Genomic DNA, 288,358 nt, shown 5'->3' with positions numbered 1-288,358 from the left:
TGGAATAGTAATTTTTAATCCTACGCTATCCAACACTTTCCCTACTGTTGCACTCTCTGGAGTTGGAATAGTAATTGTTACCCTGACGCTATCCAACACTTTCCCTAATGTTGCACTCTCTGGAGTGAGAATAGTGTTTTTACCCATACGCTATCCAAAACTTTCCCTACTGTTGCACTCTCTGGAGTCGGAATAGTAATAGTTACCCCTATGCTATCCAACACTTTCCCTACTGTTGCACTCTCTGGAGTTGGAATAGTAATTTTTAACCCTACGCTATCCAACACTTTCCCTACTGTTGCACTCTCTGGAGTGGGAATAGTAATTGTTACTTCTACGCTATCCAACACTTTCCCTACTGTCGCACTCTCTGGAGTGGGAATAGTAATTTTTACTCATACGCTATCTAAAATGTATTTAGCTTTTTTATTAGTATTATGTTGTTATTAATTGTTATTTACGTGAAAATTTTATGTAAATAAATGTATTAGTAATTTATTACATTTTTATTTGTTTTTACGTTATGACAATAATTAATTTAGAGTTATTATTAATGAAAAATATATTATGTATTATATAGTTATTAATATTAATTTGTATTACATTATGTATGAATTTTTAATAATATAGTACATTCTTAAATATGTTTATTACATTTATAAGTATTATTTTGTTAATATTACATTTTTATTATATTAAAAAAACAATATTTTACAAAAAACGATATTTTTGTCATTCTATATTTTATTTTCGATATATTTGTACTTACCTTGTTCGGGATAGGATTCCTATATTTTTGACTTCGATATTTTTGTTCCGATATTTTTGTATATCGATATTTTTGTTTTCGATATTTTGTCAGACATTCGGGTGGCATACAGTGGAGTTGTATATAGTGGAGTGGCATACAGTGGAATTGTGTACAATGGAGTGCCAGAGCATGGAGTGGCATACAATGTAATAGTGTAGAGTTGAGAAGCATAGGTTAAAGTGATGTAAGTGGAATAGCATATAGTGGATTAGCGTACAGTGGACTGGCTTTTTTTTTCTCATTCTGCAATAGAGTGTAGCTGGAGTTATCAGGGACCCGCTTCTCTACTTTCCGGACATTCACAACCTCAGGAGTTGGGGAAACTTGCTATATGTGTTTACAGAGTCGGGTCCCCTTACGTCCATGACACTATGAATACTTTTTCCTCGAAGTGGGGGAGCTGGCCACCCTGGCCACTCATACAAGCATCCTGCTTGTAAATTTATTGCCATTGCATAATCATTGGAAATGCATAGGCCTGATCATAACGGTGTTCTAGGTTTCCCAATTAGTTAACATAATGTGAATCTTCCCACATCTCCCAATAGTTATATTTCCTGCTGGATATCCCTTTCCTGTACCACTTATTTACTCTGTTAACCGAGGCCACCCATTCTAAGTGTGTGGGGGCGACTATTTTTATCCATTTAATACAAAGTTCCCTTCGTGCAAGCAAAATCAACATAAACAACAAATTCTCTACTTTTCTTGTTACGGTGTTACCCCCTCTTGCCGACTATCCCCAAAAATAACAAGATCCATACTTACTATAAGAGGTTTTCTCAATACCGCTTCTAAGATTTTACTCACTTCCTGACAGAAGCCTTCAAGTTGAGGGCACTGCCAAAACACATGCACGTCATCTGCCCTAAGTAGACAACATTTGGACAGGATTTCATGTTGGTGCCACTAAACTTGGATAGACGCTTCGGCGTCCAATAGGCTCTGTGGGAAGTAAAGAGGTGGTTTCTTCTTAGGGTGGCAGATTTCACAATAGACAAACATTTGCTCATGGATGCTTGCCACAGGTTTTGGAGGTCCAGCGACGGCAGATCCTTCCCCCAAGTATTTTCTGGTATCAATAGGTCCTCCTCCTTGGCTTTGATCACTGCCCAGTACCACCATGGAATTTCTTTACTCATTGGAGAATTCTTTATCATCGATGATTCTAAGATTTTATTTCCACTGCATTTCTCCTTCAGCATTTTTGCCCAGCCAGAAAGTTGATAAAACTTAAACTTTGAGAGGGATGCATTTGTACTCGCACATACTCTCCCAGTTTGTTAAGATATTCTTAGTTAATAATTGGCCCCATACTTGACAGCCTGATGTTAGCGGGTTTGTCAAACTGTCTTTGAGACACTCTTGGGTTCCTGGAGAGTCCCATATAGGCGCGAACTCACTATAGTAGGGGATATTCAGAGTATTCCTGATCTGATACCATAGTTTGGCCGCTGATCTCAAAGTCTTCAGGTTTATTTTTTTGAAATATTTTGGGTGGCCAAATTTGTACAAGAAGTGGCCAGTATTTTCGGTCATTACTTTGAGGTGATCCGGGTACAGATCTCGATTATCCAGTAGAACCCTGATGTGCTTGAACTGGAAGGCTCTATAATATTCTACTCGATCAGGGCTAGCAATTCCTCCTTCTAGTTTTCTTCTCCGTAATTTTGTCCACGTAATACGTGAACTTTTGGCTGCCCAAATGAAGCTTATTAGTTCTCCTTGTGTTTTCTTCAGAGTATCTCTATTAAACTCTAGTGGGATTGCACTGAAAAAAAAATTGAATTTCGGGAGGATGGCCATTTTAATCAAATTTGATCTACCCAGAAAGGTCAGAGGGAGGCCTCCCCACGCCTTCAATAACTTTCTTACTTCCGCTATTATCCTGTCCAGATTTATCTTGGCTATTTTATCAAAATTTTTAACCAGCTCTATCCTTAAGTATCTAATTTTCCCCCTAGTATAAGTGCTATTTACTTGGGACTGCCAGCTCATAATCTCTGTTTTTGAATGATTAGTTTGATAACCGGATATCCTACCAAAGTCATTTAGAGTGTCCTCAATAGCTTTAACGGACCCTGCGTAATTATCCGTGAAAATCATTAGGTCATCCGCATACAGAGCAATTTTTTTTCACCCAGATCATTCTATCAAACACTTTGGCCGCGTCTAGCGTTAATATTGATAGTGGGATTTTCTCGCTTATCGCTATATCAATTGACCCAATGAGCTCATGGGTGAGATCCTGCAAGTGCCTGCCTCCTACAAACCCTTTCTGATCTTCTTGTATCAGTTTACCTGCAATTTTTCCGAGCTTTTTGGCTAAAATTTGTGTAAAAATCTTGTAGTCACAATTAAGTAAATTTATAGGGCGGTAAGATTTACATTTGGCGGGATTTTTACCAGGTTTTAGCAAGACACTTATCGTGGCGTCGTTCCACGAATCAGGACGTTTCCCCTTCTCTAGGTAGATTTTATTTAGCAGGTTTGTAAGTGGGGGAGATAGGACCTCACTGAGTTTAAAGTAAAGTTTATTTGGTAGAGTATCTGGCCCTGCGGCTTTACGCCTCTTCAGGCCTCTCATCACCTCTTCTACCTCCTCCTCAGTAATTACGGCGTTCATTTAATCTTGTTCCATGTTTGATAACACTGGTAATTCCAGATTTTCTAGGTACTGATCTAAGTCCTCACTTAAAGGGGCCGTATCCTCAGTGTATAAAAGGGAAAAAAAATCTACAAATTCTTTCCTTATTACTGCTTCCTCTGAACAAATATCTGAGCCATCCTGGGGCAAGATATTAAGTATCTGCACGAGCTGCACAAGCTATTCCTGAGCCGTGCATGGAGCCGTTTGTGAGGAGCCGTTTGTGAGGAGCTGTGAGCGGGAAGGCGAGCGGGCGGTCTGAGCGCTGTGAGAGCGCTGCGACAACAACACCGCCGCCGCCACCACCGCCGCCAAGGAGTGGAGAGTTCCCCAACGCCAACGAAGCCGCCTCCAACCTCACCCTTTGGCTATCCAACACTGCCGACACCTTAGCACCACTGAAAAAACGTCAACGCACTTGGCATCAAGAAGGCCTCATGGTTCAACGATGACCTCAAGAAGTCCAAGAAACTGTGCCGCTCCCTTGAAAAGGCCTGGAAAAAAGACCCATCCACCAGCAACAAGGACGCCTTCAAAAGCGCCATCCGTACTCACCACCAATTGATCCGAAAAGCCAAGAAAACAGCATTCAAGGATCGACTTGACAACAACGCCCACAACAGCAAGGAACTCTTCAACATCGTCAAGGAATTTTCCAACCCCTCGGCCAACTCCAACGACATCACCCCCTCTCAAACCCTCTGCGATTCCCTAGCCTCTTTCTTCCACAACAAGATTGCTGACATCCACAACAGCTTTGACAACCAACCCGGAAGCCAACCCACCCCACCATCAGCTGACCATCTTCCCCCCGTTAACACCCTTAACGCCTGGAACCCAATCTCCACTGAGGACACCATCCGCCTGATGAATTCCATCCACTCTGGATCCCCCACAGACCCATGCCCTCACCACATCTTCAACAAAGCAGACTCCGTCATAGCTCCGCACCTCCGAGACGTCATCAACTGCTCCTTCAATTCCGCTACCTTCCCAGAAGACTGGAAACATGCTGAACTCACCGCCCTTCTGAAAAAACCAACAGCTGACCCCACCGAACTCAAAAACTACCGCCCCATCTCGCTTCTTCCATTCCCGGCCAAAGTCATCGAGAAAGCTGTCAACAACCAGCTCGCCGCCTTCCTCGAAGCCAACAAATCACTCGACCCCTCTCAATCTGGCTTCCGAGCCAAACACAGCACTGAGACCGCCCTAATCGCAGCAACAGACGACATTCGAACTCTACTGGACAATGGAGACACAGTCGCCCTCATCCTCCTCGACCTCTCTGCAGCCTTCGACACAGTCTGCCACAGCACCCTTTTACAACGCCTCAGAAACATCGGAATCCAAGGAAAGGCACTGGAATGGATCACCTCGTTCCTCACCGGAAGGACCCAGAGAGTCCGCCTCCCACCATTCAAGTCCGAGGCCTCTGAAATCATCTGCGGCGTACCACAAGGATCCTCACTCAGTCCCACCCTCTTCAACGTATACATGAGCCCCCTCGCGGCCATCGCCCGCCAACACAACCTCAACATCATCTCTTACGCGGATGACACTCAACTGATCCTATCTCTCACCAAGGACCCCAGCACCGCCAAAACTAACCTACACGAAGGAATGAAAGAAGTCGCCGAATGGATGAAACAAAGCCGTCTGAAACTGAACTCAGACAAAACAGAAGTCCTCATCTTAGGTAAATCCCCCTCTGCATGGGACGACTCCTGGTGGCCGGAAGCCCTCGGAAATGCACCCATCCCAACAGACCACGCACGGAACCTTGGCGTCATCCTGGACTCTTCACTCTCAATGAACAGACAAGTCAGCGCCGTATCCTCTTCCTGCTTTAACATTCTTCGCATGCTCAGAAAAACATTTCGCTGGATCCCCTCCGAAACAAGGAAAACAGTCACCCACGCTCTAGTCACGAGCCGACTGGACTACGGAAACACCCTCTACTCAGGTACCACCGCTAAACTCCAGAAGAAACTACAACGAATCCAAAACGCCTCAGCCAGGCTCATATTAGACATCCCACGCAACGAACACATCTCTGGTCACCTTAAAGACCTCCACTGGCTACCCGTCAATAAGAGGATTACTTTCCGACTGCTTACCCACGCACACAAATCACTCTACGACATCGGACCAGATTGCCTCAACTCTCGACTGTCCTTCTACACCCCCTCCCGCCAACTTCGCTCTTCCAGCCAAGCCTTCGCCACTGTACCTCGCATCAACAAGTCCACCATGGGAGGCAGATCCTTCTCATACCTGGCTGCCAAAACATGGAACTCACTCCCCGCTTACCTTCGCCTCACCCAGAATCACCTAGCGTTCAGAAAGCAGCTTAAAACGTGGATATTTGACAAATAATCCTCCTCCCCTTCCTAAGCGCCTTGAAACCCTCTGGGTATGTAGTGCGCTATATAAATGTTTTGACTTGACTTGACAAGCACTAGAGCTGGTGCCAAGTAAACGGGCGAGAGCTGTGAGTCGTGGCGAGGAGCTGTGTGTGAGGAGCCGTTTGAGGGGAGTCGTGAGCGAGCCGTGAGCGAGCGGGCGAGCGGACGGTGTGAGCGCTGTGACAACAACACCGCCGCCATGTGAGGAGTGCGAGGAGCCGTTTGCGAGTAGCCAGTTCTGAGGAGCAGTGAGCGAACGGGCGAGTGGGTGAGCAGGTGGTGTGAGCGCTGTGAGAGCGCTGTGACAACAACAGCACCGCCGCCGCCGCCACCACTGCCAAGGAGGGGGCGAGCCCTCCAAGCACTTGGGTTGAGTCGGGAGTGCGTCGGCTCCCCTAAACAGTTGCAGCAGCGGTTAGACGCCAGCGGGCAATGCCTCGGAGCTTATGAGCCGTGAGTACCACATTCTTTACATTTTTTTGGCGGTTGAAGCCGCCAAATGCTTTTCTACAGCGGCCAAAACCAGCAAGTGCCTCACTAGGGCGGCCGCTACTGACTTCTTTACTCAGGATTTCTCAGGAGTTCTTAGTAGTACCAAGAGCAGGTGTGCCGTGAGGGTAGGAGAGGTGAACGAAGAACGCCCTACATCCCTTAACCCAGCACCCGGCGCTATCACACTCACAGCGACTTTGTCACCACTGCTGTTCCCCTGCCCCACTACACCCGGCTCCAGACGGGGGTCGGTAGGCAGTGTTCGAAACTGGTACCGATACGCCCAGGTGCCGGGTGTGAGGCAATGAGGTGCACGCCAGACACGCCAGAAAGAAGCTGACTGGAGCAGACAGGCCGCGGCAGGTCCAGTACAGTGCTGCGGGGGGAGTCAGCCGGAAAACGATAAGCACAGGGGCTGAGGGACAGAGGCAGCCCGGAAGGAGAGAGTGCGGGCCCCGCAACGAGTGCTGCAACTGACGGACGGCAGAGCCGAGCAAAGGATCAAAGGAGGTGAGGCTCAAGTCATCCCCAGGAAATATACATACATTAAGACTTACCCTAATCAACTATATAAAAAAATAAAAAATCTTAGAATGAGATCTGGTACAAAACGGCAAATCGCTCCCAGCAAAAAGCAAAACAAAACTAACCCGAAACCTATCCCCAAAGATCCCTCAACGTTTTTATTAGACAGCGAGCCTGAGAGAGAAAGGGAGAGGCAAGACACGGGAATGTTGGTGGCAATACCTGAGAACCCCGGTTCAGCGACGTGTAAACAAGGGCAACAAAAAGTTAATAATTTTTTTTCCCTAAAAGACCCGGTCTCAGCAATTTTTGCTGCAACAGTGGAGGCGCAAAATCTCCCGAGCCCAATATTGCCAGACACGATTAAACCGTTACTTGCACCAAGGGTTTCAAACAAGGAAACAAAGCAAATGGATTGACGTTTACATGAGAGCACTGTAAACCTATTAGGCATAACAGGTCATACAGTGAAAACCAACATTATGAAAAAACAGATAGAAACGGTGCAGGCCCAAGTGCACAATACAACTGGACCCCCCCGAGAACACGGATTCCAAAATGGCAGCGGACAATAAAACTTCAACTCATTCAAGCACTCAAGAGACAAAGGGCACGTATAAACCAGCATCCTACCTGCTATCAACACATGGTCTAGAGTTGCTTGAAAATCTCTTCGCTAAATCAAGTTCTCAAGACATAAGCCATAAAGACAACACTAAGTGCAACAAAACACCAGAAGGGGTGGATTTAGGAGGTTCATTAAGCCAGAGACTCGAAGGGGAGGCAGAAATTGAAGAGCTCCCTTCAATCACAAATACCCCAAAGCCACCTGTAACCTCTAAGAAAAATCAAAAAGAGCATTAAATCTACATCTGAACATCCGACCACAAAGGCACGCACCCATGAGCTAGTGGCATCAACATCGCGAAACTCAGAGGATCAAGGCAGCAGCCACAGAATTTTGATTGACAACACTAGTAGTGTCGGTAGCGAGGCAATTAAGCAAGTTCAGTTGGATCCCATTCTAATTTCATCGACAAGCAGGATTGAACAGTCCTGCGCAAACTTAGAAAACGGAGTCGTCTTCAACAAAACACAAACAGGGGGAAGACCCTAATTAGCACACTGGACCAAGCAATAAGGGCATTAAATTTCCAATCGGATAAAATGGAAGTACAACTAGACCTAATAAACATCATCGGTGAGCACATTTCAAACATAAGCTCTAAAGCAGACACACTAATGACCTTATTAGCCAAGAAGGAAAACGTGGAAGAAAACACAAATACAAATATAGACCAGACAACTCCAGGAAACAGAACACAAATCAAAAGTTACGCAAAATCTAGTCGCTGTAACTGCGGTAGTATAATTGAAAAACTGGCCACCCTCCCAGAGATCTTAAATGACATCCTGGGTGCAGTGAAATCCACTTGCGAACAAAAGGGAAACCGGAAGCATACGGACGCCACCCAGAACAAAGAAATTCCAAATGCCCAATCCGGACGACAAATCCAGGACCAACCCATCAAAGGGGCTTGGAAGAAAACAACCACAGGTCAAGACGTAGGGGTGATGGAAAGCCAAGAAGAGCAAATCTACGAAGGCTCGCCTACCCCTCCATCCGATCAACAGGACAAACTAACAAAACGTCAATGAAAGAGAGCCAGGAAGGCACGGCCCTAACAAAATAAGAAACATACCGTTGCCCCAGAACACATCTTCCCAATTTTCACAAAGAAAGTAAGCCATGGTCTTGAAATAAACAAGGACATGCTGCAAACTCCAGTCAGTAGACTGGATCAACAATATTTGGAAAGGGTTAGTTTTTCGTTCGAGAACTCTATAATGGTGGAGTCAACACAAAAGTTAGAAGTAAAAACCCTTAACGGGCCAAGGGAACTCAAACAAACAACCGAAGGCCCAACTATTCCCAGATGTAACACAAAAGAAACACCACGAATAAGAGATTATGTGGACAACGGCCCAAACAACTGTGATAAAGTCCCGGACTTTCATAAAGACGCTGGCAGCACAAAGGCCAGCTTGTCCTCACTTCAAAGAAAAGAAGTAGAGGAATTACGCAAACCCAACAATAGGTACCAGAGCAAAAATCTAAGCACAAACGCAAGGGAACAAAAAACCTCTCAACGCAAATTTGATCATAGAGCCTTAAAGATTACCACTAACGCAACAGGCAGGAGTGTCATAACAAAGAGAGACCCCCCGAACTTGAGCAATCAGTACAACGTACAGAAACTAGACTTGTGAAGAAGTCAGAAATCAGTATTGAGGTACCAACAGCCCATGTAAAAGATACTAATTCAATCACAGGGCCCTTAAGAACAAAAAACAACGCAATAAAACAGGTGGGCAACCTAACACGAACATCAGATGAAATCGGACCTCTTGTTACTTTTATCCCAGAATACGAAACAAAAGGAAGGCATGATATCCTCAATAGAGGAAACATCCTAAAATTGCTTAAGGAAATTCCAGATCTCAAAGGAATAGCTTCACAAGACATGGAAGCAGTAGAGTTTCAGCAAAATAGAGCAAGGCCAGGAATAGAAAATTCAGTCATTACCTGGAAATCAAAAGAGCTCGCAGCAAAAATCTACTCTCACAAAGCAATATTCGAGAGTTGGGGAATCAACTTACAGCAACACAAGCAACCGAGATATCCCCATCCCCTCCACAACAGTCCAGATTACCACAATGACATGGAGTCCCAAAGGCCCAAGATAAAATCATGCTTATACGCAGCCCGAGCAACATCTCCGGGGAAAGGAATCGAAACAAAAAATATTTTAAAAAATCAGACAATCACAAATTGGCTCCACTGCAGTAATCAAGACTGGTCATGGATCCTGACAGCACTTAGCGAAAAGGGTTCCTAGAACTGATATAATGACCATAACCAGAAAACGACCAAATCTCTGGCAGAAGGAAAAAACAACTGCAGAATTAATCAACTTATGCTCTTGGAACGTGCATGGTTTTAGCACCATGGAGCAGGACCATGAAACACACATTTTTTTTGACGAACTGGACATAATACTCTTACAAGAAACCTGGAACCTGACTCAACTAGGTATTCCAGGCTTCACGCATCACCACATACTCACAGAAAAGCACGCAAAATATGGACACCCACCAGGAGGTCTAACAATCCTTGTTTCTCAGAAATACAACTGGAATCAAGAAATATTGGACGTTGGGCTAAACTGGGTTCAAGCAATAAAAATTGCAATACAGCCCCTGCACCAATTGTTACTTTTAAACCTTTACATACACCCAGATCGCAAAGCAAAAAAGGAAAAGCTGGAAACACAGTTCAAACCGATTAAAACCTTACAAAAAACCAATAAACAAAGCTCCATGATAATTTTGGGAGACTTTAATTTTAATCTACTTAGCACTGATAGGGGCGGATCGAACAGAGAAAAAAGGGCAGTATTCGTGTCCACTCATACCGAACGGGGCAAGATAACCTCAATGGGCCTAAAAATATTAAACAGTAAAAAAAAAGACCAGTCTCAGCCGTGCCCTACCTACGTGAGCGGTAACCGTTAAATTTACTCTAGATTTCACACTGGTAACTGCGAGCCTGATAAACTTAATTGCGGAATATTTAAGAGTTCAGCGCCTGGAAAGCGATCATTTCCCTCAAATCATCAGGATGGACATCGCAGCACCAAGAGCAGAGAGAATAAGCTCATTACACCAAAAAACAGAAAAATTTAACCTGCGGAAAATAAAATGGAGGGGCGGAGAAATACAAAAAATTTTGACCACGCCCACCAACTTTATGTTGAAACTTGGGAGGCTAGAAAATGCAGACCCTATAAACAACTGGGAAAATTTACTCGAGGATCTAAAGGAAAACCATTCAGCTCAGCCGAGAGTAATCAGAGATCCAATAGGAAAACCTGCGCCCTGGTTTAATGCAGAACTAACACAAGAAAAAAGAAAATTGGCCAGGGCACAAAGATCGGTTGCAAAGGGACAATGCACAAACACCACAGAGCTCAGAAACATGAGAAAGGCATACCAGAAAAAATGATGGGTAGCAAAAGCCCAACACAAAGAACGGGTATGGGCAAAGCTACTGATTTCCAGCAAAAAAGCATCTTCTAGAGAGTTCTGGGCAATCATTAACAAACTAAATTTGGGAGCGGCACTGCAACAGGATCCCGGGATCAGCAATAAGGAAAGGGAGACACACGTGCAAAACCTTTACTTAACAAAGGAACCCCAAAGAACTGACAAAAAACAACAAGGGAGACCAATGGAGATCAATGCCGACAGTTCAAGATCGCACAACAGTGTTGTAGTGTAGTTCCTATTTTCCCAATAGGCTCTGCGCATTGGAATAACATAAACAGCAGTGTAGATGTAGGACTGAGGTCTTCTAGGTCTCTACTGACCATGTTAAACTTAATTTAGGTTTGCGCCAGCTAGCTCAGAGGTCACTGAAAACTTTCTTGAATGAATAGTGTTAGGACCGGCTGTCTCTAGTTGGCAGAGGTATGCACTTCTGACAAATAGGGACACACCTTTTACTAGGCAGGGCAAGGGGATCACACCCTTCGATAACCCCTGCTCACCCCCTTGGTAGATTCGCAGAGCAGACAGGCTTATCTCAGAGGCTGTGTGTTAAGCATTTGTGACAACATACAGTAATAAAGTGAATACACTACAAATGGACACGACACAGTAGTATTATAAAAATAGGGATTTTTATAAAAAAGGCTTAGCACAAGACCAAATAACGACAAAAATATACCACAATCTTAATAAATACTCTTGGAAGGAAAAATAATAGTTCAAGTGTAGTTTCTTCTTAGCACAAAAGTCTTTAGTATCAAAAGCAACTATTCTTCTTCAAATCAAAGTTCTTGGCAACAATGTAACCCACACGGGAGTCACACGAGGTCGAGGCAAAGTTTATCCAAAGGGTTCGGCGTCGACCGTGAGGAGCGCTACGTCGAGCCCGGAGTCGCACAGACCCCCACAACACAGTACCTTGGAAAAGTGAAGCACACGATGATCAGCGGCGTCGAGATGTCCGGCGTCGCGTCTTCGGCGTCGATCCGGCCTCGGAGTCTGGCCGACCTGCGGCGGCGTCGTCAGATGTCGGGCAGGAGCAGCGCTCACGAGGTGAAGCAGGATACGGAGTCGTCGTCGATGTCCATGATGAAGTTGCAAGAGTGAGCAGCGCTCACGGCGTCGAGGGGGCACGAAGTTGATGCGATCAGCAGCGGTGCAGACACGAAGTCACTTGGAGCTGGAGCCGAACTCACTACTCACTGGTGTTGCTGCTGGCATTGATCGGGCCCGCCGGCCGGCGTCGAGGAAGCGGGACACTGGAGCCGTTACTCACAAAGTCGAGCTGGACTCGGCAACGCCCGTCGGCGTTGAGATTGCCAGATTCTTTCAGAGGCGCTGGATTCTCAAGTTCCGGCAACAATCACTTTTAGCAGGTGAAGTCCTTTAGCTCCCTTTCTGGGACTGCTTCTGTTTACCCTTGTCCCCATCACTCTTCTGCTGGGGACCCTGCCCACCTTTGGCTGAGTTTCCCACTGGACCCTTGTGGACCCTGGTACTGACCCAGCGGGCCGCCTCCTCAGCAAGTTTTCTAGGGTTTCTTGCTATCAATAAGGTGCTGGCGCAGCTCTGGAAAACAGTTATTAGACAAATTCTCCCAAGCAAACAAATCATAAAGAGCTTCATAACTTTCCACTTTGCTGCCCTTCACCCAACCATCCATGGCTCTGCCAAAAAATGACACATATTCAACCCACGTCGTACCAGGCAATTTCTTACATTCTCTAAAGGCTTGTCTGTACTTTTCGGGGGTTAGGCCATACCTCAACATTAAAGCATCTTTCATATGAGCATAAGACATCCTATCCTCAACAGGCATGTCTAACAGGGTATCTCTTCCCTGATTCACAAAGCGACCCCACAACCCCGCTCCCCAATCCTTCTCAGGGACCCGGTGGGCCAACAATGCTAACTCATATGCTTTAAACCATTGGCCAATATCTTCATTCTTATGATAATCTTTTATCACATCTTTGGGAAAATAAAACCTACTTTCTGCAGGCACAGATGGGATGCTGCCACCAGAGGGATTCAAGTCTAACTCTTTAGCTTTGAGCTCTAGCTCCCTCAACCTTGTATCACGCTCCAAAGCTAACTTTTCTCTTTCAAACTCCAACCTTTTGATCTCCAAATCAGCTTCTCTCCTACCTCTTGCATTTTCTAACTCCAACTGCCCATTTATCTTTAGTTTTGCCATTTCCATGTTGTATGCACGCTCCTTCGCCCTTTCTTCTCTTTCTTCAGGAGAAAGACCTTTGGAGGAAACACTGCTACCGGGAGAGGACACAGGCCCATTCACTGGCACCTCTTCATCCCCTTCCACTGGCGGTACCACCACCGGATCAGTGGGATCTCTGGACTCTAACCAGGCCTCTAAGGCTTTGAGAACTTCCCCTTTTGTTTTGCAGCCTTTAGTGGGACTTTCAAATGCTGGCAATGATAATCCAATTGCCTTCTGCTGTAAACTTTGATCTTACTTCTATCAAATTCCTCCACAACAACAACAGGGGTAGTGACTCCGGCGTCACGCATGGTCAAAACTGGCAGTGTTCAAAAAATCAAGCTTCAGAAAAGCGGAGAACAAAAATAGAATCCTTCCAAATTTGATTGAGGCTGCGCTATGGTCTGCTTTCACTATGTAGCGCACACTAATCACTGCACATGGGTCATAAATGCAAGGTTCAAATCCTCACCGCTGCGTCCAATGTTAGAACCGGCTGTCTCTAGTTGGCAGAGGTATGCACTTCTGACAAATAGGGACACACCTTTTCTAGTCAGGGCAAGGGGATCACACCCTTTGAACACCCCTGCTCACCCCCTTGGTAGCTTGGCAGAGCAGACAGGCTTATCTCAGAGGCTGTGTGTTAAGCATTTATGACCACATACAGTAATAAAGTGAATACACTACAAATGGACACGACACAGTAGTATTATAAAAATAGGGATTTTTATATAAGGCTTAGCACAAGACCAAATAACGACAAAAATATACCACAATCTTAATAAATACTCTTGGAAGGAAAAATATTAGTTCAAGTGTAGTTTCTTCTTAGCACAGAAGTCTTTAGTATCAAAAGCAACTCTTCTTCTTTAAATCAAAGTTCTTGGCAACAATGTAACCCACACGGGAGTCACACGACGTCGAGGCAAAGTTAATCCAAAGGGTTCGGCATCAACCGCGAGGAGCGCTACGTCGAGCCCGGAGTCGCACAGACCCCCACCAGTACCTTGGAAAAGAGAAGCACACGATGATCAGCGGCGTCGAGATGTCCGCCGTCGCGTCTTTGGCGTCGATCCGGCCTCGGAGTCTGGGCGACCTGCGGCGGCGTCGACAGATGTCGGGCAGGAGCAGCGCTCACGAGGTGAAGCAGGATACGGCGTCGTCGTCGATGTCGATGATGAAGTTGCAAGAGTGAGCAGCGCTCACGGCGTCGAGGGGGCACGAAGTTGATGCGATCAGCAGCAGTGCAGACACGAAGTCACTTGGAGCTGGAGCCGAACTCACTACTCACTGGCGTTGCTGCTGGCGTTGATCGGGCCCGCCGACTGGCATCGAGGAAGCGGGACACTGGAGCCGTTACTCACGATGTCGAGCTGGATTCGGCGACGTCCGTCGGTGTCGAGATTGCCGGATTCTTTCAGAGGCGCTGGATTCTCAAGTTCCAGCAACAAGCACTTTTAGCAGGTGAAGTCCTTTAGCCCTATGACATCAACAGGAGGCTGGCACTCTTCCAGCCCTTGGAGATTTTCTTTAGCAAAGCTTGAGAGTACACACACAGTTCCTCTCTCCTGGTTCCTTGGCAAAAATAAAGAAGCACTGCAGGATTCCCCCAACAAACAGCACACTGGCAGAAGGGGTAGGCAAGTCCTTGGATCAGCAGGCTTCTTGTCCTTGGTTCAGGTTTCCTTGTCAGAAGTGATCTAAATTCTTGGTTCAGGGGTCCTTCTCTTATACCCCTTTTTGGCTTTGATCCCTTTGTCCATGTAGGGGAATTTCCCAACATCCTGGGTCTGTTGTCGGTGTAGCCAGGCAGAGGCACCTGGCTTATTCACTGAGCAGGGCTGGGTCCTCAGACGCCCAGCAGGAGGTGGAGCCAGCATTGTCACTGGCAGGAGCAGAGCTATCGGCCTCCTGGTAGGAGGTGGGGCCAGGATCGTCTATGGCAGGCACAGAGCCATCAGTCGCCTGGCAGGAGGTGGAGCCAGCATTGTATCAGGCAGGGCAGGGCATCAGGAACTACTCTCCCCCTACTCTTAATGCAAATGTCCCACTCATACCACACTGACTCATTCAGACCTCTGGAGCCACCCAGCACCTGTCACACACACACCAAACCAGCAGAAACCAGAAATAGTTAGACAAGAAAATAGCCACTTTCTAAAAGTGCTATTTTCAAACCCAGAGTCCAAAAACCATCCACACAACCGGATGCGTTATTAAACCCCGAGTTCAGGGATACCAAACTCGACATTGCACCATGCTCCCCAAGCCAGCTAGGATTATAACATTAATAACCCCGGCAGCCCATTCTAACTAATGGAGAGCAGGTTACCTCACAATAGTGAAAAACGAATATGGCTGTAATTCACTATTAGGACATGCCAACTTGGTCAGGCTTGTCCTACCTTATCCTTACAATGCACCCTGCCTGTGGGCCTACCATAGGGGTGACTAACATGAAGTTAAGGGAAGGTTTTTAGGGACTGGCAAGTAGGTGTACTTGCGCAGTCAGCGTGACAGTACCAGACTGCATGTAGGTCTAGCAATGGCAGACCCTCAGACATACTTTTACTAGGCCGCTCTTGTGGGTGGCACAACATGTGCTGCAAGCCCACGACCAGCATTTGTATTTACAAGCCCTGGCACTCCTGGTGCACTAGACTAGGGACTGACAGTAAACCAAATAAGCCAAACAAGGAATTCAATCAATACAGCAATTTTACATAGGGAGCACTTGCACTGTGGCACTGATCAGCAGTGGCACAGTGCCCAAAGCATTATACCAGCAAAAACATCGTAAACAGAGGAGGCAAACAGAAAAAAATGGAGGAGAGACTCAAGCCAATGATGCCAGATCTAACAAATAGGGAGGGATAAGCTTCCCTGGCTCAGACAAGAAGGGATTCAGCTTCCGACAACCATATAACATGACAACTTTGCTCCCCCAGAATAAGAGTAAATCTCTAGAGTAGTGTGAAAACAATAGACAGCTATTTCACTCAGTCACTTGTGCGTTCTTAGTTTCACCAGAGTGCAGAGAATAGAGAGACAGGCATTTTCAATAAAAGGTATTATTTATTGAGCAGTCTTCCTTCTCATGCAAGAGAAATGAATTGCCACAATTGCAATACTTAATATAAAGTAAAGTACGTACAGTAAAAGGAGTATTATGAAATAATACTGTAAAAGCATTGATATGGTTTCTTAGCCATAAGACACTTTAAAATGGATAAAATATATACATACATAAATACATTGACTAACGTGCTCAACTGGTGCTTCTAAAATACGCCTACCCAGTTGTACCTGACCTAAGCCTAATACGTGGGAAGGAGTAAGTAAGTAGCAGTTTAAGTTAAGTTGGTTTTGCCAAGAATCTGATTCAAGAATTCTCTCTAAGGGTTTAATCAGCACTGTACCTTGGGAATAGAATGTAGGAGGTCTGGTATCTCTCTTTCAGGACTCAATATCCCAGTCACCCGCAAGGGTAGGCTGGAAACGCCGGAGCTGGATTTTCTAGGCAGGAGAAAAGACAGCGTCTTTCTCAGCGCGTCAAAGAGGAGGGGCAGCGTCCGTGGGCTCTTCGTATCAGCTGGGCTCTCGGCAAGCAGATAGCTGCTCTGCTCCAAAACCACCACTGTGTGCTTGCTTAAGGCAACATTGGTATATTTATACCTGAAAGGTGCCGAGTTTGACGTAAGGTTTGGACATAAGACGTCAATAAAGATGTCACTAAGAACTGGCCATTCTTACAGTGCTCGCAAGAGTTCTATTACAAATCAAAACAAAGCAAGTGGGGATTGCCTAGGTTGCTGGAGGTTTGGTGTGTCGAAAGAGCTCGTGCTTTCTAGGAATCCAAGGAAGTAGCTTTTGCCGTGCCTTGGACTGCAAGGGCGATTTCCTTAAATATGGATCTGATTCTTATGCCATTATAGGGATATTATTGATTATAGCCGTACAAGGGCGTATAATAGAAATATTGATTCAGGTTCCTAGATAAAAACACCATAGTGTTATCCTGGAAACAAACCCCAAATTCGAAGAACTATCGATCTCACGGGCCCAAATAAAAAGGCAAATCCAATAAATAAAACCAGAAGGGGCACCGGGACCAAACGGTATCCCAACAGCAGTCTACAAAACAAACACAGACTTCTGGGCCGAACTTTTAGCCACATTGTTCAATCACATCTTAAAAAAAGGAACTCTTCCGGTAACATGGAGAGGAAACATCATCCATTCAATCCACAAGAAAGGGGACCGGAAAGAGCCAGGAAATTACCAATTAATTTCCTTAATAGATGTTGAAGCCAAGCTATACGCCTTGTGCCTGTTGAAAGAGCTGCAGGACTGGGAAACAACGACCAATATAATCCCTAGGTTTCAAATTGGTTTCAGACTGGGGATGGAGACAACCACTAACCTGGTCTCCCTGGGCCTGCTAATTGAAAACGCCAAAAAAAGAAAACATCAACTATACGGTTGTTTCGTCGATATAAAATCAGCTTTTGACCACTTAAGCAGGCCAAGGTTCTGGAGCAAACTAAGAAAGTGGGGGATGCAGGATTATTTAATAAATGCAATAACTAGCCTATACAGTGAAACATGGGCGAAGGTTAAACAAGGGAACGGCAGTAGCCTCACTCACAAAATTGAGACACAGGACGGTTTAAAACAAGGTTGCGTTCTTGCCCCCAGTCTCTTTAACTTATATCTTGCTGACATTGGAATTAATTTAGACGCAACGGAAAGTCATGCACCGAAACTTGGTAATGTTCCTGTGCCCATAATGCAGTACGCCGATGACATAGTTTTACTAAGCAAAACCCTAGTCGGACTACAACGCTTAGTAAACATGTTAGCCTCATATTTAGCACAAGAAAACCTGGAGTTGAACAAAGACAAAACAAAAGTGCTCCAAATCATGGAGGGGAAGAAATTAAAATATAGATGGTCAATCAACAACTCTGTTCTTGAAGAGCAGGCCTCATACAAATACTTGGGGGTGACCATTGAGCGGGGCATATACAGGTATTAAGAGGGAAGGCGCAATCATTAATATATGCATATAGGCAACTGCAAAAGACAGTGGGAGGTCCAAACTATATGCACTTACTTAAAGTAATGGCTGCACAAATCATTCCAACTTTGTCTTACGGACTAATTGCATGGCTCGGAGTCGAATCAACGATACTAAACAACCTACAAAACAAAATATATAAAGTTGTGTTTGGGCTGCCACACGCAGCAGCGCCAGCCCAAGTTCGTTTAGAATTCAGCTTGCAAAACCAAGAAATCAGGTTGAAGTCCACATTTGTGAAATTCTGCCATAAGCTCCTAACTGCCCCTAGTGAGTCACTGGACAATCTATGCTGGGAGGAAATAAACTTTTTGGTAGGCAGGCCCAACACCACCCAATGGGGTAAATTTCTAGGCCAGAGTTTGACAACATTGGGCCTACACGAAGTGTGGAATAAAAATATCGACCATGAGCAAATCTGCAAACTAGCAAATGGATCAGCAAAAAGGATCTCCTTGCTTATAGACAAAAGAACTCTAACTAAACGGAGACATGCTTGGACAGTAGTAAATTCATACACCACCCAAAAACCGCAAGTCTACCTAGCCCTACACTACTGCCAACACCTAAAAAAATCTCTGATAGCGTATCGTCTTGGCACGCACTATTCAAAAGATCTAAGGCCTTCTTGGAAACAACAACTAGAAAGCGCTAACTGCAGATTATGCAGATATAAGAATGAAACAGTGTCACACTTACTATGTGTATGCCCTGCGATGCAGGTCTTAAGAAGAAGATATCTCTGGGCAATTTTCAACATACTGAAAATCCGCACCTGCAGGCAGGCGGTGATATGTTGGCTAAGTGGTGTTTCACCTACCCTTTCATGTCGGGGAATCAAATTTATGGCGAAGGCAACAAAGCTGTTACAAGACAAGGAACAGATATAAGGTATTTTGCCGCCCGGACAAAAAGAAGAACAGGGACAGATCACTAGGAGACAAAGGTCATCTAGTGAATGAACTGATACGGACAGACTTAGTATGTATTATACCAAGATATATGACCACAGAGAGAACATTTTCTGAAACAGATTATTCTGACTTCACTTAACTTTTATTAGCCTTTTGTATTTTCTGTTGCACAGTTTTTATTTTTTGTAAATATTGTAAGGATTTTAATTAATCACACAATAAAACTATGATGATGATGATGATGATATTAAGTATCTTGTTTCTACTGGCATCCGTCTTTATTTTCCATGCCAGCAACTTGCTACACCCCTCCCCGTACTCATAATGGGCCAACTTGCTTGCCTCCCATGTTCCTCTTACCTTACTTTCTATTTCTCATGTTAACAATTCCTCATGCCTCCTTTTATCCACTTCCAAATTCCTATTAGCTTCAGGATCTGCCTCAGCTTGTATTAATAGCTATAGGTTTTTGATGTTACTTTCCAACCTTCCTATTTCTTGTTTTGATCTATTTGTTTTGTATGCCGACAAACTGAGTATCCTCCCTCTTATAACCGCCTTGTATGCATCCCATATAACCTGCGGGGATACACACACTTTATTATTTTCGAAGTACTCTGCTGACTCTGACTTGAGTTTCTTAATGTTCTCAGGGTCATTAAAAATGGTGCGGTTCACTGTCCATCTGGCCACAGGCTGTTGACTACCCGACTGAGTTTTTAGTAGCACAGCACAGCACAGCAGAGTGGTCCGATAGTATGGCTGCTAAATGTTCAACTTTATATATTTTATCCACTAATATTTTGTCTGTTAACAAGAAATTGCTTCTGGATTTTATTCCCAGTCTTTTATTTTTGAAGGTAAAAGGGTGTTTTTTGTCGCCATTCTCCTTCCAAATGTCTGCTAAACCTAGATCTCTTTTGTAAATTCCCAACCACTCCTGCATTTTAGGAATATTGGCTTGTTTCATGGGAGGAAGACAGTCCACCTTAGGGTCTGGAATCAGATTAAAATCCCCCCCTAAGATCACCGGAGATGCACACGATAGGAGATGGGTATACAGGCTCTGTAGGAGAGAGGGGTCATCGGAGTTAGGTCCATAATAACCTGCTATTGTGTATGGTGTGTTGTGAATTCTTACCCTGGTGATAGCCCATCTACCCTTTTTATCAAATTCAGTCTTTTCAATTTTTACTTTTATGGATTTCTTAAAGAGTATCGCTATCCCCTTTACCACACATTCATGATCTGTACATACGTAGCAATCCACCCAATTCAATTTTTTTACGATATCTTCCCATTCCATCTTTAACAAGTGTGTTTCCTGTAGAATTATAATCTCGCAGTCAGCCACCCTCAGATATTCCAGAATTCTTTGCCTTCTACTTGGGAGTCTTGCCCATTTACATTCCAGGATAATATGTTAACATTTTTCCCCATCATTTCATCTTTCTTTTATATGCTGATTTTCCAAGTCCTCCCCTGACCTGAGTTTTGCAAGCCCTGATAACTCCTTTTCTGACTTCTGAGGATTTTTTTTCGATTTTTTTTTTACCTAATTTGCTCCCCAACCTTGTGCTTATTTTTTGATTTTTAATGTTTTAGTGACAAAAAAGCAAACACCCTGGGGAAGCCTCCCTTCTTTTTCTTTTGGGCTGCATTGTTAGCCCCTTTTGAGCTCCGTGACTACCCACTTTTTTTTTTAATATTTAGAAGTAGTGCTCTCTTTTCAATTTCATTTCATTATGTACTACGTATTCTCCCTCCATTAAAATGAACACCAGTTTGACATCCTTATTTTCCTACAGTACTATTAGCTCTCCTTTCTTCCTCGGGAATTAGAGATCAGATACCAGTTCTAGAGCTAGACCCAAACTCCGGCCCTGACTGCATTCTCACTTGGTCTTTCATCTGATCCAGGAAATGGGCCACTTCAGCGGGCTCCCTTATATTATACATTTTATTTCGCCACATGATTCTAAGTGCGGTGGGGAACTTCATTTGAACCCTGGCCCCTAGACTCTTCAAGTCCTGCATATATTGCCCTAATTCCCATTGCCTATCTTGAGTGGCTTTGGAGATGTCCGACCGGATCCCAAATGTCCTGTCTTCTCTGCTCTGTGGGCCACTCTTTATTGCTTCAGTCAGGATTCTCTCCTTGATGGTATAAATTTTGAAGTTTATCAAGATTTTCCTAGGATTCTTTTTTTCTTTGTTCCTACCGAAGGGGTCCCGGTGTGCTCTTTGGATGTCTTCAACTAGTCCTATCTCCTTTGTCCATGGAAAATGTTCCTCGAGTAATTGTACTATGAATTTCTTTACATCTGACCCCTCTTTCCCTTCTGGGACATTCAGTATTGTCAAATTGTTTTTTCTAGCCTGGTTTTCTAATGATTACAGTTTTTCGTTAGTGCTTCTACCACTTTCTTTGAGAAACCTTATGTCTTTTTCAAGTCTTTCTACTTTATTTGAAAGATCCTCCAGTACTGATTCTACTATGGTGACCCGATCATTCAACGCAATCATCTTAGTGTCTAAGGCTTCACATACTTCCCGGATCTTGCTTTGATTTGTTTCTGATACGGTAAATTTAGCCCTCATTTCCTCCAACATTTTCTCCAGAAGTAAATCTGTTGAGGTTTGCTCGGGGACTTGAGTTTGAGATTGAGTTTGAGATTGCTCTCCCCCTGACCGGACCCCATTGTGCTGTTGACTCGATTGGTCTATTGACGTGTGAGAATGTAGGGTATCTGGGCCTTCCGACCCGTTCGATGTTAAGTCTACCTGCACTTGTGCTTGCACTTGTCCTTGTATTGTAGTCATCATCAGCTTTTCTTGTGCTATATCCCTGTTACTCCCTTCTCTTACTAAGGAGGTGAGTGAAGACTCTTGTGGAACCGACAAGCCAGAAATGGGGTTCTTTTTCAGAGACACAGCCATAAATGAACAAGATTTAGGTGGCGGAGTGAGGGCGTTGCTTTTTTATGTTTTAACCTCTTTGTTCCCCTTAATGGGGGGCCCTTGAGTCTAGTCCTGGAGTCTAAAGAACGATCTGAGCGATGGAGTAACTCGAAGAGGCGGGTCTGATGTACTTCCGATCTTCCCTATTTCCTTTGGGGTTTTTCTCCTGTAGCAGAAGTTGTTAGAGTCTGTTTTAAGATGTTTCTTGGACTTCCTTTTGGTGCTGCGAGGGGCAACAGCCTGCTTAGACACTGCTGGAGTTGTATGTTTAAGGAATTGCCTATTTCTCAAGCAATAGCTTGATAAGCCTTTTTCCTGAACTGTACTTACTTGTGTAACATCTGTAGGTGCAAACTCTCCAGGCTCCGGCGCTACAGCTCCTTTGCCATCATTTGTTGTATCATGGCTTGCATCAGTGCAGTCTAACTCCACTTCCACGTCCCCTTCCACTCTTACCGCGTGCTTGAGCTAAATCTGGGTTGTCTGTATTATCTCTATTTTTACCCCCCCAGTCAGGGCTTTACCCCCCTCATTACTCCTTGCATTCCCAGTGTTATCCAGATATTTTTTTCATTTGCTGCCGCAGCTGCTGTAATTGCACACTGGAGGGTTCTTCAGTCTGCTTTATGCCTTGAGAGGTTGTAACTCTTCCACCCTGTCCGTGCTCTGAATTTGAAACTGTGCCTCCTTGGACCCCTAAGAACTCCTGAGCTCTAGCATTTGATTCAGCATCTATAGCAACCTCTTTCCAACAGACTGCCACACCATTCATTCTAGTCCACTGTGGAGCATCACTCACCCGCAATGTTAATGTTAATGTTAAGCCGTACTTTTTGAGCGCACAGCTACCCCGAGAGGGTGTCCCGGCTCTTCAGCAAAGAGGCCTGAAAGAAACCATGAAACCAAAGGCAGACACGCTACAGTCACAATGATTACTTAGTAAAGAGCAGAGTCTTCAGCTCCTTCCTAAAAGCCAGAAGGTTATTCGCTTTCCGGAGAGAAAGTGGGAGCTCGTTCCACAAGCAAGCTGCCACATGTTGGAAGGACCGGCCGCCCATCCGGGCCCGTTTGACCGCAGGCACCTCCATTTTGGCCAAGTCAGCTGACCGCAGCATCCTCCGTGGCACATAGAAAGCAATACGCTTTGTAAGATAGTTGGGACCAACAGAATGAAGGGCTTTAAACGCCAATGTAAGGAGTTTAAATCTGATTCTGCCAGAAATCGGTAGCCAGTGCAGCCTAGCTAGTAGCGATGAGGCTCTCCTAGGCAGGCCAAAGATGGCTCTGGCCGCCGAATTCTGGACGATTTGCAGTCTGGATAAAAGATACTTTGGTAGGCCCGCAAAAAGCGCATTTGCATAATCCAGACGAGATCCCACAAGCGCCTGGACTACATTCTTACGATACTGCAGGGAGAGCAGTGGGAGGAATTTCCTGAGCATCTTGAGGATGCCGAAACATTTCCCTGATAATCCCAGAATGTGTGGACGGAACGAGAGATCATCGTCGAACACAACTCTGAACGCAATCTGGTCTCTCCATTCAACCGCGTCTTCACCCGACCTCTGGTAACGTCATCCGTCCAACTGACCAAGTGTAGACTCTTGACGCCTCCCACACCGCTCCCACGTACGCGGATCAGGAAAGAGACTCTGCCTGCTGCTCTCCGGCAAGCACCTCGAGCCTTTCGTGCTGCGCTCCACAGCCCCGCGTATGGCAGCGTCACCAGCCCCTTCCTCCCTTGGCGAGCTGCAAGCCGATCAGGATTCTCCGCAGAGAGTAGACACGCGACTCCAACTGGGCAGGACTCCAACAAACTCGCCTGTTCAGGCGGCACATAAGCACCTCCCCACTCCTCACCGACCATCGGCAAAGCAGAGCAACCAGCGTCAGAGTCAGAGGCCGAGAACCCGAGGGTTAGTACCTTGTACCTTCGTTAATTTCCCTCAAGATTTTTAAATTGCAAATTTCAGAACGTTTTTCCTTGATGTATATAGACTCTTTAGGATTTTTTAAGGGGCTATGTCAGAGAAGATGCATTAACGGGCATAACGGGAGTAGCAGGGGTAAATACTCATCAAAGAGGGAGTTATTTGGGAGCACATCACCGCATTTTCCCGTTCCGCTGGGGCAATCATAACGGAGCTCCCGACCTAGCGTCCTAGCCGGCCGCTGTTGGACCCGGCCCTTTGGGCAGGTTCACCCCCAGACTTTTTGCTTTTTCCTAGCCTGTTTCTGGAACCTGGTGGTGGTGATTTTAGGCCTCTGCGCACTTTTTCACTGTGGTACAGTGCAAAGTGCTTGAGCTCTCTGTGAATGAGTGGTGAGTGACCTGCCCTCCCATAGGAATGAATGGGGAATATGTATGCCCATGGTAGTTCCTGAGGTGTGGGGAGTGGAGGGGCGAGTTTGGTATGTACGAACACTTGACATCTAGACCCCATGGACCCATCTAATTTTAGACCTATCTCACTGCTGCCGGCCATCAGCAAAATCGCCGAACGTGTAGCAAACCAACAACTCTCCGGGTTTCTGGAAACTAATCACCTCCTCCGCCAGTCTCAGACAGGTTTCAGACCGGGACAAGGGACCGACACCGCACTGTTAGCCGTGGTCGAAGAAACTAGGAGCATTATGGACGCAGGGGGATCAGTGGCAGTGATCCTCCTCGACCTAAGTGCCGCCTTCGACACGGTGGACCATGCAACCCTTATACACCGGCTCGGTCTGATAGGAGTGGCGGACTCCGCCTTAGCCTGGATTAAATCCTTCCTTGAAGATAGGTCCTTTCAAGTGGCAGATGGGTACTCCACCTCCAAGGCTCAGGCACTCAAGTGTGGAGTTCCTCAGGGATCTTCCCTGAGCCCCACACTTTTCAATGTGTACATGGCCCCCCTCGAGGATGTTGTCAAACCTTTTGGCATTAAAACTATAATGTACGCCGACGACACACAGCTGGTCGTTTCCCTTAACCAATCAGATAACTCCCTCTCCAATCTATCCAGTTGTCTTGAGAAGGTGCACCAGTGGATGTGTGACTCCCGGTTAAAACTAAACGGTGATAAATCAGAAATACTCCTCTTGGGAAATCCGAACAAAATCCCCACATCCCTCCCCTGGCCGCCATGTATGGGAACTCCACCATCCCCCAAATCTGAGGTAAAAAGTCTGGGGATATGGCTGGACCAGGATCTCAGTTTCAAGACTCAAGCTAGAAAAACTGCGGGAACCTGCTTCGGCCTCATTAAGATGGCACAAAAGATTCTCCATCTAATCCCCCCCAATCCAGGAAACTCCTGATGCAGGGGCTGGTGAACTCCAGATTAGATTACGGCAATGTGCTGTATCTGGGGGCTCCAGCCTCTGTAGTCCACAGACTTCAATGTGCACAAAATGCGGCTGCAAGAATCCTAACTGGAACCAAAGCGAGGTGCTCGGCCAAACCAGCCCTCAGAAACCTGCACTGGTTGCCAGTAAAAGAACGGGTCAAGTTTAAAACCCTGTGCATTGCCCACAGAATAATGCACGATGAAGGCCCCCCCATTCTCAGACCACTTCTGACACAGCACCAGTCCAGTAGACATCTAAGATCCAACTCCCTATCTCTCGCGAACGTCCCTAGAATTAGGAAGGCCAGAACTGGCGGTCGCCTGTTCTCGTACAATGCCCCCAGATTGTGGAACTCCCTCCCACTCTCTCTGAGGCAAGAACACAACCACCTCAGGTTCAGGAAGCAAATAAAAACCTGGCTCTTCCCCTAAATTTCCCCTAATTACCTCTCCCCTGCTTCCCCACCTTGCTGGATCTATGGTCATTAGCGCTGGGATGCCCTAGGGTAGCTACGCGCTCTATAAATCCCAAATCAAATCAAATCAAATCAAATCTTGAGAATGAATGCTGCTAAATGATATATGTGGCATGACTGTGTCTAGTCTAGAAGTACTACTTTTGGAAGTTGGCATATTTGTGTAAGTTGTTGCTGGCGTGTGATTGGCTGGTGAGCCTGGCCGAGAGTGCTTGGGCCTGCTTGTGGATTGACTGTCTGGTTTGAGGATGACAGGGTCTGAAGAGCCCAGGAGGTTGTCTGAAGTCAGCCCATGGATGAAAGGCAGCATCTGCTGCCAGGGAAGTGGGAGGAGACGGCACCTGATAGTGAAGGGCTGTGCCTGCCTAACTACAAAGCTGGCTCCACCTCCCGCTGGGCGACTGTCACCTCTGTCCCTGATACTGAAGGGACTTCCCTGTAACCAGTTCTGGCTGGTTCTCACACTGCCTGCTTCAAAGGACTTCAAAGACTTTTGGCATGTATAAGAAGGGGCTGTGCCCCCTTCCAAAATGTTCTTGTTTCTAACTTGAATCTGCCAGGGGCATGCTGCTGCTGGGGCTCAGGGGAATCCCTGGGCCCTGCCCAGCTCCTGGACATTTGATGGACTGCTGGGGGACTCTTCCTGGCTGTCCCCCTGCCTGCTGCATTTCCTAGCGGGCTGATGGATTTTTCCTGCAGGGAGCTTTGTTGCTCCATCTTTATTGTTCCAGGACTGCTGGAGGGCTTGTGGACCAGTGTGGTTGCCTCAGCGCCTGGGAGCGCTGTGTTTTGCTCATAGCTCTAGGAGCGCTTTATTTTTACTTATAGCGCTGAGCGCGATTTTGCTGTTGCCCCTAAGCGCTTAGTAGCGCTGTTATTTGGACTTGGGGGTGCCTAATTCGCCCTGCTGACCCTGGGCGTCTTGAAGTCATCAAGCCGCAGCTCACCGCCGCGACCCGGGGGCCTGAAGCCGACTGAGGGCTTCGGAAAGCTGGTACGAAGAGATCGCTCCCTGATTGGCCGACCGACCCCGGGGACGAGGAAGCGAAGATGGTGGCTGGTGTCGCCGGTACGGGGCTCCCATTGCTGAGGGAGCCCCCGAGGAGCGGAGCAGTAGCGGAGGGCCCGCGAGGCACATTGCCGGTGCCTGCCCCCGCCGCGGAGAAAAGAGAGGAGTGAGCAGCTGCCCGGAGGAGCCCCTCGCAAGAGCCCGGTGAGTTGAAGGGCTGGGGGGCTCCGTGTGGGCCACTGTGGGTGCCTGTTGAAGGCACAGTGACGGCCAAGAGCGGCCCCACTTGGCAGCGGGCCGCTCCAGCATTTAGGGCATGATATTAGGAGCTTGAGAGCTCCGCCACGGCAGAGAAGCAAGGGAGGGGCGCCGGGACACATTGTCGGTGTCCGCCCCCCTCCCCCCCGCAGTAGCGCGAGCGCGTGCTCATTGTGGAGAAGCCACGAGGGCTTCAAGGGCGGCCCCGGTTGGCAGTGGGTCGCCCCAACGTAGTCTAGAGCCCAGAGAGGCTCCACCGAAGGCCCACATGTTGTTTAGTGAGCCTGTTGAGGCTCAGAAGGGCGTCTTCTTGACTCGAGTCCCCCGTGAGGGACTCCAACGGCCCTAAGTTGTGTACAGAGCCTGTGTGGCTCAGAGGGGCCATATTTTGTTTAAGAGCCTGTTTGGCTCCAGCGTTTGGCCATATTTAGTTAGAGGGGGCGTCGGGGCACATTGCCGGTGCCCGCCCTCTCCTACCTTCGAGGAATGTGTTTTTGGAGCCTGTGTGGCTCCCACAGTTGGTGCAGTTGGCACCCAAGGGTCAGTGAGGACCCTGTCGCAGTTTCCTGCATGATTCCAGGTGCCCAGCAAGTAGTGGGCACCTGTACCGTTTAGGTTTTGCGCCAGTGGCGCACCCTGACTGGCGCTGCATGGCAGCGCGCCCTGACATTGGACACAGGGCATCTGAGCCCCAACAAGGCCAGTTGGCCTAGGGACTGCCACAGGTGGTGGCTTATGTAAGTTATGCGCAATGTGATTCCTATGTTTTTAATAGTAATTGCCTACTGTGTGTTTTTGCGCTATTGACTTATGTTCTGGCACCTCTGAATGTGTAGGTTTATGCATCTTGTGTCTTTCTTTCCATGCGCTGCACCTCTGAATGTTTTAGGCATCATGTGTTTCTCTTAATTACTCCTCTGAATGTGGTTCATGCATCATGGGTAATGTGTTCTGGTGTATACCCCTAAATGTATTTTATTCTTAGGTGGTTGTCTTTTTTAGTACAGGTGGTCCTAGGGAGGTCCTGGTTCCCTGCGTGACATGCTCCTAAGGTGTTTAGGGTTGCGTAGTGTGTACTTACCTGTTCCCAGTAGTTACTGGATGTGATTTATAACTGTTACTTTGTGCTACAGTGATTTTATATTCTTTTATTCTAATTTCTGACAGTATTTCATTTCTACTAAGTGCTGATTATGACAGTGGCCCATGTGGCCCTGTCTTGTGAATAATCCCATGTGAATATTGCCCGTGCCAGTTGGCACAATGTATATGTGTGATTTTATCTGATGTGTTTTTTACAATACAAAAGTTATTTTTATAATAACCTTGTGTGGAGTCTCTTTTGTGGTGTGCCTAGTATGTTGTTGCTGTTGTGCGCTGACGCAAATGCTTTACACATTGCCTCCGAGTTTAGCCTTACTGCTTGTGCCAAGCTACCAAGGGGGTGAGCAGGGGTTATCTTGTTGTGTGACTTCCTTGCCCTGATTAGAATTGTGGTTTCTGCCTGGCTTTGGCGTCAGCCTTAGCCTACCATAAATAGCCAGATCTAACATTGTTGGTCAGTGGTGCGGATTTGGACTTGTATTTGCGCAGTGCCATAGCAACAACTGGCTACATTACAAAGCTCTGCATTTTTTTCAGATAGTCAAATGTTGGGGATTATTGTTTTTGATTTTTGTTTTTCCTCAAAGTGTCATTTTCAAATGTGTTCCAGCGCTTTATGTTTAGTGGCAGATGAGAGAAAGTGACAGGGTGGGACGCCAGTAGAGGGGGAGGTTCCCATAGATTAGGAATCCCTTGCTGGGTCCAGTGTCCAATCCCAAATCCTGTCCCTCTGTGAGTAGATGGAAGAGAGGGAGTGTGAGGAGAAATGTCTAGCTCAGGAGGGTGGTTGTTCCCTGAGTGTAGTGTGTGTGTCTGGATTCCCCAGTGTGGTAGGGTCCAGTGGTGGCAGCTTAATAGTGTCCAGTACATTTGTTCCCCTCCCCGCTCCCAGAGTTTGGTACCTGTGTCACGTGTGGTCAGGTTGAGGAATCAGGGGTGGTAGAAACTGCCTTACCAGTCCGAGGGGGGGTTGTGTGTGAATGAGTGGTGTGTTGAACTGGAGGAGTTGGTGTGAGTTTTTTTTAAGGAGCTTGCACGTGAGGTGTACCTCTGGTGGTGTGCAGGAGGTCCTGCAGAGGCACTTGACAAGAAGGTGGATGTCTGACGGTGTGCTAGATGTCTTGCAGAGGCATTAGGGAGTGATTCCAAAAGGAGTGGCTTGTGTATCTGATGATCCTGTGAAGGGGAAGAGGTTCATGTGTAACCCAGCTAGGTCCCAGTAGTATGGTAGGGGTGTAGGGGCTCACGCCCTGTCTCAGTGGAGGCGGAGTGAGTTTGGAACGGTGTGTCCCACGTTGGCCTGAAACCCTATCTCAGGGCCTGGAGGGTTCCCTAAGGGAGCGCCAGGTCAGGGACCTAAGCTGTACATAGGTCATTTGAGGAGGATCTACCTGTGTCTAGAGGACGGGGAGTGTCTGTAACCAGATCTCCGGCGGTCCTAGTGTTGGGCAGTACCGCTCCTAAGTGGAGGGTGCAGAAGTCCTGGCTCGCTGAGCATTTGACCGTCTAGAGTGCTTGACCATTTGTGGGGCCTCTGGAGGTCGTTCCCCGAGGAGGGGGGAAAGCCGGGTTGGGGTTGTGGCCTGACTGGGAAGGAGTACTGAAGGAAAGTGTGTCACTGATACGCCGCTGGCGTGTGCTCTGTCTAGCCTGAGACATACTGGGCCTGTAGTCAAGGAACTGGAAGGGGGTGCAGAGGGACGGTGTCCTTACTTCTGACCCCGGTGTAACCTGAGGGTTTAGATCTTAGGTTGGGAGATTAGGAAACTTCTAGGTCAAGAGAAATATCTGCCAAAGTGGATCAGCTGAAGAGACTGAGGGGGCTGCCCTTGCTGTGTGATGTGGGGCTCACCTGCAGTTTGTTGTTTTCACTAAGGTAGAGGAAAGGGGACTTTGCTGTGTGCTGTGTCCCCCCACCTGCTTGAAGAGGGACTGTGCTGTGTGCTTTGTTCCTCAGAAGTGGAATAGTTTCCAGGTGGTAGACCAGTGATGGAGTGAGGTCCTGATCTGGTAGGAGAATTGTGTTCTGGTGAGTGCTTCTCTGTGAGGGTGCGAAAACCCAGAAGTAGAGGTAGGGTGGGGCATTCTTGCTCGTGACCTCTGGTCAGCCTGGGGGTGTGGACCCTAGGTTGTTGGATCAGTGGTAGTTGAAGCTACACCGAGGAAGAGTGGAGAATGGCTATTGTGTGCCAGGGGGTACTGCCCCCCACTCTGTGGATTGGTTAGGACCTGTGATATTTGGATGGTCTTGGCTGTGGATGACTAGTGAGTACCAGTGGGGTATCCTAGTTGTGTCAGAGAGTTATTGTTTGGAGGTAACCAGGTGGGTTCAGAGTGGCGTAAAACCGGAGGGTGTCCCTGCAGTGCAGGTCCGTGTCCGTGTTTTGTCGCCCAAAGCAAGGAAGCCCATCAGTGGAGTGATTGGTCTACCCTGCGTTTTGGCTGGAAGGGGGTTGTGTTGGACCCGGCCCTTTGGGCAGGTTCACCCCCAAACTTTTTGCTTTTTCCTAGCCTGTTTCTGGAACCTGGTGGTGGTGATTTTAGGCCTCTGCACACTTTTTCACTGTGGTACAGTGCAAGTGCTTGAGCTCTCTGTGAATGAGTGGTGAGTGACCTGCCCTCCCATAGGAATGAATGGGGAATATGTATGCCCATGGTAGTTCCTGAGGTGTGGGGAGTGCAGGGGCAAGTTTGGTATGTACGAACTCGTGAGAATGAATGCTGCAAAATGATATATGCGGCATGACTGTGTCTAGTCTAGAAGTACTACTTTTGAAAGTTGGCATATTTGTGTAAGTTGTTGCTGGCGTGTGATTGGCTGGTGAGCCTGGCCCAGAGTGCCTGGGCCTGCTTGTGGATTGACTGTCTGGTTTGAGGATGACAGGGGCTGGAGAGCCCAGGAGGTTGTCTGAAGTCAGCCTATGGATGAAAGGCAGCATCTGCTGCCAGGGAAGTGGGAGGAGACGGCACCTGATAGTGAAGGGCTGTGCCTGCCTAACTACAAAGCTGGCTCCACCTCCCGCTGGGCGACTGTCACCTCTGTCCCTGATACTGAAGGGACTTCCCTGTAACCAGTTCTGGCTGGTTCTCACACTGCCTGCTTCAAAGGACTTCAAAGACTTTTGGCTGTATAAGAAGGGGCTGTGCCCCCTTCCAAAATGTTCTTGTTTCTAACTTGAATCTGCCAGGGGCATGCTGCTGCTGGGGCTCAGGGGAATCCCTGGGCCCTGCCCAGCTCCTGGACATTTGATGGACTGCTGGGGGACTCTTCCTGGCTGTCCCCCTGCCTGCTGCATTTCCTAGAGGGCTGATGGATTTTTCCTGCAGGGAGCTTTGTTGCTCCATCTTTATTGTTCCATGACTGCTCGAGGGCTTGTGGACCAGTGTGGTTGCCTCAGTGCCGGGGAGCGCTGTGTTTTGCTCATAGTGCTAGGAGCGCTTTATTTTTACTTATAGCCCTGAGCGCGCTTTTGCTGTTGCCCCTAAGCGCTAAGTAGCGCTGTTATTTGGACTTGGGGGTGCCTAATTCGCCCTGCTGACCCTGGGTGTTGTGAAGTCATCAAGCCGCAGCTCACCGCCGCGACCCGGGGGCCTGAAGCCGACTGAGGGCTTCGGAAAGCTGGTACGAAGAGATCGCTCCCTGATTGGCTGTGGAAACCGGCTGCTCCGGAAATGCCGCGCTGGGATTGGCCGAGCGCTGTTCCAGCCTCACCGCGTCACCGGGGGCTCGCCGAGGGAAATGCACAGTGATTGGCCGACTGACCCCGGGGACGAGGAAGCGAAGATGGCGGCTGGTGTCGCCGGTACGGGGCTCCCATTGCTGAGGGAGCCCCCGAGGAGCGGAACATTGCCGGTGCCTGCCCCCGCCGCAGAGAAAAGAGAGGAGTGAGCCGCCGCCCGGAGGAGCCCCTCGCAAGAGCCTGGTGAGTCAAAGGGCTGGGGGACTCTGTGTGTGCCACTGTGGGTGCCTGTTGAAGGCACAGTGATGGCGAAGAGCGGCCCCACTTGGCAGTGGGCCGCTCCAGCATTTGGGGCATGATATTAGGAGCTTGAGAGCTCCGCCACGGCAGAGAAGCAAGGAAGGGGCGCCGGGACACATTGTCGGTGTCCGACCCCCCCCGCAGTAGCGCGAGCGCGTGCTTATTGTGGAGAAGCCACGAGGGCTTCAAGGGCGGCCCCGGTTGGCAGTGGATCGCCCCAACGTAGTCTAGAGCCCAGAGAGGCTCCACCGAAGGCTCACATGTTGTTTAGTGAGCCTGTTGAGGCTCAGAAGGTGTCTTCTTGACTCGAGTCCCCCGTGAGGGACTCCAACGGCCCTAAGTTGTGTACAGAGCCTGTGTGGCTCAGAGGGACCATATTTTGTTTAAGAGCCTGTTTGGCTCCAGCGTTTGGCCATATTTAGTTAGAGGGGGCGTCGGGGCACATTGCCGGTGCCCGCCCTCTCCTACCTTCGAGGAATGTGTTTTTGGAGCCTGTGTGGCTCCCACAGTGGGTGCAGTTGGCGCCCGAGGGTCAGTGAGGACCCTGTCGCAGTTTCCTGCATGATTCCAGGTGCCCAGCAAGTAGTGGGCACCTGCACCGTTTAGGTTTTGTGCCAGTGGCGCACCCTGACTGGCACTGCATGGCAGCGCGCCCTGACATTGGACACAGGGCATCTGAGCCCCAACAAGGCCAGTTGGCCTAGGGACTGCCACAGGTGGTGGCTTATGTAAGTTATGCGCAATGTGATTCCTATGTTTTTAATAGTAATTGCCTACTATGTGTTTTTGCGCTATTGACTTATGTTCTGGCACCTCTGAATGTGTAGGTTTATGCATCATGTGTCTTTCTTTCCATGCGCTGCACCTCTGAATGTTTTAGGCATCATGTGTTTCTCTTTATTACTCCTCTGAATGTGGTTCATGCATCATGGGTAATGTGTTCTGGTGTATACCCCTAAATGTATTTTATTCTTAGGTGGTTGTCCTTTTTAGTACAGGTGGTCCTAGGGAGGTCCTGGTTCCCTGCGTGACATGCTCCTAAGGTGTTTAGGGTTGCGTAGTGTGTACTTACCTGTTCCCAGTAGTTACTGGATGTGATTTATGGATCACTGAAATATTATCGACGGGTACATTATCGACTTACCAAAATATCGTTGACAAATTATCGACGACAAAAATATCGACTTACTATACTTATTACACAAACTACAAAAATATCGAGTAAAAAATATCGAGTACTAACTATATCGAATACATAAATATCGCTAAAATAAATATCGACTACAAATATATCGTTGGACATGAAATTAGCCCTAACACTACAAAAATATCGACTACAAAAATATAGACTACCAAAATATCGTTAAAAAAAATTTATCGAGTTCATGTTTGTACACTTTTCTTTCTAAAATACCATCTTTATCATCAATAAAAGTCATTTCTCACTAAAAAAAACATTTCACATATAATACCTGTTACTTACATAAAATTACTATTAATCCACATTTGCTATACATTCTATTACATGCATTTTATCATTTTCTACTATTCTTTGCATTTAACTAACATTTTCATTACTTATTTTCACATATAAATATATTTCATTTAAACACGAACCTGCTTTAATGCGGGAATAACCACATACCACCATTCTCACATCAACAAACACTCCAATTAACTAAAAAAAATTCAAACTAGCCTATACTATGCTTCCTTACATCCTACAACCAATCAAATCAAAGCACACATAACACATATACTATAAAAGGGATACATGCATTCTACCATTTGTTGCTGCTACCTCTCTGGAAAGTAGATGCCAACACTCTGAAGATTTTGTTGCAGAATAAACATCTTTAAAGATCCAGCTCACTAGCTAATTAATCAAGTAAGTAACACAGCATTTTTGTAGAAAACTAAATTAGAAGTGCACTATTTTCCTTACATCTCCTAAGTCTTAAACTTATTTTATTTTCATCTCTTCCTACTTTTCTGATAGAAACTACTCCAACACAATTCCTATTACATGGTCATATTTCTTCAAGTGCAAAATCAGATAGTAAGTATATAATAATTCTCTGTTACACACCAACTGCTGTTTTTAAACACTAATTTACAAGAGTATTTAATTTTTAAAAACATTATATTTACAGATATACTGAAATTGTGCTATTTCTACAGCAAAAACGATAAAACTACACTAATTACACATGTAAGTATAGATGTGTTTGTTATAAAACTGCCAATTTCATTAATGCACATTTTTAAACAACATATCTTGCTTTTTACATCTTCCCTATAGATCATTTGAAAGATCCAACATCAACTATACCAAAACACAAGAATACCCTTCTGAAAAATGTAAGTATAATTGTAATTTGCCAAAAAGTGGGCACAAAAAACGCTAACTATATTCTTAACACCATGTTATATATTTTGCATTGCCTCTACAGATATTCAGAAAACATCATACATCTATTCTACATATCATATGAAAACATCCTACACAAAATATACCAATATACAAGAATAGCCTTGTAAAAAATGTAAGTATACTTGTCATTTCTCTAAAACTGCCGAAAAAAACACAGACTATGTTCTTAACAACATGTTATCTATTTTATATTTCATCTACAGATATTCTGAATACATCATACAGCTATTCTACCTACAACAAAGAAAACAACATATTTAGAAGTTAGTATACGTTTAAATCTGTTACATTTCCAAACGGGTCAGTATTAAAATTATAATATTTTGCTTTTATTTCTTCTATCTACTCTACAGATCATACCTGTACTAAATTGATGTACTCCAGCAATTACTACTATTCTACTATTTAAACAAGTAAGTATATGTAATGTTTACATCAAATGCACTAGTAAGCAAAAATGACAACTGCTTTTGAGTAGGAAATACGTTTGTTATATGTAAACATTAACGTTGCTTTTCTATATTTTCATACCAACAGCAAATAAAGACATACATACAAGAACATCATTGAAAAGACATTTCTGCTTCTGTGACTACTACTTTGATTAACTGTAAGTATAAATGCATCAATAATGATGTAAGCACCACAAAAGTAAAAAAATGTGTTCTGATTTTGTTTCTTTCTACTCTTTCCTAGAACAAGTAAATCAAAATGACTGAAGGTGCAGAATTTGTCATGTCTCAGAAAAATAAATTACTATTATGCTACATGGGTTATGTGTATAATCAGGACAGACAAAGTGGTAGAAAGGTTTTTTGGAAGTGTACCAAATATTACTCCAACAAATGTTATGGGAGGGCCACTACTGAGGAAAGTAATGTGCTATTTACTAGAGAACATAATCATCCCCCAAATGTCACAGAAATTGAAATTAGAGATGCTTTAGAAAGTATTAAAAGTGCTAGCACACAAAGTGACAAACCCACCACACAAATCCTTAAAGAGGAACTGGTAAAAATCCCAGCCCATGCTTCAGGTCAACTACCCTCTATTGACTCCCTGAAACGCACAATTGCACGCACTAAACGACTCACTAGCACAACCCAACCCAACCCAACTTGTTTTGAGGAAATTATTATTTCACCCGAAATGGCCATCACACACAATAAAGATAAATTTATTCTTTTTGATAATGAAAGCAGTACAAACAGAATAATTATGTTTGCAACTGCAAGAAATTTACGAAAAATCCAACAGTGTCCCCAATGGATGATGGATGGAACATTTAAACCCTGCCCAAAACCTTTTTACCAACTGTATTCCATCCACGGTTTATACCATCATTCTAACATACCTTTCATTTACTGTTTGCTACCCAACAAACAGCAAACAACTTACACCGAAATTTTAAATGTTCTCAAAACGGAAATCAATAATTATTTTCCCGAAAAAATAATTATTGATTTTGAATTAGCTATGATTAATAGCATTTTGAGAACATTTCCCCACACAGCAATCCAGGGTTGCTATTATCATTTTAATCAGAGTATATGGAGGCATCTCCAAAAATCTACTTTAAGTATACTATACTCTACAGATAGCACCTTTGCCTATCAAGTTAAAAAGTTAATAGCCCTGGCCTACGTCCCTGTTACAGATGTTGCTGAACATTACAATTTATTAATTGACAGCGCATATTATAAGAGGAATGAGGATAAACTAACACCATTGCTAGACTATTTTGAAGACACTTGGGTGGGAAGGTTGCACAGATCAGGACATCGACGCCAGCCCAAATTCCAAATCCCTTGGTGGAATGTCTATCTCAGTACTTTAAACCAAGAGGCTAAAACCAACAACAGTGTTGAAGGGTGGCATAATGCTTTCCAAGCAACTACAGAGGCAAACCCACATTCCATAACCTTCTAGAAGCTTTGAAAAAAGAACAAAGCTATCAGGAACTAAGAATGGAACAATCAGTGTCACAAATAGGTCCAAAACTCACTAAACAAACCCAACAAATGTTCCGACTACTTCAAAGTCAAGTCACATTATACCCTACAACTAGAGGATTAGAATACCTGGCAATAATAGCAAAAAGTCTACTATAAAAATGTAAAGTAAATATACAAATGTCTTCTTACAATAATAATAAAAATTACATGTCATAAACATATATAATGAATTATAAATAAAACATATTTGTTTGACAAACTTTTTAAATGTATGTTAAAAAATTCGTAACAAATATGCAATGTTTATAATTTTTTATAACATACACATAACATTAAAAATCGACATTTCCCACCCAATCAAAATTGTAAAATAAATACTTACAATTTTTGGATTTGAGAGACGCAATCAAGGAAAAATCAATCCATACAATCCAATCCAATATCTTACTATTCCAATATGGGAAACCCTCAAAAACCCGAAAATAAGATGTAAAACGTAAAAAAACGCTCCAGGAAATCCCGAAAACAGTAGTGTGGACACTTTAGGATTTAAAGTTATATACACACTATTTTAAAAAAACGGTCACGCATATCAATGTATCAATCCGAATCGAAACCCTCAAAAAAACCCGAAAAAGGTTTAAAAAGTGTAAAAACCGCTCCTGGCAAACACGAAAAATAGGAGATAAATGTCAAAATATAAGCATAATAACTTAAACATTTGTTTCTCCGTTAAAAAACACGCTTCCTTCCATGTAGTTTTCATGCGAGGAACCGAAACCTGTAAAATAACATACATAACGAAAGCCACCCACAAATACCCCCTTCACATTTGTAAATATACTAACAATGAACATTAACCATGTAAGAAGACATTTCCGAACACTTAAAATTAGACTTGAAGGAAAAAAAGCACGACACATCTATAACGGAGACTTTTCACCCAAACGCTACTTAAACTATTAATACATACACCAAAAAACACTACAGAGTTCGATTATACCCTCAAACATGACCACTTACTTATAATTTGTAGTTAAAAATAACCTTACCTCTCTCCACGCGAAGCAACTCCCAACCGCGAGCTTCTCCAGTCCTGAATGGAGCGCAATAACCTTACGCGGTAAAAAAGTAGTCCCCTTAACCCATTTGTGTAAAAGGATAACAGAATAAACAATGTCATATGGAAAATATATAATACATACACATGTATAATGTAACAAATTAATACACTATACTCATGACAATTTTCCTTTATTAACAAAAATAAATATATTTAATATAAATTAATATATAATATTTATTATATATTAATAATATTAAATAATTATGTAAGACTTTGAATAAAAGATGTAAATATTTTGTTATTGTGTATATTTATATGAATAATTTTGTGTATAATTTTAATAAAACATTATAAATGTTTATGGTAATAATTAATAATGATAAATAATATAACTTATTTATTGTTATTAATATAACAATTAGAACCATTTAGTATATAAAGAATGGCCTGAAAAAAATTATCTATTTTATCTGTGAATGTATATATTTTTGTTAATAATAAATGAATGTTTATGTTTATTAATTAATAATAATAATAATTAATAAAATAATTATTATTTTTATTAATTATTACAAAAAGTTTTATAATTATTTCTAACTATAACAAAAGTATATAATTGCTTTACTAATATTTGGTCAATACCAGATATTATAATTAAACATATTGTTTCCCTATACAATTATAAACTTTACAACCAAATCGATTTATATGTTTTATGTAAAAACAACATTTTGTGAAATATACACCAAGAAATTTTTTTTTTGTATTTCAATTTATCCTAACAAATGTAATAATAGTCATGTTACTTGTTAAAAAGAAAAATGTATTATATATATTTTATTATATTAATATTTAATATTAACATTATTAAATATTAATGTAAGAAATGTATAACAAATCATTGTTTTATGTATTTCTATATAAATACTTTAAATTGTAAGTGACTGATGGGAATATGTTAAATTTACTGAAAGAATCTAGTAATCAAAATTTTTTTTTACATTGACAACATGTATATAAATGTAAAGATGTTATTCTGTGAATAATAAAAGTCAAAAAAATGTGATGTTATATTTGTTTGTGATTGTATTGTAGTACACAATAAAAAATTAAAAATATGTTTAATAAAGTTATTTGAAAACATCCATGTTGCATTAATTTTTAATATTAAAATACAGTAATGAACAAATGTATACAAATGTGCTGCACACTGACCAATTTTATATGTATTATTACTACTCCAGTCAATCTAATATCATAGAAGCTGCAGGACAGTAGCAAAAAATTATTTACTATTCCTACTACACTCAAGGTAATACCATAAAATGTGGTGGAGACTGACCAATGTTTTTTTATTAATCCAACTCCAGTGTAGGTAATATTACTGATGGTGCTGGACACCAACCAATTAATAATTAGAATTCCAACTCCACTCTAGCTACTGTCTGGAAACATGCTAATACATATATTGTTTTGATCAAAATAAAGCGTACTAATGTAAAGTTATAATAATTGCTATTTTTGTGTAATAGATGTAATGTATCAGTGTTAAGTTACACTATACATCAGCACTGTAAAATACCCAAAACTGTCCCAAAACACTAAAAAGACCCCTTCACCCTAAAGGCCAAAACTGACCCAGAACCCTACAAATACCCCTTTATCAACAAACTGAAAACTGACCCAGAACCCTACAAATACCCCTTACCCACAAACTGAAAACTGACCCTGAACCCTACAAATACCCCTTTACCCACAAACTGAAAACTAACCCTGAACCCTACAAATACCCCTTTACCCACAAACTAAAAACTGACCCTGAACCCTACAAATACTCCTTTACCCACAAACTGAAAACTGACCCTGAACCCTACAAATACCCCTTTACCCACAAACTGAAAACTGACCCTGAACCCTACAAATACCCCTTTACCCACAAACTGAAAACTGATCCTGAACCCTACAAATACCCCTTCACCCACAAACTGAAAACTGACCCTGAACCCTACAAATACTCCTTTCCCCACAAACTGAAAACTGACCCTGAACCCTACAAATACCCCTTTACCCACAAACTGAAAACTGACCCTGAACCCTACAAATACCCCTTCACCCACAAACTGAAAACTGACCCTGAACCCTACAAATACTCCTTTCCCCACAAACTGAAAACTGACCCTGAACCCTACAAATACCCCTTTACCCACAAACTGAAAACTGACCCTGAACCCTACAAATACCCCTTTACCCACAAACGGAAAACTGACCCTGATCCCTACAAATACCCCTTTACCCACAAACTGAAAACTGACCCTGAACCCTACAAATACCCCTTCACCCACAAACTGAAAACTGACCCAGAACCCTACAAATACTCCTTTCCCCACAAACTGAAAACTGACCCTGAACCCTACAAATACCCCTATACCCACAAACTGAAAACTGACCCTGAACCCTACAAATACCCCTTCACCCACAAACTGAAAACTGACCCAGAACCTCAAAAAAACTCCTTTACCCACAAACTGAAAACTGACCCTGAACCCTACAAATACCCCTTTACCCACAAACTGAAAACTGACCCTGAACCCTACAAATAGCCCTTTACACAAGAACAGAAAACTGACCCTGAACCTCAAAAAAACCCATTTACCCACAAACGTCAAAATTTCCCAAATCCCACTAAATACACCTTTACTCACGAACAGAAAAATGACCCTGAACCCTAAAAAATTAACCTATAACAAAAACTATGAAACTGAGCCAGAACACTATAAATAATACTGAACACAACATTAAACATTAATATATAATAAAAAAAAAAATATTTTACAAAAACAATAATAAAATATATTATCACATTAGCTATAATAATAACTTTGAAATAATTAATATTGTTTAATTCCAATTAATTAATTAATTAACATCAACATAAATTAACACATTACATTTAAATGTATCCAATTAATGTAATTAAGTCATTATTATAAATTAATTTCCAATTAATTTTTTTAAATGATATGCAATATAATAATTACATCATTAACTAATTATAATTAATGTGTTAGCAATTTATAAATGTAAATAATATGCTAATTCTTAATAAAATAAATCACTAATTATTAATAATTAATAACCAATGTATCAATTAAAATCATATACAAATCAATTTATAAAAAAAATAATTATTAATGATTAATTAATCAATTAATCAATTAAATTATATGCTAAATAATCAATTAAACAATTAACTAATTAATATTAATTAATTACCAATTAAAATCTAATTAAAACAATTACCAAACATATATTAAATAATTAATTATTATTAAATTACTTCCCACCCTATTCCCCTATAAACCCACAACCCGCTCCTAAACATTAAGTACTATTTATTTATATATTATATATATATTATTTTATAAAATCAATATTTTCTAACATTTTCTCGATATTTTTTACTTTCACTATATTTCGATATTTTGTCTGGTCGATATTTTTGAGTCGATATTTTTGTATTCGATATTTTTGGGTCATTTTTACAGTCGATATATTGTCCAACGATATTCCTATAGTCGATATTTAGTTAATGTCGATATTTTTCCGTCGATATTTTGTCCATTCGATATTATGTAGTCGATATTATGTCCAGTTACCGTGATTTATAACTGTTACTTTGTGCTACAGTGATTTTATATTCTTTTATTCTAATTTCTGACAGTATTTCATTTCTACTAAGTTCTGATTATGACAGTGGCCCATGTGGCCCTGTCTTGTGAATAATCCCATGTGAATATTGCCCGTGCCAGTTGGCACAATGTATATGTGTGATTTTATCTGATGTGTTTTTTACAATACAAAAGTTATTTTTATAATAACCTTGTGTGGAGTCTCTTTTGTGGTGTGCCTAGTATGTTGTTGCTGTTGTGCGCTGACTCAAATGCTTTACACATTGCCTCCGAGTTTAGCCTTACTGCTTGTGCCAAGCTACCAAGGGGGTGAGCAGGGGTTATCTTGGCGTGTGACTTCCTTGCCCTGATTAGAATGGTGGTTTCTGCCTGGCTTTGGCGTCAGCCTTAGCCTACCAGAAATAGCCAGTTCTAACAGCCGCCATCTTCCCCTTCATCTCCGTACAGTGGGCTGGCTTACATTGGAGTAATTTAGGCTAAAGTGGTGTACAGTGGAGGAGGGAATAGTGGAATACCTTGCAGTGGAGTGGAGTTTCGTTAAGTTTAATAGCATAGAGTGGAAAAACGTAGAGTGGAATAGCATACAGTTGAGTACAGTGGAGTCGCATAGAGTGGAATAGCATACAGTGTTGTAGCGTACAGTGGAGTGGTGTGTACTGGAGTGGCATACAATGCAGTGGGGTACAGCGGAATAGAAAACAGTGGAGTGGCATAGAGTAGAATGGCATCCAATAGAATAGTATTGAATGGAATGGCTTAGAATGGAGTGATATACACAGGAGTGGCGTAGAGTGGTGAATCATACAGCAGAATAAAGTAGATTGGAATGGTGCAGAATGGAGTGTCATAGTGTGGAATAGTGTATGGTGGAGTAGTGTATAATGGAGTGGCGTAGACTGGAGCAGTGTAAAGTGGAGTGGGGTAGAGTGGAATAGCATACAGTTGAGCGGTATACGATGGAGTGGCATCGAAGCTAATAGCATTGAATGGAGTGGCATAGCATGGAGTAGCGTAGAGTGAAGTAGCGCACAGTCGAGTGGCATACAGCGGATTGTCGCAGAGTGCATACACTGAAATGCAGTACAGTTGAGTGGTGTACAGTGGAGTAGGGATAAAGTGGAATAGTGTATAGTGGAGCAGCGTACAGTTGAGTGGCGTAGACTGGAGTGGGGTAGGGTGGAATACCATACAGTGCAGTGGCATAGAATGCAGTTGAATATAGTGTAGCAGCATAGACTGGGGTGGCATAGTGTGGAGAGATGGAGAGTGGAATAGTGTATAGTGGAGTTGTGTACAGTGGAGTAGGACAGAGTGGAGTAGCATAGAGTAGAGTGGCATGCAGATGTAGAAGAAACTTGGCACCAGTGTGGATTAAGGTGTGCAGAGTAATGCAAAACAGCAAATTTAATAGTCTTGCATTTCTTCACATTTACCAAGCAATGCAGGGATTTGCATGGGGACTTTAAGTTGCTTTGTAAATCTGACTTAGGAGTAGCATTGCACATGCAATACCATGCATGACGCAAGGATCATGAAATAAAATAATGCAGTTAGGCCTTTGTTATATATTGCACCACAGTGTACATTGGTAACTCCACGATGACATGGCAGTATATGATTTGTAACTGACTGTCTACAAAACATTAAAAGGCAGCTATATTGTTTTTCATACACTTGACTGTGTTCTGTGTTAGGGGCTTGATATAGACGAGTGGTAGGTTTTATTGTTTTTTCCTACCTGTTACCACTTTATTAAAGGGAGTGGGGGTGCAACCTACTCTCCATCACCCATTATGACCCGGGGGGGTGCACCAGTGCCATCCCTGGGCACCCACAACACCCAATGTTGGGGGCCATGGGGAAGCACCATACACCCATCCTAGGTGCAGTGCTTCCCCTGCCTGGGTGGAACAGGTTTTTTGTGTGCTCCCACTGGGCAGGAGCAATCACAGTTTCCTGGCTTGCAAGAGAATGGGCATGGAAAGAAAAGTCTGCTTCTACCCAAATGGAGCATTTTTTTGATTCTCCCGCTGGGTGGAAGCAGACAATCTTACTCTGCCAGTGCTGTTGAAGGTAGGGAAACAGTGTCCTGGGGTGAGTTCCCCGGGACACAAGTAGTGAGCCAGCCCAGAGGGATGGTGTCCCCGAGGCCTTTAGAGGCTCAGGGAGTGGAGGTGCGCATCCCCATTCACTTGAATATTTAAGCTGGGTCCTATGGGATGGGAACCCCTGGGCCGTAATCAGCTCGGCTGTGGGGTCACACTGCCCCTTCTGCGTCCCCTTTCATTATTGTGCCATTCGACTGGTGTTTGAGGTCCTAGAGGTTATAATCACCTCATGGAAGTGGGCTGGTTGCCCCCCTCTGATCAACAGGGCGGACCCCAGGGAATGGGATCCTGGGGATAACTATGGCTCAGTGTGGGTGCCCAATGCAAGCCCCCTCCTCCAATAATTAAATGTTGACCCCTGATCCCTTGGGGGTCATTTTAGTTAATCAATGGCAGGTTCCATGGTTTCCCTTTTTTGCTATTATCCTGAGGGAGTACTATGGGATTGGGGAGAAAAAGACTCCAGGAACCTCCAGCTTCAAAGGACTAGAGGGTGTAAAAGTGAGGGAAAATATAGCAACGAAGAAGAGGATAGGGCTAGAAAATGGAGCACAGGAAGCTGCCTCAGTTATGTTAGTACCTAAGGGGTTATGAAAGTGTAAAGTTATGAATGGCACTTTGAAACAATAGAAGTGACTAGTTAAGTAGTCATAGGGTAACCAGATTGCTGATTACCAGCGAGACACTTCTTTTCCAGACCTAGGATTTATTTTTGCACATTACTGGGAAGGTGGTCAGGCTCCCTTAGGGATGGATGCACAGTGGATAAATGCCATCAAAACGGGCTATATTCCTACAATTATAGACAGAGTTTCAGGCAGTGATGTGGTCGTGAATACGACGAGGATTGTCCAATATTCTATAGCAATAAATCCTATATATAATTAATTACATGTGCATTTACCTTATGGAGATATCCTATCACCCTTGACATAAACAGATTCATAGACATGCCCTCCTACCTCCTTCTGCTTGAGTCTGGCCGCCTCCACTGCCTTCCTGTTTCTGCTGTTCTGAACTTCTCTTATTTGCATATTTGTCCTCTCTTCGTCTTTCTGCATCTTTTCAATGAACTGTACCAGTTTTTCTAAAGTGGTTCGGATGACCAGCACGAATCTCAGTTCTTGATCCTTTTCGTCTGTGTCGTTAACTGCAGACGAAAAAAGTTGAGAGGGTATAGTCTTCCTGGGGTGTGTCATCAATACTACAATCATTGTAAACTTGATCTTAAATGCACATTTATTAACATCCACGTAATGTTCGTTTGTCAAATTAAATTAAAGCTGTTTGTCTAAAATGAAAAAGAGATCAAAGTATTGGAAGAGAAAACATCTTTTTCTTCTAGACTTTGAAAATATTTTACTGCACCGCGGAGACCTGATCATTTTCTTATATCTATACATTAATTGACGACGAAAAAGTAAAACACAACAACTTCAGATACTATGTTCTGCTGCAAATTTGCCTAGTATTTGCCTTTGATCTTCTTGTTTAATTATATTTTTTCGAACAAGATGTGAACCTAAAAGCACATTTGATTCCCGTTAATCTGAGGTCCAAGTGAGATTAAAAGGTGCAGGACCTTTGATTTTAAGTGCAATGGGGAAACACAGGCACCAGCTGATAAGTGGCGAGGCCAAAGGCATGTATAAAAAGAGCAAACTATCCTATAACAATTTGGTTGACTTTTTGATCTACAAGTAACTAAATATAATAAATCAACCCAACTACACACTTAACTGACTCACGGGGATCACATCATCTGTCCTACAGGATACACACATTTATGCATTGTGAGGTACAACAGAGTAGTGCATGGATATTGGAAATTGGGGTAAAGAAAAGAAGTTTAATTATATTTTAATATAAATTAATGTTATATTTTTCATTTTAGAAAAGCCATTGTAATAGTATAAATGAAAGAATAAATATATTTAGTATTAAGATTTTTTTAAACATTCAATTAAATGTACCTATATTTTAAAAAGTCTAAATACATTATTTTAATTTAACATTATTTCCTATGGGTTTCTATTTTAAGTCCCCACCTCTATAATATTCTATGGGAGGATGTATCACTGCTTTTTTCATGTGTGTGCAGGACTGACTACTGCTCCTTTTTGGCTGTAGTAACTTAACACTTGTGAATTTGGCTCCAACTCCTGTAAGACATGTGACATGTAAGACTACACTTTTAAGTGACTTTACACTTGTAAATGGTGAATAGCTAAAAGTAGTAAGGTTACACAAAGGTATAAGAGTAAATTTACACAAGAAAATTACTCACAGGTGTAAGAAGTTACCTTAGTGAATATCTTAACCCCTTCACTGCTGGCCCGTTTCCGCCCCTGTGCGGTAAACAAATGAACAGGGGCGGGCCATGACGAACCCCAGCCGTCATCAGCACACGAGCACCGTAGTGCATGACGGCTGGGGTTCGTCATCAGCATGCAAGGGGTTAATAAGTATTCCAGTTCTGCCTTTTTGGTGGGGTCGAAAAACAAGTCCATTTGATTGAATGTTTGTGTGAATGTCAATGCACATGATATATGACCATTAGAGTGATTACCCTTGGAGTAGTAAAAGTAAATATTAGACACCTTATTGGACTGCTTTATAATTATGTAAAACGAATTATATCATATCAGTGGGCAAACAACTAGCAAGCCAACAGATCATGAGTTAATTGAGGGTTATTAAAACAGATTGGAAGACGGTGCACTGTTATTACAAAATGGACATGCTTCCTATGAGTTGTTAGGTTGCCTCTGTGATTTGCAACTAACAATACCTGCTAACTACCAATGTAATAGTTAGGGTTTAGGATTTCTTGCAAAAACCAGAGTTGATTGCTTAAACATTTTTCATAAATAATGGATTTTTCGATGAATCTATAGTATTTAATTTACAATTTGCACTGTATTGACTTTGATTAATGTAAATGTATATACTGACTGATAGACTTTAAATGGTAAATGATTTTAAAGACGATGAGATTGCTAGAACCAAGGGTGTCCAGGTGCATTGGATCGAGGCAGATGTTCATGGATAAACACTGACTATATAATGATTTCCATTTGGATTAATTATATGTAAATATATGTTATGTGTAAGCCAAACAATCACCCATGCATCAGGCACGCCTGGACTATGGACGGTTACCCTAGCCCTAAACAAACACTTTAATGCAAATGTTGTGCCTTCAATGTACTAAAATATGTTAGAAAACTTAATGAAAATGCCTTTATGTCCGAGTATTTTAACAAATGAAATTACCACATGCCTTCCCTTCTAGTTTACCTCTACTCAGTAACGGCACTTCTGAAGATATCAGAGACAAACTGTTCACATTTTTCACTGTCCTCCTTCGAAATTCCTGCAGGGAAGACTCCTCAAGGGCGAGGCAGGTGTGCTCAAGAGGTGTGATTTTGTCCTGGTGCCTTATCTGTGCATAAAGGAAAAGTACATATACATAATTTATACTAATAAACTTTGAAGAGGAGTTACCCTCAACAAGTTTGGCATAATATCATGCATGTCAATTAGGGGTTGATAGGGGGTAACAGTTGCTACATCTGGCTTGTCCGTTTGTACCCAAGCCATGCCCTTCTGCTAACACGCCAGTGCAGCATTGGGAGAGAATCAATGGGAGCATGGGTGAAGGGCTCTGCTGTATCTCCACCTTGGCAGCTGGCACAAAATGGTCAGAGGGTTGTGGTACCAAATAGCGATGTACCCAGTCCGCAACACCGGGGATACAGAAATACGATAACATCCTTTTTCACATTATATCACAGTCTTCATTGTGACCGACAGGAGCATGGATGCTGGGTACCCCAACCCATCTATGCCCTGAAGAATGTGTTATGCCCTATGTTGTCTGTCTAAGAAACTGAAACATGTTGACACACATAGACATGAACGGTTGGGTTGATATTACACTGTGGTACAGCCTATAAACAGGTTAGGCATTTTGTTACAAGAATCTCAGAGATTACAGCACCAGGCAAGAATTTTGGTGCTGGTAACCCTCGTTAACAGACTCCGGACGTAGTTCATTTTTAGGAGGGGTTGTATATTATTCTGCCATTGGAACAGTCCAGCACTAACTACCAGGCCAGGTCCTCCCTGGACCAGAAACAAGCATCCTGGGAATGGTTTCCAGGTAACACCCCTCATCAGCCAGGCTAGCTTGAATCTGCTGGCGTAGTGACCACAGGACCCACGTCTGGGCATACACGTCCCACTTAACCCAACAAATGCAAAAATAATTGATGATAGACGGAATGCTGACATAATCAAACATTCACCCACCGTCACAGATCTGTGTTAAATCCATTGTTTTTTTGCATACCACGCCATTCTAAATTGGATCTAGCCATATGCAAATCAGTCTTGACCCTGTTCCCTGTTGGAAGAGTCCTGCCCAGACTGCCAGGCCAGGTCCTCCCTGGAGCAGAAACAAGCATCCTGGGACTGGTTTCAGGGTAGCACCCCTCATCAGGCAGCCTAGCTTGAATCTGGCGGCGTAGTGAGCACGGGAACCATGTCTGGGCATACCCTTCCCACTTAGGGTGGCAAATGCAAAGAGAACAGATGATATACGGAATTCTCAATTAATCATACATTCTACCCCAGTCACAGATCTGGGTTAAATCCATCATCTTTGTACATGCCAGTTTAGACCCAGGCAAAAGAAAAGGTCTGTAAAATAACTGTGGCTTAAAATCCTGCCAACTGCCTAGCCCTCAGTGGCAAGAAGTAGGAGGCTCAGGTAAGTCTTGTGGGATAAGGGGTTTATGCTTTGATTTTACTGATGCTCAAAGGTGTGTGATGTCACCTACGTCACTATAGGGAATTTGGTAAGTTGACATCTATGCCTAATTTTGTGGCTCTTTTCAAATATCAACTTGCCCCACACTGCTCTCTTGATAATTGCCCTGTAGAACTTTTTTATTTGAGAACATCAATCTCTTTGCCAAAATCTGTTCCAAAAGTCAGTGGGGCCACTTTAAAGTTCCTGGATGAAAATGATAATCTTCTTATGACAATGTTGATATTTTTATGTCAGTCCAAATAGATTTCTTCAGTTCTGGCACTTTAAATATGGCAAACTGGTTATTTTTTTGAAGACATACCTTTAATAAAATAATTTAGCTCACACAAGCTGCTGCTTTGATTAGAAGGTAATAAATTACATTTTCTAAGAGATCTGAGCAGTAATATATATGATTGTGCACCAGCAATGGTAGTTAAAAGTAACTAATTCACAAAGTATTTTGCCAACACATTTTCAATGTACATAGCCGAAAGCCCTTTTTTTGGATATAAATTCGAAAACTTAATTCCCACATTTATTACAGGATGAATTGTACATGCCCAAATTTAATTTGCGAGGGAATATATTTCGCCGATACCTTTTGCAGCTTTCCATCTTTGACAGCACACAAGACATCCAGAATACATGCATTTAAATCCTTTAAAAGTCCCTCTTCTCTTTCTCTTTGGCGGTGCCAATACGCCCTTCTTGTAGTCAGTTCCCAATCCAAAGTCTCCATCTGAAAATACAAAATGGAAATATTATATTACTAAATACTGACAGCCACCACCAATTAAACCCGGATGACAAGACAAGATTTCTCGCAAAAAGGGATTTCAGTACTGTTTGTGCTCAAATTGCGGGTGTTTGCACCTTGATTTAGCAAAAGATGAATCGTGGAAATTAAATAGTGCCCCTGCTCTGTTTGTGAACTTCAGAAAGGGAAATAACATGCGCTGTAAATGGCACATCAGTATGATTGTGCAGCACCAAACTTGGAATCCGAACACAAAGGACAGCTAATTTGAACAAACGCTAATTTGCCCCCGCCGCCATGACGCCCAGAAATGGTTTTCCACTGAGTTGAAACACCAAAAATTTGCCTTAAGGCAATTGGAAAGAAAGTGGCGAGGTAACTACAAACCCGAAGACAAACAGTTCTATTTAAACTCTTTGAAAACATATTAAAAAATCTATTCTAACTACTAAAGCGGCACATTTTCAATCTAAAATTTTGTCGGCAACTAACCGATTGAAGGAGATCTTTCCTATTGTGAATGAGCTATCTAACCCCGACAGGGGTGTAAGCCTCCCTCATCACAAACCTTTTGCAATGCACTGAATCTTTTTTGTTATTGACAAAATCAAAAAAATCAAGTCCAGTATCCCGGTCTGTCAAAATCTGAAATTTAGCCCTTACCCTATTCTAAACAATAGCACTTTCACGCATTTCCCTGCTATAAGTGAGCACACTTTCATAAATCTTCTCTTGAAAGTCAAATCGGGTTCTCCCACTGACTGTTGCCCTCCCAGTATTTTGAAGGAAACTTTTACTACCCTTCCTAGTCCTACTCTTAATCTCTTAAATGAGTCTTTGTCCCAAGGCACTGTTCCTGAAACCTTTAAAGAAGCAATTGATGTTCCTCTTTTAAAGAAGGTGGAATCTGATCCGCTACCTCTGACAAATTACCGCCCAATTTTCCTTCTCCCTTATTTAGCTAAGATCTTGGAAGCCTATTTAACAGGTTGTCTCACAGACTTCTTGGAGGAATCTAAATTCCTTGATTCCGATCAAGCAGGCTTCTGCCCAGCGCACTCTACTGAGGCGGTATTCCTCACAGTATTGGATACTCTTCGTAGTGAGGTTGATAATGGCTCCCCACAGACCCTTGTTTTGCTTGACCCTTTCACGGTCTTCGACACGGTCAACCATTCCCTCCTGGTCGACAGTGTGAGGGACGCGGGAATCTTGGGCCCTGCTTTAAGCTAGATCAGCTCCTTTCTGGAAAACCGCTCCCAGGCAGTTTGTACTGCCCAGTTTACTGCCCCTAGAGTTAGAATTTCTTGTGGAGTCCCTCAGGGCTCTTCCTTCTCTCCCCTGTTGTACAATCTCTACCTCCTCCCTCTTGTCCGAGCCTTGAAGGAGCGCAAAGTCTCCACCTTCAATTATGCAGACGATTTCCAACTCATCTTCTCCATCAGTAACTCCCCGGAGTCGGTTCAGGCCTTTTAATCCACCATGCTGTTCATCAGTCAAAACTCAATCCGGACAAGACAGAGCTGATCTTAACAGGTGGCACCGCTAAGAACCTATGGGGACCCCACTTTTGGTCTAGGGAGCTGGGTCAGCCCGTCCCTTTTTGCTCGGCTAAAAGCCTTGGAGTGGTTATCAGTCAGGGCCTTACTCTGAAGCCTCAGATCAATTCAGTGATCTCCATCTGCTTTTTTTCAACTCTGCAAAATAAAAAAGATCTGTAGATTTCTCACTCATGATGCCCGGATTCAGGTGATCATTGTCATGATCATGGGCCAGATGTAGGTAAATCTTTTTTTCCGACTCTTAAATACCAACTCATAACGAATCGGTATTCAAGAATCGGAAAACGGGATGTAGCTAAAAAAATCGGTACATTTTACCGATTCGGTATCATTCAGAATATCCAATCGGTATTTACCGAATCGGTATTTACCAATTCAGGAAATACCGAATCGGTAAATCACATTCATTCCTATGGGCCTTCTGGCCCATAGGAATGAATAGGATTTACCGATTCGGCACATTCCGTATCGGTAAATACCGAATCGGCAGTTTGAAAATCGACATGTGAGCCTGCTAACCAATCAAGGACCCCCTGCACACCCCACAACCAAGGCCCAGAGTAACCAACCAATCAGAATGAAGCACCCCTCCCCAGTACCTGGGAGTGGCCACACCCATGCAGGTGCAGAGCAACTGAACAAACAGATGAGCTGAGGTGAGAGGAGCTGACTATCCAGAGCCAAGCTGTACAACAGAATGGAGTCTCAGGAAGGGCAAAAGGATGGTGGAGAGCGCAAAAGAAAAATCAAGTTCAGCCCAGCAAAACTGCAGGTGCTTGTAGAAGAAATTGTGAGTCACAATAACCACATTTTTGGAAAACAGTCTCTGCATGCTGCAGAGTCTGTGAAGAGAAAGATATGGCTTGGCATACAGGCAAAAGTCAATGCCATTGGTGTGACACACAGGGAGATTGATGACATTAAGAAACAATGGTACGACCTGCGCATCATAACAAAAAAGAAGATTGCTGCCCAAACAAAGGAGGCTGGTGTGACAGGAGGTGGTAGGAGCAAAGCACCAAAACTGACTGAGAAGGAGGAGCTTGTTGAATCAACCCTGGAGCCAGAATGCATCCATGGGATTGGAGACTTGGACAGTACAGCAAGAGCAACTAAGAAACAAGGTAAGATGCTTGGACCCTAATCCACACCCATTACCCTGAACCCGTACCCCACTGTGCATAATCATGACACTCCAGAACAGCTCATATTTGGGGCCAGTAATGCATCATAGGAGACATAGTCATGATTACATACATGCAATGCATACATCATAAAATTCAGCAAGGCATGCCACACACATCTCCAAACACACAATGTACACTAGGCAAATGTGTGTAAACAATTTATTTAAGAACTACACACAGGTGAACAACACCATTGACCCTATGTCCATATGTTTTCACAGGAGAGTCCTCACGCAGTACAGCACCAGCAAGGGAGGAGAGGGCACCAGCAACTAACAGAAGAGAAAAAGAGAAACAAAGCACAGGTCATAGCGCTGTAGAAGGAGGCAACAACACAACTTAGGAAGCCTCAACACCAGAGCGAGCCTCAACACCTGTCCCGCTATCACCTCTATTGTTTGGATCACCTGAATTGGAAACCACACCGCTTACACCAACACCAACGTCCAGGTCGTCCATGCAGGGAAGGGCAAGTAGGCCTGATGTGCCTCCTCCGAGGATCCTGCAAACCTCAGATGAGGAGGATGAGGATGGAGAAAGTCAAACAATCGCACCTGTGGCTGACAAGGCCAGACTACAGAGTTCAGCAGGCGCTGCGCGGACCAGTGTCCTTGGAAGGAGGGCTCGTGAGGGTGGCGATGGGCAGGAAGGTGGGAGCGTCTTCTGTGGCCTGGAGGCCACAATGGTAAAAGTCCAGCGCATGCAGGCCAAGGCAATGTTGGCCGTGCATAGGCAGGTGCGCAGCATGAACTACAAAATGTCACACATAGACAAGGGAATAGGCCACATTGCTGGTAGCATGAAGGCAATTGCCAAGGGGATGTCAGACATCTCTACATACATGGGTGTACTGTCTGATAAGTTGGACAAGGACCAACTAGCGCGTCGCAGGGAGCGGCAGTGTATGCGGCAGCAGTCCAAGGCACTGAACAAATTTGCTACAGCTACATCACTACTGTGCCGCCGCTCAATACCCATGCAGGATGCAATAGTGCACTGCTGCACAGACTTGACACGGGCATGGGAAGAGTGACCTCTGCGATGGAGCAGATGCTCATCACTCAAACAGCCACTGCTGGTGATACGGGTGTGGAGGAGACAGTGGGGTCCACCAGCAGGAGTGGCTCCAGCACACCTGTACCAGAGGTACGCATGAGTGTCAGGCGCGACAATGCCGAGTCAGGCCCCAGCCAAGATATGGAAACCCGGCCACGTGAATCCCACAATGTAGTGCGTGGCCGTAAGCACTGAACATTGCCTAAAATCCACAGGACTGCTCACAGTGACGGCAACTGAGCACACGCAGTCATGGACACGGACATTGATGGACAATGGCTTTTGTTTTTAATTCATGATGTAGTGAATATTAAACTACACTCGTCAAACACTATACCTGTCTGTGTGTCATACATTACCTAGAAATATCGACGTGTAATCTCTGACTGTCTCAATCTTCCATCTGTTGCTGCTGCTCCTGTTGCTTAGGGGTCTGCATGTTCTTGGTCATCATCAATGTCCTCGTGATGTGTCACCTCCACCTCTTGCCTTCTTTGGTGGCAAGATTGTGCAACATGGCACAGGTCACTATTATCTTGCAACACAGGATGGGGGTGTACTGCCGTGCACCTCCACTCTTGTGGAGGCAGCGGAACCTGCTCTTGAGGAGTCCAAATGTGAGCTCCAATACGTTGCGAGTTGACCTGTGAGCCAGATTATAACGCCTTTCACCTCTGTTAGTTGGATTAAGGTACGGTGTGAGCACAAAGGAACGCAGGGCATATGCACTATCGCCTAGGAGGGAATGAGAGGTCCATGAGTTACATACACATGACACATACATCTGCCATTCATATCAGGGTGTGTTACACTTATTTACCTAGCAGATATCCATCACCAAAATCTCGTGCAACAAGCCGTGTGTATATTCCGCTGTTCTGGAAAATGTAGGAGTCGTGGGTGCTCCCAGGAAATTTGGCCACTATGTCTGTGATGATGTTGCCAGCATTGCATATCACATGCACATTGATGGAGTGCGTCGACTTACGATTTCTGTAGATGTGTTCAGTGGCTGCAGGTGGGCATAGTGGAATGTGGGTGTCATCTATGCAGCCTATCACATGCGGGAAGTGTGCCAGTTGATAGAAGTCTGTTTTTGTTTTTGCAAGTTCCACAGGTGTGTTAGGGAACCGGATGTAATGTTCCATTCTCTGCGTCATGGCATCCAGGAACTTCCTAAAAAAACGTGACAGGCAGCTCTGGGACACCCCACCTGCCACAGCAATTACACTCTGGTAGCTCCCAGAGGCAAGCAGGTGTAGGCTACACAGCACCTGCATATGGGGTGGGATGGCGTGGGCCCTGGGTGTTGGGTGATCCAGGTATGGGTGGAGGTCCCTAATCAAGTCCAGGATCGTTCTGGGGTGTAGCCTGTACCTCTGCAGTATCTCTGGCTCAGTCAGTTGGAATAGGGTGATCCTCTGCCTATACACCTGCTTCTCCCTTCTCCATTCCCTCACTCCTGCTGCCTGTAGCCTTTGCCGCCTCGCAATCACATAGAATGCCGCCATTCTTGCAAAACTGTTGCATTTTGGGCCCTTTTTTACAGCCTGCACCTGGTTACCACCTGCTTTCAATCCGTGGTAAATACTGACTCTTAAATACCGAATTTCATGGAATTCGGTATTTTTGGCCTTTCCTACATCTCATTGGGCCTTTTTTAGCCATTTCTTATTTACCGATTCGGTAAATAAGAACTCGGTAAATAAGGAATCAGTAAATACCGATTCAGAATTTTAGAGACTCATGTTTACCGATTCGGTACATTTTTAACACCTACATCTCATTTTCCAAATACCGGTCGGTAAATGCCGAAAATACCGAATATCGGCCGTTACCGACCGGTATTTGCCTACCTACATCTGGCCCCATGTCCCATGTCGATTATGCCAATTCATTATACTTTGGCATCCCTCTCTACCTTTCCAAAAGTCTACAGAAATAAAAAACCCGACTGCGCGTCTGATTGTTCACCAACCCAGGTATCATCATATCACTCCTCTCTTGAAGCAATTACACTGGCTTCCGGTTGTTCCGCGGTGTGCTTTCAAGATTGGATGTCTTATTTTTTAGTCACTTAACGGAAGGAGCCCGAAATTTGTCAACAATATGATTAACAAATATTCACCTACACGAAATCTTCATTCAGCTCACAAAAATCTATTACTTACCCCTCAATTCAGACTAAGGCGCACCGGGGGTGCCAGGTTTTCTACCCTGACCCCCCCATTCTGGAATTCTCTTCCCTCCGAAATCCGCTTTTGCACCAATCTTCTTGGCTTCAAAATTCTTTTAAAAACGTGGCTCTTCCGACAGGCCTTCTGAACCTTTCTCTAGGTCCTGGATCTCAACCGAATAAGCACCATGAAACCTCCCCGGTGTACGTGCGCTCTACAAATTCATTTTTAACATATCATAACAACTCATTGGGTCACAAAATATTGGTCACAAAATTTGCATCCACATTTTACAAGTAGTGGCTAACAGGGGCAGAAGTGACTGGCAACTGTGCTCTAATTTCAAGTACATGGCTAATTTAATTTCATGTGAAAACGTACACCTGAAATGGGATTCCAAGTTGGCCAGTAGTAGACATAGGTGTCCTCCTGCTCCCAGTCTTCTTACTTCTCTTCCAGGTCCATCTATAATTTCTTTTGTTGGTCCTCCTTCTGATCTTGTTACAAGTCTTCTTTTTGTGGGTTGCTCAGGTCATTCTGTGTTGAAACTGTAGCGTTTTGCTTGGCTGTGGTGAGGCCCTAGCCAGGCAAAAACTACCACTGCCGTCAGGTGTGGGGGATTATACTAACTGTACAAAAAATTATTACAAATGTCAATTGGATCATGCCTCATGTTGAATAACCACTTTTTAAAGCGTCACAGTGGCATGTACTATTTGCCCAGGTGCATATTATGCACCATGTGCCACTTGCCTATGACTTTTTAGCAGGTAAACCTGAGGAGAATGCAACACTGATTTGCGTATCATCCTGGAATGTTTTCCAGGGCTCACAAATTAGTATTTCACATTATTTGCCAATGAGAGTCTGGGAGAGGGGCACTTCAGCAGCACATTGCGTTTTAGTAACACAATTACTTAATAAATATGCTAATGCAAAGGAATGCTAGCACTTGAAGTGAAGAGGCCGTGAACTTGCATTTGAGTGGACTTAAACAGCAGGTGACAGCCCTGAAACTTTTAAATTAGTCACCATGAGTGAATGACCGGTCAGCCACTGGAAACTAATTTGGTTTCTGGTGGAGCAGGAGATGTGTAATGGTTCTCAAATTAAAGAGAACTACTTTAAACTGCATTAAATTGACAGTTCTCCTGTGCCACTAAACTGTGTTTCTCCAGGCGTCTTTAGCGTTAAGGGTTCGACATGTTTGAAAAGATAGAGCCTCAGCTGGCAGTGACATCCACAACAGGGCTACCAGCAAATGAGCATATAAAGGCCTGCTAAATTTATGTCGGACTTTCAACACCCTTTTTTTCTTTGTGCGACCCCATGACAGTGGCGGTTTCTACCTCTAGGGCAGAGGAGCGTTGTCCCGCCTGCTGCAAATAAATGTTTTCAATAAAATGGTAAAAAGGAACCTCTTTGAGTATGAGGGCGGGGGTGGGGCCATTCTAGCTGACAGACAGAAGGTCACTGTTGTCTCAAGTGCACTTGTCTGGTTGGCTGGCTGTCTTGCCACGGCCAGCTCAACATGCACACTCAGACCGCAGCAAGTGTGAGCTGTATAAAAGCTGAACTACAAAAGGGGGGTGTTCTTATGTGGGAGGAACTGGCGCCTATTGAGTATGTGTAAGTTTTAACATAGCAATATGGCAGTGCAAAAGGTGAGGCAAAACACCCTGGGCCTTCCAAGTAGACCCTAGGGTCAGACAAAATGTATAGCAAGCCTATGCGCATGCTCCTTTCAATTCAGATTTCAGTCAACATTCAGTAGACAAAATACATAACAAATTAAGAGTGATCCACGTAGTTATTGTTCTCTTATATGGGTACCTGTAGGGGCCAACAGAACTTAGTGTAAGACAAAAGAAAGTAGTGAGTGCCTCTATGGTGCCCCCGTATATCCATGTCACCTCCCGTTACCTTAGCGAGTATGCTGTCCAATAAACTTGTGCTCTGCAACTCAAAACATGACCCGGAGTAGGATCTTGGCATATCCATCTCTATTTAAAGGAATCAAGAGATGGAGCGCTAGAGCGTTGACTCTATTTACCCGTAGGCCGTGACGTGAACTGGAAGAAGAACCTGGTCGCGGCCGCGCTCCGAAATATGGAATAACCTGGTATGAGACATGTAGTGAATGTACAGTGAAAATTATATGCTGAGTTAGTGGTCCATGGTATATTTATGAAAACAGAGATAAAGTGTAGTATCTGGTCTGGTAACTGAGCAATGTTACTAAGACGACAAGGAATATAGTGCACAATATTAACCCGACTAGTGATCCTACTGAGTGAATCTGATATATAGTTGCCATCATAATTAGGTGCGCATTAATGTGTGCCGGTAAACATGTTGACACCCAGCCTAAATCCAGAAGTAATAGGAATACGATTAAATATTGTAGAGAAAAGGTAACCCCTATTTAAACCCACATCGTCTAGCAGTACAGCTGGGTTTGGATCTTTGGTATTAGATGTCGACTTGAATTAAACAATTGTTTTAACAGGCAAAATCCACATTCTTTACATCAGACGTAATATCAGTGCAACCAGTATACATTACTGTATTCATCATTGTAAATCTTGCGTTCATTGAATAACATTCCTAAATTCATCAATGTAAATACTATGTTCATTTGATTATTGTTTATGTTATATACAGAATGGACCGCTTGAGTATCTTGTTCAACTAGTCTCCCAACTTCTACTTACTACAACAACATTCAAATTTCTACATTGGTCTATCGTAAACTTGTGTGTGTAATCTGTTCCAACATTAGTCATTGTTGGTGTAATAGAAAAAAATCATGTGGATTGCTAGTCTAGAGCTCCACGTCATTGTGTACCGTGCAACCTCTATATTCTTATCTTGCCCTTGTCACTCCAAACTCGGGGCATAAAGCTGTATTCTGTCCATTACAGAAATGAGTATGAAGACGTTCCAATGATAGTAATGTCCAATGTGGATAACAGCATGGAGTTTGCTCAATCCCCAAGAAATTACTGCATCTTGTGGTCAGTATTTAAACCCCATTCTACTGTTCTGCAAAGCATGATCCAAGTTGCTTCAGTGCGTCTGAGTTTCAGCTCCCTGTTGCCTCCCCTAGGGCTCTGGAAAACTAAGTTGATTCCAAAGAAGAGAAATTGTTTATGAGGTCCCTGTGCTGTACATTCAGCAGCATGTATTGCCTTGTGGTATTTTTCAGCCCATTGTTTTAAAGCTCTCGCATGTTTGCTGATTCTCTCTTTTAACGTTCCAATCAAGCTTCCTACATACATTTTATTGCATTTGCACTCAATGATATTGTTGCAAGTTGAGTCTGAAGACAGGAAACAGGCTTGCTGTTAGTTTAAAGTTGTTTATTTAATTCTAATATCCTTAGTGGAATAAACGTGGCTTTTCTCTGGCCAGTCAGTCTTCAACTGCCAGGGTATGGAACCAAGTACAACTACATGGAATGTGGAAAGCACTGGGCACAGTACTCCACACTCCAAGTTAGAAATAAACCTTACAAGAAGATAAAAACATATCCTCTTCTCTTATAACAACTAAAAGAACTAGAAGGCGGGAAGGAAGAGGAGAGAAGGGAGGAGAAAGGGGAAGTGGAGGTAATAACTGTGACCCATAAAATAAAAACTACAGGTACTAAAGCAATAATGCAAATACAACAAGTACAAATGTAATCCTTCAAATAACCTGGAGGATGACGACCTCTATAAAGTCTTACCTCCCTTGAAGATTGACATACCTTCTTCGTTGGTTGGCGTTCAATGGGAGAAGCAGGAGCACCACCTCCCCCTTGCACCCCCAGTTGAGAAGTATTGTTACCCTGAGAATTTTAAGTGAGGTCATTATCCGACATAGACAAAAAAATGTTGGTAGAAGGAACATTATGGCAATCTGTTTTAACATCAACACTTGCGTTACCTTTCTGATCCAAAGCCACCCTTCTATAATTCCACTTGTCACCATTGTCTAAAACCACACAATAAGGTAAGGCAAGCTTAACCTTGTAAGGTCCCAACATTTTGAAAAGCAGATACCAGGACTTCCTGTACGTATTTTAACCCAGTCACCAGAACATATTTTTCTTTCCATTTTTTTCTTATAGATTTCACATTGTTGAACAGAAAAAGAAGCTGGAGCAATGGAAGTAGAATTCCTGAAACAACGTCTTTAATCCATGTGGGAACAAGTTTTGTATTGGGAAGTCTTCCACGCATCATTTCAAACGATGTTTTGCTCGTAACACCATGCATACTCGATCGATATTCCAAAGCATTTCTAACACCATTGAGTCAACATCCTTCCCGCTGGACATAGCCATTCGAATGGTGCCTTTGACTAGACGGTTCGCTCTCTCAACAACACCATCTACTTGTAGGTTATATAGAGATGTGCGAATGTGTTTCATACCAAAAGTAGACAAAAAATTCTTCATCTCAACGGACGTCAGTTGAGTGCCATTATCCATTAGTAAGACTGAAGGTTCACCTTCCTCTACACAAATGTCCTTCAAGATGTTGATTGTGGTTGAAGTGGTGATAACTCTAATACATTTGGCTATGAACCACTTTGTGTGAATATCATTAAGTTAATACTTGAGACCCAAACACACTTAAGACTTCTTGGACACAGGCAACTGCTCCTCAATTTTGTTTCTTTAAGACAGCTTTATCAACTGTTTCCCAGTCAAGTGATAGTCTCGACAAGCAGTCAGCCTGTATATTCTTCCAACCCTGTATGTAGACAATGTTATAACAAAACCTTTGAAGCCGAGAAGCTAGTCTAACTAATCTCGCTGAACATTTAGTTGTACCTCCAGGTAGTAATACTTTAATAAGAGGTTTATGGTCTGATTTTAGTGTAAACTTAGATCCCCACAAGTAAGTCCTAAAATATTCACAAGCCCAAGCAGCAGCTAAGGTTTCCCGTTTTATTATAGAATAATTTTTTTCTGAAGTAGTTAATGTTCTAGATGCAAACACCACAGTCCTTTCTTGACCATTATGTATTTGAGCTAAGACAGCACCAAGGCCTGTTGCACTGGCATCTACAGTGAGTACTGATTGGCGCTTACTGTCAAATGGGGTAAGAATTCCTGCATCACAAATACTATTCTTTATATTCTCAAAATATGTTTGTTGTGAAGTGCTCCACCAAAAGTTAACACCTTTCTTTAAGAGAGATCTTAAATTAGCAGTCTTAGTAGAAAAGTCTATGACAAATTTAGAATTATATTCTATTAATCCTAAAAAGGACCTCAGTTTATCCTTATCAGAAGGAACGGGAGCTAAGTGAATGGCATCTAACAGATTCTGTATAGACTTCACCCCAAGATTTGAAATTTCATACCCCAGGTAATCTACTTTATCAACTAAGAATTTGCATTTGTCACGTCTAAGGATTAATCCTGACTCTCTGATTTTGAACAAGGCCTCCCGGAGCATTTGATTATGTTGATCAACTGTGTCCCCAAAGAATAAGAGGTCATCTTGAAAGTAGACAATATTTTTAACATCTTTAAAAAGTACATTCATCATCCTTTGGAATATACTTGCTGCAGGACAGAGACCAAAGGGCATTCTGGTAAACTGATAAATGCCATCCATGGTGATGAAGGGCGTAAGGGGTTTAGATTCTGCATGCAACTTAATCTGGTGATAAGCATTTTTTAAATCCAATTTTGAAAAGAACTTACCACCACGCAATGTCAATATCAGCTAATTAATGTTTAGGAGGGGAAGGGTATCGACTATCACATTTTGATTAAGTGACTTAAGGTCAATGCAGAACCTACATTTGCCATCCGATTTGTCAGTAATAACTACTGGAGAGACCCACATTGAGCTCTCTACCTGCTCGATTACACCAGAAGCAATCATTTCTTGTAACATTTCCTTGACGGCTTCTCTAGCTATTAAAGGTGTTCTACGCACCTTGTACTGGATGGGAACAGTATTAGATTTCAAGATTATCTTATGGACATACCCTTCAAAACAACCTAACTCATCTCTGAAAACATCTTTTGCTTCCCCCAAAATCTTCTCTAATGAGGTATTATCAACCACCAGCACTTGAGTAGGTGCTCTGGGATCCATTATAATGGAAAGATCAAACTGATGCATCCATCCCAGGATAGGTGGACCATCTGTGGCAATATATACTTTGTCTTCAATAGATCTTCCACTAAATTCAATGGTAGATTTCATATATCCTAGAAGATTTATTGTTTCTCCCTGATACCCTCCTGGATTAATGTCTTTAGGTTGTAGAGAAATATTGGACCATAACTTGTTGTAGATGTCTTTTGGAATTATAGTGTACATAGACCCACAGTCAACCATCAATTGTACTAGTTTGCCATTAATTTTAAAGTCAGCCTTAGGTCTAAATCTTCTACCTATATGGTCACCGGGATCATCAACACTCAATATCCTGTCAGCCTGTAAAGGAATATCACTAGTAGTGCAAGGTGAACATGCATTTTGAAACATAGTATCAGCATTATCCTCTATCATTGCCACTCTGTTTGAACGATTTAATGCATATTTGAGAAATGACCTTTACGTCCACATTTCAAACAGTTTTTATCAATCGCAGCACATTTACGGTAATCAGCATTATGAGATGAACTTCCACATTTATAGCACGATCTGAATTGTTGTCTACCTCTTTGAATATATGTCCCCGATTTGGTTAAGGCTGCTACATTGGGATCTTCATTAGAGACAACTGAAACATTTTCCGGATTACCTTCTTGTTTTTTACTCAACTCTCACATACAATATCGTGATTGCTCAACAACTTTTGCTATATCTATTGCATCTTTCAGTGAAGGAATTTGGGCTGCCCAAAGTTGTTCTTATGTTTTCTTGCATTTACACTGAACTATTAGTTGATCTCGCATTAACTCATCCGTCATTGCTCCAAATTTGCATTTCAAAGATAATTCTCGAAGCTTTGAATCAAAATCGTAAATGGATTGGTTTTCTCTTGTCTATGTGTATAGAACTGATAACGGTTCAATACAATGTTTATCTCTTTAGCAAATATAATTTCCAGACTTTTTTTGCTTCTTGATACACATCTTCAATGGCCGTAACCTTGGCTTCATCCTAGACTCCTCTCTCTCGATGTCCAGACAAGTCAACGCCGTCTCGTCCTCCTGCTTCAACGTACTCCGCATTCTCAAAAAGATCTTCCGCTGGATCCCCCTCGAGACAAGAAAGACTGTCACCCACGCATTGGTCACGAGTCGACTGGATTATGGTAACACACTATACGCCGGAATCACAGCAAAATTACAGAAAAAACTCCAGCGCATCCAAAACGCGTCAGCAAGACTCATATTAGACATCCCTCGCCAAGATCACATCACCGGACATCTAAAAGACCTCCACTGGCTTCCCGTCAACAAAAGAATGACTTTCCGCCTTCTCACCCAGGCACACAAAGCCCTCTACAATCTAGGACCCGAATGCCTCAACACTCGACTGTCCTTCTACAAACCCACCCGCCAACTAAGATCGTCCAATCAAGCCCTCGCAGCAATCCCGCGCATCCAGAAATCCACCATGGGTGGCAGATCCTTCTCCTTCCTGGCTGCCAAGACCTGGAACTCTCTCCCCACCCACCTCCGCCTTACTCAGAACCACATCTCCTTCAGAAAAGAACTCAAAACCTGGCTATTCGACAAATATTGAACTCCTTCCCCTAGCGCCTTGAGACCCTCTGGGTGAGTAGTGCGCTATACAAATACTCGAACTTGAGAACTTGAACTTGAACTTATTATCTCCTGATTGTAATCCTCCCTAGTCTTAATAACAACATTGCCCCCTTTGTCCAATTCTCTAATCATGATCTGGTTGTCTGTTGTCAGTTGCTCCATTGCTCTTCGTTCCCCTCTGTTTAGATTGTCTTGATGTCTTGTCCTTCTGTCTTTCATCCCATGACCATGCTCATCCAAGTCATCTAATACCAGTTTGTAAAACATGTCTATGGTGTTACCCCTGGTAGTACTGGAGTCCATTTCAACTTAGTTTTTAGTCCACTATCGTTGGTGTGGTCCATGTCAGCATTTAGGGGCATATTAGCAAGAACCTTGTTAAAATTATCGCTGTTTTATTGGCAGGAAACTGCCGCTAAAACGGCGATAATGGACTTGCTAATATGCGTTATAGAATTCCAATAGAAGCCCAGGTCTAACCTGGGCTTCTATTGGAATTCTATAACGCATATTAGCAGGCCCATTATCGCCGTTTTAGCGCAGTTTCCTGCCTCTATAACGGCAATAATTTTAACAAGGTTCTTGCTAATATGCTAATATGCCCCTGAGTACTTTTAAGAGTCCGTCCATGTTACTGGGTGATTGCCCTAGATCTGTGATTGAGAACAGTAGTTGTGTATCGTAAACATCCTGAATACTGAAAACATCTGATATCATACACATAGGAATGTTTTCCTATTTCCTAACTTTTTTAGTTTCAAACTTCGTACATACTTGGGCAAATCGATTTTTTATTTGTATAACTTGCCCTCTTCAGCCGGGCTAAAGCGCAATCCTTTTTCCAAAAGAGAAATCCTTTCATTAGTCAGTATCTTGGGTGACAGATTGATTACTTCCACCCCAATATCCCTCAAATCTATCAGTTCCTCTTTTCTCCCAATCTTAGATTCATCCTGTAATCGTCTTGTCCCTGCTCTTTTGCCTCTACCATTTTTTTTGTTTGTTACCCACTCCTGGGTTGGGTTTTGTAGCTTTTCTTTATTTTTTGTACTTCCCTCAAAAAAGAGTTCCCTGGTCGGGTGTCACCCGATGTGCTCGCAATAGACTCTACCTCACTGGCACTGATGGATCATTAAGAGATGTCGAACTCGAAGAAATGGAGATGGAGATGGTGTCTGGTTTGATCAATCTTCCTCTCTCTTGATCATTCTGTAAGAGTTGATCATACTTCCTGGCAAAAGTGAATATTCTGCCCTCCTTATAATCTATCTTGTCCCTCTTCAGTTTCCTAGCCTTTCTTTGTTTAATATCTTCTTGGTGTCTCTGTAGGACCTCCTTCAAGATGGTGTCATTTTTCTCAGTGGCGTCTTGTAAGCCTAGATCCTGGATCTCCACTTCTACAGTATTGATTTCTGCTTGCAATCTCGATACTTTACGATCAGCATTTTCAATTAGAATACCCATTAATGTGTTGGAGTTGGATGTTAATGCATCTTTCCATTGTTTTAGGAGATGTTCGTCTAGTTCATCATATTTTGGGAAAATCTGGGCCCTCTGACCTCTCGGTATCCTGTTCAATCTGAGGTATTGTTTGAGTGTCATCCCATCCCACCATTTAGCGCTTTCGTTTTTCTTTAATCTTTGCAATTTGATACATTTCTCTCTTAGGCCCTCTTTAAGTGAGGGGTTTCCACTATGTGGTGAGGTAGACAATGTGTTGCCCTTGGCCAAACTCTGAAACAACTCCTCTGCAATCTTATCTCTATCCATAGTTTGTTACCTCAGTTTCAGTGATTCGGTGAGTTCCTGCACTAAGGCTGTCCCTTCCACTGCTGAATAAGTAATACAAAAGGGGGGTGTTCTTATGTGGGAGAAACTGGCGCCTATCGAGTATGTGTACATATTAATAAAACAAATATGGCGGGGCAAAAAGGTGAGGGAAAACACCCTGAGCCCTCCAATCATGCCTGGGAAAAAGGAAGACTAGGTTTAAGGCAAAAGGATATAACCCACGAAATAATATGAAGGCGGAACAGAGAATTTTGAAAACATCAAAAAGAGAGACACTAGTGGACAAGAGAAACGACATAAACAACAGAATGGTATTTGCAGGACATGACAGACACGAATACACAATTAGACAGAACATAAACTGAAACTCCAGACATGTTTTTCATGTAATTGAGTGCAAATGCAATAAAATGTGTGTAGGAAGCACGGTTAGAACGTTAAGAGAGAGGTTGTACGGTACACAACAACATGGACCTCTAGACTAGCCATCTACATCATTTGTTACATTACACCAACAATGACTAATGTTCGAACAGATTACACACACAGGTGTACGATAGACCAATACAGAAATTTGAAGATTGTGGTAGTAAGTAGACGTTGGGAGACTAGTTGAACAGGATACTCAAGTGGTCCATTCTGTTTATAACATAAACAGTAATCAAATGAACATAGTATTACATTGATAAATATAGGAATGTTATTCAGTGAACGCAAGATTTACAATGATGAATACAGTAATGTATACTGGTTGCACTGATATTACGTCTGATGTAAAGAATGTGGATTTTGCCTGTTAAAACAATTGTTTAATACAAGTCGACATCTAATACCAAAGAACCAGACCTGGCTGTACTGCTAGAAGATGTGGGTTAAAATAATGGTTACCTTTTCTCTACAATATTTAATTGTATTCCTATTACTTCTGGATGCAGGCTGGGTGCAACATGTTTACCGGCACACGTTAATGCACACTCGATCGTGACAGCAACTATATATCAGGTACACTCAGTAGGATCACTCGTCAGGTTAATATTATGCACAATATTTCTTGCCGTCTTAGCAACATTGCTCAGTTACCAGACAGAAAGTATACTTTATCTCTGATTTCAGAAATATACCATGGACCGCTAACTCAGCATATAATTTTCACGAGACATTCACTACATGCTCATACCAGGTTATTCCATATTTCGGAGCGCGGTCGTGACCGGGTTCTTCTTTCGGGTCACATCACGGCCGAACGGTAAATAGAGTCAGCACTCTAGCGCTACGTCTCTCGATTCCTTTAAATAGGGACGGATACGCCAAGGCCTGGGTCACGTTTTGAGTTGCAGAGCACAGGTTTTTCGGACAGCACACTTGCTAAGGTAATGGGAAGGGACATGGATATATGGGGGGCACCATAGAGGCACTCACTACTTCTTTTGTCTTACACCAAGTTCTGTTGGCCCCTACAGGTACCCATATAGGGGGTCCAACAATGGAGAACTATTCAGAAATTTTTAATTTAAGAATCCTGGATTTATGTAATGAAATTATCCAATTTATTCACAGAACTGTAAGGTGAGACTTGGGGGCATTTGTTTGGATTTTGGTAGACACCAATTTGATATTTGTCCACACTGTGCAACAATGCTGTGTGCAGACGTTTCAATCAGCTTTTACATAAACGGAACCGTTTGAAACAGTAGAACAGGGATTTTGTTTGATGTTGAATGATGTCAGATTTCAAGACCAGCCAGGATGGAAGAAGAATCGGTGGAAAGGTGAGAGATCTTCACTTACCTGCTCACTCTATTTTGAGCAATAACACGTGTTAGTTATCTACGTGGTCACATATTTATACATGGCTTGTTTTACTCCTTCTCTTAGAAGTCTGGCATTGAATCTGCTAGCATGACAGGTAGGGCACTCCCTGCCGTATTTTCGTACGTTTACTAAGGTCTTTGCATGAATCACACCCAGACAGGGTAAATATGATCATCACTTTCAGTTTCTGAGTACTGGGGCAACTTTGGGACCCCATTTATTTTTCGTTGGGTTCCCTCCAAATTTAAGATTTGTGATTCTCTATATCCTCTTTTTCTGTTTTCCTCATTAACACCGCAGTTACCTACATAGTGGTTCAGTACGTTATTTGTATTTTGCATGAGTTGCTGTCACCCGATGCATATGATGATAAGACACTTTGCTTTGATTTTGTAAAGAGGAACCACCACAACTGCTTGGCACGTGCTTGAGATCTTAAATCAATCCCCACCACAATGACTCCAGGTGGAATGCTAATATTTGCGCATAAAATTGTATCAGGGTTTCAACTATATGGTGAATGTTGCGTCTTCATCATATCATATTGTATTAAAACATTTTAGGTTTTTATCATATATTATGTTCTAATACACATTTTTATTTTAGCCCTGAAGAAGTCGGAGGGTACATCCCTAACGACGAAACACGTTTTGGATGGGCATTTTCGGATTAAAGAAACAGGACACAGGTCACTCTTATTTTGTTATCTATTTTGTCTACTGAATGATTACTGAAATCAGAATTGAAAGGAGCGTGTGCATAGGCTTACTATACACTGTAAAAAAACGTGTGGACTGCAGATACAGATTCCTAGTCTGAAAAGGAGCACTGCCTTAGTCTGCTCTGAGGAATCATGGAGCTACTCTCATGCCAAAAAATCCATGAGAGTAGCACCAGGATTGGTTAGGTGGCTTTTCTGCACTAGGTGTTTGAGTTCCACTGAGTGGCACTGCAAAAGATGAAACGCTGTCTGAAATTAAGAGCACCATAGAGCCATTTCAAACACACAAGCAAAAGGTAAAAGTTAAACTCTGACTTAATTATATGAGCAAATGTAGATTGGTGTTGTCAATAATGAGACAGACATGGTCAGAAGCATCGATTCGAGGCCCCGTCTAAACGTTTGTTCATCGGGGAATCGTCCTGCATGCATTAATTATGGATGATATTGATTGGATATATGGAAAAAATCGGTACAAAGAGATGAAATTATAGTGCTGAAAGGTTCCATGGTAACTATTTTTTTTCATGTGTAGAAATCATATATGAATAGTATACAAGGCCAAGAGGGAAGAACAAAAGATCAGACGAACCCTAACATTTCATGTGCACTAGTGGCTGCTTTAATAGAGTGCCAGCTCAGGGCCCCAGCCAGGTGTCAATCGGATGAGACATGGCGGCTCGCGGCTGCTGCTGCTATGGACTGCTTCAAAGCACTGACCATGCATCCCAAGAAGGTGTTGTGAAGACCACCAGCACTAGTGGTTTGCCAAGCCCTTGTTACCCACCCAGGCAAGTGGCCCACCGAGACTGGATTTTTAACAGCGTAAAGTAGATTGATAACAATGAACAGGTTCCAGATGATTAAGGTGAGAGGCTCAGTTAAATTCATGCTGGATTAGTTCAGTTTTAAGTAGTGTTCTCTAAAAGTTGCAGTTTCCATCCGCTATGACACTTGGGTTCAGTGAATTTCCTCAGCCTGGGCCTTGGATTTACAGAGATATACAGTTTGTGCATGTTGATCGCAGTTTTCCACTTTCAGATGTCACTAGCCGTCACATCCATGAGACAAAGTTGTCAGTGGCTAGCAGGAAAATGAAGCAATTATTTTAGTAAGATACCCTAAGTGCAATGGATATGCATGGGTGTTGGGTCTGTCCTCACTATGCCTAACGACTCAAGATGTGCCTTACTGATGAGGCACAGAAGAGTGAAACTAGTCTGGGGTTTGCTTTGCTCTGGTTTGTAGGCAAGACTGACAGTTAGAGCAGAACTGTTCCTATTGCAGCAGAAGCAAGGTTGGTTTGCCTATGGTTGTTCCCTGTCTGGAGAGGCCCAGTGGACAAAAAATTATTGACTATTATGTGGCTGAGAATAAATCCCAGAGCCTGAGCTTAATTTAAATATTACATCCATTGCTTTTGTTAAAACAAATGCCCTAAATGTAATGAGTGAGCTCAAGCACGGGCCTGCTGATTAGTTGGCCATTGCACTCAAGTTGAACCTCACTGATGAGGCGGAAGACAGTCTGGGTTTGCACGCTCCACTTCAGAAGGAATGTGGCCTGGCAGTGCGGGCTAAACAATTTCTACCGGAGTTTTCCCAAAGCTGATTTGCATGAGGTGGATCACATTCTTCAGAGCATAGAGGGCAAAAAATTATGGACTGGAATGCGGGACAGAGTAATTTTCAGAGGCTGATATTAATTAAAGGTTTACTTAACAGCTATTTAACTAGCTCACACTTTACATGCGACTAAATTATATAACTGGCATATCATTGTTAACAGTGGGAACTGGTAATGATAACCTTTGGTTAATAGGGATTTTAGTTGACTGTGGATGTGGCTTTGGAAGTTGGCCATGGTCATGGCTTCTTACAAAAATTTGAGAAAATGAAGCAGCAATAAGGAAGTTACAGAGCACTATGTGTCCCAATAGGACATCAAGGGGCATGGCTTGTGAGGTAATAGTAGTAGTAGTGAAAGCAGTAGTAGTATTAGTAATAATATTATTAATAATGGCGGATTTCCTAGCTATCGTAACAGAAAGTTTAAATTCTATTAAGGACACGGAGGCTAGGATTATGCCTATATTCTTTTACTTCGCTTCACATAGTAAATTCACAGCTGCCATTTTAAGCATCACTCTAGCACAAAACTGAATTGCCCCAAATCCTTGGGTTATCAACAGAGAACAACCAATAACCAATCAGAACCAAGGCAGTCCATATATTGTCCATTGGTACTATTTACGCTGCCTATTTTCTTTGCTCGAATCACACTATCATCCATTGCTCCAAATCATTTTTGGAGCGGTCATTCCATGCAAAGGTAAGAACCAGCAGACAATTGAAATCGAGTTGTTTAATAGCATCAGCTAATACTTCTGTAACACATAACATATGCAAGAACAATCATGAACCATCCCATAAACAATTCTGAATAATCCATTACTTACTGATAATGTAGAGGGGCATTTGAGAATTTCTCACTGGGTGGGATAATCCCCACCTCTGTATCCTTAATAGAATTGAACCTTTTACATTACGATAGCTAGGAACTTTTTCATTTTATGTCAGGACCAGAGGGGAGTATTGTTGTATTTTAAAGCTTACTCACCATCAATTGTGCCACATCCTCCACTGGCTTGAAATAAATCCTTTTAAAGGTGGAATCAGAAGACCAATGTTCTGCATTCATGATCTCCTCCAATCGGGCACCCGAGTGAAAAGCTTTGGAGGCCATGGCCTCTCTCGCTGAGTGTTCCCCAAACACTCGTACTTCAATACCGGCTTCGTGCATCACCCAGCGCAGCCATTGTACAATCGCAGGAGAAGAAACTACTCTGTGTGGGTTTTGCAGTGCAGTCAAGAGCTGTCTCTCATCTAGTGGACAAAGTTCCTCTATCATTTACTCATATGCTTTCAGACATTGCACTATGCAAAGTTTAGGTGAATCAACAAATGCCGGTAAGGAGATGACCCGAGTATGGGACTCAGACCTTCTGCTGACCGTAAAGGAAACCCCAAGAGGGGAAAACACTACCTGGAACATCCAGACATGAGAGACCCTATGACAAGATATCAGGCATCGCCAGCTTGGCATAAAGCTGCTTCCTTGAAAGGAATCTATTAGATTACCAAGAGAGTAAAAGGTTGAGGACAACATCCCAAACAGTGGAGTATCGTGGCTCTGGTGACAATGAAAGGCAAATGCCTCTTAAAAATCTTAGCACAAAAAGATGCTCACCGACCGGGGTTCCATCAATAGGGATGTGGCCCGCCGAGATGGCCGAATGAAAGGTGTTGATTGAACAGTAAGTCAAACCCTCCAAAGAGAGGATGAACAAAAAAACTTTGGAATCTGGACTACATCTGCGACCACAGGATCCACGTCTCATCATACACACCAGCCCATCCATCTCGTCCAAACAGACCTATAGCGCTTAACGGTGTTGTCTGCCCAGGCTTTGGATATGATAATTCTGTCTAGAAAGGCCTGGGATTTTCCACAATTGTCTATAATCCACCAGACCAACAAGCGTAGGGAGATGTCCGTCACCAACCTGTGAGGCATAATATTTGAGCCAAGAAGAAGCAACAGAAATAGGGGGGGGGGAGGATTCCCAACTTACAAACCCAGCAGGGAGTTTTTAATATTGGGCCGTGAAGGCACTGCACAATGACAAGCTGTCATGTAAAGGCCAATCTGGCCTGCAACAAAAAAAGGTACAGACCCCCACGGGCATAGAGAATATCTCTTGCCAGTAGCCTTTGTGAATGTTAAAATATGGACCCTCGCTGGCGTCAAAACGTGTACAAATATACCCTGTACAGACGAGGTAACATCGGGCCGTCAGGTCACTCGGCTCGGAGAAGGCAATATAACAGCTTCCCCGGAGTGCGTCTCCCTGTCAGAACAAAACTGAAAATGCGTGTTGCGGATCCCTTGGGGCTGCTCTGCCTGAGCACCACAACGCCACCTGTTGGTCGGAGGCCATAGGAGAGTACTCCCAGGACTGAACAAACGCATGGCAATTAGTAAACGAGTGGCACTTAAAAAAAACAGCAATACAGGTTATAAGAGCAATAGTAACAATTCTACATGAAAACAACCAAAACCCAGTCAGAATAAAGAAGTAACACTTTTCTGCTGCTGCTTGCAGTGAAGAAAAGAGTCAGATTAAACAGTCACAATGGAATATATTTGGACTACCATGGTTCCGATTGATAACCCAAAGTTTGGGAATTCTAGTTTTGTGTTAAGGTGGAGCTTAAAATGGCTGCTGTGAATTTACTATGTGAAGCAAAGTGAAAGATTTTAAGCATAATCCTCGCCTCCGGTCCTGAAATAGAATAATAATTATAATAATAACAAAATATCGCAAGCAGACATATAGATGTTAAGGTTTTTAGAAAACTGGTTTTATTTTTAACCTGACTCAATGGTAATCTTTTTGGATGCATGTCACTACATTGCAGTCACTGCATCAGGATTCACTACCTACTTTGAGAAATGTAATTTTTTTTAGGTGTCATACTTTAGTGGAAGTCATACCATTCCTTTCAATACCCTGTGAGTACAGTTCTTGTGGATTATAATAGAATGATAAATATTATCCAACCAGCCCATTGCGGGGTGGGAGGCTAATAAGAATGCATGGAGTCATTCTCAGTTCCAGTGAAAGCAGTGAAAAAGTCACATCTAGTTACATGAAGTTAGTATTATTTTCTTACTGTCACACACTCAGTCACCCAAAATATTAAGTACTAGCAGCCCGTCCCGACGTTGTCCGGGGATGAAATAGAATGTCTGCAATGGTCTTAGTAGGCAAGGTAAATTTACTTCAAAATTTCACGGTATACCACATTTTTTGTTTCATGCGAGTCGGGACGGAGAATAAATTGGTTTTCGACATTGCCGGACCTAGAGAGTGTGACATATAACTGTCCATGAGTGAAGCAGTCTTCTCGTAAGTTGACGCCTATGACTTTGTATGTTTGACCTTGTGATTTGTTAATGGAGGAAGCAAATGCAATGTTAATAGGGAACTGCAAGCGTTTAAATTGAAATGGTAGATCAGTAGGGATCATGGGTATGCGGGGAATGAGAGCTAACTGTCCTGCAGCTGGGCCAGAGAGAATAGTCGCTTTAATGACATATGGCAAAAGAGTTTTAACTTGTAGGCATGTCCCATTGCATAGATTGGGCGGATGTAAGTTCCTTAATAACTTGACAGGAATTCCGATTTTAATTTGGAGTGTATGAGGTGGAAGTCCGGAAGGGTTAAATGAGTTTAGGAATTCCTGAGGATAAGGCGTCCTGAGTATCTAATACTGTATCAATGGATTTATAGACCTTGGCGTCACCCAGGATTTTTAGTAGGATGTGTTCATTGATATGGTTGACAGTGGAGTTTCTGGGTGCAACTATAGCTCTTTGGCAAATCCATCTGTAGTCTTTTGTGAGAATATGCTGAATGTCAGGGTATACATGGTGTATGAGGTCATGTAAGCTACTGACTGGTGTACCTAAGTTTTGTATGTTAATATTGCCATTTGTGTTAGGTACTTCTCCATTACCCAGTTGTAGTAGAAGATCAGCAAATTGAGTATCTCCACCTCCCAAATGTGTCCTCATGTTAGTGCGTAAGGTGAGAGATTGTACAGATTTCCAGAGGTGTGATGCTTTTAAGCATGCTTTCAGTATATCAGCACGCGTTCCTCTTGGAACCACAGGAAGAGTTTGTCGGAAGTCACCAGCAAACATAAAAGTAACACCACCCATAATTTTTGTGGAGCTCCTAATGTCTTTTAGAGTTCTGTCGACGGCCTCTTTATGTGAGCGGTGTGTCATAGTACATTCGTCCCACATGATAAGAGACACATTTAGAAGCAGCGTACCTAAAGGTCAGTTTTTCCGTATAGAGCATGTAGATTCCTTTTCCATGGAAACTGTTAAAGGTTGTTTAAAGGTTGAATGTGCGGTTTTCCCTCCAGTTAGCAAAGTTGTAGCTATTCCAGAAGAGGCTACAGCAAGAGCCAATAGTCCTAAAGAGCGTATTTTGGCTAGTATGAGGTTTATTAAGTAGGTTTTGCCAGTACCTCCAGGGGCGTCTAAGAAGAATATATTGCCTTGTTTGGTCTCCACACTATGAACTATGCTGTTGTAGGCGAGTGTCTGATCGGGAACTAAGTTTGGCAATTGCTGTGCCAGGTATTGACATAGGTTGTGTATACTATCTCCGTTTTCTGCATGGTTGTACGGTCTATGGATTGCCCTGACCGCTGCTGGCAGGTTGAAATCTGGTAAGGATTTCTCGCTTAATAGATACAGTAAGTATTCTATTTTGTATGAGTCCTTGGTTAAAGATTTCATTGCTGATTGGCATTGAGTTATCATGTCCTTGCTGACGCATAGTGTGCAGTATATCTTCACATTGATGATCTTTATATTCGTCCCATTAAGCCATAGGATCTGATGGGTTACAAAACAACAGAATAGTGACAAACAACTCACGTCGTTTTGACGGAGAATCAGAAAGTGCAGCATCACCTAATGTATGCTTCCAATGTTCGTCGTCTTCAATAAGACCGAGTTGTTTACACGCCGCTTGATAGTCAAAAGACTATGAAACCCTGTAGGCCCACGAACATGTTGTAAAAGAATGCGTAAGTGGAAGCACTACGATTGGTTTGGGTGAATACTGTACATCCTACCAAGAGCAGAGTGTTTCCTTACCCCAGGGTGGCCTAAGACCTCCTGTCCACGTTTCCTATGTGTAAAGGTAGAATTAGCCCACGTATAGTATTGCGGAACTTCTTGGTATAGCAAGGTTTTAGCAAAAGTGTCTGACTCACTCAATTTGAAGAACGCAGTAAGCGTTGTGGGCGCTGGGTTCTGTGCTACGTGTTTTAAGTTTTTGTCATGGAAATATACTCTTTGTCCATTAGGTAGATGTACGGCCAGATGTGTGACAGTGGGATGCCTTTCATGAATGTGAAACTCCAGAAACCTCCACACTGCCTCTGAGGAGCTAATATAACGGCCATTAACATATGTTTCTATCTCATTGTGTTTGTTTTCGATAGTAGCAGTTGCCTGATCAGAGCCTTTGTTAATATATTTGCAAATATATTTTATAGCTTTAACTGATTGGCAGTATTCAATATTAATGTAAGCATTAAAACTGCAGCACAGTACAGGCGAATATGGAACCACCCACTGATTATTGACAGTGACCTCCTGCCCTCTGACAGTGATTGTGACAGTATGTCCACCATGCTCAGGGCTTCTCCTACGGTAAATGGGATAACCATTAACACCAGTTTCAGTCTCATTAGTGAGAGGTTGTGGGTATTTCTTAGTAAAAATACAGTTTTTCATACATGGTGAAAGAATGTTGTGTTCACCACATGGGCCATGCAGCATGTTTTTTGTAACGATCATGAATAGTAGTTGATCATTGACAGGATGAGGCAGCTCAGCGGATATAATGTGATCAACCTCGTCTGGCTGTATTTTCGGTTCAGGCCACAATAGGATGTGTACGTGAGGCAGGTCTCTTTTTTGCCATTCGATAGTAAATATGTAAGCTTTTGCAGCACCAAAATATAGCATTTTGTGTCAGCAGCTTCATGAGTGCTTTCACCTTCAAATTGAAGACACGCACGACGATGTCATGTCTATCGCATGATCTTTGTTTTGTGAATAAGTGAGCTTTAATTTCTGGCCACTCTGGATTGCATGTGAATGTGATAAACAAATTGGGTCTCCCATACTGCCTGACGTATGTCATGGCATCTTGCGTCTTTTTGTGCATGTACCTTGGTGAGCCAGTGAACGTAGCTGGTAATATAACGTGTTGTCCAATATCGAGTGCATTAACGTTCTGATCTTGATTAACGGCATCCTTTAAATTGATGTAGTTGTCCGCGCGTAGTTGTGTTTGATTACGCCGAATGAAGTCCAGTCTTTCCGTGATCATCTTTGCCATCATATCCACAATGTATTGATTAAATAGATTGCGGAACCAATGTAAGGTATTGAAAGTTCCGGATCTAACCATAAGAGTATAGGCATAGTACAGCATTCATGTCACCGTTTTGTTATTAACAGAACGGGCTTGGGGTATATTCAGACAATACCCATCCTCCCCTCTAGGGAATAGAATGTGGTATTGTAAAGGATATATGATCTATGCAATTCGGAAACTTTACGTAATAGGCCGTCCTGGGTATGTAAGACAATGTCGCGGGCCCTTTGTTTTCGTTGACTAAAAGAACAGCAACCTCATCTGTGGTCGGTGCATTATATCTGCCACGATGTGCATTGGGAGGACCTTTAACTCTGGTGGGGGAGGAATGCAACACACCTGGCTTAAAAGTCCATTGCGTAGAGAGCCTAAACAAGATTGGGGAAGGGCCTTCAACAGAGGGAGAGTTTTTTTCTCCAGATGAAGGTTCGGAGACGGGCCAGAGCTCCGAGGGCAGTTCAGAGGAGCTGTCTAGCTCAGGATCAAGTGTGGCTGGCAATGATACGACCAGGAAAAAACTGAAAAGACTGTCAATGCTAAGCAGACGCCACACTGAGACACCATCTGGGGATTCCAATCGTTTAACATGGGATTACTCCGCTACCTCGCTAGCATATTCTGAGGAGAATAATAGGAAGGAGATGCCTTCCGAATCTACAGCGCAACCAGCCCCCTTTGACATACTGTTTAGTACTTTAAAACAAATTCAAACAGAAGCAAGGACAGAGAGCCGGAGAGCGAGGCAGGCCTCAAAAAAGATTCAGAACACAATGAGGAAGATGAATAAGCTGTACGATGAGATCGCGGACAGAGTTACAGAGGTAGAGGAACGTACTGGCAAACTGGAGGATGATGTTGGGACTTGGCGTACCTTCCAGACGGCCCAGGAAAAACTATCTGAAGACTTCCAGTGGAAGCTGGAGGACTTTGAAAACCGCCAGAGGCGGAACAACGTTAGAATCCTGGGTGTGGCAGAAGGGCTTGAGGGGCAGGATACTCGACGCTTTGTGGTTGGCTTGTTAAAGGGTGCATTTCCTGACTCCGACTGGCAGTGGGATAAAGAGATACAAAGGGCACACAGATTTCCCTTTGCAGTAAAGAAAGGCTACGGAGGAGAAGGGCAGGGCAATCTACCCCGGGCAATTCTTGTTAATGTAGGTAACTACCTTCTAAGGGAAGAAATCATCGAGAAAGCCAGACCCGACAAACGGTGTACAGCAGGGGGCATCACCTTCTTTGCCAGGCCCGATTTTTGTCATGCCACAGTAGAGAGAAGGTGGAGACTAAGGCAAATGATAGCGCCTTTCCAGGCGCAGGGGTCTGAAGCATATCTTCTCTTCCCTGCAAAGCTTAAGGTCGTAACAAAGGGAAGAGTTAGATTTTTTCTGTCAGAGATTAAGGCCCAACAGTTCCTAGATGACCTCAAAACACAAAAGGGAGGGTAACAGAGCAATGGTACTTTGCTGAGATGATACCTAGCTAGGACTATACAATGGGTTGGCGAGATCCCGGGGGGGAGGAGGGTGCGATTAGCACTACCCAAAGCGACCACACATAGGTCTAATTGACCTATTTGCCAGGAAACAGGGGGGGGGGGAGCTGCTGGGGTGGGAAGGACAAGGGGGGACAGGAGGGGGGGGTCAAGGGGGGGGGGAGAGGGGGGAGAAAAATGTAAAAAAACTGGTTAATTTTTTTGGAATGTTTGAACACACCACACTGTTTTCTTTTTTGCTAGTTGTGAGTACACTTGGTAGGATTCATAGGTTATATGGTCACGCATATCGTATTAAAAATTTGGGGACACTTGGAAAACTGAAAATTTGCAATGAACTGTAGAATTGCGAGTATTAATGTGTGTGGGCTAAATGACTCCAATAAGAGAAATAGGGTAGCGGCGTTGTTAGGGGGGTTGCATCTGGATATAGTTTGCTTACAAGAGACCCATATAGAGGTGGCTCAGGCTTATTTGCTTGGGCAACTAGGGTTCACAGTCTTAGCTAAATCAAAACAGGCTATAAGGACTAAAGGGGTCGCGATACTAGGGAAGATTAGGGATATGGTTGTGAATAAAAAACTGGAAGATGAGTTGGGGCGGTGGGTCATGTTGGATTTGACTTTTAGGGGAGTGAGGTTTTCTTTGGTAACTATATATGGCTCAACGCAAGATGACCCGGAGGTGTTTCAATTTGTAGATTCAGAGCTGGTTAATTGGCCTGAACCGATTATACTTTGCGGAGATCTGAACATACATGATTTTAGAGACCCTATCCTACAGTCAGGGACTCTTTATGCAGGAAGGAAAAAAAGAACCTATAGGGCATTGTGTGATTTGGTTAGTAACAACTCTTTATTCGACCCTTGGATAGAGCTGCATTCAGCTCTAGATGGAAGCACATTTTACTCTGCCCCTCATAAACGGATGGTTAGGCTGGATTATTTTCTGGTTTCTGGATCCCTCATTAATGCAGTTTCAATAGAAAAATACCCCCGCCTAATTTCAGACCATAACCCTTTGGTTTTAACAATTAAAATAGGGCTGGATAGAAGGGAAAAAAGGGAGTGGACTTTTGAAAGGGCATTACTGCAGGAGGAGGGGTACAAAGAGCGTATGGGATCATGGATCAGAGATTATTGGGATTTCAACAGGGGTACCGCTAGCCCGGGAATAGTTTGGGACGCCTTTAAGGCGGGGGTAAGAGGGGAGACCATGAGCTATGGGGCAGCTGCAAGGACAAAGGAAAAAAACAAGATCGCGGAATGGAATACGAAACTCCTTAATGTAGAGAGGGAGTTGGGCGAAGCAATATACCAGCAACTCCCCTTAGAGCCAGTGTTATTGAAGACGGTGTCACTAAAGGCAGAGGCCTCTGAACATATGTTATCCAAGGCGGTGGGGGAATATCTGGCCCGAAAAGAGGGGATATATGAGTTCAGTGAAAAGGTAGGGCACCTGTTGGCTGTTCGCACCAGGCAGCGAGCAGCAGCAGCAGATATCCTCGAGATGATAGATCAATTTGGAAATCGAGTGGTAGGAGCAGATGGGATACAGAAAGTCTTCAGGCAGTTTTATGCAACATTATATACGGAAAACATAAAGGGGAACTCGCATGAGATAGAGGGATATCTGAGAGGGGTGGCCCCAGAGGGTATCTCTCCAGAAAGGAAGGAGGAGTTAGAGCAACCATTCAAGAAAGAGGAGTTCATAGAAGCATTAAAACTTCTTCCTTCCGGAAAGGCTGCAGGTCCCGACCAGCTACCAGTGGAATTTTATAAAGTTTTCTCTGAATTGTTGACTGAGGATATGTTTGATGTGATGATTAAGGCACAGCTAGGGGAATCAATCCCCGACTCCTGGGGGGGGGCCGATATAGTGGTGATTCCCAAAAAAGGGAAACCACTAAGTCAGCCAGGATCATACCGCCCAATAACGCTAATGAATGCGGACTCAAAAATCTATTCCAAAATTCTGGCTAGAAGGTTGGCAGGAGTTATTGAGGAACTAGTCGTTCATTCCCAACATGGGTTCATACCAGGCAAGGACACCACGCAACACACAAGACAGGTCTTAACTCTCTTTGACGCAGCTAGTACCCCAGGAGACCCTATGGCTGCGATCTTCTTAGACGCAGAGAAGGCTTTCGATAGAGTCTCCTGGGAGTATTTGTGGGAAGTATTGAGATGGAATGGCATTGGCAACAGGTATATCAAAGCAATGCAGGCATTGTATAAGAACCCTACGGCTAGAATTAGGGTGTGTAGGGGATTTTCAGAGGGAATTAGGATTGAAAGAGGCACGAGACAGGGCTGCCCGTCGTCTCCCTTACTGTTTGCGCTGTATTTGGATCCTTTTCTGCGCCGGCTTGAATTGAATGATGGAATTGCTAGGATGAGCTTGAATGGGTCGGAAGCGAAGATCTTGGCGTATGCGGATGACGTGGCCATCCTAACCCCATATCCAGATGAGGCAATGGTGGAAGTAGAAAGGGAGGCCGAGTCTTTTGGGAAAGTCTCTGGGTATAGCTTAAATAAAACCAAGACCCAAATAGTGAGCAATCGGTATGTGCTAAATGACCAAAACAACGTAGATTTAAGAAAGGTTAACTCAGCAGTTTACTTGGGGGTAGAGATATCTGCGAATTTGGAAGTAGCAGTACAGAATAATGTGGTCCCCCTGTTGGCGAAGGTAAAATCAGATCTAGAACGACTAAACAACCTTCACCTGTCCTTGCTGGGATGTACGAATGTGATTAAAATGTTGATACTCCCAAGATTTTTGTATTTCTTTAGGGCAATTCCACTATTCTTCGAAGCAAAGTGGTTTTCAGCATTAGAGAGGATTCTTAATAAATTTATTTGGGCCCATGGGAAAACGCGCAGGGCTTATCGCTATATGACACTTCCGAGGGAAAGAGGGGGATGGGGTGCACCTGACTTCAAGCTGTATTATTGGGCGGCGACCATACAATATATGCAAGGCTTAATAGGGGGGGGAGATGATTCAAGGGTAAGAGAGGGGTCTACTAGAATCTATAAGGCTGTATTAGGGGAAGAGGCTGAAAATTGCTTTCTGGCTTGTGTGGAATACGGGTGCTATAAAAGAACCAGATATAAGACGGTTGAGGCAGGAGTGAAGATATGGACGGCATATATGAAGAAAGTGGGGCTAGGAAGATTCAACCGCTATACAAGACTGTTTAAAAATAGGTCATTCCCAGACGAGGTGTTCGGAGATAGAGTAATGGAAAGCTGGATGAAAAAGGGGGTAACAAGCATTGGAGATCTGTGGGGGATCCAGGGTTTGGCTACCTTTTCGGAGATATGTACTAAGTTTGGTTTAAATAATAAGGATTTCTTTAAGTATTTACAGATTAGGAGCTTCTTAGGGAATAAGCAAGGAGGTCCGGCTGGCTATAATAAAGTAGAGATAATGGAAAAAATAAGACTAGGGGGGGACTGTTCCATAAGAAGTCTATATGCTAGCTTTGTGTCCGGTATGCAGGACGATTTGGATAAACACAGTGAAAAATGGGCAGAAAAGCTGGAAGGAGAACTAGGGTGGTTCCAGGATTCTTTGGAGCTAGGATGTTCAGTGTTGTGTTCGGCATCTTTACAGTCGCAGCACTATAAAACTATATACTCCCTATATTACACGCCAGCAAGGATAGCGAAATGGGGAGGAACAGAGGGTATAACCTGTCCGCGTTGTAACTCAGCAGAGGCGGATATAATACATATGTTTGCATTATGCCCACAACTACACACACTGCTACGAAATCTTGAACATTTTATGGAGGCTTCACTTAAGATCAAGTTGGAACTTAAGCCAGTCCACATTCTTTTAGGAATAGTACCAGAAGAAGGTGAACATCATGAGTTTGTTTTTTTGGCTATGGCAGTATATAGATTGTGTATTGCTAGGGCATGGCTAGACCCTAACCCCCCGACTCTACAGGTTTGGTTGGCTAATTTATTGTCCTCATACAATCTGGAAAACCCAATTTATGCAAGGAAAGGTAGGAGGGGGAGGGAAAGAGGGATGCGGATTTGGAAACCAATAGCTGATTGGCGGTTGGGGATAGGTTAGGATATATTTCAAGAAAATCATACATTATGATGGACAGTGTTTGAAAAGATGATTAATTCTGAAATGTTTTTTCTTTTTTTTTTCTTTTTGTTGTGTTAAACCGGATGTTTTAAGCCACTGAGTGTACACTTATACATGGTGTGTTGTAACTTAAATCTTTTTTCTTTCTGAATAAAAATAAGTTTAAAAAAAAAAAAAAAAAGAATAGTGACAAACAACTCACGTCGTTTTGACGGAGAATCAGAAAGTGCAGCATCACCTAATGTATGCTTCCAATGTTCGTCGTCTTCAATAAGACCGAGTTGTTTACACGCCGCTTGATAGTCAAAAGACTATGAAACCCTGTAGGCCCACGAACATGTTGTAAAAGAATGCGTAAGTGGAAGCACTACGATTGGTTTGGGTGAATACTGTACATCCTACCAAGAGCAGAGTGTTTCCTTACCCCAGGGTGGCCTAAGACCTCCTGTCCACGTTTCCTATGTGTAAAGGTAGAATTAGCCCACGTATAGTATTGCGGAACTTCTTGGTATAGCAAGGTTTTAGCAAAAGTGTCTGACTCACTCAATTTGAAGAACGCAGTAAGCGTTGTGGGCGCTGGGTTCTGTGCTACGTGTTTTAAGTTTTTGTCATGGAAATATACTCTTTGTCCATTAGGTAGATGTACGGCCAGATGTGTGACAGTGGGATGCCTTTCATGAATGTGAAACTCCAGAAACCTCCACACTGCCTCTGAGGAGCTAATATAACGGCCATTAACATATGTTTCTATCTCATTGTGTTTGTTTTCGATAGTAGCAGTTGCCTGATCAGAGCCTTTGTTAATATATTTGCAAATATATTTTATAGCTTTAACTGATTGGCAGTATTCAATATTAATGTAAGCATTAAAACTGCAGCACAGTACAGGCGAATATGGAACCACCCACTGATTATTGACAGTGACCTCCTGCCCTCTGACAGTGATTGTGACAGTATGTCCACCATGCTCAGGGCTTCTCCTACGGTAAATGGGATAACCATTAACACCAGTTTCAGTCTCATTAGTGAGAGGTTGTGGGTATTTCTTAGTAAAAATACAGTTTTTCATACATGGTGAAAGAATGTTGTGTTCACCACATGGGCCATGCAGCATGTTTTTTGTAACGATCATGAATAGTAGTTGATCATTGACAGGATGAGGCAGCTCAGCGGATATAATGTGATCAACCTCGTCTGGCTGTATTTTCGGTTCAGGCCACAATAGGATGTGTACGTGAGGCAGGTCTCTTTTTTGCCATTCGATAGTAAATATGTAAGCTTTTGCAGCACCAAAATATAGCATTTTGTGTCAGCAGCTTCATGAGTGCTTTCACCTTCAAATTGAAGACACGCACGACGATGTCATGTCTATCGCATGATCTTTGTTTTGTGAATAAGTGAGCTTTAATTTCTGGCCACTCTGGATTGCATGTGAATGTGATAAACAAATTGGGTCTCCCATACTGCCTGACGTATGTCATGGCATCTTGCGTCTTTTTGTGCATGTACCTTGGTGAGCCAGTGAACGTAGCTGGTAATATAACGTGTTGTCCAATATCGAGTGCATTAACGTTCTGATCTTGATTAACGGCATCCTTTAAATTGATGTAGTTGTCCGCGCGTAGTTGTGTTTGATTACGCCGAATGAAGTCCAGTCTTTCCGTGATCATCTTTGCCATCATATCCACAATGTATTGATTAAATAGATTGCGGAACCAATGTAAGGTATTGAAAGTTCCGGATCTAACCATAAGAGTATAGGCATAGTACAGCATTCATGTCACCGTTTTGTTATTAACAGAACGGGCTTGGGGTATATTCAGACAATACCCATCCTCCCCTCTAGGGAATAGAATGTGGTATTGTAAAGGATATATGATCTATGCAATTCGGAAACTTTACGTAATAGGCCGTCCTGGGTATGTAAGACAAGGTCGCGGGCCCTTTGTTTTCGTTGACTAAAAGAACAGCAACCTCATCTGTGGTCGGTGCATTATATCTGCCACGATGTGCATTGGGAGGACCTTGATCAGCGTGGATAATCATTTGGGAAATTCATCTCATAGTTGTACTTCAGGGATGAATGTAGGTGTTATGAGTGTGTAATGTGTCCTGTAGTTGTTGAATACGCTGTATGTTTAAATGTGGCACCATGTGTGACCGTGCGTCTAGTTGTTGCTGTTGAGATAGGAAATATATTTGTAGAAACTGTGGAGGCTTGCCTTCTTGTAGAAGTAGACTGCTAATTAAGTGGTATAACTGTCCATGTATTTCAAATGTAGGCATGAAATTCCCTTCCCTTACTTCATTTGCCCCAAAGGATGTCATTTGGAAGAGAGTATTGTAAAGGCGTCTGTTTGTTAAGAAATGACTTGAAAGTGGATGAGTCCCATCCAGTAGTTGTCTAATGACTACAGGTGGATCTTGAATGGTGTTGATATGTACCTTTCCTGAGGAGCAGCAAAGTCCTTGAGGTTTAGCCTTCCATTTCAGTGCGTAGCACTTGTTACAGACATTGTCCATTTTGTCAATGTTGACATGTGGATGGTTGATGTAGTCACTAAGTGGGTTGTACTGGAATGCAGATCTGACAGTGTGTACACTGTGCGGCTGTTGTAGTAAATTGAGTTGTGGTAGTTGTACTTGAGATTGCATTGTTGTACGTAATATACTTGGGGTTTCATGTATGTTGTGTGTGTTTTGTGCTGCTGACCATCAATGAAAGTGTGAGGTATGTGTGTTTTAATCTTGTTAGGCTCTGTAGTAGAGGACGGGGTGGCCTGTGCACTCCTGTGAGCAAGACGTTCTGAACGGCGCATAGTTTGTTCAGTCAAAACAGCTGAGGTTGATGGAGCTGACATGTTTGGTAACATTTGCTCATGTGTGTCCTGGCTTTTCTGTATCCGCTTATTCTTCTGTGCCCGTGTTTTATATGTTGTTCTTGCAAGTTGTGTCTTCCTCGTCACCATGTTTGCTTGCCCCTGGAGTAGCGTTTACAATTGGAATGATAATGAGTGCGCATCTCACATTGAGTGTTTTAGAATGGTTATCTTTGCGATAATCTGTGTTGTAGGCAGCGGTCCAAATTGTGTAATGAGTACGATTACATGCAGGAAGTCGCACAATAGTTAGCCATGAATGTCCACATACTATGGGCACCTCTGAGTAAGATGTATGTAGTGGTAGCAGACGTGTGGGTGATAATTTCATGACAACAGGATTATTACATTGCTTGCCTTGAATTCATGCACACAGGCCTATTCTAATAGACATAGAACACAAACGATGCATCTTCTACTTGAGGTGCAATGATAATGGTTGAAACATGCTTGCCAATACAATAAGTAGTTCATTAGAAGGAAGAAGAAATTCAGTATGTAGGCACTTTGAGTCACACTAGAATACATCTACTGTCATTGCAGATTTGGTTTGTTGGAGCCGCGGCTTTCCTATGGATGATATTTAAATAAAGAATAGGAAACCGGGAAGTAGATCTGACAAAGTAGGGTACAAAGTCTGAGGTGCCTTGTGGTATTGGATAACTTGTAAGTATGATGGTCGGAGGCCATAGGAGAGTACTCCCAGGACTGAACAAACGCATGGCAATTAGTAAACGAGTGGCACTTAAAAAAAACAGCAATACAGGTTATAAGAGCAATAGTAACAAGTCTACATGAAAACAACCAAAAACCAGTCAGAATAAAGAAGTAACACTTTTCTGCTGCTGCTTGCAGCGAAGAAAAGAGTCGGATTAAACAGTCACAATGGAATATATTTGGACTACCATGGTTCCGATTGATAACCCAAAGTTTGGGAATTCTAGTTTTGTGTTAAGGTGGAGCTTAAAATGGCTGCTGTGAATTTACTATGTGAAGCGAAGTGAAAGATTTTAAGCATAATCCTCGCCTCCGGTCCTGAAATAGAATAATAATTATAATAATAACAAAATATCGCAAGCAGACATATAGATGTTAAGGTTTTTAGAAAACTGGTTTTATTTATAACCTGACTCAATGGTAATCTTTTTGGATGCATGTCACTACATTGCAGTCACTGCATCAGGATGCACTACCTACTTTGAGAAATGTAATTTTTTTTAGGTGTCATACTTTAGTGGAAGTCATACCATTCCTTTCAATACCCTGTGAGTACAGTTCTTGTGGATTATAATAGAATGATAAATATTATCCAACCAGCCCATTGCGGGGTGGGAGGCTAATAAGAATGCATGGAGCCATTCTCAATCCAGTGAAAGCAGTGAAAAAGTCACATCTAGTTACATGAAGTTAGTATTATTTTCTTACTGTCACACACTCAGTCACCCAAAATATTAAGTACTAGCAGCCCGTCCCGACGTTGTCCGGGGATGAAATAGAATGTCTGCAATGGTCTTAGTAGGCAAGGTAAATTTACTTCAAAATTTCACGGTATACCACATTTTTTGTTTCATGCGAGTCGGGACGGAGAATAAATTGGTTTTCGACATTGCCGGACCTAGAGAGTGTGACATATAACTGTCCATGAGTGAAGCAGTCTTCTCGTAAGTTGACGCCTATGACTTTGTATGTTTGACCTTGTGATTTGTTAATGGAGGAAGCAAATGCAATGTTAATAGGGAACTGCAAGCGTTTAAATTGAAATGGTAGATCAGTAGGGATCATGGGTATGCGGGGAATGAGAGCTAACTGTCCTGCAGCTGGGCCAGAGAGAATAGTCGCTTTAATGACATATGGCAAAAGAGTTTTAACTTGTAGGCATGTCCCATTGCATAGATTGGGCGGATGTAAGTTCCTTAATAACTTGACAGGAATTCCGATTTTAATTTGGATTGTATGAGGTGGAAGTCCGGAAGGGTTAAATGAGTTTAGGAATTCCTGAGGATAAGGCGTCCTGAGTATCTAATACTGTATCAATGGATTTATAGACCTTGGCGTCACCCAGGATTTTTAGTAGGATGTGTTCATTGATATGGTTGACAGTGGAGTTTCTGGGTGCAACTATAGCTCTTTGGCAAATCCATCTGTAGTCTTTTGTGAGAATATGCTGAATGTCAGGGTATACATGGTGTATGAGGTCATGTAAGCTACTGACTGGTGTACCTAAGTTTTGTATGTTAATATTGCCATTTGTGTTAGGTACTTCTCCATTACCCAGTTGTAGTAGAAGATCAGCAAATTGAGTATCTCCACCTCCCAAATGTGTCCTCATGTTAGTGCGTAAGGTGAGAGATTGTACAGATTTCCAGAGGTGTGATGCTTTTAAGCATGCTTTCAGTATATCAGCACGCGTTCCTCTTGGAACCACAGGAAGAGTTTGTCGGAAGTCACCAGCAAACATAAAAGTAACACCACCCATAATTTTTGTGGAGCTCCTAATGTCTTTTAGAGTTCTGTCGACGGCCTCTTTATGTGAGCGGTGTGTCATAGTACATTTGTCCCACATGATAAGAGACACATTTAGAAGCAGCGTACCTAAAGGTCAGTTTTTCCGTATAGAGCATGTAGATTCCTTTTCCAGGGAAACTGTTAAAGGTTGTTTAAAGGTTGAATGTGCGGTTTTCCCTCCAGTTAGCAAAGTTGTAGCTATTCCAGAAGAGGCTACAGCAAGAGCCAATAGTCCTAAAGAGCGTATTTTGGCTAGTATGAGGTTTATTAAGTAGGTTTTGCCAGTACCTCCAGGGGCGTCTAAGAAGAATATATTGCCTTGTTTGGTCTCCACACTATGAACTATGCTGTTGTAGGCGAGTGTCTGATCGGGAACTAAGTTTGGCAATTGCTGTGCCAGGTATTGACGTAGGTTGTGTATACTATCTCCGTTTTCTGCATGGTTGTACGGTCTATGGATTGTCCTGACCGCTGCTGGCAGGTTGAAATCTGGTAAGGATTTCTCGCTTAATAGATACAGTAAGTATTCTATTTTGTATGAGTCCTTGGTTAAAGATTTCATTGCTGATTGGCATTGAGTTATCATGTCCTTGCTGACGCATAGTGTGCAGTATATCTTCACATTGATGATCTTTATATTCGTCCCATTAAGCCATAGGATCTGATGGGTTACAAAACAAGAGAATAGTGACAAACAACTCACGTCGTTTTGACGAAGAATCAGAAAGTGCAGCATCACCTAATGTATGCTTCCAATGTTCGTCGTCTTCAATAAGACCGAGTAGTTTACACGCCGCTTGATAGTCAAAAGACTATGAAACCCTGTAGGCCCACGAACATGTTGTAAAAGAATGCGTACGTGGAAGCACTACGATTGGTTTGGGTGAATACTGTACATCCTACCAAGAGCAGAGTGTTTCCTTACCCCAGGGTGGCCTAAGACCTCCTGTCCACGTTTCCCATGTGTAAAGGTAGAATTAGCCCACGTATAGTATTGCGGAACTTCTTGGTATAGCAAGGTTTTAGCAAAAGTGTCTGACTCACTCAATTTGAATAACGCAGTAAGCGTTGTGGGTGCTGGGTTCTGTGCTACGTGTTTTAAGTTTTTGTCATGGAAATATACTCTTTGTCCATTAGGTAGATGTACGGCCAGATGTGTGACAGTGGGATGCCTTTCATGAATGTGAAACTCCAGAAACCTCCACACTGCCTCTGAGGAGCTAATATAACGGCCATTAACAAATGTTTCTATCTCATTGTGTTTGTTTTCGATAGTAGCAGTTGCCTGATCAGAGCCTTTGTTAATATATTTGCAAATATATTTTATAGCTTTAACTGATTGGCAGTATTCAATATTAATGTAAGCATTAAAACTGCAGCACAGTACAGGCGAATATGGAACAACCCACTGATTATTGACAGTGACCTCCTGCCCTCTGACAGTGATTGTGACAGTATGTCCACCATGCTCAGGGCTTCTCCTACGGTAAATGGGATAACCATTAACACCAGTTTCAGTCTCATTAGTGAGAGGTTGTGGGTATTTCTTAGTAAAAATTCAGTTTTTCATACATGGTGAAAGAATGTTGTGTTCACCACATGGGCCATGCAGCATGTTTTTTGTAACGATCATGAATAGTAGTTGATCATTGACAGGATGAGGCAGCTCAGCGGATATAATGTGATCAACCTCGTCTGGCTGTATTTTCGGTTCAGGCCACAATAGGATGTGTACGTGAGGCAGGTCTCTTTTTTGCCATTCGATAGTAAATATGTAAGCTTTTGCAGCACCAAAATATAGCATTTTGTGTCAGCAGCTTCATGAGTGCTTTCACCTTCAAATTGAAGACACGCACGACGATGTCATGTCTATCGCATGATCTTTGTTTTGTGAATAAGTGAGCTTTAATTTCTGGCCACTCTTGATTGCATGTGAATGTGATAAACAAATTGGGTCTCCCATACTGCCTGACGTATGTCATGGCATCTTGCGTCTTTTCGTGCATGTACCTTGGTGAGCCAGTGAACGTAGCTGGTAATATAACGTGTTGTCCAATATCGAGTGCATTAACGTTCTGATCTTGATTAACGGCATCCTTTAAATTGATGTAGTTGTCCGCGCGTAGTTGTGTTTGATTACGCCGAATGAAGTCCAGTCTTTCCGTGATCATCTTTGCCATCATATCCACAATGTATTGATTAAATAGATTGCGGAATCAATGTAAGGTATTGAAAGTTCTGGATCTATCCATAAGAGTATAGGCATAGTACAGCATTCATGTCACCGTTTTGTTATTAACAGAACGGGCTTGGGGTATATTCAGACAATACCCATCCTCCCCTCTAGGGAATAGAATGTGGTATTGTAAAGGATATATGATCTATGCAATTCGGAAACTTTACGTAATAGGCCGTCCTGGGTATGTAAGACAATGTCGCGGGCCCTTTGTTTTCGTTGACTAAAAGAACAGCAACCTCATCTGTGGTCGGTGCATTATATCTGCCACGATGTGCATTGGGAGGACCTTGATCAGCGTGGATAATCATTTGGGAAATTCATCTCATAGTTGTACTTCAGGGATGAATGTAGGTGTTATGAGTGTGTAATGTGTCCTGTAGTTGTTGAATACGCTGTATGTTTAAATGTGGCACCATGTGTGACCGTGCGTCTAGTTGTTGCTGTTGAGATAGGAAATATATTTGTAGAAACTGTGGAGGCTTGCCTTCTTGTAGAAGTAGACTGCTAATTAAGTGGTATAACTGTCCATGTATTTCAAATGTAGGCATGAAATTCCCTTCCCTTACTTCATTTGCCCCAAAGGATGTCATTTGGAAGAGAGTATTGTAAAGGCGTCTGTTTGTTAAGAAATGACTTGAAAGTGGATGAGTCCCATCCAGTAGTTGTCTAATGACTACAGGTGGATCTTGAATGGTGTTGATATGTACCTTTCCTGAGGAGCAGCAAAGTCCTTGAGGTTTAGCCTTCCATTTCAGTGCGTAGCACTTGTTACAGACATTGTCCATGTTGTCAATGTTGACATGTGGATGGTTGATGTAGTCACTAAGTGGGTTGTACTGGAATGCAGATCTGACAGTGTGTACACTGTGCGGCTGTTGTAGTAAATTGAGTTGTGGTAGTTGTACTTGAGATTGCATTGTTGTACGTAATATACTTGGGGTTTCATGTATGTTGTGTGTGTTTTGTGCTGCTGACCATCAATGAAAGTGTGAGGTATGTGTGTTTTAATCTTGTTAGGCTCTGTAGTAGAGGACGGGGTGGCCTGTGCACTCCTGTGAGCAAGACGTTCTGAACGGCGCATAGTTTGTTCAGTCAAAACAGCTGAGGTTGATGGAGCTGACATGTTTGGTAACATTTGCTCATGTGTGTCCTGGCTTTCCTGTATCCGCTTATTCTTCTGTGCCCGTGTTTTATATGTTGTTCTTGCAAGTTGTGTCTTCCTCGTCACCATGTTTGCTTGCCCCTGGAGTAGCGTTTACAATTGGAATGATAATGAGTGCGCATCTCACATTGAGTGTTTTAGAATGGTTATCTTTGCGATAATCTGTGTTGTAGGCAGCGGTCCAAATTGTGTAATGAGTACGATTACATGCAGGAAGTCGCACAATAGTTAGCCATGTATGTCCACATACTATGGGCACCTCTGAGTAAGATGTAGTTGCAGATGTATATAGTGTCCATGTCCTTCCCCTACGTGGCTAAGGCACATCCGTAACGCACATCCGTTAGAAGCCGCTTCCTGTCCTATACGTGAAGTAGAATGAACGGGGGACCAACTATGTTAATGAAAGTCTGTTATTTTTACTGAGTACGCAAATCCAAACCGTCACGTAGGCAGCATTAGGTAAGGCATTTGGGTTAGTATGAGAAAAGGTATTGTTGTGAATGTATCCAGGACCCTAATTAGATATTCCCGATGTATGCCCTTCTATGGTTATAATAAATCATATCCTTATAAAGGCATAAGAATCATATCCATATTAAGTCATAGCCAATGCAGTCCAAATACGGCAAGGCTACTCCCATAGACTCCTAGAAAGTACAACGCGTTCTTAAACAAACCAAGCCTCCAGCAGCCCGGGAATTTCCCCTGCTTCTGTTTTGATTTGTCCTAGAACTCCTGAGAGTCCTGAAAGAACTGCCAGTTCTTAGTGACGTCTTATATCCAACCTTACGTCAAACTCGGCACCTTCCAGGTATAAATATACCAGCATCTGCCTTAAGCAACACACGGTGGTTTGGAGCAGAATCGGCTATCTACATGCCCGACGCCCTGCTGATGCGAGTGCTGAAGGAGGCCGACCCTCCCTGCTGACGCACTGAGAGAGACGCTGTCTTTTCTCCCGCCGAGAAATCCAGCTCCAGTGTTTCCCTGATACCCTCGCGGGTTTCTGGGAGATCGAGTCCTGAGAGAGAGATACAAGACCTCCTTCATTCTATACCTAAGGTACGGAGCTGATTAGACCCATAGAGAATTCTTGATTCCGATTCTTGGCAAAAACTGTAACTCATCTACTCCTTCCCACGTACTAGGCTTAGGTTAGGTACACTGGGGTAGGCGTATCTTAGAAACACCGGTTGAGTACGTTTAGTCATTATTTTATCATTGTATGTATTCTATCCTTTTTAAGTATCATATGGCTTAGAAACCATATAAATGCTTTTACAGTATTATTTCATAATACTACTTTTATTGTACGCACTTTACAGTATGACAAGTATTGCAATTGTGGCAATTCATTTCTCTTGCATGAGAAAGAAGACTGCTCAATAAATAACCCTTTTATTGAAAACGCCCGTCTCTCTATTTCTCTGCATTTCTGGTGAAACGAAGCATGCACGATTGACTGAGTAAAATAGCTATCTATTGTTTCCGCGACTCTAGAGTTATATTCCTTATTGCAGGGGGAACAAAGTTGTCATGTGATATGGTTGTCAGAAGCTAATCCCTTCTTGTCTATTCAGGAAAGCTAAACACCTTCTTGTTTACTCGAGAAAGTTTCTAGTGACTTCTGAGCCAGCTGGCACACACAATTAAGTCTAACATATTCACTAGAGACCTAGTCGACCTCAGTCCTACGTCTAAACTATTGTTTATGTTATTCTAATGCGCAGAGCCTATTGGGAATATAGGAACTACATTACAGTATGATGAGTCAGATGCCTTGTTTAACAATTATATTGTACGTCGTCTTTTACCTGTTCATTTCAGCTGTGCATAGACGGTAACGGTAGGTGTACATTTCTGGGCAACATGTGTGTCCTCTTGTGCAGTCAGTGACAGGAACCCCCTCGAGTGATATGTGCCTCGGCAGCGTTAACATTTCCAGCCTGTGTCGCTGTTTAGTCCCTTGGGCTGACAGTACGCGACTGCGGCCCTCTCGATGTTGTGTGCCTGGTTTGAAGTCCTTTGGGCTGACAGTGCAGTGCCTGACAGTGGGAATGCGATGCTGTGCCTGTGTAAAACAGCAGTCTGTTGAATGTTTTTTAGCCACGCTGCTACGCTGACTCGCCTCAGCACCCGCCTGAGCACAGGAGCAATATGGTAACGTCTGTGCCGGCTCCGGCTGCGAGTGTGTTTGTCCGCTGTACCTGACGCCACTGCAACATGCAAACTGTGCCACCCGCGAACGTGTTTGTCCGCTGTAGCGCCACTTAGATGCCCCACATGGCGTCAACGTCCAACGCACCAAAAATTGCCAAATGCACCGCTCACTGGTATTGGAATGGTAGTCCCACCCAGAACGCGTCTCGCAAGCGGTGGAATACAGCTTGGTTTTGACGGCTGCCGCACCCATCGCTGTATGCACACGCCCCCAGCACAAAGCACACGCCCACAACGGAGTACTCTGCACGCTTGGTTTTGCCGAATGCCGCACCCATCGCTGTATGCCTCACCCCCAGCACAACGCACACGCCCACAGGGGACTACTCTGAACGCTTGGTTTAGACGAATGCCGCACCCATCGTGTGTATGCACACGTCCCCAGCACACCACACACGCCCACAAGTGACTACTCTGAACGCTTGGTTTTGACAAATGCTGCGCCCATCGCGGTATGCACACGCCCCCAGCACAACGCACACGCCCACAACGGACTACTTTGTCCCTAATGTTCTTTTACCCTTCTAATGTATATGGTGGGCTGCTGTATAGCCTATGTCCATCTGCTGAAACTGTCCTTTCCAATGCTGTATTGGGTGTTGTGGTTGGCGCTGTGGTTCCTGAGCTTACCCGCCTCAAAGGTTTGGGCTCTCTCTTTATATTATTAGCATGCATTTTTGAATAACTTCCATGGAGCGTGAGCGACGAGTGCTTCAGGAGCACCAAATATGACACACGGAAGTAACCAATCAATCATTTAATCACTCATTTATATTTATCCAAGTACAGTCCATGACCGGAATAATACATATCAGCAATTACAAATTTGAAATAGTCATATACAATAAGGTAAAACAAATCAGTTAAAATCATTTCAATTCATATACCACCATATTTTTCAGATACTCCAAAATGTGAGAGCAACAAATTCAATATAGAATGCTTGGGATATGGATGGTGGATAGTGGTAGCAGACGTGTGGGTGATAATTTCATGACAACAGGATTATTACATTGCTTGCCTTGAATTCATGCACACAGGCCTATTCTAATAGACATAGAACACAAACGATGCATCTTCTACTTGAGGTGCAATGATAATGGTTGAAACATGCTTGCCAATACAATAAGTAGTTCATTAGAAGGAAGAAGAAATTCAGTATGTAGGCACTTTGAGTCAGACTAGAATACATCTACTGTCATTGCAGATTTGGTTTGTTGGAGCCGCGGCTTTCCTATGGATGATATTTGAATAAAGAATAGGAAACCGGGAAGTAGATCTGACAAAGTAGGGTACAAAGTCTGAGGTGCCTTGTGGTATTGGATAACTTGTAAGTATGATATTACGAAAAACCTAGAAATGTGATGGCTGTTGATACAACACATGTTTGCAATGATATACAATGCTAAAAATGTGAAGAGTGTTGAGGCAATAGAGAACCTTTTAGTCACATTTGATTAAACTATCTAGAAAGTCCCAAAAGTCGTGGGATAGTTTGGATCTGCTAAATTATATTGGAGACAATGAGTTAGAAAATCATGGGGGGTAACAAGACACATTTTGTGCAAGATAATGAAATATCTGAAGGTGTTTTTGGATCAGAAGGGACGCAATAAACTAAATTTCATTGCAAGGTGACAGCAAATAAATGTGATCGGTCTTGAGAAGGCGATCTAGTAAATTACATTGGATAAAATTGTGATTAAATCTCAATTGCTTCAGGAAGAGAAGACCAATTAACTTAGGTTTTATACAATATGCTAGAAACTGACTATCAAAACACTTTTGGTAAAAGTTGCTAAAAGAAATCTGAAGATGAGCTCGGACAATGGGGAACTACCGAGTTATGTATGGTAGATGCACCTAAAATAGATGAATGTTTGGGACATTGCAAGATATCCATACCTACCAGATGTGCATCTTTCTTTCCTTTGGCTTGAAGAATGGGTTTAACAACGTTTGTCAGAGGGTCAATCTGAGCGCCAATAACAGAGCCTGGTTCCCCTGTAACTGGATCAATGGTTCTGCCACCAAGTCTGATCGGAACAAGACCTGCACATTTTAAAGGAAATCTCAAGCTATATTATTCTTATGCAATAGAAATGTACAGCCTATTTGAAACCCACAAGCAACAACCACATGTTTTATTCTAGACATACAATTCACTGCATTGGAAATCCCAGGTTATTCTTTGAGTTTATTAATTCACTGGCAGACAAAACATCTGTCGACTTTGAAATGATTGGCAATCCACAGAATGTTTCAAAGAATTGCCCACCAATGACCAGAATTCCTTATTGAGGGAATGGACGTGAGCAATTTAGTCTTGCAGCCCCCCCCTCCCAACCACCCATAAATTAGGTTCACCAGTTGAAGCTGCACTGTTCAGCAGTATGAACAGATTTTTGTATCAGGACTCCGGGGCATATTATCAAGGACAGGCGCTACATTATCGCCGCTTTTATCGGCAGGAAACTGCAGACAAAGCGGCGATAATGGCCTTGATAATATGCTCTATGAATTCCATCGAAGCCCATGTTAAATGTGAACACATCTAACATGGGTTTCAATTGGAATTCATAGAGCATATTATCAAGGCCATTATCGCCGCTTTATCGGCAGTTTCCTGCCGATAAAAGCGGCGATAATGTATCGCCTGTCCTTGATAATATGCCCCTCTATTTTCTCTTCGCAAAAACAACTTTTAGGAAGAACTATTTTATAAACAATGAGTGCAAATGTTACTGATTAACAAATAATGTTACGTTGTTGTTAGCAGATATATTTTAGCAGCAAAATTACTCCACTTTATTTTCTAGATCCTATGGACTGATTGGGGCCTTTCTCTTGAGAATGGAGCCAATGTTTTCTACTCACCAGAGAGCTGCTCAGCACCTTAAGACAGATGGCTGGACAACCTGGGTTAAACCTCTCTTCAATATTTACTTCTACTTATATTCTATTCCTTTATTCTATACTTCGAGTCCCATCCTTCTGAACAAAAACAAAAGACAGACTAGGTTTTGGCAAATACACTTACTTAGTTATTATATCTCAATATTTCTGGAAAATATTCAATTAGCAACTTTTCAAAGGACATTGTCACCAATATAAAGGACAGAGACAACTACATTGGTAGGTTTCCTTCTTTTCCGGAAGCTTAACAAAAATTAGGAGTCATTTCAAATGTAGGTGATATGTTTCCTTTCACAGCAATCCTCTGAAATAGCAGACCACCCTAGTGCTAACTTGACCTTTTTCTTGTATATATATGAAGGGGCAGATTTACAATAATTGGCGCATCCCCAAGGATGCACCAGTTATTGTGCGCTGCAGCTCCGCCACCCATGGTGCGCCGCATTGTAAATGTGGCGCACCATGGGGCAAAAACGGCACAGATACGTGACGCATCTGTCCCGTAAAGGCGGCGCAGTGTTGGAGTTGCGTCACAAGCGCGACGCAGCTCCAGCAAGGCTCGGGGGTGCCCTATCTGTCCAATGCAGCGTCAAACCTTACGCCTGCTTCAAGCAGGCGCAGGGTTTTGACGCAGCATTGGCCTAAAAGTGAATGAGTGAAATCTTGTAGGTTTCACTCAGCCACTTTTAGGAGGCGTTCCTGTGCAGGAACGCCCCCCCCCGCGCCGGCACACCTCCTTATGGCGTAGGGCTTTACAACATGACGCATCTCCCAGATGCGTCACGTTGTAAATACCCCACACCATGGCGCATCTTTTGCGGCGCCTCTGCGTCACAAAAGTGACGCAGCGGCGGCGTAAATGAGGAGCAAGGGGCTTGTAAATCTGCCCCCATGGTTTTCATCTCAGTTTGCTAAGACACTATCTGCTAAATTACAAAGATCTCTCTCTTCCAGTGCATTGTTGCTGACAACGACAAAACACATCTAGAAACTAATCGTTCTCTATAAAGACAGTGCTGTGTATGATATTAAACTGATCACTGATGAATGACAAACCGAAGATACTACACTTACCCTTTCCATCAGCATCTTCCATGGTTCCTGCCAGAGGAATTAAGCTCCCAGTGCTCCAGTCATGCTCGACTCCTAGAATGGGCACCATTAAATCTGATCCTCCTGGGTCAGGAATTTCCATTCCTATCACTGCTGGAATCCACAGCTCTGTTCCAGGATAATGAATCATTCCTAAGTAATTGAAAGATGGACATTATTGTAAATGTAATGTAAATGAACATAATATTGTGTCCTCAATACAACTTCTCTGGATACAAGTTCAGAAAAATATAGGGCCCATCAGAGCTAGTCTCCAATTTTCTTATAGGTTAACTAATGTATCATGTTGCTAATGCTGGGTAATTTAGGCTGACTGGAAAGCAATACATTTTAGAATCACGTTTTGTGACAAAATACACATCAATAAAAGGCACTTTTTCATCTGTGGTGAACTATCTTAACACTAGAAGATATGAGAATTAGAAAATGGCAAGGGGAGGTAATCTAATCCTCTACCTAGTGTATTACTTGACCTGGAGCATTAATAAGTACTTCGGAATACCTCACATTTATCTGTATCATGGTAAATCGGATATTGTTGATGATGGAATAAAACATCGGCACACTTATAAATGAACACATTTTATTAAAAACATAAATATGTTGCTGTCAGAATGAAGTATATTATGGATTGGTAGATACTGATGTATAAATACATTTGAATGAATGAATGAATATTAAACTTGTAGAGTGTTAAACTTTTACCAAGGGCGTCAAGGCACTATTTGGAGATCAGGTTGTGCAGATCCACTTGTTCTGGGAAATGATGGGACGAAGATAGGTTTTCCCCCTCTTTTCTACTTCGGATATTGTGGTGGCTCTAGTGATTGCCTAAAAATATATCATGGAAGCTCTGTGGTGACCACAAGACTACTCATTTTGCCATTCTTTGGACAACAATGCTGCTCCCATCCACATAGTTCTGCCACAGCTACAGAACAGCACAAATAATGTCTACTAATCTGAGTAGTCCTTACTGCTGGGGGATACATTGATTTTCATCTATGAGTACCTCATAGGAATCCTAAACGACATGACTGCTAGCCCTGACGGACAGCAGACAGTGTACACGCTCCAGCTCTGTTTCATGAGACGCAACTACCTCATCTACCAGACAAACAGACCGCAACTGCATCAACATCAAAGACCTTACCTAGCAGCGTGGTGGTGAATTTTTCATTATGGATCGGGTTGCAGTGATTTAAATAGGGTGGTTCTCCCTTATAAGAGCATGTGTGGAGCACTAAGACCCCATACTACAAGGTTTTTATTGAATAATTAATGGCTTCTTTTATCTCCTCTTTCTATGAATTATTGATGAACATGAATATTTTGACCAGGTCGTTAGCAATATAGAAGAAGGCCTTTTATGTGCAAATCTTCGGAGGTCTAGGGTCTGAGTCAGGGCAATGTGAAGCTGTGTACTTCTGGAAGCAGTGTACCCATATGTGAATGGGCAGATGTTTCTTGAAACTGGGCGCGTATGACCTATTCTAAGACATACGTGCCTACACACACCCCAAACACTGTTTCTGTGTCACCATATCAGTGTGATACACCAGGAACCAATTAGAAGAGTAGGGTAGACACAGGAGTCTGTATTTCACTGGTATCATTCTTATATCCACACATCAGCAGTAACAATGTTCAGACTGAACTTGCATCCATGAGTGTGATTCAACAGTAAACTAGTGAAAAGGAGGACCTGTGTCATGAAAAAGGGGTATCTATACTACTCTTTAGATCTGACAGAATCAATACTCAGAAAGTCAAATACCTTTCAGGTATATCCACGCAGTGGCTCCTTATCAATACTTCTAGGAACAAGTAGGAGTGCAGTATATTTAGCATTGCTCTAGCACTTATTACACAGATGCTTTTCTTTTTCTAGATTATTGTACTGAGTTGGTGTGGATGCCAGAGTATCTGATTATATTTGTGTTTCTTTCGTGACATTTCATCACCTTCTGAGACAACATCTTCCAGTAGCAGATTGTAAATTTTTCGTTTAGTTACATTTTATTGCTGTTGTGTTTTTTGTGTTGTTTGTGAATCTTGCAATGCTTGGACTTTCAAGCCTCTCTTTCTAACCTCCAGGTCCCTTTCCAACATGGGCGGACGAGTAAGGTACTGTGATTCTCCGTTCTGAGTATTCATTGTGCAAGTGGCCAGAGACTTTCGAACTTCTGATATAACTTGGCATGACTAAACACACTCCTATTTATGCTATATAGATTTTCACAGTACAAAAGGGGGTGGTAATGGACGGAGCATCTGAACCAATCAAACACTCACACCCAGTCAAAAGATCTGGGTTTAATCCATCACCGTTCTTTAGCCCACTCTGCCACCCCAGTTCAGACATGGCTATATGCAAATCAGTCTGACCCTGTGCCTCATGGGAACAGTCCAGCCCGAACTGCCAAGCCATGCCTTCCCTGGACCGGAAACAAGCTTCCGAGGACCGGTTTCTGGCATTCCAGCCGTCTTCAGCCCGGCTTGCTTGAATCCAGTGGCAAAGTGAGCAAGGGACTCACGTCTGAGCATACCCTGCCACACTTATGGCGGCCAAAAGCAGTACAAAAGGGGGTGGTAATGGACGGAGCATCTGAACCAATCAAACACTCACACCCAGTTAAAAGATCTGGGTTTAATCCATCACCGTTCTTTAGCCCACTCTGCCACCCCAGTTCAGACATGGTTATATGCAAATCAGTCTGACCCTGTGCCTCATGGGAACAGTCCAGCCCGGACTGCCAAGCCATGCCTTCCCTGGACCGGAAACAAGCTTCCAAGGACCGGTTTCTGGCATTCCAGCCGTCTTCAGCCCGGCTTGCTTGAATCCAGAGGCAAAGTGAGCAAGGGACTCACGTCTGAGCATACCCTGCCACACTTATGGTGGCCAAAAGCGGTACAAAAGGGGGTGGTAATGGACGGAGCATCTGAACCAATCAAACACTCACACCCAGTAAAAAGATCTGGGTTTAATCCATCACCGTTCTTTAGCCCACTCTGCCACCCCAGTTCAGACATGGCTATATGCAAATCAGTCTGACCCTGTGCCTCATGGGAACAGTCCAGCCCGAACTGCCAAGCCATGCCTTCCCTGGACCGGAAACAAGCTTCCGAGGACCGGTTTCTGGCATTCCAGCCGTCTTCAGCCCGGCTTACTTGAATCCAGTGGCAAAGTGAGCAAGGGACTCACGTCTGAGCATACCCTGCCACACTTATGGCGGCCAAAAGCGGTACAAAAGGGGGTGGTAATGGACGGAGCATCTGAACCAATCAAACACTCACACCCAGTCAAACGATCTGGGTTTAATCCATCACCGTTCTTTAGCCCACTCTGCCACCCCAGTTCAGACATGGCTATAAGCAAATCAGTCTGACCCTGTGCCTCATGGAAACAGTCCAGTCCAAACTGCCAAGCCATGCCTTCCCTGGACCGGAAACACGTTTCCAAGGACCGGTTTCTGGCATTCCAGCCGTCTTCAGCCCGGCTTGCTTGAATCCAGTGGCAAAGTGAGCAAGGGACTCACGTCTGAGCATACCCAGCCACACTTATGGTGGCCAAAAGCGGTGCAAAAGGGCGTGGTAATGAACGGAGCATCTGAACCAATCAAACACTCACACCCAGTCAAAAGATCTGGGTTTAATCCATCAGCGTTCTTTAGCCCACTCTGCCACCCCAGTTCAGACATGGCTATATGCAAATCAGTCTGACCCTGTGCCTCATGGGAACAGTCCAGCCCGAACTGCCAAGCCATGCCTTCCCTGGACCGGAAACAAGTTTCCGAGGACCGGTTTCTGACATTCCAGTCGTCTTCAGCCCGGCTTGCTTGAATCCAGTGGCAAAGTGAGCAAGGGACTCACGTCTGAGCATACCCTGCCACACTTATGGCGGCCAAAAGCAGTACAAAAGGGGGTGGTAATGGACGGAGCATCTGAACCAATCAAACACTCACACCCAGTCAAAAGATCTGGATTTAATCCATCACCATTCTTTAGCCCACTCTGCCACCCCAGTTCAGACATGGCTATATGGAAATCAGTCTGACCCTGTGCCTCATGGGAACAGTCCAGCCCGAACTGCCAAGCCATGCCTTCCCAGGACCGGAAACAAGCTTCCAAGGACTGGTTTCTGGCATTCCAGCCGTCTTCAGCCTGGCTTGCTTGAATCCAGTGGCAAAGTGAGCAAGGGACTCACGTCTGAGCATACCCTGCCACACTTATGGCGGCCAAAAGCGGTACAAAAGGGGGTGGTAATGGACGGAGCATCTGAACCAATCAAACACTCACACCCAGTCAAAAGATCTGGGTTTAATCCATCACCGTTCTTTAGCCCACTCTGCCACCCCAGTTCAGACATGGCTATATGCAAATCAGTCTGACCCTGGGCCTCATGGGAACAGTCCAGCCCGAAGTGCCAAGCCATGCCTTCCCTGGACCGTAAACAAGCTTCCGAGGACCGGTTTCTGGCATTCCAGCCGTCTTCAGCCCAGCTTGCTTGAATCCAGTGGCAAAGTGAGCAAGGGACTCATGTCTGAGCATACCCTGCCACACTTATGGCGGCCAAAAGCGGTACAAAAGGGGGTGGTAATGGACTGAGCATCTGAACCAATCAAACACTCACACCCAGTCAAAAGATCTGGGTTTAATCCATCACCGTTCTTTAGCCCACTCTGCCACCCCAGTTCAGACATGGCTATATGCAAATCAGTCTGACCCTGTGCCTCATGTGAACAGTCTAGCCCGAACTGCCAAGCCATGCCTTCCCTGGACCGGAAACAAGCTTCCGAGGACCGGTTTCTGGCATTCCAGCCGTCTTCAGCCCGGCTTGCTTGAATCCAGTGGCAAAGTGAGCAAGGGACTCACGTCTGAGCATACCCTGCCACACTTATGGCGGCCAAAAGCGGTACAAAAGGGGGTGGTAATGGACGGAGCATCTGAACCAATCAAACACTCACACCCAGTCAAAAGATCCGGGTTTAATCCATCACCGTTCTTTAGCCCACTCTGCCACCCCAGTTCAGACATGGCTATATGCAAATCAGTCTGACCCTGTGCCTCATGGGAACAGTCCAGCCCGAACTGCCAAGCCATGCCTTCCCTGGACCGGAAACAAGCTTCCGAGGACCGGTTTCTGGCATTCCAGCCGTCTTCAGCCCGGCTTGCTTGTACCCAGTGGCAAAGTGAGCAAGGGACTCACGTCTGAACATACCCTGCCACACTTATGGCGGCCAAAAGCGGTACAAAAGGGATTCAAGCAAGCCGGGCTGAAGACGGCTGGAATGCCAGAAACCAGTCCTCTGAAGATTGTTTCCGGTCCAGAGATGACATGGCTTGGCAGTTCGGGCTGGTCTGTTCCCATGAGGCACAGGGTCAGACTGATTTGCATATAGCCATGTGTGAACTGGGGTGGCAGAGTGGGCTAAAGAACGGTGATGGATTAAACCCAGATCTTTTGACTGGGTGTGAGTGTTAGATTGATTCAGATGCTCCGTCCATCACCACCCCCTTTTGAACCGCTTTTGGCCACCATAAGTGTGGCAGGGTATGCTAAGACGTGAGTTCCTTGCTCACTTTGCCACTGGATTCAAGCAAGCCGGGCTGAAGACGGCTGGAATGCCAGAAACCGGTCCTCGGAAGCTTGTTTCCGGTCCAGGGAAGACATGGCTTGGCTGTTCGGGCTGGACTGTTCCCATGAGGCACAGGGTTAGACTGATTTGCATATAGCCATGTGTAAACTGGGGTGGCAGAGTGGGCTAAAGAACGGTGATGGATTAAACCCAGATCTTTTGACTGGGTGTGAGTGTTGGATTGATTCAGATGCTCCGTCCATAACCACCCCTTTTGTACCGCTTTTAGCCGCCATAAGTGTGGCAGGGTATGCTCAGACGTGAGTCCCTTGCTCACTTTGCCACTGGATTCAAGCAAGCCGGGCTGAAGACGGCTGGAATGCCAGAAACCGGTCCTCGGAAGCTTGTTTCCGGTCCAGGGAAGACATGGCTTGGCAGTTCGGGCTGGACTGTTCCCATGAGGCACAGGGTCAGACTGATTTGCATATAGCCATGTGTGAACTGGGGTGGCAGAGTGGGCTAAAGAACAGTGATGGATTAAACCCAGATCTTTTGACTGGGTGTGAATGTTTGATTGATTCAGATGCTCCGTCCATCACCACCCTCTTTTGTACCGCTTTTGGCTGCCATAAGTGTGGCAGGGTATGCTCAGACGTGAGTCCCTTGCTCACTTTGCCACTGGATTCAAGCAAGCCGGGCTGAGGACGGCTGGAATGCCAGAAACCGGTCCTCGGAAGCTTGTTTCCGGTCCAGGGAAGACATGGCTTGGCAGTTCGGGCTGGACTGTTCCCATGAGGCACAGGGTCAGACTGATTTGCATATAGCCATGTGTGAACTGGGGTGGCAGAGTGGGCTAAAGAACGGTGATGGATTAAACCCAGATCTTTTGACTGGGTGTGAGTGTTTGATTGATTCAGATGCTCCGTCCATCACCACCCCCTTTTGTACCGCTTTTGGTCGACATAAGTGTGGCAGGGTATGCTCAGACGTGAGTCCCTTGCTCACTTTGCCACTGGATTCAAGCAAGCCGGGCTAAAGACGGCTGGAATGCCAGAAACCGGTCCTCGGAATCTTGTTTCCGGTCCAGCGAAGACATGGCTTTGCAGTTCGGGCTGGACTGTTCTCATGAGGCACAGGGTTAGACTGATTTGCATATAGCCATGTGTGAACCGGGGTGGCAGAGTGGGCTAAAGAACGGTGATGGATTAAACCCAGATCTTTTGACTGGGTGTGAGTGTTTGATTGATTCAGATGCTCCGTCCATCACCACCCCCTTTTGTACCGCTTTTGGCCACCATAAGTGTGGCAGGGTATGCTCAGAAGTGAGTCCCTTGCTCACTTTGCCACTGGATTCAAGCAAGCCGGGCTGAAGACGGCTGGAATGCCAGAAACCGGTCCTCGGAAGCTTGTTTCCGGTCCAGGGAAGACATGGCTTGGCAGTTCGGGCTGGACTGTTCCCATGAGGCACAGGGTCAGACTGATTTGCATATAGCCTTGTGTGAACTGGGGTGGCAGAGTGGGCTAAAGAACGGTGATGGCTTAAACCCAGATCTTTTGACTGGGTGGGAGTGTTTGATTGATTCAGATGCTCGGTCCATCACCACCCCCTTTTGTACCGCTTTTGGCCGCCATAAGTGTGGCAGGGTATGCTCAGACGTGAGTCCCTTGCTCACTTTGCCACTGGATTCAAGCAAGCCGGGCTGAAGACAGCTGGAATGCCAGAAACCGGTCCTCGGAAGCTTGTTTCCGGTCCAGGGAAGACATGGCTTGGCAGTTCGGGCTGGACTGTTCCCATGAGGCACAGGGTCAGATTGATTTGCATATAGCCATGTGTGAACTGGGGTGGCAGAGTGGGCTAAAGAATGGTGATGGATTAAACCCAGATCTTTTGACTGGGTGTGAGTGTTTGATTGATTCAGATGCTCCGTCCATCACCACCCCCTTTTATATAGAGTTTCACGGCCAGTATATATCTTGATTTTGTATTACTGTGTGTATTTGATCTAACATAGCTGTCATGAGTAAGCGGAAAGTAAGACAGGGTGTTGTCCGGACCAGGGCTGGACTGAGAACCAAAACCGGCCCCCTGGGGGTGCGACCGAGCTCTTTGCTGGGGCCGGTTTTCGGCCAATTTTGTTACGGGCCAATTTTGCAGCTATCCTGCAAAAAGGGCCATGTAACAAAAACGGCCCCCAGGTCCCAAAACCGGCCCCCAACCTTGCGGCGCACCGGGGGATTGCCCGGTGCCTGCAACGGCCAGTCCGGGCCTGTTCGGGACCCTTGATGCTTTCCTCTCAAGGGCAGAGTCAGTATTAATTAAGGAGATCCAATTAACAGAGCGTAGGCTATCACTTGAACCCCTCCCATCCCAAAATAGACTTCCCTTGACTCCAGTACAAGCGGAATCCAGTATAACGCCTGCTTATAATGTACCCTCCCCTGAAATTGACCTGATACAGCAACGTGACCCAGAATTTGTAATAGAGGATACTCCTCTTATCTGGTACTGAGCTTAGTCCTCCCAGGCCCACGGTTAACACTAGAGGTCAAAAAGCTAAAGCAGCCGCTGCTCATGTAGCTGAACCACCTCAAAAGAAAAGGAAAAGTTGAGGAACACATAAACAAAATAAATTTGGGAAGAAATTAAGAACCACTGTAGATGAAACAAATCCCAACGATGGTCCCCCCAATGTCACTATTAATGCCCCACTCACTGTGACAGCAAAGACTGTGGGTGGTATCCAAGAAGAGGATTTCTGGGGAAGACTAGAGACAATGTTAACAGTGTTATTGGATCCAATTTTACAAAAACTATCAACTGTAGACTAGGCTGACTAAGTTGGAGGGGATGGTAAGCCGTAAACCCCTGGTCCCACAAACAAATAATCTGGAGCCCAACCCAAGGCCGTCAAAGAAGGGGGTGAAGGGTAGGGAGGATGGTCAAGCTATCAACACTGTTGTAGCCAGACAAGTGCAGACCGGGAGCTTTCCTAATGATACTACTTTACACACCCCACTCATCCCTACTCGAAATGGATCCCATCTTCCAAATCCTGGTTCCTAACTAATCGAGGCTGGTAACACAGCGAATGTAGTAAGGGGCATTTCAGACGCTAAATCATCTGGACACTGTGAAAATTAAGACATAGAGAGGGAAAGAAATATTCAAGACTACCGTGACAACCCTACGCAATTATCACAAAACCTTAATTTGCCCCCGGAGGCAACCCCGTATACGGTTATTTTGTCTAATGTACCTCCTTTATTGCATAATTCCTTTGAACACTGGTCGACCTTGAGGAATAAAGCTTTATACTTCCTTGGTCTAAGGATTGGCATGAAAAACACCTCTTCTCAGAATTTAAAATGGCTCGGAGAATAGGGTGGGTGGGTACCTCCAGAAAAACCTTACCCGGGAATTGTGTGGTATTAACCTTTGGTTCGCCATCCTTGGTACGGGCAGTTTTAGAAAGGGGAAGTACTGGACTCGTTAACCCTAATGATATAAATATTCTCCCTCTTGGTTATTTTTACCAACCACCAACACATCATAAATTCTGTTGGCCATCACTGGATGGTGGAGATTTTACAGACAATAATGAGCCCAGATTTCGGGTCCCTGTGAGTAATCGCTTTGATGCCTTGCACCAACTAAAAGATGTTGATTGACTGGTCCCGGGGACCCATATTCAATCTAATTCTACACTTGTGAGCCCTGATAAGCGCAACTCTGGAATACCCTGGGTAGCAAATGCCTCTCTATCTAGTTCCACCAACGGCCATTACAGGCAAGAGGTTCAAGATTTGAGAGCTCAAACTGCAGAAATATCCTCTAATTTTGTGGGCTGTTCAAATGTATCCCAATCATATGGTAAGGAACCTGAGGGGCTTTTGGGGTTAGTTACTCCTAGTTCTGTCGTAGAGAACGATTCAGCACTTTGTACCATTGCCTCTTGGAATATTGCGGGCATTCGCTCTAAGCTATCCAATCAGCTGTGGTGGGACTTTGTACTTCAAACTGACATATTGTGTCTACAGGAAACATGGGTAAAAGAGGTAGTCCATATAAATGGATATAAGAGCTATCATACACCAGCTATAGATGGTTTGAGTGGTAGGGATAAGGGTGGTCTGTGCACCTACATTTCAAGTGCTTTGAGGATTAACAAAATAACCATGTGTGCAAATGTCCCTTATTATCAAACACTCATATTGGACATAGATGCAAATCACTGTATTGCCCTAACTAACTTTTATAACAACATACCACTAGCCGAAGTAGCATTTGTTACAAAGAGTATTATAAAATTGCTGAAATCCATTTGTGAGAATAAGAGGAAAGATACAATAATGTTATTGGCAGGCGATTTCAACTGTGCGTTATGTCCTAATGCTGAGGATAATTTATGTGGGATTTTAGTTGAAGAGGGGGCATGTTCCTCTCATTATCGACATTCCGCTTTAGGGGAATGTCTTAATGAATTATTTTTTTCGCTTGATCTACGTCTTAATTTCAAGTAATCACGCGCATAGCCTTCACTCATTCCATGTTTCAGACATCTCCATTAGCGATCACTTTCTCTTGTGCTTGTCAATTAAGTGGTCTTCAAGTAAAATGGTCAAATCCAATACTAATGATCATTTGCTAGAAAACATTGCCCTTGGGAGTGTAAATGGCTTTTCAATGCGATGGAGTATGGTGGATGAGATAGCTATAATTAAGACAGTGGTGAGTAGATGTAAAATTGCCTTTGAGACATGTCTGTCAGAAACAGCTGTCCCAGATAATACCTTAGCCGCATTCCTGGCGATATCTAAGACTATAAAAGAATCCCTTCTTAAGCGGAAAAATAGTAACCGTCCCAAGAGTGGATGGTTTGATTCCAGGTGTACTCAGGCCCATTCCCACTTAAAAAGGGAGCTACATAAATCCCTAGAAACTTTGCTGACCTGATGATAGCTAGACGGGACTATAATCAGGCAATTAAGGACAGGAAAAACATCTTGAAGAAGAAGGCCTGGGAGGCATTATATACGGCCTCATTGGCAAATGACAGCATGGCATTTTGGAAGGCGGTTAAAATGCCTTTTCTTCTATGTGAGGCCTGCCCAACCATCGAAATAGCTATAAGTGAGGCCCAATGGATCGAGCACTTTTCAAAAGTATATAATGGTGAAGGAAATCCTGATATATTAGACAGTAATGTCAAGGACGATCATAAATCGAATCCATCCCATTATTACTTTCATTTGTTCACTTTAGATGAAGTGGAACGGGCACTCTCTAAAAGTCAGGGAGGGAAGGCCCCTGGACCTGATGGGGTCCCCGTTGATCTTTTTAAATCAAATATTGCACTTTGGGGGCCCATCTTAGTGCAGGTAATTACTGCCAGTTGTAGCACCTCATTTCCTTCTACCTGGGTAGAATCCACTATTGTGCCTATTTTTAAAAAAGGGGATAGGCAGGACCCTGGATGTTATAGGCCTATTTCTCTACTTGATGGTGTAACAAAAGTATCAGGCAGAATAATTTTGGAACGCTTGCAGGATTGGGCAGAGGAGAACTCTGTTCTATACTACCTGCAGTACAGTTTTCGTGCTGGTCTTGGAACGATAGAGCAGGGGATAAATCTGTCAATCCTGGTAGGGAAATACACTAGGGCCAAACAGGGGAATCTATTCTTAGCATTAGTGGATCTCACAGCTGCATTTGATTGCGTAATTCACAGTAAACTCTGGTCTATTTTAGAAGGCATGGGGGTTGAGATTCAGATTATTTATTTTCTTAAGCGTTTTTACAATGACGCCAAAGCACGCGTGCAATGTGGCTTGAAGGGGGAATGCTCTGCTACTTTTTCGATTAAGAGCGGAGTCAGGCAAGGATGTGTCCTGGCTCCGTTTCTTTTTAACCTTTATATTAATGGCCTGGGGGATGCCCTCCTTAAATACCACAAAGGTTTCCCATACGTGGCAGGACGTCCAATACCAGCGCTCCTATATGCGGATGACGCTGTGCTGATGTCCCGCACTCAGGTTGGCTTGCAGAGGGTCCTAGACAGTTTCTCTCAGTTTATGGAAAATCTTGGCCTGAGAGTAAACTCCTCCAAGACCTTTATCATGCGTTGTGGCGTGGAATTAGGAGATTTAAAGATATGTTTGTTGCAGGACAGAAGATAGGGGCAACTAAGAGGTTCTCTTATTTGGGAATCCTTTTAGCCCATAATGACACTTGGGTAGAGGCAGTTACAGCTAAAAAGTTGGTACTCATAAGGACAACGTCTGCCCTGGGAAAGCTGGGGAAAAGGCCACCAGAAGAGCTTATCAAGATCTATAAGGCAAGGTGTGTTTCATCCACAATATACGGGGCAGGAATTTGGGGGTTTGCTGACCTGCTCCCAATCCAACGCATAGAAAATTATTTTTTAAGACATATTTTATCACTCCCGAATAGTACCTCATCCTGCATATGTCATGCAGAGTTGGGACTACCCTTCATTTCTGATTTAATAAAGCTTGAACCTGTACTTCTCTGGCACAGATTATGGACCAAAGAAGAGGCAAAATTAAACAGGGAAATCTTATCAGATGCTTTAAAATTGGATGGGGTTTTGAAAATTGCATGGATAAAATATGTCAAAAATGTCTTAAAAGACCTTGGGCACCTTGAATATTTCACTAACCCTTTCTCTATTCAGCACATATCAAGACAGGAATTGAGAAAGGAGGGTCTACTCTTGTTTGATTCTATTAAAATATCATCCGAGTTATTGAAAACTACTGTACTCCACAACCAATTGATTTTAACTACTTTTAACATCCAACCCTATTTAACCTTTGTACCCGGAGTTTACGATAGATATTTATTGACAAGATTTAGGTTAGAGGTATTTCACAGACTAGTCGCTCTGCCTAAAATGAACGACTGGTCCTCAAACCTCCAACTATGCCCCTGTGACAATAGTTCTAACCAATCTACCATCCATGTCATACTGTTTTGTAAATTTTATACCTTTTTAAGGAGATTCTACCTGGTACCGGTTTTAAAAATGATTGGGCTTCGACAATGCAGACCCGCCCTACTTTTATTAAAACAGCTTGAAGATGTACACAGCACATTTAAAATAGTGACTTACTTAAAGAAAGTCTTGAGACAGAGGAATTCTATGATTATTTAGAGCTTTATTCTGAATATAATATAGGTGAATTTAATAATGTTTTAACTCAATAATGTACTAGGCACTTTGTCTATATAAAATTATCAAGATGATATTTTTTATGTTCTTATACTATGTATGGATATTTTTTATCATCATATATTATTAATTGTTGCACTTATCAACTTGATATGATAAGTACATTTCTCTTTTTAAAATGTAAATCATGTAATGATGTATTTTATTTTATTTGTGCTTTTATGATTGTTTTATGAAGCAACCAAATAAAGTATTCTTGACTGACTGACTGACCTATGGGAACACTCTATATTTTGAACCTATGCAATGCCAGATCATTAAGCTACAAGGAAATCAGAACCTAGCACTACTGCTGGCAGCTGGACCGTGTAAATTCAATCATGTCCAAGAAGCACAACAGTCAGAGGTGGCTCCTCCGCTAAGGCGGAGGAGTGTTGCCCCCCTGCTTTAAGAGCAGTGCAGTGGAAACATAAAAGTATAATAATCTCGTTATTATCTTTTTCTTTTTCACTACAGGCAGGGTTAGGGCTGGGATTACAGGGGATGGAGTGGTTTGCACACTCCAAGTGTGCATGACTGCTTGGCTAACACTCTTGGGTCCGCCAGTCATGCACACTTTGCATGTTCCCCACCTGACTGTAATGCACAGCTTGGTGAGGATCATGCCCAGCCTCCCATTCCCCTTCTGAGTGCCGTACTACAGCACTCAGACCAATCACAATGCTGCATTGCAGCGTTGTGATTAGCTAAGGGGAGGGAGCTTGTGTGCTTCCGGCTTCCTTCTGCTACCGAAGCACAGGAGAAGGCGGCGTGTGAAGGGACTGAAGGGGAGAGACGGGGACAGGCAAATGTGTGTTTTTTTTATTTTATTTTTTGTCTCCACGCTTCTCTCCCCCCTGCCCCGCCTCCCCCATTTCCCGCCAGCAGCCACTGACAACAGTCCCTCAGTTGGCATCCCATTAAATAGGGAATCAATTTAAACTTCTTTGATCAATTGGACCTTCTATAATACTGGCCTTCACCTGGCGGGTTCTTTGATTATGCATCACTTCCTAGCCAGGCCTCCTTTATGCTGCACCTTGTTGCTTCTCCAAACTATTAATCATCACTCCACATGTCTATGCAAAATATCTTTTAGAACCTTGGGCCCCTCTTTATGGATTACCCTGCCCTTGAAGCTGTGTAAGATCACAAAATAAGAAGAGAGACAAGAAAAAACACATCGACAAGCCCAAAGCTTCTTTATAATCATACATAAATATGTTTATATAAGTATGCACATTAATAGTATGATCAGTTAAATGGAGACATCAATTTAAATATGATCCATCATATATAGCAATGACGTGTAATAAGATATTACAAATATTTTTGAAGCACAGTAAATCAATATATTTGTACACTAAAGCATTTCCTTTAATAGTCTTTTTCTGTCGTGTAGCCAATTTCAATCCTTCTTACAAAAGTATGGTAATAATAACAGGTTTTGCAGCATAAAACTGAGTTATGTACAGTACGGGTGTCTAAATCTAAAGCCTTTCTATGGAGCACAGGATCTAAAGTATCTACAAGCATATCCATGAAGGCAAGGACTGCATGCAGTGGTCATGGTTCCTGTTTCCTAGCTGCCAGGCATAACAAGAAGGCTAGTTATAGCAAGTCACTAAAGTCACCTTAAAATCGAATAAACTTCTAAAAAAACTATCCTGTTTATCATCTGTGGAAATGGTCTTGGTCCACATACGTGGGTACCTTCCTTTTTATGCTTGCCTAGATCCATGTGTCTCCATGCATACGTGTGAGTGTATATGTATGAGAATATGCATGAGTGCAGGAGTATACATGTATGTTGTAAACTTCACTGTATTTTTGTGTGCCTATCTGCGTGACTGCGAATGCCTCAAACCAGGCCTTAGAATGCTTAGGTGAACATACTTGTATGCAGTGGTAAATTTGTAAAAAACATAAGTGCCAGGTCTCTTGACAGAAGGCGGCTTGCATCAGCCCAATTCTCTGGTTAGTGCCGCCTAAAACAGAACTACATGCTAACCATGAAAGTGGGGAGAGGAGGTGGCGTAATGGCTAGAGCTGGCACCTTTGGAGCAGGGGAACCAGATTTGAGTCTCAGCCTCAGATCAACATGCTGTGATTCTGTGTAAATCACGTAATCTCCCCATGCCTACCATAAATGAATGTGTCCTTAACTGGTGCTCATGAAAAGCATTGATGTTGATGATTAAGTGCTGATGCTGAGCACCGGAAACCACAGGCTCAAATTAAGCACTGACTGTATGTCCACTTGGGTGTGCATGTATGCCCCCAGTCATGTAGATGTACGCTATATGAGTGCATTAGTGGGAGGTGAAAGTGAGAATTACGGGGCTTCAGGACCTTTTGACAATGTATATACTGTGCACATTTGGCACTGCAATGTCTATTTTCAGAAGTGATGACACCGAAGGGGACGCACACAGCAGCGCCACTTTCCCGCGCCCGGAGGCGCTTTAAGACGCGGCGCTACTGCAGAGGAGCGGGGTACTCTCTCACCTGGGGGCACTGGCTGACACTCGTCCTACCAGGCAGCAGGCAGCATTACAGACCTTCACTCACCGCGCCAGCACCCTACCGCTCTCCCCGCCGCCGCAGTTGTCATCGCGGCAGCAGAGAGGGGGGAGCGTGCCTAAAACTACATTTCCCAGCGTCCCTTGCTGGGAGGACGGGACGCACACAGCAGCGCCACTTTCCCGCGCCCGGAGGCGCATTTAGACGCGGCGCTTCTCCCGCGTCGCGGGACGCGCAGGCGGCGCCGGGCTGAGCCCGGGCAGAGGGCGTGCCGTCTGTGGTCGTCCGGGGCAGGCGGAGGCAGGGCTGGGCCACCCCCCTAACCGCCACCATGGGCAAAAGGAAAAAGGTATGTACCAAAGATGATTCTGGGACTAAAGCAAAACATCCTAGGAAATCCGAGTCTATTATTTCATACTTAACCTCAGCGGTGGGGGTTTTGACTAAAGAAATTGCCAATGCTGAGAAAGAACTGGGCTTGAATGCAGAGTAGACTGACCCAGCCCTGAGATCCGATCATATTAGGGAGATACCTCTGGTCCCAACTGTTGTGAACACCAATCGGGATTCGAACCTAACTCATACCGAACCATTGATCCCCACAGATGCATCAATCCACCATTCGCCCACGCCCACTGCTACCCCATATAGGGCACATAAGAAGAGAAAGCCACTAAGCACTCTGGGTAGGGCAAAAAAAGATTTGGCACACACTAATAGACTGGAACCTCGCCTGAAGAGCCAAATTGGGAAACTTATTGAGGACCTATTCAGCACACGCTTGGAACCTGTATTGGTATCTGTAGCTAAAGACATTGTGGACACTCTAAATACTTGCGTAGCGGGTCTTCTCGCTAAATGTGAAAAGATTGATCTGTTGTTGAGACAACATAATGGGGTCAAGGGAGGTCTGACCCAGCCAGATGCTCCAGCTAACAATCTGCCTACAGCTGATAACTCTAATCCCATTCCCTGTCGGGCCCCTAGCTTGGAAAGGATTACCAACACAGTAGGGCAGCCAAGCATAAGGGTCGGGTCAGCTAACCCAATACCTAACCCAATACCTGATGCAACTGCATGGCATAATCAGGATAATGCCAATAGTAGACACTCCCGTCAGCAAGGCTATACCTTGGAACTCCCACCGGAAGCTGCACCTTTGGTGGCTGTATTCACAGGAGTTCCCCCTGTTAGGGGGGTGTTTGGGAGACTACCGCTGACTTGATGAATCACTATGGTAAGGAGGGTATGATGGGTGGGGCAGCGACCAAAAAATATCCCAGGGGATTGCGTGGTGGTGAATTTTAACAACAGGAATTGAGCAGAAAAATTATTTTGGGATGGCTCAGAGCTTGTAAATCAAGGCATTAGACCCCTCCCCTTGGGGTTCTTCTACCCACCACCCAATGTTCATAGATATGTAGCTCCACATTCCCGATCATACACAAGACCGAACAATACAAGTTCCTTAACATACCAGGCTAGGATGAGAGCCCAGTGGCATCTTGTTAAGAGGCCAATAAGGGGAGGGGACACTGAACCCATGAACATACTTCCAGCTTCCCGATAAATGTTCAAGCTAGGGGTGAAATACAGCTTAGTAATAGGTTTTCACCGCTATCCCAGATGGAATGCAATGATTGACTGGGCCATGTACCCTTAGGCGAGGGGAAGGAGAGAGATTGCCCTACTATTCAAACAGATTCACATTTAGTCCCATGCAAAATTTTAAGTTGGAACGTGGCAGGCATTAGATCTAAAATCACTGATCCTATCTGGTTGCAATTTATAAAACACTATGACATCTTGGCATTGCAGGAAACCTGGGAAGCTGATTCTAGTTTTAATCTAGATGGTTTTCAAAGCTTTGCTACCCCTGCGATTCGAGGAACTGTGGGGAGATCTAAGGGTGGCTTACTCTTCCTTGTCTCCTTACATCTTTCTGGGACTTTTAGAAAATGTAATGTGGAGTCAGATAATTTCCTTGTCCTAGAATGGTCCATTCCTAATAAGCAATATCTTTTGATAAACTTGTATAATTCTATGGATGGTCTTGAACATTTTAATATGTTAGAACAATTTTTGTCAGTCCAAAAGGTTAATAACTCTTTTTCGGTAGAGATCCTCCTTATGGGAGATTTTAATACACACCCTTACAAATGGGATTGTTATGGGGATAATTTAGATGGGCACCCTAATAGTAGGGTTCCCCATTTTGAACATGGTAAACAGGGGGAGGATCTGGAACCATTGCTTTAAAATTTGAATTTACTAGAACCAGCTAGGGAAAGTGGTAACGAGAATGCACCTACCTTTATTGGGAGGGGGGTTAATTCTGTCATCGATTACATTATTGTGTCCCCCCTTCTTCTGACTAAGACATTGGCTTATAGTGTAGTGATGTCACCATTTAGCGACCATAACCCTCTTGTCTTAGAAATTGACATGGGTGCCAGGATTGTCACCAAGGCCCCAGGAAGGGAAGTACCGCGAGCCATCTCCACAAAAGATCAAGGCAGACGGATTAAGTGGGACAAAAAAGTACCAGAGTCCTTTCTTGAAGAACTGGTGGCCAAGACTGAGTCCAATATTGGTATCTGCCTGGATGATAACGACGTGGGTGAAGGAACGATAACCTCCTTTTCAGCAATTTGTAAACAAATTGCTGATAACCTACACAAGGGGAGCGGGACCCATCGCAAAAAAGCCCAGAGATGGTTCGATACCTCTTGTTCTAAAGCTCATGAGGCCCTCCTGGAGGCACTCAAGCGGAGCCCAAGGGATAGAATCTTGGTTTCCTCTCTCCGCAGGGAGTATAAGTTGGCAATCTCCATGCGGAAACAGCAAATCAAGGAGGAGGCATGGGACAATTTACAGGCTGTTGACGTACTAAGGGATAGCAGGAAGTTCTGGGCTATAATAAATCAGCCATTCTTCTCGGAAAGCGACAATCTAGATACGGATTGCGTAATCCCGGACGACGTATGGCTCCAGCATTTTAAGAATATTTATGGGGACAATGATACGCCGGAATTAACTCTTGTAATCACCACTATTAGTTGTTCCGGGACCCCCATTAAATTCAAACTGGAGGAAGTAGAAAGGGCTATTCGTGCTACTTCTAAAAATAAGGCCCCAGGCCCCGATGGGGTGCCTGCTGATCTTTACATTATGTATCCCAATTTTTGGGCAAAAATCCTAACTAATGTATTTAATGGTGCAGCACTGGTGGGTTTTCCATCCTACTGGGGTTCCTCCATTATCGTGCCCATCTTCAAAAAGGGGAGCCGAGGGGACCCCGCCTGCTACAGGCCAATCTCCTTGTTAGACTCTGCCATTAAGATCACGGGCAGAGTCATCCTCCAGAAACTGGGAGACTGGCTGAAAGGCGGGGGGTGCTCTTGAATCTTCAATACGGCTTCAGGGAGCATAGGGGCACCATGGACCAATGCCTTAATTTATATCTTTTGATTAATAAATACACAGTGGCTAAAGAAGGCTTTTTATATCTTGGGTTCATGGACTTATCATCAGCCTTCGATATGGTGAATCGCTCAAAATTATGGCGTATTTTGTTAGAGATGGGCATAGATGCTTCCCTGGTTTATTTTCTTGCCTCCCTCCACCAGGACCTAGCAGCAGCTGTTAGGGTTACACAGGACGGTAGGTGCACGGGCCAATTTAGTTCCAGACGGGGAGTCAGACAAGGCTGCATCCTGGCCCCCCTTCTTTTTACGATCTACATAAATGGGTTGGAAAAATCTCTGTCCGGGGTCGGTGCAGACATTCCAAGTGCAGGAGGAACGGGTATCCCGGTCCTCCTGTACGCGGACAACGCCGTACTCATTGCCCGCACTGGTCTGGGTCTACAGAGGCTGCTGGATAGCTTTGGAGCATTTATGGATTCCCTTGATCTTAAAGCCAACAGCAAAAAATCTCACGTAATGATTGTAGGGGCTCGCAGAAAGATTAGGAATGTTAAAACTTTTAAATGCCTGGGTGCGGAGGTCTCTAGGGTCCCAGTTTTTACTTATTTGGGGGTTCTATTCGACGAGAAAGGCAACTGGGGTCCCCAGTTGAAACACAAAAGCAACATAGTGGCTAGATCTACAACAGCGCTTCTCAATTTTGCCAAAAGGCTGGGAGCCAAACCTTTGGAATCTATGCTTAAAATTTACAAGGCTAAGTGCTGTGTGATAGCCTCCTATGGGGCGTCGATATGGGGATATGGTCACGTGGGCAAAATTCAACTGGTCGAAAACAAGTTTCTCAGATCTCTGCTGGCGGAACCTCAGTCGACGTCGACTATGGCGGTACACTATGAACTGGGTGTGGGTTATATTTCGGACTATCTTAAAGTAGCCCCCTTAATTTGTTGGGTAAAGACATGGCTCAATGAGGACATTACTCTTAATCACCTTATCCTTAAAGACTGCCTGGCCCTCGAAAAGGCTTACAGCATCCCATGGCTGGCATACGTTAGAGCGGCGTGTGCCAGGCTGGGACGCCCTGAATTGTTCACCACTCCAGAGGGAATTAAGAAAGAAGATCTGGGTTGGATCAAATACAATTTCCGGATCATGGCTGAGGCAGACAGGGAGGAGGTGGAGCTTAAAAAATCAGGAGTAAGAAGCATTTATGCTTTACAGACCTCGCCTTACATTGAACCCTACCTTAAGATTGTCACAAAGCCGTACCATCAGTCGTGCTGATAAGGTTCAGATTTAATCTAATTCACCTTGTCCTGGGAGATCACCAACAATGGGGCAAACCAGTTGATTCCCCTCCATGCTCTTGTGATAACGTCTCGACACAGGACACACTTCACCTAATTATGTTTTGTGAAAATTTTTCTGAGGCACGAAACAAATTCTTGTTGCCCATATTACGAGAAGCGGGGTTTCTACAGGTGAGGCCTGCACTTCTACATTTGCAACTACTGAACAGTGTGCGGGTCATCTTCAGTGTAGCAAGTTTTCTGGTGGCTGCAGCAAGAGCAAAAAACAAAAGAACACTAAATATGATTTGAACCCCTGCCCTTGTCCCATAATCATGGAATTGATGACACTATAAATTCTAATATTTTAATTGTATTTTATAAGTAGTTTGAAGGCTATTTGGAGACATCTTGTATTAACTGTTTTCTCATGAATTATGTAATATAAATAGTGTATATACATGAATGTCTGTATACATATGCTTGTTTATTTTAATTGTACATATACTTTCTTTTATCTTGTATGTATGTACTGCTGCTTCTTTTATGATTTTAATTAATCGAAATAAAGAGTTTTGACTGACTGACTGACTGACACCGAAGGTGCTTGCATCATGTGCTTGCGTGCCATGACCGGGCAAGGGATAGATCAGAATTTCCCGGTAACTACTTCTCTATTGATCTTATTATCACATTAAATGCTGAGGAAGTAACTAAGCTTTCAGCAAAACCAGGAATGAGCACATAGCAATCAGCTCTGATCAATAACACAGAAGAGACGTGCTCTGTTAGAATGCAGGTCTCCCACCACTCAGCAATGCCTATAGGATGCTTATGCCTATACTGTCAGTAAAATAACATCATTATTAGCTTATGATCTTGGTTATAAGTATGTTTAAATCCGACCCCAGGTTGAGCATTTAATATTTCATAGTAAATATTATAAGCATCCCAAAAATATAGTAGATTTATCACATTATTTTGCAAAGAACGATGTATGCTGTGTTGACTGATTGTAGAATATTAATTTCTAAAAACAACAAAAAATGTTCTTGCAAGGACGACTCCTGTTTGAGGTAGACAGTTCTTTTAGCTTTCTTTCACTGCCTTATACGTTTGAATTAAATATTAGGGAATTGTTTTATGACAGAGACCTAAGTGGGCCGAGTTTCAGGTTTTGTTTATATTTTAAGTTTGGTTCTTTTCAGCTAATTGTGCCCCTAGCGACGTTTTAATTCCAGAACACATTTTGCTGCAACTTTTCTTCATCAAAACATCTATTTGCGACCTATTATTTTGTGCATACTATGCAGAGGATTGGGAAATCGACCATTTTTATCCGCCGTGACTTTGCCCGGCGATGTTTACGAACCTGGCCTCATAATACAATAATTCCGTTGGGGTGCAACAGGCACGCGCACCCGCTTTCTCTGCTCTTCGGACACTTTGGGAATACGGAAGGCGCCGGAGACGCTTGCCCAGCACCTTCTGTAATACAAATCAGCTTCAGGGATATTTTAAGGATATTTGGGGGCCCTAGGCCAAATGTATTTTGCGGGCCCTTGTCCGAAACAGCTTTGTATTTATGATCCAAAGTGAGCTCGTTCATGCCCTCTTCTCTTTGGCAAGGTCAAAGGCAGTGCACAGACACACTCCTTCCAATTTTAAATGGGGTTTACATCTAACATTAAGCGAAAGTGATGTGTGTTTTTAATATTTAAACACAGCAGCAGCAACTCCTAAGATTACTGCAAATAATCTCTGTGACACCCTCCTAGACCTCATATGTGAGGTCTTGTTTTTATCTAAAAGAAGCTTTTTTTGAGGCTGTTGCATGAAACATAAACACGACATTTCTCTGCAAAATATCCATGATAGACACATCACCCATATTGAAAATAAATAACTGGAAAACGGTATTTATAACAACCTGTTTAAGAATTATTCAAGATTATCAGGGAAAGCTTCTCTGCAGAATAGAGCTGGCTGCTATCAGGGGTCCCTGGGCCATAGCTCACTTGGCCCTTACTTTAAAACGTCTCTGATCAGCTTGATGCTGGCAGGGTTCTAAGGGGCCTCCGAGTGCAACACCTTCAAGGGAGGAAAAGGATCCCATGAAAACAGCAGGCAATAACCTGCAGGCGTGTGCAATTACTCACTGCACTCTCATACAGAGGTGTCACTTTCCCTTTAAAAAACAAGCCGGAAGTGACCTGCACCATTAAAGATGGATACACTGCTTCAAATAGAGACTCTATCCTTCACTAATGCACTGCACGCAGGGTCGGCACACGTTTGCAGATGCCCTGAGGGCAGAGCATCATTTGTATTAGGGTACACTGACCAGGCACACGCCGAGCACACCCATTTAACCATGCGACATGGCGCAGACCAGGGCAATGGGCTGTATAAATAATACAGCCCCTGGGTTATAAGAATTGAGGATTTCCTGCTGCAGGACAGTGCATGATGAGACAACATGCCACCATAGTGTTTGTAACGCAATGTACACTCATGCATGCTACAAGTTGCAGTGGACAAGGGGGAAATTTAGCAGTGAGGGGTGCAGAGGTGCTCTGTGAAGGGAGCCCACAAGTTGTGGCAGACCACAGGTAAGGAAGGGACAGTGCATGATGTAGGGGAATGGGAAGGCTGCCGGCACACAGCACTGGGAGATGTGGGTGTGGAAACTGGAAGCAGTGGATAGATGAATTCAGGTAGGCAGAGGCAGTCCACACGTCACCTTGCTTGGCCCTAAGAGGCAAAGTAATGGTTTTCCACCACAGCAAAGACACCAAGGGGCATATTTACATGCCCCTTACACCACCGGAATGTCACTTTTATTGACGCTCCGGTTGCGCAGTGTGCTGGCCCACATTTATAAGGCCAAGTGAAGCCACCCAGCATGGATTTTCAGGACCTTGTAAATATGCCCCCTTTTCACACATTGCTCTGCTTGAAAGGGGCGTTCCAAGGGTGGTGCTGTGGGTGTTCCCACTGAACACCCATGGGTTCTGATGCATTAGCAGATGTACATGGTTTCGTAAACTGGGAACGCGTCAGATTCTAATGCCTGCCCACGGGGGACATAAAAGTGGGTCAACGAGGAGAAATACCTTCATTTCTCCTCGTTGTTTCCCTCTTTCTATGTGTGTTGCATTCTGCAGCAAACATAAAAGGAGAAAAATGGCATCAATGTTTGTTCTTGTGCAGGAAAGAACCCTTCCTACACAAAAACACTCATCCCTGCAACGCAGGCAATGGTGCAAGGGTGCCTGTGTTGGTGCTAGGCACAGAGAAAAGCACAGAGATGCATCAGATTGTTGTAAATACGACACATCTCTGCACTTCGCCAGTGACGCAGCTCTGCGCAGCAAGATGGCTTGCAGAGCCACGCTACGTCATTATCTTGCAAATATCCCCCCATATGTGCCACCTTCTTTTTATGCTTTGCGAGCTCTGCACTTTGCCAAGCTTGTAAAGTTTATAACATTAACACAAAGCTGTGAGTGGGGTTAATTTGCAACTTCGCTAACACCTAAAAAAAAAAGCAAAATGGATTATGTTTTTTTCAACAAAATAATGATTTTTAAAAATGTTACAGTACTTCTTCGACAACTTCGCCAAGTGGAAAGAAGTGTTAAAACTTGGCACAATCCTTGAAAAAGTCTGGAGACGGGAATAAGCGTTCCCTGAAACTGACTAACAAAATTGTGCGCTAAACAAATACGAATCATTATCCTTGATGCCTTGATAGATCACAAGCTTGTTTTTCTTTAAGTAATTTTATCACGTAATAATTGTAGTTATTTCTCTTTCTTTAAGTGTAAGGTGGCAATTAATTTGAATGTATTACTAGTGCAAACATACATACCGAGGTCGCCCCCTTTACTTGCTAAGCTTGCCACAAGTTCTTGTTCTTTCTCCAAGTTCCACATTCTGCATATCATAAACTGTTGTTTCATTGATAGCGCCTCTTTCCAGTCTCCAATGGCAGCTTTTAATGAGCCCTCCTCAAATGTCAAGTCGCCCTTTGCACGCGACACGCAATCAATCGTTGATTCCTTAAACTGGTGTAGCGCCTCGATTAGACGCTGCTCCGCAAGCAGAATGTCAGCCTCTAATAGTGCCTGGTAGCCTCCAGCATGTGGGACCAACTCATCCCGCTCAGTTGTCACACCATGAATCCTTGCGTCTTTTCTACTTAGGGGCTCGCGGAATGTGTCCGCAAGAAGCGTGACATTCCCAGATTGGGTGAGCAAACCTCCCAGCGGAACGACTTCACCTACATGAAAAGAGTAATTTAAATATAATTATTCAATATTTCATAATACGTAAGGAATCTGGCTGGGATGCATTTGAAATACAATTTGCATATTACAGAATTCATAATTATATCTACAACGATGTAATCTTAATAGCAAATAATAGCTAATGCAAAGCAAGACTATAATGATAACAACAATTTACTTTTTCTCTAACAAGCCAGACTTTCGTGCACTGGTATCTGTCAAATCAGATAAGCTGAGTAATAATGATAACGCATTAAACAAAATAAGTTGCGCCATAAATAATGCTCAGCAGTTGCTTCTACGTTTCAGTCATGTCTTGAGCCAATCTATCAATCATGGCTGTCGTTTTAGGTTGCTTTGGCTGCATATCACTGCAGTGAAAGCCTGCTCAGGAGAGGCCCCAGAGGGCCGCTGTATCTGACAGGTAAGATATCTCCTGATCATCACGCATGCCATGGGACATAAATAGACCGTGTCCTGCTGGTTGGGGGCATAGCACTTGTAACACTGCACTTCCTCCCACAAAGTGCTAAAAGGCGAGGTAGAAGGAGGAAGAGGACTGCGAAGCGCAGAGTGCGCTTTATGTTATCTTACACTGTGTTATGTGGTGCAGCATTGCTATCTTATGGAGTTTTTGTAAACCACAGAGGTTTCCAACGAAGGTTCGGGGTGACAGAATCCAGGCCAGATTTTCTGGATAATTTATTCAAGTGGAAATAAATTACAGTCATTGTTTATTTTGAAACAGTGTCCAGTGTTAAATAGCGTTAGGGACAATCTGGATATTAGGAGCTTTATGCTGGGTTGACAAAAGAAAACTGTACTCCAATGCATGAACGGCAATTCACCAAAATTCCAGCAGTAGCGGAAGTGACATTAAACGCCCTTTGACCTTTACTTTCACTCACGCATACATACTTACACATACACAAAAATTCACACATTTACACTCTCTGACAAATAAACACACTCTCACCCACTAGCACGTACACACATACATTTAAAAGCATTGTTTTCTTACCTCAGATGCCATGAAGATTATATTCCAGCTTACTGTACTTCATTTTTATTACCCGATTAGTGAATAATATATTTTATTTATTCACTATTAGTGTAATAAAAACATTGACACAAAAAGAGAGTGGAGTCCTAGCTGCCCCTGTGTTCCTGGCACTGAATTTGCCACCTCTGAGACCAAGGGTGGCAAAGGCACTGTTCAAGTTTGCGCTATATAGAACTTTATAAATAAATAAATAAAACAGTTCTAGAGTGCAGTGAACAGATGGTATAAAAGGCATGAGGGACAAACAGACTGCTTCTTTTAAATGCGGCTCTCAAGTAGATAAGCTCCTTACATTTTATTATTCGTATTGTATTTACTGCCTCTGCCTGCCTCTGGTTACCGGAGGTGGCGCTGGAGAGCCGAAGCAGAGTAGCAGCAGTCGTAGAGAGTCTGTGTGAGCCTACCGAGAGGAGCGGTGCAGGGGAGCGGAGTGGAGCGGAGCAGGGTTGCCTGGTGGCTGGCGGCTTGGCAGTGGCGGTGGCGGCCTGGCGGTTTGGTGGTGAGGAAGCCGAGACCGAGAGCTGAAGCTATCCTGGTCACCGGGCCACCCATTTCCTATATCGAACCAGCAACCCGAACTGGCAGCCTGTAGCCCGTACCCCTGCAGCCCACAGCGCGCAGCAGCACGCAGCCCGCCTACAGCAGCAACCCGTCCGCCGTCGCCTGTGAGCCCGCAGCCCGTACCCCGCACCCCCGTACCCCGCAGCATAGTGTGGAGCAAAGCGGGAGCGGGCCCCGGGAAGTTTGGCGGCAGTGCGGATCCGCTCACGAACCTGCGGGGTCTGAACAGTGCACGGAGCAGGGGCAGACTAAGAGGAAGAGCAGGGTTGCTCGGCTTGGCTGCAGAGTGCAGCACAACAGTCTGCATCTCGCCCCCCCCCCCCCCAAAAAAGATAAAAGCAGGCGAACTGAAGCACCATCACCAGCAACGGAGCATGAAGTAAGGCAGACACCCACAAAGGACATCTAAAAGAATTACATGCAGGAAGTTGTAGAAAGGCGCACATAGCGAGGCATGATCCTGGCAGGCTACCAATCAAGCCGCATCCACAAGTAGCTACCCGAGGTGCCTAAGGAACTCAGGAACTAGAGGAGTCAAGTAAACTCAGAGGCAAGAACCGTGTACCGAAGCTTGGACATTCAGCTGCAATATTACGGTGAGAGCGACGCGGGGGGCTACGGGGAAGGGGGCAGCAGCGAATAACAGCCAGTATTGCCATTCCCCCTCGAACTCCCCTTGAACTACCTCCAGTGGCAGTCCTTATTAACTTTGGTAACAACCGCGACTTCGAAACCCCAAGACTATCCATGCTTTCTCCCTGACGGCAGCTGCCCCCCTGTGAGGGGTAGACGGGCCTGGGAAAGCGAGGTGGCGGAGTTGTCGAGGCGTCGCGGACCCCTGATGATGAATTCTCGGGGAGGGTCTGTCTAAGTGCACCAGGCAAGGAGTAGTAATATAAGACAGGAGTGCAACAGAATTAAGCAGAGCCCAGGCGTGCCCGCTAAGTTTGGCGCTAAAAGAATAATATCGTTGGAACACCAACCATAAACGACCCTCCTAGCTGAAATTCATCTCAATTTAAAAGAACCGGTGCAACCACATAGTAGTAACCCAAAATCCAGTGTATTGCGGCCAGAGGAAGGAACTCACTCAAATCCACAGGCCAGTGTCAATCTAAATTAATATTCTACAGTCTCAACCAAACTGATAACTTACAATCGGAAAAATACTATCAATAGCCCTGGTACAGGGAATGGCCTTTAAGAAATTGAGATCAAGAACTATTTTTATGAAAAGAATGGGGACAGAAGAGGCAATTAGGAAGACAACTAACAAAGCGGTGAAAAGTGGAAGGACAACAGGAACCCCCGGAATACGAAAGTACTTCACATCATTAACCACGGAGGGGCTAGTAGCAATAAACCAGTCAAACCCAGCCATAATAGCTGAAATAAAGGAGAACGGGAAAGATAAAGAGGGAAGTGCACAGGCCACCCCCAAAGAACACACTCTAATTACAACTGACCCTGTCCAAACAACCCCCTTAACAGATCTCGAGGACTCACCCCCAGAAATAGAGTCAACTGGCCAAATATCATTGGACTTATCTCATATACAACAAAGCCCCGATCATATCTCGACGTACTGTGAACCAACCGTTAAGAAAGGAGTATCAGATCTGGGGCTTCCAGAGGAGCCCGATGTTATACACAATAGCCCATTACAAAAACCCGCTGACCGAGAGAGTCTCCTTGAATATTCCCTGGACCTATTTATGCTCAAATCCACCAGTTTAACGAACAACAATACCCCAGTATCGAACTCTCTTTTTTCTCTGCAAAAAATCTTGGAATCTGTCCTCGCCCATCTAGGTAATATCTTGGAGAACTCGGATCAAACACTTGATGCGCAAATAGGAATATTAAAATTTCTAGTGGAACAAAAAAGGAAAAAAGAACAAGCTGAGCAAACCAAAGTAAAGGGAACACCTGACAACTGTCAAGAAGAAACAAGTGACATCAAAAGCATTAGCCACTTATTGACGATGAAAAGAGAAATGGGAACACAAACTGGTAATAAACCAGGTAAGGGACCAACAAGTAATCAGTGTAAAACTACGGTATATTCTCTAAAGAAACTCTTCAAAGAAGACTCCAATAGCGAGTCTAACCAATATCCTATATTTAGGAAACACAAAGATAAACCTATCATGGCCAATCCTGTCATGGTCCAAGAAGAAAAAAAGGATAGTACCTGCCTAAACGGTGAGGATGTGCAGGACCTACAAAATATAAAAAAGAAGCAAGTGGAAAGAAAAAAAGGGGAAAGCCGCTGAGAAGATTCAAAAAGAAAAAATCGTACAAACTCAAATTTCAGAAGATCACTACCCCCCTCGACACCCATTTTGTTCACGAAGAAAGTATAAAATCTCCTATATCTCTAAAGAAAACAAATCAAAACCTGACGGAAAAATCTAATAATAAAATTCTTCAACAAAATCCGTTAAACCCAAGGGCAAAAGACTTCCCTTATGACCCAGTAAGCCCTGCACTAAGAGTTCATTTTCAAAGACCCGAAGATTACCGAAAAAAAGATCCAACACAAGAAGAGTTAATATCGACGCAGCTGCAAATAACAGAGCTGTTTCCAACAGATGAAGCCCCTCTCAATCGAGGCCGCATTATTAACCTCCTTCAATGTATTTTTTCTCTACAAACATTATCACGTAAAGACATCGACTTAGTATCCTTTCCGGATAAAGAAAATACGAAAACCGCCGTGGTAGAATTTTGGTCACCAGTGCTCCCTGGAATTATATTGAAAGAAAAAGGGACTCTCCATAAATGTGGCTACGATTTAACCTCAATACAGAAATCTATAGATGGAAAATCGAGAAATCTGCTTGAGGGATCTTCACAAAAATCCTTTAATCAGCAAAAGAAAAAAATTAAAAAAAGCAATTTTATAGGTGACTCTGCAGATCATTTAATTATCTCAGTAAAAGACGGGGAGAGAGAAATCTGGAGCCAAAGCTCCAAAGATAAGGACACAGTAAATATTGATCAGTCTTGGTCATGGATCGCAGAGACTTTAAATAACAAAAAACAAGCACGGAACAAGAATTGCTCAATTTAGCAGTGGTCTACAGATATCATCTTGGAACATAGCAGGGAAAACACCAGAAAAGATGACAGAACTTATGAAAAACCAACCAGCTATAATGGCAATTCAAGAAACCTGGTCAACAAAAAGTTTTTATCAGAAGGGGTATTTTACCTATGACATCCCAGCGCAACAGGTGGGCCGAGGGCATGCGAAGGGAGGTATAGCTATTCTATTAAGTGAAGAGTACAATTGGGCCCAAGAAATCATTTCCACAAAATCTAACCACTTCCAATGTATCAAGATCAGGCTGGGGTCAGACACTTCAGAGCTGCAAAAAAACGTATTGCTTTTTAACTTATATATACCCCCTGGACAAAAAAATGACGGGCTATTTGTTGAAATCTTGGAAAGTATCCAGCTAATAATAGAAACTCAAGCTTATCTCCCTTTTATAATCATGGGTGACCTTAACGGAAAACTATCCAATACAGAAATACGGAAATGGGCAAGCTGGTATAAGGAGGAAGCTCTCGAAATTACAGTGCCTTTGTTCCCGACCAAAAGCAAGGCCGACAAAAGGGGTAAAATATTACTACAATCACTACCTCTACTAAATGGAACTATCCTAAATGGAAATGTTGAAGGTGACATCCCCGCTTCTTTTACGAGACAAGGAACGAACTCCATATCAATTTTGGATTATATGATCTGCAGCCTGGAATTGTACGGGTCTGTCTTTCAGCTTCAGATTTATTTCGTCCGAGGAAGCGACCATGCCATCCAGGCCCTACACACCCAATGGACAACGACCATATGCCCAACCAGCCATATCATGTTTAAATCCAGTACAGTTACGGGAAAGACAAACCAAAGACAGATATACTGGAATTCCACTACACTCAATAAAGTCGCCATTCTAATAAATACAAAGCAGTTTCTTCAAGCAATCTATTCTCCCAACCTAATAACAAATTTTGAGACTATAATTGAGACATTAAAACAAACGCTCCAACACAAAATGCAACAAGCTGCACCAGCTAGACCCAAAAATAAAACAATTAGGCCATCCTCAAGTGCAAAAAGCTTAAATAAATTAATAAGAACACAGTTCCTGGATCCCTCTATATCTAGACAAGCAGAAATTAACAAATTAAAGAACCAACGTAAGCGGGAAAAACAACGGCAAAAAAATATAACACAAGACAAAAATTGGGTCGACCTGCGAATAGCAGCAAAACAGTACAACCAACGTACTTATTGGTCATTAATAGCCAAAGAAATAGGCACAAAAAAGCCTTGCAAGCCATCCCAGTCCCTCCTAAAGATTGGGAGATATATTTGACTAACTTGTACAAATTAAACATTAACCATGTTAGGCCTATAACTCCCATAAAGAACTGCGAAGGAATCACCTTATCCCTTGGAGCTGTGTCCTCCTTTTCTGTAGAAATGCATATAAGGAAGGCAAGAACATCAGGAGCCACCGGCCCCGACCAAATACCTATTAAGGTCCTTCAGATTGACCCAAAGGGTTGGAGTAAGATGCTATCTCCCCTCTTCAATTTCATCTTAAATACAGGGAATTTGCCGAAATCCTGGAAGGGTAGTATCGTCATACCGATACATAAAAAGGGACCGAGACAACAGCCTGGCAATTATCGTCAGATAGCACTATTGGATGCTACGGGAAAGATTTTTACTGCAGAGGTACTTGATCAACTAAAAAAATGGGCTTTTACGCAGGGACTGATTCCGCTCTATCAAGCTGGCTTTAGGCCAAAACACTCAGTCATAGACAATATCGCGATGTTACAAACTATCCTCGATAAATATGTGGTAATTAAATCCCAGCCTGTGTATGCAGCATTCATTGACTTTACCACTGCATTTGACCGAGTGGATAGAGAGACCCTATGGAAGAAACTAAAGAAATTAGGAATCCCTGAGCAGTTATTACGAATTATAATGGCACTGCATACAGACACCTGGTGCCAAGTACAAATGGGGAGAGAAAAGGGCCTGACTAACCCGATCCCAACTCCCAACGGACTCAAGCAAGGGTGCCTCCTTGCCCCGTTGTTGTTTTCCTTATATCTCTGTGATTTGCCTCAGCATCTACAGCAAGAGCTAAACTTTCCACCAAAGGTTGCCGCCCAAAAAGTTCACACCTTACTTTATGCGGACGATATTATAGTGATGGACCTAACCCCCTTTGGGCTACAAAACAATCTGGATGCCCTGTTTAAGTACACTAAGGAAAACTTTCTATTACCTAATTTAGCCAAAACAAAAATAATTTCTTTCTCAGGCAAGAAAAAAAGTAGTAAATATTGTTGGAGACTCGGGGATGAAAAAATCGAAGAAGTTGAGGAGTATACCTATCTGGGAAGGATCTTCACTACGTCATTAAAAAATAACCCCCAATTCTTAAACTTGTCAAGAAAGTCTAAGGTGCACGCAGGAGCTCTGCTAAGGTTATATGCTGCCTCGGGAAATAGACATTTTTCCTCCCTACTTAAAGTATACAGTGTGAAGATCCCTGCAGTTTTATCTTATGCCCTGGAATACATACCTATAAAAGAGTGGACATTTCTGGATCTAAAAGAAGGAAAAATATTGAGGAAAATGCTAAAAGTAGCACAGTGTATACCGGTACAAGCACTTCGACTTGAACTATCGCTTACGAGCAATTACTCTCGAGGCATCGCAAACATCATCAGGTGGGCATACAACCTGCTCCATGCAAAGGAAGGCACACTCCGCTCCCTGCTTAAAACAGAGACTTTCGATAATGATTCTACGAAGCACGTATTTTACAAAAACATGTCTTTCGCCCTCAAACTGGCGAACATTAGTACTGATCTATTGCTGACTTGGACACCGCCTCAATTGAAACTCTTCTTAAAATGCTATACCCCAAGACTAAGTTTTGAACTTGACTTGTCGCATTACGCCAAATTAATCTCCTATAAAACCTTCGCTGAATCAATAATATTTAAGAAAATCCAGAACTACATAGATTTCAATCTTACTCACGGCGCTAGGAGATTAATAATCCTGCTCCGGTTGGGCATTCTACCCACCCAATCTTTAACATCAAAATGGCATCTAAGTGAGTCACCAATATGTAGCTTATGTAATGGCGGAGAGCAGGACCTAGAGCATCTACTGTTCGTATGTCCCAACCCAAAAGTAGTAGCGGCGAGAGCAAAACATCTATCTCCTATATATCTCAGATGCGGTATTTCCACTGTCAAGGAACTGATTATTGTTTGCAAAACTCCCCCTAATTAACTAGTTTGTTACAAATTTTATACATTTTTAAAACCTTTTTTATCTTTGTATTAACATGAGAACTTTTAAAAACTGTAAGAATTGAACTTTATACATATCTTTTGTGGTCCTCAGTGGAGTACCAAACCAAATAAAATAAACTTGTAACTACTGCCTCTGCCTTTGATTCTAACAATTTTAATCTTACTTTATAGGCTTGTAGATTGTACTGCCTGAACTTTCAGCTTATCTAACTCTTTGTACTGTTCTGCCAATGAATTTTTAACTTTTAACAAATTTTACATTTCCCTTGGTTTCTTCCCAACCTTCCTCCCCCTTGATTTCCAATCTATGGTTATCAACTTTCTACCCGCCCTTCCCCTCCCTTTCCTCACTGAAGTGTTCTGCCTCGGGCGGGCCTGCACTCGTATTTTCAGAGCGCCGCGCCTACTTAGCTTCCGACTTCTTTTTCCTTAATCTTGTTATGCGCGTCACTTTCCTTAAATTTCTTATATGCGCTCGCTCCGGCTTCGCGAGCGCATCTCCCCAGAGGAATGCTCCTTGGCAATGGTAGCGCTGCATGCCCCTGTTGCCTATGGCCCTTCCTCTAATTGACTTCTCAGGCAGCGGCTGTCAGTTACATCGCTCTTGTCAGCTGCTGCTGGAGATCCCTAGAGACTGTCTTTTCTCCCTCAAACTAACGCTTCTTGGCCAGATATTTCGTACAACTTGCACAAAAAAAGGGGAAAGGGAGTATTCATAATAGTTTTGCCCATTTTCTTAACTGTTTCAAACATCTACAACTGCTAAAATCAACACTATGTCTGATTTTGACTCTGATGATGCCACTGCTAGCTCCCCTAATCATACCAATGAGTCTTTTAAAAACTTCATTCAAAAAGAAATGAGGTCTTGCATGCTAGACACCCTTAAAGAAGTGATGTCCTGAAAGAGACCCTTTGCCTTTGATCAAGATGAGCTCCCTGATGACCACCTTACTCGTGATGATCCTCAATATGTTACCCAAGGCAAGAGGACTAAAAAATCTAAACATTCAGAGCCTCTTTCTACAAACACTATGGGAGGTCCTAGCACCTCAACTGGCTCGGGAGGTCTTAGCAGCTCAGACATTGTTGGAGGTCCTCGCACCTCAAATATTACTGGTGTCCCTCTCAGCACAACTTTGATGAGTGTCGCTAGTGGCACAAACTACAATAGTGCTCAAAACGACACAGACACTGACTCTGAGGAGGAGGAAACTTTCCAGAACCCCTATGATGAATTTGTCCTCGATTTGGATGATGAAGACCTTGATTTCAACAACCAACTTGAGGTTGAGTCTCCCTCCTCCTCTAAAAATGCTATCCTCAACCTCTTGGGAGAGGAAATGTTCTCCCCACTCAAAATCTCCCAACCCAAAATCTCTAAATGGTTCCCTCAGGACCATGTTGCCCAATTTGTTAAAAGATGGCTCAGGAATTCACTTGAAAGAGAGACTTGGAGCACCTTTAAATCTGAGTGCCCTAGACCTTCCATACAAGATAAAGTCTGTCAAACTCCCAACCTTGACCCTGACTTAATTACATATCTATTTAAACTGGGCAAAGACCCAAGGAAAGGTCTAGAGAGATCCCTTAAGGGTTGCCAGGATCGCCTCCTCGACATCCTTGGCCCCCTCACCAGGATTTTAGGTTTGGCTGAAGAGTGCATATCTCTAGCACCCCTCTTGACATCAATCTCATTAGAGGTTGGAGCCAAAGGGCCCTTGTCTTCCTCCGCTATGCCACTTCCAATCTTAACATTGAGAGGAGGAGAACCATCCTCACCAAGATCAACCCCAAGTTGGGTGATTTGGCCGAAAAAGAGCCGTCTCAAAACCCCAGGGGCCTCCTCTTTGGCGAAGACATGATTAATCAATCGGAAAATATGTCTCCACCTTTACAGCTCTTGACAAGGCCCAGACCAATATGAAACGTGTTTTTAATACCAACCTTTTTGGACTAGCTGGGAAAAGGGGCCATTCTTCCGGCCGTGGCAGCCAACGGCCCTTCTCAACGTTCAGAGGCACAGGAAGAGCCTTCTTCCCATCCAACCCTCAATTCTATCCTCAAAGAGGGAGAGGTTCACAGAACAGAGGTTACAGATCCAGTGGAACACACAACAACACCAATCTTCAAAGTAAGTCCTCCTCTTCCTCCTTCTTCTTCCCCCCCAAAGGTAGGGTGCAGACTTCAATACTTTTATCATATATGGGAATCCTTAACTCAAGACCCCTGGGTTCTGGAGACCATTCAAGGTTTCATAATAGATTTTCTAGATCTCCCTTCTCAAACGCATGCCCCCAAACCGTTGATCCTTTCAGAGGACCATCAGAAAATTGTAGAAGAGGAGATCGCTTCCATGCTTCAAAAGGGCGCTATTATAGAAGTCCCATGGTCTCTAAAAAGGTTTGTCAGCCCTCTTTTTCTTGTTCAAAATAAGGAAAAAGGTTGGAGACGGTCATAAACCTTCAAGAAGTAAACAAGTACCTATTTCACAGACACTTCAAAATGGAAGGTATTCACCTCCTGAGGGACCTCCTCCTAGAAGGAGACTGATTGGTCAAGCTGGATTTAAAAGACGCTTACTTTACCATCCCTATGGCCGAAGAACATCAACCCTTCCTTCAGTTCATCTGGAACAATCGTCTCTTCCAATTTCAGGCTCTCCCCTTCGGTCTTTCCTCTGCCTCTTGGTGTGTCACCAACATTAGGAGAACTATTGTCTCTCTTTTGAGAGAAAGGGGTATTCGCTTAAATATTTATCTGGATGAAATCCTCATCATGTCCCAACTCCTAGAGGACCTCAATACTGCCATGGATCTTATAGAAAGTCTCTGTTTCATTATAAACCGGGAAAAATCTATCCTTACCCCCTCCAAATCCTTGGAGTTCCTCGGCTTCACCGTAGATACCTCGAGATGCCTTCTCCTTCTTCCCACCAAGAAAATTGCCAAAATTTGGAAAGAGATCAGGTCTGTTCTAAAACAAGACTCTCTAACCCTGCGAAGTTAGCCAGACTTCTGGGCCTCCTTTCTTCTTCCATTCAAGCTATCTTCCGGGAACTCTGAATTACCGAGCTCTCAAAGCAATCTTCGGCTCAACCCCGGATTTTGTCTTGGAATCAGACGCGAGCCTTCACGGTTGGGGTGCTCGCTTCCTCAACCAAACCACGGGTGGTGAATGGTCTCTTGCGGAGTCCTCCCACCATATAAACTTCTTAGAACTTACGGTAGGCTTATACGCCCTAATGAGCTTCAAACACTCGCTTCAGGGCAGATCGGTTTCCTCAAGATGGACAACATCTCTGCAGTCTCCAATATCAACCACCTTGGCGGGACCAGATCAGCAGACCTCTCCGACTTAGCCAAGAAGCTCTGGATGTTTTGCTTAGAACACAAGATTTCCCCGAAGGCAGAATACCTCCCAAGAAAGTTGAATATTTCCGCAGATTGGAACTCGAGATTCCTCTCAGACTTCAGCGACTGGAAACTCAATGTGAACGTTTTCAACGCTCTAAATCGCTTTTGGGGTCCTCTGGATGTGGATTTATTTGGAAGCAGATTGACTTTCCAGTTACCGAAATACTTCAGCTGGATGTCGGACACGGGCGCTCTTGCAATGAACGCCTTTCTCCAGTGCTGGTCTCACCTTCAGGGTTACGTGTTCCCTCCCTTTGCAATGATTCAAAGAGTCTGGCAGAAGGTGAGACAAGACCTGTGCTCCTTGGTCCTGATAACTCTCTTTTGGCCTTTTCTGGCATGGTTCCCGACCACCCTGGAATTGTCTTGCGACATTCCCTTCCTAATTCCAGCGGCCAAGGATGCGGTTACAAACGCAGACAGACAAGATCCCCACCTAATTCTTTCAGGGAATTTGAACCTTCTTGCTTGGAAAGTGTCAGGCAATCCAACAAATTGTTTGGCCTTTTGTCATCAGCTCTCACTCTCCTCAGAGAATCCTGGGCACCAGGAACACACTATAGGTACAATAACATTTGGAGAAAATGGTTTTGTTGGTGCATGGAGAGGAACTTGGAATCCGTGGAGGCTCCTATCATCAATATAGTTCATTTTCTTGTTAAACAATTTGACAAGGGCCTTTCCTATAGATCTATTAATTGTTATAGATCAGTAATCTCTGCTGGGCACTCCCTTGTCAATGGTAAGACGGTAGGTAAGAATGTTATCATTTGTAGAGTTCTGCAAAGTATTCGACTGAAAAGACCTCCTAGACCTAAATACCAATCCTTGTGGGATGTTAAAGCTATTTCAGACCTTTTTTCATCTTGGCCTGATAACACTCCACTTAATACAAAATGTCTTTTCATTAAAGTTGCAACTCTCTTATGTTTAATCTCTTGTCGTAGAGTTTCTGATGTCAAATGTCTTGATATTTCTAATAGATCATATGATATGTATGGCGTTAAGTTTGAAATCCTAAGAAGAACCAAAACTATGTCAGACTCTATTTTTTATCCTCGTTTTGATCTGTGCAAAACACTGTGTTGTAGACTGTATGAACGAGTATGACTCTAGAATGAAAGATCTTCGCCCTCAGGATGCTAATCAACTCCTTGTTTCGTTTGTTAAACCCTTTAAACCAGTTTCTTCTTCCTCCATAGCCAGATGGGTCAAGTCCGCAATGAGCCTTGCTAGTGTTGACCTATCTAAATTCCAAGCCCAATCTCTTAGAGGTGCTATGGCCAGTAAATCTTTCTGGTCTGGTGGTAAGTTGGATGATATCCTGAAAGCGTCTGATTGGTCCAATGCATCCACATTTGATCATCACTATTGCAAACCTATCGAGAATATGTCTGATGTTGTCCTTCACGGCTACCAACATGCATAATGTAGCCTCCAGTCTTGTAATGAAATTGCGATTCTCCTATTAGCATGACCAGAGAATCTGGATTTCATTAAGACACAGAGGTTAACATTATCCCACCCGTCCCTCCCTTGGACGGAGTATTTATTGCCATGTTTATTATTGTATGCATTTGATTATACTGCCTTTACCGCTCGAGTTTATGATCTAATTAACATTTTCCTCCTTATTTCCAGATAACTCCGCCTAATGGATTATTCTCATGATCTTTGAATCCTCCTCACTTAGTTTCCTCCCTTCGGACTCCTGTTTTCTTCACTCTCAAGATCAAGTTGGAGCTCCCCCTATTGGAGCTTCTACTAATTTAAAGAGTCAGTCTGTTTGTCCCTCATGCCTTTTATACCATCTGTTCAATGCATTCTAGAACTGTTTTCTTTATGATGTAGTGCGACTGCTTGAGAGATTAATGCATAATGTGATTCTCCGTGTCTTTAATGAAATCCAGATTCTCTGGTAATGCTAATTGGAGAATAGCATCCCTTGTGGTTGCATATTTGCCCTCTTATCCCCTGGGTTGTGCAATATCATCATGAAGACCTCCACGTGGGAGCTGTTGTGGCGTCATCCAACCCATGTGAGTAAAAGGTGAAGGATGCCTGCTTTCGTATTTTTATAGGGGCACATTTGGAATAACTGAAAAAAAACCACTAACCTATCTTGCCCTGCATGCTAATGATCACAAAAGCCATACGGTCTCAAGATCTACCATTCCCTTTTCTGTACCCTTGCTTCATTATAGGACCATATTTTGAAATAATTGTCTTTATTCAAATGCCTTAATTCAAGCATCCTATGCCCTAATGCTCATTAACAAAATATGGGATGGTGTAAATCTTGATATGTAATCAACAACGATTTGTGGTGGAAATCCCTTGCTAGCAGGATGTTGTGCTTATGGAAATTACTGGGAGGGGCACCTCAGACATTTGCTCCAGTCAAGAGGACCCCCTAAATGCAGTAGATGTACTGGGGAAGGGGCTTCCTTGCTGAGAAACACATTTCATATAGTGCCAGAGCACTAAAGTCTGACGTTTCAGTACTTGGAAATATGCACATCTATATTTCCTATGCATGCGAGTACTATTGGGAATCCGAGGCAAATGTATCTTCAGAGGCTTATTCAAGCAGGTGTTTGTAAACTACATAGAAATTAGGGGGCATATTTACAAGAAACTGACGGATCTGTATAGATGCATCAGTTTACTTGCCCCTTTGTGTGAAACCCTTGCGCCACCATGGATGCGTTGTATTACAATACTGTTCACCATGACGCACGGATTCACAGATGCGTCAGAAATTCTGACTCATCATAAGCGCGAAAGTCAAGCATTGCTGGAGTCGTGTTCCAAGCAAAACGCAACTCCAGAAATGCCCGGGAGGGCCTATTCCTAACACACTACATCCCTCCTTACGCCTGCTCTAAGCAGGCGTAGGGTTTTGACGCAATGGCGTGCTAGAAGTGCCACAGTGAAATCTTGTAGATTTCTCTGGGCCATTTCTACAAGGCTTTCCCAAGTGGGAACGCCCACTCTGCATACATTATAACTGACGCAGGTATAATGTGATGCAGGGCTTTACAAGGTGGCTCATCTCCCTAAATGCATAACGTTGTAAATGGGCCACAATGTGGTGCATTTTTTATGCCGATGTTGTGTCACAAAAGTGGTGCAAGTGTGGCGCAAAAGTGTTGCAAGCGGCATGCAAATCTACCCTAGACATTTATCCAAAATGTAGGAATACGTTCTTCAGTTTTGAGAACCAGATCCAATGTCATTAAAAGTATACCAGGGCCCTTCATTTGGCAGGTGTAGTAAAAAGAAAAGATTTCACTGGACAACTACTTTCTAGCTCTGCCCAAGTACTGGTAAAGGGCTCCAGCAGCAGCTCAAGGCAGAAATCAAGTTAAGTATCCCATGATAGGGTATTTGTTTTCCTTTAGAGGCACTCACAGGACACATAAAGTGTCTGTGACAGGGTATTGTAAACCATGTAAACAGCTTTGGCCACTTTTTGATGTGCCTGAGAGCAGACTCTCTTTCTGCTCTGGATTTGACACTAATTAGGCCTGTCTCTGTTGTGAAAGATTAATTCTAAAGAACCCTAACAAAAGGGGAAAGATACCACCTGCCCTAGGTTAAATATGAGCGAAAAACATCTCTCAATAATTCTAGAGCCTTAATTTAAAAAACAATGGGATTGAGATTGCCAGCAAAGGAATAGTTAACTCTCATAGTCTATACGAATATTTGTAAATATTTATTAAAGTCAACATAAGGAAATATTTTTGTATATAATGTAGAAACAATCTGTTTTTAACAAAAACATATTTTTTGAAGAAAACAAATATCAATAAATGCAATGATGATTTTTTCCCCTACAACTCATCATAAATCCTTAAAAGACATCAAAAACATTACCCAAAAAAATCCCAGTCAATCAATTTATCATTCATACTTCAATCATACACATTCACCTAGCATACTCAAGATACAGACAAGATAACATCATGAACGTGGACAGAAACAACCTGCAATGCTATGAATTGAGACCCTAAAGAAATATAATCACAGATTAGCTATTAGAGGAAGTTGAAAAAAAACCTTTTAGTTGGCATAGAAACACTAAATTGCATTTGCATTGGGTGTTTCCAATATTTGATACGTTTTCTTTGTACAGAGGCAATCTTATTGCCAACAAACAGTATTTTTCTTTTTTTTTTTAAAAATATTTTATGACACAACTGAGGATTTCATTAGGTGCACCACTCTGTTGTTCCAGTCTCAGGGTGTGCCGACACGCGTTTCGGTACAGGCTCCAGTGCAGCCAAGACCTTCTTCAGGGCATAGATACTTAAATCATATCAGAATATACACATTGGAGTTAAGGGGGTAATGACAAAGCAGATGGGGATTCCAACACAAATATCTAGAAAGATCCATGTTTGGGCAATCTCAATCCAAATCAATGCAAAGGAAAACTAACAATACATGTGTGTGCTTCCAAAGTCTCAGAGAGGTAGGGGAAACCATTTCAGGAATAAGCCTTTTACACTATCTAAGGGTTTGAATGATGAATGGATCAAACTTCTGAACCTAAAGAAAAAATACAAAAGAACAGAATCTTATGCCAACTTTATGTTGGGATATCTTAAGGCAGGGACTATACCTATGTGCCTAACAGTCAGAAATATACCAGGGCTCTTCATTGAAATAAAGAAATTCTTAGAGAAGTGGCCTTGATACCCAACTGTTGTTCATGAGATTGGATGATACTAATCATTGAAACTGCCAGAGAGATTGCTAGCATACTCAATAAAGAAATAGAGTAACTGGAGAAAAAACTCAAGCAAAACAATTCTTTCGATGAGGCAAAAAGGAAAATAGAAGAGGTCAATATAGAACTGACTCATTTAGCGACTACCTAATAAAGAAAAAGAATGAAAAACTGAGAAAGGATATAGGATTTTTCTCTCAAAAACTAGTGTATCCAATTCAGGCTGAGAACTATTATTTAGGTGTCAAAGAGGGTCCTACCCAACCAGACCAACAGACGTGGACTAATAGGAAAAAACTCACTTTTTCTGATACCACTGATTTTGACGGTGAAGGTCCATCTTCCATCTACATATTGACCCTTATAACAGTAGGAGAACAATACGAGAGACCCAGCACTGGCAATCGTTTTTGAGGGAACCGGAAGGGCAGTTATTGCCCCAGATACCAGAACCAACCCAGGGACCGCTTTGTGGACATGGAACAACCACAACAATATATCCAGTCCAGGAGACAACAATACTGGCAAAACTGAACAGCATACCAACTTTCAATCTCTCCTCTGAAAGCTTAGACTCTAATACAGAGAAACTCCTCACTAAAGGTCTTCCCTTTGTTTCCTCTACAGGCCTTACTAAATTTGAACTCCAAAGAGATCTGTTTGAATTTTTCCGACGTGTCAGATTAAAAACATTATTTTGAACAAAAGTTACAGCATAGAGAACAACATATCAGGATTCAAACCTCCTTCCACTTTATCCTAGCTTATACCTTTTAGGACCGGAGGTTCAAATCTTTGAGAAGGCAGTTCTCATGAAAGTTCAAAAGATTACTACATTTATTTCCAAATCGAATCCTAATTTAACCAAACTAGAAACTATGGCACTTAACAGATTGAAAGACAAACCCAATGTGACCATCAAACCCTGTGACAAAGGGGGTGGGATAGTTATGTTTGATACGAAACAATACAAGAACAAAATACAATCTATTCTAGATATATAGGAACACTACAGCAGACTGAGAGGTGACCCTGAAAACAGAGGTAAAACCAGAATATACGACATCAGCACAAGGGCAGAAGTGGAATGCACTATCTGTAGAAAGGAGTTTGAGTTTCTTACTCTATCTGCTACTCGTATTCCAATTATATATGGTGTACCAAAAACCCATTAAAATCCCCTAGACCCGCCACTCCGCACCATCGTATCCACGATAGGGGCGGCCACTGAACCTTTGTCACAATACATCGATGTTTTTCTAAAGCCCATAGTTAGTCAACTACCCTCTGACACTGGTCATCTTATCTCAAAAATAGAGGGAATTCCATTTAATGACAAGGGAGAAATATTAGCCAAAATGGACATATAGGCTTTATATCCCAACGTGCCACAACAACAGGCCCTAGAAGTGGTTCAACACTTCCTGTAACTAGCAGGAATAGAGCAGAACCGTGAGTTTTTGATTCAATGTCTGGAAATTGTTCTCAATGAGAAATCTTTGAATTTGACAGTGTATTGTACAAACAAATAAAAGGAGTAAGCATGGGAGCAGCCTGTGCCCCTAGCATTGCAAATGTATATATGGGTAACTTCGAGATGCAGTTCATCCATAACGAAATTGCGCCTTTCTTTGAAAACATACCTTTGTGGTATTATTTTATTGATGATGTTTTTTTAGTGGCAAGGAGAAGAAGAAGACATATCAATTCTTGGAGTGGAGGTAATCTCTGTGACAAGAACTTTAATTTCACTACCAATAAAAGCAGAGAAAGAGTGGAATTTCTTGATATTTGGATTGAGCATGAGAATGAAAAATGTCCTAGCTAAAGTAACAGAAAGTTTCAATTCTATTAAGGACTTGGAGGTGAGGATTATGCAATTCTTTCTTCACTTTATTGAATAGCAGTCATTCAAAGTTACACAAACCACTATTACCATGAACCATAAGGAATAACAACACAAAAACAATAGAGTATCCATGGATAGACAGTCATCTTCCAATTCACAGGGCTCCTAGGAGTATGTAGTCCTCTGCCCTTCTTCAGTCTCCCTCTTTTGTCGCTTTAAGACAGCCAGCCCGAAATCCTCATGTATCTTGTTTGCAGAAGCAAAGCACAATATAAGCGACAGCAGTGGCCAAGGTTTAACCCTGCCAGGGGGTGAAGATCACAACACATAATCAATGAGCATACCACAGAAATTCTGAAACAGGAAACCAGTTACTTACCCCATTATGAGGGCGGGAAAGGTATCCATGAAACAGGTACCCTGGGTAGGATAATCCTCGTCTCCGAGTCCTTAATAGAATTTAAACTTTCCATTACGTTAGCTAGGACATTTTTCATTCTATGTCAGGACCGGAGGAGAGGATTATGCTCGTTTAAAGATTGCTCACCACCAAGTGTGCCATATCCAGCACTGGTTTAAAATAAACTGCTTAAAGGTGGAGTCGGAAGACCAGTCTGCTGTGTTGAGAATGTCTTCCAGACGAGCTCCCAGGGCAAAAGCTTTAGATGCCATGGCCCCTCTGGCAGAGTGGGCACCAAAAGTCCGCAGGTCAATACCGGGTTCCTGCATCACCCAACGAAACCAACGGGCAATCGTGGGGGACGAGACTGCCTGGTGAGTTTTCTTGAGAGCAATAAGCAACTGCCGCTCACCTGGGGGACGGAACTCCTCCGACATTTCCTCATAAGCCTTAAGGCAGGCTACGACACACAGCTTAGAAGAGTCTGGGAAGGCAGGGTACAATATAGAGCTTGTCCCATACATTGTCCGCCTCCGGACGTGAACGTAACCCCGGAGGGAGAAAAGATCCTGCCCGAAACGTCCAGGGCTCGAACATCTGAAACGCGCTTGCAGGATATGAGGCAGAGGAACAGAGCCAGTTTGGCAGATAACTCCTTTCTGGACAGGAATCTTTTTGGCTGCCAGGACAAAAACAAATTGAGAACCTGATTAACGTCTCACAGTTGTGAGTAACAAGGCTCAGGAGGCAAAGAGAGGCAGATGTCCCAAAGGAGGTGATAAACCAAGGGATACTTACCCACCGGGGAGCCATCCACCATGATATGGCTGGCAGAAATGGCAGACCGGAATATATTAATGGTCCTATAAGCCAAACCTTCCTCCGCCAAGGCAGCCAAGAAATTTTGTATAGCCGTCACATCTGCAGCCACGGGATCAAAAACCCTGTTGCATACACCAGCAAACCCATTGTCTCCATGTGGAGCGGTACCTCTTGATTGTACAATCAGCCCAGGCCTTGGACATAAACTTCTCAGCCATTCACGAAAGGCCTGGGACCGTCCATTGTCCCCTGTAATCTGCCATACCATCAGTGCTAGGGAGCCCTGAGCGATGAGCGGGTGGGGAACTCCGTCAGAACTGAGCAGAAGAGTCAGAAATCAGGGGAGTGGGATTGGAAAAACCCACGAAAGTTCCAGAAGAACCGAAAGCCAGACTTGAGGTCTCCAGATTGGCTATATCAGCACCACACATCTCCTCTCTGGTGATGAACCTGGGGGGAGACCCTCTTTAACATGGTGAATGGGGAAAGGCATACCCTGTCTCCTCCCTCCAATCCTGTAGGAATGCATCTGTGGAAGTCGCTATAGGATCTGGTCTCCCACTGAAGAACCGGGGAAGCTGGTAGTCCAAGCGGGAGGTGAAGAGGTCCACTGAGAACGGGCCCCAGATGCTCTGAAGGTCCGCAAAGACTCCCAAATGAATTTTCCACAGGCTCACGTCATGAAAATGGCGCGAGTGGAAATCCGCCACCTGGTTGTCCTGACCCGGAAGATACTCCGCAGTCACTGAGGCATGAAGGTCCAGGCAGTACTGCCAGAAGTTCGCTGCCAGGTCCGACAGAGCTCGCAAACGTGTGCCCCAAAGATGATTGATGTACCGGACGGCTGAAATGTTGTCCATCTTGAGGAGAACACAGGATCGGACTGAATCCTTGGTCCAGCACTTGATCCCAAAAGAGCCCGCTGGAGCTCCAAACAATTGATGGGCAGTTGCTGCTCCTGTGGAGACCACACACCTCCGGTAGCAAACTCTCCACACCGCTTGCCCCAGACGGTTTTGCTGGCGTTAGATTCGATAACAAGATCAGGCGCGGAACCGAAGATCGCTCGCCCATTCCAGGCTTCCATATTGGCAAGACACCACTGGAGCTCCCCTCTGGTGTCGGCTGAGAGGGTCACCTTCCGAGAGTAGGATAGACCCCTGCGAAGATGGCGGGCTTTGTGGCGCTGGAGGGCCCTGTAATGCAGCGGGTCCGGGAAGATCGCCTGGATGGAGGCCGAGAGGAGCCTCACGATCCGGGCAAGTTGCCGGAGAGACAGGCAGGATTGCGCAAGGTCTCTCCTGATCTCGTGACAGATCTTCGTCAGTTTCCGAGATGGAAGGTTGAGGTGGACTCCACTGAGCTGATCATAAACCCTAAAAAAAACACCTGAGCTGGCACAAGGGTGGACTTTACCTTGTTGACCATGAAGCCCAGGCTCTGAAGGAGGTTAATTCTAGATTCCTGCCGAGCAGTCTAATTCAACTTCATATATTCTGAAGAAGTACAATGTGAAATTTACATCAAAATTATTAAATCACTGGTATAAGTACAATAGTCCCAATTCTCATCCAGACACCCGAATCTTGAAATGCGTTTGATCCAAGTTTTAATTTCCAAGTTTCAATGTTCTTTCAAATTGTCCTTAATTCAATCATAAAGTATATTTGGTTCCAAAGTTCATTCCAATTATTCCACAAAATTCAAAGAACATCCACTGCAGCCAACACGTGTTTCGTTGGGCATTTATCTCATGCCAACCAACTTCCTCAGGGCTGCAAGCCAAATTAAAAACATATAAGCTCCTTTGAAAACATATATCAACATTATTGTTGGTGTGTAGAAAAGAGATTATATCAATTAAAAAATCACCGCCTAAGTGAGTAGGAAAACATAGTGCCCTTTTTAAGGTGACTAATATTATCCTCAATAATCGCATGTGGATCCCGGTGTCACGTCAAAGGCAACAGCTCAACAGTCAGGTATTCGCCAAATTCTTATCAATAATACAAATGGAAGAAAGTATCATTTTTTACCTAAATCAAGAACCAGTATTCTCCAGCCTCAAAATCCTTGCAGCAAAATATATGTACAAAGACTATACAGTATCTAGAAATAACACAGGAAAACTTTTAGTTCTGTCACCACTAACTGTCCATTGTTAAATAAATCATCTTCCCAAATTGTTAGTCAAGTTTGTTAATAATAAAGATGTGGTACCTCTGCACTTCTTTACTCCCACGTTGTTTAGTGTGATAGTATTATAATTATAATTTCTGCAAATCTGTCACGAAAGAATTCAAATATCAGACTCCTGCTACTAGGTGCATTCAATTACTTACATTTACAACATGATCTATCCTTACCAGTATATTGATGTATATGCATCTAAGTTTCTGATCCCGTAATATCCGTTAAGTTTCTGAATTATTTCTCGGGTCTATAATCAAAAAACCACACTATCAGGGGACGACCCTGTGTGTAACATATAAAGACGCTATAAATTCAAAATTATCAAAAACGCCTCTTACCTATAACCCGGCTCCAGTATATTGATGAGTAAGCGTCTAAATTTCTAATCCCGTAGTATCCGTTATGTTTCTGAATTCTCGGGTCTATAATCAAGAAACCACACTATCAGGGGTCGGCTCTAATATAGTATATACAAACTAAGTTAAATTTAACAAACTACCTCTTACCTATAACCCAGCTCCGGTCACGGCGTGTGTCTCCGCCTGTCACCAAGTATCGGCGTGCATCATAGGCGCCATCTTGTTTAAGTATATAGTTTCTTACGCGTGAAAACGAAGCACGCCCGCGAATTTCACGCCATCTTTGCGTGGTTCGTCGGTCCATGCAGAGTATCTAGTTCTTCCCTCAATAGTGGTTCAGTCATTGTTATTGTCATTTGTTGACAATTGTACACGAAAAATATAAAATTAGTAATCATAAGCGTACCGTGTTTACAATTTCAGGCAAACCGGTCACGGTCTAGTATAATGTACCAATATTGAGCCGTAAATCGATGGCAACGAACCTATTTATTTTATTTTTATATCAACAAATTTATATAGATAATTTTTAACCATTGCCTGTTTCCCCAAGGAACTTGCGCTGCATTATCAAAGCAGTATATTTACCCGAATAAAATACGTCGCCATCTTGGAGTGGGATATCAATATCACCATTCCCACAGTAAGTATGTTAGTTCATTATTTAAGTGGTGACATAACATCCAGCGTTCCGTGTCATTCCTGTAACAATATTTGTGATAATATTATAAATGCAGTTAATAATAAAGGAAAGTCAAGGATAATAGGGTAGTGACATCCACATTTGAAGTTCCTATTAACATTAATTCAATTATAATCATTAGTGTTACAGGTACATTAAGGTACATATAAGAGCCAAATCATATACAGTTACATTTTCCCAGTTCTATTATATAGTTAGTCTCCCAAAAAGTACTGTAATTCTGTATCCATATTAAGTCCTTCTTCTACAGCCCGAAGTACCATAATCCAACGTGCCTCTCTGCGTCTAAGCTTAAGTACTCTATCTCCTCCACGTTTATCAAGAGTCACTTGTTCGATACCATGATATGAAAATCTATGATTCCCAATATCATTTCTATTCTGAATAGAGTGCGATGCTATAGGGTACCTTGTGTCACCATTCTTTAGTGCCCGATAGTGTTCAATCATACGATCTTTGAGTCTCCTGACTGTACTCCCCACGTAAATCTTGCCACAAAGGCAGGCAATGACATATATCACAAAAGTAGATTCACAGTTAATGAAAGAGTCTATATGGTGGGTGCCTGTATCATTATACTCAAATGTAACAACTTTTTTCTTTGCCCACCAGCATGAGCTGCAATTGCCACAGTAATGAAAGCCTTTTGGACGGGCACGTAACCATTCACTCTGATCACAATATATTGTTGGTTTTGGGTAGCTCGGGCTAACAATGTTCGCAATAGTCATCCCTTTTCTAAAAGTGATGCTAGGTTTCTCCGTTAGATAAGGTTTCAGATCTTTATCATTATACAGGATATGCCAATACTTCCTCATTATACTGAAAATTTTATTGCTTCCTACACCAAAATTAGTGATCATTCTAATTATTTGTTTATCCACTCCAGTATCACTCTTGTCTTTTGACTTCAGTGTCATATCTCGTTTGAGTTTCTGCACTCTGTTAATAGCTTTATTAACAATATTGTTTGCATAGCCTCTATTTCTGAACCTTATCTTCATGTCCTTTACATTCACATCAAAATCAATGTCTTTGGAGCAGTTTCTTCTCGCTCTGATCATTTCGCCATAGGGGATTGAATTGATTTGGCTCTTGGGGTGGCAACTATCCGCTCTAAGAAGTGCATTGCAGCTAGTTCCTTTGCGAAACATGCGACTGGATAGTTTATTTTCATCCACAAATAGTTCAATGTCTAGGAAGGTCAAACTCTTTTTATCGTAATGTGTAGTAAACGACATATTAAGGTCGTTAGTGTTAAGATACACAAAAAATGACTCTAGTTCATCAGTAGTACCTCTCCAGATTAGCAAACAGTCATCAATAAACCTTCCCCAGTAATATATATGGTCTATCCATTGGCTGCCCTTTGGGCCCCAAATCCACTCCGCCTCCAGTCTCCCCATAAAGAGGTTCGCGAAGGACGGAGCAAATTTGGAACCCATCGCAGTTCCAATCTTTTGTTTGTACCAAGTAGATTCAAAGAGAAAGTAATTATTCTCCAAGACCATTCTTGTCATTTGCAATAACATAGATGTGTGGTCCAAATACTCTGCTGGTCTATTGTTCAAGAAACTCTCTATTGCTGCAATCCCTTTGTCATGATCAATATTAGAGTATAGGGATACAACATCTAAAGTTACAAGGATCATGCCATCATCCCATACTATATCGTTCATTATATTGAGGACATGTTTAGTATCCTCAATGTGGGATGGTAGGTTTCGTACGAAAGGTCTTAAATATGAATCCACAAATTGGGATAGCTTCTCTGTTGGTCCCCCAATCCCCGAGATTATCGGTCTACCTGGTGGTTTGTTCCTATCCTTATGTATTTTAGGTAAACAATACATGCATGGGGCTTTTGGTGATTGTATTTTCAGAAAAAGAAATTCATCATGGTCCAAAAGACACTTTTCATACCATTCTTTAAGTCTTGTATTAATTGTGCCTTTGATCTGTTCTAGTGGATTGGTGATTACTTTCTCATAATATTTGTTGTTGCCAAGCTGAGATAAGACTTCATTATTATAGTCTGTACGATTCATCACAACAATGTTGCCACCCTTATCAGCATTTCGTATTATTAGGTCTGGGTGATCAGTCAATTGACGGAGTGCCTCCCTTTCATCTATTTTTAAATTGTCTGGAAATTTTCTCTTAGATTGTCGTTCTTTCTTGATCATATTATCAATCTCCAAAGTAACTGATTGAAGCCCAGGCTCTGAAGGAGGTTGACAGCTGTCTGAAGCTGCAGCGATAAGGCTCGGGGATACTGAGCCATCAACAGAATGTCGTCCAGGTACACAATCAAACGCATACCGGACACTCGCAGCCGTTCGATCACTGGCCAAAGGACCTTGGTGAAACACCAGGGTGCGGAAGACAGGCCGAAAAGGAGAGTGGTGAACTTTTACACCTTTTCCCACCAGGGAAACCGCGGAAATCACATGTGGGGGGAAAATGGGGATCGTAAGGTAGGCATCCTTCAGATCGAGCCGCACCATCCAGTCGTTGGGTCTGAGGAGGTCGGGCAGAAGATGGATCCCCTCCATCTTGAAGTGGAGGTATACGAGCCACCCATTGAACTCTCGCAGGTTTATGACTGGACACTGGGTTCCGTCCGCCTTGTCCACTAAAAAGAGGTTGCTGAGAAAACCTCTGGGATGTGAAAGGGACTCCACGATCGCCCCTTTGTCTAGAAGAGAGGAAACCTCTTGGAGGACCACCAAGGTGTCTGAGGCCTAGAAGGATAGAGGGCGCGGAGGGACCCGTTGCGAGGGCTCAACGTGAAACTCTATGTCAAACCCCCGGACAGTCTGCAGAACCCAGGCCTCCCCTGGGACAGAAGTCTAGACCTGGAAAAAACACACCAGACAGCCCCCCACTTTTAGAAGAGAAGAAGGGAGAACACTCACCAGAAGAGTTGGAGGCTCCACCGCCTCGGTGTTTACCTCGACGTCCGCTGGCCGGGTAAAAGTTGCAGAATCTGGCCTGGTCTTGATAGTGTGCGTACCCGGAGCCTTGCCCCCTGCCCTGATTAGGACGGCCGGACGAGCGGTCCCTGCCTCGTCCGGCTCCCCGGAAAACCCAAGGGTGGAAGACCTTGAGGATGGAAGATTGAGCCCTGTCTAAGGACGTAAATGCATGGACAAATCTGCCCAACTCTTTAATAAAGGGCTCTCCGAAGAGACCCCCTTGGGCCACGGAGAGAGCTTCCGAGTCGGCCAAGTCCCTGAGCTTGGAGTCAACCTTATTGAGTAAGCTCCTGCGCCTTTCCTTGGTAATCGCATAGTTGCCATTCCCCAGGAAGACTACCACACATTGGGCCCAGGCTGACAGATTCTCGGGAGAGATAAGGGACCCAGACTGTTTGGCCTCCTCAGTCATGTCCAATATTTTCGTAGCGGGCCTAGGACATTGAGGAGCTTGTCCTGGCAAGCACGCCAGGATCTGTCGATATCCCTCTTGGGGTCCTTAACAAAGTTTTGAAGAAAAGTGTCCATGCCTGGATCTATATCCGGGGTAACCGCCACTTTCCCTTCCAGCGAAGGGCGGGGACACTCAGCCCTTAGGCAGTTTCTGGCTGTGGCCTTTAACGGTCAGCAGATCCTACTGGCCACGTACTGAGCCACTTTTTCGGAGGGGGCCAAGTCAGATGATCTGCGATAAAGAATGTCGTCAGAGTCGAGCATGTCAGATCAGAGGTTCTGCGAGTCAGACGCAGGGCCAAGCGGGCCAGGCACCAGGGACGGGATGGACCAGCCTCGTCATCCGCATCGCCTGTCACATTATCCCCTGGGGCCACTTTGCTTGCTAAAAACGCCTGCTTAAGATGACTGAAAGCGTCCAAGTCCACCCCGGAGTTCCTAGGGCGTTTAGCCGGCAAAACTGTGAATCGGCGGGGTCTCCGCCGGCGCCGGGCAAAGGAGCAGGAAGGGCAAGGGACACCCGGCTATCTTTTCGCAAGCCTGCTCAATGCGGCAAGATAGTGGTCCTCTAAGGGCGCCATGGCCTGCTCTACTCCCTTATGTATGGGATCATCCACAACATCGTAAAAGTCCTCATCCACTGGAGGTAAGTGAGGGGATCCTCCTCCGACTGATCATCCTGGTAGGGCTCATCCTGATACACTTCCATTAGCACGGAAGATGAAGTGAGGTAAGTGGAGGTAAGTGAGTAGATGAAAGAGGGGGTAACCTCAACTAATGGGGGCTGGATGTCAGCCTGAATGCAAAGCGGGCGGTGCTCGCATTTAAACTGGGCAGAACCCTGGAACTGTAAGCCCTGGTGTAGTAGAAACAAAGGGCAGCCTGCCAAAATAATGTGTCCCAATATAGACACCATAGAGAGCCTGGCAAAGGCCTAGTTAATTATAGACCCCCACAAGGTGGGAAACACCGCTGACCTAAACACTGCCTAATAGCAGGTACCGATTCGCCATGTATACGCGAGCATACACGGGGGGCGTTAAATGACAGAAGCACTAGTAGTTTCCCGAATCACGATATCCAAGGGGGAATTCTCTCCTTTGACTTAAGCTATTTTTATCCACCGGCTCCCGTAGTGGTTGGTAGTGGGAGAACATCTAACTGATCATATGAAAGTAATTATTTGCAAACAGGGATTCGCTGCAGTGTCCCATCGGCTCCTATAATGTATAGAGGTTCACTCCTTAACTACCCACACAGTGATCGCCCAGCAGGGAACTTATTCAACGTTCCAACCATTAATCGCTTTGAACCGCTGTCTGATCTGGGGTGGGTGGATTGACAAACAAGGGATAAAGTAATAGTGACAAAAAACTACTGTAAAGGAGGGTCTATAGGGGAAACAAGTTTAGAGACCTAATAAATATCCTATCCCCCAATCCAACTATAACACAAACACAAGGGATACTATAGGTCTTTAGTAAGCTCAATATTGTATGTCAAGTGTAAGATGGAGCATGCATGGACTAGTGTCTGATCAAAATGAGGAAAAATAAGAGAAAGTGTGAGAACAAGACAGAAATACTCCTATCAGCCCACCGCTTGGCGGAATATCGTCATCTGGGATTTTTTGTAAACAGACTGGTATCCGTTAGGTCTCTCACCTGGTGATATTGTGAGAAGACCTACCAACAGATCCTCCATTGACAAAGACCATATATGAATAACATGGCTAGATGGGAGAAGTTGCAGTGAAATACCAGTGGAAAGAAAAAGTGAGATAAAATTACCTAATGTGATGCCAAGACAAGCTACTTTATTTGGGGGGTCATCACAGGGGTAATATTAAAAGCAACAGTATAAGGATAGTGTTCAAACAAATATCGCTATCAATCAGATGGAGCTGGTCGACATGTTTCAGCCTAACAAGGCTTTCTTCAGGACCTATGAGCTGAAATACTACTGCAGCATACACTATACAAGTTGACAATCACTTGATAGAGAGACCACAATTATTGCTCGAAGGGGGAGAACATGGCGACCGCAGGCTAGTGCGGTGCGCGCGCTGATCGTCTGAGCTCCTCTGGCATGGGGAAGCACTCCTCTCCGCTCTGTGTGATGATCGGGCACTTTTGAATTCCCGCTGTTTTCTGCTTTGTTTCCCCTACCTGACTCGGCGCGATGACCTAAACCGCCGGACCGACTGACTGCCATCGGATTGGGATAGCGGAGCGGAGCGAGGTCGGAGGCTGCCGGGCTAATTTCCCTCGCCAGTCCAGGTCCGCTTCGGAGGTCTTGGAGGTGTTACTGCCCGGCCCCCCCCCCCCCGGTCTCACGGCACCTGCTGACTGAAAACCGTTAGAGCTAGAACGGAGCTAGGACGGGAGAGCGGAGTCGGAGCAGCGGAAGTGTGCGGAAAGGGATTGCCGGCTCATTTCTCGTTTCACCTTTGTCTGATTAACCGGTACACCTCGGATGTGTTTCTCCCTGCCCTCCGGCAGCTCTCCGCCCCCTCAGAGTTTGTGGAGCAGAGCAGCCGTGGAGCTTTGCCAGGGTCGCTCGGCGCGAGGTCTGCTTAGAGGCAGACTTGAATGTGTGGGCTCCGGAGGCACAGTGGTTCAACTGCTACAGAAGCAGTCTGAGCCCACTATCAAGTCCCAGGCGCAAGCTGGTGCCGGCTTATCAACACACAATACCTGTGACAGTAAGGAGCCGCGGGTGGGGGTGTTTTTGCTTTCAGAGGGATCAGGGAAATCAAGTCTTGGCAGTAACAAGGGCGCTTCATTAGGGGTGGCAAGTAATCTCAACTCTGTAATTAATAATCTAAAAGAAATTAAAAGGGTCAGCCAGTCTTTACCGTTACCTCAGATTCACAGTGGAATCAAAGCAAAGTGGAGCTCCCCTTTCTTGACTTACTCATCATCCCCCTCGAAGGACATTTGGCTAGTAAACTATACCGCAAGCCGATGTCGAGGAATTCGTTACTCCGCTTCGACAGCAATCATCCCGATCCTTACGAGAAAACTTGCCCTTTGGACAATTTCTCACGGTTCGGAGGAATAGTTCTGAGCATGTAGATTTTGAAGTACAGTCACGAGAATTGGTGGACAAATTAAAACAAGGACAATATCCATCTGCCCTTATCAAAAAAGCACGGAAAAGGGCGTCCAACAATCCTCGAGAGGTTTTATTGGCTCCACCATTTGAGAAACCACCCTTGGAGAAACTCACTTTTGTGACCACCTTCAATACAGCTTCGACACAGGTTCAAAAAATAGTGCGTAAGAACTGGCGCATTCTCAACACTGCAGGCACAAGGATTCCACCGCCGCTTTTCGCTTTCAAGCGGAGTAAAAACTTATGTGATGAACTAGTTCACACGAGACCCCGGGGCATGATCTCTAACACTGTTACTCCATTATGGAACCTCCCGCCAGTGCAAGGGCACTATCCGTGTGGTACTTGTTCTGTGTGTCCACAGACAGAAAAAACCATGACAATCGACATAGGCACTCAACGTCCATGGATACTTAAATGTCACACAAATTGTAACAGCGAAAACGTTATATATTTGATCGCCTGTCCCTGCTCCCTTCGCTATGTAGGGATGACATCCAGAAAAGTTAAAATCAGAATACAAGAACACTTGAGCAGCATTAGACGCAATAGACAAGCAACTAATCATTTCCTCATAAAAAAACACATAGCTGAGGAAATGAAGTGGGTAGTTCTGGAACAGCCTTTCATCCCCAAACATGTTAAAGACATCTCCTGATATCTTTTCATTAATCATTTCCTCATAAAAAAACACAAAGCTGAGGAAATGAAGTGGGTAGTTCTGGAACAGCCTTTCATCCCCAAACATGTTAAAGACATCTCCCGATATCTTTTCATTAGGGAACAGAAATGGATTTTCAAGCTTCATTGCAATACCAATGGGTTAAACGATGAAATCCCATGGATACATATTTAGATTCTGATCGAGATCAATATAGAGTTGGGGCTTTGACTCTCTGACTCTCTGACTTTTTGACTTTGTCTGTCACTTAAGAGTGCCTTTCCATCTAGACGGCTTTGCCTTAGTTCTGCACATCATGCTGTGTTTTCAAGCACTGCGATAGGTCTCATGACGGACCTATCGGGTTTGCCGAAAATATTTGGCTTCCATTGAGCTTTTTGCATCATTTCCTGCCCTGTGACTATGCGAGTGTTTATGTGTAGAATAGCGTCCCGCAGAGCAGGCTGCTTTACGATCTTTTAAAGCTCGTTTTCCGGTTTTAAATAATTGAAATTGGTTCTTCTAACATAACCGGCCCAGTAATGTAGGTTTGTGGCGCTATACGAACAGGAATGTGCCCGTATCAACATTGCACCGAGTAAGATCTTATTGGTGGCTGTCATAGAATTGTTGGGACCAATCAGCTACTTGGTTACAGCCTCTTAACCAACCGGTGGTTGTCTTTCAAGCTAGTATTGTCCTAGCCTGTGACAGCATCACTTCCTCGTCTTCGTTTTCTTTTTTGGTCCATAATTTCCAGACGTTGAGTCTATTTTTTCCAACCTTGGATGAGATTCGGCAGGGACGCCTGGAACGACGGCGTTTTCACTGCCGAACATGGCAAAATAAGATTGGTTCTTGCGGGGGCCAATCAGATCGCCAGTACGGCCATACGAACCAATTGGCTCTGTGGACTTCAAACACGCACAGGTTGATCTATTCCGGCTATTTACAGAACATTTGAGCCGTGATTTTCAGCATTCTTTTGCGTTTATTTGCTCTGCACAGATTGCACTAACCAAACTGCAACATTAAACATCTGTGTTTAACGCTGACTACACCGTGGAAACATACTCGGCTGGACCATTCTGTCTCGACCAATCAAAAACCGTGTTGAGTAGTTTCCACTGTGGTCAGCTTTTGGGCTTTATAAACACCATCTTCACTGACTTCGGTACCTCCCCCTCGGCTCAGTTAAAGCCCGAGGTACCGACCGACAGGTTGGTTGCACGCTTCTTTTCTTCAAAAGCGTTTGACCTCCCTGCAGTAGTTCTATACTTTACGCTGGCTTTGTCTTTTGCGAACTCATCAATTTGGACTGCTTTCCAGGCCCTAGAGAGAGGGTGGTCCATTCTTTTACTTCACGAGCATACTTTTTTGGTGTTCCCTTTTTCAGTTAAGTGTCAGTGATCAGTCTGTCTGACCTGTGAAACCCATCTCTTGTCCACTGCTTTCTGTGTATGAAAAGGTAGTTTGAGGAAATGTAATAACAAACTTGGATTATTTAATCTTTTATTTTAATCTTTTGATTTGTTATTTTCAAGAGATTCATTTGAAAAATGGGTATGTTGTTACCTTTTCTCTATTTCCTCAGAGCGGGGCCTCTTTTAGACCTGAGCGAGCGCCAGGCGAGGCGAGGCCCTCCCCCCAAAAAATGTTTGGGTGAGTTTTTCACTGTTCTTTCCAATTAAGATTTGAAGCCAATATATGTGCTGTATAATATATACGATGCTGCTCTTGTATAATTTTTGCATGTATGTCCTGTGTCTGTTTTTTATAATTTTTAATAGAGGTGAGAATCTATTGACCTACTAGAAGGTACACAGTAGGCATCCACAATAATTGTGGTCTCTCTATCAAGTGATTGTCAACTTGTATAGTGTATGTTGCAAATCATAGGTCCTGAAGAAAGCCTTGTTAGGCTGAAACATGTCGACCAGCTCCATCTGATTGATAGTGATATTTGTTTGAACACTATCCTTATACTGTTGCTTTTAATATTACCCCTGTGATGACCCCCCAAATAAAGTAGCTTGTCTTGGCATCACATTAGGTAATTTTATCTCACTTTTTCTTTCCACTGTTATTTCACTGCAACTTCTCCCATCTAGCCATGTTATTCATATATGGTCTTTGTCACTGGAGGATCTGTTGGTAGGTCTTCTCACAATATCACCAGGTGAGAGACCTAACGGATACCAGTCTGTTTACAAAAAATCCCAGATGACGATATTCCGCCAAGCGGTGGGCTGATAGGAGTATTTCTGTCTTGTTCTCACACTTTCTCTTATTTTTCCTCATTTTGATCAGACACTAGTCTATGCATGCTCCATCTTACAATTGACATACAATATTGAGCTTACTAAAGACCTATAGTATCCCTTGTGTTTGTGTTATAAAGTAATAGTGAACAGTAATGAAAACCCTCTGTCTCCTCATGCAACGGCTCAACAAGCAAACTTGGGGCCATTGGTGACCAATAGGGATTATCTACCTGTGATCCCACATATAGTCCTCAGTTGTGATATGCCAGCAACTACAACTTGTCTCTTAGGCGGGTTGGCTCAATCACCTGGGAGTACAAGTTTAAAGTTTGTAACCTGGAACATTGCTGGTTTAAGAAACAAAGTAGATGATACGATTTGGATAGAATTTATAGGTGCGGCCGACCTCATTGGGCTGCAAGAAACATGGGACACGGGAAACATCCTTAGCTTAGATGGTTATTTTACCCACTTCATCCCTGCGGTAGCGTCTAACATGGGGAGGGCGAAGGGTGGGCTGGTTACACTGATTTTGGCCACCATCCCTGGTACCCATACCCAACTAGCTACAGGGTCGCCATTCTGCATGGCAATAGAACTTGCTCACAAAGGGGAGGGCAACATCTTAATTGTTAATTTTTATAACTCTTATGATAGAGCCACCACAACTCGGCGGTCTGGTCACATTATAGTGACCATAATCCAGTGGTTCTTAGTATCACTGATCTAATTAAAAAGCCCGAGACAAGCCATAATAGGACTAATAAGTATGATATCCGCCCAAAAGATCAGGCCCACAGAATTAGATGGAATAGAGTTGTACCGGAAGACTTTTTAAATAACCTTTTTACTAAAGTAGGAACTGAGCTGCATACTTGTATGAATTTCCAAGCAAGGAATGAGGAGGTTCTAGAGGCTTACTCAAAAATGTGTGCCCTGGTCGAAGCTGATGTTAGACGGCCAGGCAAATTAAAACACCCCGATGGGATGGGCTGGTTTGACAAAAATTGTTCACTAGCTAATCAAAGGCTAAGGGCCACTCTGACATGTAAACCAGTTGACAAGCCCATTGTGGCTTTATTAAGGAAAGCTTACAAAAATGCCCTGGAATCCAGGAGGCGAGAAATTAGGGATAGACAGTCATCTTCCAATTCACAGGGCTCCTAGGAGTATGTAGTCCTCTGCCCTTCTTCAGTCTCCCTCTTTTGTCGCTCTAAGACAGCCAGCCCGAAATCCTCATGTATCTTGTTTGCAGAAGCAAAGCACAATATAAGCGACAGCAGTGGCCAAGGTTTAACCCTGCCAGGGGGTGAAGATCACAACACATAATAAACGAGCATACCACAGAAATTCTGAAACAGGAAACCAGTTACTTACCCCAGTATGAGGGCGGGAAAGGTATCCATGAAACAGGTACCCTGGGTAGGATAATCCTCGTCTCCGAGTCCTTAATAGAATTTAAACTTTCCATTACGTTAGCTAGGACATTTTTCATTCTATGTCAGGACCGGAGGAGAGGATTATGCTCGTTAAAAGATTGCTCACCACCAAGTGTGCCATATCCAGCACTGGTTTAAAATAAACTGCTTAAAGGTGGAGTCGGAAGACCAGTCTGCTGTGTTGAGAATGTCTTCCAGACGAGCTCCCAGGGCAAAAGCTTTAGATGCCATGGCCCCTCTGGCAGAGTGGGCACCAAAAGTCCGCAGGTCAATACCGGGTTCCTGCATCACCCAACGAAACCAACGGGCAATCGTGGGGGACGAGACTGCCTGGTGAGTTTTCTTGAGAGCAATAAGCAACTGCCGCTCACCTGGGGGACGGAACTCCTCCGACATTTCCTCATAAGCCTTAAGGCAGGCTACGACACACAGCTTAGAAGAGTCTGGGAAGGCAGGGTACAATATAGAGCTTGTCCCATACATTGTCCGCCTCCGGACGTGAACGTAACCCCGGAGGGAGAAAAGATCCTGCCCGAAACGTCCAGGGCTCGAACATCTGAAACGCGCTTGCAGGATATGAGGCAGAGGAACAGAGCCAGTTTGGCAGATAACTCCTTTCTGGACAGGAATCTTTTTGGCTTCCAGGACAAAAACAAATTGAGAACCTGATTAACGTCTCACAGTTGTGAGTAACAAGGCTCAGGAGGCAAAGAGAGGCAGATGTCCCAAAGGAGGTGATAAACCAAGGGATACTTACCCACCGGGGAGCCATCCACCATGATATGGCTGGCAGAAATGGCAGACCGGAATATATTAATGGTCCTATAAGCCAAACCTTCCTCCGCCAAGGCAGCCAAGAAATTTTGTATAGCCGTCACATCTGCAGCCACGGGATCAAAAACCCTGTTGCATACACCAGCAAACCCATTGTCTCCATGTGGAGTGGTACCTCTTGATTGTACAATCAGCCCAGGCCTTGGACATAAACTTCTCAGCCATTCACGAAAGGCCTGGGACCGTCCATTGTCCCCTGTAATCTGCCACACCATCAGTGCTAGGGAGCCCTGAGCGATGAGCGGGTGGGGAACTCCGTCAGAACTGAGCAGAAGAGTCAGAAATCAGGGGAGTGGGATTGGAAAAACCCACGAAAGTTCCAGAAGAACCGAAAGCCAGACTTGAGGTCTCCAGATTGGCTATATCAGCACCACACATCTCCTCTCTGGTGATGAACCTGGGGGGAGACCCTCTTTAACATGGTGAATGGGGAAAGGCATACCCTGTCTCCTCCCTCCAATCCTGTAGGAATGCATCTGTGGAAGTCGCTATAGGATCTGGTCTCCCACTGAAGAACCGGGGAAGCTGGTAGTCCAAGCGGGAGGCGAAGAGGTCCACTGAGAACGGGCCCCAGATGCTCTGAAGGTCCGCAAAGACTCCCAAATGAATTTTCCACAGGCTCACGTCATGAAAATGGCGCGAGTGGAAATCCGCCACCTGGTTGTCCTGACCCGAAAGATACTCCGCAGTCACTGAGGCATGAAGGTCCAGGCAGTACTGCCAGAAGTTCGCTGCCAGGTCCGACAGAGCTCGCAAACGTGTGCCCCAAAGATGATTGATGTACCGGACGGCTGAAATGTTGTCCATCTTGAGGAGAACACAGGATCGGACTGAATCCTTGGTCCAGCACTTGATCCCAAAAGAGCTCGCTGGAGCTCCAAACAATTGATGGGCAGTTGCTGCTCCTGTGGAGACCACACACCTCCGGTAGCAAACTCTCCACACCGCTTGTCCCAGACGGTTTTGCTGGCGTTAGATTCGATAACAAGATCAGGCGCGGAACCGAAGATCGCTCGCCCATTCCAGGCTTCCATATTGGCAAGCCACCACTGGAGCTCCCCTCTGGTGTCGGCTGAGAGGGTCACCTTCTGAGAGTAGGATAGACCCCTGCGAAGATGGCGGGCTTTGTGGCGCTGGAGGGCCCTGTAATGCAGCGGGTCCGGGAAGATCGCCTGGATGGAGGCCGAGAGGAGCCTCACGATCCGGGCAAGTTGCCGGAGAGACAGGCAGGATTGCGCAAGGTCTCTCCTGATCTCGTGACAGATCTTCGTCAGTTTCCGAGATGGAAGGTTGAGGTGGACTCCACTGAGCTGATCATAAACCCTAAAAAAAACACCTGAGCTGGCACAAGGGTGGACTTTACCTTGTTGACCATGAAGCCCAGGCTCTGAAGGAGGTTGACAGCTGTCTGAAGCTGCAGCGATAAGGCTCGGGGATACTGAGCCATCAACAGAATGTCGTCCAGGTACACAATCAAACGCATACCGGACACTCGCAGCCGTTCGATCACTGGCCAAAGGACCTTGGTGAAACACCAGGGTGCGGAAGACAGGCCGAAAAGGAGAGTGGTGAACTTTTACACCTTTTCCCACCAGGGGAACCGCAGAAATCACATGTGGGGGGAAAATGGGGATCGTAAGGTAGGCATCCTTCAGATCGAGCCGCACCATCCAGTCGTTGGGTCTGAGGAGGTCGGGCAGAAGATGGATCCCCACCATCTTGAAGTGGAGGTATACGAGCCACCCATTGAACTCTCGCAGGTTTATGACTGGACACTGGGTTCCGTCCGCCTTGTCCACTAAAAAGAGGTTGCTGAGAAAACCTCTGGGATGTGAAAGGGACTCCACGATCGCCCCTTTGTCTAGAAGAGAGGAAACCTCTTGGAGGACCACCAAGGTGTCTGAGGCCTAGAAGGATAGAGGGCGCGGAGGGACCCGTTGCGAGGGCTCAACGTGAAACTCTATGTCAAACCCCCGGACAGTCTGCAGAACCCAGGCCTCCCCTGGGACAGAAGTCTAGACCTGGAAAAAACACACCAGACAGCCCCCCACTTTTAGAAGGGAAGAAGGGAGAACACTCACCAGAAGAGTTGGAGGCTCCACCGCCTCGGTGTTTACCTCGACGTCCGCTGGCCGGGTAAAAGTTGCAGAATCTGGCCTGGTCTTGATAGTGTGCGTACCCGGAGCCTTGCCCCCTGCCCTGATTAGGACGGCCGGACGAGCGGTCCCTGCCTCGTCCGGCTCCCCGGAAAACCCAAGGGTGGAAGACCTTGAGGATGGAAGATTGAGCCCTGTCTAAGGACGTAAATGCATGGACAAATCTGCCGAACTCTTAAATAAAGGGCTCTCCGAAGAGACCCCCTTGGGCCACGGAGAGAGCTTCTGAGTCGGCCAAGTCCCTGAGCTTGGAGTCAACCTTAATGAGTAAGCTCCTGCGCCTTTCCGTGGTAATCGCATAGTTGCCATTCCCCAGGAAGACTACCACACATTGGGCCCAGGCTGACAGATTCTCGGGAGAGATAAGGGACCCGGACTGTTTGGCCTCCTCAGTCATGTCCAATATTTTCGTAGCGGGCCTAGGACATTGAGGAGCTTGTCCTGGCAAGCACGCCAGGATCTGTCGATATCCCTCTTGGGGTCCTTAACAAAGTTTTGAAGAAAAGTGTCCATGCCTGGATCTATATCCGGGGTAGCCGCCACTTTCCCTTCCAGCGAAGGGCGGGGACACTCAGCCCTTAGGCAGTTTCTGGCTGTGGCCTTTAACGGTCAGCGGATCCTACTGGCCACGTACTGAGCCACTTTTTCGGAGGGGGCCAAGTCAGATGATCTGGGATAAAGAATGTCGTCAGAGTCGAGCATGTCAGATCAGAGGTTCTGCGAGTCAGATGCAGGGCCAAGCGGGCCAGGCACCAGGGACGGGATGGACCAGCCTCGTCATCCGCAGCGCCTGTCACATTATCCCCTGGGGCCACTTTGCTTGCTAAAAACGCCTGCTTAAGATGACTGAAAGCGTCCAAGTCCACCCCGGAGTTCCTAGGGCGTTTAGCCGGCAAAACTGTGAATCGTCGGGGTCTCCGCCGGCGCCGGGCAAAGGAGCAGGAAGGGCAAGGGACACCCGGCTATCTTTTCGCAAGCCTGCTCAATGCGGCAAGATAGGTGGTCCTCTAAGGGCACCATGGCCTGCTCTACTCCCTTATGTATGGGATCATCCACAACATCGTAAAAGTCCTCATCCCACTGGAGGTAAGTGAGGGGATCCTCCTCCGACTGATCATCCTGGTAGGGCTCATCCTGATACACTTCCATTAGCACGGAAGATGAAGTGAGGTAAGTGGAGGTAAGTGAGTAGATGAAAGAGGGGGTAACCTCAACTAATGGGGGCTGGATGTCAGCCTGAATGCAAAGTGGGCGGTGCTCGCATTTAAACTGGGCAGAACCCTGGAACTGTAAGTCCTGGTGTAGTAGAAACAAAGGGCAGCCTGCCAAAATAATGTGTCCCAATATAGACACCATAGAGAGCCTGGCAAAGGCCTAGTTAATTATAGACCCCCACAAGGTGGGAAACACCGCTGACCTAAACACTGCCTAACAGCAGGTACCGATTCGCCATGTATACGCGAGCATACACGGGGGGCGTTAAATGACAGAAGCACTAGTAGTTTCCCGAATCACGATATCCAAGGGGGAATTCTCTCCTTTGACTTAAGCTATTTTTATCCACCGGCTCCCGTAGTGGGAGAACATCTAACTGATCATATGAAAGTAATTATTTGCAAACAGGGATTCGCTTCAGTGTCCCATCGGCTCCTATAATGTAAAGAGGTTCACTCCTTAACTACCCACACAGTGATCGCCCAGCAGGGAACTTATTCAACGTTCCAACCATTAATCGCTTTGAACCGCTGTCTGATCTGGGGTGGGTGGATTGACAAACAAGGGATAAAGTAATAGTGACAAAAAACTACTGTAAAGGAGGGTCTATAGGGGAAACAAGTTTAGAGACCTAATAAATATCCTATCCCCCAATCCAACTATAACACAAACACAAGGGATACTATAGGTCTTTAGTAAGCTCAATATTGTATGTCAAGTGTAAGATGGAGCATGCATGGACTAGTGTCTGATCAAAATGAGGAAAAATAAGAGAAAGTGTGAGAACAAGACAGAAATACTCCTATCAGCCCACCGCTTGGCGGAATATCGTCATCTGGGATTTTTTGTAAACAGACTGGTATCCGTTAGGTCTCTCACCTGGTGATATTGTGAGAAGACCTACCAACAGATCCTCCAGTGACAAAGACCATATATGAATAACATGGCTAGATGGGAGAAGTTGCAGTGAAATACCAGTGGAAAGAAAAAGTGAGATAAAATTACCTAATGTGATGCCAAGACAAGCTACTTTATTTGGGGGGTCATCACAGGGGTAATATTAAAAGCAACAGTATAAGGATAGTGTTCAAACAAATATCGCTATCAATCAGATGGAGCTGGTCGACATGTTTCAGCCTAACAAGGCTTTCTTCAGGACCTATGAGCTGAAATACTACTGCAGCATACACTATACAAGTTGACAATCACTTGATAGAGAGACCACAATTATTGTGGATGCCTACCATGTACCTTCTAGTCGGTCAATAGATTCTCATCTGTATTAAAAATATAAAAAACAGACACAGAACATACATGCAAAAATTATACAAGAGCAGCATCGTATATATTTTACAGCACATATATTGGCTTCAAATCTTAATTGGAAAGGACAGTGAAAAACTCACCCAAAAGTTTTTTGGGGGAGGGCCTTGCCTCGCCTGGCGCTCGCTCGGGTCTAAAAGAGGCCCCGCTCTGAGGAAATAGAGAAAAGGTAACAACATACCCAGTTTTTCAAATGAATCTCTTGAAAATAACAAATCAAAAGATTAAAATAAAAGATTAAATAATCCAAGTTTGTTATTACATTTCCTCAAACTACCTATTCATACACAGAAAGCAGTGGACAAGAGATGGGTTTCACAGGTCAGACAGACTGACCACTGACACTTAACTGAAAAAGGGAACACCAAAAAAGTATGCTCGTGAAGTAAAAGAATGGACCACCCTCTCTCTAGGGCCTGGAAAGCAGTCCAAATTGATGAGTTCGCAAAAGACAAAGCCAGCGTAAAGTATAGAATCACTGCAGCGAGGTCAAACGGTTTTGAAGAAAAGAAGCGTGCAACCAACCTGAATGCTGAAAATCACGGCTCAAATGTTCTGTAAATAGCCGGAATAGATCAACCTGTGCGTCTTTGAAGTCCACAGAGCCAATTGGTTCGTATGGCCGTACTGGCGATCTGATTGGCCCCCGCTAGAACCAATCTTATTTTGCCATGTTCGGCAGTGAAAACGCCGTCGTTCCAGGCATCCCTGCCGAATCTCATCCAAGGTTGGAAAAAATAGACTCAACGTCTGGAAATTATGGACCAAAAAAGAAAACGAAGACAAGGAAGTGATGCTGTCACAGGCTAGGACTATACTAGCTTGAAAAACAACCACCGGTTGGTTTAGAGGCTGTAACCAAGTAGCTGATTGGTCCCAACAATTCTATGACATCCACCAATAAGATCTTACTCGGTGCAATGTTGATACGGGCACATTCCTGTTCGTATAGCTCCACAAACCCACATTACTGGGCCGGTTATGTTAGAAGACCAAAGTGTTACAATCAAACCCGCCGATAAAGGCGGAGCTATAGTCATTCTAGATACCACTGTGTATCGTACAGAATGCCTTGGGCAGCTTGGCAACACCAACTCGTATAGACTGCTCATGATTGACCCCACCTCAAGACTTACAGTTGAAATAAAAAGTCTAGTGGAAGAGGCTACTGCAGAGGGTTGGGTAACTGGACATGAGGCCCAATTTTTGGTTACCTCACATCCTGTTACACCGTATTTTTACATCTTGCCCAAGATTCATAAAGCCACTAGACCACCCCCAGGACGACCCATTATCTCTGGGATTGGGTCCCTGTTAGAACCTTTGTCATCATTCGTTGATGTCTTTCTTAGACCTGTGGTTCTAAAGATGTCAACGTATCTACAAGATACAAAAGATGTACTTCGGTTACTTCCAGACATAACCTTCGACACTGAGACTGACATATTAGTCAGTTTTGATGTGGAATCTCTCTACACCTGTATTCCCCAGGAAGAAACTTTAGAAACAGTGAGAGGTCTGTTGGAAGCTGAAAATCATTAGAGCATCACACCCATCAGCTTCATTATGGCGTTGGCTCATTTGGCGATGACTGAAAACTTTTTTCAGTTTGAGGACTCGCTGTACCTCCAAATATCTGGGACGTCTACGGGCAGTATTTTTGCCCCGAGTCTAGCCAACCTGTATGTCTATGCTTTTGAAACACGTCATGTACTCGACCACAACAACCCTTTCCATCATCATTTGTTGTTGTGGAAGAGATACATCGATGACCTTCTAGTGGTGTGGAGAGGGGACAACATCTCACTGTTAGCCTTCCAAACTTGGCTTAACACACAGAACCGTTACCTCAGATTCACAGTGGAATCAAGCAAAGTGGAGCTCCCCTTTCTTGACTTACTCCTCATCCCTCTCGAAGGACATTTGGCTAGTAAACTATACCGCAAGCCGATGTCGAGGAATTCGTTACTCCGCTTCGACAGCCATCATCCCCGATCCTTACGAGAAAACTTGCCCTTTGGACAATTTCTCAGGGTTCAGAGGAATTGTTCTGAGCGTGTAGATTTTGAAGTACAGTCACGAGAATTGGTGGGCAAATTAAAACAAGGACAATATCCGTCTGCCCTTATCAAAAAAGCACGGAAAAGGGCGTCCAACAATCCTCGAGAGGTTTTATTGGCTCCACCATTTGAGAAACCACCCTTGGAGAAACTCACTTTTGTGACCACCTTCAATACAGCTTCGACACAGGTTCAAAAAATAGTGCGTAAGAACTGGCGCATTCTCAACACTGCAGGCACAAGGATTCCACCGCCGCTTTTCGCTTTCAAGTGGAGTAAAAACTTATGTGATGAACTAGTTCACACGAGACCCCGGGGCATGATCTCTAACACTGTTACTCCATTATGGAACCTCCCGCCAGTGCAAGGGCACTATCCGTGTGGTACTTGTTCTGTGTGTCCACAGACAGAAAAAACCATGACAATCGACATAGGCACTCAACGTCCATGGATACTTAAATGTCACACAAATTGTAACAGCGAAAACGTTATATATTTGATCACCTGTCACTGCTCAGTTCGCTATGTAGGGATGACATCCAGAAAAGTTAAAATCAGAATACAAGAACACTTGAGCAGCATTAGACGCAATAGACAAGCAACTAATCATTTCCTCATAAAAAAACACATAGCTGAGGAAATGAAGTGGGTAGTTGTGGAACAGCCTTTCATCCCCAAACATGTTAAAGACATCTCCTGATATCTTTTCATTAATCATTTCCTCATAAAAAAACACAAAGCTGAGGAAATGAAGTGGGTAGTTCTGGAACAGCCTTTCATCCCCAAACATGTTAAAGACATCTCCCGATATCTTTTCATTAGGGAACAGAAATGGATTTTAAAGCTTCATTGCAATACCAATGGGTTAAATGATGAAATCCCATGGATACATATTTAGATTCTGATCGAGATCAATATAGAGTTGGGGCTTTGACTCTCTGACTCTCTGACTTTTTGACTTTGTCTGTCACTTAAGAGTGCCTTTCCATCTAGACGGCTTTGCCTTAGTTCTGCACATCATGCTGTGTTTTCAAGCACTGCGATAGGTCTCATGACGGACCTATCGGGTTTGCCGAAAATATTTGGCTTCCATTGGGCTTTTTGCATCATTTCCTGCCCTGTGACTATGCGAGTGTTTATGTGTAGAATAGCGTCCCGCAGAGCAGGCTGCTTTACGATCTTTTAAAGCTCGTTTTCCGGTTTTAAATAATTGAAATTGGTTCTTCTAACATAACCGGCCCAGTAATGTAGGTTTGTGGCGCTATACGAACAGGAATGTGCCCGTATCAACATTGCACCGAGTAAGATCTTATTGGTGGCTGTCATAGAATTGTTGGGACCAATCAGCTACTTGGTTACAGCCTCTTAACCAACCGGTGGTTGTCTTTCAAGCTAGTATTGTCCTAGCCTGTGACAGCATCACTTCCTCGTCTTCGTTTTCTTTTTTGGTCCATAATTTCCAGACGTTGAGTCTATTTTTTCCAACCTTGGATGAGATTCGGCAGGGACGCCTGGAACGACGGCGTTTTCACTGCCGAACATGGCAAAATAAGATTGGTTCTAGCGGGGGCCAATCAGATCGCCAGTACGGCCATACAAACCAATTGGCTCTGTGGACTTCAAACACGCACAGGTTGATCTATTCCGGCTATTTACAGAACATTTGAGCCGTGATTTTCAGCATTCTTTTGCGTTTATTTGCTCTGCACAGATTGCACTAACCAAACTGCAACATTAAACATCTGTGTTTAACACTGACTACACCGTGAAAACATACTCGGCTGGACAATTCTGTCTCGACCAATCAAAAACCGTGTTGAGTAGTTTCCACTGTGGTCAGCTTTTGGGCTTTATAAACACCATCTTCACTGACTTCGGTACCTCCCCCTCGGTTCAGTTAAAGCCCGAGGTACCGACCGACAGGTTGGTTGCACGCTTCTTTTCTTCAAAAGCGTTTGCCCTCGCTGCAGTGGTTCTATACTTTACGCTGGCTTTGTCTTTTGCGAACTCATCAATTTGGACTGCTTTCCAGGCCCTAGAGAGAGGGTGGTCCATTCTTTTACTTCACGAGCATACTTTTTTGGTGTTCCCTTTTTCAGTTAAGTGTCAGTGGTCAGTCTGTCTGACCTGTGAAACCCATCTCTTGTCCACTACTTTCTGTGTATGAAAAGGTTGTTTGAGGAAATGTAATAACAAACTTGGATTATTTAATCTTTTATTTTAATCTTTTGATTTGTTATTTTCAAGAGATTCATTTGAAAAATGGGTATGTTGTTACCTTTTCTCTATTTCCTCAGAGCGGGGCCTCTTTTAGACCTGAGCGAGCGCCAGGCGAGGCGAGGCCCTCCCCCAAAAAACTTTTGGGTGAGTTTTTCACTGTTCTTTCCAATTAAGATTTGAAGCCAATATATGTGCTGTATAATATATACGATGCTGCTCTTGTATAATTTTTGCATGTATGTCCTGTGTCTGTTTTTTATATTTTTAATAGAGGTGAGAATCTATTGACCTACTAGAAGGTACACGGTAGGCATCCACAATAATTGTGGTCTCTCTATCAAGTGATTGTCAACTTGTATAGTGTATGTTGCAAATCATAGGTCCTGAAGAAAGCCTTGTTAGGCTGAAACATGTCGACCAGCTCCATCTGATTGATAGTGCTATTTGTTTGAACACTATCCTTATACTGTTGCTTTTAATATTACCCCTGTGATGACCCCCCAAATAAAGTAGCTTGTCTTGGCATCACATTAGGTAATTTTATCTCACTTTTTCTTTCCACTGTTATTTCACTGCAACTTCTCCCATCTAGCCATGTTATTCATATATGGTCTTTGTCACTGGAGGATCTGTTGGTAGGTCTTCTCACAATATCACCAGGTGAGAGACCTAACGGATACCAGTCTGTTTACAAAAAATCCCAGATGACGATATTCCGCCAAGCGGTGGGCTGATAGGAGTATTTCTGTCTTGTTCTCACACTTTCTCTTATTTTTCCTCATTTTGATCAGACACTAGTCTATGCATGCTCCATCTTACAATTGACATACAATATTGAGCTTACTAAAGACCTATAGTATCCCTTGTGTTTGTGTTATAAAGTAGTAGTGAACAGTAATGAAAACCCTCTGTCTCCTCATGCAACGGCTCAACAAGCAAACTTGGGGCCATTGGTGACCAATAGGGATTATCTACCTGTGATCCCACATATAGTCCTCAGTTGTGATATGCCAGCAACTACAACTTGTCTCTTAGGCGGGTTGGCTCAATCACCTGGGAGTACAAGTTTAAAGTTTGTATCCTGGAACATTGCTGGTTTAAGAAACAAAGTAGATGATACGATTTGGATAGAATTTATAGGTGCGGCCGACCTCATTGGGCTGCAAGAAACATGGGACACGGGAAACATCCTTAGCTTAGATGGTTATTTTACCCACTTCATCCCTGCGGTAGCGTCTAACATGGGGAGGGCGAAGGGTGGGCTGGTTACACTGATTTTGGCCACCATCCCTGGTACCCATACCCAACTAGCTACAGGGTCGCCATACTGCATGGCAATAGAACTTGCTCACAAAGGGGAGGGCAACATCTTAATTGTTAATTTTTATAACTCTTATGATAGAGCCACCACAACTCGGCGGTCTGGTCACATTATAGTGACCATAATCCAGTGGTTCTTAGTATCACTGATCTAATTAAAAAGCCCGAGCCAAGCCATAATAGGACTAATAAGTATGATATCCGCCCAAAAGATCAGGCCCACAGAATTAGATGGAATAGAGTTGTACCGGAAGACTTTTTAAATAACCTTTTTACTAAAGTAGGAACTGAGCTGCATACTTGTATGAATTTCCAAGCAAGGAATGAGGAGGTTCTAGAGGCTTACTCAAAAATGTGTGCCCTGGTCGAAGCTGATGTTAGACGGCCAGGCAAATTAAAACACCCCGATGGGATGGGCTGGTTTGACAAAAATTGTTCACTAGCTAATCAAAGGCTAAGGGCCACTCTGACATGTAAACCAGTTGACAAGCCCATTGTGGCTTTATTAAGGAAAGCTTACAAAAATGCCCTGGAATCCAGGAGGCGAGAAATCAGGGAAGCGGCCTGGGAAGAATTAACCTCTATAGATGTGCTTAAGAATAGTTCCAAATTCTGGGCCGTCATAAATAAACCTTTTTCCATGATCCTTGTAATAACCAATTGGATTGTGGCATACAGGAACAAGTGTGGTGCTCTTATTTTAAGTCAGTCTATGAAGGGGAAAACTTAGGGGAGGTGGCTATACCTACCCCTATTAAGGATTCCTATACCTTAGTGGTCACTGAGACAGAGGTGGCAGACGCCATCAGGAAGATGGCAAGTAATAAGGCCCCAGGCCCTGATGGCGTTCCTGCCAAACTCTTTAAATCAGATGTCAAGACCTGGTCTAGAGTTTTAACTAATGTTTTTAATAGGGTATGTAAATCAGGGATCCCTGCTACCTGGTCTGAATCAGTTATCGTATCAATTTTTAAAAAAGGTAATAGAGGGGAACCTAGCAATTATCGCCCAATTTCACTTATTGATTCTGCCGTGAAAGTTTTAGGCCGAGTGGTCTTATGCAAACTTACTGATTGGTTGGCTGAAACTAACACTCTTTCTGGGCTACAATTTGGGTTTAGGAAGGGACGAGGCACGATAGATCAAAGCCTCAACCTTCAATTACTAATTGGGAAGTACACAATTGCCAAAAAGGGCACATTGTACTTAGCCTTCATGGACCTTTCCTCGGCTTTTGACTGTGTGAATAGGTCCAAATTGTGGGAGTTGCTTCTGAAGTTTGGCATTGACAAAAACATTGTGCACTTCCTTGCAGATTTGCATAGGGACCTCTCGGCCACAGTCAGATATGACCGTCTGGGTAACTGCACTGGTAAGATCGGGATTACAAATGGAATTAGGCTGGGCTGCATTTTAGCCACCCTACTATTTACTCTTTATATTAATGACCTAGGTGCTGTTTTAAGTGAGGCGTGTAAAGATATACCGAGGGCAGGCAAGTATTCCATACCGGAACTACTCTATGCCGATGTTGCCGCTCTTTTAGCATGCACAGCAGTAGGGTTGCAACGCCTGTTAAACTCTTTTGCTGATTTTATGAAAGCGCTGGATCTGAGTGTCAATTTTTCTAAATCCCATGTAATGATTGTGGGCAATAGAGGCAAAAAAATTAAGACCTTGCACTGTGAAGGGAATGTTCTGTCTAGGGTTACTAGATTTCCATATTTAGGGGTAATTTTTGATGATAACTCTACATAGTTACCCCAGCTGGTTGCAAAACGTAATGCCTTTGCTAGGTCTATCCTGGCTGTTTTGGGATTCTCCTGCAAATTGGGGGCGAAGCCGTTGCAGGCCGTGTTGAAAATATATGATGCCAAATGGGTTTCATTAGCCATGTACAGAGATGATTTGTGGGGGATCAAAAATGTAAAGTTGTTGCAGGTGGCTGAGAATAACTTTTTTAAATCCATCTTGTCTGTTCCCCAGTCAACCTCCGGGTACATCGTTCATCAAGAGTGCGGTGTAGAATACCTAGAAGGTCGTATAGCCATAGCCCCGTTACTAAAATGGATTTCAGTCAGGTTGAACCCAGAATTGGAGCTGAACCATGAGGTTCTCAGGGACTGTTTGGCACTTGAGCGTGGTAACTGTGGCCCACATGCATCAAGCACTTTTGCATTCGCAAACGGTGCGATTCCTTAAAATCGGCCGTTTGCGAATGCAAAAGTGCTTTTTCAGATGCATCATCCTTTCTGAATGGAATTCGCTGATTTTGCGACTTTCCAGAATGCGAATGCATTTAAGGAATCGCAAATTTGCGATTCCTTAAATGCAATGCATCATTCAGAAATGAAATTGCGAGAACAAGGTTTGGAAGTGCAAATTACCACGAGGTTGAACCTCGTGGTAAATTGCGAAAAATGTTTAAAATGTACTAATTTACATTTTAAACGATGTCATGTTACAGACACACATGTCCTTAGGACATGTGTGTGTGAAACATCCATTTCAAATTACATTTCGGGGGTGCAGGGGGGGGTCCTTTGGACCCCCCCCTGCACCCATGAAATTTTCTAAGTGCCATTCGCAATTTCCATTGATTCCTATGGGCCTTTTGGCCCATAGGAATCAATGGGAATTGCGAATTCGCAATTTTGAAGTCACAAAATATTTGCGAGTCGGTAAAAATTGCGAATTTTACCGAATCGGAAATATTTTGCACTTTCCATGATGCATCCCGTTTTGCGAATCCATATTTGCGATTCGGTAAAATTCGCAAATTTGGAAACGCAAAACGGGAGTTTGATGCATGAGCCCCACTATCCCTTGGCTGAACTATGTTAAAAAACTAGCAGTTAAATTGGGTCGTTCAGAACTGTTTGATCAGCCACTTAAATTAGTGAAGGGGGATGTGAAATGGGTGAAAGATACATATAAACTGATGACACTTTTGGCTAGAGAAGATAAGAGATTGAGAAAACCAACAGTAAGGGCTCACCAGCTACTAATAACGACAAGTGAAATAGAACCCTATTTAAGAATCGTTAACAACACTAATCATCGATTCTTACTGACAAAATTTAGATTGAATAAATTCCACCTTCTCCTTACAGAACGCCCAGGTTGGACCAAGGAGATGGACCTGAAGTTTTTTCTTGTGACGGATTCTCCATTATGGTTACAGTGCACTTTATTTTCTTTTGTGAACATTTCCGCCCCATTCTCAAAAGGTTCATTATCCCTCCTATTAAAGACAAGGGGTTCATGCAAGTAAAACCTGCCCTCTTGTATTTCCAGCTGTTGTCTAATATTTGGGAAATTTTTAATGTAGCAAATTTTTCGACCCTAGTTATGAGATTAAAGAGAAAAATTAAGTGGACCCACTGTACATAGCGGTGAATATATGAATTGTACTGGATCATTTTGTTTTTAAATTTCTTTGTATATGATATCTGTAGACCTATATTTTTAATGGATGTTTTTAATCATGTTAAAGTACTGTATGGATTGCTTATTTGCACAAGCTTTTTTGTATTTAACTATGGCCTTGACTTCTGATGTTTAGTATACTTTTATGGTTTTTGTTATGAACCGAATAAAGTACTTCTGACTGACTGACAGAAGCACTGCTTAAAAGCAGGAAACAGACCACACACGGGTGTACTGGCAGGCAAGGCTCTGATCGGCAGGTGTCTCCGTTACATCAATGCGTGGAATGCCGGAGACGCACGACAAACGAGAGGACACGCACAGGCGCCCTCTGGTGGCGGGAGGAGGCGCCACAAGCCCGCACCTCAAAAGCAACGGCCGTTAGGGAGAGTGAAGGCTCCCACGGCCGGGCGAGCGAACCGAGAAGCGGTAAACGCGCTCACAGACGAAAGCTGTCAAAGCAACTCAGTAATCACCCAATAACTCTTCAAACGCTGATGAAACAATTTGTGACAGAAATGCACAGCATAAAGAACACAAGTATAGCATAATGCGCAAGTTCAAAGGGAACAATGATTATCATGGCAAAAAACGCCCACAGTAAAACAGTCTAACAAGTTATAGAGGAGAGAAAAAGGAAGCACTTATCTAGCTGCAAGCAACGACGAAAGAGGCAGACTGAAGAGGGACAGAGGACTACATACTCCTAGGAGCCCTGTGATTGGTGCATTGGAAGAGGACTGTCTATCCATGGACACTCTATTGTTTTTTGTGTTGTTATTCCCTATGGTTCATGGGAATAGAGGTTTGTTTAACTTTGAATGGCTGCTATTCAATAAAGGGAAGAAAGAACAGCATAACAGCATAATCCTCGCCTCCGGTCCTGACGTAGAATTAACATCCCTCTGTGTCTTTTCGCTGTAAACCCACTGCGAAAAATACTCTACTGCATTATAGCAGTTTCCATCCACACTGTCAAAAGGATGGCATGCCTTTCAGCGAGTTCTTGCGCCTTCCCGGAAACTGTTCAAACATCAGTGAATTTATTAAACATGCTGAGGTTCTTAAACACAAGTTTCTCTCTAGAGGATATTCTAAGAGACGTATCTGTGACTCTTTCAAAAGGGCAACATATTACAACAGGTAAGCTATGTTTGAGCCAAAGGAGAAAAACATTGAAGATAGGTTGGTCTGAACGACACAACACTCTAACGTGGATCAAAAAATTAGACAGGCAGTGTACTCACAATGGCATTCATTAAATATCAATGATGATGAACCCAAACTACCTAATCCTACATTTGCCTTCAGAAGGAACAGAAATTTAAGGAACATACTAGTTAGAGCTAAAACCAACACTGAAGATCCTTTATGTGAAAAATCTATCACAGGAACCAATCCCATTAAGGGCAACCATAGATGTGGCATGTGTCAGCCATGATAACCTGCCACATTAATATTGGACACAAGAGGATTGAATAAATAAATATGATCAACTGTAGGACCTCCAACGTGGTCTATTGTGTTTTATGCCCATGTGACCTTTGTTATGTGGGCGAAACAGGAAGAAAAATAAGAATCCGTATTGGAGAACACAAATCCAATATTCGCAGTACGAAAACAACAGCACCCATTATTCAACATTGGTTGGATCAAGTCCATACAGATAGGGAACTCAGATGGACAATACTAGAAAAAATAACACCTAATCGAGGCAGCAATGATAACAAATATTGCAAAAAAAGAGAGGTGTTCTGAATCTTCTTTCTTAATACACAATCTAGAGAATTGAACGAAACCACACCTTGAGAACATGCAATATAATTACTTATTGACGATCGGCCTTGATAGTCTCCTACAATTTTTGTATTGCTCAATTATTCGGCTAAATACTATCCTCTTTCACTTGACAGTATTGTTGCCTAACTGTTTTACTGAGTCCCATGTTTTTGATTCTATTCATTGCTGTTATTTTTGTTCTCCTACGACAGAAATATATTTATTTATATATATTTTTTCCTTATGCAGACTTGTTTTTAGTCATTTCTTTGTGTATTATTTTTGCTCGTTTTCCTATTGTTGAGATTCCATCATGGCGAGCCTATTTCTCACTTCACTGTCCGAGTGCGACGGCCTAGTCTGCAGGCAAGTTTTTATTAATTTACGGTCACATGACCGTACCTGTATCAACCTTATAGACGAGCGATATTTGGAGCCAGTCTGCATCCAAGCATCAGCAGCACTAGGGTCCCCAGCCCTGTTTATAATCTACTACAGGGTACCTGCCTTTTTTACTGGCTGCTCCCCGGCTGGATTTATGACGACCACTTATGGGCCCTCGAGGTAGGCAGCCTCGTGTATTTCTGGAAGAGGGTCACCTTCCGCAGTTCATCCGGTATACCTCAATGCGGGTAAGCAGCCCTTTTAGATCTAGCTGTTTGCATTTAATGCAACATAGGGCATTCATGTTCAATATATTTTTGTTATCTTCTGCTTTTCCCCCTCTTTCTGCTCTCTGATTGATTTTATTTATTTGTTACACTCTTATTCGTGGAGATTTACGGAAGTTTCTATTATTTGAGCTATGCCTGCTTATCCTGATATGCTGCCCGACTGCCCTACATTGAGAAGTCACACTGTTTCTTGGTTTGAGGCACTACTCTTGCCTGCTAGCAATGTCCCACTTGTTCAGTATATAGTGACATGGTTCGAACTATACATTTACAAAAGAAGGAGAAGTTTTCTATGTTCAATCTGCACATCAACACATGTCTCTTTGTGATCCAGAATGGTAATTGTAGATATAAATTATTTTTTGAGTGCAACCTTGATGTGAAATGCTTTTCCTCCTTAAGCATTAACCATGTACAAACCGCCCCACAGCCGTGTTGCAGATTGTCACATCCATATGCGACACAATAACATCATTGCACATCACAGAAAGTCTCTTTCAATCATGTGCTGTAAGCGAACCTGGTTGTGATGTGATTTCGGTTGGAGACATCTTTGGAGTATATGCTGGAACGTATCATGGCTCCACATTGAAAATAAGTGAGGACAGACGCAACATCTGATAGTGTGCCACTAGAATTGGATTATATATATATTGGGCGGACTTCCCTTTTTGAGGGAGCTTGAACTACACAAGTATTGGGAGACAAAGTACTGTACAAATTGGAGATTTGCCTTGAGAAAGCCCATAGGGGGCGAAACGCGCGTCAGCTGTCAAGAACTGTGTTTTAAAAGAAATAAAGTTTGGATTTTTGCTACACTACGTGATTCCTATGGTTCGAACTATACCTGGCATATTTCCTTCATTTATGAGCTCAGTACTAGCCCAGTATGCTATTCATCTCTATCGGGAGGTGAACTCTCTGGATGGCAATCCATTCTGCTCTTCACTAGCGTGCTTAGGTGGGTATTTTTCTGGATTCCGACACTTGTGAGATGGGGTTTGAGATTGTCCTTCTTTTGGAATATTCTTAATCTCTGGCAGGTTCTTTTTGAACTGATTATGGCAGACTCCGTTTATTTTCTAATTCTTAGATGGACTTTCCCAGTGTCTAAAATCCTGCGTTTGAAGATACCCAGGCTGGGAACTCTCCTTAGTTTTTTTTCAGAATCCATATATCTGTAATTACTTGATTGTTTTGTTCTATTATCACAACTTCCTCTCTCCATCCTTTTCTGAGGAAACAGTTTCGGTCTGTAACACTGACTGCTCCTTGGGCACTTGTTCTGAGGCAATCTGTTCAGTACTATAATCTGCTATTTATGTACCGGTTACTTTCTCTTTTTATCACATTATGGACATTCTGGTGATTGGGTTCTAAATCTTGCACACCTCGGAGGCACAAATGCACAGATTGTTTCCACTACCTCGGTGAGACTTTGGAAGCATGCTCATGTATTTTTAGTGATTAGTTTTGGTTTGCATCGATTTGGATTGAGATTGCCCCAACATGGATCTTTCTAATTTATTTTTAAAATACTTTTGTTGGAATCCTCACCTGCTTTATCTTTACCCCCTTATATCCAATGTGTTTATTCTGATATGACTTAAGTATCTGTGCCCTGAAGAGAAGGTCTTGGCTACACAGGAGCCTATAGCGAAACACGTGTTGGCACACCTTGCGAGAAGAACAACAGAGTGGTATACCTATTGAAATCCTCAGTTGTGTTATAACATATTTTATTTTTATTAAAAAACTGAAAAATACTGTTTGTTGTCAATAAGAAGATTGCCTCCATACAAAGAAAACGTATCAAATATTGGAAACACCCAATGCAAATGCAATTTAGTGTTCCTATGCCAACCATGAAGATTTTTTTTCAACTTCGTCTAACAGCTAACCTGTCAACCCCTCCAGTAAGCCCCACACAGTGGGATTGCTGAGAGATGGTCAGAGGCCACGCCCCTTTTTACACCATTCGACAAACTCACCTCTTTGCACACTGCTGGTGGGGCAATGAGGTCCCCTTGTGTCCTGAGGACCTCAGGACTAAAGAGGACTTCATCTCTGGCCTGCGACCACCTCTCAGCAATCCCTTTGAGTGGAGCTTACTGGAGTTAACAGGTAGGCTAGTTGCCCCCTAAGGACCTCCATCAGTGAAGGGGACTTTATTCCCCCAACCAATAGCGCGCCAGTAGGCGGGTTTGCAGATTGGGGGACAAAGAGGCGTGGCCTGGTATCAGAGCACAGCAATCCAGCTGTGTGAGACTTACTGAAAGTAATAGGAGGGGTAATTGGCCCCCAAGAACGTCCTTGGGGGCCAACTACCCCACTTGTTACCTCCAGTGCGTCCCACACAGCGGAAGTCCCGCCAGAGGCAAGCCCGGTTGGCAGTGGCATTTATGTCATAGATGACCAGTTTGTGGGCAGATTGAATTGTGGCCTGATTAACAGTAGATCTCTAGTTAAACACTATCAAGAGGTGGCAACCATGTTGGAGTGCCTTGACCTACACGCCATGTTTTTAACTGAAACATGGACCAGTGCTGACTCTGTGGTAGAGCTAGGATTTGCATCTTTCACAAAACCAGGTTGATGGGGAGAGGGTTGGGGGACGGAGTGATTTTTAAAGAAAAATTGGATTTTGTCCCTCTACACACTGACGATGTCGAGGGGACTGAACTTCTAGGCTTCTCTTTAGAAGAGGAAAGAGGAAAAGTGTTGACAGGAATATTATGCTTTAGGCCCCCCGGACAAAATACCCAATACCAGTCCTTAATTGACACACTTGTTAACATGACCCTAACACACTCAAGGATGATCATATTGGGCGATTTCAATCTCTGGGATATTGGGACATGCGGCCCCCCACTGAGAGATTTGGAACAAGCCTGTGAGAGTCTCAATCGGCACCAGTTGGTGCATCAGTCGACTCATCGAGGAGGGCACACCCTAGACCTCTTATTTGCAAACCAGAGTGAAACAGAGGTGCTCGAGGTACTACCTCAAAGTTGGACTGATCATTTCTTAATTCATTTTAGGATCCCACTGCCTAGGTTGGCTAGCAACACTAATCAGTCAGTAACCTTCCGTAAGGGAAGAGAATGGGCCGAGGTACTTAAAAACAGACAATCTCCAACACTCCCAGAACATAATTTATTTGGGTCCAGTAAATCAGTGGATGAAAACTATCAAACTTACTGTGATCAAATAAAGGGCACTCTAGATCAGGTTGCCCCAGAAAAAAGGCTGAAGAATAGAAAGAAACCCTCGGCTCCTTGGTACAGTGAAGAGCTAAAACTTATGCAGAAAAAACATTAAAAAAACGAAAGAAAGTTGAGAAAGCCATAAGAGGAATCAGATAAAGAAAAACTGAAATCACTACAGGCCTCAAATAAAGGAGCAATTTCAAGAGCCAAAGCAGAGTACTATGCTATAACTATTCTACAGGCACCTAACAGTACAAAAAGGCTTTTTACCATCATAAAGGTCTTAACCAATCCAGCATGTAAAGGCAATAAAGTGATTGTGACACAAAAACTCTGCGGCAACATCTCTATCTATTTTGACGAAAAGATCAATAAGATAGTTGGTGGCCTAAACTCCAACAATATACCAGCTCTGATGAGGAAAAGGAAATTCCCACGAGATTAGCAACAGAAAGAGGCATCTAAGAGCTATAAGCCGCCTGCTTTAGAACACTTTCAAATCCCCACCGAGGATATATTGAATAACCTAGCCCAAAGTGCCTCCTCCAGTTCCCCTATGGATTCCCCTCCCACAGGTGATCTGGAAAGAGTTCCGGTTGGAACTATTTCCCTGGCTGCAGCAGATCTGCTGTAAGTAATTAGGAAGGGGAACTGTACCGGAGTTTAGGAAGCAGGCAGTAGTGACACCGTTGCTTAAGAAGCAGTCACAGGACCCTGACTGCCCATCGAGTTTAAGACCAATTTCCCTTCTACCATATCCAGTAAAAATTCTGGAGCGGGTAGTTAGTAAATCTCTGTCTCTCTATCTAGAAGAAAACCATCTGCTAGTCAGGGATCAATTTAGTTTTTGACCTGGGCACGGAACAGAAACAGCCCTAGTGATGGTCCTTGATAACCTGAGAATGCGAGCCAACAATGGTAATCCATCAGCACTAGTGTTACTAGGTATGTCGGCCGCATTCGACACAGTGAATCACAGTGTCATGCTGAAAAGACTAGAGAACATCGGAGTGAAAGGACGGGCGCTAAAGTGGCTGCAATCATATCTGACGGGCAGGAAACAGATGGTAACTATTTCACCGTTTACTTCCCCCAAGACCCCCGGGAGACATGGGGTGCCACAGGGTTCAGAAATTAGCCCAATTTTTTTTATTATCTATCTGCACCCTCTGATCCCAAATATTAAATCCTTTGGCATCGATCTAGTCAATTAAGCGGATGACACGCAATTGGGGTTCTCTTTAGAAGGAAACCAGGTGGTATCCCTTGAGTAATTTCAGGAGTGTATGCTCAAGACCTCTAGTTGGCTTAGGAAAAACTCCTTACAAGTTAATGGAGAGAAAACGGAGATAGTTTACTGCTCCACGGCCAAAATTGCTTGGCCTCTTCTCTCCGAGTTTAGACTCACCCCTATGGATAAACCACTAACTCCAGCGAGAAAAGTGCATAACCTGGGGGTTCTAATGGATGATAATCTTCAATTGGAGTCACAAGTCAACAAAACAGTCAGTACCTGTTTCTCCTTATTAAGAGCACAGCGCCAGATCCTCCTACTAATGACTGCCACTACTAGACATCTGGTGGTGAGGAGTCTAATACTGAGCAGATTGGACTATTGTAGCTCCCTGTACTTGGGAGTACCGCATTCAGTACTACAGAAGCTACAGAGAATCCAGCCTATAGCAGCCAAACTGGCGTTAAATAGGCAGCGTAGGTCCTCAACATCTTTAGCCCTTAAAGACTGTCACTGGTTGCCCATAAATGAGAGAATTCATTTTAAATCCCTCTCTATTGTGTTCAGAGCAGTACACGGCCTGGGCCCAACATCTATGCAGGAGAAATTTACCTGGTACACTCCTGGGAGAAACTTACGTTCATCAGGTGCATATCTGGTAACCACCACTAGATTTAAGAAAACTAGGACAGGTGGTAGAGCCTTTGGGGTAGCAGCTTCACGACTCTGGAATGACCTTCCCCTGAATATCAGACAAATAAAGTCCTTACTCCCATTCAGGAAGAGCCTAAAGACATGGCTCTTCCCTAAGAACTAGCAAAATGAGCGGGTCACCAAGTTTGGTAAATAGGCTATCTCTATGCACACTAACATCAGGGTAAGTCGCAGCACCAGGATACCCATGGGGTGAGAGTTACGCGCTATATTAGTTCAATTTACATTACTTTACATTACATTACATTGCTAAGAGGTTTTCGGAGGCCATGCCCCCATTTCTCCGCCACTCTGCAAAAGAACCTCCTGGCGCACTACTGGTTGGTGGATGTAGTCCACTTTATTCCTGAGGTCTCTTGGGGGCCAAGAAGCCCTCCTGGTACCTCCTGTAAGTCCTATCCAGTGGAATTCCTGAGCGCTGGTTGGAGATCCATCCCCTTTTCTCCACCACTCTGCAAACACAACTGCTAGTTAAAAAAACATATAAATACACACAAAAAACATAGGCTTCAGGGACGTTATAGTTAGAAATTAGCATTTAAAAAACCTTAGCTATTCACTGAATAAGCACAGGTTTTAGGGACGTTATAGTTAGGAATTAGCATTTAAAAAACCTTAGAAATTCACAAAACAAAACCACAGGTTTCAGGGATGTTATAGTTAGAAACTAGCATTCAAAACCCCTAGAAATTCACTAAAAAAATCAAAGGTTACAAGGACGTTATAGTTAGGCTGACATTTCACTCATATAAAACCAGAGAAATTCAGCTGTTATAGTTATAGTAATTATAACTCATGCCTTCACAATGTACTGCTTATGACCTCACATATTACATCACCCATGACATGGTCAGTGACATCACTGATGACATCTCAAATGACATCATCCCCAGCATCTCTGATGCACCCACTCACACCCCTATAGAATCTTTTATACATCCGTTGCCACTCCCATACAACCCACTCACTGATTATTTGATCTACACACACATCCACTTGCTCACCCATACTCCCACTCATAGCCACACATACTCACTAATACAGCCATTGAGATATCAACTCTTACAGCCATACAGGTGCTCACACACTGAGGGAGTCCCCCATAAAACTACTCACACACCTAGACACTCATACATACAGTCAATCTTACAACCACTTACTCACCCAAACAGTTAAACACCCACCCACTTACTTACTCATTCAAATATTAACATATTCTCACTCAGGAATACAGTCACTGACAGAAGCATGCACTCATCCATATAGCCAGTCTCACATTCACTCACTCACATACACAGTCACTCATATAGCCAGTCACCCATATATACTGCATTTCACATCCTCAGCCATACTGACACATGCACTCAATCATTGACACAGTCATACAAACACTCAACCATACAACTTCTCACACATGCAACAGTACCCCATACAGTCACTGACTCACCCACTCACTGATCCGTACAGGCATATAACATAACATAAAACATAACATAACATGTGTATTTGTAAACCGCATGTATCACCCAAGGGTCTCAAGACGCTGAATAACAGATGTATATTGTTAACCAACTCAATGGTACTTATTTTATCTACCTCAGATGGTTGAAAGGCTGAGTCGACCCACCGGGATTAGAACCTGTAACCATGAGGTTGGACACAGGCCGCTACAGTGGATGCATTAGTCCACTGCGCCACTATACCCGGCAGTGACACCCCTCTTCACCCACAAAAGCAGACACCCAGACAAGCATAGACATAGTCAGGAAACCAATCAATCACCCATATAGCCATTCACATACCCGCTAACACAATCATACACCCACTCGGACATCAACTGATAGATACACACATTCACACAACCAGTCATTCACCCATACATTCACTGAGACACCTAATCATTCACTTATGGAGTCAGTCACACACCCACCGAGTAATCCATACAGTCACTCAGACATCCACTGATTCAACAATATACCTTGGTATATATATTTAACACTCATAAACTTTTAAAAACACTCACAGTCACTGAATGATGTCCTCACTGATGTCATCAGTGATATCATTTGAGATGTCATCACTGATGTCATCAGTGATGTCACTGACCATGTCATGAGTGATGTAATATGTGAGGTCATAAGAAGTGCATTGGGGGGGCGTGAGTTATAGTTAGCTCAGCTAACTATAATGGCTGAATTTCTCTGGTTTTGTACAAGTGAGATGTCAGCCTAACTATAACATACCTGTAACCTTTGTTTTTTTCCGTGATTTTGTTTTTTTAATAATAATGTTTAAAAAAATGAAATATATATATTTAATATGAGTGATGATGTGTACATTCTACACTAAGTGTTATGGTTCTATACTGTTTTCTATGCTGACCTATGTATAATCGCATTGCCAATATATTTGTAACTATGTACATTGCGATCCATTTGGTGCTTGCCCTGTTTTCCTCTTCCATTTTATTTGTTGTTTTTTACTCCGCATTGCATTTCTCATTTTTGCCACACCAGGGAAAACTCTCATTCCCTCCACTAGTGGAGGCTCTGTCGAGCACTATCCAGTAAGTTTCTTATTTGTCCTGGCTGGGACAGTAGCTTAGTTCTATTTTAACTATGGCTCTGTCTGTCCATTATTTTTATATTTATCGCATCAGCACTTCCACACTGTATATTATTGTTGCACCACTGTCACCTTTATTCATGCACATCCACATGGTTACTCCGTGCACAATGCTTGCACTAAACCGGTAAGCATAAGAATGTAAATACACCACTTAGTATAGATTGTTTGCGCCATTGTCATTTACACATTAGATGGATTTATCCATCTGCATTTCCTCTACGCTTATGTATATATATAAAATTCCTTTTACTCACTTTCTTCGGCTATCACACAGCATGCCCCCCATATATTTTTTTAGGTCTCCAATTTGTTTCCACAAAACTCAGCTTTTATGATATGTTTTCCTTCTGGGTTCTGGGGTTGTTCAAACTTGACAGCCCTCATGCACTTGAGTTCTGCAATATTTTATCTCTTCCTGCCATAGGCTGTCATACCAGTTTGACTCCAGCACTATGCTGTCAGTTTTCCCCACGCCACCTGTTTTGGAGAGATTGGGCGTGCACATTAAGCCACCTTTGGTCTTGTGCACAGTATTTTTAACTCTTGTGCGACCCGTTATATTCTTTTACACTCACTTAGTTTGTTAATTTGTAAACATATCTCTTCTGTGTCAGTCTTTCCACCATTACCTTTCCTGGATATGTCATTCTGTACTCACACCTGTTTTGGGAAAATGGTAATTACATGATGTAATATTATAGTAAAAGCTTAGTGATGCATAATGCATTGTCATTACAGTAAAATTGTAACCGTAAAGCATTTACCCGTGTGACACTATCGTAATGCAACTTACCTGCCTTTATATTGCTGCTACTTGCACGTTGCATGTAGTGTGATCAAGGCCGCAGGTTGGCAGCCGAAAACTCGTTACGTGGACATGGTAACAATGGATTAAATTCTTCTATCTGCATCTGTGGTTTGTGTCAGTGTGTTCTTTGCTGTCTGCATCCACTTCAGGATTCTTTTGTGATATGTATATACATATATATATACTGTTTACATTTTTTGCGTAATTTGCACTGATGGCACTTGTCACTTTATATATGTCCATATTGCATTTGCACTTTATGGAAACATTTATGCACTTTATCGCATATTTTGCACATTGACAAGGTTGGTTTACACAAATTGTATTGTATTCAATTGAACCCTTAATATGGCTTTATAAACAGTATTTTTCTGCATTATATGCATTTATTTACTGTATAAAAATTATTGCATGACTGTTATATTTTAAGTTGGCCTTACATTATATTTCCATAGAAGCAACAGATTAATTACCCGATTTGTTTACTAAAATGGATTTTAGCCACTTCCAATATAGTTAAAAATAACTTTTTTAATATAACCTTTGGAATTGTTTGGAAAACAGACTTCCCAGTACTTATTTTGGAGTATGTCCTTCATCTCTATGAACACATGGTGCTATGTATGAGAAAAAAAACTGAAAATAGAGAAAAAAAACGCTAATTGAAAAAAGCTGTGAAGCACTGGCTATTTAACTGTGAAAGTTTTACTTACTGACTGTCTGTGAGCAAGGGCGGATGCCCGAAACGCGTCAGATTTTGTTGGACTCAGCTTGTTAATAAACGTTGTGCCTTCAATCACGTTGGATTCGTGTGGTTTTCCTGGGTCGTTTTGACGGAGCTTTGGAAACTGCTGTTGATTTATTCAAATTTCGGGAGGTGATTGCTCCCGAGACTAATCCACTCCCTCCAAGCCGGCTGGGGTGTGCAATCAACTGTGCTTTGTTTCCTGAATGGAATTTCGTCAACTGCAGCCCCCGTGTTCATTGAGCTGGATATTCACTCGAGATAAGGATTGCATCAGCGGCGTCTAGAATCACACCGGGCGGCCTGCCCGACGCTGTAAAGCCATCCTTGCGGTGAGTGCTCGTTCATTGTCCGGACACGGTGGGGAGAAGTATCTGGCACCGGCGTGCGGCCCTGGGAGCTTATCGAGCTCGGGTCGCTCAGCGCTGACTATTTGAAAAGTAATTTTGAGTCCGACGCCATGTCAGCGGAAACCTTACGTGGCAGAGAGGCGGCGGCTGCCGTACTCTATTCTAACCTTCCAAAGGTTATACCCAATTCTGGAGCAAGCAAAAAAGCCAATGTGACTGCTAATGAAAATACAACGGAAAGCCAAATACGAGCAGCACTTAAAAGTTTGGAAAAATGCATGTATCAGGAAATGTCTAAGTGGTGGGAGCATAAATCTCTCTCAATGTATTTGGAGGAGAATCGTGTACCACGGGGTTTGCGCATTTTATTAGCACCTAGCTATGACAAGCCCAATCCTAACATGTTGAAAGAATGGGGTCAAACAAACTTGGAATCCTCCACTGAATTGATACAAATCCTTGTGAAGTATGCATCTATTGACAGGGAAATATTAATCAAGGAGATTGAGGAAATAAATGACTCATTGCAGAAACTTGAACCCCATGAAATGATTTCTAAAGGACTTAAAGAGATTGATGAAAAACTTTCAAAACAGGAAGAAAAGATCAAGGCAAGAAAGGTTTACAAATTTGCCAGAGATAAGGAGGACTACGCTCAAGGGCGCATTTATACGTTTGCGCGTAAGTTTGATAGCGCCAAGCGTTCTAAATTAGCGCAACAAGCACAGCTAGCGCAACAAGCTAAACAAGGAAATACAAATCAAACAGAAGCCTCCACTTCAGCACATGCACCATCTGTAATGACCAATAATCAAAAAATAAGCGACAATGATTCGCTCACAAGTGGTCAGACATCGGATGAGGATGGAAACACTCAGTGGGACACCAATTCTCTGATCCTTGACCTTGGGGAAGAAGTTGATTTTTTAGTTTCGGATCGGTTACAGACATTAAGGCCCCGGACCAAACATCAACAGAAGGGGCAGCAAAAGCAGCAAAGCGAGCCAGGTGCAACAAAAGTGAATGCCGGAAAAAGCGGAAAATCACCAAAAAAACCAAAGCGGCAGTATTGGCGCAAAAAGAAATAAGTGACAATACAGTGATTAATTTATCTAATGTTACCCTTACTGAAGCAGAAAAACAACTTTTAAGTTTGGGGTTAACATACTGTCCTGCATCTGATTTCAATTATGCAAGAACTCGCATAGATGTCTATAAGTACATAAGAAAACTAAAACTTAAGAAATTCTTCAACATTAAGGAGGGCTCAAATGAAAAAGAGAAAGAAAAAGATAAAGAAAAGGATCATACATGCTCTAATGAAATTGACAATGTACCCCTAGCTCTACCCTCCAGATACACCAAATCTTTGCTAACTTTACATCATTTGGCCTCTGACATTTCTATATCTCCTGATACGAATTCCACTCAGAAGGAATTGAGAGCGGCATCCATTGCACAAGTTGGGGCTAACATCAGCCCTTTTAAGCCTAAGTCAAAATTTAATCCCACCATACCTCGGGACTCAAGTGATATTTTTCAGGATGTGGTGGTTGAGGATCTCAAACAACTACATCACAAGGTGAAACATAAGAAACGTTACAAAAGCAAACATGAGAATAACTATTTTTCACTCATCAAAAAGTTGGGAAATGATCATAACATCATTGTTACTACTGCGGACAAAGGGGGAAATATAGTCATCTGGCCCCAAGAAGCTTATATTGAGGAAGCAAAAAGACAATTAAATGATCCAACTTGTTATTCCAAACCAACCATCAAACATTTTAATGGTGCTAGAGATGTTTTGAAAAAGTTGTTGTATCAATGTAAAAGAGACGGCATGATTTCCTCTCAGGAATTTGATTTTCTCCACATTGAGTTTCCTATATTGCCCAAGCTATATCTACTCCCAAAGATTCATAAGCAGGTAGTACCAGTCCCTGGCCGGCCAATCATCTCGGCCATTGGGGGGGTGGCCGAACATGTCACACAGTACATTGACTATTTCCTCCAGGACTTGGTTAAAGATTTGCCTACTTATGTTAAGGACACCAGCGATTTCATTGCCAAAATTAAAAACATCCCATGGGACAATGACATGTTAATGCTTACATTGGACATTGAGTCACTCTACACGAGCATAGAGCACACATCGGGTCTCAAAGCTCTTAATTTTTTCCTTGGAAAAAGACCCATAAACTGTTATTGTCACAACAAAGTATTAATTGAGTTAACCACCTGGTGCCTTAACAATAATTTCTTTTTGTTTGGGAATGATTTGTTTATACAGAAACGCAGAGTTGCTATGGGGGCCTGTTTTTCCCCCAGCTATGCGTGTTTACACGTAGGCTGGTGGGAGGAGCAGGTCCTCAGGTGGCAACACGCGGTTATTTTTGATGAACATGTTTTGCTTTGGATCCGTTATATTGATGATGTTTTTGTTTTGTGGCGGGGAGATTTTATCAGTGCAGAGAATTTTGTCACCAGTCTCAATCTCAATCAGGAAAACCTTAAGTTTACTAAATCCATCAGTAATTGCGAGGCAGAGTTTTTGGATGTCAAAGTATTTGTACACAACGGACACTTGGCAACCAAACTACACAGGAAAAGCACTGCTGGCAATAGTATTCTTCACGCCAGCAGTGCACATCCCAGGCATGTAGTAGATAACATCCCACTAGGCGAGCTACTTAGGATCAAGAGAATCTGTAGTACAGAAATTGATCTTGATATCTGCACCACGGAGGCCCTTGATCGCTTTAGACAAAGGGGTTACCGTGAATCTATCTTAAAGACAGCTGTGCAGAAATCTAAAAATAGAACTCGTGAGTCCTTGCTCGATCAGACACATAACAACGTGTCAGACAATGTCCCTGATGATAACACCGGGGCACCCAGGTTAATTACCTCCTATAGTAGACAAGCAAGACAAATAAAATCCATTGTGACCAAAAGATGGCCGGTCTTACAAACTGACCAGGTTTTGAAACCTAGATTGCCTGATGGTCCCACCGTGACCTTTCGGAAGGGCCCTTCCCTTAGGTCACATGTTTGCCACGAATTTCCAGAACTTAGGAAAAAACAGGATTGGATGAAATCGCTTTTTGGGTTCAAGCGCTGCACTTCTTGCAGGGCGTGCAAATTTGGCAAGTCAACTACTCAGTACAATACACCTTTCAGTCCTGACCCTATTAACATCAAGGGTCAATTTACTTGCAAGACTGAGTTTGCCATTTACGTCCTGACATGCACATGTGGACTCAGATATGTCGGTAGTACGCGACAACCTGTGCATGTCAGGATTCTCCAGCACCTACGTGCCATCGTCAACAATGATCCATCTTACCCGGTGGCCAGGCATTTTAAGAGCATTCACAAAAATTATTTACAATGCCTGACTTACTTTGTCATCGCCTCAGTGGACAAACCTACCAGGGGCGGTGACAGGGACAAGTTGCTTCGGAGACTTGAGTCCCAATTTATTTTGGAACTAGACAGTAGATTTCCAAATGGGCTCAACACTACAGATGATTTGCATGTCTTTCTAAGAACCCTTTTGGATTATTTTTAGGTTAGTTAGTTTTTTCGGTAGCCGCCTCACACCTCCATGTTTTTTATTTTCCCCATTATATTAGTTTGTTTTCTTAAAATGATTGTGTTACTTTCACTACCTTTCCCTTAATAAGTGGCTTCATAGCTGTTGCCATATATGTCTCTCTCACTTTTTAGTTTTTTGGTGAAAGTAAAGTTTTTTCATTCACATGTTTTGGACACAGCCACGTGGTACTATTTGTGAATGTCTGTTTTCTGCCCAACTATATTGATAATATGGATTAACATTGCTTCTTCCCAATAGAATTAATTTCTTTTGGAGTTAACAAATTTGGCCATTTGCATTTTAAATACCCATGCTTTTCAGTGCCGTATTATATTGAATACATCCATGACCTTGCCATTTTGGATTCTATCCTACTGTTTACATTTTTTGCGTAATTTGCACTGATGGCACTTGTCACTTTATATATGTCCATATTGCATTTGCACTTTATGGAAACATTTATGCACTTTATCGCATATTTTGCACATTGACAAGGTTGGTTTACACAAATTGTATTGTATTCAATTGAACCCTTAATATGGCTTTATAAACTGTATTTTTCTGCATTATATGCATTTATTTACTGTATAAAAATTATTGCATGACTGTTATATTTCAAGTTGGCCTTACATTATATTTCCATAGAAGCAACAGATTAATTACCCGATTTGTTTACTAAAATGGATTTTAGCCACTTCCAATATAGTTAAAAATAACTTTTTAAATATAACCTTTGAAATTGTTTGGAAAACAGACTTCCCAGTACTTATTTTGGAGTATGTCCTTCATCTCTATGAACACATGGTGCTATGTATGAGAAAAAAAACAGAAAATAGAGAAAAAAACGCTAATTGAAAAAAGCTGTGAAGCACTGGCTATTTAACTGTGAAAGTTTTACTTACTGACTGTCTTTGAGCAAGGGCGGATGCCCGAAACGCGTCAGATTTTGTTGGACTCAGCTTGTTAATAAACGTTGTGCCTTCAATCACGTTGGATTCGTGTGGTTTTCCTGGGTCGTTTTGACGGAGCTTTGGAAACTGCTGTTGATTTATATATATATATTTATGAGAAAAGCAAAGCGCTCCAGCACTAGTGGGAGAGCTCACCACGGCATTCACACCATCCGGTTTAATTTTAGCACCCAAGTGACTTCATCTCCTCCCTTCATACATTGTAGAAGTCCGACGCATTTCGGGGCTAGAAACGCCCCTTCTTCATGGACAAAAACATCAGCATTACACCTTGTTCACCTTACGTGCTTCAAATGTATTTTATTTGAAACAGAAACGCCCTAAGTGGGCGTGGTTGCTGAAAGGACGAGTCGCCAGGCACGCTGGTTACTGCAGTCTTTTGAAGGTGAATAATTAATGTTCCTTGAGTAGGCAGTGTGATCTGATGCGTGGCATTAAGTCATTTTGTTTAAAACCTTGAGTAGGTGTGAGGAGGGTGGGTTCCGAAGTCACACATTTGCAATGAATGTCGCGCTGGTAATGGAGATGAGGTCACCTCACCTCAGCCTTCACTGGCGCAGCATTCCTGAACGCTCAGTGGAGTGGAGCCTCTCCCCACCACAGGAACCGACCGTGTGACAAATGAGAAAAGCAAAGCGCTTCAGCGCTAGTGGGAGAGCTCACCACGGCATTCACACCATCCGGTTTAATTTTAGCACCCAAGTGACTTCATCTCCTCCCTCCATACATTGTAGAAGTCCGACGCGTTTCGGGGCTAGAAACGCCCCTTCTTCATGGACAAAAACATCAGCATTACACCTTGTTCACCTTACGTGCTTCAAATGCATTTTATTTGAAACAGAAACGCCCTAAGTGGGCGTGGTTGCTGAAAGGACGAGTCACCAGGCACGCTGGTTACTGCAGTCTTTTGAAGGTGAATAATTAATGTTCCTTGAGTAGGCGGTGTGAGCTGGAGCGCTTTGCTTTTCTCATATATATATATATATATATATATATATATATATATATATATATATATATATATATATCCAACACAACCTCCCTCCAAAGAGAAAGACGAGACCACAGCAGGGGAACCGTTTGGAGCCAGCTTTTATTAAGGAACACCTCCTACAGACAAATTCATTTCGGCATCATCACAACCTTCTTCAGCGTCTGGGGTATTCTGCAACAGAGAAGTCGTTCATATGTCGGTATAAATACCCGCCTCCCCCTTGCTGTTGTGTGCTTGCTCCGCCCCTTCCAGGTACCGTCCATCTGCATATGCCTCCCGTTTGGCGCTAAATTGTTATCGCCTACAGGTCCCAGAATGCAGTTCAAAAGTGGGTAGTCATTGCGGGGATAGGAGCAAGTACGGGCTATGATGTAATAAAGTATACCCCAAAGTACGAGTGTCCCAAGATTCAGCAGGCTCCTCTGGTCCCCTAAATCGCAGCGCCCCTCAAGCCAATGGGGTTCTTGTAGCGGGGGCAAAGCGGAAAATCCGCCCGTCCAGAGAGCAGTCGAATGGCTGCTACACCGCACCACATTATCCACGGCTCAGGGGTGGGTCCATGGTAAATCCAGTAACCTGGAGACAACAAAGATTCCGCCGGAGCAGAGACCAGTGAAACCCAGACCATCTTAATGCTGCGGGGGCCTCATAGACGCGACACTGGACATCGCGTTATGAATCCAACACAACCTCCCTCCAAAGAGAAAGACGAGACCACAGCAGGGGAACCGTTTGGATCCAGCTTTTATTAAGGAACACCTCCGTACAGACGAATGCATTTCGGCATCATCACAGCCTTCTTCAGCGTCTGGGGTATTCTGCAACAGAGAAGGCGTTCATATGTCGGTATAAATACCCGCCTCCCCCTTGCTGTTGTGTGCTTGCTCCGCCCCTTCCAGGTACAGTCCATCTGCCTCCCATTTGGCGCTAAATTGTTATCGCCTACAAGTCCCAGAATGCAGTTCAAAAGTGGGTAGGCATTGCGGGGATAGGAGCAAGTACGGGCTAAGATGTAATAAAGTATAACCCAAAGTACGAGTGCCCCAAGATTCAGCAGGCTCCTCTGGTCCCCTAAATCGCAGCGCCCTCAAGCCAATCAAGCCAATGGGGTACTTGTAGCGGGGGCAGAGCGGAAAATCCACCCCGTCCAGAGAGCAGTCGAATGGCTGCTACACTGCACCACATTATCCACGGCTCGAGGGGGGTCCATGGTAAATCCAGTAACCTGGAGACAACAAAGATTTCGCCGCAGCAGAGACCAGTGAAACCCGGACCATCTTGATGCTGCGGGGGCCTCGTAGACGCTACACTGGACATCGCGTTATGAATCCAATACGACCTCCCTCCAAAGAGAAAGACGAGACCACAGCAGGGGAGCCGTTTGGAGCCAGCTTTTATTAAGGAACACCTCCGTACAGACGAATGCATTTCGGCATCATCACAGCCTTCTTCAGTGTCTGGGGTATTCTGCAACAGAGAAGGCGTTCATATGTCGGTATAAATACCCGCCTCCCCCTTGCTGTTGTGTGCTTGCTCTGCTGTTCACTGAAAAAAACATAGGTTTCAGGAACTTTATAGTTAGTTGGACATTTCACTCATACAAAACAATAGATATTCTGGCGTTATAGTTCGTTTAGCTAACTATAACTTGCGCCCCCGCAATGCACTGCTGATGACAACAGATATCATTCATGACATGGTCAGTGACATCATTGATGACATCACTGATGACATCTCAAATGACATCACTGATGACATCATCCAGTGACTGTGTGTTTCCGTAAAGTTTACATTTGTTTTATAAACATGCCAATCTGTATTGAAGAATGAGTGGGTGTATAAGTGTCTGTATGGAGGATTTTGTAGGTACGTGACTGACTGTATAAGTGAGTGATTAAATGTGTCTTTTTGAATGCATGGGTAAGTGACTAAACTGTGTGAAAGTCTGTATCAGTCAGTCTGTTGTTGTGTAAGCTGCTGCATGGGTAGGTGAGTAGCTGAATGAGCGTCTATATGGGTTATTGATTGCTTGCCTGAGTATTTGTATGGCTGCCTGAGTGTGTGTGTGGGTGGGAGGTGTGTGACTCTGTGCATAGATGTGTGAGTGGTTGATTCTCTGCATGACAGACTAGGTGTGTGAGTAACTCTGGATATGTGGCAGTGTGTTAGTGTCTGTGTAGGTGTATGAGTAAATATGATTGTGCTGTATTGATGAGTGACTGTATGGGTGAATGAGTGGATGTGTGTGTAGACCTAGGAATCAGGCTGCGCATATTTAGTAACTGGTATTGATGTGTTTATTTTTTCGAAAATGGTAGTCTGTATTTTAGAGTGGGTGTATCACAGGTTATATTCAGGTGTGAAGAGGTGCATCAGATTTTCATGTGGATGATGTCATCAGTGATATCATTTGAGATGTCATCAGTGATGTCACTGACCATGTCATAAATGATGTAATATGTGACGTCATCAGCAGTGCATTGCGGGGGCGCGAGTTATAGTTAGCTGAACTAACTATAACGCTGGCATTTCGATGGTTTTGTACAAGTGAAATGTCCGACTAACTATAATGTTCCTGAAACTTATGGGTTTTTTTCAGTGAATTTCTATGTCTTTTTAAATGCTAATTTCTAACTATAACGTGCCTGAAACCTATGGTTTTTTCAGTGAATTTCAAAGGTTTTTTTAAATGAAAATTTGGAAGTCTAATGTACCCTTATCCTATTTTTTTTTATTTTCTATACATATATATTATTATACATAAGTCTTTGCACATCCTGCACGATCGCTGCGCGCATTCCGGTAGCCATTTTGAAAAGTCGCGCTGGGGTCGCGACTTTCAACACAAACAAAAGCAATGCAGTGGAATGGATACAGCGGACATTTTTTCTATAATTAATGGAAACCTTAGTTAATCCATTGATGAGAAATCAATCTCAAAGCAACCAATTATCTTAATTCAAGAACACACTCACACTAGGGTATAGATCCGATGTAAGTCATTATACATCCAATTTTATAAATATATATGTTTTTTCAACACGTGGACAATACACATTTATTTACATGGACATACAAAAATATATATATATATATATATATATATATATATATATATATATATATATATATATATATATATATATATATATATATATATATATATATATATATATATATATATATATATATATATATATATATATATATATATATATACACATATACAAGCAATACATTTATATATCTGAAAACAACACAGAATCCTTGGGACCTGAGTACAAGTAGTGCTGCGAAACAACCTTTGAAAAACAAAACAATATAAGATTCGCAGTTCACATTAATCAAGATAAGCCTTGTGTAGACACCTTTCAGGGTATATAGCATTCCACCCTATTACACTATAGGCAGTAGTTACAATATTTTCTTTTCACAAATTAATTCGAATAGAAAAGGGCTTTTTTAATGTCTGGTCGACGTGTTTCAGCCCATTTAGTTTGAGCCTCATCAGGACTGTGGGCAAAAGGAAACCTGTAACAAAAGTACAAATAGACACTTTCTCATGTATACTTCGATATATAACAATTTTTTTAATATTTACAAATGAATGAACGTGGGGGATCACCCACTCTACAGTCTTCCACCTCTGTCAACAATTAAGCAAATCATCGCTGTGGACAACAAGAGAGTCAAAGAAAAACTGTGGGTATGTTTTTTTAAAATAGAGTCACAGTGAACAGTTAGCATGCGCAATCACAGTGTTCCAGAAGGAACCTAGGAAAGCTGTGCTCATTGTGCAGTAGGGTAGTATTGGAATCTCAAATTAAAATAAAATAAAGAAGTAATAGTGCAGAAACTAAATCGTCCCACAAATAAAAGGCTGCTGCAGTCTATGACCAAAAACTATTATGGCCAGATCTGCGAATTATATTGTATCTCCATATATACCTTGCCTGAGAGCCTGTCTCTGCACTTGCCTAGAAACCTCCAACCTCTGCCGGGCTAAATAACGGTAGAATGTAAAATCCACGTCTCTGTGAGAAGACAATCAGATGGTCTAATAAATCACAAATCCATCCCTATTTCGAGTTTATAATAAACCGCCACTAATCCATGTCATTCTAAACCGCTCTATAAAATAAAACTAAATCTTGTACAAGGTAACGCTGTCAAATCTGTGTCTCGCAAAGTTAATGTAGGGCGTCTCATAACAACTAGTGTAAAGCATCATACAGGAAGAAAATGTAGCAAACTCAATCACTTACAAGCAAAAGAGGCGGGGTTGCAGGCGTCAATCTGGGTTCAATCAATATTTGCACATACGCGATGAATCTTCGTAGGCAAATGGTCTACAATAGCAAGGACCCGCATGAGCATTCCATTCTTGAAAGGAAATTCTTGATAAGGTATTTAGTCTTAACTATCGAAGGCAAACTATCGCACGCCTAGAAACGGTTACCTCTAAGTGAACTTCTTTTCACGCTGTATCCCTCTCACTCCAAGTTCAGGATGCCACGCCACTAGTTCCAGGCGTCATTACTTAAGAAGCTCTCTCTCGCGTTAAACACTAAGGACAGACTATGTTTACTTTCTAAGCAGTCTCCTTAATACCTCTACTCTCGATATTATAAAGAAACAGAATGGGCGAGATAAATAAAAAATTAAATCAACTATAAAACATACCCGTGCTTACTATAGCGAGTGAATATTAACCACAATGTTAATAAAAGCTTTGAAAGCAACCGTCAACAAAAAAGGAATTACAGTTTTATCGGGAGTCCAAAGAAATAAACCACTCGTAGTGACCGCTCTCTATTGTCCCGGACTTGGCATAATTTGTAAAGTAGGAAATATCTTAAAATTAATAATAAATAAAAGTTTTCTTTTAAGTGTTTGTCTAAATGTATTAATAAAAGAATTTTTAAAGTATTATTTTCAATATAATTTAGACAAAACTTAAGTTACGAAATGCGCGGGGTATACGCTTAATGTGTGCAACACCTCCCTGTGTGTATTTTTGGGGTCGTGCCATGATCTCGCTGAGATCGCGCCAATGTCGCGACTTTGGTGCATTTTTAAAGTTGAAAAAATTAGTATAGAAAGTTTGAATATTATAGTAGACTGAACAGATTTGCTTATATACTTATTTAAAGTTTATATATATTTTGGTTTATAGTGTATAATGATATATATGATGTTCGCGGGTGCGCGAAGGGTGCGTGACGAGTTCGCGCACCCTACGCGACTTCATGTCAGCAAAAGAAAAAAGGAATCTGATAGGTTGAAATCAATTTCATTGTGAAAGAGGGAGGATTCATCCTTCTGATAATTTACCTTACTTTTTGTATTTGATAGAGAGAAGACCTGTTTCTTGCTCCTCTTTATATTGATATACCTTTTTTGTGTGTTTGTTTACTTTTAATACAACTTTGGCTTCTAGTTTTGCTGAAGTTGATCCACTTGAAGTAGAGTAGGAAGAACATATGGTGCAGCAGAATAAGAAAAGAAAGGAAAGGATTGTTTGGTGCTTTTTTAGTGTACAAGAGGACCTGCGATGAATGCCGCTTCTGCCTCCCGTACCCTAGAAAGGCACAGTACGGTCATACTGCGGTGGGACGCACACTCGCTGACCTCTCATGGCACTGCACCACACTTTGGGGAGGACGCTTTCCATTAGCTGTGTTTTCTGATGACATGTTGCGCCTACCCCGTCCAACAACAGAACTCCCAGGTAAGTTTTATTTTTTATTTATATCCTAACCCCCTCCACCATCTCCCCCCACCACCGTCGCCTACCAGCCACCACTGAACGCAGAGAAGGCTTTTGATAAAGTCTCTTGGACCCTTCTGCAAGCAGTAATGGGAAAATGTGCACAAAAGGATGTGGCCAGATTTGACAAAGAAAAAGTGTACCCCTACCTCAAGGATGGTTACTCTAACAATAGGAATGGTTACTCCTCTGATGAGAGCTCTGACAATGGCAGTCAGAGGGGATCCTCCGGGAGTGATTCCAGTGGCAGTTACCCCCCAAATAATAATCGCAACCAACGCCGCCCCAACTGGAACCAAGGTCAAAACAATGGACCAATGTACCAGGGGCCGCCATAAATGCTACCACCTTGGCAATACCCCTTTTACCCACAGGGACCACCACAATTCTACCCGATGAACCCACCTTTTTTAGGCAGAGGTTGGGGCAGAGGAAGAGAGCGCAAGCGAGGTCAAAAAACTGTACAATGGTAAGACCAGACAACCACACCAACATCAGTGGAAACCAGGAGCACGACCAGGGGAAGGAGAGTCTTGTAGTCAACCTCTCGGACAGGACTCTTACCCCTTTGGAGACAGAGATTCTTGAGAAAGGCCTAGGCTGTGTGCCTACTCCCACTCCTAACAGCTTTAAGGAAATGTGTGAGGTCAAACAATTGTTCAGGAAGGTAAGGTTACGATCCTTCTTTACCGATAGACCCGAGAATGAAAAAACTGACACTGGGTTACGGAACCCTTCCACTTTCACCCCAACTGACTCAATGGTCCCGCCAGAGGTACTAGCTTTTGAAAAGGCAGTCCTAAGGAGTTTGGATCAGAAACCAACAACCAGCAGCTTTAGTAACTTGAGCCTAGCCAAGAGAAATGCTGTCCAATCACTAGGTAACGACATGTCCATCGTTATCAAACAAGCGGACAAAGGGGGAGCCACTGTAATTCAGAACAGCTATGACTATGACATCGAATGTAAAAGTCAGTTAGCTAATACTACCCACTACAGACCCTTGACTGGAGACCCCACTAAAAGGCTTAGTACTACCATCATGAGCCTTATTCTGGAGGGTGAAACAAATTAATGGATCACCAAAAATGAAGCTGCCTTCTTGACAACTACGGATCCAGTCACCCCCTACTTCTACACCCTCCCTAAAATCCACAAGGGAGTAACACCTGTCCCTGGGAGGCCCATTGTGTCAGGCATCGGCTCACTCCTAGAGCCCCTCTCCAAATTCTGTGACTACTTTCTCCAACCAGTTGTTAAAAAGATACCGTCTTTCCTTCAAGACACCAGGGATGTCCTCCGCCTCATTGAGTCCATCGAGGGGAGGGAGGGTGTTGATCTGTTTCTAACATTAGATGTTGAGGCACTTTATACCAACATCCCCCAACAGGCCACCTTGGAAGATGTTGACTCCACCCTCTTACGTGAAGAGTGAGCTTCACCCACCCCAGTCTCCTTCATAATGGCCTGTGCAACCCTGGCTCTAACGGAGAATTTATTTTTTCCAATAAGGGACACAACTCTATCATCAAATCCGTGGTACTTCCATGGGTTCTACATTTGCTCCCAGTTTGGCCTGCATCTATATGGCCACTTTTGAGGAGAATAACATCAGACATATCTCTAACCCCTACAGTGACAACATCAAACTCTGGCGCAGGTATATAGATGACATCCTCGTACTATGGAAGGGTGACCGTACTACCTGCGAGGCCTTCTGTTCCTGGATTAACCAAAAGAATCCTTTCCTCAAGTTCACTGGAACCATTTCAGAGACAACTATCCCATTTCTTGATCTATGCATAAATCTAGATCATTCTGGGCTCAGCACCACTCTATATCGCAAGAGCACTGATAGGAATAGTCTCCTACTTTATGAGAGTCACCATTCTCGGGCCCTGAGGGACAATCTCCCCTTTGGACAGTTCCTCAGGGTCCGTAGGAATTGTACTGCAAGGTCTGATTTTCAAAAAGAAGCTACCCTCCTCCAACATAAACTACAAGACAGAGGGTATCCGACTAGACTCATCCATAATTCCTGCAAACGAGCCTTAAACAACCCTAGGGAGAGTCTCCTTGAATCACACCCGAAAGCTCCAGATGAACACATTACTTGTGTAAACTTGCTTCACCAAGAACTCAGCATACATTTAAAAAACTGAAAAATAAACATTGGGACATAATCAACTCTGTAGACTTAGATATTCCTCGCCCTCGTTTTGCTTTCAAACGCACTGCCAACTTGAAGGATGCATTGATCCACACACGGCCCAGAAAACAGAATCAAAACAACCAGAACACCCTTTGGGGCTTACCCCCGGTTGTGGGTCACTTTCCATGTGGTGGCTGTGTAGTGTGCCCACAAACGGTACAATGCAAGGAAATCACACTGACCGACACTTTTACGTGGCACCTTAGGAGACACACAAACTGTAACAGCACCAAGTGCATCTACATCAGAGGTTATCAAACTTTTTGATGCTGAGACCCCCTTGTAAAACCTTTTTAGGGGTAAGGACCCCCTTCCGACAAAAGTTTCTAGACCTCATCACATCCATCCATCATTCATCCACCCACACTTTCACACATCCATCCTTTCATCCTTCCATCCTTCATCCATCCACCCTTTCATCTTTCCATCCATACATCCATCCTTTACGTATCCACCCTTCCATCATCCACCCATAATTCATCCACCCACCTTTTCACACATCCAACTATCATTCATCCATGCAACCTTTTATCCATCCATCCATCCATTCATCCTCCCATCCATCCTTTATCCATCCACTCTTTCATCCATACATCAATCCACCAACCCTTTCATCCATCCACCCATCATTCATCCCCCACCTTTTCACACATCAATCCATGCATCATTCATCCATGCAACCTTTTATCCATCCATCCATCCTTCATCCGTCCACCTTTTCATCCTTCCACCCTTTCATCCATCCGTCCATCCTTCATCCGTCCACCCTTTCATCCTTACATCCATACATCTATCCTTCATCCATCTATCCATCACCAATCCACCCTTCACCCATCCACCCATCCACCCTTTCATCCATACATACATCCATCCACCCTTTCATCCTTACATCCATACATCCATACTTTACCCATCCACCCTTCCATCCATCCATCCACCCATCATTCATCCACCCACCTTTTCACACATCCATCCATCATTCATCCATGCAACCGTTTATCCATCCATACATCCATCCACCCTTTCATCCTCCCATCCATACATCTATCCATCACCCATCCACCCTTTCATCCATCCACCCACCGTTTCATCCATCCATCCACCCATCATTCATCCCCCCACCTTTTCACACATCCATCCATGCATGCATCATTCATCTATGCAACCTTTTATCCATCCATACATCCATCCTTCATCCATTGACCCTTTCATCCATCCATCCATCATTCATCCCCCCACCTTTTTACACATCCATACATGCATCATTCATCCATGCAACCTTTTATCCATCCATCCATCCATCCTTCATTCCATCCATCCTTCATTCCATCCACCCTTTCATTCTTCCATCCATCCATCCTTTATCCGTCCACCCTTTCATCCATCCATCCATCATCCCCCCACCTTTTCACACATCCATACATGCATCATTCATCCATGCAATCTTTTATCCATCCATACATACATACATCCATCCTTCATTCCATCCACCCTTTCATTCTTCCATCCATCCATCCTTTATCCGTCCACCCTTTCATCCATCCATCCATCCATCATCCCCCCACCTTTTCACACATCCATCATTCATCCATGCAACCTTTTATCCATCCATACATCCACCCTTTCATCCTTCCATCCATTCATCCTTCATCCGTCCACCCTTTCATCCTTACATCCATCCATCTATCCTTCATCCATCCACCCTTTCATCCATCCATTCACCCATCATTCATCCACCCATCTTTTCACACATCCATCCATCCATCATTCATCCATGCAACCTTTTATCCATCCATACATCCTTAATCCATCTACCCTTTCATCCTTTTATCCATCCATACAGCCTTCATCCCTCTACCCTTCCATCCTTTCATCCATCCATCCTTTCATCAATCCATCCACCCTTTCATCCATCCATTCATCATTCATCCACCCACCTTTTCACACATCCATCCATCCTTCATCCTTACATCCATCCATCCACCCATCATTCATCCACCCACCTTTTCTGTCCCTCTCTCATGGGGGGGGGGGGGGTCAGTATCTCTCTGAGTCTTTCTTCTTTCCCAATCATGGGAGGGCATCTCTGTGCCTCCTTGCTGGGGGCGGGGGACGTGTCAAGTGACCCACAGCTCCAGGCGCGCAATATCTATTGACCTCAAAGGGCTACACTACAGCCTGCTCCCCCAGCCCCCCTCTGCCCCCCTCCCCCCATTCCTCTCCTCCCCCAGCTCGAAACGGCTTCAGGGACACACACACAGCCACACCTGAGTACTTGACAGGTCTTTAAAAGACCTATTACTTGTTAATGAGGCTTTGATGTTTTTCACACCTCGGTGTGAATTAGGCCGCCACTGTGAGCACCCTCGATCAGCCCAAGCCAGGAACTGCACTCTGACAGAATCTGCGACCCCTTTCTAAGGACTCCACAACCCCTCTGGGGGTCGTGCCCCACAGATTGAAGACCTCTGATCTACATGCTCACGTGCCCCTGTGGCAAAAACTACATAGGGATGACGATGAGACAAGTTAAACTCAGGATTATGGAGCACATGAGCTCCAGCCGATAGTGTCTCATGGCTGGTATTAGAGTCCCATCCGGCCATCACCAAACAGGCCTTATTTAGGATTGAACAGAGATGGGTCCATCGACTTAAACAGGACCCCATGGGGTTAAATGATGCAGTTCCCTGGGCCTCTTTGACACAGTAGGCTGCATGTACACGGATGGGAGGACACTGACCGTGTTTTATGGAACATACCCCCCCCCCTTCTGTATTTCACAGCAGGAATCCCCATCTCCCAAGCCGACTGCATATTCCACCATGTAGGCTTACTAAATATGAAGAGACGAATTGCCTGCACAACCCCCCTTATGGGAGTCATGATCAGGTACAGACCACCTGTCCCACTGAGATTCAATCAACAATTACTTGCCTTAACGGCACTTGACATTGGGACCCATACTAACGCTGATACACATTCTTTAATACTGACCCTATAGTCACCATTACTCTCTTTGGGTAAAAAACCATCATGAAAAAGCTCCGCTCTGGACACTCAGCTAACGTCCATAACCCACCTTGGCAACATCTGTGGCAGGTTTTCTTTCCCAATATGGCCGCCGCTTTGACCCAGTATCTCCTTTGGCTCAACATCATTGTAGTATTCACAATGGGTGCCTGTGCCGGCGCATGCGCTTTCCCGACGAGTTTAACCACGCCCCCGTCAACACTGTTTGGGCGGACTAGCGATGGTTCATAAACCGGATCCCTTCACCGGGCTCACCACCAGCTGCTCTGTGCCCTAACCAGGCGCTGTTTGTGTGGGTAGGTTACTCGGCCTGGACCGCGCGCCGCCTGAGGTAAGCCAGTGGGGTTCCTGCACTTTGAGTGATGCCGATTATCCTTCTCCTTGGCACTTTCACAGTCTGTGATTAGCTCCGCTTCGGGATACCGACTGTCGGCGGTAATGTGGAAGACAATTGCTTCCGGGATAGCGCGACTTGTATGGGGCTCGTTCGTTCTCCATTAATGGACGACGTTGATTTACTGGCTCGGCACTGCCTCTTCCCCCCTCCCTCCGCAGGGTCTCCCGGCGGGGGCGGGACACGGGCGGTGTGCGGTCTGGTGGGTCGGCGTTTCCTCGTGGGAACGAGTGGCCATGTCTACCGCCTGCTGTCTATTAGGCAATTTCGCTTTTTCACACTGTTTCAAACCTTCGGACCAGTGGAGGGCTGGCTACTTACTTGAGCTGCCACTGATAAACCAATTGGGTTTCCCCTGTACGGTCTGACATACACCCGCCAAGAGTTGTCTCTGGTTTTATAAAAACTGCCCCGTGCACGGCATATATCTCTCTCTCCCACAGGTACCATACCCTTCTGCCGGTCCCACGGGAGCAGTCTGCGAGGCACCTTAGGGAAGTTCCTAGGGAACTCTCCCCTAATTTGTGTCTCTCAGCCCCTTCATTTCGCTACGTTTTTTATGTTAAGAACATGTACATTCTCAATTGAGATTGCCTTCGCATAACTATGGTTGGTTTATTCTCAGCCTGGTTTTGCCTTTTTAACTTTTCTGTGTGTGTGTATAACATAGAGCAATAGTGATCTAGGTTTCAACAGAGCCTTGTACTTATCATTACCTTCTGTGGCTTGTTTTTTGTCTCCTCTAGGTCGCTTACATATAGCAGGACCAATTGGCCTGCCCATCCACAGACCTATTTAATAAGGTTGTAATTTATTATTGTTCACTGTGTAGTACTTAACACCCTGGTCCTGAAGAATTGCCTTTAAGGCAAGAAACATGTTGACCTGACCTGAGGGTAGTAGATATTCTGCTCTGAAATCTCTAGGCTTATATCTCCCCTCCCACCCCCTTTTAACCAAGGGGAGTCAACCACGCTAATTAATTGTTTTGTGGACTGACCCACCCTTTTTTATTTCACACTCACCTCACAACTACACTTTCCCTGCCCTCTCACACGCATGCACCATATGGCTGGAACAAAAGATCTCCGATAAAGAGCCCCGGTTTCGGGAGCCCGTCAGACATTGCAGCGCCAGTCTGACGAGGAGCAGAACCCATATGATGAAGCATGACACCTAGTTTACTGGGTGTGTGAGGGTTTTAGTTCCAACAAGGGAATTTCCCCCCTTTTTCCCTTTTTGCTCTCTACTGCACTCACACGGCCTATGTCTTTTCTTTCCTGGGGAACTTTGTATCCTCTTTTGTGCTACTAGTTGTTTGGACTTGTACAGTGGACCCCACTTAACAAAGTCCATTTTGGTTCCTCCTTTTTGTTAAAAAAAAATGTGCACTTGGCCAAGCTTATAAGTATATGATTATGTCTTTATATTTTCACCCATCAGTGTACATTGGAGTTAATGTGGACATTTCAAAGAAATTCATCTTAGCACAAAGAACAAGGCAAGGTTATCCCTTGACCTCACTACTTTTAATTCATGCCATTGAGCTATGGCTACACCGCACACGCTCCTATACCCAGATCAAAGGTATACCATTTGACTCAGGCCCTCAAAAATTGACACCCTACTCTGACATCATTTTAGTATTTATGGAAGAAGATGACCATGCTATTCCGTCAATATTGGACATGCATGACAGATACGCAACAGTTTCAGGCTATTATCCTAATTGTGACCAACCAGAAATTTTTCCACTGAATAATCTGTGCCATCCAATAATTATACGATCAACTGGATTTAAATGGCAATCTCAGCAACTGAAATATTTAGGTATACAATTTAAGCAAAACCTTGCAGATTCAAAACTCCATATTGATAATACCCCAACTAGGAAAATCTAAAATCTCTTGGACACATGGTCGCCTAAATTTATCACATGGTGGGGCAAAGTAGAATGTATTAAAATGAAGATATCTCTTTAGATTAACTTTATTCCAACAATGTTTCTCTTCTTCCTCACAACAAATTTCTATAAGGGAATTGACAAACTAATCTCAGCCTACCTCTGAATTTGCCAAACTTTGTAATTACCAAACAGCCTTTTCACTGACACAAGTTAGCGGTGAGTATTTTCACACACATCTCTGACTCTGCCATGGATGGTTATTGAATCAGACAAAATCAAACCTCTCTCCTTTCTCGATATGTACAGTACACCAAACCAGAATGTGCCTTTTTCGCTAAATATTTTATCTGACATGATCAAAGACATCAAGACCCTAGCCTGCAAATTCCAAAATAACATTTGAGGTTCAGCTACAACATCCCTTTGGCTAAATTGGAATATTCAATTTAATGGGAAACCTATTTTCAGAAAAGCATGGACAGAAAAATTAATAAGAATTATTAAACACATATATAAAGATGGTAGTACCCCAAAGTCTTATGAAATACTGCAATCAAACCATGAATTGCCAAATGGCGACTTTTATAGTGTTCTCAGGGTGAAAAACGACTTTAAGTAAAGTTAGCTCCTCATTCGATGCTGACTGTATTACATACTTGTATAAGGTAGCTGTAAAGAGTCACATGGCAAGCAAACTAACGAAAGACCTCAATGAGAAATGGAGAACACTCTTCTTGTGCTGAATATTAATACTCTGAACAGTTATGGTGCTCCATGTGGTCCAAATGCCTACAACACAAGATGTCACTGCTGCTATACTTGTGCAAATACTGGCCTATTCCCAAAAGTGACTATATTGCACAAACAAGGATTAATTGAGTCCCTTTCAATTTGGAACTGTGATCGTACACAAGCTGACCTAAAACATATGCCTTTTTATTATGTCACTGTGAAGAAACTCTGGTCTGAAATAGAATTAGCACTTATGTATATTTCAATCAAACATCACCCTAATACCATGCGCTATTGCCCTAGGTGCCAGGCACCTAAAATTATCAAATTTACTATCTGATAGTGATCTATCTCTGGTAGACCTACTTTTAAGAACAGGTTTCAAGACAATCCTATGTGAATGGCACCCACCCTAAAGAGACACCCTGAGATGCTGATATCTGACCTATGCTCTATCGCGGGCAATGGCATGTGCATAAATTACCTAATCTTCTTCTCCAGAAGGACAGCCGCCTGACGCAAAACCCTGACACATCTTCTTAACGTTTGCTCTAACAGAAACATCCCGTACAGCACCAAACTCACTGTTGCTCCCTCTTCCACCCTGCGAGCGGACCTCACTATCATCCTCTATAAAAATGGCATAATTCTGATCCAAGCTTCTACCTTTAACCTCAATAAATTTGCAGACCTTTTCACGCTCCTCAGAAACCATGTGCATGACTCGAATAGGGAGTCTAACACCTACTCCAATAACCCTCTGTCCTGCCAGTCCACCAAGCCCGATCATTTGCACACCCCCCAAGGGTCTCTACTACAGTTCTCCCCATCCCCCCTAGCATGCCCACTGACCTCGACCATAGACGATCCCTAGTACCCCCGATTGCTGCCCTCCCAGCACCCCACACCTACGGGGTGACTAGCATGCTCTCACTGACCCCAGATGCAATCCATACTAACCACACTATGACTCCCAACACAGATCACTCTCATCGGTACAGCTTGCCCACTGGCAACCCCAGTAGAACCGCCAGACCTCCTACCTCCTCCCCAAATGCTTTCCATCAAATACGTGAGCTAGGTAATCCAAAGACCTCGGAATCTATTCAAACCAACCTACCTTTCCCTCCACCCCTACTTGCCGCCTTGACTGCTCCTGAACCTCCGCCCCTTTGCCCGCGAGCACCTCAAGCTCCTATTGATCTTGAAACTCTACACTCCAAAGCGACCAAACTAACCCAGAGCATCCATAGCTCCATTCAGGACCTTATGAACCTCCTTCACCTGGCAGAGCTCTCCCTTGCTAACCTCAAATCTCCTCATTCCTCCCCCCACTGATCACTGAGCCTCCCAAGCGTCCACTCCCGCTACCTCTGAGGGATCTCCGCCCGCGTAAACATCCCAGCCAACTCTCAGAGAAGAATTCCCGTGCTCTCGGACTCTCCTACACCTCTACCACCGACACTTCTAACCCTCCTAACCTTACGGGAAATGAAATCCTAGCCATCCTCCAAGACCACAACTCTGCCCTTACCATCCATTGTCTGCAAAGAACGGATGTATGACGTTAGAACGCATACATTGACAACGCATACCTTTACAACGCGTTCGTAACAACGAAAGTTGTTACCACGCATTGCGCTGGGGGGCGCAAAATTGATTAATTTAATTCACTATTCCAACACCAGTCCCCGTGGATAGTAGGGAAGGTGTTGGGATAGTAAATTAAATCATTTACTATCCTTGAGCGCCCCCCAGTGCAATGCATGGTTACAACTTTCGTTGTTACGCCCGCGTTGTAAAGGTATTCCGTGGTAATGCTTGCATTCTAAACGCTGCATACCGCAAAGAACGAGTCTGGGTTACCCCATCAGCACGGTCACCATCAACCCCAACAGGCCACCTACCCTCCATGACAGAAGTGTGATGGAAAGTAACGCCGCGCCGGTAGTCCTGACCATCCAGACCCCGGTCAACTCCCCCGACCCCCCCCCTTATCTGGACTCTTAATCAATTGCCATTCAGCAGTCAAGCATGCCGCTGATATTACTGACCTCATCCTGAACAAAAACCTAGACTTAGCTATACTAAAAAAATCTTGGCTCAACGAATACTCCTCCCCTTGCCGGGACTTATTAGATCCCCCTAACTACAATCTCGCAAGACTAGACAGAGGCTCCCACAAGAAAGGTGGAGGCATTGCCTGCATCTATCGATCCTCCCTCCTTGTCACTGAATTCTTGGCCCACTGCACTGACTCCTGTGATACCTCGCACTCTCAATCTGCAGCAGCTCACTACATCTCTGCAACTTACACATCTTCTACCACCCTCCAGGCTCCAACGACTCCTTCACTGATCACCTCTTGGAAATCATCACAACTAAGATGTCCTCCAAAGCTAAAGAGATTTTCCTGGGTGATTTCAAACTGCACTGGAATTACTCTGAAGACCACCACGTCAAGGCTATCAAAATCCTACTAACTGACCAAGCCCTAACCCAAGCCTGCTCTCAGCCAACTCACTCAAAAAGGGCCATCCTTGACTGGATCATTTCTAAGGAATCCTCAGTCAAGCTCATCTCCATAGATCCATGTGACTGGTCTGATCACCCCTCCATCCCGTCATTTTGCCTGGGATCCGCCAGTCTAAGACTTTGCATCTGGTGATCCCCAAACGCTGGACCAGAGACAGTAAAACCCTTGACCTTATGGAACTGGAGGCTCGCTGAAAGCTTGACCTCCTACCACCTCTGCACATAACTGCAGTCAGAGACCTAAATGAGCATTACTTATCAACTATCTCAACCATTCTGGACGACCTTGCCCCTCTAAAGCTAAAAAGAACACAAGTCAAAGACAGGAATCCCTGGTTCACAGGTTCCCTCAACATGGAGAGGAGGTCCCTACAGCAATGTGAATGAAACTGGAGACAACACCCCTCTGCGACGCATCTTAAACTTCTCCGTCAGACGAGAAACTCTTACAACAAGCACATCCTCAATTCAAAAAAAGAATATTTCAGATCTAAACTGGGCAACGCCAAGAATAGACCCCGTAAACTTTTTGAACTGGTCAAACACCAATCCATCAAACTGGCTAAAACACCGAAAGAATCCCCCAAATGTCTAATTTCGTCAGAGGAATTCTCCTCTTTCTTCACGGATAAAATCACAGCGTTAGGAACTGAACTCAGTACTGCCTCCTACTCACAACCCCCTCCTGACCTGCCCCCTTTCCCCGCTCCACCCCCTATGGCCCTTCCTAAAAACCAAGCCAGTTGGTCTGACTTTGAATATTAAGACGAAGATTCCAGCTCCGAAATCCTATCTACCCTAAAACCAAAACATCACTTTAATGACCCCCTACCCTCCAACTGCCTCACTGCTGCCTCCCAATTCATTGTTCCTTGCTGGACTACAATAATAAACGCCTCTCTCCAACAGGGATCGATTCTGGACCTCTTGAAAGCTGGCCAAGTCTTCCCCATCTTAAAAAAACCAGCACTGGATCCATCCTCCCCCGACAATTTCAGACCCATCTCCAATATCCCGCTACTAGCCAAAGTACTTGAGAAATGCGTACAGCTACAACTAAGTCAGCACATAAGTAACTTCCACCTACTTGATGACTTCCAATCTGGGTTTAGACAGGGTCATAGCACTGAAACCACTATGCTCCACATCGTGGATGATGCCCTCCAAGCCCTAGACCAAGGCAACACCTGCTTGCTAATCCTTTTAGACCTATCCTCCGCCTTCGACACAGTCAATCATGATAAACTTCTTGAACGCCTCAATCTCAGGATGGGTCTGGATGGTGTGGTCCTAGATTAATTCAGGTCCTTCCTCCATAATCGTTCACAGAGATTCCTCATTAACGGCAACCTATCAGCTCCCTCTCTGGTTACGGTTGGAGTCCCCCAAGGATCAACCCTGTCCCCCACCCTCTTTAATCTTTACTTAGAGCCACTCACTGAAGTTCTTTGTACCGCCAACATTTCCTACCACATGTACACGGACGATACACAAATATACATCAATATCTCTTCATTGGAGGAGATCTTCTCCCTGAACGAGACCTTGAAAATGACTGTTTAGTGGCTAGCTGCTAACCAACTAAAACTCAATGCAAACAAAACCGAATTTCTCCTAATTTCCCCTTCTAAAGCCAACCCTGAGATTCAGACATGGATCAAGGCCATCACAGCCCTAAACTGCCCGCCGACCATTGTGGACTCTGCTAAATCTCTGTGCATAATCCTAGACTGTAATTTGAACATGCATGATCACATCAACTCAATGGCTAAAGCAGCTAGATTCCACTTGAGCTATCTTTGGAAGCTGAAACCTTTCATTGAGGATGCTGACCTAAAATGGCAGTGCAAGCACTAGTCATCTCTACACTGGAATATGGTTGCTCCACCCTCACTGGTCTACCCAAGATCTCACTTGCACCGTTAAAAGCTTGCCTCAACGCGGCTTCCAGACTATTTACTGACACCAGGAAATTCAACTACATCTCTCCACATTTGAAAGCACTGAACTGGCTCCCCATTGAGGCCAGAATTAAGCTGAAACTGGCTTGCATCACACATAAGGCTCATAACTCAAACTCCCCTGCTTATCTGGCAAAAAAACTAGTGATATCTGGAGGAAGCAGGGACTCCCAGTCCACCAGAAACCTCTTACTCCAACCCGCCTTCTTCCAGAAAAAAAGAACCTATAATAGGGCATTCACTGGGGCAGCCCCTAGAATCTGGAACTCCTTCCCACCTAACATCAGAAGAATCCCCTCTCTTGCACTTTTCAAGAAGGAGGCCAAAACCATCCTCATGGGTAAATTCCTCGTCTAATGGCTGACATGCCTGACCATAAGTCTGATGTTTCTCACATTAGTGCTTCTCCGTTAGACCACCAACTCTCCGCAGAGAATTTTCGGGTCCCTTATTTTTACTTTTACTGTTTACTATTTTATTCCTATTATTTGCCAACTTTAAATATGATTGTAATAATATTGTATATCACCAGTATCCCCATGTTCTCTACACCACGCCCCATAGACATATATATGCAAAAGGTCAATCCTCCTTATGATCCTAATACAATCTAACACTATCAGTTACAAGCCCTTCTGATATGCTTGAATACCTTTTCTTATTACGCAATCTTATATTATTGGTTAGGATCACTTTATTCCACTCCTTGCTGTATTCTTTTATCCCTTATTTTCAATTATACAAAATTTTAACTTTTAATTTGTATTATTTTACATAATAGCTTGAGAAATACCATGAGAGGAAGAACTATCACTCTGAAGTTGATAAATTCTCCCTCTACTTCAGCCTTTAGGGGGAGGTCTTCGCAGCCCACAAACAACATGCTATAAATTACCCAGGCTAAAGTTGCCTCGCAGAACATTCCTGTACTATTCGTAGGCTCCATCAATCCAACAAATAACTTTAAAAAAGTGATGCAACTGAAAGAGTAGCAGTGGTTTCCTAAAGTTGAATTACCAGACTGGAATGAATTCATTGAAAAAATAGATGTCTGCATATTCCAGGAAACCTGGAGCATACAGCTTGCGGTTAGGGGCGGCTATATACCAACTCCTGGATTCCAGCCAAAGCAAATTCCTATAGCCGGCATATGGAGGGCTGCTGATATAGTCTAGAACTTCACTCAACTGCACAACACGGAGTTTGGAAATTGATTTTCTTGATATCCTTGGAATTCATCTAACGATAAATAGGGGTCTCAATGTTGACATCTACAACGTTTATGCTAGAGGGGCAGAGGGTAGTAAATCATCAGAAACGTCCCATACATTAGAGAGATATTGGGAGAAGAAAAATGTGCCACACTGCCTGTGGATTTTAATACCACATTTACACCCCTGAACCAGATGACACTGACTTAAACTCAGAAGAAGAGGAGAGATGGGGAATACCCCAACCTGATTTAGCACCCATAAAAACCACGGACCCAAGCCCAATCCAATTGAAGGCCCTGTTGTTAGAACATGGGCTCAGGGCAACAAATGGCAGAACAAAATCAGACAGTGGAGGAACCTTTACATACAATTAAGCAAAAGACAAGAATCACATTGATGACATTCTGATCGATATTAGACTATAGCACAAAGTGAGGGACATGATAGTCATGGCAAGGATTGAGAGTGACCACACCCCCCTTTGCCTTTATATGTCATCATTATGGGAAAAATGCCCACTGACCTTATTTTGCAAACCTTAGCTAGGGATGTCCAGTCACCCAACAATAAGTGTGCACTCAATGGCACCAAAAAGCCGCATGGCCTGACAATCTTATTGACTAAACACACAAACATAATGGGGGCTACATATATCTACTCATGCTTCATTGATCGTACAGCCTTGAACTCCTAAGCTTCTATCCCCCAAACCATGAGTAATCCCCGTAATAAGAACAACTGGTTTAATAAAGAATGTAGGCACACCAGAAGGTAGGTAGGTTGGATATTAGATATAAAAACATAGGGCACATAAAAGATATAAGGAAGGCAGATAAACAAGCACAAGAGAAAGCAAAGAGGGATTGGCATGAGAATAGATGGTGTGATTTACTTAAATCGGGCACTGACAAAGATCCCTGTAAACTTTGGAGCTTGATTGCATGGGGGGGGGGGGGCTAGAGGGCCTACAGCACAACTTGCAAACCATATCCCATCACTTGATTGGTTCAACCACTATAAAGCTCTATACCTTGATGACTCCAAAGCCCACGACTGCGATGCCCTACTAATGCACGACACATTTAAACAGGATAAACAGGATAACATTTTATTTGACCTAAGTGACATTAAAATTGCCCTAGATGCCAACTCACGCAGTAAAGCACCTGGACGCGATGGCATACCTGCAGATATTTACATCAATGACAGGAGAAATGAGTCCAAATACATACTAGCATTGAACAATGCAATTGTAAGGGGAGCACCCATTCAGAGCGCTTGGAAAGGAGCAAAGGTTGTACCAATTTACAAAAAGGGAGACAAAAACTTGCCTACAAACTATAGACCCCATAAGTATATTAGACGCCATTCAAAATGTTTTTGCTGTATGGGGCGGGAAAAAATACACAAGTGGACTGTTTTAATTGGCACAGGGAACTTAAATGTGGCCTTTGTTGACTTAAAATCTGCCTTCAACCTGGTACTTTACCAAAAGCAGTGGCAACGTTATGGTACATGGGGATGCCCTTAAACATCCTCTTTTATTGTTTGCCTCCATTGTTCCATCGACCTTTAGATATACATATATAAAAAATGTTTATTTTCAGAAAGACACACATTCACTGGATGATGTCATCAGTGATGTCATCAGTGATGTCATTTGAGATGTCATCAGTGATGTCATGAGTGATGTCACTGACCATGTCATGAGTGATGTAGTATGTGACATCATCAGCAGTGCATTGCTGGCGCACGAGTTATAGTTAACTAAACTAACTATAAAAGGGGAATTTCAATGGTTTTGTATGAGTGAAATGTCCAGCTAACATGTGTGAAACCTATCGTTTTTTCAGTTAATTTCTAAGGTTTTTTAAATGCTAATTTTTAACTATAACGTGTGTGAAACCTATGTTTTTTTTTCAGTGTATATATATATATATATATATTCACTGAAAAAACCATAGGTTTTACACCAGTTATAGTTAACTGGAAATTTTACTGACATAAAACCATTGAAATTCCCACGTTATAGTTAGTTGGACTCACAATAACTTGCGCGCCTGCAATGCACTGCTGATGACGTCACATATTACATCACTCATGACATGGTCCCTGACATCACTCATGACATCACTGAGGACACCATCCAGTGAATGTGTGTCTTTCTGTAAAATAAATATGTTTTATATATGTATTTGTAAAGGTCGCTGGAAGAATACATTTTTAAATAAGTGTCTAAATGGATGTTTTAAAAAAAAAAAATTGATTGGTTAACTGGCTTATTAAGTGTATCTTAGTGAATACATATTAGCGAGTAATGTTTAAATATTTAAATATATGTATCAGTGTTTCACTTTGTGTATAAGTGGCTGCATGGGTTGGTGAGTAGCTACATGAGTGTGTATATGGCTGATTAGTTGGTTTTTTGAGTATCAGTATGAGTGTCTGTATGGTTCGGTGGGGGATATTACTTAGCGTATAGATGCATGAATGACTGACTCACTGTTTGTATGTGTTTTGAAGACATCATGTGTGCAAAACTGTATGGGTGGATGAGTTTGTGTATGGGTGTGTTAGTGAGTGAATGACTGTCCCAATAGTGTCTTTATGAGTAAGTACATATGTTTTAAACTAGTATGTGTGAGTATTGATGTATATAAGTGAGTATATATGAGAGTGAGAGATTGGAAGAGTTCCTGTATAACTAAGTATTTGTTTCTATAAGTGATTGTTTAAGAGAGTAAGTATGTGTATGTTTCTGTAGAAGTAAGTGTAGTGGTGTGTGTATAGCTGTATATGCAAGTAAATGGATGTTTGATGGTTTATTTGCATGTGTGAGTATGTGTGTGAATAACTCTATGTATGAGTGTCGGTGTGTAAAAGGATGTATAGATGTATGAATACATATGATGAGTGAGTACATGTATGAGTGACTGTATAGAAATGTTGGTGAATGAGTGGATATGTATGTAGATGTTGGAATTTCTGAATAGGTTGTTAAAACTGGTATTGGTATCTACATTTATTTGAAAAATGTATTTTCTATTTTTGAATGTGTGTATCAAAGGTTATATTGGGGTGAGAGGAGGTCTGCCACTCTTACACAAGGATGATGTCATCAGTGAAGTCATCAGTGATGTCATTTGAGATGTCATCAGTGATGTCATGAGTGATGTCACTGACCATGTCATGAGTGATGTAGTATGTGACGTCATCAGCAGTGCATTGCGGGCGCGCGAGTTATAGTTATATAAACTAACTATAACGGGGGAATTTCAATGGTTTTGTACGAGTGAAATGTCCAGCTAACTATAACGTGTGTGAAACCTATGGATTTTTCAGTTACATTTCTAAAGTTTTTTAAATGCTAATTTTTAACTATAAAGTGTGTGAAACCTATGGTTGTTTCAGTGCATTTCTAAGGTTTTTTAAATGCTAATTCCTAACTATAACGTGTGAAAATTATGTTTTTTTTCAATGAATTCGTAAGGTTTTTTAAATGCTCATTTTTAACTATAACGTGGCTGAAACCTATGGTTTTTCCAGTAAATGTCAAAGGTATCGTAAATGATAATTTTTAAATGTATTAATTGTAATATTTTTTTATACTAATTTACTACATTGTTTTGAAGTATTTATTTTTAGATATTTTATTTTTTTAAATTACATTACATGTTTTTAATATAAATTGAAAAAAAATGTTTTTAAAATATTGAAATTGTAATATATATTTTTTTATTTAATATTTTTTTAATGTATATATATTTTATATAGCAGGCAATGATATCCTATGGAAGGAAATTCAAGTTACTGGTAAGTACAGTTAAATTTACTGTTCAGGAATAGTAGTGAGCTGAAATATGCAGCACTGAGGTATCTCCTTATAACACGTAAGTAAATTGGAATTCGTACTTCGACTGATTTTTGAGGAATTTTTTAGGTTCCAAAACTCCGCACTTAGAAGAATTTCCAAGTGAAACCAGTCAATGTTAGCCTACGGAAGGAATTTCAAGTTACTGTTACTACGATTAGAATTACTTTTCATGATCAGTAGTGGGCTGAAAGATGCAGCACTGAGGTCTCTCCTGATAACAGGTGAGTAAATCGGAAGTCGTAGTTTGGCTGACTTTTGAGGAAATTTTAAAATTTCCAAAATTCCACACTTAGAAACATTTCCAAGTGAAACCAATCAATGTTAGCATATGGAAGGAAATTCAAGTTACTGTAAGTATGGTTAGAATTACTTTTCAGGATCAGTAGTGGGCTGAAAGATGCAGCACTGAGGTCTCTCCTGATAACAGGTGAGTAAATCGGAATTCGTAGTTCCACTGATTTTTGAGGAATTTTTTAAGGTTCCAAAACTGCACACTTTGAAAAATTTCCAAGTGAAATCAGTCAATGTTAGCATATAGAAGGAAATTCAAGTTACTGTAACTACGATTAGAATTACTTTTCAGGATCAGTAGTGGGCTTAAAGATGCAGCACTGATGTCTCTCCTGATAACAGGTGAGTAAATCGGAATTCGTAGTTCGGCTGATTTTTGAGGAATTTTTTAAAGTTTCAAAACTCCACACTTGGAAAAATTTCCAAGTGAAACCAGTCAATGTTAGCCTAGAAAGGAAATTCAAGTTACTGTAACTATGATTAGAATTACTTTTCATGATCAGTAGTGGGCTGAAAGATGCAGCACTGAGGTCTCTCCTGATAATAGGTGAGTAAATCGGAATTTGTAGTTCGGCTGATTTTAGAGGAATATTTGTACATTTCAAAAATAGACACTTAGAAACTTTTCTTGTGAAAACCACACAATAGATTCCTATAGAAGGAAATACAAGTTACTGGTAAGTACGCTTAGGTTTACTTTTCAGGGTCCGTACTGGGCTCAAAGATGCAGCACTGATGTTTCTTGTGATAACAGGTGAGTACATCGGAATTCGTAGTTCCGCTGATTTTAGAGGAAGATTGTGCTCAATAGTGAAGGAGGGGGGGAGTGAGGTGACATGTGTGCAAGCATGCCCTGTGGCGCATTTTAGATTGGGGAATTAGTTCCACTTCAATCCTGAGCTCCCCTGTGAGCCAACTAGCCCACCAGGTACCTCCAGTGTACACAAAGGAGCTGTGTTGCAGAGAGGTGTTCAGAGGGCACGCTCCCTTTTTACAACACGCTGTAACGCAGCTCCGTGGCGCTTAATGGAGGTACCTGTTGGACTAGTTGGCTCCTAGGGAACCTCTGGATTGAAGAGAAATTAACTCCCCAACTTAAAACGCGCCACAGGGCATGTTTGCACACATATCACCTCAAGCCCCACCCCATACCTTCACCACTGTGCAAACGCACCTCGTAGCGCGTTCTAAGTTGGGGGATTAACTATCCTTGCATACTGGGGGTCCCTGGAGGCCAACTAGCCCACCAGGAACCTCCAGTATGTGCCAGGGGGCTGCGTTGCAGGGAGGTGTAAAAAGGGTCGTGGCCTCATTACACCTCTCTGCAACGCAGCCCCCTGGCGCGTTTGTAGATGGAGAACTAATTCCCCTTGCATACCGGCGGTCCCTGGGGGCCAACTAGCCCACCAGGAACCTCCAGTATGCGCCAGGGGGCTGTGTTGCACAGAGGTGTAATGAGGCCTTGCCCATTTTTACACCTTTCTGCAATGCAGCCCCCTGGCACGTTTACAGAGGGGGAACTAATTCTCCTTGCATAGTGGGGGTCCCTGAGGGCCAACTGCCCACCAGGAAGCTCCAGTATGCGCCAGGGTGCTGCGTTGCCGAGAGGTGTAAAAGGGGCGTGGCCTCTTTACATGTCTCTGCAAGGCAGCCCCCAAGGGGAATTATGTCCCCCTCTGCAAACGCGCCAGGGGCGCATTTGTAGAGTGGTGCCTTTATGGTGTTTTTGGGGGATCGGCAGGGTACACGTACCCTGCGCGTACCCAGGGATTTTTTCAAATGTTTTTGGTGGGACCCCCTGAGCAGGCCTAGGGGGCCAGGAACCTCCAGTGTGCGCCAGGAGGCGGCCTTGCAGAGAGGTGTAAAAAGGGGCGTGGCCTCTTTACACGTCTCTGCAAGGTAGCCCCCTGGCGCGTTTGCGGAGGGGGAACTAATTTCCCTTGAATACTGGGGGTCCCTGGGGGCCAACTAGCCCACCAGGAACCTCCAGTATGCGCCAGGGGGCAGCGCTGCACAGAGGTGTAATGAGGCCCACCCCTTTTCACACCTCTCTGCAACGCAGCCCCCTGGCGCGTTTAGAGAGGGGGAACTAATTCCCCTTGCACATTGGGGGTCCCAGGGGGCCAATTAGCCCACCAGGAACCTCCAGTATGCGCCAGGGATCTGCATTACAGAGAGGTGTAATGAGGCCACACCCCTTTTTACAACACTCTGCAAAGCAGCTCCGTTGCCTTACTGGAGGTATCTGATGAGCAAGTTGGCCCCCAGGGACCCCCAGTATTCAAAGGAAGTTACTTACCCCTCTGCAAAAGTGCCAGGGGGCGCGTTTGCAGAGTGGTGCAGGGAGGGAGGCGCAATGGCAGAAGGGAACTAATTCCCCTTGAATACTGGGGGTCCCTGGAGGCCAACTAGCCCACCAGGAACTTCCAGTATGCTCCAGGGTGCTGTATTGCAGAGAGGTGTAAAAAGGGGCGTGGCCTCTTTACACATCTCTGCAAGGCAGCCCCCTAGTGTATACTGGAGGTTCCTGGTGGGCTACTTGGCACCCAGGGACCCCGGTATTCAAGGGGAATTATTTCCCCCTCTGCAAACGCTTCAGGAGGCGCATTTGCAGAGTGGTGCCTTTATGTTTTTTTGGGGGGATTGGCAGTGTATTCCGGGATTTTTTTAAAAAAATGTTTTTTGGCCTTGGGGTCCTTGTGGGACCCCCTGAGCAGGCCTAGGGGGTCAGGAACCTCCAATATGCACCAGGGGGCTGCCTTACAGAGAGGTGTAAAAAGGGGGGTGGCCTCTTTACAGGTCTCTGCAAGGCAGCCCCTTGGTACGTTGGCAGAGGGGGAACTAATTCCCCTTGAATACTGGGGGTCCCCGGGGGCCAACTAGCTCACCATGAACCTCCAGTATGCGCCAGAGGGCTGCATTGCACAGAGGTGTAAAAAGGAGCGTGACATCATTACACTTCTCTGCAATGCAGCCCCCTGGTGCGTTTGCAGAGGGGGAACTAATTCCCCTTGCATACTGGGGGTCCCTGGGGGCCAACTAGCCCACCAGGAACCTCCACACAATCCAGGGAGCTGCATTGCAGAGAGGTGCCTTAATGTTTTTTGGGGGGAATCGGCAGGGTACAAGTACCCTGCGCTTATCCCTGGGATTTAAAAAAATAATAATAATTTGGGGGGCCTTGGGGGTCCTCGTGGGACCTCCTGAGCAGGCCTAGGGGGCCAGGAACCTCCAGTATGCACCAGGGGGCTGCCTTGCAGAGAGGTGTAAAAAGGGGCGTGGCCTCTTTACACATTCCTTCAAGGTAGCCCCCTGGCGCATTTGCAGAGGGGTACTAATACCCCTTGCATACTGGAGTCCCTGGGGGATAACTAGCCCACCAGGTACCTCCAGTGTGCGCCAGGGGGCTGTGTTGCACAGAGGTGTAATGAGGCCCGCCCCTTTTTACACCTCTCTGCAACGCAGCCCCCTGGCGCGTTTACAGAGGGGGAACTAATTCCCCTTGCATATTGGGTGTCCCTTGGGGAAAACTAGCCCACCAGGAACCTCCAGTATGCGCCAGGGAGCTGCATTGCAGAGAGGTGTAATGAGGCCACACCCCTTTTTACACCTCCCTGCAACACAGCCCCCTGGTGCATTTACAGAGGGGCAACTAATTCCCTTTGCATATTGGGGGTCCCTGGGGGCCAACTAGCCCACCAGGAACCTCCTGTATGCACCAGGGAGCTGCATTGTAGAGAGGTGTAAGGAGGCCACGCCACTTTTTACAACACTCTGCAAAGCAGCTCCGTTGCCTTACTGGAGGTATCTGATGAGCAAGTTGAATTCTGATGAAGCCCGAAGTCAACTACGTGTTTTCTGCTGATTTTAACAAGTTGTAATTTTGTTGTTTCACTTTTTTTCACTAATTTTCTAAGACTCATAACCCAGATAGGGCTTATAGATTGGTATATGGAATACAGGAGTTCTAATTGGCCCATTCTTTTGTATTTTAGGTAATGGAAGTACTTTGATGTACAGCAAGAAATCTCACTTGGGTGTTGACTATTGGATACCGTGTGGACATAACACTATAATATCTCACTTGTGAGTTTACAACTGATAGACTTTGTTTGCGACAACCTACGTGTACAACGAAAATATAATGTTGCTCACTTGAGCATTTTCAAAATTTTCCAATGAATTTGGTGAATATGTGTTGAGGCAATCATGTTTATAGAATGTTATTGGACCGCTGCCCCACGCTATCGTTTAAACAGATATTAACTGTACTAGACGAAAATATGAGTAAATATGTGAGATGAAATTATTTTATTAATATCATTAAGTTGCAGGTCACTTTCCATGCCTTAACTGTATGACAGGAACGTCTTTATGTACACTTTGTGGAATATACTGCAGTGGGCTTGATAGATGTAAGGCGATAATACTCCACTCCAAGATGGCCGCGATAATGGGGTCTTGAGTCCTTTGTTTATTTTGAGCACTGATCACGTGAAACTTTATTTAATGTTTTGAACACTGGCAATGTAATCACCCGTGACCAAGGCGAAGGTATCGCCGAAACGCGTTGGGGTTATTTCCGTGTTTATTATCACGATGCTGCATCTGATGAATTAAAGAATATTGGAATGCGCAATAAGGATTGGGAGTGATCTTTTTTCTATCAAGGAGAGTGCATTTGCGTAGCTGCTGCTACGCGCTGTGAGCCTGAATATATATATATATATATATAGGCACAATCTCAGCTTTCTCTCACCAGGAGCCCAATTTCTGGATACCAGCGGCGCAGAAGAAGAGAGGAAGACCCAAAGTGCAGGTGAGCAGTGATTTTATTTAGTCTCGTGGAAGGCCCACCTCAGCATAATGTTTCGGCCTACACAGAGGCCTTGGTCACATGACGTATGGGGGAGGGAAGCGGTACAAAAGGGGGTGGTGATGGACGGTATGGGGGAGGGAAGGCAGAATTTAAAGTGCAAGTGCAAAATAATTAAGAATGTGATTGGTTGCAATAGTCACATGCTACTAAATACTATAATAGACATAGATGACATCTTGTGCAGCTGCTCAAAAAATCGCGGGGTAATCCCCATTCAAATAGCTGTACATGTGCAAAGTTAGAGTGTAAACAATTGCATCCAGACATAAGGCTTTATATACATCCAATAAGAATATATATCAACATAAACAAGTATATTAGTAAATAAATTTCACTTTGAAATATACACCATAAAATATTAATAATAAATATGTATTCATTTAAATAATATTAATATATACAGACTTGATAAAAAGGTCACAACAGGTTAAAATGAGTAAAAGCAATTAAACTAATGGTAGAGAAACACCCTAATATACATATTTGTATATTGTAGCTTGATGAAAGTCTATTAATGCTATTATTGACTACTACAGGGAGGAGATAATATCCGTTTAAATACATTATCGCAGCCTTCCCTGTAAGTAATATGGTAGTGATATCATTGCTAAACCATCCTACACATAGAGCATATGATGTTACAACCCTGGTGACAGTGAAAAGTGATAAGTGAACCACAATATTTTTTCATTTTGTTAGGATATTTCATTCATTTTTAGATCATAGCCCAATCCTAGGCTATGATAACGACTGTATTATCCACATTGCACATCAGATCTAGGGCCTATGATCTTAAGACAGTATATAGCCCCACATGTACACTTGTTTCCTTTCTTCTTTTTGAATCAGACATGAGCTAAGACCCTGGATTCTAGTATATCTATACATACTAGTCTGATAGCTTGGAAGGGAGAGAGGTGTTTAGAGGCAGGTGTAAAAATCCTCTGTAGAGTTGAGACCTCCCGGAGATCTGCTGTCCATCTCCAAGATGTATCTGGTCTCTAGCTTTCTCAAAGTACCCTCTCTGTCTCCTCCTCTTCTAAGGGGACCCACAGAATCTGTGGCATAATATTTCAATAGTGCACTGTTGTGAATATGGCACTCTTTGAAATGTCGTGCTACCGGATACGCGGAGTCATTGGTGTTAATGGCCCATATGTGCTGGAGTATCCTTTTATGAACCTGCAGCTTGGTGCTACCAATATACCGCAGGTTACAAGGACACTCCAGCACATATACCACGTATTCACTTTTGCAAGTTAGTTGTTTATTAATCTTGCGTGCTGTAGCCGAAGAGGGAACAGTATATTCTGATTTGTTGATCCCATGGAGGCAGGCTTTACAGCTAGAACATTTCCTAAAGCCCTTGCTTTTGTCCAACCAGTTTTTATGTGTAACCACCTCAGGGCTGGACTTAACCAGGGCATCCTGCATAGAGTATGCTTTCCTGAAGGTGATTAATGGCTTGGCCGGCATTTTTCCTCCTATAATGGGGTCACATTTAATTAAATCCCAATGCTTAGTTAAGATCTTTCTGAGTGCGCCATGTTGCCTATTGTAAGCCCAAATCAGTCTACCTGATTGTTCTTGAATTCCTGCAGGTTTAGGTTTTTGCTTGCGTTCCAGGGTCTGATTGCGAGGTGAAGCATTCGCCTTACGCATCGCCTTCTCAATTTCGCCCATCTTGTAACCCCTGGCCAAAAATCTAATTTTGCTGGCCTCCTGAGCTAGGCTGCACCGAGAATCAGTGCTACATAGCCTCCTTATACGCAGCATCTCCCCATAGGGAATACTACGTATAAGATGGGTGGGATGGTGGCTGCTGGCATGGAGAACCGTATTCCCTGCCGTAGGCTTCCTGTACAATTTGGTCTGTAGCTTCCCCTGGCAAATCTCAATAGTGATATGGAGGAAGTGTACCTGCCCTTGGCTAATGTCTGATGTAAACGCTAGATTGAAATTGTTACAATTAAGAGTATCTATAAATTGCTCAGCTTCTGTGCGTGTACCTCTCCAGATTAAAAACACATCGTCAATATAACGATATTAACAAACAATTGACCGTACAGCGATGTCAGAATGCTCACCATGGAGGACCTGTCTCTCCCAATAGCCCATATGCAAACAGGCATAACTGGGAGAGAAACAGGCCCCCATGGCTACCCCCCTGACTTGCTGGTAATACCGGTTGTTAAACATGAAGAAGTTGTGATTCAGACAAAAAGTAATCATGGATAAAATCGTGCGATTATGTTCTGCCATAATTAGAGGTCTCTGTCCCAAATAAAATTCAATGGCTCTAATACCATCTTGGTGGACAATGCTGGTGTACAAGGATGTTACGTCTAGCGTTATCAACCACCAGCTAGGATCCCAATCGATGTCCTTGATTTTACGGAGGAAATCACTGGAATCTTTGACAAACTATGGTAAATTTTGTACATGTTCTTGCAAGAATGAGTTCACATAGATGGTTGTTTTTTCCAGCAATCCCCCACACTCTGCAATAATGGGTCTGCCTGGAGGTTTAGCTGGATTCTTATGAATTTTTGGGATCAGGTATAGAACAGGCATGATGGGATTGTCATTTTTCAGAAATTTTAATTCATCCATACTGATGAGTCCATAGGACCTCCATCCCATCAACAAGGAATAAAAATCTGGCTGGGCTTTTCTCACCGCACCAACATCGCAATGTCTGTAGCAGTCTGAGTTGTTTAGTTGGGAGAGGGCTTCTTCCAAATATAGTTGTCTCGGCCATAATACTATATTGCCCCCTTTATCTGACTGCCTGACGATGATGTTGTCGTTTTGCTGAATCTTGTTAACTAATTTTTGGTATTGGTCGTTTTGTTGGTATTTGTGTTGCTTAGTTCTGAGCATTTTAAAATATAGCACCTTGATCTCTTTGATAGCCGCCTCATGGAAAATGTCTATATTGTCATATAGCATCACAGGGGTATATGTGGAACATGGTTTGAAGTTGGTTAGGCCCCCTAAGTTGGCATTAGGTTGTGCAGGCGTACTCTGTGATACTGATAGTTCCAATCTGAGGGACTCCATATCATGTAACAGCGGAGCATCACACGCCAAGAGCCCTTGGTTATCTGTTTCTGCTTGCGCCCCTGTTGTCCGAGTTTTGTTACCAGCGAAATGTTTTTGTAGCTTCAATTTACGGACAAATTTATATAAATCTATCCTAGTGTTAGCATAATTGAAGTCACTAGGGGGACAAAAGGTTAGTCCCATCGATAAGATACGTAATTCAGATGCGGAAAATACAGTATTGGTAAGATTTAACACAGAGAGGGCAGTACCTGCTATGGCCGATGGATCGCTCACTTCTTGTTCCACCGCCTGTTGTATTTCTTCTTTTTTGGCAGATTTGTTCCTTGAGTTGGCCCTTCAGCGTTGGTAGCGTTTGGCGTTGCGAAATTTAGTTTTTTCGGGCACCGGAATCCTGGGGCGTAGGGTCTCGCGTCTGTCTTTCCGTAGACACTCCAACTCCTGGGCCAGTGTAAGCTTGGTAAACCCCAGCTGGGATTCAGCCTGTGAAATATTGGAATCCGTGTCACTATTTATACAAGAACTCAGATTGGATTCGGAGGTGTTGTCTGCTTGTGCCGAGCCCGGCATGGATTTAGACGTCGTCGATGGTCCAGGAATAAAGACAGGCTTAAACGTTTTGCTGGCTTTTATAGCGTCATATTTTTTAGCAAACGTAAAAATTCGCCCCTCAGCATAGTCTGCCTTGTCACGTTGAAACTTGAAGGTTTTTCTTTTCCTGATTGTTTCTTCCTCTTTTTGTAATCTTGATATCATTTCACCTCTCAGCTTAGTGCATTCAGCTGTTTCTTCACTGCACGTAGCCTCAATCTCTGCATTCAGTTCCTCGATTTTAACTTGAGTTTTTACACGGTCACTCTCCGCATAACGCACTAAAATTTGCACTAATCGACGTGAGGAGTCAAGGTTACACTCCGCCCACTCCCTGAGCATATCTGGGTCTAGGTCTTCATAGCTGGGGGCTAGCATCACTCGCATCCCCCTTGATGCTCCCACCACTTCAATTGTTCACGCCTCATTAGTTTTTCAAGTTTTTTAAATTTTTCACGTGTGCTGGCGTTTTCATTTTCCGGCGTTTGTTGCAATGCGGACACAGTCGCGTCCCCGGCCGGGGAGTCATCAAATGCGTTAAGGGCTGCCAATTCCCTCACACATATCGCGTCAGCCGACATGGTCCTTCCCAGGTGTTAACACGCTCAATGCGTTCTCACAGTCTCGATAGCGGTTTTGATGAAATACTTCCCACTTTCTGACTTGGCACAAACTTCCTCACCGGCTCTATCTTCAATCGCGAAGGCTTCTTGAAACCAGGCTTCAGGTGCAGCTAGGGACAGCCGTCCCCGCGCTCCTCGTCTGGCTCGCGTTGCCGTCACAGTAAACAGCGTCCGGGTGCTGGAGCAGTTTCTCCCCAACACTTCCTGGTTTCGAGTGTTGACGGACAGTTGACAGCCAATCAGCATGCAGCTCGTGCTCGGGAAGGTACGTGTACTGTACTCCGTCTCTAGATATTGCTATGATTTTACTTTTGATTTTCTCAGGAACTACTGAACGGATTTACACCATTTAACAAAAAGCACAATCTGCAAAACAAAATCTACCTCTCTGCCAAATTTGGTGTAATTCCGTTCAGCAGTTTGGGCTGTAACCCTGGCTAAAGGGCCCTATGGAAAATTGAAGGGGAAAAACACGGTTTGGGACCCCCCTTTTTTCTCGCCCCCACTTGACGAATCACCCCCAAACTTTCAGGGAAGGAGCGGAGCAGCCATTTTCTTGGAGTAATTTGCGAAGATTTGTCTACCGGCGCCAAAGTTATTCCAAATAGAATGTTGTGGATTTCCTATGGAAACTAGGTTTTAACTATAACTACCTACTGGCGACGGCCAGTAGGTAATATATATATATATATTACCTACTGGCGGTCGCCAGTAAGTAGTTATATTTAGGATTTTTTTCAATGCAAAATCTCAAAATTCTATTGTGAATAACTTTAGCGCCGGTTGACGAATCTGCCTGAAAATTTCCTCAAATTTGCCTCGCGGAGCTCCGGTCCTTCCTTGAAAGTTTGGGGGGATTCGTCAAGCGGTGACCGAGATAAAAGGGGGGCCCAAAACGTGTTTTCTCCATGTTAATTTCCATAAGGCGGTCGAACTCACTTTTAGCCCGAACGGCTGAATGGATTTCCACCAAACTTGGCAAAATTGTTTGGGACCCCCTTTTTTCTCGGCCCCCACTTGATGAATCACCCCCAAACTTTCAGGGAAGGAGCGAAGCAGCCATTTTCTTGGAGTAATTCGCGAAGATTTGTCTACCGGCGCCAAAGTTATTCCAAATAGAATGTTGTGGATTTCCTATGGAAACTAGGTTTTAACTATAACTACCTACTGGCGACGGCCAGTAGGTAATATATATATATATATTACCTTCTGGCGGTCGCCAGTAGGTAGTTATAGTTAGGATTTTTTTCAATGCAAAATTTCAAAATTCTATTGTAAATAACTTTGGCGCCTGTTGACGAATCTGCCTGAAAACTTCCTCAAATTTGCCTCACGGAGCTCCGGTCCTTCCTTGAAAGTTTGGGGGGGATTCGTCAAGCGGTGGCTGAGATAAAAGGGGGGTCCCAAAACGTGTTTTCTCCATGTTAATTTCCATAGGGTGGTCGAACTCACTTTTAGCCCGAATGGCTGAATGGATTTTCACCAAACTTGGCAAAATTGTAGGGACTGGTAGCCCGATGTGCCTTTGCTATGTCTCAAGATATGTGCTCCGGTGGATTTTGAGTAATTTAGGTTCAAAAAAATATATATATCTATGGCGGCGCCCCGGTACGCGCACCGGGGAGCGCAGTGGGCGCGACACGCGAGGTGAGCATGGAAAGCTGATTGGCTCTCGGGTGTCTGTAAACATTTGAAACAGTCCGGACCGGCCGCCATCTTGTTTCTCGGTAGGATAGAGACACAAGAGGTGGAAAAAAAAGGGGAAATGACCATAAGGGGGCAGGGTAGACCCCCCTGACCCCCTAGGTTTGATTTGGGGGCTATAAATGGGCCCCGTGGTGCAAAATATATATTTTTTTTATTTGCGCGGGGGGAGTGCCCGGTACGCGCACCGGGGAGCGGCCCATGGGGAAAAAAGAATGACAGAGTTATTAAAAAATTTAGCCTTTTTTTATAAATTGGATGTAGTTCTAAAAAGAACTGTTTTTTTCTTCTTTTTGTTGTTTTATATTTTTTTTGTGTTTTTGGAACATTTTGTACTTTTTTTGGCTTTTATGAACTATTTTATATATTTTTTGTTATTTTTATGGGGAGAAACGAAAAAACAGAGATTTGAAAATGGCTCAACTGGAGCAAAAAAAAAAATAAGAAAAAATTGGTTTTTTTTGGGGCATTTGTGGTTGTCCCCAGCAAGGACGATAAGCTTTATGCTCAGTTCACCATAGGAGATGGGCTTACCACAATGGATACATGTTATACGGAAATCCGCAAACCGTGGCTGAATGCAAGGGATCGTCTCCAATGCCTCTGGTCCCGATGGAGTGGGTTGCTTTCTTTTGGAGGTGGTGCTTGAAGATTGGGGAGGGTTACTGGCCAGTTCCCTCATCTCTGCAGCAGAATTGTTCATCGGATGCCTGCGCTGCATGTGGCGAATCATGGTGTTGTTTCCAAAAGAGTATTTTTTATTAGGGTTCCCCCTGGAAAGTTCCATGCCACAGATTAGGCAAGTCACCTTGGCCGCATTGACTTTTTTCTTGCCCTCTGGGATTGAAAAAAACTCCCATACAATGTGTAGTTTTGGCTGGTATGGGGTATTGTGTTCTTGCAGCCATCTTCTCCTCCCCTCCTTCTCCCCTCCTCCTCCTCCTCTTGTTGACCACCAATGTAATCTTGTGGTGGTCCTCTTGGTGATTGTGGTGGTGGTGGTGGTGCAGATGCTCCAGCTGCTGCTGCTATTGAAGCCATTTCAAAGTACAAAATATACCTCAAAGATTGCAAAACAGGTCTTCCTAAGTCAAAGGACAAAGTCAGAATAAGAAAAAAAGTTGGGGTCTTTCATCATTTGGAAAAGAAAAAGGCCTGAACCAATGAGAAGTGTTATTTTCAGGTCACAAGACCAGGGATTTCATCATTATGAAACCAAAACTGTTCTGCACCAATAAAAAGTGTTATTTTCAGGTCACATGACCAACGAGCTTACGCAGCGCGCCCCGGGCGCGTCTCGTAAGAGCATCACATGTTTACGTTGCACGATCGTATTCGCTCGAGTGCTTCCGGGTGCGCTTACGCCGTACGCAATACGTCACGATGATGTTTTCGTTCGCGGCAATAGCGCTAACGGGACGCTCTCCGGAGCGCGCTCTGGGGCGCTTCAAAAGACTACGCTTTCCGGGGCGCTCACCGGGGCGCGCACCGGGAGCGCTCCAGGGTAAAAAAATAAAATAAAACATTAAAAAAATTGTTTTAAATACAAATATAATATAGGATTCATTCATTTTCCAAAATATTACATTATATAGCTATAGACATTTGCTATTAACAAAATATTGAAATTCAAAGAAAAAACATAGGTTTGGGGCCTTATATATAGTTAGGAATTAGTATTTAAAAAACCTATGAAATTCACTCAAAAAACCATTGGTTTCACACCAGTTATAGTTTGGAATTAGCATTTAAAAAAACCTATGAAATTCACTGAAAAAACCATAGGTTTCACACCAGTTATAGTTAGGAATTAGCATTTAAAAAAACCTATTAAATTCACTGAAAAAACCATAGGTTTCACACCAGTTATAGTTAGCTGGAAATTTTACTGACATAAAACCATTGAAATTCCCACGTTATAGTTAGTTGGACTCACTATAACTTGCGCGCCTGCAATGCACTGCTGATGACGTCACATATTACATCACTCATGACATGGTCAGTGATATCACTCATGACATCACTGATGACACCATCCTTGTGACAGACTGACAGACCTCCTTTGGGTGTAATGTAACCCTTGAAACACATATTCAAAAATAGAAACAAAAATTTTCAAAAATATAGAGATACCCATACCAGTTACAACAACCAATTCAGTAATTTCTCCATCTATATACACATCCTCTCATTCATAAACAGTTCTATATAGTCACTCATACATATACTCACTCATCATATGTAGTGATACACATTTACATCCTGTTACAAACCGACAGTCATCCAAAAGTTACTCACACACATACTCACACATGCAAATAAACAATTGAACATCAATTTATTTGCATATACAGCTATACACACACTACCACCTTACTTCTAAGGAAACTTACACATACTTACTCTCTTAAACAATCACTTATAGAAACACATACTTATTTAAACAAGAACTCTTTCAATCTCTCACTCTCACATATACTCACTCATATACATCAATACTCACATATACTAGATTAAAACATATGTAGTTACTGATAAAGACACTAGTGAGACAGTCATTCACTCACTAACACACACATATTCACACTCATCCACCCATACAGTCCTGCACATACGCTATCTTAAAAACACATACAAACAGTGAGTCAGTCATTGGTGCATCTATGTGCTAAGTAACACCCCCACCAAACCATACAGACACTCATACTGATACTAAAAAAACATCTAATAACCCATATACACACACATGTAGCTACTCACCAACCCATGCAGCCACTTATACACAAAGTGAAACACGGATACAAACATTTAAATATTTAAACAATACTCGCTAATATATGTATTCACTAAGATACACTTAATAAGCCAGTTAACCAATCAATTTTTTTTTTAAAAAACATCCATTAAGACACTTATTTAAACATTTATTCTTCCATCGACCTTTACATATACATATATAAAACATATTTATTTTTCAGAAAGACACACATTCACTGGATGGTGTCATCAGTGATGTCATGAGTGATGTCACTGACCATGTCATGAGTGATGTAATATGTGACGTCATCAGCAGTGCATTGCAGGCGCGCAAGTTATAGTGAGTCCAACTAACTATAACGTGGGAATTTCAATGATTTTATGTCAGTAAAATTTCCAGCTAACTATAACTGGTGTCAAACCTATGGTTTTTTCAGTGAATTTAATAGGTTTTTTAAATGCTAATTCCTAACTATAACTGGTGTGAAACCTATGGTTTTTTTAGTGAATATATATATCGGGGAGAGGTGAACCAGCGTGTGGATATATATATATATATATTACCTACTGGCGGTCGCCAGTAGGTAGTTATAGTTAGGATTTTTTTCAATGTTAAATCTCAAAATTCTATTTGGAATAACTTTGGCACCGGTTGACGAATCTGCCTGAAAATTTCCTGAAAATGGCCTCGTCAAGCTCCGGTCCTTCCTTGAAAGTTTGGGGGGGATACGTTAAGCGGGGCCGAGATAAAAGGGGGGTCCCAAAACGCGTTTTCCCCATGTTAATTTCCATAGGGCCGTCGATTTCACTTTTAGCTCGAACGGCTGAATGGATTTCCACCAAACTTGGCAAAATTGTAGGGACTGGTAGCTCGATGTGCCTTTGCTATGTCTCAAGATATGTGCTCCAGTGGATTTTGAGTAATTTAGGTTCAAAAAAATATATATATCTATAGGCGCTCTCCGGTGCGCGCACCGGAGTGCGCTCCTGGCGCGACACGCGACTTGCGCGCAGAAAGCTGATTGGCTCTTGGGTGTCTGTAAACATTCTAAACAGTCTGGAGCGGCCGCCATCTTGTGTCTCGGTAAAATCGAGACACAAGGGGTTTGAAAAAAAAGGGGCAAATGACCATAAGGGGGAAGAGTAGACCCCCTCTGACCCCCTAGGTTTGATGTGGGGGCTAAAATAGGGTCCTGCGGGGCAATACATTTTTTATTTTTTTTTTCGTTTTGCGCGGGGGAAGCGCTTGGTACGCGCACCGGGGAGCGAAGCACGGGGAAAATCCAGGACCATATTTATGAAGGCCTTGCACTGCCAGTTTTGCGCCGCCTGTGCGTCAATTTTTGTGACGCACCAGCGGTGTAAAAAAATGCGCATTGTTACGCTATATTTAAAAAGTGACGCATCTACCTAGATGCGTCACTTTTTAAATATAGTGCAACGAGGCACATTTTTTTACACTGCTGGTGCGATGCGTCACTTTTCTGTGCGTACTCCTTATGACATTCCAGATGTGTCATATTTAATGTATGACGAATCATGTTGCAAGGAGTTACAGATACGTCAGTATTTCTGACATATCTGTAAACATAAAAGTGACGCGAGGCAGGCGCAAGATTTTGACGCAACAGCATCCTAAAAGTGACGCAGAGAAATCTCATAGATTTCAGTACGTCGTTATTACCAAGCTTTTTGCGGGGGAATGCCCCCTCTGCATACATTATACCTGACGCAGATATAATGTAGAGTTTTAAAAAGTGACCCATGTACGTAGATGCGTCACTTTTTAAAAATAGCGTCAGGTATAATGCATGCAGAGGGGGTGTTCCCCCGCAAAAAGCTTGGTAATAACGACGCAGTGAAATCTTTGAGATTTCACTGCGTCACTTTTAGGATGCTGTTGCGTCAAAATCTTGCACCTGCTTCACAGCAGACCTTTCACATGGTGCTTTTTCCATGTGAAAGGACACATTACTGGAGTTGCGTCACTTTTGTGACGCACTCCAGCAATGCGTTACTTGGAATGTCATAAGGAGTGCACACAGAAAAGTGACGCATCGCACCAGTGGTGTAAAAAAATGCGCCTCGTTGCGCTATATTTAAAAAGTGACGCATCTAGGTAGATGGGTCACTTTTTAAAATCCTGCGCCACATTATATCTGCGTCAGGTATAATGCATGCAGAGGGGGTGTTCCCCCGCAAAAAGCTTTGTAATAGCGACGCAGTGAAATCTTTGAGATTTCACTGCGTCACTTTTAGGATGCTGTTGCGTCAAAATCTTGCGCCTGCTTCACAGAAGACCTTTTACATGGTGCTTTTTCCATGTGAAAGGACACATTTCTGGAGTTGCGTCACTTTTGTGACGCACTCCAGCAATGCGTTACTTTTGTGTTTACAGATACGTCAGAAATACTGACATATCTGTAACTCCTTGCGAATTGATAAGTCAAAAATTAAATATGACATATCTGGAATGTCATAAGGAGTGCGCACAGAAAAGTGACGCATCGTACCAGTGGTGTAAAAAAATGCGCCTCGTTGCGCTATATTTAAAAAGTGACGCATCTAGGTAGATGGGTCACTTTTTAAAATCCTGCGCCACATTATATCTGCGTCAGGTATAATGCATGCAGAGGGGGTGTTCCCCCGCAATAAGCTTTGTAATAGCGACGCAGTGAAATCTTTGAGATTTCAGTGTGTCACTTTTAGGATGCTGTTGCGTCAAAATCTTGCGCCTGCTTCACAGCAGACCTTTCACATGGTGCTTTTTCCATGTGAAAGGACACATTACTGGAGTTGCGTCACTTTTGTGACGCACTCCAGCAATGCGTTACTTTTGTGTTTACAGATACGTCAGAAATACTGACATATCTGTAACTCCTTGCGAATTGATTAGTCATATATTAAATATGACATATCTGGAATGTCATAAGGAGTGCGTCCAGAAAAGTGACGCATTGCTGTTTTCACGTAGCGATGCGTCACTTTTCAGAAATGAGGCCTCCAGTTTATTCACTGTGTCACCTCTACGACCCTTTCTTGCGTCAATACGTCCCTTTTGCATACATTACACCTGACGTAGGAATAATGTGGCACAGGGGTTTACAAAGTGATGTATTTACCAAGGAACACCACTTTGTAAATATGAATAAATAAGGTGCATTTTTTATTGGAATGTTGTGTCACAAAAAGTGATGCTTTGGTGGCGTTAAAGTGACGCTTGCCTTCATAAATGAGGCCTTCTACTTTCAACTCCAGCAATGCATCTTTTCTTACCCTTCCACACCCCTCCTTTTCAACATTTTCTTTGAATATCAACATTCACCATATTCATTCTTCTTCTCATAACTTTCTTTTCTAACACTCACCTTCTTTCAGTCCTCCTACTTCACTTCTTTTTTCCTCTCATACCTTTCTGTTCTTTCTTACTCATTCTCCTTTCAATTATCAATGCACTATATTTCACTTACTCTTAATTTTTTTAAGAATATAGCTCTTTGATGAGAATTGGAGGTAGTTCTGAAAAGAACTTTTGGTTTTCTTCTTTTAACTGAACAGGAACAAAAACAGGGAATGGAAACTGCTCAACAGGAGCAAAAAGAACAAAAAAAATTAGGGGTGGAAAGGGCAGCGATGGTTTTCTAATGCTCGAACCATGAGCTGGACACTTTGTTCTCCAAAGGTAAGCAGTTGATTGCAGTATCTGCATCTGAGGACACCATGGTTAAAAGCAGGTTGTATGTTTGGCACCTGCTCCTGCGATTGCCCTCTCCCAGAAGAAGTTGCTCCTCCGGTTGATGTAGAGGCCCCATCTCTGGAAACCTCTTGTGCCAGAGCCCTGACACTTTCCCGGGCAAAATTCTGGGGGTGCCTCCTCTCCACATGTCGGATCATCGTAAAGTTCCCAAAAGAGTACTTTGTTTTGGGGTCACCCCGTGACAGGACCTGTTTGCAGATCCTGCACTCCACTTTTGGTGCATTCACCTTCTTCTGGTCAGCTGGAATCTTAAAAAATTTCCATATGAAATGTTCCTTCACCTTTGGGGTAGGAGGCTCTTCATTGATGAACTCAGGTTCATCCTCACTGCTGGATTCTCTGGCAGCCATGGTAAATCACGAAAGATCCAGGTGCAAAAAACAGGTCTTTCAGTCACAAAAGTGAAAGAAGAAGTGAAGGAAATGGGTGGGGATTTCATTCATTGTAAAAAAAACTGTTAGCAACCAATGAAAAGTGTTATTTTAGGGTCACATGACCCGACGCGTTTACGCTGCGCGCTCCGGAGAACTTCCGGGTGCGTTTACGCAGCGCGATCGTAGGCGCTTCCGGGGCGCAAACGTGGCGCGATCGTAGGCGCTTCTGGGTGCTTTTACGCGGCGCGAACGTAGGCGCTTCCGAGGGCACTTACGTTGCGCGCCGAAGTGACGTCATCAAACTTTTACAGAAATGCATAATCATTTTCCTTTTAAAAAAAAACTGATTTTATTTGTATGGTACGAAATGTTTTGCATTATTATTAACTTTTCATTCATATTTTTTTTCACGAACGACAGTAGCGCTCTGGGTGCGCTTTCAGGTGAGCTCACCGGAAAGCTTAACGGAGAGCTTAGCTGAAAGCTTCCCGGAGCGCGCACCCAGAGCGCAAAACAAAAAAAATTATATAAAAAAAAATGAATACTTACAAAAAAACAGCAAATTGTAAAAAAAAAAAAAGGGTTAGAAACTCGATATAGAAAGGAATTAGCATTTAAAAAACCTATGAAATTCACTGAAAAAACCATAGGTTTCACACCAGGTATAGTTAGGAATTAGCATTTAAAAAACCTATTAAATTCACTGAAAAAAACATAGGTTTCACACCAGTTATAGTTAGCTGGAAATTTTACTGATATAAAACCATTGAAATTCCCACGTTATAGTTAGTCGGACTCACTATAACTTGCGCGTGCAATGCACTGCTGATGACATCACATATTACATCACTCATGACATGGTCAGTGACATCACTCATGACATCACTGATGACACCATCCTTGTGACACAGTGACAGACCTCCTTTCACTGTAAAGTAACCTTTGAAACACATATTCAAAAATAGAAACTAACATTAACAAAAAAGTGGATATACCCATACCAGTTACAACAACCAATTCAGTAATTTCACCATCTATATACAAATTCACACATTCATCAACAGTTTTATGTATTCACTCATACATATACTCACTCATCATATGTAGTGATACCCCTATTCATTCTGTTACACACCGACAGTCATCAAAAACTTACTCATACATATACTCACACATGCAAATAAACTAATAAACATCCATTTATTTGCATATACAACTATACACACATTAGCACATTACTTCTAAGGAAACTTACACATACTTACTCTCTTAAACAATCACTTATAAAAACACATACTTATTTAAACAGGAACTCTTTCAATCTCTCACTCTCACATATACTTACTTATATACATCAATTCTCATATATACAAGATTAAAACATATGTAGTTACTCATAAAGACACTAGTGAGAGAGGCATTCACTCTCTAACACACACATATACACACTCATCCACCCATACAATCCTACACAAATGCTGTCTTCAAAACACATACAAACAGTGAGTCAGTCATTGATGCATCTATGTGCTAAGTAACAGCCCCACCAAACCATACAGACACTCATACTGATACTAAAAAAACATCTAATAACCCATATACACACACATGTAGCTACTCACCAACCCATGCAGCCACTTATACACAAAGTAAAACACTGATACATATATTTAAATATTTAAACATTACTCGCTAATATATGTATTCACTAAGATACACTTAATAAGCCAGTTAACCAATCAATTTTTTTAAAAAAAACAAACATTTAGACACTTATTTAAACATTTATTCTTCCATCGACCTTAACATATACATATATAAAATATATTTATTTTTCAGAAAGACACACATTCACTGGACGATGTCATCAGTGATGTCATTTGAGATGTCATCAGTGATGTCATGAGTGATGTAATATGTGATGTCATCAGCAGTGCATTGCACGCGCAAGTTATAGTGAGTCCGACTAACTATAACGTGGGAATTTCAATGGTTATATATCAGTAAAATTTCCAGCTAACTATAACTGGTGTGAAACCTATGTTTTTTTCAGTGAATATATATATATATATATTCACTGAAAAAAACATAGGTTTCACACCAGTTATAGTTAGCTGGAAATTTTACTGATATATAACCATTGAAATTCCCACGTTGTAGTTAGTCGGACTCACTATAACTTGCGCGTGCAATGCACTGCTGATATATATATATATATATATATTCACTGAAAAAACCATAGGTTTCACACCAGTTATAGTTAGCTGGAAATTTTACTGATATAAAACCATTGAAATTCCCACGTTATAGTTAGTCGGACTCACTATAACTTGCGCGTGCAATGCACTGCTGATGACATCACATATTACATCACTCATGACATGGTCAGTGACATCACTCATGACACCATCCTTGTGACATAGTGACAGACCTCCTTTCACTATAATGTAACCCTTGAGACACATATTCAAAAATAGAAACTGAAATTTTTTAAAAAATGGAGATACCTATATCAGTTACAACAAGCAATTCAGTAATTCCACTATCTATATACACATCCACTCATTCACCAACAGTTCTATATAGTCACTCATACATATACTCACTCATCATATGAAGTGATACACCTATACATCCTGTTACACACCGACATTCATCCAAAAGTTACTCACACACATATTCACACGTGCAAATAAACTATTGGACATCCATTTATTTGAATATAGAGTTATACACACACTTCCACCTTACTTCTATTGAAAATTACACATATTTATTCTCTTAAACAATCACTTATAGAAACACATACTTATTTAAAAAGGAAATCTTACAATCTCTTACTCTCACATATACTCACTTATATACATCAATATTCATATATACTAGATTAAAACATATGTAGTTACTGATAAAGACACTAGTGAGACAGTCATTCACTCACTAACAAACACATATAGACACTCATCCACCCATACAGTCCTGTACATATGCTGTCTTCAAAACACATACAAACAAAGAGTCAGTCACTCATGCATCTATGTGCTAAGTAATACCCCCACCAAACCATATAGACACTCATACTGATACTAATAATAATATCAAATAACCCATATACATACGCATGTTGCTACTTATCAACACATGTAGCCACTTATACACAAAGTGAAACACTAATATATGTATTTAAATTTTTAAACATAACTCACTAATATTTATTTTCAGAAAGACACATATTCACTGGATGGTGTCATCAGTGATGTCATGAGTGATGTCACTGACCATGTCATGAGTGATGTAATATGTGATGTCATCAGCAGTGCATTGCACGCGCAAGTTATAGTGAGTCCGACTAACTATAACGTGGGAATTTCAATGGTTTTATATCAGTAAAATTTCCAGCTAACTATAACTGGTGTGAAACCTATGGTTTTTTCAGTGAATTTAATAGGTTTTTTAAATGCTAATTCCTAACTATAACTGGTGTGAAACCTATGGTTTTTTTCAGTGAATTTCAAAGGTTTTTTTAATGCTAATTCCTAACTATAAGTTTCACTTTATAAATAAGACTGTTAGCACTCTAGTTGTTCTTTTTAACACTCTGGTACATTCTGTCATTGGGCTACAGTTGGGCTACATCTAGTTGAATTTTGGGCTACATTTACAATTTTTGATCTCTGGTGGCCATCTTTGGGCTACATTGGGCTACTTTGGGCTACATTTGGGCTACATTTTGGCTCTAACATATATTAAGCCCAATGTAGCACAATACATATTTTTATAAAGTTAATTTTTTTACAAACCACTTCAGAATAGGACAACCTGTCCCTACAATTTTCCCATTTTTTTTTTTTAATTTTTGGGGGGAGCGCTCCCAGAGCGCGCCCCGGAGTGCGCCCCGAAAAGCGTATTTCTGAAAAGCGCCCCCGGGCGCGCTCCGAGGAGCGTCTCGTGAGCGCCAATATCGCAAACGAAAACATGATTGTGACGTTCGCGTAGCCGCGACCGCGTGATACGCACGGCGTAAGCGCACCCGGAAGTACTCGCGCGAATACGATCGTGCAACGTAGGCGTCTGACACGCTTACGCGGCGCGCCTCTGGCCGCGCCCCGCGGCGCGTCGCGTAAGCGCGTCGGGTCATGTGACCAGAAAATAACACTTTTCATTGGTTCATAACAGTTTTGGTTTCATAATGATGAAGCCCATGGTCATGTGACCTGTATATAACACTTTTCATTGGTTCAATAATTATTTTTTTCTAAATTTAGAGAAACCCACCCATTTCTCTCACTATTGATTTTCACTTGGAGAGAGCAAGAGGTGTTTTGTGAATTCTCTACTCATTAATTTTCCTGATCTACAGCAATGGCTGCAAGGGAGTCCTCCAGCAGTGATTCAGATGGATTTGTGCAAGAGGACCCTCCTCACCAGAAAACAAAGAACCACTTCATCTGGAAATTTTATGACATCCCTGAAGGACAAAAAAAAGTTAATGCAAGTAAAGTAACTTGTAAAATATGTGGAAGTATTTTATCCAGAGGCAATCCTCTAAAAAAATACAGCTTTGGAAATGCCAATTTAATTAGGCATGTCAAAAGAAGACACCCCAACAATTACTCCAGGGAGAGTGTCAGGGAGCTGGCAGAGAAGGCACGAAGAGATGGCAGCAGCACCTCCACTGGTGGAGCAACACCTTCAGGTTCAGCACGTGCAAGAATGGTCCCTAACATCCAGCCGGTATTTGCAGGAATAAAATGTTTATGCACAAACTGTGACGAACTACTCTGTTACGGGGAGCAGAGCGTTGAACTCATTGCAATAAAGAAACAGGAACACCAATGCTCTCCCCGTCCCTAAATTTTCTCATTTTTTTTGCTCCTGTTGAGCATTTTCTGAATCCCTGTTTTTGTTTTTCCCCTGAAAAAAAACCAAAAAAAATATAAAATCGTTTCAAAAAGTATAAAAAAAATATAAAATAACAAAAACAAAAAAAAAGTTCTTTTCAGAACTACCTCCAATTTATAAAAAAATGCTATTTTTTTTTTAAAAAAAAGTGCCATTCTTTTTCTCAATCGTACGCTCACCGGTGCGCGTACCAGGCGCTCCCTCGGCGCAAATTTTAAAAAAAATTTTGGGGGGCCCTGTACGGCTTTTTTATGACCCCCACATCAAACCTAGGGGGTCAGGGGGGGTGTACCCTGCCCCCTTTTGCTCATTTCCCCCTTTGATTTTTACCACCTCAATCCTACCGAGGTACAAGATGGCGGCCGCTGCGGACTGTTTCGAATGTTTACAGACACCCGAGAGCCAATCAGCTTTCCATGCGCACCTCGCGTGTCGCGCCTGGAGCGCACTCCGGTGCGCGCACCTGTGCGCTGCTATAGATATATATATTTTTTTGAACCTTAATTACTCAAAATCCACTGGAGCACATATCTTGAGACATAGCAAAGGCACATCGGGCTACCAGTCCCTACAATTTTGCCAAATTTGGTGGAAATACATTCAGCCGTTCGGGCTAAAAGTGAAATCGACCGCCCTATGGAAATTAACATGGGGAAAACGCGTTTTGGGACCCCCCTTTTATCTCGGCCCCCGCTTGACGAATCCCCCCCAAACTTTCAGGGAAGGACCGGACCGCCATGAGACCATTTTCCTGAAAATTTCAGGCAGATTTGTCAACCGGCGCCAAAGTTATTCAAAATAGAATGTTGAGATTTAACATTGAAAATTATCCTAACTATAACTACCTACTGGCGACCGCCAGTAGGTAATATATATATATATATATATATATCCCAGTTTACCGCATCTGGATTCAGATCGCTTTCCAAACACCTTGTGGACACGGACCAATTAAGTGTAGAATTATTTATTCAGCAGAGTAATCGCATGACGTTTCGGCTCCTTGGAGCCTTGCTCACATGACAACGTTCACAATGCAAAAGCTCATTTTTAAAGTGCAAGTGACCAATCAAAGTAACACCACGTGATTGCACATAGTCATGGAAGAAAGCTTCCCTAAACATTCCCATTTTACTGTAAAATACAGGCTGTTGAATTTAACAATGAGAAAAAAATAGCATTGAATTAAAAGCACTCATGGTAAATCTTTGTTATATCGGTAAAATACCTAAGCCATGTGCTGTGGAATCAGTGTATCTACTCAGGTGTTAAAGTAATTATGGCTATAGATTTACAGCACATGAATTTGAATTAAATTCAGAGACATAATTAATATGCCCAATTTATAAAATATTCATGTTTTTCTGACACCTTTGATTGACAGCTGCTTGGATAAATATGACCAGTTTAAACCTGGACTGTCACTCTGAAGGATCAACGCATAATGTGCAAAATCTGCTATTAAGTGCAGGTATGCAATGTAAACAAAAAACCACAAATCCACAAACCTTAATTTGGGGATTGCAGTTAATCAGATAAAGGGCAAATGCATAAATTCATATGCAATATCGCAATATGTGCAAAACCGCCATTGGTACAGTTGACCTATATGTGCAAAGCTCGCAATTTGTAAACATTCATTATATATCTTGCGGATCCAAAAGTGTCACCATTGGAATAGCACAATGGAGACCTGGTACAATAGTGCAGGGGTCAATTATATAATATCTACCAATATCTACCAAATGTCAATTATAAATACATCGATCTTCCCAGAGTGCTAAAGTCTCAACTCTTCCAGATCCTCTCACAACCTGAAACAAGATGAAAAACTTATACTGGTATAGCTTTAAGAAGAATCTTCCCTGTGACCATAACAATAGTGAAAAAATTAAATATAGATAATTATCAAAAACGAAGGTGTCCAGATGTAAAAAACTGTGATGTTAAAATCATGTTATACACTAATTGTATCAAAAACATCATTGAGAGTAGCAGTTGCACAAAAATCTTACGAAAGAATATATACATCTAACAGGTAACTGATTCATCCTGGACCGGTAGTACATGTAAAGGAAATCAATATACTGTGTCTTATCTTTACTGGTATATAGTGTACAAGACCAAATGGTTAGAAATTGAAAATGGCCATTTTAGTTCACCTGGGTCCCCTGTTGTTATGGTAGACACGTGTACATGTCCTCGGTTATGTTGAGGCCCCCTGGTACCTTAGTATCTAATAATAAAATGTACCGGGTCTCCAATTTCCGCAGTTTGGCTTCCCTATCACCACCCCGTCTGCTGGCTTTGATGGAGTCAATGACATAGTATTTTAAGCTGGTGTTGTCGCTATGATGTTGCTCGCGGAAGTGCTGTGCCACCAGATATGTATTATCCTGATTGGTGATTGCTCTTAAATGTTGGAGTATGCGTTTATATACCGCTAACTTAGAACTCCCAAAATACCTCAGGGAACAGGGGCATTCTAAAACATATATAGCAAATTCCGTTTTACATGTCAAGACCTGGGTGATTGGGTGCTCACGTCCACTGAAGCCGTCCCTAAATGACTTCCTATTGATCCCGTGTGTGCAGGATTTGCAGGTTTTACACCTGAAGAAGCCGCTGTTGTTATGCAGCCAATTCGTTCTCTCCAAAGTTTCGGGGCAGGTGTCAACCAACTGATCTCTGAGCGAGGGTGCCCTTCTGAATGTTAAGGAAGCTCTGCTGGGTAAAGTTGACCCAATTATAGGATCATTAATCAAGATAGGACAATTTTTATTGATTATATTAAAAATTGCCTTGTGGTGTTTACTGTAACCAGTGATAATTCTAAAGATCTTACTGTCACTAGTCTTGGATTCCCCTTCCTTATTCATCACATTCTCCATGGGGTTGATGTCCTGGCCATAGTTGGCTAGAAGATCCTGTCTGTTAAGCCCCATTGATCTAACTCAGGATGTCTCAATTAATTTTTCAGAGTATCCTCGTTGTAAAAATCTAGTTTTGCTGGCTAGTTGGGCTGCCTCTAAATCAGAAGAGTTGCTACAAATCCTCCTAAGGCGCAGCATCTCCCCATACGGGATACTGACAATCAGATGGGACGGATGGGCACTGCTGGCATGCAGAATACTATTGCCAGCCGTGCTCTTGCGGTAGAGTTTAGTCTCAGGTTTACCATCTCTGACATACACCTCAGTGTCTAGAAAGGTGATAGATTATTGGCTGAGTGTGGCTGTGAATGCTAGGTTAAGATCATTAATGTTGATATCACTGATGAATTTTTTGGCTTCCAATTCGCTACCTCTCCAGATAACAAACAAGTCATCAATGAATCGAAACCATCCAATCACATTAGCTTCAAAAACCTCATTGTGTGTGGTTTTGAGGACAAGTTCCTCCCATGCTCCCATGTGCAGACACGCAAAACTAGGGGAGAAACTGGCCCCCATTGCCACACCCTGCAATTGCCGATACAAGAGGTTGTTATACATAAAGACATTATTATGCAAACAAAATTCCAACATCTGTAGCAGCATGTTGTTGTGGTCCCTAAATAGTTCAGTACGTCGGGATAGGTAATGTTTGACAGGTGGTTACACACTCCTTCCCTCTCTAAACGTTCCTGGGGAACTTTGTACCTCTTGTATTTAATGTTTGACAGGTGACAAACCGTCCATAATGTTTTATACAAGTGTAGAGAGCTGTGACGTCCAGTGCCATCAGCCAATCACCCTCTACCCACTGGATGTGTTGGATCTTTTGCAGAACGTCCCCAGTGTCCTGCACAAAAGAATCAAGTGAGCGAACATAACCCTGAAGAAAAAAATCAATATACATCAATGTGCGTTCCAATAAGCCACCCCTTGCAGAAATTATAGGGGGGTTCTCAACGTTCTTATATATCTTGGGGATAAAGTAAATAAGGGGGGTTACTGGATTCTCAACTTTCAGGTACTTATATTCAGTGTCCGATATCATTCCACTGCTTTTCCATCTCAGCAATTTGCGATGGAATTCACTTTTAATGCTGTTGAGTGCCAAAATGTTGATTCGCTCGTAACACTGCCTATCATTGAGTTGGAGGTACGCCTCCTTATCATAGTTGGCTTTAGTCATCAAAACGATATTTCCCCCCTTGTCACTGCCACAAATGACAATGTTTTCATCCTTAGAAAGCCGAGAAACGAGTGATGTATATCGTTGCGTCTGTTTAACATATTTGTTCTTGAGCGAACAGGTATTTTTGTACAGATCCTTGAGTTGTCTGTATTTTCCTGAAAGATGTCGATCACGTTGCATGGCATAATAGGGTTGAATACCGATGGTGGTTTGAACGGGGATGGCAGGATATGCGATTCCCCTCTTGATCAACCATTCCAATGGTGTTGGGTTTCGTTTGATGTGGGTCGTGTCCTGCCCCCTTCGTTTCCCATAATTCAACAATGTCCTCTAGGATAAGGGCACTAGAACTATCCGTCAAAGTAGCCACATTTGGTTGGTGCACTGGGCCTCTTGATTTAGGTTTAAGGGCATAGAATTTGCGCAGTTTGAGTTTTCTAATCGCCTTATAATATATATATATATAGGTCATCCGGCTTTGATTGTAAATGCAAATGAGCTAGGTGGCATTGTACCTCTGGCACCAGATGTAAAAGGAAGACCCAGAAAGGACTGGAAATTACCACGTTTTTTATTTACTGTCTTTTGATGATACTCTTCCTATTTCTGATCAGAAATCTCTTCTTTTTAACTTCTCTGCGGAATTCTTGACATTCATTTTGCTGCTACGTGTATGTATAGCACCTCACTTAAACTAAACTTTATCTTGTTTTTATCACAATGTGTTTCCAACTTTTATGGCACTGATGCCGATTAAAGTCACATAATATGTACTTCTTTTCTATTGTTGATGTACCTAATATTTTATATTAGTAACCTGCATAATCCTGACAGTAGAATATAATGTATAGATATCTCTGTTCATCCACATCTAATGTTGCTGTGCTTTTTTATGAACATCCACTATGCCACATAAAGAAAAATGTACGTCGCAATATACTTTTCTTTTTAGGTTTCTTCATTCTAAAACCTAATTACAATATTTAAAAAAAACTGAAGGTATGTGGCATCAGACTGGCGCGCTGGCTGTTGAGTAGTGGGCTGAAGGGGACAATAATCTACATTTATTGATGTTCCCTCACTGTTTTGATTCCTATTTTGAGAAATGTGGTTGGATGGTTTCGTGCTGCCCTAAAACAGAAGACATAAAAATATTTCAAATAAAGCAGATGTCTGGTAAGTCCCAAAAAAATGCTGGAACACCGTCTCTACTCACTGTGTCTTGATTTCATCTGAAGGCGCAGTAAATGTCAACAAACTCACATTAACGCTTACAACAGTGATTCTTTTATAATGTGCGGTACATTTTATAAATGCCTCCTATAAAGTATTACTGTACCTAGTGTACTATGACAAAGTGTGCATTCTATTAATCCGTGGCTACAAATCCAGATGACATTCACTATGCGTCTGGGATAGATTTGATTGCAATAATAGAACAGCTGAACCGCTTCCAAAAGCCTCACAATATTCCCCCATCCTCTCTTCCCATATTCTTAATTAACCCACCACCACTTATTGCTTGATAAATCGCTGCTCCCCCCTCCCCCATTAGCCGCTCTTTAACCCATCTTAAACTGGAAAGCTCAGCAAAATTGAGATTTGTTTGAAATTGATTTTGGGAACTCATAGTTCTTAGACTAGCAGATTCGTTGTGACGTGCTATGTCCACACTCAATGCAGCAGCGCTGGAAGCCAGGGTTCATTTAAGGTACCATTGGCGGCTGCATCTGTAATATGTCACCATTGTGATATTGACATGCTCGTCAAAAATGATTCTACCAGAGACTTTGGCTGTGTCATGTCATCTCTCCCAATTCATCATGTGACAAGAGAAGTGGGAGGGACTGAAAAATGTTTTTCAAAACACTAAGGCCCACAGTGGGTTAGAAGTGGCATTATAGTGGGATTTAAAATGATTTTTAAAATGTACCCTGCTTTTCACCTTTATGGGTACAGGCTGCGCAGATGAAACAAGCATCGGTTAATAACTGAAAGAGTTGGCAGCGTGAAGCGAAGCTGCAAGCTTTTGTTTTTTTCCAATTTTTTTTATTGAGCAGAGCATTAGGTACAAGAAATACATAATATACTTAAAATCATTATTATTAAAGCCAGATGTTCAAAACCGGAAAGACAGCTTTTCAATACATAACAAAAACAAGCAATGTGTGTAGCAGCTAATCATATACTCATTCACACATTAACAATGTGCAAATTTGTCTTGAAGAAAGCAGCAATGAAAAAGATTACTAGTGCATCTAAAGTGCAATACCAATAAAGTGCTTGGGCCTTATTATCGCCTAAAGCTGTTATAACTACAAAATCCTAAAAAAATATGGCTGTAGCAGCTGATAAAAACATTGACCAATAATAAAGAACAAGTCATCCTATCCAGTGCAACAACTAATGAAGTGCTAGTACTTCTAAAGTGCCATATGAAATAAAGTGCTGGTGCCTTATAATGAAAGCTGCTACATTAATTCACAAAAACGAGTGTTAAGGGCCCTCTTTTAACTTTTCGAAATAGTTAAGAAACTTCAATTTTTTTTCGAATTTCCTTGTGACATAGCATAGGCTTCTTCAAATTTTCGAGTCCTTTTCATTTTATTGAACCATTTCAAATGAGAGGGGGCTTCACTAGATTTCCAATTCTGCAGAATTAGAGAACGGGCTAGAGTACAAGAAATAAATACAAAAGCCTTTTCGGCCTCTGATAACATCGTTCCATCTCTGCAAAATCCAAACAAAGCGGCTTCGGCCTCGAGCGAAACACTCTTTCCGATTGCTTACTCAATATCAGAAAAAATTGCCCCAAAAAGGCCGCAGCTGTGGACATGCATAAAAGGTATGGTGCCATCCACCTTCCCCATCTACCTGGCAGCGAAAGCACTTGTTCTCTACTCCGGGGAATCTTTTTTTTAGGGTGGCTGGGGTTAAATAGGAAAGCCATCATGATAGGAAGGTGTTGTAGCTTTGCACTTGGTTTCTCCCTCTCCCATTTGTTCCCCCTCCCGCTTCCTTCCCACTTGGTATGGCCCGAGCTGTCACTTGAAGGCAGCAGTAGAATGTTCGGAGTTTCTGTCCTGTCAAGCTGGGAGCACCTGTGAAATATTGAACTGAATAAACGTTCTTGAATCCAACCACGTGTGGATTGTCCTTACTACAATTTTGGCGACGGAGGAAACGGAGCTGAGCCAGGGTCAGTGTGGTGTCTCTCCCCTGGAGTGAAATGAGCTTGGACAAGGAAAACATGAGGAAATCATTTGATGAAGTGACTGGGGCGCTCTAATGGAATATGAGAAATTGAAGAGAGGTAAGACCCGAGTTGTTGAAAACTGGTGAGCCAGAGCCAGTGTGGTGTTCTCCCCTGAAATGATATGAGCAGGGGCGAGGAACAAGAAAATATGATATAATGAATTGATGATTTACCTTGGGCGTTCGTGTGGAAAGAAATATTAAAGAGAAGTAAGACCCAGGTAGTTGAACACAAGAGAAGGCGAAAGTTAATGAAGTGACCAGATTGAGCTTTGTGAGAGGAGCTGAGCGGAGAAAGGAATGAAGTTAAAATCTCGGACACTGGGTTATAAAGTTGATAAAATGAGCCTTGAATGTGTTGCATAAGAAGCGTGACAGTCAAAGAAGAGAAAAAATTGGACTGGGGTTTATCGTGAGAAAAGCTTCAGTGATGATATGGAAACCTAGTTCATAAAGGAAGGAATTTGCGCAAAACAAAGGTGAAGAGCATCGGTCTCTGAGTTGTGAAATTAGCAAGACAGTGGTACGAAGTGTTCTCTGGTACCGCAAGTGAATTTGAGGTGATTCAGCGCAAACAGCGTTCTAAGTGAAATTCTCCACACATCAACAAAGTGCAGCCAAAATAAACGTCGTCATTCAGGAGCGTGTGAGGTGATATTTTTCTCATTTTTACAGCGCATACCCAATAGCTTACGGGATATTGCACTGCCACCTGGTGTCCATTGTGAACATAAAGCAGTATGTAAATCTCCAGGAAGAATAGGACGGCGCATGACAATTCAACGGGGTTAAGGAAAGCTGAGGCACATTTGAGGGGCGGATTCCCTCGCAGGGGAAAACGGCCGGAAGGAAAGAAGTGAGACTCACCTCGGCGCTTAGCGGAGGAGGTGTCGACTAACAGCATTAGGAAGACCCGGAGTGTATGCACACTGTACTGAGAAAGGCTTATCTGGTGAGTCTTGGTGGCCGGGAGGAGGAGAAGTGTGAGAGGCAGGGAGCGATGTATCTCTGAAACAGCATTTTTGAGTTTACATGAAGCAAGGCAGAGTGCGAGGGGGAGCAGCTCTATTGAGAAGTAAAAACCACGTAGACTGAAGTGTGCAGAAAATAAACAAGAGTAGAAGCTGCCAGGTGCGTGGACTGAGGGGTGCAGAAAATAAACAAGAGCAGAAGCTGCCAGGTGCGTGGGACTGCGCAGGGTGGTAAAGAGACTTTGAGCAGTCACATTTAAAACGCGAGGTCAATGCGCAAGGAGTATTTAAATTAAAATAGGTGAATATCTGTCATAAAACAGCTGTTTTTCTCTGAGATGTAGACTTAACAAGAGTGCGACGGGGCACATTTTGGAAAAGGATAATTAAGCCTTCGAACAAATAGCAGGGCGAGAGGAAGCACCATAAAGAGACATTATAGTGCCATATTCTTAACAAACGGAAGGAAAGGGGGAAGGTGACTCTTTAGATCCGGAATTAAGTTTCCCCAGCGTTCAGTCATTAGCAAACATCATACCGCGTTTGCGTTTGACGGCCATTTTGAGTGAGGAAGACGCCGCGTAGGGTAGCAAATATAATGTGTGTGTCAGTCTTGAAGGGAAACCCCTTCCAAAATGCACCAGTCTAGTGTATAAAGATTAAAAGGAGATAAAATATTGAGTAAAAGTGAACTGGAGCCTCAAGGTGAATAAAGAGTAGGAATTTCTGGAAACTAGTACACAACTGTCATACTTCAAAATTAAAAGTGAATAATACAGGAACTTAAAACTAAGTAAACAAAAGCAACTCAAATGATATCGCGCATAGCGAAACTTACTGGAGGGGTACAACAAATCGGGAATGATTGCAAAATAAACATGGGAAAAAACAGAGTGTACAATTTACCACCACTGGGGCCATTTGGTGGAAAGGATGGTACTACAACAGCTACATGGAAAGTGAGGAAGGAATATTTTTGCAATTTTTTAGCAATGAAAGGAAACAAGAAACAACCAGTACTTTCAAATTACAAGGTGGAAATATTGCGGAATAGTGTAAATGCAGGAGGGAAAGAAGTGTATATTAACATTGAAAAGACAATAGGAAATGAGGAACAACCATTACTTCCCAATGACAAGGTGGAGATATTGTTGAAAAGTTTAAGTGCAAGAGGGAAAGAAGTCTACATTAACACTGAAAAGAAGGACCAAAGGGGAGCTGGAAGGAATGTCGGTGAAGATGTTATGGAAGATACCGGGGACCATTATATGCAAGTGAGGTCTCGTGATGTACAAGGTTACGAAAATGTCAGAGAGGATAAGGATGACAAAGCGGAAATGTACATGAGTAAAGTTATCCCTGGGTGTCCTATCAACTTTGGAGGAAGTGAAATTTATAATGGAGCTGGTTCTGTGTCACATTATTCTACGGTGAGCACAAGTTTGTGGGAAAGTAAGCTAGCGGAAGCTTTTGAATTTGAACTCAAGGAGACCAACATATCCCTTAAAACGTACATAGGTGATGACAATAACATAACAGGGGGCAAAGAGTTGGAAGTGAGAAACGAGAAAAGTAGTACAAGGAAGTCGACTTACATCACGGTAAAGGAACCCTCCGGTCTGAGAAAGGATGAACAAAAGATATTAAGATTAATGATATACCTAGGAAGCAATGAACTCAGGGGTGATCGAGTGAGAACCAACAGAACACCAATGGCCTGGTTTGAGCGGTCAAATGAAAGGAAACCACCATATAAGAGTCAGGGGGCATGGAAAAGCACTGCTTGGAGAGTGCAATGGAGAGAAAATGTGGTCTTGGACAAACTCAAAGCAAAACAGGGTACACATAAAGGACTTGAGAGGAGAAAGAATATAAGCAAGGAACCAGTGAAGGGAAATGGTGAAGAAGTCAGGAAAAAAGAAAATGGATCTGTTAGTAAAGGAAAATGTAGGGTAACTCCCACCAAAGGTGTAAAGGAGGAAAAGTGTAATCCTGTTCGACTAAATTTTTGGAGAGAGAGGCATGAAGTTACATGCAATGAGCCCGTGTCCCGAGGTTCAGGTACCGAGTATGGAAAGAAATTCGTAGTGGGAGGATGGTCTAGACCAGACAACGAGGTTGAAAAGGAGTATGAGGTCTGTGGGGTTACAAGGCGCAGACGCAGTGCGGTCTGGTCCAGAAAACTACCCAAGGAAAAGATCATAAAGTTATTATCACTCTCCAGGAAGGAGGTGATGACACGATGGAGAGAAGTCCGGTGCACAATAGAACCAATCTGAGGTACTGACTGGTGGATGTCTGACATAGCGGAAAAACAGGAGGTCTAGGAATCATTTACCCAGCAGCGTCCGCCTGGGAAGTCCGTGTTTCCACCTTGGATTAAGGCCAGGACTATTGGTTGGCCATCACAGAACGTATAACTCTCGTTAGCAAGAATACCCCTGTGTAATTGGGAACAGAGGATTACTAGAAGATTGACTTTGGTGTGGCCACCACAGAACTTATAGCCTTTGCTTACAGTTATATCACATGAGACATTTTACTGAGTATAACTAGAAGTCTGAAGTGTTGGCCCCTTTTTTGGGTATGACTACGGGGTAGTGATTTCCCACCAGTGTCTACATTATTTACTTAAGCACAGACACCTGTATTATTAGGAGCTTTATGTTCCACAGTCCCTGGTTAAGTAGTTAGAGGCCCAGGGTGGACAGGATGTTGGGGTCCCCGGCCCTTGTTCTACCTTTCCCTTTCAGATGTAACCGGGACACTATGGGGAATTTTAGTCACCTTACGGTTGGTAGGAATGGGGGAAGGGGGTGGAGAGTAGATAGTGTTACAGGCTACCACCCTCCCGTTACTGTATTCCTCCACCCCGCCCTTACAAAGACTGTTGATCTCGTTTGTAGTGGTCCCATGCCAGTGTTGGCAGAGGCCTTGGGTTCATCCTTCTTGTTGTCCCCAGGTTCTCACCGGGGCTCAGGTCTTCTGTGTAGGACCCTCTGCGTTTCCTGTTAGCACCTCTGCAGTTATCTCTTCTCCCCATGCTCTACTGTATTTCTCTCTCCCTCATTTTCTCTCGCATTCTCTCTCTCTCTCTCTCTCTCGCTCTCTCTCTCTCTCTCTCTCTCTCTCTCTGCCTCCTCTCTCAGCTGTCCTTTGCCCGTCCCCCCTCATGTCTCCCTAGGGAGGATGATGTGTTGTAGCTTTGCACTTGGTTTCTCCCTCTCCCATTTGTTCCCCCTCCCGCTTCCTTCCCACTTGGTATGGCCCGAGCTGTCACTTGAAGGCAGCAGTAGAATGTTCGGAGTTTCCGTCCTGTCAAGCTGGGAGCACCTGTGAAATATTGAACTGAATAAACGTTCTTGAATCCAACCACGTGTGGATTGTCCTTACTACAGAAGGCCATCCTTTTAAAGTTTGCGGCACGCAGTGATTTACTTCCTAGATAACAGATGGCCTCCCAATCCTTCAAAGCCAGCCTACATCCTGTTCTCGAGCTATTTTACCCAAATGGCTCTCTATCACACGAGCTTGGCCCTGTTGATGTAACAGCCTATACCAGTTTCCCACACCATTAATATTGGCTCAGTAGAGAGCTACCACAAGTTGATTAGGGGCATCCAATATGCTGCATGTATTTTTTAACAAATTAACAACTCATAAATATTAAAAGAAGGCTGGTTTCCGGTGGCTCTCCATCCTTGCCACTACTTCTTGCCAGGGAATCAGCCTATTTTGAATTACATAATGACTTATCTCGGATAATCCACAGCTTTCCCAGATGTTAATATGCCTTGATTGCAGCTAGAGACCGAGACTAGCACATTCTCTCAATTTCAAATATTGTAGACCCGAAAAGCCTGTCTTTTAAAAAAAGGACTGAAGTCTAAAAAAGTAGTCCTATAAAGTCTTGTATCATGTTTATTTAGGAAGTTTGGAAGTTTTTAAAGACACTCGAGTTTGTGAACCAATTTATTGCGTCATTTTATCTACAAAAAAGCTGTCCCTGGTACATTTAGATCCCATCAGACCAGACACAAAATTTAAAAAAGCGGCCTCATAGTATGTTCTCAAGTGTGGCAAAGCTAAGCCCCCTTGAGATATAGGTAATTGCACCACAGTCAATTTCACCCTTGGAACTTTATTGCCCCAAACGAATTCCCTGAGTAAGATTTCAATTTCCCTAAAATAAGACAGATTTATCTTGATTGGAACATTAGTGAACAAAAACGGAAGTATGGACATTTTAATTAGCGAAACTCTACCCCTACTATCGATAGGGGGAGTAGTATCCATTGTTCCAAAAGATTCATAATCTTATCCTTCATTCTTAAATAGTTCAATACGTAGAGCTGTTGGTGCTGGCTAGATACAAATATCCGGAGATATCTTATAGGGGCAGACTTTTGGTTGCTTGTATCTTCAAGCAAGATGGAAAAGAGTTCAGATCTGCGTTGAGGGCAAGGACTTCGGTTTTATTGGCATTAATTTTATACCCGCCGATTTGTTCCAAATTCAAAAATTCCCTTAAAACCGTTTCAAAATTATCTTTATCAGGTATAAAATAATGTCGTCTGCGAAAAGTTTCAACTTGGCCATGCCAGGGATCGGTAGTTGAATAGCAGCATTATTTCGTATTTTAATAACCAAAGGCTCTAGAAAGAAGGTAAAAAGCAATGGCGAAAGCGGACAGCCCTGCCTGGTTCCACGGTTTATTTTTATGGTTCCTGCTCGACTTGAATTTATTGCTACCAGAGCCGTGGCCCCCTGGTAGATATTGCGTAGCATATTAACAACCTGGGCAGGAAAGCCAAACCGACCAAGAGTAGCAAACAGGGTTCTCCAGTTCATGAGGTCAAAAGCTTTCTCAGCATCAACAATTACAATACTTGCCGGAATAAGATTTGTGTTAAAATAATCCAAGGCCTGTATTAAAAACTGGGTATTGGCCGTCATTGATCTACCTGCAATAAAGCCAGTCTGATCTCTGTGAATTGTCTCTTGGGCGGCAAGTAAAAAACCCTCTACCCATACTTTCATCAGAATCTTATAGTCTAAATTCAAGAGACTGATGGGCCCATATGAATTTACATCTACAGGGTTTTAATCTTTTTTAACCAAGGACACAATTATCGCTTCTCTAAAACCTTCCGGAACTAAACCACCCTTTTTACCAAAGTTAAATAATGTTTTTAAGGGGGTAATTAGTTCTTTTAAAAAAAGTTATGAAACTCGATAAGGAAGGCATCCTGTCCACAAGCTTTAGCCTCAGCTGTTGTTTTAATGGCTGCCGAGATCTCAGCGGCTTCCACATCAGAACCAAATTCGCTGACCTGATTATCTGACAATTTGGGAACAATCATATTCATGAAGTATTCCTGGATTGTCTCCTCCTGCACTAAATATTCAGTAGAGTAAAGCTGGTGAAAATGGTCCACAAAGATCTGGGTGATCTCGCCGCTATTATCTACTTCTCGACCAGTCCAGGGGTCCAGCACTTTAGATATAATAGCTCATTCTTGTTTTTTCCTTGTTGAGTTTGTCGAGAATTTACCAACTAGTTGGCTTACAGACCACTTCTAAAATGAAAAAAATCCTTCAACGCTGTTTTTGCCTGCTCATATTGATTCGGGAGAAGCTGAAGTTGGAGAGTATATTCCTGTTCCACCTCTGCTTGTAGTTTAGCTATCTTAGTCCTCTGGGTGTTGGACTGGGCAGCCATAAAGACTATTATTTGCCCACGGGCTGCAGCCTTAAACCTCCCCACACTGAGAAGGGTGCTGCGGTACTCTCAGTGACCTGAAAATATTCCAAGATCGACTCCCTAAACCTTTTTACCCAGTCCTCATCCTGGAAAAGGAGACGGTGCAGCTGCCACCTGGGCCGTTCCCTACTTCCTCCGTCGAGCACCATTTCTACCCCGACATATCATGATCCGAAAAAGGGTTGCATCCAATGTCAGCCTCTAGAACCTTGAGGGAATCTAGATGTTAAAAAAAAAAATCAATTTGAGACGCCGCCCGAAAACGGTGCGAATAGCAGGTAAAAAATTCCTTGTCTGAATTGATTTCCCACCACGGATCTACCAGTTGGTATTCTTGTCTAATGGCTTCCACTCATTTTTTTGTATTTGGTTTTAGTTGTTTTTTGTTTTTATTAGAAGTGTCCTTCAAGTCCTGTATAAACTTAAAATCCCCTCCAAAAATTACCTGCCCGGGTGCTCCTATCAATAACTCATTAATTTGGACCAGGGTTACGATATCATTCGATAAAGGACCATAATAATTTATAAAATTCAAAATTTTCCCCTGTAACCTTGTTACCACCCAGATCCATCTGCCATGTGTATCCCTTTGGACTTGTAGAACTTTCCAAGGTAGTTTACTTGAGAAATAAATTGCTTTTCCTCTCACCGAAAGGCCTCAAGATGCAAAAAATACTTTTGAAAACACCTTGGGTATAAATAATTTAGGAGAATTAGATTTCAAATGTGTCTCCCGCAAAAACAAAACTTGTTGATTTAGTGATGTCAACCATCTAATAAGAGCGCCATACTTCTTTTTGTCTGCATTCCGTTTGCGTTGACTGATAGGATCTTACATTTACTGTTTTCTATGATTGATTCTTCCATTAGAGTAGGCTCCTGGCCAACTCCTTACCAAAACTTTGACTTGTGTGTTTTCTGTACCTTTTGCTCCAACTCTTTTTTTCTACTGTGAATCCTACGCCAAACCCACCCTTCCCACCCCAGAACCCCCGCAAAATGTGAAAAACCCCTTGGTGACCACGCTAGGCACATTTTGCTCCTCCCGTCTAACCTTCTGGGTGTCATGGAATCACACCCTAGGTGGTCTCGCTAACCCCCAAGCCCCCAGCAATACCTTTAAAGCAATCCAAAATTGGCTAATGAATAAACACATCTTATATTAAAGGAAGTGAAGGACGCTTTTCATATAATTACTCTATCTAAATATCATTGCTTTACGCGTTGGATCCTAACAAGATCTCATTTAACAATGCCTGCGCTTTTTCTAAGTCGGAAAACATGAAAAACTTCCCTTTATCTAAAACTCTCAATTTCGATTGTTGAGCGATTGATGCTTATGCACCATGGGATTTAAACAGATGAAGGATCTTGACAAATTATTTTCTTCTCCGAGCACCAGTGGCAGTAATATCCGAAAAAATACAACACTTAGTAGTCTCATTTACTAAAAACTGCCTCTGCTGGATCGCTCTTGTTGAGATTCTTTCCTTGATACAGAAGTCTGCGAAATTCAACAGGATTGTTCTGGGTATCGTGGAATTGGGAAAAGGTTGTGCTGGGACACGGTGAGCTCTTGTAATTGTAAGATCACCCTCCAACTCAGGAAGAACTTTCTGTTTAATAAACGAGTTGACCCAAAGGTGGGTTTGAGGACCTTTAATACCTTCAAGAACCCCAACAAACCGGAGGTTGGACCTCCGAGAATGGTTTTCAAGCTCATCCAATTTGTTCTCCAGGTAAGTTTTGTTTTTAGCCGCCTCCTTTACTTCTCCAATTACCAAATTCATTTGGTCCTCCAACACTGAAGTTCTTGCTTCTGCCTCCTGGAGTTTGATGGGAAAGCATGTCATCACTTCTTCGATTTTCCCCAGCCATTGATGAAGAGAGGCGATTTCTTGTTGTTGCGATTTTTTTTATTTCACGGACCTCTTCCAATATTAGATTCAACATGTCTCTTATATCTAACTGATAGACACCCAAAGTCTCGGTATTTTGGCTAAAATTGCTTTGTAAGTCAGCAACAACAATACTTATACTTCCAGCCTTGGGATCTGCCCGAGCAGATACAGCCTCAGGCAATTCTTTCCCTTGGGATCCTGGTTGGAGTTGAGGTTGTGCCAGAAGATTCATTTGAGGAGACATCAAGTTCAATGAGGCATCAAATGCTGTTTTCCTATCCTCGCCTATTGCTCCTTGTGCCTGAGCTGAAATTGGTGCGGATGGAGCCATCTCTGCTAGATGTCTTTGAAACTGAGCTTGGGCTTGGGCTTGAGTAGGAAGATTGTGGTGTGGCTTTTTAAAAAAAAATCATGGAAATTCCTTCACCTCCTTTGAATTTTCCTTTGGGCCATCTGATACGGATTTACCTTATTGAGACTTGATAGGCACAGCAGTAGCTTCTATTCTCTCCGATTTAATAATTTCTGGTCCCTCATGTTGCGGAGAGGTGGTAGGGGGCAACTCCTCCTCCGAGCTTTCAAAAGTGCTATCGAACCCAGGGGAATTGGAGTTAGAGTTATTTTCCTTGTTAGCCCTGCGTGCTGCAACTTTTGCCTGTGCTAGGCGTGTTTTTGCCTTGAGGCGGGCCACAGAATCTGGTTTAGTGGCAGCATTAACATTCTTCGGAGACTTACCCATTCTTATCCCCCTCTTCAATTTCTGTATGTCAGTGTCTCTTCTTTCTTTGATTTAGTTTCCTCTCCCTTTAATTAATTTATGTATTTGTTCTTTTTTTTTTAAATATATTTTATTAGACATTTTAAAAAAAAATTCTGCAAAATTCCTGTATGTGTTACAGCACACAACAGTTCAACAGGTGTTTATGCAAGATAACCAAATTACAGCGTGCTTCTAGTACATGGCATCGTAAGAGGTCCCCCAAATAAACATACAGTATTTTCTAAACATTCAAAAGAAGGAAAAAAAGAAAAAGAGAAATAAGCATCCATAAAGAAAAGAGAGATATACACGACTTGTATATAGACCTAACCCACATTATGTGCCAGATCTTTTATAGCAAATATCAACCTTCCCCCGCCTGTCCTATGTCTAGCCTACAGCTTTTCCAATTTGTGATAGGCTGCCATATCCTTTGACCTAATAGCTTAGCTTTCCTACCTTTCCTATCGTAGATTGCCTTTTCTAGATTATACATAGCAAGTAGGCTTGCAATCCATGCTTGAAACGGGGGGGGAGCCTTGTCCAACCATGTTCTTGCTATGCATATACGAAACAGGGAGACAAACATGAATTCTACTGGCAATCCATCTGACATATCCCCCACCCCCAGAATAATTAGTTCATCTATGAGCTTTATCTTAATCTTGAGCGTATTATCCAAAAACTCCTCGATGGCCTTTTTCAAGGTGTACAATTGAGGACATCGTGCAAACATATGTACAATGTCTGCGTCAGTTGAGTCACAGCGGGGGCATGTTATTCCAGTCGTACCGCCCCATTGGGCGATTCTAGCCGGAGTGTGGGACAGTGAGTTTTCAGTCTTAAAATGTTGGGATTGTAAAGTAGCTGAACATAACACCGTTCTTCCCAGATCCAGAGATAACTGAAAGCTTTCTGACTCTGCCCCCAGTTTTTCTGACCATTTTAGAGCATATTTCCCCCTGTCGTCAGTTTTACTTGCTTTCAGCTCCGCGTACAACTGCCTTATGGTACACATATTAGATCCTTCTATGTACTCCATGACTTTACATTGACCCAGCCCTGCAGGGCCACCCTGCTTTTGCATAAAGAAGCTTCTAATTTGCAAGTACTTGTAAAAGCTGTGATGTTCTAGCCCAAATTTTGCTTGCAGCTCCCCAAACTGTAATATGTTCCCCTGGCTATCCAGAAGATTACCTACTTTCACTATCCCTTTGCTATGCCAGTCCCTCATAGTAATATCCCTAAAAATATCCCTCGGTAATGAGCAGTTCGTATACAGTCGTGTGTAATTATTATACCTTCCTAGGCCAATTTTTTTTGTAATCCCTTTCCAGACCCTGTAGGCCGCCTTTAATGTCTTGAACCGTGTGTGTTTAAAATAACTGAAATCAATTGTGTTTAAAAACCCGTTCTCTGCCCCCTCACCCAATAGTGTAGTATAAACATTGGTAAATCCCGAGCTATCCTCCGCTGTGTGACCTGAACCTCCCCCTCCTATCAACCCCTGACAATACTGCAAGGCAGCAGCCCAGTAGTAGAGCCTAAAGTCTGGTGCCCCCCAACCACCCTTTTCTCTGGATACCGTTAAGTGTCGATAGGCTCTCCTTGTCTTCCCCTTAACCCATATAAACGTATTCAAAATCGCTTCAAGTTTATTAAACCATGTGTTATCAAAAAATAACAGGATGGCTCTAAACAGATAGAGGAACTTAGGGAATGCTACCATCTTTATTACATTGATCCGACCCATCAGGGTCAGATGCAGATTGTTAATTCTTTCCGTATTCTCCTTTACCTTTGCCAGCAGGGGGCCCATATTTATTTCCACTAGCCTATCTAGGTCAGCTGTAAATTTTACACCTAAATACGTAACTTCTGAAGCCACTCTTATATCCTGGTAATTGACCAAGTTATTCTGTACAATTTGTGTCTTTTCTTTATTTAGGGAGTAGCCCGACACTCCACCAAAAGCTGCGGCCTCCTGCTCTATTTCTATAATTGCCGATTCCGGCTCTGGCGTGACCACCGCCACGTCGTCTGCATAAGCGAGTGTTTTATACTCATAGCTATGTAGTTTCACCGGGCAAATGTTGGTATTCCCTTCCAGCTTGCGCAGAAGGGGATCCAAATATAGCGCTAAGAGAAGTGGCGATGCCGGACAGCCCTGCCGTGTGCCGCGCCTTATTCGTATTTCGGCGGTATACCCTCTGTTTACCCTCACTTTTGCCATAGGTTCCACATAAAGTGCCTGAATGGCCTTTATAAATCCTACCCCTATGCCAAACCATTCCAAGACCTTCCATAGATAACCCCAGGAGACCCTGTCAAAGGCCTTCTCCTCATCCAAGAAAATGGCCGAGACAGGGTCCCCCGTGGCACCTGCTGCATCCAGTATGGTAACCATCTGTCTTGTATGCTGCGTAGTCCCTTTCCCTGGTATAAAGCCGTGCTGTGTTGCATAAACTAGACCCTCAATCACCTTGCTTAACCTTTGTGAGAGTGTCTTAGAATAGATTTTTGCGTCAGCATTCATAAGTGTTATTGGCCTGTACGATCCCGGCTCCAAGTGTGATTTGTTTTTTTTCAGAATTACTATGATGTTTGCTCCGGCCCAAGATCGAGGAATAGCTTCCCCCCTCTGTGCTTGTCTTAATGTCTCCAGCATATCGATCCCCAGGGTGTCCCAAAAGGTTCTATAGAATTCCGCCGGAATTTGATCGGGCCCTGCTGCCTTCCCTGAAGGGAGTTTGGTTACTGCACTTTGAACTTCCATCAGTGTCAGTGGCAACTCCAGTGCTTCTTTCCTCTCATCGCTCAACTGCTCATGTGGAATACTTGTTAGATAACCCTCTATCTCAGCATCTACATTACCCAGGTCTTGATCATATAGATCAGAGTAGAACTCCCTAAACACTTCCCGCACATCCTCTACCTTGGTCACAACCCTTCCCCCTCTATCCTTAATTTCTTTTATTTCACCAGCTGCCATATTTTGTCTAATACGGACTGCTAAGATGTGACCTACCCTTTCATTAAATTCATAGCATTTTTCCTTTTTCATTAAATAATTGCTCGCAGCTTTCATTGCCAAGCTTTCGCTAGCCTCAGCTCTTTTCAACTCAATCTCCAATAAGATCTCCCCCAGTGGTTCTTGACTAATGACTGCTCGAATAAGTTGCTTTTCCAGTTCCGTTAGGGCCTTCAGTCTTTTAGCTAATGCTGATTTTTCACTTTTGCCCCTATGGAGTGTGTAGGCCAGTGTTTCCCCCCTTACACCTGCATTAAAAGCATCCCAGACCACCCCCGCAGATGCCGTACCTCTATTTACTTCCCAGAACTGCCTAATCCATAACCTCATTCTAGCTACGTAATCTTCTTCCCTAAGTAGCCCTCTCTCAAACGTCCAGTTGTACTCTTTGTGTTCTCCCCTAGGGTTCTGGGGGATAGTTAATACTAGGGGATTATGGTCTGAGAAGGCACGGGGAGCCTCTCTATTTGTGAGCCGGACACTAAAGAGCTAGAAACCAAAAAGTAGTCTAATCTAGCTATAACCCTATGAGGAGCAGAATAGAAAGTACTGCCTGTCCCAGTAGGATTGTTGGCTGCCCAAACATCTACCAGCGCATTGTGGTACACTAAATTGCCAATAGCCCTACGTGTTTTCTTTTTGCGATCCCCCTGCATCCCCCCTCCCAACAGACCCAACCCTGACAGGCCGTTAACATTAAAATCCCCACAAAAGATCACAGTTTCTGGCCAGAGGGCTAATTCCATATCTAGGAAGTCGAATACTTCAGGTTCATCGTCGTTTGAGCCATATACTGAGACAATAGTGTAGCGCCCCGCAGGTGTTTCCCCTTCTATCATGACCCATCTCCCCCCATCATCTTCCTTTCTTTTCTTCACCTGTATGACTCCCTTTTTAGCAATTATAGCAACTCCTTTTGTTTTGGAATCCTGCTGCGTATATGCTAAGACCTCAAAGCCAAGCTGATCCATGAAGTATTTATCCTTTCCCCTCAAATGTGTCTCCTGAAGGCATATAACATCCAGTTTCAGCAACCTAAGCATAGCTGCCATCTTCTGCCTTTTCCCGCCCTCGTTTAGCCCACAGATATTATTAGTGGCAATCCTTAACGCCATCTGATCTTAAAGAATGAACTAACCAGTCGCCATCCTCTTAGAGTATCTAACACTTGTTTGTTCCTGTATGTCATCCTTTCTTGTGCTGTACATGTCCATGATTTAACTCCACCCCCCCAAACCCCCCCTGCACCCCCGTCAGCCCCCCTCCCCTTGCCTACCCCCCCTACTACAGGCAAATAGGTCAATCATGACCTATGTGTGACCGCTCACTACTGTAGCGTCGCCTCCCCCTCCTTCCCATCTCCACCCAGTCTACTGACATATTCAATACTTTCCTGAGTATTGCATTATGCATCCTTGGCTGGCTCAGTGTCTCTATTATTTCTTCCCCTTTGATTCTCCGTGATTTCTGCAAGATACTCGCCTGCCTTGATTTCTGAAAAGAACATTCTGACGCGACCCCCTGTGATAACTTTTAGTTTTGCGGGAAACATCAGGTATGCTTCGGAGCCCTGTCGCTGAAAGGGAGTAATTAGCTGCCTAAGTTTCCATCTCCTTTCAACAGTCGCGTGACAGAAGTCAGGCCTTGCGAAAAAAGTAACCCCTTCAAATGTTCTCTTTTTGTCTGGCCTAGCCATCTCCATGATTTCCTGCCTAGCCAGAAAGTTTCCGAAAAAGACTAGCATGGCCCTCTGCAATGAGTCCTGACTACCACCTCTTGGCTTTTTCTGCGTGAGTGGAAATCTATGGGCTCTCTGGACTTCGGTTTCCCATTGCCACTGCGCCTCAGGGTATGCTCCTCTCAGCAACTTGACCACATACCCTCTTGGATCCTTCCCTTCCACCCCCTCTTCCAGGCCAAGAAGTCTCAGGTTGTTCCGCCGCTGGCGGTTCTCAAAGTCCTCCAGCTTCCACTGCAAGTCCTCGACCACCTTCACTTGCTCCATTTTGCACGCCTGCCAGTCTGTTACCTCATCCTCCAGCCTGCCAGTCCTTTCTTCCACCTGTACAACTCTCTCTTCCACTTCTTCATATTTCTTATTCATTTTCCTAATACTTGCTTGGATTTTTTTAGTATCCTGTCTGGCTCTCCGGCTTTCAATTCTAGCCTCTGCGTGCATTTGTTTCAGCATAGCAAACATACCATCTAGTGTTGCCTGTGGTGGTGATTCAGCGTTAGTATCCTGAGAGACATGAGTGGCATGAGTAGCAGCTCCCTCTTCTATGTACTGCTCCTGATACACTCTAGAGGTATTGCCATAGTCCCAAAGTAGTTTCCTATTTGTACTAGATGCCGATCTGTCTCTATCCCATCTTATCACTGATCTCCTTTTCTTCTGTGTTTCCTTGCCTCTAGAGGTGCTAGAGCAGGATCCCTCTGACTCTGACTCTGACGATAGTTCTGTAGTACTGCCCTCCTCCTCCGTACCCACTTGTGAGGAGTCAGAGCCTTCAGTCACTGAGTAGAACTTCTCTCCTTCTGGGGATCGGACTCTCCTTCCCTTGGCCCCCTTATGCACCCTTGAGGCATGGCATTCCACGCTTCTCATACTCCCCCAAGTAGCAGATTGCAGTAATGTATTCTTGTCTCCGGGGGGGGGGGGCGACGTTTACCTGCATCAAGGCTTCTAACATTTGGGCATTGTTATAGTTTCCAGTGCCCCCCAAGCCTGCCCCCGGCTCCTCCAGCTTCCCTCCGCTCACCGTGTCTGTGCTCTCTGTGTCCTCCTTTCCCAGCGCGGCTCCCACGTGGGGCGTATGCAGCAGGAGCTCCTGTTGCTTGGCAACCGCCGTACTTGCGTCCTCGAGGCCGGTCAATATGGCATCAGCGTTCGCTTCCAAGAAAGCCTCGGCAGCCTGATTCTCCGGCTGGATTCTGCCCGCAAAAGCCTCTGAAACGGTGAGCTGCCTCGAATCTTTGCTGGCAGCAGAGATCGCTTGTTTTGACCCCCTGCCTTCTTTGAAAAGCGTTCCGCAGTCTGATTGTGAGCGCCGCTGCTGCTGCCCTTTGGTGCCGGGAACGCCTGCCTGCGCTGCTGCCTTGAGTTCCGATTTTTCTTTGCCGGCTTTCTCTATCTTCTCGCCCTTCTCGAGCTGCTGGTTTTTTTGGAGGGTACTGTTTGCCGGGGTAGATCGTTTGTTCATACTTGGGAGCTTCGAGACTGCTCCTGAACGTTGTGCCATTTTCGCGGTTGCACTAGCTCTGTCCCCTCGAGCGCACAACTTCCTCCAGTGCCTCCCGAGGAAGACGAAAATTGCCGAGAAGGTTTTCCGTATTGCGCCAGTGCTTCCTTCGTCCTGGATCTTGCTGAGCCCTTGGAGAATCGGCATACCTATTCAAGCTGCCAGCCACATGTTCCGTGGGTCAGGAGAGGGAGTAGGTGCGACTGCTCTCTACAGCAGCCTAGCGGCCATCTTAATTTATGTATTTGTTCTTAAGTTTTTCTTAATTCTATTACTTGTGCCTCTTCATGTCTTTTTCCGTATCTACCATATCTCATTTCCGTCCCCTCAGGCTCTCTTTCTCCAATTAGTCCTAGATATCTTCCCGGGTGTCTCCCACTGGTCCTCCGTACCTGGATTTATTTCATCCTCTTCCCGGAGACTTCTCTACCAGTTTTTTTTTGTCCCCCGTTTTAATGGGCCACCCGTCCTCTCACCAGCCCTGGATACCACACCGGCAGCCTCCTGAAGATCGGACCTCAACAGCGTCACAACGCACCGGCTCAGAATCGAAGGGTGCCTCTCAATCCTTCCTCCGACAGTGGCGTCCGGCGTCCGGCGTCAGCAACCTCAGTTCTTGAATCCTCTGCACTAAGCAATAGTCCAGCAAGGCTCACCTGAAAATCACCTGCATCGTCAAAATGCAGAGAAAGCAGAAAACGACAGCCAGGTATGAGTCACCATTACTGGGGGAGGGGCAGCGGGTCACCTGTGGCTACTCGGAGGCATGGTTCTCCGTAGCCATTCCGCGAAGCTGCAAGCTTGACGGGTCTCAGCTTTGAACATTTTTTCTTGAATAAGATTGCCATCCTCTCTCAGTGTGAGGCTGGCAGACATGTGAAAAAGAGAACAACAGTGCAGATACAACATTGCTGCTGCTACACTAGGGCGGGAGTGCACTGCTCTTCTTCATTTTTATTTTTATAATTTCATGAACAGGAGCATAGCTTCAGGGGAGGGGGTAGTTGTGTTTCCAAGCCCACACAGGGAAAAATACACAAACACTCACTCACTCTCCTCTCCTCTGTTTTGAAGCTCTTAAAACTGTTCCATATTCCACAACATACTTTGTTTTAAGTATCTCTAAAAATGTGCACTGCTCTCTCTTTCCATTGCCCTTTAAGCCCCCCATGCCCTGCTTTTCAGATAATGTATTTTACCAATGGCGATTGTTGGGAAATATGAAGCTCACCCCCATCCCCAATCCTACTGATCAAGCAACGCCCCTGTGTATAAAGCGCAAACACAACCTCAAAGTATTGAAGCGCTTTACTTGGGCTCATGAGGTACATTCAGAGGCAACTAATGACCTTTAACCCCTTCCATGCTCATGACGAGCTCAGCTCGTCATGAGGCACGGTTGAGCTGTGCTGATGACGAGCTGAGCTCGTCATAGTACAATGATAATCAAAAAAAGTCAGCACAGGAGGGGAAAACACCTAGCAGCCAAGGTGTTAAAAGTGGTGGAGGCGGGGGCGTGGCTTTGGCGCCGACGGAGATGGCAGCTATCCCGAGGGGCTCTGCAATGACGTAGCCGGGTCAGAATTCCTCCAAGTGTTGCCACCGATCTTGAGATCCACTGCAGCGCAGTTTTGTGTTGCGGAATGTTTGCTGCCTCTTTTGCACCATTTACAGCTACATGGGGTGAGAGAAATCCTTCACTTTGACCGTTTCTTCGGCATTGGCGTCTCGCGTCTTATCGCGTCCGCCAGGTTGCAGAGCTCTTCATCCCTTGAGGTGCCGCTCTTTCTTATTTGAGCGCATTCCTGCCATGATGCGCTAATATTTCCAAACACAACAGGTGATGGACCGAATGTGGATCAATGTCACACACTCAACCCAGTCCAAAGATCTGGGCCCAAATCCATCGTTTTTTTGCACTCCACACCACCCTGGGTTAGACAATGGCGATATGCAAATCAGCTCTGACCCTGTGCCCCATGGCAACAGTCCAGTCCGAACTACAAAAGCCATGTCCTTCCCAGAACGGAATCAAGCATCCGAGGACCGGACCGGTTTCGAGGTAACACCTCTCATCAGCCCGGCTAGCTTGACTCCAGTGGCGTGGAGTGCCTGGGACCCACGTCTGGGCATCCCCAGCGCACTTAGGGCGGGATATGCAAACACAACAGGTGATGGACCGAATGTGGATCAATGTCACACACTCAACCCAGTCCAAAGATCTGGGCCCAAATCCATCGTTTTTTTGCACTCCACACCACCCTGGGTTAGACAATGGCGATATGCAAATCAGCTCTGACCCTATGCCCCATGGCAACAGTCCAGTCCGAACTACAAAAGCCATGTCCTTCCCAGAACGGAATCAAGCATCCGAGGACCGGACCGGTTTCGAGGTAACACCTCTCATCAGCCCGGCTAGCTTGACTCCAGTGGCGTGGAGTGCCTGGGACCCACGTCTGGGCATCCCCAGCGCACTTAGGGCGGAATATGCAAACACAACAGGTGATGGACCGAATGTGGATCAATGTCACACACTCAACCCAGTCCAAAGATCTGGGCCCAAATCCATCGTTTTTTTGCACTCCACACCACCCTGGGTTAGACAATGGCGATATGCAAATCAGCTCTGACCCTATGCCCCATGGCAACAGTCCAGTCCGAACTACAAAAGCCATGTCTTTCCCAGAACGGAATCAAGCATCCGAGGACCGGACCGGTTTCGAGGTAACACCTCTCATCAGCCCGGCTAGCTTGACTCCAGTGGCGTGGAGTGCCTGGGACCCACATCTGGGCATCCCCAGCGCACTTAGGGCGGAATATGCAAACACAACAGGTGATGGACCGAATGTGGATCAATGTCACACACTCAACCCAGTCCAAAGATCTGGGCCCAAATCCATCGTTTTTTTGCACTCCACACCACCCTGGGTTAGACAATGGCGATATGCAAATCAGCTCTGACCCTGTGCCCCATGGCAACAGTCCAGTCCGAACTACAAAAGCCATGTCCTTCCCAGAACGGAATCAAGCATCCGAGGACCGGACCGGTTTCGAGGTAACACCTCTCATCAGCCCGGCTAGCTTGACTCCAGTGGCGTGGAGTGCCTGGGACCCACGTCTGGGCATCCCCAGCGCACTTAGGGCGGAATATGCAAACACAACAGGTGATGGACCGAATGTGGATCAATGTCACACACTCAACCCAGTCCAAAGATCTGGGCCCAAATCCATTGTTTTTTTGCACTCCACACCACCCTGGGTTAGACAATGGCGATATGCAAATCAGCTCTGACCCTGTGCCCCATGGCAACAGTCCAGTCCGAACTACAAAAGCCATGTCCTTCCCAGAACGGAATCAAGCATCCGAGGACCGGACCGGTTTCGAGGTAACACCTCTCATCAGCCCGGCTAGCTTGACTCCAGTGGCGTGGAGTGCCTGGGACCCACGTCTGGGCATCCCCAGCACACTTAGGGCGGAATATGCAAACACAACAGGTGATGGACCGAATGTGGATCAATGTCACACACTCAACCCAGTCCAAAGATCTGGGCCCAAATCCATCGTTTTTTTGCACTCCACACCATCCTGGGTTAGACAATGGCGATATGCAAATCAGCTCTGACCCTGTGCCCCATGGCAACAGTCCAGTCTGAACTACAAAAGCCATGTCCTTCCCAGAACGGAATCAAGCATCCGAGGACCGGACCGGTTTCGAGGTAACACCTCTCATCAGCCCGGCTAGCTTGACTCCAGTGGCGTGGAGTGCCTGGGACCCACGTCTGGGCATCCCCAGCGCACTTAGGGCGGAATATGCAAACACAACAGGTGATGGACCGAATGTGGATCAATGTCACACACTCAACCCAGTCCAAAGATCTGGGCCCAAATCCATCGTTTTTTTGCACTCCACACCACCCTGGGTTAGACAATGGCGATATGCAAATCAGCTCTGACCCTGTGCCCCATGGCAACAGTCCAGTCCGAACTACAAAAGCCATGTCCTTCCCAGAACGGAATCAAGCATCCGAGGACCGGACCGGTTTCGAGGTAACACCTCTCATCAGCCCGGCTAGCTTGACTCCAGTGGCGTGGAGTGCCTGGGACCCACGTCTGGGCATCCCCAGCGCACTTAGGGCGGAATATGCAAACACAACAGGTGATGGACCGAATGTGGATCAATGTCACACACTCAACCCAGTCCAAAGATCTGGGCCCAAATCCATCGTTTTTTTGCACTCCACACCACCCTGGGTTAGACAATGGCGATATGCAAATCAGCTCTGACCCTGTGCCCCATGGCAACAGTCCAGTCCGAACTACAAAAGCCATGTCCTTCCCAGAACGGGTCCCAGGCACTCCACACCACTGGAGTCAAGCTAGCCGGGCTGATGAGAGGTGTTACCTCGAAACCGGTCCGGTCCTCGGATGCTTGATTCCGTTCTGGGAAGGACATGGCTTTTGTAGTTCGGACTGGACTGTTCCCATGGGGCACAGGGTCAGAGCTGATTTGCATATCGCCATTGTCTAACCCAGGGTGGTGTGGAGTGCAAAAAAACGATGGATTTGGGCCCAGATCTTTGGACTGGGTTGAATGTGTGACATTGATCCACATTCGGTCCATCACCTGTTTTGTTTGCAATACCGCCATAAGTGCGCTGGGGATGCTCAGACGTGGGTCCCAGGCACTCCACACCACTGGAGTCAAGCTAGCCGGGCTGATGAGAGGTGTTACCTCGAAACCGGTCCGGTCCTCGGATGCTTGATTCCGTTCTGGGAAGGACATGGCTTTTGTAGTTCGGACTGGACTGTTCCCATGGGGCACAGGGTCAGAGCTGATTTGCATATCGCCATTGTCTAACCCAGGGTGGTGTGGAGTGCAAAAAAACGATGGATTTGGGCCCAGATCTTTGGACTGGGTTGAATGTGTGACATTGATCCACATTCGGTCCATCACCTGTTTTGTTTGCAATACCGCCATAAGTGCGCTGGGGATGCTCAGACGTGGGTCTCAGGCACTCCACACCACTGGAGTCAAGCTAGCCGGGCTGATGAGAGGTGTTACCTCGAAACCGGTCCGGTCCTCGGATGCTTGATTCCGTTCTGGGAAGGACATGGCTTTTGTAGTTCGGACTGGACTGTTCCCATGGGGCACAGGGTCAGAGCTGATTTGCATATCGCCATTGTCTAACCCAGGGTGGTGTGGAGTGCAAAAAAACGATGGATTTGGGCCCAGATCTTTGGACTGGGTTGAATGTGTGACATTGATCCACATTCGGTCCATCACCTGTTTCGTTTGCAATACCGCCATAAGTGCGCTGGGGATGCTCAGACGTGGGTCCCAGGCACTCCACACCACTGGAGTCAAGCTAGCCGGGCTGATGAGAGGTGTTACCTCGAAACCGGTCCGGTCCTCGGATGCTTGATTCCGTTCTGGGAAGGACATGGCTTTTGTAGTTCGGACTGGACTGTTCCCATGGGGCACAGGGTCAGAGCTGATTTGCATATCGCCATTGTCTAACCCAGGGTGGTGTGGAGTGCAAAAAAACGATGGATTTGGGCCCAGATCTTTGGACTGGGTTGAATGTGTGACATTGATCCACATTCGGTCCATCACCTGTTTTGTTTGCAATACCGCCATAAGTGCGCTGGGGATGCTCAGACGTGGGTCCCAGGCACTCCACACCACTGGAGTCAAGCTAGCCGGGCTGATGAGAGGTGTTACCTCGAAACCGGTCCGGTCCTCGGATGCTTGATTCCGTTCTGGGAAAGACATGGCTTTTGTAGTTTGGACTGGACTGTTCCCATGGGGCACAGGGTCAGAGCTGATTTGCATATCGCCATTGTCTAACCCAGGGTGGTGTGGAGTGCAAAAAAACGATGGATTTGGGCCCAGATCTTTGGACTGGGTTGAATGTGTGACATTGATCCACATTTGGTCCATCACCTGTTTTGTTTGCAATAGCGCTAATATTTCCAGCACCCCCCAACTTGAATTTCTCCTTAGTATCAACGTCTTTGGCATAAGGAAATTCTTTGGATATGGGCTATCTGTTTCAACCTTTCAGCCCACGGTTATGTTATGGCCGCCATTTTGAGAGGACATTTCCCTCATAAATCAGCAGCTACTTTCTCCATGTGAGCTTTTCCTCCTGTCATCGTTTTTTCTTCAAATACAAGTGTCTTTTTGTGGAACTCTCATTATTTTTCAGATATTTACGCCTGCATATCTTACTCATTTGTTCCTTCTCTCTGGATATTATGGTTGCGTGCCATTATTTCTCCTTTAATGTAAAGACAGAGAATTGAGCTTCACTACTTACGGTCCTTTTCTTGCTGTCAGTACATACAAGTTTTGGGACTATTTGCATTCTGTCTCTCATTTTTTGATCCTTCAATGGCAATGGCACGTCATAATCGTAACTTTTCTCAACAAGTCTTACAGACCCTGGAAGATGTTAATCCCTTCAGTGTTCTGCAGGACAACTTGGATGACGCCACTAATGACTCTCTTCCCACAAGAAATTCCCCTCTACTTACTTCTCGCTCGACCACCAAAGTCACTGCTAAAGGATCTTCTTCGTCTTCTTTTACAGGGAAGAGAGTAAAAACAAACCCCCCATCACCTACTAATACGTCTTCTTCTATTTCTATGGAGCTCATACTAGAAGAGATTCGCTAGCTCAAACCTTACATGGAGGAAATCCGCTCACTCAAACCTTACATGGCAGATACTAATGCTCGCCTTCAAAATCTTGAGGATAATTGGTCCCATACGGAACAAAAAGTTGATCACCTTGAGAAGACTCTTTCCTCGGTCCAAACTTTCACCGATCAAGTTCCCAACATGCAAAAAGAAATTCAGAGTCTTAAGCATCAGGTGGAAAATGTGGAAAATCGAAACAGGCGTAATAATCTTCACATTTATTGTCTTGCAGAGGGCCTTGAAGGATCAAATCCCATAACCTTTTTCCAATCCTTTCTGCCTCAGCTCTTGGGTCTTCCAAACTCTCCGGCTTTAAACATCCAGCGAGCCCATCGTCTGGGTCCACCTTCTCGTATCTCGTCCACAGTAAAGCCCAGAGGTGTTATTTTGTACTTTTTGGCGTATACTGACTTACTTAAAGTTCTTCAGTCCACTAAGCAGAAAGGGAAAATCTCTTGGAATGGCTCCAATCTCTTTTTTGCAAAGGATTACGCCAAAAGTACCGCAAATCGTCGCAAGAAGTTTCTGGATATGAGACCTGCTCTTCGCTCCCTGAATGCTCGTTATGACTTATTCCACCCATGCCTTTTCAAAGTGACTTATAACAACAAGACGACGAACTATGAAGACCCGACCAACCTTCAACAATTTCTTGACTCCTGTGACACTGACTCAATGGAAATCCCTCCTCCTTAATTACTATGCATAACTAATTTCTGTTGTGGAATGTGTCTCGTCATGATGTTCTTTATGCATTTTTCCCTTTCTGTGTGCATTTTGTGCTTTATATTCTGTATTTTGTATTGTAATCTGATTTTGTGTCTCCTTAATTTGTTAACATTATTTCTTTTGCTTCCCATTAGATGCGGTTCTGTGATCCCTTTCGTTGTTTGCTCCTCGTATTCACTTGGAGGTTGTTCTCCCTGCGAGCGTCCTTGTGGTCTCTCCGGTTTGGTCCGCCCATCTCCCCATGTGGATCCACCACCCCCTGTCTCATTGTCTTCCTGTGGTATGTCTCTTTGTTGTTTTTCTTGAATGTTGTAAGTTATTCTTCATTTGCATTTTTGATCTATTCTTCTTTTTCCTTTCCTTGTATTTCTTCATACTTCTCCCTTCTCTCTTTCACTCTTTTTCTAGTCCTATTCTACCCACTTCTCTTTTCATCATTATACCTATACTTCTTATCCTCTTCTTTTACTTAATCCTAGTTCTTCTTTTCTCTTCTATTCCCTCTCCTCTATTTACCTTAGGTAATAATGTTTTGCAATGTTATATTGTTTATTTACCCGTTACTTACAATATAGTTCACAGTTACTCTTCATTTTTTTTTAAAGATTTGTGCTTGTTCTTGTTACTGATAGAACTCTAAGGGCCTCATTTATGAGGCTGTGCGTCACTTTTGCGCCGCCATTGCGTCACTTTTTGTGATGCACCATTGTTGTAAAATATGCGCCTTGTTGTGCCATATTTACAAAGTGACGCATCTAGGATCTAGGTAGATGCGTCACTTTGTAAACCCCTGCGCTACATTATACCTGCGCCAGGTATAATGTATGCAAGGGGGGCGTTTTGACGCATGAAAGGATCATGGAAGTGACGCAGTGAAATCTATAAGATTTCACTGCGCCATTTCTTGGCCGCTAATGCATCAAAATCTTACGCCTGCTTCATGGCAGGCGTAAGACTAACGCAGGCACTAACAACATGGGACTTTCTCATGTGAAAGTACACATTGCTGGAGTTGCGTCACTTTTGTGACACACTCCAGCAATGCGTCACATTTGCGCCTACAAATACGTCAGAAATACTGACGTATCTGTAACTCCTTGCGACACGATACATCATATTATAAATATGACGCATCAATCATGACGCAAGGAGTGCGCACTGAAAAGTGACCCATCGCTGCTTTCACGCAGCGATGTGTCATTTCTCATAAATGAGGCCCTAAATATTTTATCACTTGTTTTTAAATTTACTCTTGTTCTTGTTTTAATTGATAGTTTTTATTTAGCTGTTTTTATACCACTTGTGCATGTTCCGTTCTAATAGTTTTCATTTGGAGTTTTGACTTGGAATGTTAAAGGAGTTAATAACCCTATAAAAAGGCAACGTGTGTTAAGTCATCTAGCTAGATTAAATGCTGACATTTATTCAGGAAACTCACTTATCATAGATGGAAGCAACGAAATTGAAAAGAGGTTGGGTGGGTCACGTCTTCTCTTCCCCCGCCTTTGGGAAAAAAATGGTTTATCTATCCTATGCCATAAAAAACACCAAATTTCTGAAGTTCATCAGGAAAATGATCTTGAAGGTCGTTGGGTGATTGTTAAAATACTTGTTGATCAGACACCCCTAGTATTGGTTAATATTTATGCTCCTGTTTCTGTTGATAATTTATTTTGGAATCTGATCTCAGATAAGCTTGTTATGTTTAATGATGATTATATTTTTTTCGGAGGTGATTGCAACCAAGTTCTTGACCCCATTCTAGATAGACACTCCACTTTAAAATTCTCTAATACCAAGATGCACTCACAGTTCACGTCTGCCATATGCCGCAAAGCTCTCTCTGATATTTGGACGCTTTGCAATCCAGACTTACAGGAATATACTTTTTATTCTCCCCCTCATAACTCGCAATCTAGAATAGATTATCTTTTCTTCAGTAAACCTTTATCCCAACTCGTTTCACAATCCGAAATTGGCTCTATCCTAATATTAGACCATGCCCCAGTTTTTGTGGACTTTGATTTGCTCCCCTTTTCTCCTCATACTGGCAGATGGCGTTTTAATAATTCATTATTATCAGACCCTAACTTCACAGGCCAATTCACTTCTTTCGCAACCAAATTCTTCTCTATTAATTCTACTTCAGACCCCTCCCCAGTAATGATTTGGGATTCCATTAAAGCAGTGGTTAGAGGGTTTATTATAAACTTTGTTTCGCGGAAAAAGAAATTTTTTGAAAACAAACATACCCAACTATTAGCCAAAATTAAACATCTTGAATACTCTTATTATCGTACTAACTCTGAAATCTCGTTAAAAAATCTTATAGAAGCAAAAATATCTTTTAATAAGTCTTCTACAGAAGCTGTTTCCTCTTATCTCTTATAAAATAGTGCTCCCTATTATGGAGGACAGAACAAGATGGGCAAATTACTTGCCAATCATTTAAAAATTCGTAGGGAGCGGACAAAAATGGAATCCATCCGTAATACTGCTGGTGACTTATTATTTAAAGATGAGGATATTCTCAATGAATTTGTCTCGTTTTATAAGAATTTATATACACAGGAACAACATCCTTCCTCTGATGCACTTTCTTCTTTCTTTCAATCACTTCTCCCACCTTCAGATTCTGACACATATTTTTCCTCATTGGATTCTGATATCTCTTTGTCTGAAATTAAAAATGCTGTATCAAAATTAAAAAGGGGTAAAGCACCTGGCCCTGACAGCTTTACTATTGCATTCTATGCTCACTTCGCCTCTTTACTACTTCCCCATCTTTTATTGATTTATTAATTCTTTATACAGCATAATTCTTCTTCTGGTTCTTTTCAAGAAGCAGTGATTTGTTTAATCCCCAAAGATAATAAAGATCCTTCTTTATGTAAAAATGATCGCCCAATTTCCTTGGTTAATTTAGATCATAAGATTTTTGCTAAAATTCTTGATCTTCGTATTGATCCCATTCTGCCCTCTATTATTGGACCATAGCAATCTGGCTTTGTCCAAGGTCGATTATCCTCAGATAATTCCAGGGTTTTCTTTAATATTCTAAGTAAAGCCTCTTCCCTTAACTATCCCATTGCTGCTGTAGCATTATATGCTGAAAAAGCATTCCATAGAATTGGGTGGGATTTTTTGTTCCAAGCTCTTAAATGGATTGGATTTCCAGCTAAATTAATTTCTCTCATGTCATTATTATATTCAGGTCCGAAAGCCTCTATCTTTGTTAATAGGAACATTTCGAATTCCTTTTCTCTTTTTAGAGGCGTTCGTCAAGGTTGCCTCCTATCCCCGCTTTTATTTATAATTGCCTTGGAACCTTATTTAACGAAAATCCGGCTAGATGACAGAATTTCTGGTTGTAAGCTTGATACTACTCAGGTTTAGATGTCTGTCTATGCTAACGATATACTTCTTTACTGTTCCAACCCTTCTACTTCTCTTCCAGCTTTCCTTTCTCAAGTCAACACTTTCTCTTCCAGCTTTCCTTTCTCAAGTCAACAATTATCTGGCTACCGACTTAATTTGGATAAGTGTGAAGTTCTTCCCTTAAATATTCTTTGCTTAAAACATGATTTTATTTCTACTGGATTTTCTTTGAAAACTTCTAGAATTAAATATTTAGGCTTATCGTTCTCCCCTACCACCCCAGAAACTTTGAAAGAAAACTTTGATAATCTTTCTAAAACGTTATCTTCTCCTATAGATCGTTGGCATCCACTTACGTCTAGATTCTATTAAGATGATGCTTTCTCCGCTATTTCTTTACCTCCTATCCATGATTCCAGTCCATGTTCCCGGTTTTTGTTTTAAAAAAATGTATTCCATTTTAAACAAGTTTCTTTGGAAGAATAAATCCCCTTTTATATCTCTTACTGCTCTCAAAGCTGATAAAACTTCTGGTGGTCTTTAATTTCCTGATTTTAAGTCTTGCTTTCTCACTGCGGCAATCTTCACACTGGATATCTCACGAACAGGATCAGATTATTCATCCTCCTATTTGGTTGGCGATTGTGAAATACTTTATCGCTCCATTTCAATTAAACGAATCTCTGGCTTTTACTAACAACATTTCTTCCTTTCGCCCTCAAGTGATCTCTCATTCACGTAAAATATTAATACCTCTTCTTCCCTCCACCTTCCCCGCTGCATCCTCACTAGAGCATCAACCCCCCGCTGTATCCTCACTAGAGCATCAACCCATTTGGCATAATCACTTATTGCACATTAAAAGTCGTACCATTTATTGGAAAACATGGAGAACCAAGGGTTTACTTTGGATTTCTCAATTGGTATCTAACAATCTTCTGCGCTCTTTCTTGGATCTTCAATTGAACTTTTCTTTACCTTCTTCCTGTAGATCTCAATATGAATCCCTCCTTCCTCCTCTTCAGCAATACCTTCTTTCCTTGCCACCCAACCCCACTATTCCTACTAAATGTACTACTCTCTGTCCTTTACTATCTTCTACTACTTCTGCCTCATCTATTTATCGCAATTTATTTTTCTCTTCTGATAGACCCAAGAGTAAATGTGAATTGGCCTGGGAAAAGGATCTTGCAGATTGCCGGAGTATTCCTTTTTGGGATAAATTATGGTTAAAAATTCATAAAACGTCAAGAGCCGCTAACACTTCTCAGACTCTATATTTCATATATAAATGCCTTCTTTTTACTCCAATGAAATTAGCCTCCTTCTCTTCTGACCTTCCCTCAGACTGCTGGTCATGCAAAGGGCCTTCAGCTGATTTAAATCATATGCTTTTTGACTGCTCCTCTCTTTCCTGCTTTTGGCTTTTGGTTTGGTCCCAAATTAATAACATTTTCTATCCCCAAATTCCTTTTTCCGTTTCCAACATCTTTTTGGGTTCCTTATCACCCTCCTGGCCACTTTCATCCTCCACTCCTTCGTTAACTGATTTTCTACTGGCGATGGTCCTACACCTAATTACATCTACTGGAAACAAGCTGAGAAACTTACTTTTAGGGATTGGTGGAATGCTGTTTGTTTCCATCATAGGTTAGATACCAGTAATGTCACCCCTATTTCTTTATGTATCAAAAGGGATCTTTTGTGGCTTACTTTATCTTCATATTTATCGTCCTCAGCCTTAGCTTCTTCTCCTATAATTACCTCGGATGAAGTTAGGAAACATACATTAATTAACTGTTGTCTTTTTCTTTTATATGTTTTAATGATTCATTTCCGATATTACTCCTTTTTCCTTGTTATGGATACTTTGTTTTATGCGCCATATTATATTTATTATTACAAATGGTGTTTCATTTAGAATTGTGATTCAGGTAATATTTTCCCCCTTCCTACCCCCCTTTTTCTCCCCCCTCTTTTTCCCCCTCAATTTAATGATCATAGATGATTTTCATTGTGCTTTATGTATTTATGCTTTTTCTTTTCATGTACTGTTACTCTCTTTTCTTCAATAAACTTCAAACTTAAAAAAAAATGTGGTAGGGGCACTTGAAAGGAAAATAAATAAAGAATAGATATAGATATATATGTAAAACAAAGAGTAAATGCTTTACAAATGGGAATTCTATTCTGAAGCATGGTGATGGTGCACAGTCTATTTAAAGAGCATTTACCGTCCGTTAAAAGTAAGGAGTACTGCAGCAAATAAATAAACTCTATCTTACCTTTTTTGCAATGCTCCCAACGCATTGCTCTACCTCACTGAGAAAAGAAGCCTGAAGCTTCACAGCCATTCTAAGCACTGCTCTCATGTTTTCTAAAATACTAAACAGGAAAAGAGCAGTGCCAGGATTGGCTGGGTCAGGCAAGCACAACGCTCCATCGGAGACTGATGAGGACTTGTCTCTGCTATTCCAGCTCCTCCTAACATTGGTTCTGGAAGCCTGAATTGCGCATGTTAGGTTGGCCATGGTGCAAACACCGGCCAATCTGACATGCACAGTCAAATTTTTATATCCCCATATCCCCAGCTTTCCCTGGTCAGCCCCTCACTGTAGCCCTGTCCTATAGTAGGAAAATAGTGCAGGAAGGATAAATTAAAGTTTTAGTTTAAAAATGAGTCTCTCTGCCTGTGGGGGGCTGCTAGTAGGGGACCAATGCCCCCAAACTCCTATGGAGGAACCGCCACTGGGCACACTACACAAGGTCGAATACACTTTTTAGGAACAGAGATATTAAGTGATTTGCCCATAATCACAGGATGTTGAACCCACAACAAGATTCCAACTTGGTTCTCCAGGTCCCAACTATGCAGCTCTGGTCCTAACGTCACATCCTCTAAGTCGCAAAGTTATATGTATACTAAATTGTGTGCCTTTCAACTTCCCTAAAATCGGATATTATTGGGCGAGGCTTCCAGCAGCAAGGTTTGGCAACTATACAGCTCATCTGGCAAAGAACATTGCTTTACTGCCATCCCTCAGTTCTAGAAAAAATGAGAGACAGCTAAGAAAACGATTCCCTGCTCCTGATTGTCCCTTGGCATTTTGAGCTCAGAAGACTCTTGTTGTATATGTATTTTTTTGCCGAATTTCACGAAAATTGCACACAATTATGTGAAATTACATGAAAAGCATCAACTAGGATTTGCGGGTACAGCATGTAAAATGTTCACACACATGCAACTAGACGAGTGAGATACTTCCTGGAGACAAAATGGACCAAGAGACAGTGTTCGATAAGTAGAAAATAACATAAAATAGTGACATGTGACATTTCATAATTTTTGCAAATATGGTCTACCACAACATTGGTATGTTTCATCAATTTCACCAGCATTATTACATTTTGTTCTGCCTAGAATACACAATGTAGTTATAAAACAGTTAGCCTCAGATGCGGATGAAAGTGGACAATTTAGCACGCCTTCTTGATGGGCGAAGATTTCCTGACTTCTTCTCACCACTAATGCAAACTAAAACAATTGCACACAAACTAAGAAACATTGAATACATATATTCTCTGCAGTAACAATAGGTATTGCGAAGGAGAAACAGGAGATAATTAACAGAAATATGATTGAGAGAAATAGTACACAAATTGAGCTGCAATGGGTAATGCTTTGAATTATTCAAGGAGAGCAAATTCTGTAGCCTTTGTTGCTGGAATATACTCCCCCATGCTATCACTAGTCCAGTTGATTCTTCTCCATGTTTGCACTTCCTCCAGAAATTATAGGATTTTGTCAGATCTTCCCACTCTTAATTAGGCCATCTTTCCAGACTTGTCTTGCCAGTACTTGAATGTTCAGGCAATCTGGCTCGGTACAGGCATTCTCCATAAACAAAGATTGAAAGAAATACTAATATGCACATGTAGTAAGCTGGTAGTCTTTTTTTATAGTTCTGTGCCTCCTTTCATGCAGCCAGCGTGCAAGCCTAAGCCCCAGACAATCATACCTGAGACAGAAGAGATGTGATGGAAGAATGCATGATTGGTTGAGGAAGACTTTGGTACTGATTACGATGTGGGTCGGAAAGTTTCCGACTACTCGTTGAAGGATGTCAGACCGACATGCTAGGTTTACATTGCAACTGCCGAATTATAATGTCGGCGGTCAGAGTATAAACCGGCCGGGGGAACCGACTGGGTTCCGACGAGCTCAAGGAGCCAATCGACCAGTGGGAAACCACTCATAATCCCATTAGGAAGGCGTTTCCGCCTTTGGTATTATGATTCTGCTCAGGAAGATGGGTAACCCAATAAACCCTTGGAGGCTTGAATAACAGGAACTTAGTATAGGGTAATGATGCCTACAAAGGATTTGTTTAACTAAAAATCTTGTTTAGTCCAAAACAAATTTTGAGAGCCCTCCTTGGGCGCCTCAATCAAATGAATTACAAAATTAATTATAATGATTACAAAAGAATTTATCTAAAATAAAAACAAGCATACAATGCAAACAGGTGTATACTTTTTAAGTACACATTTATGTGAATAAATGATGTAACAAAAGAGGGTATAGAATATATTTTTCAAACACAAAAGCAACTGAGATGGGCACTTTTCACAAAAATCTTATCTAATGAACACTTTTGCAATAACCCATTTCTTGCACTCAGGACAAAGGAAATCATCATGAACATACAATGAACAACGCCTGTGTACAAATGTTGATGAAAATGGGTTGAAAGTGTCAACGTATCGGTATTATCTTGTGTAATCATCTAAAAGACCAGCTTCAGGACAGAGTATTCATATGTGGACTGAAGACCCTTGGAGGAAATGAACATAAACCTTATGTTGCAAAATATCAATGAAAAGTACAACTCAGTATATGGTGGAGAAAATATTGTACTCCAAATATTGGGTCTCATCAAATAAAGACTGTCAAAAATAAGCGGGCTTGACAGCATTCCAATGAACGATGGATTTGATCAAAAACACGCGTACTGATGGACTTCTCAACACTCGACTAACACTAGTGTTCCGTGTTCTGGATATCACCATGAGGATTGCCCTGTGGCTGCCATGATTCCTTGGAACTAAAGTACGCTGTCAAGGCCTCTTATTTTGGCCTATCTTTATTTGATTAGACCCAATATTTGGAGTACAATAAATTCTCCACCATATACTGAGTTATACTCTTCATTGATATTGATAAGATTTTTGTAAAAAAGTGTCCATCTCATTTTGTAATTCATTTGATAGAGGCCACCAAGGAGGGCTCTCAAAATTCGGTATTATGATGGCACTTTCCGACAGCAGTTACATGTTGGTCTTTCTGACATGAAACTGCTGTCAGAAAGTGTCTTTTGGGGCCCCTAGCAGGGCCTCCTTCTCCCCTAACCCTCGGGTTCAGGCCCTGGGGCAGGCACCATCACATCCCTGCACCATGTGGTAGGCTCATGAGGTGCCTGCCGACAGTGCAGGGATCTGTAAAAACTCTCATTTCTCAATGGGAGCTTGTGCTGCGGGCGCTTTCCGCCCACAGCACAACCTCCCATTCACTAGTGGGAGTTTGTGACTGCACCATGTGTGGTTGCTTCGTGATAAGGTGTGCGAAACCGCCGACCTATGGTCCGTCGGTTCTCACACTGAGACTGTGTCCGACATCATAATAGGCCCCTTAGACTTGGAGTGATGAAGATTACCAATAAGAAATTGGGCCATTACTTCCTTGTCTTTCCTCCTTGCCCCAAACCCTGAGGTGATCTGCCCTAAACAGAGATTCTCAAAAATAATTGAAATACACGTCTCCTCATGCTGATGGGTGGTTTCCTTTGTACTCCTACTGACTTCTTCCCTATAACCCTGCTTCCAAGCAAGCCTGCTCTCACTACAATCATATGCTATGCAAAAGAGACAGGAGGGATGGAGGGTGAAGACCGCTTACAGTTATAGCTCATTAGTCTGTGATAATTCTGTCCTGCCTGCTGACCAAGGAGTTCTCCATCTTGGTTCTTGCATTTGAGATATAAAACATCCATTAGAAGCCCTGCCCCCTACTCATATACCAATATGTATTCTCTGCAATGAGACAGGGGCCATCAATGCCCCCACGCTACCCAGGCCAAGCCTGTTTGTCAGTTACGAGAACTAGTTTGTCCACCTTACCCTCTTGTAAGGAGTTGGGTGGGCAAATACTTGCGTACCTCCAGCGCCTGATGCAGTAGTGTGGTGTCTCAAACTAAGTTAATTATTCAAATGCTAACTCAGATATGACCATTGCACTTTGGTGTGTGTGATTTAGAGTCACTTCTTAACTTGTCCCCTTACAATTCTTCCCAGAAACACATCCTCCTCCCGAGCCTTCAAAACTGACCTCAAAGTTCTCCTCCTATAAAGACACTTCCAACTTTACTTCATGCCCTCTCCAATATCTGAAGGCAGACCTTTCATTATTGAAAATTCTATTCGCCTTGACTATGGAAGTGTCTCCCCAGTGTGTTCTTGTTGTTTGAGAGTCTGTCATTTATTTCAGTATTATTCTTCTACCTGTGTTTGGTACTCATTTGTAACATGCACATATTACTTTTCTCTTGTAACACACTGTTTGCTACCTTTTACAACGTGTTGGCTACCGGTACTTGCACAAGTGCCACCATTGCCTACGTAACGTTTGTTCATGTGTGTGACTGTCTGCCATGTATCGCAGTATTTTACCTCTACTTGTACTAGAACGCTTCTGTTACCTGCACCCCTGTCACTATTTCCTCCTGTAATGCAGTTTGGTAACTCTTGTATTGTTTGCTCCCATTTGTCACCTTACTTCATGTAACTTAGCGTTTACTTTCGTAATGTGTTCACTGATAGTGCTCTCATGTATCAGTTCTGTTCCTATTGTGAAGCGCTCTGACACCTTCTAGTAAAGTCTGCGCTATAAAAGGCAAAATTAAGAGTGAGTACATGCTTGCGAACTGCAGCGGGATGCGGAGCATCACTACAAGACTCGAACTAAGTTCTCTCACATCAACTGACAAAACGTGCAAATTGGGGAACCGCAAGAGGGTCACTGCTGCTCTGCCGCCTAAACAAAAGGCTGCAACTGCCGGCTTGGCAAGCACGAGGCACAACCCAACAGGTAGCGCCGCGACCAGGCAACGCGCCGTTCCCCGATCGATGCCACGCTTGTGTCTTTAGAGGTCAGGTGACAAAGCTTTGCAAGACTCTACTCCCCGCAGTCCGACGTTAGAACAAGCACGTGTCTCTCTCACAGGGATGGAAAATGGGGCTTCTTCCTGAACAACTGACGCTACACTTGCTGCCTTCATTGTGACAGCCTCCTATTCATTATCCATGAAGCTTCTGAGCGTTTAAGCGCTGTGAAATATGAGTATTCACAAAATTAAGATCAAATTGATAAGCGTTCAAACCCCAATGGGTGAAGTCTGTGCTATATAAACTACGCACCAATCAGTAAGTAACACATGAGGGGTATACGCCTTCGAAGTCAGGGACTTCACCAACAGATTTTGCAAATGCCAAGCAACATTGGTAAATCCAGCCCCAGTACATTCGTAATTGTCCCCCGCTGCTGCGGAAAGCGCCCTCACGGCAAGCGCAGCGGGAAAAACCCAGCATAATCCGGGGTGGGAGGGGCGGGATGTACAGTGGGTCACTTACGTGCCTGGCGGGAAAGCCCTTGCCACCACAGCACATCACCTAATTTATGGTTAGGGACGGGCAATCATGACGAATCCCCTCCAACCTGGGCGTGAACAATGCATGCTCTCCGAACTGGGATAATTTGGGCACTTAAAATTGCATTCCAACTATAGTCATTTGTCTTTTTATATAGTGCAAACTCAACCCGAAGGTCTTGGCGCGCATAACCCGATCACCGGTTGCCTACCATTCAGGCGCGGGCGAAAAGTGTACGTTTTATTTTCACTTTTTGTTAGCATGTTAATAGTGATAGTGATCCTTGAACGGCTGCTGCAGAACTCAGGAGCCACCGTTTGCTACCCCTACAGGGTTACCCGCAACCGAACAAACTCTGCAGACTGCAGCGGGCTTCTTGACGGCCCCCGTGGCCATGGCAGCTCCTCCTCACAGTAGGGGCAAAGGAGGCCATGCCAACGCAACGCACACCCGACCCCGACCCCCACAGGGATCGCCAGGTTATCGCTGTCTGGCCTGCGGCATTGGCCCGAATCTGTGCCCTTACCCTGCCGGAAAGAACATGGCCCTCTGTGTCAGAGTGGAATTGTTGCACATTGGCTCAACTTTCTCCCTCCTCCTTCTCCTAATGCACCCCGCTAATGGGGGGGGGGGTCAGTCAGAGAAGTTATTGTTCCGAGGGAGGTGGGGGAGGCGAGGCCCGGGCTAAAGGGACTAAGGGGCATATTATCAAGAATGGGCGTTACATTATCGCAGCTTTTATCGGCAGAAAACTGCCGATAAAGCGGCGATAATGGGCTTGATAATATGCTCTATGAATTCCAATCGAAGCTCATGTTAGATGTAAAGACATCTAACATGGGCTTCGATTGGAATTCATAGACCATATTATCAAGCCCATTATCGCCGCTTTATCGGCAGTTTCCTGCCGATAAAAGCGGCAATAATGTAACGCCCATTCTTGATAATATGCCGGTAAATGCTCTCGCCTGCCAGAACACCTCACTGAGGTGGCTCGCACAAAATATACATGTGAGTGGGGGTGGGGGGGTCCGAAGGCCGTGCATGCGGCAATGATAACCACCACTGCTTGCCCCGCACACAACCCACACCGCAACGGCTGGCTGTGGACTCTAGGAGGGGGGTGCAGCGTTGTTATCCACCAACTTGGCCAACACCCACCTGGCCCCGCTAAAGTGCCCCGACCCTCGGCGCTGATGCCGGGATGGCACTGCCGCTTTGCCCATGCCGCTGATTGAAGCTGCGGCTGGCTCAAGGACATCGCTGAAAGAGCAGCCCCTGCATCCGAGTTAACTCAAACTACCGCACTGCCCCCAGTGGCATACCCAATTTCTTAACAGGCGAAAGTGCCCAAACGTGCCATGGCCCATATGCAACCTGTGATGGGGTGGGGGGAGGGGGGTAGCCGAGTTACACTCACCGAGGGCCCCCAGCCCACGCCCCCACCCAGCACGACCTCTAAACACCGGACCCACGAACCTCTGAAGATAGCCACGCGAACTACCTCCCCTCACCCACAACCACAGGTGCCCTGCTCCGTACCTCGCCTGACCGAGAGCTGGCCAAGACCCGGAGGGCAACGACGACCGCCCTGACTCCCCGGATCTGAACAGCCCCCCTCGCCTGGCGGCAGCCCTAGGCAGTGCCCAGGCAAACGAGAAGACTCCGCCGCCACGGGACCTAATGGGAATGGGGGGCCTGGGACAAAGCACTCACCGCTTCCCAGGTCCTACTGATCAAGGTCACGCCAAAACAGAGTCCGGGTGCAGGCGGGGGGAGGCAAAAAGCGCACAGGAAGTCACCCGTTTGGAATCCAAGCGGGGAGTGGGGGGCAAGGGTCAGCTTTCCACCATGTCCAGGAAGAGGGCGCTTGACCCTCGCCCCCTGGGTCATATAGCCGTTCGGGCCCCTCCCCCTGGACACAGGAAGTGACCACACAGGGAGGACCTTCTGGTACCCCCAACACTAGACCGCTCATGGGTCTGTGCCATCCTCTGGCACTAAGGGTGGCCGCCCTCGTAGGTGGCCACCTTTGGTGGCCCAGGGCAGCCAGTCAGATAACTTACAGGCCCAGATTGTGGTTTAATGTCATCCGAGGCAGCTTGTGTCTGCATGGGCTAGTTCTTGCGCATACCATCATGAGTGAGCAGTAAATGCACATCTTTGAGGGGACAATTCCTGTGCTTTATGGCAATTTAGGGCCGCGGCTGGTTGCAGGCTTAATTTGCATGGTCAGCCTGACGCAATGGCCTGCTCGTTTCAAAAAGGGGCCGGGGGTTCGGCTTCCGGCACTGTGTATCTTCCAGTCGGCCCGGTTTTATGAGGGTGGATTGCTTGCCCCCTTGTTATGGTTCGGGGAATTGACCCTGTGAAGTACTTGTTGCACATGTCCGTCTCGTCGGAGGGCAGACGGGAGCAGAGTACTTTAGCGTAAAGGTTATATGTGTGACTATGGTGTCTGGTTTTAAAGGTGTTCGATTCCTGCCCTTGAAGAGTCTTTCATGCAGTACGAGTGGAGGGCGCCACGGTCTTTCTTGAAGTGTTGTTCTTTGATGTATGATATGCGGTTGTACTGGCTACCGTGGCCCAGTTGAGATCCCACTTTAATTTTGGTAGCCACAATTCTTTCTCGTTATTGCTATTTTCAGTTACAATGTTGGTCCCCAGTGATAACCCATTGCATTATGGTACTTGTAGTCGTTTGCTTGATAATCATCCATCAGTTTAACCATTATAAGGTAATTTGACATTGGAAGCAAGCTATCTCTTTGTGGCTGTCACAGCGGATCAAGACTTCAGTGCAATAAAGGTGTGTGCCGCTTTTCTGATTTTAGCGGCACCTTCTCTTCAGGCCCTCCAGTTCACAGGGGTGTATTTGAGATGTTTTCAGGTGATTACTGTGGGTCACAGGGAGACATGTGGGGTCAGTTGGGGTTTTCTTTCTTTGGTATACTGGCTAACCAATAAAAATGTGAATTGGAACTTGGGTCTTTATTCCTACAGGAGAACCAATTGCTCCTCTATGGTCTCATATGTTCGCAATTACATGCAAGTTGATAACATTTGTGTATCCATTTCTTTCATATCTTTTGTAGATGTTGTGGAATATACATGGAGCCACACATGTGTAGTTACCAATGGAGAACAAAGGTGCGCAATGGGAATAATAATTGAAGCAGGAGACGTAGAGCACAGAATGTGCTAGGTACTCTATTGTTTCTAATCATGCTGGAATGTCTGTGTTGTCTACCACTTAACAATATTGTTTCACTTTTCTCCTGTTGGTATGTGGTCCTCGTTGAGATGGCAGCAGCAATGTCCCATGAAGTTTACCGACATTTTGGATGAGGGTGTGGCCAGCCAGGAGAGGAACACATGCCATGTTCCTGAAGTCCACCAAAGACAGCACCCCTGGTAGCAGGCGCATCTATGGTATCGGTTGGTATCAAGCAGGCATGTTGCGCTGTCTCTCCTTCATGCACTGTCCCATCCGTGGGTAGATGCTCACCAAGCAGGGCCAGGGTGCAAGGTATTAATGAAGGTGCCCATCACTAGCAGAGCAATAGCACAAGTTTCGCAGTTATTAAGGCGCATCAGTACACTGCCAGTGGGCAACGCTGTAGACTCAGCATGGGCGGTATAGTGTATCGTGTTTAAATTGTTCGGTCAGAACTTTTTAAGGGTGTTTGACCATTTTAATATAAAATGTAGTTACTCCTCCGAGGGAGAGGATGTGGCACAACAGACTGGGGTTAACTTTAAAGCCAGTGGGAACCAGGTTCTAGTCTGGAGTGTCACAATTTTGTGATTCTGGAGAAAACACCACATCCCCTGGAGCAATTATTTGGCACCAGGGGACCCTCAGGGGGGCATTATCAAAAAGGAGATGACTCACAGACTCGGGCCCGAACAGGACGCAGCAGGGTTATACAGGATCCAGTATGGGAGCATGGAGAGCCCGGTCTAGGTTCACTCAGCCTTTCCTCCTTCTAAGGCTATAAGGATGCATTTTCAGGGGGCTGAGGTCGATTTAGTGATTATTTGGGCAATTAACCCCAGGAATTACGGGTGGGTTAATAGCCCCATGACTTAGTCAAGTTGTACTATTCCCTTTTCAATACATATGAAAGTTGCTACTGCATGGAAAGATTGGGAGCAGAGTTACACAAGTTCTAACCAGGGGATCGCTACAAGGGAGCATTTTCTGGTGGCAGTAGTTCTCCGGAAGACTAAAACTCCAAGCGTGAAGTGGTCTAGCAAGGTACCCTAAACAAAATACAGCACATTGGTTATGCCACAGCTATTCACGCCTTATAGGTGAGGGTACGCCTATCTTTCAGTGCCGGTGCACAAAACACGCACCTGCACAGTACATACTTTTGGTGTGGGATTGCTGCCTTGGAGATTAGGCAAGCATTCACATCTTCTCCTCGGTTATGAGATTGCACAAGGAAGTACTCTCCTCTCATTAGGCGAGGGTGTCACCACAGGACGATGCAATAATCGGTGCCTCAGTTGCCAAGCTCCGACACCAGGAGCCTCCACATGGAGCTGGGGTGTGGGGTCCAGAAGTCTACACCAGGAACCGTCACAGCCCAACGGTATACACTAGGAGCCTCCACAGGGAGTTAGTGGGTGGAGGCCGAGAAATCTTTAGGATAATTGACATGGAAACAGCGAGTAATGGTTGAACTGGGTACCAAGTGCCTAGTACAGAGGTGAACCATGTGGCTGGCAGTGCTTATCTAAGTTGCAGGTGTTTTAATTTCCCCCTGGAATGTTGCACAGCTATCAAACGAACCTTGTTGGTTCCTCCTTAGTCATTTCAAACAGTACAGTTTCCAGATGTGAGGCTAGCAAGCTGGAACTCCAACAAGCCTCTGCTACATGAAAATGGTCACTGAAGGGAAGGTGGTACTGCCCAGGAAAAACAGGTAATTATGGGGCTTCACATATCACCACAACAATAAGCAAGCCTGCAGATGCGTGGAGAAGAGAGTTCTTCTCCAAGTCCCGGCCTTTTTCAAACTCCGGCGGCATGCCTTGGTAAATAATGGTAGGTAGCGTGACTTTGCCCATCAGCGTTAATGGCATGAGGCCCGCAGCACTCTCATTGGCCAGCAGTGCATATTAGCTTGCTTTTTGCTGCGTGTGGCCTTTCAGGTACAGTGGGCTCGTGCTTGCACCTACCACTTTTGTTTTCTTCAATGGATCGGCTGTTAAGCCAAGGATTGAGTTAGGGCTCTGTGCAGTGGCTATCCTTGCAACCCTGGGATAACGGTTTTGAATTTTGACATTTCTCCTATTATCTTACTTTCTGGTGGTACTCAAGGAGTCATTTACTGGGTTCACAGAGCTACGCAGGTGGGGTGGCTAGAAAGCCTGTAACCAATAACGGTTATATCGGATGCTTTATTCAATATGTCATATGTCTATGGCGCTCTATTTTGAAGGCTTGTCTAACAGCTAAAAATAAAGCCGAGTACAACCCCAGGAGCGTGGCGCGATGCCAGTGCAATGTCTTAAAGTACCTTAATACATCCCATGTGCTCCCCTCCAGGAATATAGTGTAGGTTCACAGTATGGTATCACTCTTCACCCTTTGCAAAAAGCATAGCAGCCCTCATCAGCGGGGAGATTGTGCTGCTTGCGGCCAGGCATGATAGAGGGTGTCTACACAAATCTCACTTCAGTTCCGGTGCAACTGTCTTGCTATTCCGGTGTTGTTAACGCGCACACGCTCAGTTATCAAAGTACATGGTTTACCAGCACGATAACATTCCCGATTAAAGGGGCCAATAATAACGCAGTAGGGAACGGGGCACTATGGTCTATTACGAGGAGTCTTGGTAGTCGGCTGGGAAGCAGGTCGAACTCAGGTAAGTAAGGGGTGTGTTACACTCTCACTTCCTGTACATGCTGGCCAGGTGTGGGGGATTACACTTGGGAGCAGGTATCCTAGTGGCAATGCCTACATTGTAAAAGAGTGAGGCCAGGTGCCCAGAATTTTTCTGGTGAGAAGCACACTATAAAATATAAGTGCCGGGCGCCATAATGACTGGAGCATGGGGAACGTTGTTGCAAGATGGGGCCTGCTGGCACACTGCGCACAGTGGATGCCACAATAAGTATGTCACCAACAATGCGATAATTGTGCTGTCAGTGACATTACCAAAAGCCACCCAGTCAAAACATCTGTGCCATGGGCATTGGGCACTAGGGAAAGGGTGCGCAATGGGAATATTAAGTGGGGCAGGAGATTTAGAGCACAGAATGTGCTCGGTACTCTAGAGTTGGACATGCAGTGAAGTTGTCACAAACATTTTTCCGGTACATTCCCTTCAAATGCAGCAATATTGTGGTTGGAAGTGATTCCGCGAATGGCCTGGTCCAATGGGGTTCCGGTAAAAGCCTTGACCGAAATGGTAAAGAAGCTGAACCAAGCCATAATAAAGCATTTTAACGAAACCATTCATGGGTACTATTAGACACAAATTTCAACATCCCGGAATGAGGGAGTTGTTCCTTGAGGATGGGGTGCATCCTTCTGCCAAGAGGATGGCGATCTTTATCCACACTGTCCTGGGGGCTAGGTTGGATCACAGCCAGCGGCAGGTAGAGGGGGGAGGGCGAGTGCACCGGGGATCTTCTCACCCTGTGGTGGAGCGCTGGCAGTTAACACCAAAGGGGGCATGCGCAGCAATGGAGGTTCAGCGACTGGATGGACCCCAAGAGGGGGTACGATGGAACTGTGCAGTGGATAGGCGGGGAGGGGACTGACCTGCTAGTGGTCCTGGACTCTACTGCCAAGGGTAGGCACGGGGGGGTGACTAACCTGACGGTGGTCCTGTCTCTACTGCCCTATCCCGCAACGTACGGATTCTGTGGACTCTTTGAAGGGCTGCATGTGTTCAGGTACCTCAGTGGGCCGGTGTGCTAATGCGATGCCCTGTGTTTCAAGCAATGCAATGTTTGCTGAAGCGTGCTGGGGCCTGCTGGCACAATGTGCGCAGCTGAGTGGGTCAGCCGAGTCGGCCAACAAATTTAAGTACATGTGTATGGCGAAGCTGAAATCAGTTATAATGTTAGGCCTAATTTCCTTACTGCCTTCGACATGTGGCAATGTTTGCTGTAGCGCATTGGGGCCTGCCAGCACAATGTGCGCAGCTGAGTGGGTCGATCGAGTCGGCCAAAAAATTGAAGTACATGTGTATGGCGTAGCTGGAATCAATTATAATGTTATGCCTAATTTCCTTACTGCCTTTGACATGTGGATGTCGTAAAAAATCTGTTGCTGTGGATCATCATATATATCCAAGTCGTACTTTACTACCGTAGTGGTTGTGTTGATTTATATGAGTTGATGTGAATAAAAGTCTACGCCTTGGACAACATAACCGATGTTTGGATATGCTTGGGCCCAGTGGGCGCTGAGAGGTGTCAGACGTGAGGGGGAGTGAGAGTTTCCTTGTGCGCCTACTATGTCTTGTCAACACCTTATTAAAAATGTACGTGGTATATACAATGGAAATGTATCTGTGTTAGTTATTGTTGTGTTATTATCGAATTGTGTGATTAATAGGCTCATAACTTCAGCACTTATTATTGTAATGCCATCGAGATTAAGTCCATGCCATCATTTCCTGATAGAATTCAGTGCCAAAGATCAAATGATGTCACTTCCTGTGATGACATCGGGTCAGAGGGTTCTAATACAATATCACTTCAGCTACCCCAAGCATTTTGGTGAATTGGTGACAGGACGTGTAGCAAGGCACCAGGTATTTTTATATTGAGCCTGAAGAGTAAAGATGGTGTTGTGGAGGGTGGCATGATGCCATGTACTTTAAAAGGGTGGATGATGTGGGTGAAGTATCTTCGCTAGGCCTGCACTGCTTATCTATGCAGGTACGTAATGTGTCATAGTAACATCAGAACTAACTTGAAGTTCAGTCTCATTGTCTCTGTGATGCCAGTTGGAACGCCTTGCTGAAACCATTCTCCACATTGACAGCTGCCCATATATATTTACATCCTTTCTCCACTGCAGAAATATATTCGGTAGAAAAAAAACCAAGGGGCATATTACCAAGCAATAGCGATAATTATCGCTATTGCTTGGTTAGCGTGAAAAAATTATCGCAGAGCTGCGGCGATTTTTATCGCAGATAAACCTTGGTATTACCAAGGTTTATCGCAAATGCGATAAAAATCGGCCGCAATGCATGAATATCGCTGAAAAGTCAGCGATATTCATGCATTAGCGTGCTAATGCTCTTAGCCATGTTATCCACCTCCCATTGGATAACATGGCTAAGAACTGCTCAGGGCAGGTGTTAGCTTTTGGAGATATTCGCGCTTAGCGCGTATATCTCCGAAAGTTGGTAATAGAAGATAGCGATGTTAGCGACTGTTTCCAGTCGCTAACATCTTTTCACGCCCACTTTGCATGTCATTAGTGATAAATAGCACTGACATGCAAAGTGGGGCCCAAGATGGTCGCTATCTCCTACTAGCTGTCCTAACTGGTGTTAGCGACAGCTAGGTAATAAGGAGATAATTTTATCTCCGCTTTCTTGGCTTTTAAAGCCAAAAAAGTGGAGATAAAACCCCTTGATAATATGCCCCAAAATCCTTTAAATATGGTACATTTTCAACATAACAAAACTAAATGATTGAAATATTTCTAGAATGTAGGACTGTGCATATGTAATAATGGCACTAACTGCACTGTATCTGTTGACAAACATCTGTGTATGTTACTGAACTGTCCAATTAAATACATAAAAAGTTAGATACTGCAGAACTGTTGTGGTTGGTGGTTGGGAACAGCGGTTATATTGCAAAGCATGCAATTCTCTGATCTGCATATGCCATTCGTATGTGGTAATTTCTATCTAAGAGTGCTTTGCTTTCTGACTAATTAGGCAGATTAGGGCCTTATTTAGAGTTAAATAACAACAGAAAACTGTTGAGGCAATGCTATATTCTCCTATGTAGGGCTAGTTGCTAGGGGAGAGACTAATCAGCGGCCTTAGCTCCAGCTTAGAGACAGTATGGGGGCAGCAGTTCTGCCTTTGTTTATCTACAGGTTGGGAATTCTGCAAGTAACTATTTACGACTTCAGTGACAAAACAGAGTTAATGTATGTGCACTGTGTGTTCTCAACGGAGCCTCCATTCTGGAAGCATATATTATGAAGAATATCTTAGCGGAAGTGAAGCATGCATTGGAGAATATCAATGAATCAGCCAGATTTCACTGATTAATCTCGGTCACTTTATAATGAGTACATTTACTTGACAGATTTCATTGAATATATTCTTACCTGAATTAGAGTTTAGACTGATTCCAAGAATTGGAAGAATTCTTCTGCTTTTTACATCAATCATGGGCTTTCCAATATCAATTGAAGTTACTAATCCTGTTAGAGGGTTGGTGTAGGTACCTCCAAGGGTGTGTTTGTGACTTGTCTGTGGGTGTATTGTCACCGCTAGTACAGGCACCTCCATTCCAGTCACAGGATCAATCATTGTTCCTCCAAGCTTATGTGCATCTTGGTGCTTAAGGATTGGGAGTGTTGTTGTCACAGGCAATCCTGTTCTTGGACAGATTGGGTATGGAATGTAAGGTACCACTGGCACATTCGATTTGCGAATATCACCTGTATAATAACACATAACAACAAATAGTGAATATTCATACCTGTCAAGGAAAAAAGACAATGAAAAACTGTTTGATATGTTCAAAAATATGGTGGTAATCTTTGAACTGATCAATGGAAACAAATATGATGAGCATGATGAGACACCTATACTGCTTATTGCAGTAAACGAGGCACGCTGGTAGGTATTTGTAAAATAACGCAGCCACGACACACACAGGCGTGTGGTTAAAACAGTCTCCTCAACCCTCTCCACCTGAACCTCCCTTACACTCTAGATCCCACTTCCATTGTACATTCCATCACCAAGAAATAGCATGAAACACAACACACCTTCCCTCTTTATAAAGTAAAGAAACCATATACAATAAAAATAAGTATGTCCACCCAGAATAGATAGCTGAAAATAGCACAGGAAAATAATAGTTCACAATTATCAGGTCAATACTCAAACTATAATAAAATCAGAATTCTTTGCCATACATTTTTTGCCCTAAAACTTTTTTTCACCATCTCCTACATCCTCCTGTCCTGCAGTTCCTCCCGCTCACCAAACACACCATCAATTGGTGCTTGGGATGTTGCCACAGGCGCACTGCTTGGCACACCTACATCCAAGTTCGCACGTACATCCCAATCCTCTCGTATATCCTGGAACACATTACCATCATCATCCTTCTTAGGACAGCTATCCTGGTCTACAGATTTTTTTGACAGAACCTCTGAAAACAGAAAGACGACTAATATTGCAGATTTTCAGCCTTGAACTTTAACTGCCTTATCATAAACTACTTCGGTAGGCTCTGGCCAGTTGGGTAACTCTTTGCTGCTAGAGAATGGTTTATTAATGCTAAACCATTCACTCACCTGAATTTTACCACACATATTCCAGCATTTGTTTTTATTCATATTTTTTTATCATTTTCCCTTGGTAAATTTCCACTTGCTCCCTGATTATTTTGTAATCTAAGCATGTCTCAGGCACCCCACTACATTCCTTCAACCACCAGGAAGCCAATTTCAAACCGTGTTTCCTACCATGTAACAACTCAAAAGCTGAACACCCATTTATGGAGTTGGGCATGATGCGATATGAAAATAAAGTAGCTTGCAAAGCCTTCTTCCAAGACAAACCTCCTCTGGAAGCTAACTGAATGGATTCTCTTACCACCCGATTGAACCTCTCAGTTTGACAATTAGACTGGGGATAATAGTTAGCGTTTTCTTTGTGTTTCACACCACATCTTACCAAATAATCATCAAAAGACTTACTAAGAAACTGTGGACCATTGTCAGACACCAATTTTCCAGTAAACCCTCTCTACAAAATACATCCTGCAAAAACCCTATGATGACCTCAGATGTCACCTTCTCCGTCATTTTGATCTCATGCCACTTGGAGAAATTGTCCACCAATACTATGGCAAATGCTTCCCTCATTGAAACGGTACAAAATGGACCTAGAATGTCTAAACAGCTTCCTCCATGGACTCACAGCCAACTCAATAGGCGATGGCTCCATCCTCAAAGACCTTACCGTCTTATCATATTCGCTCACAAACTACACTCCTTCACAAATCTCTCAATCATGTTGTTTATTCCCGGCCACCAGTAAAACTCCCGAAAACGTCTCTTACTAGCAGACATCCAGATATGACCTTCATGACCCAACAGAAAATTAGCTTTCCTCATTCCAACAGGAGGTACAACTTTGGCACCACAAAACAGACAGAATCCATCATACATCAAATTATTCTGCACTTTGAAGAAACCTGCTGTTTCCCCACTTAACTTTAGTTCCTCAGGCTACCCATTTACCATATAGTTGCACACCAACGAGAAATCCACATCTTTTTTACATTGATCCATCCATTTTTCTTTTGAAATTATATCCTCATTACCTGGTGTAGGACTTCCACATTGTAAAGGCAACTTCACAATCACTCTCCGCCTTCAATCGCCTACATTTTGGAGTTAACCGGTAAACGCGCCAGAAAGTCTGCATGAACATTCAACCTTCCAGGTATGTGCTCAATCCTCAATTGGTAAGCCTGCAACTTTGCTGCCAACATCACCAATCTAGCAGTCAAGTTCCTGCCACCACCTGGAGATAACACATAAACGGTTTATGATCTGTTCTTAACACGAATCGTGCACCCCATAGGAATTGCCTAAAATGATCAGCTGCCCAAGTACAAGCCAATAACTCTTTCTTGATAACAGAATAGTTTCTCTTGGATTCTCTCAACGCCTGTGATGCATACGAAACCACATATTCCTCAGAGTTACTTCTTGCATGAGGGTGGCCCCAAAATCAGTTACTGGCATTCGCGGCGAACAATGCCTCTCAGTTTTGAAAGACGTAAGAAAAGGTGCGTTCACTAATTTCTTCATAAAATCAACAAAAGCTTGATCTTGCTCCGTGTGCCATAAAAACTCATTGTTCTTTCTCAACAATTCACTCAAACATTTTACTTTAACAGCATAGTTGTCAATGAATCCAGAATAAAATTCTGTAAGACCTAAAAATGATAACAATTGTATTTTGGTTTTTGAAACGGGAGCGTCTATAACAGCTTGCACGCAATTTTGTTTATGCTTGATCCCATCTTTAGAAATGCTGTGCCCTAAATACTCCACCTCATTGCAATTACACTTGCATTTAGAAACTTTGAGTGTCAACCCCTTTTGTTGCAGCCTTTGAGCAACAACTCTTAGATAGCATTATGATCCTATACGTCCTTTCCATAAACTAGAATGTCATCTTGAAAAGCTATAGTTCCAGGCACTCCTTCTAATATTTCTTTCATCAGCCTCTGGAAGACGGACGCAGCACTAGCCAATCCAAAATGCATCCTGCAAAACTGGTACATTCCTTCAGGTGTAACAAATGCAGTCAGGTGACATGATTCTTCAATAAGTTCAATCTGATGGTATGCACTGGCCAAAACTATCGTACACTTTTTTGTTTTAACCTGAAAAAGTAGAAAATAATTCATGTAGGTTAGGTAATGGATGTTTCTCTTCTTATATTTCATTGTTAAGACTCCTAAGGTCAACACATAGTCTCAAATCTCCTGAAGGTTTCAATACAAAAACAACTGGAGACACCCAGGGAGAAGATTCTATTGGTTGAATTACCTTCTTCTCATACAGATCATTTAACATCTCCTTCAATTTCCCTCTGAATGTCAAAGGAACATTGCATACTTTGTGCCTAACAGGTACTGCATTATCCAATAAAATTATTTTGTGTCTAAAGCCAACAAACTTTCCCAGCTTCTCTGGAAAAACTTCTGGGAACTCTGATATTAGCTCCACTACCCCATGATTTCCTTCAATTCTTCTAGTGCATAAACCTGTGGTACTGCAGTTGGGCCCAGTTTTTTATTAAGGTCTTGTTGGTGGGGCCAACCCAAAATAAGATCACCTTTAAAAGCTACATAGCTTTTTCCTTTGGTTTTCCTTCCTTTGAAACTGATATGTACCCAGAAGTAACCCAATTAATCAATTGTATGTCCAGTATTTCCCCCTGGATGCACAAAAATCCACCATGACCACCACACATTTCCCATTAATGTGCACCTGACACCTAGGAAGGGTATTCTCTACCCCATCTCGGACACAAAGTATAGAATTAGGATATGACTCATCTTCAAATACAAGAAATGAAGCCAGTATCTGGGTTCAGGGACCTGTCTTGTGTGTGGGCTATCTACCAGCAGTGTGTGGGTATAGCCGTTCAGAAAGAAAAGGATTTTTCTTTCTTGTTTTCCCCTCACTCACCGGAGTTTCCTCACGGTGACATGCTTCATCATCGGGGTCATCCCAGTTCTCTACGAAAAGGGGCGTGCTGCGACTCTCGAGCTACGAAGGAGCACTGTTATGTGAAGGACTATGTGTGGTGAGAGTAAGTGGAGTGGATGTGTGTGTGAGTGTTAAAAATACCGTGCTAGTGGGCCTCAATGTTTTATTCTGCTCCTAGACCGGTATGTTAAAAGTGGGGTTTGTACTGTAGACCAACCTGTGATGTGGGTTGGTTCAGTATCTGGTCAACATGTTTCACGCTACCCCTAGCGTTTCGTCAGGACCATACAGGGACCAGCCCTGTATAATGCCACTCCTAAAAAACCTAGATTTAGGATTCAAAGAAAATTAGTGCAAAGAAATATTTACAGTGAATGACGCTGTTCCAACTTGGTACACGCGTTGGTTTCGTTCAGTGGTGAACCTGAAACAAGATATGAACAAAAATTGTTAACAACTACCTCGCCCCTTTCTCAGCCGAGATCGGGGTCTTCTAGTCCTTCAAAACGTGCAATTGTCCATGTACGTTCATTCATGCACGTGGTTGATATGGTGTGAGTCTTGCCATACTGGTACGTGCATGCTTTTAAGGTCTGTTGCCTGCCATCGATTGACACTGGAAGTGAAACTACCGTGAAAAATCGTGACAGACACACATAAGTGACTATACAGATAACAGTGAATACACAGATCAGACACACAAAAAGGAAATCTTGCCAATAATTACATTTGTTGGTGCAAAATGGCACATCATGGTCTCATAGGGGGGCGGTATCGCCTCGGTGGAAACAATGCTAAAAAATTATTAAGGTTGTAAAAGATAGAGTTAGTATTCTAAAGTTTCTACTCTTCAGAGTACATTTCTCATGTTCCCAAAGAAAAAGTTTTTGTTTTTAG

This window comes from Lissotriton vulgaris, chromosome 2_1 (genome assembly GCF_964263255.1).
Source record: "Lissotriton vulgaris chromosome 2_1, aLisVul1.2, whole genome shotgun sequence".
Classification (NCBI taxonomy): Eukaryota; Metazoa; Chordata; class Amphibia; order Caudata; family Salamandridae; genus Lissotriton; species Lissotriton vulgaris.
This window is presented reverse-complemented; position numbering follows the sequence as displayed.